The 288,358-nt window shown below is 43.3% G+C and overlaps 5 protein-coding genes, 2 long non-coding RNA genes, 1 other non-coding gene and 1 pseudogene across 34 annotated transcripts in view; 5 read left to right on the forward strand and 4 right to left on the reverse strand.

Annotated features, from left to right (window-relative positions):
* Nucleotides 1–9,231: 9,231 nt before the first annotated feature.
* On the reverse strand, nucleotides 9,232–15,165 carry LOC134481070 (uncharacterized). Of its 2 annotated transcripts, XR_010056282.1 has the most exons (3): nucleotides 14,959–15,165; nucleotides 12,532–12,983; nucleotides 9,232–9,702 (listed from the first exon to the last, which is right to left on the reverse strand). It is a non-coding gene; the product is annotated as an uncharacterized LOC134481070 (long non-coding RNA). The 2 variants fall into 2 exon arrangements; XR_010056281.1 differs by having other exon boundaries at nucleotides 12,532–15,076.
* On the forward strand, nucleotides 15,156–100,558 carry Gramd1c (GRAM domain containing 1C). Of its 6 annotated transcripts, XM_039088483.2 has the most exons (19): nucleotides 17,033–17,098; nucleotides 17,215–17,354; nucleotides 20,910–21,056; nucleotides 34,769–34,853; nucleotides 44,334–44,437; nucleotides 44,971–45,066; nucleotides 46,660–46,740; nucleotides 60,957–61,075; nucleotides 64,235–64,367; nucleotides 67,571–67,733; nucleotides 76,147–76,284; nucleotides 87,270–87,388; nucleotides 91,630–91,772; nucleotides 92,516–92,619; nucleotides 93,931–94,107; nucleotides 94,780–94,837; nucleotides 97,295–97,405; nucleotides 97,650–97,755; nucleotides 98,779–100,558. In XM_039088483.2, exons 2-19 carry the CDS (start codon nucleotides 17,334–17,336, stop codon nucleotides 98,857–98,859), a joined length of 1,986 nt encoding a protein of 661 aa, XP_038944411.1. In that variant the 5' UTR covers nucleotides 17,033–17,098; nucleotides 17,215–17,333; the 3' UTR covers nucleotides 98,860–100,558. The 6 variants fall into 6 exon arrangements, with proteins under 6 accessions (XP_038944410.1, XP_038944413.1, XP_038944412.1 ...); XM_039088482.2 differs by lacking the exons at nucleotides 17,033–17,098; nucleotides 17,215–17,354 and adding an exon at nucleotides 15,156–15,374; NM_001191826.2 differs by lacking the exon at nucleotides 17,215–17,354 and having other exon boundaries at nucleotides 17,010–17,098.
* A 102-nt stretch (nucleotides 100,559–100,660) lies between these two features.
* Nucleotides 100,661–117,051, forward strand: Zdhhc23 (zinc finger DHHC-type palmitoyltransferase 23). 9 transcript variants are annotated; one of them, XM_008768740.4, is made up of 5 exons: nucleotides 100,661–100,837; nucleotides 101,760–102,031; nucleotides 106,672–107,382; nucleotides 109,350–109,517; nucleotides 111,508–117,051. In XM_008768740.4, the coding sequence occupies exons 2-5, from the start codon at nucleotides 101,889–101,891 to the stop codon at nucleotides 111,773–111,775; spliced, it is 1,290 nt and encodes a 429-aa protein (XP_008766962.1). In that variant the 5' UTR covers nucleotides 100,661–100,837; nucleotides 101,760–101,888; the 3' UTR covers nucleotides 111,776–117,051. The 9 variants fall into 9 exon arrangements, with proteins under 9 accessions (XP_008766962.1, XP_063126743.1, XP_038944469.1 ...); XM_039088541.2 differs by lacking the exon at nucleotides 100,661–100,837 and adding an exon at nucleotides 101,067–101,451 and having other exon boundaries at nucleotides 109,272–109,517; XM_008768738.4 differs by lacking the exon at nucleotides 100,661–100,837 and adding an exon at nucleotides 101,067–101,290 and having other exon boundaries at nucleotides 109,272–109,517.
* A 590-nt stretch (nucleotides 117,052–117,641) lies between these two features.
* Ccdc191 (coiled-coil domain containing 191) lies at nucleotides 117,642–188,368 on the reverse strand. 5 transcript variants are annotated; one of them, XM_008768763.4, is made up of 17 exons: nucleotides 188,073–188,368; nucleotides 185,916–185,954; nucleotides 179,471–179,612; nucleotides 175,161–175,298; nucleotides 173,729–173,907; nucleotides 172,101–172,324; nucleotides 167,828–167,981; nucleotides 154,472–154,662; nucleotides 145,714–145,963; nucleotides 141,324–141,784; nucleotides 140,537–140,649; nucleotides 138,101–138,183; nucleotides 137,185–137,286; nucleotides 125,945–126,088; nucleotides 123,595–123,747; nucleotides 121,039–121,184; nucleotides 117,642–118,080 (listed from the first exon to the last, which is right to left on the reverse strand). In XM_008768763.4, the coding sequence occupies exons 1-17, from the start codon at nucleotides 188,310–188,312 to the stop codon at nucleotides 117,936–117,938; spliced, it is 2,904 nt and encodes a 967-aa protein (XP_008766985.1). In that variant the 5' UTR covers nucleotides 188,313–188,368; the 3' UTR covers nucleotides 117,642–117,935. The 5 variants fall into 5 exon arrangements, 4 of the variants coding, with proteins under 4 accessions (XP_008766985.1, NP_001414694.1, XP_038944827.1 ...); NM_001427765.1 differs by having other exon boundaries at nucleotides 140,537–140,628; nucleotides 188,073–188,199; XM_039088898.2 differs by lacking the exons at nucleotides 117,642–118,080; nucleotides 121,039–121,184; nucleotides 123,595–123,747; nucleotides 125,945–126,088 and adding an exon at nucleotides 132,324–132,527.
* Nucleotides 188,369–188,431: 63 nt separating this feature from the next.
* On the forward strand, nucleotides 188,432–219,219 carry Qtrt2 (queuine tRNA-ribosyltransferase accessory subunit 2). 9 transcript variants are annotated; one of them, XM_008768759.4, is made up of 10 exons: nucleotides 188,529–188,547; nucleotides 188,655–188,780; nucleotides 201,183–201,403; nucleotides 202,040–202,095; nucleotides 205,475–205,551; nucleotides 206,554–206,766; nucleotides 211,378–211,616; nucleotides 214,082–214,233; nucleotides 215,656–215,773; nucleotides 217,299–219,219. In XM_008768759.4, the coding sequence occupies exons 3-10, from the start codon at nucleotides 201,201–201,203 to the stop codon at nucleotides 217,528–217,530; spliced, it is 1,290 nt and encodes a 429-aa protein (XP_008766981.1). In that variant the 5' UTR covers nucleotides 188,529–188,547; nucleotides 188,655–188,780; nucleotides 201,183–201,200; the 3' UTR covers nucleotides 217,531–219,219. The 9 variants fall into 9 exon arrangements, 8 of the variants coding, with proteins under 8 accessions (XP_038944159.1, XP_038944161.1, XP_008766981.1 ...); XM_039088231.2 differs by lacking the exon at nucleotides 188,655–188,780 and having other exon boundaries at nucleotides 188,432–188,547; XM_039088233.2 differs by lacking the exon at nucleotides 188,655–188,780 and having other exon boundaries at nucleotides 188,433–188,547; nucleotides 211,378–211,577.
* On the forward strand, nucleotides 191,498–191,631 carry Snora84 (small nucleolar RNA, H/ACA box 84). Its single transcript, XR_005491564.1, has one exon. It is a non-coding gene; the product is annotated as a small nucleolar RNA SNORA84 (small nucleolar RNA).
* A 2,797-nt stretch (nucleotides 219,220–222,016) lies between the features above and the next one.
* On the reverse strand, nucleotides 222,017–225,287 carry LOC134480927 (uncharacterized). Its single transcript, XR_010055969.1, has 2 exons — nucleotides 224,874–225,287; nucleotides 222,017–224,410 (listed from the first exon to the last, which is right to left on the reverse strand). It is a non-coding gene; the product is annotated as an uncharacterized LOC134480927 (long non-coding RNA).
* A 24,782-nt stretch (nucleotides 225,288–250,069) lies between these two features.
* On the forward strand, nucleotides 250,070–250,154 carry LOC120095768 (small nucleolar RNA SNORA17; annotated as a pseudogene).
* An 11,511-nt stretch (nucleotides 250,155–261,665) lies between these two features.
* Drd3 (dopamine receptor D3) overlaps nucleotides 261,666–288,358 on the reverse strand; it is a 52,208-nt gene continuing 25,515 nt past the window's right edge. Inside the window, exons 3-7 of the mRNA NM_017140.2 lie at nucleotides 276,288–276,430; nucleotides 266,924–267,120; nucleotides 265,745–265,822; nucleotides 263,006–263,348; nucleotides 261,666–261,921 (exon numbers count right to left, since the gene is read on the reverse strand). Coding sequence (NP_058836.1) covers nucleotides 261,725–261,921; nucleotides 263,006–263,348; nucleotides 265,745–265,822; nucleotides 266,924–267,120; nucleotides 276,288–276,430 — 958 coding nt within the window. The 3' untranslated portion in view covers nucleotides 261,666–261,724. The remainder of the gene's footprint in view (nucleotides 261,922–263,005; nucleotides 263,349–265,744; nucleotides 265,823–266,923; nucleotides 267,121–276,287; nucleotides 276,431–288,358) is intronic.

Genomic DNA, 288,358 nt, shown 5'->3' on the forward strand with positions numbered 1-288,358 from the left:
TAGGTCTAAACAGGGGTTGGGGATTTAGCTCAGTGGTAGAGCGCTTGCCTAGGAAGCGCAAGGCCCTGGGTTCGGTCCCCAGCTCCGAAAAAAAGAACCAAAAAAAAAAAAAGAAATAGGTCTAAACAAAACAAAACAAAACATACTCTCAGGGGCCAGTGAGATAGCTCAGCAGGCTAGAAGGTGCTTGTCAGGAAGGCCTGACAATCTGTGTGAGAGCCACTGAACCCACCTAAAGGTAGAAAGAGAACGACTCTATAAGGCTGTGCTCTGACCTCACACAATCAATGCGGCATGCCCACACCCACTCTAATCATAATGACAGCACTAAGTTAGAAGTGTGATTAATGTTTACCTAATAAGATGACTTTTATTCCTGTTTGGCTTTTTAGCTTGCTGTTTTCTACTGGAAGTAGAATTTAATTTTATTAAACTTAAATTACTTACATACCTATTTATTTTGGTGTTGAGGACCAAACTCAGTGCCTTGGCATATTGGGCAGGTGCTCTTCTCACCTGCAGCCCACGAGACCCCAAACTTCTCAACTGGGGAGCTTTCTGTCTCCTTTGCAGCCAGTAGCTTGCTTTGTCGGGTTAACTGTTGAGGCTTTGAGAACTTGCCTGTTCTTGGAACAGAGAGAGAAGCTAGCCCAACCACACAGTCATAGATTGCTAATAGTCTCATCCGTCGTAGTGTAGGCAGAGTCACACGAGTGTGTGTTCAGATGCTTTTGAGTACGTCCCTCAGCCCTCAGCAATGAATGGTTTAAAGCAGGGTTAAGGTATTAAATGATCATACATGTAAGGTATTAAATGATCATACATGTAAGGTATTAAATGATCATATATGTGTTTTAAGTCTAAAGCATCTACAACCCACTTGTCCAAAGATAAGATCATATAGTGTTGCGTTAATAACACTGATGCCTAAGCCCTACCCTAGACCAACTGGGAGTCTTCCAAGTCCAGAAGGGGTAGGAGAGTCAATGCTAAGAGACCTCCCAGTTAATTCTTAACAGTGGGGCAAATCTGGGGACAGTGCTTAGCTTCCATACTTAGCTGTAAAGGGCAACGTGAGAAACTTCAGCTGAGGTAAGGATGCTCTCACACATTCGATAGCTTTATCACGTTCTCAGTATTGTACAGTTTTCCCGTGTATCCTGACATTCGTCCGTACAAGCGCTCACAGCGCTGCGCTGAGTCACACGTGTTGTCTGCCGCTGGGACAGAGTTTTCCTAAATCATGAAAGTGGAGCAGTATTTTTATACCTATGGATTTCAAATGATTTCCATGATTGCTCCGGGAATACACTTAGTGGGATAGCAGTTCCTCTTCTCTACGTGTCTCTAGAAGCAGATCTTAAAAGGAAGCAAAAGGAAACAATTCTGAAGCCTTAGTTCATGAATATAATTACAAGGAGTATAATTCAATCCCATTTCAAAAGATTCGTCCGGGATTTAAAATTCCTTTTCTTGACTCTGTTGCGATGGTTTTTAGTTCCGATTCTAACCGTCTTCTGAACAGCACGTCTATGTTCATGACTCCCAGACAGCTAGTGCATTTAGCATTTACTTGATGACTTCAAATTGCACTAAGAGTTTTGGGACACCTTGCGTAAAAGCTCTAAATTGCCTTCAATCACATAAAACCATACTCACAGCCTTTATTTTCAAATCGTGCACTTTATTTTAAAGTCGTTATGGACCCCCTTTGTTGAAGTCCCTTAAAAAGTGATTTAGCGCTGCATTTCCCACGCATTACACTGAGGCTGGTTTCTTTGGGAGCAACTGCTAAAATGGAAATGGGGGTACAAGTCGCTCAATAAGAATCAACAGAAAGAAAGGGGAGCGAAAGCAGGATGAGAAGCGACATCAATGTACACAGCAGCATGGCTTATATGTGGCCACTCTCGGTGAACACTCTGGGGGAAATATTGCCAGAGTTGATACTCATCCTGAAATGCAGGTCTGTTTTTTCTTATCTTTTAGTTCTCAGATTACAGAAATCATCAGCATCATGAAAGACCCAGTGTCATGAAAGAAGCCTGCCAACAAGTATTTACCAATGGTACCTGTGAGCTAAAAGCCAGATTGACTATTTTAGCATCAGATAAAATGTAAGTGCTCCCTAGATATATATTTAAAAGGCTTTCAGGTTAATAGTGACCTGATCTGTAGAAATTCATTACCAAATGAGTTTCAGATGTCAGGCTGGAGAAACATCTCAACAGTTAAGAGTGCTTGCTGCTCTTGCAGAGGACTAGAGTTTGGTTCCAAACCTGGAGGTCCAGCAGCTCACAGCTGCCTGTGACACCAGCTCTAGGGATCCAGCACCCTCTTCTGGCTTCTGTAAGAACTCTGTGTGTGTGTGTGTGTGTGTGTGTGTGTGTGTGTGTGTGTGTGTGTGTGTGTCTGGCTTCTGTAGGAACTCTGTGTGTATGTGTGTGTGTGTGTGTGTGTGTGTGTGTGTGTGTGTGTGTGTGTGTGAAAACTTCAGATGCGGTTATGTCCTGGCTAATTTTATGTGAACTTGATACAAGCTAGAGTTATCTGAAGGGGAAGAACTTCAGTTGAGAAGACACCTCCATAAGATCTGGCTGTAAGTGGGCTGGAGAGATGGCCCAGCAGTTAAGAGCACTGACCTCCCTTCCAGAGGTCCTGAGTTCAACTCCCGGCAACCATATGGTGGCTCGCAACCATCTGTAATGGAATCCAATGCCCTCTTCTACTGTGTCTGAAGACAGTGACAGTGTACTCACAAACATGAAATAAATAAATAAATCTTAAAAAAAAAATCCGGCTGTAAGGCACTTTCTAATTAGTGACCAATGAGAATGGGTTCAGCCCATTGTGGGTGGGATCATCCCTGGGTTGGTGTAGTGATCCTGGATTCTATAAGAAAGCAAGCTGAGCAAGAGCAAGCCACGAGGAGCAAGCCGGTAAGCAGCACCCCTCCACAGCTTTTGCATCAGCTCCTGTTTCTAGGTTCCTGTCCTGTTTGAGTTCCTGTCTTGGCTTCCTTCATTGATGGATTACAATGTGGAAGTTTAAGCCCAATAAACCCTTTCCTCCTCAACTTGCTTTTCAGTTGTGGTGTTTCTATGAGGCAATAGTAACCCTAACTAAAAGAGTACTTCATAATGAGGGATATTTGAATCATGTGATTGTTATTCAAAGTGATAAAGTGAAAAAAATAAAGTAAAAAAAAAAACAGACATTATGTAGAGGTCCTAAAGGAGGAACTCACACAACTGCAAACCTACCCCTGCAGCTGCAGCTTTGCCCTTTGAGGTACATTAATTTTGCGTAAACCACATATTAAATCATCCTCACTCCTGACCCAGTGACAGTCTACTTGAGCTCCTCAAAATAATTTACAAATCAGTCACAATCTATTGCATGTAGAAAACGGCCTGTAGCAGGACACCGTGTCATGTAATTGTGTCTTGTAATGCCAGCATTTGGAAGATGGAGGCAGAAGGCTCAAGTCAAGGTGGGGACTCAGCTTCATGGGCAGTTCAAGTCAACCTGGACTACCAGAGACCTTGTCACACACAAAAGGGAATACTTGTGTCCTCGGCTGGTGGAAGTGCTTGGGAAGGATGAGGGGGTGTGGCCTCTTTGGAGGAGATGTATTACTAGGAACAGGTTTGAGGTTTCAAGTTCATGCCATTCCCAGTTAGCTCTCTCTGCCTCATGCCTTTAGATCCGGATGTAAGCTCTCCGCTACTGTTCCTGTGCCATGCGTGCCTGCTTGGCCTCATGCTCCCCACTATGATGGCCATGAACTAATCCTCTGGAACCATGAACCCCAAAACACATTTTCATGTATAAGTTGCATTGGTCCATGATGTCTTATCATAGAAATAGAAAAGTAACTCAGAAAGTAAGAAGGAAAGGATAGAGAAAAGAACGAAAATTGCCTGTGTTGTGAGCAAAAGTCATCTGTACCACATCCCCAACATTCAGTTTTATGAGACACTGGAGAGAGGGCTCAGTGGTTAGGAACACGTTCTGTTCTTGCATGGTTTCTTTCTCTGCACCTATGTCTATTGGTTACAATTACTTGTGACTCCAGGGAATCTGATGTTCTCTTCTAACCTCTATGGGTAGTGCATGCCTACACACATACACACACATACTACATGCATGCATGCACATGTGTGCAAACACAACTAAAATATAAAACATTCTAAAATTTTACATTGATTAAAAATGAATTCCCTAGAAATCGTACATGTAATATGCATGTTAAGCAGAAGAGAAACAAAGGATGGATTTATGGGGGTGGGGTGGGAAGAAGCAAACGAGGATATTTAATGTAAGGCTTATCTAACGCAAGAGGCTTCAAAGTATGAGGTCCTTAGGAAACATGTGGGCTTAAGTACCCATATGTTGGTCTATGAAGAGTGGGAAAATGGCGTATGCTTCATTTCTTCTGAACAGATCTATTCAGACACTCTTCTATTTGCCTTGAAGAGATAAATGTGTGCTTTTCCTCCTGGTGCAAGGAGGCTGCCTCTCAGATAACCTGCTTCCGACCAAGGTTAAAAAACTAGAACCATTTTCATCGCATTTTTCAGAGATAGGCAAGGAAAGGCCAGATACCTTCCTCTTTCTGTAGTTTCCCCAAATGCCTGCACATTTCTCTTTTAAAATGTAGTGGGGAGGTTGGGGGTTGGAGGTAATGAGTCCAAGGGCCCTGGGGAAAGAAAGTTGGGAGGGACATCAGTCTCCACATCTTCTTTGCCTTAAGCTTCTTGGTTAACACCAAAGAAGAGACCAGGGGTCCATCTGAGTGGTGACTGCCCATCCTATCAGTACATTCTTACATTCTTTCAGAAGCAAAAGACCTAATCCCTACTCCAGGGGCCCATGAACACCTTAGGTCCAATAGGAGAGTAGGGGGAGTCACCAGGGGATACCTGAACTCCAATAACCACCCCCTCAGAGTCGGTGCTGCCCAGCTCTGGGATCGCTTCCCTCTAAAGTCGGTAATGCTTGTCACTGGACTTTCGCTTTTTGCTGACATGTTTTCCTGTGTTTTGTTTTTTAACTGATGGAGAAAAAGATCCCACTAGCTGGCAGCCATCAGTAACCCTTCTAAAGCCCAGCAGATCTAAGATGGCTCCTGCCATCAGGCCCACATATCACATTCCTACCATCAGGAAGACCAAAAGGTGATGTGAATAGGAATGGCCCTCAGACACTCATGTGTTTGAATGCTTGGTCCATAGGGCATGGCACTATTAGGAGGTGTGGCCTTGTTGGAGTAGGTGTGTCACTGGGGAGTTGGGGGGGCAGGCTTTGAAGTCTCATATACTCAAGCTATGCCCAGTGTGGCACACAGACTCCTGATGCCTGTGGATCGAGACGTAGGACTTTCAGCTCTTCTCCAGCACCATGTCTGCCACCGTGTTTCCCATGATGATGATGATGATGAACAGACTAAACCTCTGAACTGTAAGCCAGACCCAATTAAATGTTTTTCCTTTATAAGAATTGCCATGGTCTTGGTGTCTCTTCACAGCATTAGAAACCCTAACGAAGACACCTCCTTTAACTATATTTCTACTAATATCCATGGACCACTACTTAGTGATAATATCATATCATTCTCCAAAGAAAATTAGACTATTGTGGTTTGAATGTAATGGTCCTCATAGACTCATGTATTTGAATGTTCGGTCACCAGAGAGTGGCATTATTAGAGTATGGCCTTATTAGAGGAAACATGTCACTAGGGGTGAGCTTCGAGGTTGCAATGCTCAAGCTGGGCTCAGAGACTCTTTCTGCTGCCTGCTGATTCAGATGATTCTCTCAGCTCCGTTTCCAGCACCGAGTCTGCCTGTGTTCTGCCCCACTTTCCTCATTGAACTTAAGAACTGCAAGCCTACCTGTCCTGGCTGGTTTTGCGTGTCAATTTAGCAGAAACTAAGAGTCATCGGAGAGGAAGGAGCCTCCGTTGAGAAAATGTCTCCATGAGATCCAGCCATGCAGTAGTTTTTCAATTAGTTATCGAAGGGGGAGGACCCAGCCCACTGTGGGAGGTGCCATCCCTGGGCTGCTGGTCCTGAGTTCTGTAAGAAAGCAGACTGAGCAAGCCATGGGAAGGAACCCAGTAACATCCCTCCATGACCTCTGCATCAGCTCCTGCCTCCAGGTTCCTGCCCTGTGTGAGTTCCTGTCCTGACTTCCTTTGCTGATGATCAGCAATATGGAAGTGTAGGCTAAATAAACCCTTTCCTCCTCAACTTGCTTCTTGGTCGTGGTGTTTTGTTGAAGCAATAGAGACCCTGACTAATACACTGTTCCAACTGAGTATTTTCCTTTATAAGAGTTTCTGTGGTCATAGGGTCTCCTCATAGCAATAGAAACCTGAATGAAGATTAAAAAAATGTAGCCTTAATTCCAAGTAGACACATATCAAGATTAAAGATCAGGATCTCTCAGTGGGGTCGTGGGGTCATTTTGGAAATGAAAGTTTCAGAAACTAACAGTGAAATCTGTGTGTGTGTGTGTGTGTGTGTGTGTGTGTGTGTGTGTGTGTGTGTGTACTTTGGGATCTCTTTGCCAGTGACAATATTTAGTGGTGAGGATCAGAGACGCCAGGCATCTTGGCACATGAGGGAATGAAGAGTCACTTTGTACTCTTCATAAATTCCATGTCCTCTGAGACAACCTCATAAGCTAAGCACTTGTTTATAATTCTGTGTCTGCAACTAAGCCCACCATTCCATAGAAACACACAGTATTCAGGGCACAGTTCTTAATAGAGGCTTTAAGTTGCAGGAATGTAAGTAATATGCACAAAAGGGGAAAGTATATTTCATTTCTTGGGGGAAATTATTCAAGTTTTGTTCAGCATTTGGGGAAGCGATGTCCTACACGTTTTTTGTTTTTTTTTTTTTTTTGTTTTGTTTTTTGTTTTTTTGGTTTATTTTCCAACTGCTTTTCAAAATGTCAGTGCTCTGGCTTGAGTTGTTAGCATCACATTAACTCTAACTGCACACATAAATATCTGATTATGCTTTTAAATTAGTTAATAGCTGCATAAATTTATGGGTACCACATGTATATACTCTTAACCACTGAGTCAGATCTCCACTCCCCTTAATTATGTTTTCTTTGTAGAAATGCCTACACATTTACATTTTGAATTACATATTTCATGACACTTTTCTTACATTTGAGATAAGTGTTATCTTTTATGTATAAATCATACCTAAATTATTGATTTTATTTCTTGATAATATGGAGGAAAACGATCAAGCTGAGAGTGATGGCACATGTTGGTAATCCATCCTCCCTGCTCCCCCCGCAGGCTGAAGAAAAGGAGAATCACAAGCTCAAGGTCAGCCTGTGCTAAGTAGAACGCCCATCTGAAAATATCAACAATCAAACTACAGAGATATTTAACAAGTCAGGTGTGGGAGGGCTGGGGATTTAGCTCATTTTCAGGGCTCCTGTTTGCTGTGTGAGAAAACATGTGTTCAATCCCTCACACATGTGTGTGCATGCACACACATGCACACACACAGACACACAGACATATTAAAGAATATATTAAAGGCCATTAAAATGATCTTGAGTCAAAAAATGAACAAGTGAATGTTAAAGAGTTAGGCCAACAGGAAATACACACACTGATCTGTAGCAGTCTCCATTGGAGAACTAGCCTCACCCTGTTTCTGGGCCAGTGGAAGCTGACTGCTTGAGACTCACAGCACTGAAATGGGCCTTGGGCCATAGGAGCTGCTACGCTGAGCAGTGGAGGGAGGTCCCTCGTCCCTCCAGGATACTACCCAACCCTCACACCTCAGGATCTCTGTCTGTTGTGGCCTTCATGCCCAGAGTTCCTTAGGGATCAGGCTGAAGCCAAATGTTGGGTACACCCACATGAGTGTCTTCTCACCTGCTTTTCTCGGTCATCTGAGCAGACTTCTTCGCCATGTTGTTTCCTTCAAGCATCCCTGTTGGAGACCCTGCTGCAGTTGACAGAACTGTGCCTGTTCTTCCAGAAGTGCTTTTAGGGATTGGAAATAGCTGTAGGATTGCCCAGTCATGCTGCCTATGGTCAGAATAGAACTTTTCCGAGATGTCCCCATGAAAAGAGGCCTTCAAAGAATCTGAGAGGAGTGCAGGTTTTAGGGCCAGGGAAGTGGGTCAATGGCAGAGTGCTCCCTAACCATGCACAAGACTCTGCTCTTAATCTCTGGCATTTCCCCCCAAAAGAGGAGTGCAGCGCTTCCCCTCAGGCCATCTAATGCTGTTGTTCATTTAAACTGTTTCCCTCCAGTTTAATTTTATGGGCATGGGCATTTCCCTGCATGTTTGTCTATGCAGCACCTGAGTGCAGAGTCTGCAGAGACCAGAAGAGGGCATTGGATTCCCTGCAACTGAAGATACAGATGGTTGTGAGCCACTAGGTGAGTGCTGGGAATTGTACCCAGGTCTTCCAGAAGAGCGGCCAGTGCTCTTAACTTACTAAGGCACCTTTTCAGTCCCCTTGTTGGTCGTCCATTTTTGTCTCATTTTACATAACACTTCTTCAGTGTGTAGTGTTTGGGGTTGACTGAAGTGAAGATTCAAGAAGATATATATATATATATATATATATATATATATATATATATATATATATATATATATAGAGAGAGAGAGAGAGAGAGAGAGAGATATTAATATATATATATCCAATGTCTTCTGTCCTAAAATCTAAATCACAGGTAGATTCTGTTTTCTAGGCTGTGTTTATTTCTAAATGTACCATTTTGAGAACTGATGCAAAGATTATCATTGATATTTGGATTTTCTTCTGCTCTTTCAACAAACATAGCAACCTTAAAATATCATTCATTTCATATTGTGAATTTTTAGCACAGGTTTACAATCATAATGAACACAATCTCTCTCTCTCTCTCTCTCTCTCTCTCTCTCTCTCCCCCAGCCCCTCTCCCTTTCTCTCCCTTCCCTCCATCCCTCCCTTCTTCTCTCCATTCCTCCCTCCCTCCTTTCCCTCCCTCCTTATGACTCAGATGAAGAAATTAGTGTCAGAGGGTAAAGAACTGATGAAGTCTCAGGGAAAGGGTCTGACTGCAGAATTGCTGTTTTTGCTGTGCTGCCATTGCTCAATGCAACTGCTACTGCTGAGACACACTGGGCTGATGTACCTATCCCTCCTGTGCTTCAGTTTGTTAACTGGGAAGAGAACACAAAGATGATCACATGACCATTTACACATCAAACACATATTGATGGACAACCGGAACCCAAATTACAGGATGTTTGCAATCAGGAGTCTCATGGTTGGGGCAACAGGTCTTAGATTTACAAAAGCAGTTAGCTTTTACATCACTAGTTATTGCATGACCTCTGCTTGATTTAAACAAGGCCTTTACAACTGTACCATGACCAAATATCATTTACAAGATGTGCACGGGAATTTGCCCCTCGGGATAAAATCTTCCAGACATTCTCTAAACCATTGGCTGGAGTTTCAGGACAAGCCATGGCGGAAGGGATTGCCGCTGCTTTCCAAGTCGTGGTACCTCATTCCTGGCAGCAAGCTACCATGCGCTCTTGCACCTAGTGCTGCACTTGTCGTATGTCGTTTCCTATTTCTGATGGCGTGTCCATTGCTCCAAACAAGGACGAATGTCCATGAACACCCAGCTTTGTCTATCGTCCTGGCTATTCTTGCTGTAAGAAATAAAAAAGGGGGAAATGTCAGAATATGGTCCAAATGATGACATATGATAAACAAGGCCGTTGGGTTTAATTTGGTCTGTCCTGAGAGAATCCTGGGAAAGGGCTGCCCTGTGATATTTAATATGTGCTTGCTGGCGTCTATTTACATGTTTCTCTAACCCTGTTTTTCTAAATTCAAACAACCTTCCTCGGATGGATGCTTTCTCAGTTACATCCGTGTATAAAAGTACACTGAAACTAAAGAAAATTGTCTACAGCATTAGACTGTAGTCCACCCTGTTCTTAACGTCCTCAAATCCCAGGTCTTGCAGACAGATCTGCATAGGTCCACCAAGGCCCATAGTCATTGGTGCATCTGTCTTCTTAAGGTAGGTTCGGGACTTCAAGATTGAACAACAAAGTTTGTTGTGCTAACAAAGTCGTCTCCCTACTCCTGGGAACACAGTTTCTGTTCTTATCTTCCCTTGGCGGAATTAGCATTTACCTGTGGATTATTACTGCTAAATTGCCAATGGCCTTTACAGGTTCTCATTCAATAGTACTCCAGTGACATGTTAGAGCCAGTGACATAGAGCATGTTGTTTCTGAAAATGTATACTTTCTAGGAAGAGTCTTGAATGTGGGAACTATTTGCAGTTGGTGGTTGCTGGAGGAGGGAGTCACTTTTCTTTATGAAGTGGCCACTGGTAGGTTCCCCATACCTCAGTGGGTGACTCCATGCCCATGTGAACATAGACAACATCAATTGTACTCAGTGAGCTAAAAGAAATAGGACATGAAGTTAGAAGGAAGATGTGCTGGGCAGGCCGGAGGGAGGGGCATCCTGGAGGAAGCTGGGATGAGGGGTGGATATGACCAAGATACACTGTGTGTGTGTGAATTTGTTTTTTGAGACAATGTTTCTCTGTGCAGTCCTGGCTATCCTAAAACTCACTTCACTCTGTAGACCTGGCTGCCTCAACTCAGTGATTTGCCTGCCTCTGCCTCTCTGCCTCTGCCTCTGCCTCTGCCTCTGCCTCTGCCTCTGCCTCTGCCTCTGCCTCTGCCTCTGCCTCTGCCTCTGCCTCTGCCTCTGCCTCTGCCTCTGCCTCTGCCTCTGCCTCTGCCTCTGCCTCTGCCTCTGCCTCTGCCTCTGCCTCTGCCTCTGCCTCTGCCTCTGCCTCTGCCTCTGCCTCTCTGCCTCTGCCTCTGCCTCTGCCTCTGCCTCTCTGCCTCTGCCTCTCTCTCTCTGCCTCTCTGCCTCTCTGCTCTCTCTCTCTGCCTCTCTCTCTCTCTCTCTGCCTCTCTCTCTGCCTCTCTCTCTGCCTCTCTCTCTCTGCCTCTCTCTCTGCCTCTCTCTCTGCCTCTCTGCCTCTCTGCCTCTGACTCTTTGCCTCTCTCTGCTTCTCTCTCCACTTCTCTCTGTTTCTCTGCCCCTCTGATCCTCTGCCTCTGTCTCTGTGGAGTACTGGCATTAAAGGTATGTGACGCCAGCACTACTGCCCATATATGAAATTTTCAAAGAATAAATAAAAATAAATTTTTTTCAACACATTTTGTGTCCTCTGCAATTACACTGTTGATAGTTATTGGGAAATGTTAGCTTATTTCCTTGCTATAGCAAACTCATTCTGAAAAGATTCATAGAAACCTGCTGGGCAATAGTAGCACATGGTTCTTTAATCCCAGCACATGGGAGGCAGAGACAGCTAGATCTCTGTAAGTTTCAGGTCAGTCTGGTCTATGGAGCAAGTTCCAGGACAGTCAGGGCTCCACAGAGAAATGGCAGTCAAGTTTAGCTATGCCTGTTTATTTACTACCGGATGTCATAGTGCCTCGTTAGATAGCGTTAGACATCTCACTTTAGAAACTGGTTCAGGATGGATTTAAATAATGCACACTTTAATGAAGCGTGCATCAAGGAGCCTGGAGGAAGCAACTGGGGAACTCTACTGGCTTGCCTTTCCTCCTTTCCCTTTTTACTCAAATCCTAACCTCGGCTTCACACATAAACCTCAACATTCTAAACTCTATCCCACGGCACTCATGCCCCACTCCAGGAAATCTCACCTCCATTTCTAGCCGTCTTCTCCTAAACCTCTTGTCTTTCTTAGTGCTTTCCTATCAGGTTATGAGTTGGTTCCGGTTACTTTCGTTTTACAAAACCGATTCAAATCGTAATCAAACTTTGTTAGTCAACATCCAACGGGCAGTATGTAGGCGTAGCACAATGCTACTCTCCTTTAATCCGAGCAGTTGGAAGGCAGAGGCCTGTGAATCTCTGAATTAGAAGACAGCCCGGTCTGGATAGTTCTAGGCCAGTCAGGGCTACACGGTTTAACTCTGCCTCGGAGCAAAAAATAAAAACTGCTGCTGACCATCACTTTTGTTAACTGATTATTTTATTTAATATATATGATATGTATCATGCACAGTGGAAATATAGTTATACAAGTGATTTTTAAAACAGTGTATGCACACATCGCTCAGTTTGAGAAATAGAACGTTGGTATAATATAGAAAAACCTCTCTATGTTCCTACCCAATGGCTTCCGTTTTCTTTCCCTCAAAGGTAGACATTTCTTTGACTTTTGCATTAATCAGTAGCTGTTCTAATTTAAAGCTGGGTCATCCACACACGTATCCCTACCTATATTAATGTAAAGAAGAAGAGCTGTATAGCAAGACCCAATCTTACCTCATAAAAAAGCCACTTTTCTTTGTACTATCACAAGGATCAGTGGTTCTCAACCTTCCAAACATTGGAGCCCTTTAATACAGTTCCTCAGGTCGAGGGTCACCCGCCAACCATCAATCATACAATTTATTGCTACTTCATACCTGTGATTTCGAAGCTTGATGTATTGTAGTGTAAATCGCTGTGTTTTCTGATGGTTTTAGGCACCCCCTGTGAAAGCGTTTCTTCGACCTACAGAGGGTTGGGAACCACGGACATAGAGGTTCTCCGAGAAATTGCACCTATCAGTGCCTGTGGGCCACGATTTGACTTCGGATTGCATGAGTATCTTTCCAGGGAAGTCGGTGTGCAGGGTCTGAAGTTGTCCAGGGAGGCACAAGGCTGTGGTATTTGGAGCAACTGACCAAAGTATAACTATTTGGTAAAACGATGCTTAGAGAATGGATTGTCTGACGCTTTCGATTCCTAAACCTTCTACAGCTGCCTCAGGCTTTCAGGGGCGATCCAGGAAACACTGCGGAGTGAAGCAGCAGAACACAAAGGAAGGAAACAGAAGCCATAGATCCGGTCCTGGCTCCTGGGAGAATTCTCTTCTCTGTGAAAAGAAAGGGAGGAGGCAGTGGGATCTGGGAGAAAATGCGCTCATCTAGATTCTTTCTTGGATGGGCCTGCTCCAGTCTGAACTGGTCAACGTGCAGAGCCAGTCCACACTGGCCATTCTAGAAACGGCCTTCGGCATCGTCTTGGCAGTTGTCTTCATTAGTCTGTCCCTGTTTTCCATTGCTTGCAGTCCACATTTTTTTGAGTACATATTATGTCACTTGTGTGTATGTGTTCATGGCTGACCCTTTGGCACGTTAGTGAACAATTGGTGCGCTCTTCTTTGGGAAAAACCAACTCTTTCACTCCCAGCTTTCTGCAGTTCCTTGTGTAGGGCTAAGGCCTCGTGGGGTTTTCCCCACCCAGTATGGCATGCCTACCAGGGTCAGCCTTGCTCAGTTCATACTTAGGTGGCCACAATGGGGAGACTTGCCCTGGCCTTAACTTAATCTTTATGGTTAAATGGCCAAAGTGTGTCCCACCATTTAAGTAAACTCAACAATGTCAAAAACTCTGATCTCCAACTGGTCTCTCCCAATTGTTTGAAAATTCTCAGACCTCCGGAATTCCTAAATCAGCAGGTAAAATTGAGCACTATACAAAAAGTCACAAACTTACAGTGGTTCAAATTAAGAATTTGGCCATTATGATAATGAATCTGTAATTTTAGTATTTAAGTAAATATATAAAACATCCCATACTTTAATACAAAGTAGACCATCTCTTGCATGATTTTACCCAGTTATAACTCAATACAAGTTCTCTGAGCATGTTTAATACAGCTAATCTGAGGTAGGAGGTTAGTTCATTAGCTGTATTAAATGCAGCTTTGGCACAACCTTATCAATAATGATGATTTTTTAATTTTATTTTTCTCGGATATTTTATATTTACATTTCCAATGTTATCCCCTTTCCTCAATCTCCCACACCCCTCCCCTTCCCCCTGCTTCTATGAGGATGCTCCCAGCATTCCACATTTTGTTTTATTTGTTTCTCAATAAAGGTTTTCTCAGGGGAGGGGTGACTTTAAGGACACATTGTATCTGAAAAGTATAGTTTGCTACTGGAGAGGAGCTGGTGATCAAGAATGTACACTTCTCATTGGCCTCCAGTGTCAGAGGCCTGTCAGTGTAGCTCAGGTTTCTCAGGTTTCTGAGGATTCCAGTGAAAGTCCAGTGGGTCCTTGGTTTTCCTGCACTGAGGCTTGGCTTTCTCAGTTTTATGAATCCTCTTTTTTCTTGTTTCATTGTTTCAAAGCCTACCAAATTTCCTTGCATTTGCCTTCTTTCTTGTCCTCTCTGTGTGCAATTCTTCTTTAATTTTGGTTAGGATAAAATTAAAGGATGTACAGATACACTCTAAAAAAAGATTTATGTATGTGAATGTTTTGCCTACATGTGTGTTTATGCATCACATGTGTGCCTGGTGCCCATGGAGGCCAAAAGAAGGTGTTAGATGCCCTAGAATTAGGATTAGGGACCTCTGTAAACTACGGGATCGGTGCACTTAAGTCCTGAGCTATCCCTCCCGGAATATGTGGTTCAAAATTATTAGTGGCATTTCCTGAGAAGTTTGGACGGAAGCTAATCACACTGACCATTAAGTCAAACACCTGGAAATTGAGGCAACAAAATTTCTAGGAGTTCCGGGCTACCCTGGACTACTTAATGACACCCTCTCATAAGATTAAAAACAAAACAAAACACGACAGTGTGAAGCTTCTAAACTCCTTAAAACTCTTCACAGGCTGAAATGTAAGTTAGAGAGCCGTACTTCAGGAAATTTTCAATCAGTAAAGAGTAAAATTACAACATGTAGAATGGCAGCTTGGCCTGTGGGACTCTGTGGGACTCTGTGGGACAGGATACATGGGGGGATCCCCCCAAGATTGTATTTGGTCCTGCAGTGCATACATGTTTTTTTTTACCTCCTATTTTTACTACCATTCTTTTGCCTCCAATTCCCAACCTCTTTCCTAAGTGGTCTGTGGGATTCCAGGTGAGCCATGAACAAAATTCCCTGAACTCCAAGTTCTCTGTATTTTCTGTGAAAATTCTCTAAACTCCCATGGCCTCCTGGCTTTCCTTCGAGGATCTTGTCCTCTCTGCAGGCCACTCAAGTTGTTTTCTCCAGTGTCACTGTGTTCCTGTCCCTGTTAGTGACACAATGCAGACTGATCCCCGGTAGAATGCAGTATGAGCATGTGCTGCTTCCAAGGTTAGGTCATAGAAAGCACTGGGGCTTCCATCCGGGTCTCTCGGGTGGTACATTCTGAGGAAGGCCACGGCCACAGCATGAGGACTCAAGCTGTCCTATGGAGAAGCCCTAGCAGAGAGGAACCTTCGACGCCCCAGACCAACAGCCAGTGCCAGGCTGACAGCCCTGTAAGTGAGACTCTTTGGAAGTGGATCTTCTGGGTTCAGGATCAGCCAGGGGGTTTGATGACTTGGAGCTGCCTGTGCTCACCTAGGGCAGTGCTGTGAGAGACCATGAGCCAGAACTTCCCACCTGTTCTCTGTCCATATCTCCGACCCATGGAAATTACAAGAGATAGTGAATGGCTGTTCTCACTCTGATACTGAGGCTTTGGGTGAAGTGTCATGCAATGATAGTCACCCAAGTGCCACCAAAGCCAGGAAGGGGCCGGTCTCTTTCTTTCCTTCCTTCTTCCTTTAAAGCCCAGCTTTGAAATTCATGACTAAGAACTATACTTCTCCTACTAGATCCATCCACCAGCTCATAGGTCACTTTCCTCTTTTTCTTTTCCCTTTTTGCTGATTTTGAGGCGTCAAATTCATTATGTAGCAAGGTCCAGCCGAGGCTGGCCTTGAACTCCCAGTCTTGCTCCCCTCACCTCCTTGCTGTGATTACTGGCACAAGCCTTCCTGCCTGGCCGAAGTTGCTTTTCCTATGGAAGAACCCGGGTCCTTGTTTATCATCTCCTCTCTCTTTGCTGTGTTACGCTTTCAATAATTCTTGTCTCAATTCCAGGCCACTGCTTTTCTTACTCTGCGTCTTAAATTGCCCCTCTAGCCAGTCACCTGCCTTATACTTAACATTGTAGCCGAAGCCTGTTACAATCCCAGTTCTAAGCACCTTTTCTTCTTCCAATTCGTTGCTTCTATTACCATCCGTCCTTGGAGCCTAAGGAGATGTTAACTGTTCACTGGAGCACTTTCCAGTCTCCTTTCCACTGTTTTCTATAAATGTTAATTTTAAGAGGGGTGTATCTCTCTCTCTCTCTCTCTCTCTCTCTCTCTCTCTCTCTCTCTCTCTGTGTGTGTGTGTGTGTGTGTGTGTGTGTGTGTGTGCGCAAGGTTGTGCATTTAAGTGCAATATTGGTGGAAGCCAACACCTCTCCAAACCCCTGGTATTTTAAATATAAGGAGGCAATGCTAGAAATCAGGCTGTGCCTCCCCACGGGGCTGTATCTAGTTCTGGTTGTTCTATTACTTGATGGCGTTGCTTTGTGAGTTTTATAGGTATACAAGAGAAACAAAATTTTACCAAATGCTTTGTTTGTTTGTTTGTTTTACCCCCCCCCCCTTTTCGTTTGTGAGACAAGGTCTCCCTGGTCTGGTCTTCAACTTCAGTGTGGTCAGGCTGGTCCCCAAGTCACAGTCTTCCTGCCTCCCTATCTTGGTTTATGGGCATGTATTATCGTCCTGCCTGTTTTATTAGATTTTATCGTATAGTTTAGTGAGGTCTAGTGCACTCATGTTGGAGAACAACTATCCTATCTGCAGAATACTATCTTCTGTCCAAACTGAAATTCTAGTCCCATCAAAGAATAACAAACCCTCTGCTTTTCAGGGCAGACCCGGGAATTAAGGCTCATCGCCGATTTCCTACTAAAGGGTGGTTAACGCCCTGGCTAACAAATTAGCCTTTTAAGGACTTCGCCACAGGCAATAGTCATTAATTGCCACCAGAGGACGCAAGGCGCTCGGGCTGCTGTGGAGGTGGGGATTCCGAGGGCCGGGGCCGGGAGCGCGCGTCGGGCACGCGCCTGGCTGGCTCTCTCCCGCCCCGGAGCTCTCAGGGACGCGCGTGCGGGGTGCCGCCGCGGGAGGGTGCCGCGATGGAGGGCGCTCTGACGGCCCGCCAGGTAAGCAGCCTCGAGGGACTGGCTCCCGAGAGGTGGCTTCGCCGGCAGTTTCCTCTGCATGGTTGTTTGAACCCGCTCCGATTATGATAATTAATTCCTCCCTTCCCTCCCCTCAGTACTCTTTGGCGTAATTCGAAAAGTTGTTACCAAGGAAACTGTTTCCTGTGTCTCCCGCGAGCCCGTTCCTGGCTAGGCGACGGAGTGTTAATTTGGTCCCCAAGATGCCCGAGTCCAGATGTCTCAGCCCCAGATCCTAGTGAGTCTGGTTCCATTGTGGTGATTTTGACTTGGTATTCCTCTTGCCAGCCTCCCTTCACCATCGGCCGTTGGTTAACAGGGCTCACAAAGTTTAAGTCCCCAGGCTCTCAACCAAGTGTTTGGTTTCAACTAGCACTGTCGTTTGTTGATTAGTACCTTATCTGATAATGGACAGTTAGTGTTTAGGGTGAAAGGCTTTTGTTGCCATGTTACTTGAATTTCTCAACACTATACTCCCTGTGTTCCGGTGGTCGTGTGTAGACATTTTTCTTTCAGAGAAGTATTTTAGTGTACTGAAGGATACGGCTCAAATAACTGTTGGATGAACAAATGAATGAATGCTTTGTTTCAACTGGCTGACAAATCATTACTATGAAATAGGATACTGGTGAGCTTTATACAACAATTGTCAGGCCGGGTTGTCCAGAATAAGACAGTGAACCTATTAGCCAAGTAAGGGGAGGGGGAACATTATCCCTTCTGTGGAATTAAGGAGACTAGTTAGTGTGAGTGACACAGCTAAGGCAGAACTGATGGTGCCACCCTCAAACCTTAACGGTGTGAAATGATGTGTCTATTACTGACATAATTGAGGTCCTGAGGGAGGGCAGGGAAGGCCTTCCAGAGCAAGGTGAAGAGCCTCCTGGGGCTTATATATAGATTGTGTGAGCCTGGCTGGTCAAGGAACCAAGGAGCCCAGGGATCTGCTTGTCTTCACCATCCCAAAACTGGGAGAACAAACATGCCAAGGTGCTGGGCCTTTGTGTGTGTTTGTATGTGTGTGTAGGTGGCCTCTGGGGGTGAATTCAGGTCCTCATGTTTCATGCTTTACCTACTGTGCTAGCTCCCCAGTACTACTTAATTGGATTTTCTCTTAAGGCCATTGTGCCCCCTCTGAGAGCTGAACCTTGAAATTGGTGAGGAAAAGTGAGAGTCCCATTGAAAACCTTGCTCAAAAGCTGAGTTATATTTTGACAAAGCTTTGCGCAGTGTAGGTCTACCTAGAGCTCTGAAGAGGACCAGGAGTGTCTGGTAGGGCTTGTCTTATGGATTTAGTGTGTGTGACCCTGCTTTATACTTCAGGTATCAGTGAAACAGGGGCAACTTCTCCGGCTGTGATCCTAGAATCTATAACATGCCCAGATGCGGCCGGTCGTGTGTCAGGGCATTTCACTGCTAGTGTCAAGAGGACTTCCTCAAGTTTCCAACAGATGTGCAAACCCTTTGGGCCTGCCCTGTACCAGGGACATCTGGTTACAGGGAAAAGCAGTAGTCCTCCACAGAACTCCAACACATGTAGCCATGTGGCTTGACGCTGTTCAAAGAGTATCCAAATGCCGGTCACTGTGCACTCAGTTAAACCCAAGTTCCATTTCGGGAAGGTAGAAAGTCCGAGAGAGGAATGACCCTTTTCCAGGACTGTGGCCTCTGTGTAACAGAGAGAGGGGGAAAAGGTCACGTCCTCACTCAGTAGTTGCATCATGAACCTAGATTTGCCTCAGTTGAGCTCTTGCCTGTAAAGTTTGCATTTGATAGTGCTGTGTCAGTGAGACAGGATCTAAACTAGGGAAGAGACAAGCCACTGGTTCTGACTGTGAAAGGCAGACAGAGGAGACATACCTAAAACGTGGGCAGTAACATTTCACAGGCCTAGTGTGACCATGAAGAATTTAAATGAGTACCATTCATTCATTCATTCGTGTGTGTGTGTGTGTGTGTGTGTGTGTGTGTGTGTGTGTGTGTGCTCTAGCCATGTTTGCATGTGTTGAAGTGAGAAGGCAACCTGTGAGGTTGGTTTTCCCCAGCAACCTCATGGTTTCTGGGTATTGAAGTCTTCAGGCTTGGCAATTAAATGTCCTTACCCACTGAACTATTCACCAGCCTAGGGCAGTGATGCTGATGGTCGAAGTTGAAGTGAATCGTGCCCAATAACCTTTGTTGCTTGTTTTGTGTTAATAAACACAGATCATGAGCCGTAACTAGTTTATACTGACTGAAGCCATGAATATTTGCTAGTGGATGTATTTCCAGCAAGTGTTGAAGCTGAGTCAGAAGCTATGTTACAGAGACACAAAAGTCAACATTTTCGTTAAGTTATTTTAATAACAGAGCTGGAGAGATGGCTTCGTGGGTAAGAGTACTTGCTGCTTTTGTGGAGGACTGGTGTTCAATTCCCGGCACCGACATGGTGACTCAAAACTATCTGTAACCCAGTTCCAGGGCAAAGAGGGCACCAGGCACCACATAGTACGCAGACACATATGTAGACATTAAACAAGGAACCACATAAGAAATTAGAGAAACAAGTCTGAAGATTTGGGAGAAGAGGGAATCATATAAAAATTACTTTAATAAATACTTTGTTTCTAACTGAGTCAAATTATAGACTTTTGTTTGTTCCTTCGCCCTGTATCTGGGTCTGTCGATCTTTGTGCTGGGTGTATTTCATGCAAAGCATTTCTTCCTTGCCCTATCCTCGTTTGTGAATCTTTCCCTCCAGAGAGCCACAAATCAGTGTCACCAGGGTTGGCGCCTTCCATGGTTACTTCACAGGATTAAGAAACCTGGGCTTAAGTTGGTCTACCGCCTGCTGCCCTGTGTGCTTTCCCCTGTAATTCCCAAGGAACCATCTTGCTGTAACAAAGGAAGAGGGACAGCCATAGTGATGTTCACGGGGCCTGGTGTGTCCTGATCTCTTGCTTGCTACCCATCATCCTTCCCATCCTCCCTCCAAAGACTTCTCCAAAGTGGTCGCACTCCCATTACATTGCATTTTAAAAGTGTTTAATTATTATTTTAAATTATCATTTAAATTATTGTTTAGCAGAACGCGGACCTCCAGACGCTAAGAACTTTGTGGTGTTTATTTTTGTATTTCCAGTACCAGCCACTACCTGGAAAATGGTAGCGGTTGGAAGAGGCTTGCTGCATGTATAAATGACAAACGGTAGGAAGCAAAACGTGGAAGCGAATTCCTGACTCTTGGGAGCATATATGTGTTTATAGTGTATGCACACGCGTAAGGGTCGATGCAGGGTGTCTTATCAGTCGCCCCCACCCTATATGTTGATAAAGGTCTCTGTTGAACATCGAGCTCACCAATTCAACAAGAGTCATTGGCCACGGAGCCCTAGGAGTCCACCTGTTACACCACTGTCTGCACCAGGCACAGGCACAACTTATGTGTGTGCTGCAGATTTGAACCTGGGTCCTCATCCCTTTCCGGGAAGCACTTTGCCAACTGAGTCATCTCTCCAGACACTGATTTCCATCTTCTAAGTGTTTAAATTCTTTATTTAGAAGTTCATTTACTGGACTGGCAGGATGGTTTAGTTCGCCTGACCATGTGAGTTCGAGCCTCGGGGCACACACGATGGACACACACAAATAAACAATGTAGGATGTTTATACAAAGAAAGGTTAAAAATGAATTTTAAGAGTAATTTATGGGGGTGAGGGCAAAAAAAAGAGTAATTTATATATTCAGAGCATGCTTTTCTTTCAAAATGTCATTTGTCAATAAGTAACTTAAGTTGTTGGCATTTATTTGCAGATAGTAAACGACGGGGATTCAAGTCTTGCCACGGAGCTACAGGGAGAGTTGGAGGAAAATTCTAGCCCGGCTGTGGATGAGAGTATAGTTTCAGCCAAAAAACAGGGACCAAGCACACACAATTGGAGCGGCGACTGGAGCTTTTGGGTATCTTTTAATCTTGAATACAAATTCTCTTTAATTCTACAACGGTTTATTTAATCCTTTGTGATTAGCTTCTAGATTTTATAAGATGTTGTGACTTCAGAGACCCAATGACATGTCTCATTGTTTTTCCTTTGGCCACTAGAAGGCGCTGTTGCCTGGTCGATGGCTTGCAACGGCTTGATTGTCTCCTCGTGAAAATACAAATTGGGTTGTGTGCTTAGTGTTACCAGCCGTATTGGAAAGAGGCTAACATCACATAAACCATGTTTCTAAGTCTTACTCAGAAACAAGCTATTTTATGTAATTTTCGTTCAAGAAATCAGTCCCTGTGGCAAGCACAGCTTAACAATGCATGCACTGCGGTAATGGCTACAAGATAGGTTTTTATGTTAGATCTTCAGGTCCATTTTAAGTGTAACTCAGTTATCCTTCCAGTTTCCCCACATAAAGAGACTACAACTTCCTGGTAGGCACATCGAGACTATAGAGTGTTCCAGAAGAACGTGTCTGTCACTGTGTGAATGCTAACATTTGTTATTTTAGTGGGCTCATTCCAAAGCCAGCAATTCCTATGAGGATTCTGGTATTTGATAGAAATACCATGCCTTATAACCAGAAGTGAGGTTTAAAGAGCATCACACAGCACCCATAATTCCAATGTTGCTTTATGAGAAACTAATCTTGGGTATTCTGTATCCTTGAGAATAGATGTTAAAGGACATGGTACCAACAGGTTATAAAGATTAGTGCACAGGCTGTCATCCTCTTGATAATTAAGAAGCCAGCGCATGGCTGTTACTGACTCTTCACACAGCCAGCAAACTCTTACTTCCTAGTAGTAAAAGAATTAACCTCATAAGGTTATTTTTTTTTATTTTTGGTTAGCCATAACCTAAGGAAAATATGTTATTGGCAAGAAAGATACTAAAATAATAGAAACAAAAATCATGGTATTTGTATCAACCATATCATTCTTGGTCACTTAGAAAAAAAAATCTATATATCCTTCAGAAACTTTTGCGGGTGGGGGTGGGGAGATAGCATTCTGTGTGGTCCAGGCTGGCCTCCCATTTGCTACGCACCTAAGGTTAGCCTTGGGCTCCTGAGCCTTAGTTCCCCCCCCCCTTTATTGAAAACAGATTTTTCCCCTTACATAATATATCCCGATTGTGGATCCCCCTCCCTCTACTTCTGTCAGTCCCTCTCCACCTCTCTCCTGTCTGAGTCCACTTCCTTTTGTCTCTCATTAGAAAAGAACAGGCTTCTAAGGGATAATAACAAAATATAACAGAATAAAATATAGTAAGAGAAATAAAGAACTATCATGTTGAAGTTGGACAAGACAAACCAACAGAAGAAAAGGAGCCCGAGAGAAGGCACAAGAATCAGAGCCCCACTTGCTCACACACTTGGGAGTCCCATAAAAACACTAAACAGGAAGCCATAATACACACACAGGGGTCCTACATATTACACGGCTGCAGACCCTGCAGGCTCTGTGCTTCTGCCTCAGTCTCTGTGGGCTCATATGAGTTTGGTCATGTTGCCTTAGAGGGCCTCGCTTGCTTGGTGTCCTCTATCCTCTCTGCCTCTTCTTCCCTGGGGTTCCCTGAGCTCCCAGAGGTGGAGGGAATTTGATGGGGAGAATCCCATTTAGCGTAAGCGTTCCAGGGTCTCTCCTTTTCTGTGTCTCCGTGTCCGTCTTCGCTTATTTTTGCAGCCAATATTATAAGTTAAGGAACCGTTATAGCCCCAAGGGTTAAGTGGCTATGGCTACTCTCGGATGACTTAAAGCAAGGCAGACCAAAGGAAAGAGCAACAGAATAAGACTTTAAAACAAAGGGTGAATCGTGTGTGCACCAGATGCTTGCTTCTGAAGGTGTAGGAGGGACAGCAGAACTGTCGCCATCTATGACCCGGATAAAATACAGCATCTTGGGCCCAATGATTGGATTGAGGCATTTACTTTTTACAAGACGTCTAGACGATTTACATGTTTTAAAATTTGAAAAGCACACGTTGAAAGCGTCAAAGGTCTTCATTGCCTCTGTTTAGGACTCTAAGATAATTTTCACGGTTTTAGGAATTTCTGTATAAATTCACACAGAATGACCTTAAAGATCAGAATGACATCTCGAGAATTTGAGAGACTTTCCCAGAAGTGAAGGAACCTCTGGGACTAACCCAAACGCCAGAACATTCTAGACCAGAGAAACAAACATTAAAGGCCCTGCTCAGATTAACCAGAGTTCCGGCGGACGCGGCTGTGAACGTGATGACTCTCTTCCTCTTCACCTGCAGTTTCTTCATATGCTTTTGCCATATTTTAATAAGCTTACATACGTTGATGAGATCATCGAAGATACAATAACTGCCCGATAAAGATACCCGAGAAGCATCAAGGAATGCCAGGTAACATCGCCACTCGGGCTGCCTAATTCAAGGACCCAACGTCCGTGTAGTTAAATGACCCCTTGGGCATCGTTGTCTGATTTCATCATTGTGCAGCCACCATGAAGTGTACTAACACAGATACACATGATGTCGCATCCTTCATCCACCGTCCATAGATGTGCATGCTGTACCTTCGCATGACTGGCAGATTTATCTGCAGCAGCATTGCCACAGATGGGTGAGCAATGTGTTGCCCCATGACGTTGACTGGTGCAGCAATGCTAGGTGTCGTTTTAGCTTCCTGTGATCGCATGGAGCCACCCCAGTGCGTATGTCTGGAGGCTTTCTGAGTGGGGAGGGTTGGAGAGAAGAGTGGGGTTAAGTATCTCAGTATATAGTCTACTTTAAAGAAATTCAATAGTCCACTGTTGAAGATATTCGTTATGCAACATACAGTTGTACCGTAACCAAGAGAAATGACGTTTAGGAAGTCTGGACGAAAATTTATTTCCACTTTAATCCCTCCTGCGTCCACCATAGACTCTTCCATGATGCTGGTGTTTCTTTTCTCCATTATCCTGCTGCTAATGTCAGAAAATCAGTACAATACAATAAAAAGGCAGAGTTCACAGAATTCAAACTCCACACCAGGACGACCCGGCAGCCTAACCGGGACGCCCTCACGAGGCACGAAGTGTGGCATTTAACCAAAATCAAGGATGCCAGGGCCATTTCACAGCCAAGGAACCGAGAGCTGTGTCCTTTTTCACTTTACAAAGATTCCGTCCGTCTGTCTCTATAAAAATACAACGCTAACCAGCGTCTCTTATTTGAATTTCTTTTTGTAATGAAAGTAACACCCAGGCCCTAGTGCACGTTAGGGCTGAGCTTCACATCTCGGCTCCTGTTCACAGTTCATGGGCCGGTTGGCTCAGGCAAAAGTAGATGAAGTGTCTGGTTTCGTGTGGCATCGAAGCTACCAAAATGTCTTTGCAGGATGCAGTGCCAGGTAGGGTTGAACTTCTTTTGGTTTTTTTTGTTTGTTTGTTTGTTTTGTTTTTTTGGTTCTTTTCTCTTTTCCGGAGCTGGGGACCGAACCCAGGGCCTTGCGCTTCCTAGGCAAGCGCTCTGCCACTGAGCCAAATCCCCAACCCATAGGGTTGAACTTCTTGTCAAGCTCCTTGTCATGGGCTGTCTGGTCCCTCCCTCTCGCCCTCCTTTTAATTCCAGGGATCTAACCCATGGACTCTTGAATGCAGAGTAAATGCCCCACCACTGGACTAGACCCCCAGGCTGCAGTGCACTCTGTGTTGTCTTAGTGTGTCTCTAACTCCCAACTAGAGTCCTGACCTGCTGCTTCTCCTCGCTTGATCTGCGTTTTTTATCTCACCCTTCAGTCCCACAGGGTTACTAGGGATGCATAACTAGTGCAGGTCTCAGGGGTGTGGAGGGACCAGGCTTCCTGACACCCTATGTGCCATGGGAAGAGCTGCTGTCATCACCAAAGCGCAGCTCCTGGAAGGTGTCTGATAAACAGCTCACAAACTTCTTAAAGCAATGAAGAGTAATTCATCCGGCCAGCTATGCCGCAGTAGTGGACTTGGAGAGCAGAGTGATGCAACTGAGTGAATTAGCTTGAAAATAAAACCCTGGGAATAAAATAGCACCGGCCCTGCCCCTGGCTTTGCTGTATAGTGATCTAGGGTGCCCTACAGCCCACCTGACTTCAGTGGAATCACTTGTAAAATAGAGATTGAGTCCCAGACCGACAATATAGGTCAGTCTGAATGGTATGCGGTTAGGTAGATGTGCTAATATTTGTCTTTCTTGAAGACTGCTTAAATGCAGGGTATTGGTATGATTAAGTCTCCATAGTTGCCAATAGTGAGAACTATCTCTTCAGGTTACCTACTTACCTCTTGTTATCAAAGCTAGGAGATATATATATATATATATATATATATATATATATATATATATATATATCCATGTGAGAGAGAGAGAGAGAAAACTTATTTATTTGTATAAATTGCAATCTTTAATCCCAGACTATGAGAAATGACTTTCATTGCCAACTTTTATACCTCATGAAGCCAAAAATTATAACAAGTGAAACTGAAAATATCATTAATGGCAAATAATTATTTATGCTTTTTTGTTTTTTTCCTGTTAGTAAAAAGTACACGGCGAAAGAAAAAAAGGTAGTTTTTTTTTTTTTTTCTTACCAACTGGAATACTGATACACTCTAGGTGGATTAAAACCCCAGAGGCCAAGCAGGCAGCTCTGCGACAGGTCTGTTTGTTCAGTTAGCTCTCCTAGTGATGTGCAGTAGCCACTAGTGGGAGTAGGAAGGGGCCTCTGGGATTTCGTGTTGTGTGTGTTTAGAAGATGACTTAACTGGATTGTTAGATGCAGTAGTTCTTTGAACGGGGTGTTGATCATTGTTGACAGAACATGGCTGTCCTGTCTTTCATTGATATTCTGTTAAGTTCCTCTTAGAAAATGTTTGTCAACTGTAAACTCATTTCCTTCGTAGCTGGCTTAATTGATGATTTTATTTTATTTTATTTTTTTCTTTTCTTTTTTTCAGAGCTGGGGACCGAACCCAGGGCCTTGCACTTGCTAGGCAAGCACTCTACCACTGAGCTAAATCCCCAACCCCGATGATTTGATTTTAAAAGTGAACAAATTATAGTTTTTCTGAACTTTGTAACTAAAATTAAAGACTATATATTCTCCTCCAATCACTGTGATTTTTAAAAATCCTAACATAGAATAGGGTTGACATAAATCTTAAATATTTGATTTAGAAAGTAAACAGAAAAAGAAGATGAAGTAGGAGAATTTTTAAAGTGCTTAGAATTCAAATTAATCATGCCCTTCTATCCCTTTGCTCTAAAACCCTAAGAATAAAACATACACACTTTGAAACACTATACTCAAACAACGATTAGCATAGAGAAAGTTTTAAACCAACTTCTGGGTCACAGTCCAGTTTTCATTGTCCAGGGAACCAGACGTCAGACATTCCATGGTTTCTCACCGTGTTATGTCTTACATTACTCACAGCTAAGCTGTTCTACTTAAAAGTGGGGAGAAACCTCACTGCAGGCCCGATGTGCAGGCACACGTAGGGTTAATTAAAGCTATACTATGCATTCTGTCAGAAGAGGCCAAAGAGGCCACTGAGGATTAATTAGTGTGTTTGTGATGTGCTCCGGCAGAAGTTTGGAGAAAAGCTGCCCTGTAGTGCCATCGTCTTCCAGGGCAAGTGCAGCCCATGTTTATTCAAACCTATAAGGTCTGTGCTGCATCTTACTATGATGGCTTTAAGATTTATTTATTTATTATATATAGGTACACTGAAGCTGTCTTCAGACACACCAGGAGAGGGCATTGGATCCCATTACAGATGGTTGTGAGCCACCATGTGGTTGCTGGGAATTGAACTCAGGACCTCTGGAAGGGCAGTCAGTGCTCTTAACCACTGAGCCATCTCTCCAGCCCACTATGATGGCTTTAAAAAAGGAAGTTTGCCTTCAGAACCATCATTCAATTATATTTGAAATGTTTATGTATATATAATATATATTAAGCACTGTTTTATAAATTGAGGAACTATCATCTAACATTTTTAGATTTAACTATAAAGAAAGGCAGTAGGAGGAGGGGAATGTTCAAATTAAATGAACATTTTAGTAAAACCATCAAGAGATGTGGAAAACAGTGCTGTAAACTCTGTGTGTACGTGCGCATGCACACGTGTGTGTGTGTGTGTGTGTGTGTGTGTGTGTGTGTTGTATGCATACACGTGTTGGTGCGCACAGGTGTGAGGGCCAGCGGTTGGTGCTGGATGGTTTTCCGTGTTAGTATATGTATTTAGATTTAAGTCACATTTTTGAGGTTTATTTGTGTTTATTTTATGTGTATGGATGTCTTGCCTGCTTTCATATCTGTGTATACAGTGACAGAGGAAGACAGAAGAGGGCATCAGATCCCACGGAACTGAGTTTTAGAGGGTTGTAAGTCACCGCAAGGGTACTGGGAATCGAACCCTGTTCCAGAACACTAGCCCCAGAGTCTTAACTGCTGACTGGTCTTTCTAGCCCAGATTTAACTTTTTTTTTTTATTCCATGTATTTTGTATATGTGGACATGTACATGTTTGGGCACGTATGCCAGGGAGTAAAGGATTAAATTGTGCGAGTCTACTCTATGTGGGTCCTGGGGGTCAAACTCAGATCATCAAACTTGGTGGCAAGTGCCTTTACCCCCTAAACCATCCTGCTGGCCCTCCCTTCTTTATCTTTAGAGACAGCGTCTCTGGTTGAACCTGGAGCTCACTGTTTTTGCTAGACCACCTCAGGATCTGCCATTCTTTTCCCTTGTCCTCCAAAGTTGAGGTTACACATGTGTGCCGTTGTGCCTGGCTTCCTATATATGAACTGTGTGTGCGCTTGTACAGTACACATTCCCTCTGAGCCATTTCCCCATCCCTGTGACAGACATGTTCATAATGCTTATCTGGGATTATACAATAACAAAGAGGAAGAATGAAGTGATTACATAGGCATTCGAGCTAATGCCAAGGCAGCCCTGGCACAGGATGGGAGATGATCCCTCGAACTTATATGGATTAGGACCAAGAATGCTTCATAAAGCCATGACTCTTAAAGACTTGTACTATCTGTGAAATGTTGGCAAGGAGAAAAATCTACCTACATCTCCAAACTAAAGACAAGGAAACTCGTCTAGCTAAACTGGGCTCATATGGCATGGGAGTGAGTTTCTCCCGAGAATTTGGGGATTGAGTATTATTATACTCTATTAGTGAGCAGAAGGAAACTCAACAAATGACATACCTGGGTTCTAAAACTTACAGAATACAGCTAATGGAGTATCAGGGGAGTAGCTCAGCGGAGAGCACTGCCTTGCTCCCTGTGCAAGGCCTCAGATTTGCTATATAGACTTGAAAAAAAAAACCTCTAAGTAAGGACTTAAGAGGAATAGATAAAAATAATATAAATGAGCAGTAATGTTTCAGATGCCACACGAATTTGAAAAACAGCAAATACAAGGACTATTGAAAATTGAAGCTGAAGAAAGAGAAGTAGAAATACTAAATAAATAAACATCTATGAGCAATACACATAATATTTATTTAATATTATATACATCAGATTGTACCACTGAGAGTGTGAAAGAAAACGGTAGCAGATGTAAGGGAACCATCAGCATCAGGAAACAGCAGCTTCCGACACAAGGGGACAAAAGATCCATCTGCTAGGCATGGGAAGGGATTTCAGAAGCTGGACACAGAGGATGAGCAGGGTAGAGAACATGCATCAAATCTCCTGTTCCTGAAGGGAGGCGAGAGCCGGGGTTGGGGGTGTTCAGTGAACCTCTCACGGGATAACTTAAAGACTATGCAAACAGAGCCGTCATTACGTTCGCAGTGGTAAACGTTGAGAGCAAATGAGTGAACATGTACATTGTCTTGCTCACCATCACGTTCTAAGCCGGTGGGCCCCAACCCTCCTGATGCTGTGACCCTTTAATACAGTTCCTCGTGTTGTGGTGACCCCCAGCCATAAAATCATTTTCATTGCTACTTTATAACTGTCACTTTGCTGCCGAGAGGTACCTCAGTTCCTAAGACCGTCGTCAGAAGTATAGGTTCTCCAATGGTCGCAATCCACAGGCTGAGAACTGCTGTTCTAAGTGAACCAGACTGTATCCCAATCACCCTAGAATTTAGAGTGAAGGAGAAGTGACTTTAGCTAGGAGGCCTGAGCAAAGCTGCACTGTGAAGGCCTGTAGTGGTGGAGGAATGGAGAAGGGAGAGGGGAAGTGGGAAGGAAGGAGAGAGAGGAGGGAGGGGGAGGATGGAGGAGGGAGAGGGAGGAGGGAGAGGGAGGGGGAAGGCGGAGGGGGAAGGGGGAAGGAAGGAGACAGAGGAGGGAGGAAGGAGGGTGAGGGAGGAAGAAGGAGGGGAAGAGAGAGTGTGAGAGTGAGAGAAAGAGAGGCAGGGGAGGGAGTAGGCCCCATGCTCAGGTGGGGTTGACCCGCTCAAAACTGTCGTGGGTTATGGACCAGAGAAGACTACTCAGACATGTCTTTTTTAGACAGTCATTGACTGCATGAGTGTGTGGGATCCCAGTGTCTCCCCAAGCCTTGCTCAAGTTGAGCTTTTAAGCACACAAAATGGGCTGACATACTTCAATGAACAGGAACAGCTAGCCAGAAGAACTACAGAAGCCACTGAGAGACATTCTCGGAACTGTGGACTTTGATGGATTAGACCTTTGTTTCTGTTTTGCCAGGTGGTGCTGTCTACGCGCTGAGTTTTATAACCCGAATGATATTTCCATCATAGAGTCAGTTGTGCTAAGGTCTGGGGGCCTGTTTAAAAAACAAACAAACAAACAAACAAACAAACAAACAAAACCAGACTCCAAGGTTTTTGGGTGCACTTGTTTTATTTTGTCTTAGTACTTTTTCTTTCTTTTGTTTTTTTGTTTGTTTGTTTATGTGTTATTTTGAAAGAAAAAGAAGAAGAAGAAGTTGGGTGAGTAGGGAAGTGGAGAGGATCTGGAAGGAGGAAATGGGGAGAGAAAATGAATAAGACCAAAATATACTGTATGAAAAAATTGATAGAAAATTAAATTTCTTTTGGTTGGAAACATGGCTAATAAATCATGTGTTAGCTTACTTTGTATAGCTATAATGAGACCACGGACAGGCTAATTTATAAAAAGAGAAAAAGTATTTCTCAGTTCCAGAGCTTTGGAGGGTCTGTAGTCTATGAAGCTACAGTGGAGAGCCCTGATTATCTTGTGTTTGACTTCTCTCTTCTGTCACCCGGTGTCCAGGCAGAACAGGAGAGCAAAGGAGGCCAAACTTGTTTCATAAGAAGTCAACTGTCTTGTAATTAACCTACTTCCATGACAACAATGCCAGTGTCCTCTCAGACACTATTGTCCTGGAGAAGGAGGGCATTTTTGTTTGCTTGTTTAGTAAGTACTGGGCATTGAACCCAGTTTGTCAGGTATACTAAGTAAATATTGCAGCATGAAATTGTATCCCCAGCCTTGGAAATTAATTTGTCCCCCGCCCCCCCCTCTCTGCGTCTGTTTGTCTGTCTGTCTCTGTGTGTCTCTGTGCATGCATGCACACGTGCGTAAAAATCTTATCTATAACTTAAGCAGGCCTGGAATCACTAGATATCTCAAGAATCAGACTTGTGATGATCCTCCTGCCTTGGCCTTTCAAGTACTGGGATTGTGGGTGTGAGGCACTACTCCGGGCTGCAGATTAAGTTTCTAAAATTTGTAATTTGAGGTACTGATTAAAACCATTATAGCAACACAGTGGAAGAAATCTCCAAACCTTGATGGTTTCACTGAGAAGTCCTGAAGATCTCAGTCTAATCACTCAATTCTAGTTCTGCATAATCTTTTCCAATATTTAGATTTACAAAGAGTGAATCTCAATTTATTGTATTACTCAAGTCTTTCACCATGACAGTATTTTATAAACCATAGGTACTTTGTGCATTCCCTTTTTGAAGTTGAGGGACTTCCTTTGTATTCCCGATTTGGGAATAGTTTATTTGTTTGTTTGTTTGCTTCAATTACAAGTAGACATTGAATTATCTAAAATGTTAGTTCTATATCAAGTGAAGTGATATGATTTTTTATTCCTTTTTTTTTTTAAGCTGATCTCATTGATTAACTTTTGCCTACTAAGCCAGCCATGGCTCCCTGGGTCATGTTGTGTTATTTGTTTTCTACATTGCTGAAAGGTATTCGATCACACTTTAAGAGTTTTGGCATCTGTATTCCAGAGGACATTTTTTCTACCACTTTCTGTCTTTGTAATGTTTTTATCTAGTTTTGATATTAGAGTAATATTTGTTTTACACAAGGAATTGAGATGTGTTCTCTACTAACTTAATATTCCGAAAGAAACCGCGCAGAACTGGAATTGAGTTTTTAAACATTCAAGCCTCCTCCAGTGAAGCCGTCTAGTCTTGGAGATTTCTGTCCTGGGAAATTTGAAACCATAAATTCCGTTTCCTCGGAGATCGTGGGCCAACTTAAATGAACTGTTTCGTACTGAGTGAGCTAGAGTGGCTGTACATTTTGAGGAGCCAGGGTGTTCTCCAAGATAGCACATTTGTCTGTGTAGAGGCATGTGGAGCCCCCTTATTTCCTTTGAGATCTGTGGTATCTACAGCGCTGTCTTCTGTTTAATTATTAGTGACAATAATTCATATCCTGTCTCCCTTTTGCTCTTCTTCATCAGTCTTGCTGAATGCTAGCCCACTTAGTTGTTATAAAATAATGATCTCTCTCTCATTTATATGTTTGATTGTTTTGCGTTCCAATTTAAAAAAATAATTTACTCTTCTTTATTACATTTTTTTTAACTTTAAAAAATGGGTTTTTCCTGTTCTGAGTTCTTGAGTATGGCATTTAGAGTATTCCAGACATTTGCTTGCTCCCAGTTTCATCCTAACCTCTGTTGTGTAGTCTGATTGCATGAATACACAGACTGACAGACAGACATTTATTGTCTATTGCTCCTGTTTCTTGTTATTTTTGTTTCCTTACTCTATTTATCTCTGTGTTAAATATTTTAGGCAATTATTTTAATTTTTATTCAAAATATTTTAAGGTATAGACAAGTATGTGTGCAAGAATGTGTGTGTTTGTGTGTGTGAGTGTGTATAGGCCAGGGTTACCTGTTTGTGTGTGTGTGTGTGTGTGTGTGTGTCTTTGTGGTTTGTGTCTGTGTGTGTTCATGTGTGTAGGCCAGGGTTACTGTTCGTGTGTGTACATGTGTGTGTGTCAGTGTGTGTGTGTGTGTGTGTATGTGTGTGTATGTGTCTGTGTGTGTGTCTGTGTGTGTGAGTGTGTGTGTGAGTGTGAGTGTGAGTGTGTGTGAGTGTGAGTGTGTGTGTGAGTGTGTGTATGTATGTGTGTGTGTCTGTGTGTGTATGTGTGTGTGAGTGTGTGTGTGAGTGTGAGTGTGTGTGTGAGTGTGTGTGTGAGTGTGTGTGTATGTATGTGTGAGAGTATGTGTGTGTGTCTGTGTGTGTATGTATGTGTGTGTGAGTATGTGTGTGTGTCTGTGTGTGTGTGTGTGTGGGAGTGTGTGTGAGTGGGAGTGTGTGTGTGAGTGTGAGTGTGTGTGTGAGTGTGTGTGTATGTATGTGTGTGAGTATGTGTGTGTGTCTGTGTGTGTATGTATGTGTGTGTGAGTATGTGTGTGTGTCTGTGTGTGTGTGGGAGTGTGTGGGAGTGGGAGTGTGTGTGTGAGTGGGAGTGTGTGTATGAATGTGTGTGTGAGTATGTGTGTGTGAGTGTGAGTGTGTGTATGTATGTGTGTGTAAGTATGTGAGTGTGAGTGTGTGAGTGTGAGTGTGTGTGTGTGTGTGTGTGTGTGTGTGTGTGTGTGTGTAGGCCCAGGCAGGGTCTGTTCTCTCCTTCCACCAATTTGGGGTTCGGATATTGAGTCAAATCATCAAGCTGGGAAGCAAATACCTTTGCCCCCTGTTCAAGTGTTCTGTTGCTTTGACAAATAGCACGAACAGAGTCAGCTTAGGGCGGAAAGGCTTTACTTGGCTTCTTCTTCCGGGTAACAATATATCATCAAGGGCAGTCAGCCCAGGAACTCCTGTAGGAAGTCAAAGCAGCAACCATGAAAGAGGACAGTTTGCTGTCTTGCCCACTTTCTTCCACGCCACAGGACCAACTGCCTGAGAACGGTGCCGCCCACGGTGGGCTGGGCCCTCCTGCATAAATTAATAATCAAGCCAGTCCCTCACAGACAGGCCCACAGGCCAATCCGACCGAGGCAATTCCTCCATCGAGGCTTTTGTCTCAGATGGCTCTGAGCTGTCAAGTTGACAGTCGAAGCTAGGACAGCCGGGACCCATCATCTCGTAGGCCCTTAAGTTCACCAAGTATGGTTTCCTTTTCTTCTTTGAACATTTGGGGGATAAATTCTTTGATGTCTCAGGCTCTTAAATCCATTGCCTGAGGTCCACCAAGGATTGTTTTTATTACCTATTTTTTTTTTTTTTGGATGATTCGAATGGTTTGTGTGCTAGTGATTCTGTGGATTAGAGGTTATCTCCGGCAGGGTTTCAGGTTCCTGCATCCCACTACAAAGAATTCACCAGAGACAGTTAGACAGTAGCAAGCAAAACGAGAGAACTTATTCAGAAAGATGAGCTAACTTGCAACGGAGGCAAGCTAGGGCCGGCTTTGCTGTTTCCCAACGGATCTGGTCTTCTCTGTGCACAATTTGTCTGTCAGGTGTCGTTCTCTGTAGAACTTGACAGGGTGCATGTCTTAATGTGCATTACTGTCTTAACCTGACACCCAGGGTGAGACTTGTTACTACTTTGAGCCATGGGTGGTTTTCCCATGCTCTGCACCTGGCATGGGCTCATCTGGGTTTGCTGGGAATTCCAGCCTTCCTCTTTGCAGAGCGCTTTCTCCATATGCCACTTTTGTAAGCCTTGCCGCTGTGCCGCCATACTTTCCAGGCCTTGATCTCCGCTCTCCCCACCTGCTTGATTTTGTTTGTTTGCTTAGGAACTTGCTTAGAGTAAATCTGGGTCCGTCCTGTAACACATGGGAACGGATATCTCTGCTGGATTTATCATTGCTTTTCTTTTCTCCTTAAGGCTGACTTTTGAGGAGTCACCCTCTATATTATTGACAAGTGATTGCTAAATATCAAACACAAAGACCCAGAAGGGCTCTCCGACAGATTTATGTACATTAGCTAACGTGCTCTTCTCCTTTGACCCCGCCCCTCACACTCTCCCCTCTTGAGGGTCCAGGCAGAAACATGGAAGTAGTTTAGTCTGTCTCCTGGCCGCTCCCGTGTCTTCAGCTTTGTTTGGTAGGAGCACATGGATGGTGTCAAGCCCACATGGCGTCCCTTCCTTGGAGATCCATCTGCCAAAGTCCTTGCTAGTCTGCTGCTTGGCTTGCTCCAGGTGGGCCCATGCTTTCAGACTGCCCAGATGACTTTAGGACTTCCCCCCCTTTACTACTAAACACAGCTTTTCTGCTTTCTCTCCACCAGCCCAGCCTCCTTTGTCAACACAGCTCCTAGCTTCCACAGCGCACCCCGTGCTCACAGAAGCGGCACACAAATGGCTTCTGAAATGTTCATGGCTCTTTCCTATAAGGACATAATATTGACAGAAAGGATGTGACTTTCAAGTTTCATTTCATAGATGCTTTCTAAGCGGTTACAAGTGTAAGTAAACAGAAACCTCGTCTTTCTGTTTCAGATCTCGAGCTCCACCTACAAAGACAGGAACGAGGAATACAGGCAGCAGTTCACACACCTGCCCGACTCCGAAAAGCTGATAGCAGGTACTCAGCCGACAAACAGACATGACGGGACAGAAGACAGCATGGAGAGAGAGCTTAGGTCTTCATGCTAGACAGGGACTGCTTCGTAAGGAAAACAGGGTCCCATTTTATAGTTAGACGAGCTTAAGCCACATGTAACCAGGGGAACAGCGATTTCTGACCTATGAGATATTCCGTACTAAGAAGAAGTGTGTGCTCCTGGTTTCTTCCTGCCTCTCTACATAAGGCGCTGAAAGGAACATTTAGATTCGATAGTCATCGTAGGTAGCTTTTCTGAGAAAAATACATTCTTAGGGGCTGGAGCGATGGCTCAGCAGTTAAGAGCACTGACTGCTTTTCCAGAGATCCTGAGTTCAATTCCCAGCAACCACATGGTGACTCACAACCATCTGTAATGGGATCTGATGCCCTCTTCTGGTGCATCTAAAGATAGCTACAGTATACTCATATAGATAAAGTAAATAAATCTTTAAAAAAAAAATACACTCTTCAACAAGTGCACTAATAGATCAATTTAATAAGAAGGTTCTAGGAATAAATTTAGGTCTAAGTCATTGTTCGTGTTCTGGTTCATGCAGAATTTTTATATGTGCTAGGCTTTCCGGTAACAAACTTAGTCACTTTTGTAACAAAAATGCTTTATTGCGTATCTGTTTTTGTACACACATGTACAGGCATGTACATGTAAGCATGTAGGAGTGCATGTGTGTGGAGGCCAGGGGTCATTGCTGAATACCTTCCAAATCAGCTCACCTTATGTTTTGAGACTGGGTCTCTCATTGAACCTGAAGCTTCCCCACTGGCTACATCCCTCCTGTATTCTTCCACAGGGCTGAGATTCCAAGTACACTACCATGCTCAGCTTTACATTTTTTTAAATTTAATTTTATTTAATTATTTTTCTGTATATAGTTGTTTTGCCTGCAAGTTTATTGTGATGTATGTTTATGCAGTGCCTTCTAAGGCCAGAAGAGGGCGTCAGATCCTTTAAGACTGAAGTTGCAGGTGGTCGTGAGCCACCGTGTGGATGCTGGAGCTCGAACCTGCGTTCTCTGGAAGAGCAGCCAGTGCTCTTAACCACTAAGCTATTGCTCCAGGCCCCACATCCAGATTTTGATATGGCTTCTGGGAAATGAAATCAGGTCTTATGTATCCAGGTTGGCCTTGAACTCATTCTATCTGGAGATAACCGTGGGCTCGTGATCCTCCTGTCTCAACCTCCCAATGCTGTGATTATAGACGTATGTCACCACACCCAGCAGAAGCAATATATTTTTATAATAAAAATTTCAAGTACGAAACTGTGGGGAAAGTGGTGGTGGGTACAGGAGGATTGGGAGGGAAAGGAGAGCCAGTTGTCTTTTTGTTGTGGTGGAAGGCTAAGTGTTAATTGTTAAAACAATTACAGCCTCTTGTAATTGTAATTGCACGTGTTTCAAATGTTCTTGCTAGCCTCCCACTTAAAACAGAAGGCTTTCCACAGAAACAGTTCTAAAATGTATCCTGTTGGTTCTTATGTTTTTGTTTTGTTGAGACAGGGTCTTTCTATGTGGCCCCTGCTGTCCTGCCACTTTCTATGTAGATCAGCTGGCCTCAAACTTGGAGCTTTCCTCCTAACCTCTGCCTTCTAAGCTCTAGGATTATAGGTGTGTTATCACCACCCCCTGGTGATTTTTATCCTTTCTCTCTTTTTTTTTAAAAAGATGTCATTACAGATGGTTGTGAGCCATCATGTGGTTGCTGGGAATTGAACTCACGACCTTTGGAAGAGCAGTCAGTGCTCTTAACCGCTGAGCCATCTCTCCAGCCCTGATTTTTATCCTTTCAAAAGATACTAATTTCATTGTATAGTGAAATACACGTGAGAGCCACCCAGGAGAATGGGGAGAAAAGAGTTGATTCTTCTATCTGCATAATTTGGCAAATATTTTGTCTTTTATACTTTTTTCAGTGTGCATGTTTGTTTTTAAAAACTTACATATTTGTATCTGTTTTCCTGACTGGCACAGTAAATATGTTTAACGTAGACATTTTAGAACCTGATATAAATGAAAAATGGCTGTACAGGGAACATTATCGGGGTGTTGGAATGGTTCTGTATGGTATTTTGGTGGTGGTTACATGACTGTTCGTTGGCCACATCTTTATGAAGGAATTTCATTGCTTAAAATATTTAGAAATAACCAAGGTCTCAGGGATATCCTGGGATATCCCAGTTGTAACAATGACACTATTTGTGTTATAAACAAGTGAACCCATTCCAACCATGAGTGGCTCAGTATATATGGTTGGCCTTTGCTATTTCAGATTGGATCCAGGAAGTCCCCTCAGATGCCAAGGTCTGTGGATACTCAAGCCCTTATGTAAAATAGTATAGCATTCTCATGGAACCCAAGAACATGGGTTACTCTTAGTGGATCACACAATGTAAATGAGATGTAAATGGTAGTTATATGTATATGTAATGTTTAGAGACTCGTGACCTGAAAGACAGCTTGCACACATTCAATACAGCTGCATTTCTTTCAAAAGGAAACATTTAAACATGCCTTTGTGATTTAGTCTTTAGCCTGAGGGGGTAGAAGCCATGGCTATGGAGGGCTGAGTCTGCCTGTCTGTTCCCTATCTCTGTCTGCTGAGACTCTGGCATCAAGAAGCATGTGTAGAGCTCAGGTCTTGGCTTCTGAAAACAGCCCCTCACTCCCAGAGGAAACTTCTGGAGCAGTAACAACTCCAGAAGTGAGGACAGAGCACGTTATGGTTACAGTAGCAACGGTGGGTTAAGAAAGCAGAAACAGACAACAACTTGGAACAGGGCCTGATGTTCAACGTTAGAATAGCTTAAGCAACAAAATAACAACGATTTGGGATAAGGAACCAAAGAATCAAATAAATATCTATGAGTCCATATTGCTATGAATAAATGCTTGAATAATTAAACAGTTATGGAGGAGTGACATAACTGTCTTCCCCAAACTTTCAGAAGTTTAGGGGCTGGAGAGACAGCTTCATTGGGGAAGCGTCTGATGAACAAGCACAAGGGTCTGAATCAATCCTAGAATCCAGATAAAAGCCATGTGTGGGGATGCTCTCCTGGGACCCCTGCAGATGAGGAGACAGGCCAATCAATGAAGCTCACGGCTAACTCTCCTAGATAAATCAGTGAACTTCAGGTTCAATGAGAGACCTTGTCTCAAAAACAATGAGGTGGATTGATTGGTGGTTAAGAGACTGGCTGCCCGATCTTCGAGAGGACTCAGTTCAATTCCCTGCACTGACATAGCAGCTCACAACTGTCTGTATTTCCAGTTCCAGGAGACTGGACACCCTCATACAGACAGACATACGTGCAGGTAAAACACCAATGTATATAAAACAAAAAAATAAAGAAAATACAGGAACTGGAAATTTGGATTTGGCAAATTAGAGGTCATTAGTGACGACGAGGAGAAAGAGGATGAGGATAAGGCAGCAGGGATCATACCTAAAGCTAAGGTCTCTTCAGTTCTTACTCTCCATACCTATATGGCTGAGGAGAGTTTCACCTCACATCTGATATACAGATGGATAAAGCAGTCCTGCCCTAATGAAAACCTTTCTCAAATTTGTACATGCTAATTAAGCACTGTTTGGTGTTCAACACTGACAACCACATTTTTTTTCATCTTTATTAACTTGCATATTTCTTATGTACATTTCAATTGTTATTCCCTTTCCCGGTTTCCGGGCCAACATCCCCCTAACCCCTCTCCCTACCCTTCTCTATGGGTGTTCCCCTCCCCATCCTCCCCCCATTACCACCCTCCCCCCAACAATCATGTTCACTGGGGGTTCAGTCTTGGCAGGACCCAGGGCTTCCCCTTCCACTGGTGCTCTTACTAGGCTATTCATTGCTACCTATGAGGACAGAGTCCAGGGTCAGTCCATGTATAGACTTTAGGTAGTGGCTTAGTCCCTGGAAGCTCTGGACAACCACATTTTAAAGCCCTTAGCCCCCTCCAATAGATGTAGATACTTAGATTGTTAGTTAATTTTTCTCAGGTATAAGTGCAAAATTACAGCTGTTTCTAACTATCCCCTAGAAACAGTTTCCCAGTCCAAGTGCTAACTAGCGCCAGCCCTGTTTAGTTGTGAAGTCAGGCGCATTTGCAGTGGGATGGCCATAGGCATCTTAGAAAATGTCCGAGCATCTGCACATTAGCTTGGCCTTTTCTTTATTCCCAATACTCATTTGAGCCTTCTCTCTTTTACTTACTAATCTTGATCAAAGAAGTCTTCATTAAAATCTATAGTGAACCTTGAGCCAGTAATTCTACTTATAGATAGATTACACTTTAGGAGCACAAAAATACCCTCAGTGGTGAGTGGGTGGGGCTAGGGCATGGGAAAGGGAGCCTTGGGGGAGATGATTAAAATGCAAATAGCATATAAATTTTGGAGCTGAGGCTCTAGTCATTGGTTTTACTCTTTATTCACTCATTTAATATGAGGGTTTATTCATTGGCATCTGCCTCCTGTCTTCTAAAACTGTCTAAAATCTTTCAGTCTGCGAATGTGCCTTCCGGCCCCACCCTCGGCACTGTTTTGAATTTAATTGATTGAACATTGTCTTTGCCATCTCTAAAGGAGCTTGTATAAGGGGAATAACGCATTTCTAACTGCCATCCCTCCCAACTTGCACCAGTTCTCCGCACTACTGTTTTGTTTCCTAAGTAGTGGTGTTCATACCTTTAACTTTATTTTCCCCTTTGAAAGGATCATTTGGAAGACTGTTCTGTTTTGTGACGTTATTGCTCCAAACTTACATTCTGAGCGCTCTGGTTATCTAAGGGAACAAGGTAGAGGTACAGACAGGGCAGTGTTGAGTTGAGGACATGCAATCCAGTACAGAAACCTCTTGCAGACCTCTCCACCACGGCAGGAGAATTAATAATAATAATAAAAAGGCAATTTGTTATTGATTAAACATAAACTAGAGTGCAAGCCAGCCATGTTGATACAGATCTGCAAATCTAGCATCTGGAGGCAGAGGATGCCAAGTTTCAGGGCAGCCTATGATACACAATGAGTTCATCACCAATCAGAGGTAGGCAGGGAGACCCCGTCTAACGAAGCAAAGCATACAAACAAAACAAAGCTTCGAGTGTGGTGTGGGTGAGAGCATAAGAACTGGCAGCCCTGCAGCTACAACAGGCTGGAAACCGCCTCCTTAGAAAGGACATAGCTGGGTGCTAAGGATGCCTTCGGTGAGGAAAGCACTTGGGGTGGAGGCCAGAGGATGAGAGGTTCGAAGTCATCCTTAGCTACACAGTGAGTTCGAGGCCAAACTGGCTTGGCTCTATGAGAACCTGTCGAAATGAAGGAATAAAGAGAGGTGGGCAGGAGGTAGGGAGAGAAGGGAAGACCAGACCTGAAACGAGCCAAGTTGACATCACCACGGGTCATGTTTAATCCACCTCAACTTTACCCAGTAATTAGGGAAAATAGCTGCGACAGCCAGCCGGTTCAAATCTAAACGCACATCTATGTGACAGAGGTAGTTTTGTACCAGGTAGCCAGTTAGCCAGCAAAGCTAGGCTCTTACCTTCCCAGAAGGTTCCTGGTCCCTGGGCTATGACGAAAGGGAGAAGCATCTTTAGATTTAAAAAAGATTCAAACCACCTTCAAGGGAGCAGGAGAAGAATTGCTAAGTCATTGGAAGAAAATGCTCTGAGAGAAACCAAGGGATGTGGGTCTCTCCTTCTGCCCACGGACATGAGGGGTTTTTTCTTCCTCTTGTTTTTCTTTTTCAATTTATATTTACTCTTTTAGCCATTGCAAGTAAAGAGCTAACAAAAGACAAAAAAAATGAGAGTTTTTCCCTTGAAATTTAAATATTAAATCTAAAAAAGCAATCTTTAAAATGTTCTTTTAAGGGATAATTTTCTGCTTAGTGAGGTCCTCGACACAGTGCTTTCCATGATCACTACTGCAGAGTGGATATTTGGAGACATGTATTTCCTAATATTGTTGGATTTTTAAAATGTGCTTTATTTACTAGAATTTTCTAAAGATTTATTTATTATATATAAGTGCACTGTAGCTGTCTTCAGACACACCAGAAGAGGACATCAGATCTCATTACAGATGGTTGTGAGGCACCATGTGGTTGCTGGGAATTGAACTCAGGACTTCTGGAAGAGCAGTCAGTGCTCTTAAGGACTAAGCCATCTCTCCAGCCCTGTACTATTACTTTTTTTGGTGTGGTTATGAAAATAAATCTTTATAGATATTGGGGCCATTTAATTGTACCAAAATTGATCATATTATTGCTACAGAATGGAATAAAGCAAGATGTGTCAAACTGACCTACAGAAAAATTAACCTTCTTGGTTAATTTCTTGAGTTTTAGTACAGCATTCTTGTAAACCATTATGAAGTTACAAAGTCTGTAACAATGATTTTTTTGGTAAACATTATTTTCTTATTTCATTCTAAGTGAATCAGGTTGTTATTATAACTGATCAGGTGTGGAACATTATCTCCTAAAAATGGCAATTATTTTTATAGTAGATACTCATTTATAAGTAGCAAAGTTAAGAGCACAAAAATGCATATATTTTGCTCTTTTAAAAGAAAATCCTCTATCTATTGTGTGTGATATAATGCCTTTGCTATCTTTTATATGTATTTACTTTTCTTTGCTACAATTTTAAGCAATTTTGCTGTGGTCTACATTTATTATGATAGCCCACATTTTAAGGAAGCCAAAATTTAAAATCACCGAAAAGTCCATCAACATATATCAAATACTCTTCTGCTAAAATATTGTAGGTGTGTGCTGTCTTTTTCAATATAATTATTATAAAATAATGCAGGGCAATCTATGATCTGGCAAGGCAGGCCCCCTCTGACAGCCCGTGACACAGTCCCCTTAATGGTGCCCCCGCCCTATTTAGTCAGAACTTTGGGGAGGGGCTAGCGCTGTTATCAGCCAATCAGGTATCTCTGAAGTCTGGGACGCATTGGATGATAAAATGTTTCCATGAGATAAGAATTTCATGACCCCTGAAGGCGACCTTTAACCCAGTCTGCTTGGGACATACATATTAGTGAACGGGACACCTAATCTGCTTACTTATTAATACCTTTATTTAGTGGTATCTCATCCCCCCAAAAGGAAGCATTGTGAAAGGTTTACTGCCTTGCTCAGTGCTTAGAATTTAACACTACTAAGGCTGAATGTTTTGAGGCTTAGTCAACTGTTTTGTTTTGTGCAGTTTTGAAACAGGATCTCTTTATCTAGCTCTGACTGTCCTGGAACTTACTATGTCAGGCTGGCCTCCAACTCTCAGAGATCCACCCACCTCCCAAGCTGGGATTAAAGATATGCACCACCATGCCCCACAACTCTTATTTTAAAATGAAAAAAAAAACTTTATACAGTTTTAAAATTTAGCGGTTGACAGAGTCACCTCACAGAAGTTCCTCATACCTTGTGCTGTCAGTAGTTGGGAGCTATGGTTTGCACTAGGCAGGAAGCAAGAGCTTAATCTTAGAGGCACGATAGTTGCTCTGGTCAGTTTTTAGCAACTTAACACAAACTAGAGTCATCTGGGAAAAGAGACCCTTAACTGAGGAAATGTCCCCATCAGCTGTCCTGAGAGCATGTCCTCAGGGACCTTTTCCTGATTCATGATGGATGAGTAAGGACTTGGCCCACCATGTGCGACTCTAACCCTAGGCAATTGGTCCTGGGTTGTATAAGAAAGCAAGCTGAGTAAGCCATGGCAAACAAGCCAGGAAACAGTGCTCTTCAGTAGTTTCTGCTCCAGTTCCTGCCACGACTTCCCTCAAGATGACAGACTGTGATGCGGAAGTATAAACTCAATAAACCCTTTCCTCTCCTTCCAAGGGTCTTTGGGTCATAGTGTTTATTGCAATGACAGAAAGCAAGCTAGACCGGTTGTCTTTGTTTCCTTTTCAGTTAACAAAATACCCCGACAAGTCAGCTTAGAGAAGAAAGGGTCATTTCAGCTCACAGTGCCAGGCTACAGTCCGTCACAGAGAGAGCTGGTTAAGGTATCACATCCGTAGTCAGGAACAAGAGGAATGAATACATGCTGACATGTGCTTGGTATTCTCCCTCTTCTCTTACACAGGCTAGAATTGAAACCCAGGGAACAGTGTTACCCGCAGTGGTCTGTTTCCCACCGTAATCAGTGTCAAGACAGCCTCCTAAGACATGCCTACAGCCAATCAATCTTGACAGTCTCTCTTTGAGACACTTCTCCTAGGTAACCTCAGATTGTGTCAAGTTAACAATAAAGGCAAGGCCTCTTTATATATCCCTGGCTGGCCTGGAGTGAGCTCAGTATGTGGATTAGGCTCAAACTTACAGAGATCTGTCTGCCTCTGCCTCTGCCTCCTGAGCACTGGAATCAAAGATGTGCACCACCCTAACCAACCTTTTAGCTCTCAAATGTGTTGTATGTTTTTCTATCATGGGCCCTGTGCATGTACTACTTGTCTATTATAATTAGGTCAACTCTTTATTGATCTTTGGATTATTTTTTAAAGATTACTTATTCAGGAAAATCATTCCTGATAATGGGTCTCCATACCGTCCCCCTTAGCTGTATGACCGCTCTCGTTATCTATTTTTACACTTTGGTTATCATCTAACTTGTTCTTGTATCTGTTGATGGTTAATCTTCATTGTGGACTTGATTGGATTTTATGTCTCCTAGGAGACACACCTCTGGGTGTATCAGAATGTGGGTCACACCATTCCATTCACGAGCTGGGTCCTGTAACTGAATTAGAAGGGAAAATGGGGGGAAGCAACTAAGCACAGTGATTCCCCTTTCTCTGCTTCTCCATCACTGGTCAACCTGCCCCCACCATGTGCCCTCCCTACCATGGGGAGCTGTGTTCTCGAACTGGAGCAGTTGCGTTTCTTGTTGCTGCTCTAAAATCCCCCAACAAAAGCAACTTGAAGGAGAATGACTTCATTTTGGCTCATTGGCTCACGGTCCACGATGGCGAGGAAGTCATAGTGTTGTGCCCTCGAGGTGGCTTGTCACATAGTCAGGAAGCAGCGAGTTTTCTCCATCTTAAACAGTTTGGGATTCCAGCCCATAGAATGGTACCACCCATATCCAGGGTGGGTCTCACTTGCTCAATTAATCTGATTGAAACAATCCCTCCCAGCAACGCCCAGAGGCTTGTCTCCTGGACAATTCCAGATTCTAGCAGGTTGCCAATGTCAACCATCATACCTGTCTTTCTTTTACAGTGTTCCATGAGGGTAAGAAATATTTTTGGTGAACCTAGTGCCAACAAAATAGCCGGCACAGAGTGTGGATGAATGAACAAATGAATGAACAAAAAGTGAATGAATGAGTAGACAGGGATGGCATCCCACCAGCTGAAGTAGCATAAGATTTACTCAGTTGTCAGACTTTTGTGAATGACCTTCCCTTATCTTCATCTCTACAGATTACGCTTGCGCTCTTCAGAGGGATATCTTGCTTCAGGGGAGGCTGTACCTTTCAGAAAACTGGCTGTGTTTCTATAGCAACATCTTCAGATGGGAAACCACAGTAAGCTATGTTTGCATTTGATTTCTTGATAGAAATAGCTTAAAAGGAATGTATTTAAGATGATTCAAAAGTAAAACCATACATATTTGTACCTCTATGTTTATGTAAGTATAATGTGTTTATGTATACATAAATGTGTGATGCATTTTTCTAATTTTAATACATCAAGCCCCATTTGTACTTACTGCAGTTAGGCTGAAAGGGGCTTGGCTGCCAAAACCGTGGTTACCTGACAGACTGTCTAGCTTGTGCTTGAGGGTTCGAATGTGGATCCTCAACTCCCACGTCTTTCACACCCAGTCCTAATGTTAGATCCCCACAGTGATGGGCGTCACACTGAAGGGAGCATGTCTGACCCACTGCTGAGTTTCATGTTCACAGAGAACACAGCATGTGCCTGTAAACTCCAAGAGCAGGGCTTTTAGCCCAGTACTCTGGATTAGATTGACACTTGGTATTTGGGGTTGTATATGTCTCTGAAAACATGCATTTCAGTTTTTAAAAAATATTTTTTTGTGTGTGTGCGTGTTTAGATTTCTATTGCTTTAAAGAATATAACCTTTATGACCAAGGAGAAAACTGCTCGACTCATCCCAAATGCTATCCAGATCATCACAGAGGGGGAAAAGGTGAGCCTCTTCTCCAGCTTTGCCGCATTAGTAACAGGAAGATGTGTTTTACATAGCATCAAAAATGCAGGTAGTTCTTGAAGTCACAGTGCCTCATGGAGACAAGGGATATTCTATAACAGGTTCTTGTATGTTTAAATAGTTACTATTCGCAGAGGAGAAAGCAGAACAGCCAGAGGCAGGAAAGACAGTGGGAGGTGAATACATAAAATACAATAGTTTGTTTAATGATGTCACAATTGAATCTATTTCTTTGTATGCTAATAAAAATAAAGAAATTCAAAGGATACAAGGACATTAGTAATCATTAGGTTATATGCTGTGTACACAACACTGTCTAGAGAGGGCTAGGATGTATATTCTATAAAGAATATGTATCCGTATGTAGTTAGGCATGGTGGCACATGCCTTTAGTCTCAGTGCTCAGGAGGCAGAGACAAGCAGATCTCTATGAGTTCGTGGTCAGCCTGGTCTGTAGGTTGGGTTCCTGGACAGACAGGGATACACAGAGAAACCCTGTCTTGTAAAACAAGCAACCACAAAAACAAAACAACAAAAAAGGATATATATCTTTTGTTTGTTTTCTGGTTTGCTTTGTTTTTTTCTGAGACAGGGTTTCTCCGTATAGCCTTGGAAGTCCTGGAACTTGGCTCTGCACACCAGGCTAGCTTCTAACTCAGAGATCCACCTGCCTCTGCCTCCTCTGATTAAAGTATGCCACCACTGCCAGGAAGTCTCAGTTAATGAATTGAAAAGTCTGTCTGTGAAAGCATTAATGCCCAAATCAATGTGTGGAAGCTTCCTAATCACAACAGCATGGGCCTTGCCTTCCCCTTCCTGTAGATAAGCACTTTGTGACTGGAAGCCACTGACCAGGCCAGTGGATGAGAGAACCCGCTGTGAGGTTCCACTCCAGGAAGCATCTTGCTGCTCTTTCTCATTGAAGTCAACTTTAAATATGACTTAATATAAGTAGCTAAATGTAGAGTAATAGACTGGACTGAAAAGAGACACAGAATTATAGATTGAGCATTTTATCATTTTCTCATTTCTATAATAACATCATAGACCTCCAAGTTTAACTTGGGTGTTTTATGTGCACTGTTAATAGAGATCCAGTATTTTTGGAATTTTTTTAAACTTTAAAAAAATTGCATAACTTAAAATTTGCATCATTAATATAGACGTTTCTGAAATCCACTTGTAATTTTAGTTTATGCGGGGCTCAATTGATAGTCGTCACATCTCAAAGTTCAGAATAAAAAAAAAACTTCCATTTTTGCCTATAAATTTATTTAGATTAATTTGAGAATATTATGCTAAGCATGAACAGCTGCCTAGTTTTAGCCCATTTTCCTAGTAAAACGAACAGCATTGTGTTTGAAAACTGTTTACATAAGATACTATTTGTTACAGGGCAGAGTTTATAAAGCTATTTCATTATGCGAGAATTATTTGTTTTCCTTTTAGCGCCAAGGGGAAGTGAAAGCTGTTGAAAGCTGGGAGTGGCCGGCTTTGGTCATAGCAGGACCCCACAGACGCTTCCTCTCAGTTTTTACAGTACTCAACTTGTCTCCTTATTTTCCTTTGTAGTTTTTCTTCACGTCTTTTGGTGCCAGAGACAGAAGTTACCTGAGCATATTTAGGTTGTGGCAGAATGTATTGCTAGATAAGGTAAGTGCTCATTCCGGAAGCATTCTGTAAGAAGGCACACTAGGATTTGCAAAGAGCCCTTTCTTATGTTCATGGATCCAATTCTGATGACAGTTCAATAATTTAAAGCAAATGCTCTGTAGTTAATTTTTGTGTTCTTTTTCAAACTAAACAAGAAAAATTGAAGAGCAGGGTGTGGTGGTTCATGCTTTTAATCCCGGCACTCAGGAGGCAGAGGCAGTGGATCTCTGAGTTCGAGGCCCACTTGGTCTACAGAACGTTGTGAGACCCCATCAACACCCCCCACCTCCACACATACCTGTAAAAAGAAAAGAAAAGAAGGAGAGGAAGAAAATTGAAAACAACTCAGGAACTGGGGAAGTGTCTCAGTGGGTAAAGGCACGTGCCACCAAGCCTGATGATCCCCGTTTGATTTGTGGGAGAATCGTTAAAAGAGGGAACTGACACCCACAAGCTAACCTCTTACTTCCACTTGCACATCGCGGTACGCAGGCACATACACTCGTACAACACAACTAGATGGGTAAATAAATGTAATTACAAGTGTGAATTAAAGCGTTCTAAAGGGATTTGTGGCAGGTGCGTGCATATACGCATGCGCAGGCGCACCTGCATACGGAGGCTGAGGAGAATGTCTGACCACGTCCTTGGCCATTCTCTATCTCACTGCTTTGAGATAAGGTCTCACAGATACAGGAGTTGGCTGGTTAGGCCGCTGGCTGGCAACCACAGGAACCGGAGGTATGTGCAGCCATTTCTGGCATTTTATGTGGGATTTTGTCTTTGGTTCTCATACTTGACCAGCAAGCATTCTTATCTACTGATCTATCTCCCCAGTCCCTTAATTGTTGTTGTTATGGTGATTGAACCCAGAGCCTCCTCTATGTACCACTCAGCTATATCTTCAACCTTATTGTTAAGTTACTATGCTAATTAAGATCCCTAAAATTAAAAACTAAGATGAAAAATAGTAAAAGAAACATTATTGGAAGTAAAGTGAGTAACTAGAAAATATGTATTTCACATATAAGAAGCTAATAATGGAAATGTAAAGGGACACACATTTATAAACAAAACACACTGTCTTTTTTTTCTTTTTTCTTTCTTTCTTTTTTTTCTTTTTTCTTTTTTTTGGAGCTGGGGACCGAACCTAGGGCCTTGCGCTTGCCAGGCAAGCGCTCTACCACTGAGCTAAATCCCCAACCCCCACACTTAGTGTCTTAATCAGGGTTTCCATTGCTGTGATGAAACACCATGACGAAAGCAAGTTGGGGAGGAAAGGGTTTATTCAGCTTAGGCTTCCCCATCAAGACTCATCACCAAAGGAAGTCAGGGCAGGAGTTTAAGGAGAGCAGGAACCTAGAGACAGAAGCTAATACAAAGGCCACAGAGGGGGTTGCTGCTCAGCCTGTTTCTTTATGGAACCCAGGGCCACCAGCCTAGGGATGGTACCACCCACAGTGGGCTGAGCCCACCCCCATAGATCACTAATTAAGAAAATTCCCTACAAGCTTCCACTGCTAGACTTTATGGAGGAGGCATTTTCTCAGTTGTGCCTCCCTCCTCTAATGACACTAGCTTGTGTCAAGTTGACATAAAACTAGCCAGGACACTTAACCAAACGACCTTTTACCAGATATTGCGTAAATCCCCATATAAATATAAATGAGTTGAACCGTGCACCCAAGACCTGAAGATTGATGGAATAAAAAACACACAACCCAGCTATCTGTTATCCCTGAGGCGACAGGATAACTTCAAAGCACAGACGTCTTGAAAGTGAAAGAAGCCAGCAAGACGTGCAAACAGAGAGCAGCGTTGATGAGAACCATCTCACCAGGTGGACTTTAACACTAAAGCAGATAGACAAGGAGTGTAGGCTTGCCCTGATAAAAGAGTCAGCTAATATGGGGAAGTTGTAAGCATGTATGCAGCTAGTAACAGAGCCCTAAAGCACACAAAACAAAATGGAACAGAATCGAAGGGAAAAAGAAACAATTTAGCAATAACAGCTGAATTCAGCGCCCCACTTCCAATGATGGGAACAACCATCCAGAGATCAACAGGAAAGAAAAGAGCATGACAAACTAACCGGGACCAGAGGACACCTATGGAATGTTTTGTCCAACAACAACAACAGATACACATTTTTCTCAAGGGCATGTGGTGATTCTCCAAACAGACCACAGTCCTAGATTATAAAACAAGCCTCAGTACATTCAAAAGGATTAAGGTGATGAAGAATGTATTCTCTGGTCACAGCGGAATGAAATTTGGAATCAGAGGCTCACTAGAAAGTGGAAGTTAAGTAGAAGGTTTCTAAAGAGCCACTGGGTAAAAGAAGAATTCACAAGGGGAATTGTGGGGTCTGCAGGATCCTGGTGCAGCTGTGTGTGCTGTGGGGAGAAGGCCTTCTCTCAGGATTTTAGTGGTACAGCTCTCTTGGACAGTATTCAATGGAACAGCCCTCTCAGACGATCTTCAGAGAAACAGCTGGTGCGCATACACTTTTATCTGGATTGGACAAGTGCTATAAATGAACCTTGGAGAATGGGAAGGATTTCAGGGTAAATCATTGGCTGGAGCTTAATGTACAGGGAATGCATCATTTGCATTGGAAAGCATCCCACGAAGTTCAGATGCTTGCTGGGCAGGTTCTTATTGAGAAAGAGGAAACTGAACTCTGTAAGTTTGCCAAGGACTACATAACCTTCCTCAGGTAGAGGGTGTAGGGGTCATGCTCCCCAGATAAAAGTCAAGAGGAGGAGGTGGCCCTGTTGGAAAATGGAGTCCTACATTTTGTGCCAAGCTCTGAGGAGCTATCTGGACACGGTAGATTGCAACCTTAAATAGCAGGGAAATTATAAAACAAATCCTTTCATGAGCCAAGTGAAAACAAAGTAACACCAACTCTCACCGGAGAAGGACAAAGCAGCATTTAGAGGAGAAGTCATAGCTGTAAACACTTGTTATATATTTTTTAAAAGGGCGGATCTTGAATCCATGACAGACCTCCCTTTTGGCTTTATGAAATTAGAAAAAGGAGAGCAAATAAACTCTGTATAAACAGGAGCAAAGAAAGAAGGATCATTGGGACAGAGAAAGTCATTAAGAACAGCAAAATGACATCAATAAAATGAAAAGTTTTCTTGGGAAATATTAAAGATAACAAACTTTAACCATATCTATGTAGAGAAAGGAGAGCTGAGGTAGTAGCATGCCTACGAGTATGATGCTTGGGAGGCCAAGGCAGGAGATCTGAGAGTTCAGGGCCAGCCTGGGTTATATTTAGGAAGACAACATCTCAACAAAGCAAGGAAAAAGAAACCCAAACCAAAATGGAACTAAGACTAAAGAGAGACACAGTTTTAAAGCTTAAGATTTATTGTGTACGTGTGTGTGTGTGTGTGTGCGCGCGCGCACACACACATATGATGCCTTCTGTATTCTTGGTTCACGTGTTTGGAGAGAGCCACCATCTTCATATTACTTGAACTTGTCAAACCTCTTGATCACGTTGTTCTTAGCACTAGACACGTAAACTCTCATTTAGTAACAATAGCCATTTCTGCTCTGTAATGATTCAAGAAACAATGCTTAGATGTGTATATTAAATACTACATAAAACTGTCTTAATTAGAATCTTTTAAAGTATTTTATTTTAAATGTATGGGTGTTGTGCCTGCATGTACATCTGTGTACCGGATGCATGTCTGGTGCCCTTGGAGGCTAGAAGAGGGCAATGGATCCCCTGGAACTGATGGCTGTAAGCTACCCTTCGGGGGTTGGATATCAAGGCCCTCTGCAAGAACAGCCAGTGCTCTTACCTGCTGAGCCATCTCTCTAGCCACTCCAAGTTTATTTCTTAAAACGTATGCGAATACATATGTGAATCTGTACGAATGTGTGTGTACCACAAACGTGCAGACACTTGTAGGGGCCAGAATTGGATACCAGATCCCCTGGAAATGGAGTTACAGGTAGCTGTGAACTACCATGTGGGTGATGGGAACTGAATCCAGCTCCTCTGCAAGAGCAGTTCAATGCCCTTAACCACCGTGGTATCTTCCCAGCTCTGGAACCTTAAAGACTGTAGGAGTTCCTTAGAATAGAAACTAGAGATAGGGTTGGAGAGATGGCTCAATGGACAGAGGGCGGGCTGAGCAAGCTTGAGGACCTAGGTTTGGACTCTTAGCACCCAGATAAAAACAGGAGTACAATGTACACCAAGAATCCCATTGCTAAGGAGGCTGAGACAGGGGCACCCTGGCATTTGCTAGTCAGAGCCAGTCTTTGCTTTGAGCTCCAAGGTTCAGTGAGAGATTCTGTCTCATATATATATATATATATGCTCTGTTGAGTTTCTACCCTCACTGACCTCAGGGATGGTGTTTGACCTGAGTGCTATAAAATGAAATCAACTCTTCTCTCCCCAAGTTGACTTTGTCACGGTCATTATCACAGTAACCCAAACTAAAACCTTGGGCTTGCTTTCGGTCTTTGGTTGTTTTTATTGATAAAAGGTACATTAGTTAGATCTGTTTTCATTTTATTGAGGCAAGGACTTATTGCAGTACTGTACCGTGGCATTGGCCTGAACTCACAGAGATCCTCCTACCTCTGCCTCCCAAGTGCTTATAAAGGTATGTGCCAGCGCATCTGGCTCTCGACTTGTTGATCTTGTGTAATACTCTAAAACACAAAGAAACATTGCTAAATATAAATATGCAAATTTTGTTTACTTCTTGAGTGAGAAAACTTTAAAAACAAATTGATTTGAAAGAAAGATTTGGTTTTTGTTTGTTTTGTTTTTGTGAGGCCAGGGCTCTCTACATAGCCTGGCTGTTCTAGAACACAGTGATACGTAGACCAGGCTATCTCTGCTTTCTGAGTGCTAGGACTAAATAAAGGTCTGTGCCGACACACCTGGTTTATAGAAACATTTTTATTTGACCAAATTATGTTTTAAACAGCATGCTTTTGCATTCGTTTTATTTATTTTTCCAGCAAAGTCTGCAGGAAAAAAAAAAAGGAAAGAGCTAGACTCATACTACTGCCTTTGAAAGAGCATTTGTAGAGCTGTAAGTGTAGCTCAGTAGTAGAGGGCAAGTCTAGTATATACAGAATATGGAGAATCCGTGATCCTGATAAATAGCATCAGAAGTTTATGGTCATCCTCAGCTACGTAGCAAATTCTAGACCAACCTGGGGCACATGAGATCTCTCATTGAAAGAAAGAAGAAAAAATGTCTTTAATAGAACTATTGTTTTCCAACCCATAAGACTCCTCTGTTACACTACATATGAAAGGATGGTGTACCTCCAGGATTAACTCCTGACAGGAGTCTTCAGTGTCTGGTCTTTGTCCATCAGCCTGCTCGTGTGTGAAGTGATTTACAGCACTTCAGTTTCTACAGCCTTTGCCCTCACTAGCCTTGCTTGGCATGTCTAACCAGCGCGCCAAGCTCCCGGGACTTACAGCAGCAGCAGTCTTGTGATGCAGACAATGCTTTCCCCAGCTTTTGTAGTGAACCATGCAACCATAGTTTAAAAAGACCAGGCTCTTCTCCACCCCAACTTCAGCTCCTTCAAACCGGCCCACATCCCATACTGGAGCCAGCCAGCCAATCCTCCCTCCTGCAGGTTTCTGGTTTGGTTTTTTTAGACAGTGGCTCACTTTGCAGATCAGGTTAGCCTTGAATTCGTAATCCTCCTGCCTTTGCCTCCATGTGCCACCATGCCTAATTGATTTTACATTTTTTTAGGTGTGTGTGTGTGTGTGTGTGTGTGTGTGTGCTTTTGAGCACACACACAAGAGCACACGAGGTCATATGTGCTTGTGTGCGTGCATGTACCCACATATATACACCACACAAAAGAATAACACTTCTTGATACTTGTCAATCATATGAAATTCTAAGTTCAGTGCCCATAAATAAAGTTTTATTGGAAAGCAGCCATTGTCATTTGTTTATGTTTTCACATGACACCAGCGGAGTTGAGCACTTGCAACAGAGACCATATGACTCACCAAGCATATATTTACTATATGGCCCTTCCCAGAGACAGTTTGTCCAAGCCTCAACAATATCACCACCAAAGTTGGGCTTTTAAAATATGTGCCTGCAACCGGCTTGTTTTTGTGACTTTATTTTTACTGTGCGTGCGTGCGTGCGTGCGTGTGTGTGTGTGTGGGGGGGTAAAGGGGACTTTGCCACTATTTTTGCCTCTTGCTTAACAACTATTGCCTCAAACGTTTACATAGGGACTCACAATCTGGGTCCTATGGCTCAAAAATGTGTTCTCTTAAATGTTCTACTTTTGTGTGTCCAGTAGTCTTCAAATATGGTCTGCGACTTTCGGTCTCTGATTTCCCACGCCTTGTTCCCAGTCTTCTTAATGAACCTGAAGTAACCGTCACCTTTGCTTCCATTTTGCTTTTCCCCTTTACAACACTGGCTGCAACCACAATTTGTTGTTTTGTTTTCGTTCTCCTTGCTTGGGCTATAAACACCTGGAGGACAAAGGCCATGTCTGTCTCCATCACTGCCATGTAGTCAGTGACAAAGCTCAGCGTTACCACATAGCCGGTGACGTGCATCTCCAGTAACTGCAGATAGTCTCCCCTGTCAGGCCCTACATATCCGTGAGAGCCAGGATATCAGCTGTGTCTCCTTGCTCTCTACAGTATGCCAGATTGAGTAGTAAGTTATATGTGACATGTATCAGATACTCAGTAAATACATTCTAAGTATCTTAATTTATTACAATTATAAGGATTTGGCATTTGAATATAAGGTATCCCTAATTAATAATTTACTGTAATTATTTTTCTTCAAGGAGAAGGCCAAATAGGAAGAAAAAAAAAAGACAAATTTTGTTTCAGAACCATTAAGGGGTCACCCTAATTTATATATATTTAATTCATTTGTTTCTATTTTCTTGTTTAGCTTTGAGGTTGCATTTTAATGCCAACATTTCTCCCTTCCCTTTGCTTTCTCCACGCCCTCCCATATAACCCTCTCCACCCTCCTTCCTTGATGGCTTCATTACCCATCAACTGTTATTGCATGCATACATGTATTTGTATATACATCCATAGTCCCATGTAAAACCTGTTGAGTCCCTATAGTATCACTTGCATATATGCTTTCAGGGTTGGCTGTCACTGCACAGCCAGTGTGTTCTTCCCTGCTAAGGACAAGCTTCTCCCCTCCCAGCTTCACTCAGTTGCTTGAGTTCTCTGTAGGGCGGAGGGGTCATGGGCTCTCCCCTGGTGGTTTGGCTTGTTTGTCGGTGTCCTGTGGGTTTAGCTCACATTCGGGCAGGCATGTTAATGAAACTTCACTGGTATAGTTTACAATATTACAAAGAGACACAATCTCACAGCAAGTTCTCTGATCCTCTGGCTTTAATAATCTTTCTGCTTCTTCTTCTGCAATGTTCCCTAAGCCTTAGGTGTGGGGTGTTTTCTAGATGTAGCCACTGGGCCTGAGCTCCACGACTCCGCATTTCGATTGGTTGTGGTTTTCTGTAGCAGTCCCCACCTGTGGCAAAGTTTTCTTGATGAATAGTGAAGACTATACTTAGAGTTTCAGAGGCTTAGCCCATTTTTGTCACTGTGGGGAGCATGGTGGCATGCAGACAGGCGTAGCCCTGGAGCCGAGAACTTTACATCCTGATCTACAGGCAGCAGGGAGGGAGCTTAACTTGTTTTTGGCTTTCTAATTATACAGGGAAATTATGTCAAAAATCACGAAGTATAAAGAAAGTATAGTTTCTAAGTAGTTGAATTAATAAGACAGATGCATCTATATATGTGTAAACATACACATGGCTGTCAGTAATCACGGGGACTAACAATCAGAGGTTCTGCTGTTAAAGCTCAGTTGAAATTTATTCTTACATTATTTCATCATAGGATTTAGGATCACCATTGTATAGGTAGAAGTCACAGATAATCAGGCTTTCTTTTGTACTGTCTTTCCAGGACAGCGGTTGCGCACACACACACACACACACACCTGTTCAAACAGATAGTACATCATCCAAAGTGTAAAAAGCTAAAAGGTGCATTCTAAAAACCAGGTTTAAGGTCCAGTACCTCCAGAGCAGAAATCTGCAATCAAGTAAAAGTTTAAGGCGTAGACAGTATGACTTTCAGCCTTATTAGGTAGTTCAAGTTCTTACACGTGGGCATCAGGTGTCGAGGGGAGCTGTTTAAATGTCCTTGAGCTCTGCTTTGTCACTGTGGATTCTGTTTTGAGACTCACCTACTAGAATGGTTGTAGGGGAGAGTCTTATCTGCCAGTGTGTTGGGAAAGGAGAGAGTTTAAAGACAACAGACAGAATAAATCACTGTGTGCGTATAAAGAAAGAACGACGTGTTAGCCTGCCAGAGGCTTCTTTAGACAAAGACCAAGACCACAGGGTTGAAAAGAAGGGCACACAGGCCGACTTTGATCGGCACAGACATAAGAAGGTGAGGCAGAGAAGGACTATCAGCAAGTTGTTCCTGAAAGCCACCTTCCTTTGCTCAGTCACACTCGTCATTGACTTTCTGGTGACCGCTTGACTCTACTGGAGCGGCAGGCAGGAAGCTTTCTAATCTCTAGGAAATGCATCCCTGTGATGCTCGAGGCATTTCCAGCTAAATGGGCATCCACAATGTGTGAGCATGTCTCACTGAGCTCAGCCTGCCTCAACCCAAGCCCAGGAGCTTGGCAGAGCTGAGGCTGCTCTGCAGTTACTGGACTCTGTCCGTGGTCTAAATCTAATAAATGCAGAATTTAAATCTGCCTTATGAAAAAGACACCAACATTACAATTTTAATGATATTTGCTCCACAATAGCTTGCAGGGCAAAAATAACGTATTTCTAAATTGTTCCTATCATTGTCATTATCATCATCACCATCATCATCATCCTTTTGGTTGACAACCACTCCACCTATCTTCAGCCCAGCTATCTAAGCCAGAACCAAGGTCAAACCCCTGTTTCTTCTATGCCAATGGTGTCTACTGTCGTCAAGGTCATATCATTCACCCAGATGGTTCTTTCCAACACTAATCTGTCCTGAGGTTGTTGGGTGGAGTTTCAAAGGCGACTTTTGGGAGCAGGGCTGTTGCATCATTCCTTTTCTGCCTGAACCCACGAGGTTATGTTCCACAGTGCAAAGGCCGTGTGATTCAGCCTGACACACAGTGCTCCCCGTGACTATGCCCTTCCTCCAGCCTCACAGCATACATACTTCATCTCCGTGACCTGAGTGCCAGGTGGCCTCATTCTCTAGATGCTGGCATTCGCCATACATTGCTGACCACATGCTCATCTCGCTTTACCTTTTGACAGTGTTTGGCACCTTTGTCGTCTTCCTCCATGAGGAAACTGGATTTTCCCCTTAACTCTGTTCTTTCCCTTAACCTTTTTGCCGTCCATCCCTCTTCCTCTTCTGCATTGACACTTGGGCTTTCTTCAGGGTCCAACTTTTTTCCCAAATGCCTTTTGTAGTTAGTCAAAGAGGTACATGAACCCCAATTACAGATAAACGTTCCCTCAGTTAATTGGTCAGCAGAGGAAATATTTATACCTACAGTTTCAACTAATGAGAATCTAGTAGTATAATAATGTTTCACTGTGGAAGCTGGCCTTTAGTATGCCTCCTTCCCAGGAAGGAGTGATTCTGTCTTCCTTCTCCCTCCTCTCTCTCTCTTTCTCTCTTTCTTTCTCTCTCTCTCTGTCTCTCTCTCTCTCTCTGTCTCTCTCTCTCTCTCTCTGTCTCTCTCTCTCTCTCTCTCTCTCTCTCTCTGTCTCTCTCTCGATAGGATCTTTTTATTAAGTAGCTCTAACTGTCCTAGAACTCACCACATGTCCCTATGTAGACTTCGAGATCCGTTTGCCTCTGCCTCCTGAATGCTGGGATTAAAGGTGTGTGCTACCCACACCGGGTTGACAGGATGGTGTGGGATTCTTCAGGGTCACTCTGGTGAAGCCATCAGACGTTAGTATTCTCAAAAGCTGGTCTCAGTAGTCCTTCAAGCAACATTAGACCTGTCTGTACACTTCACTAAATTAACAGTGAGAACTGCTAGAAATTAGGGCAAGTTTGATTTCTCATTTAAAACATTTCTCTTTGGGAAAAGTTAGAATTGGTAGATGAGACTCTGTGTCCTATCTGTTATAACTCTGCCAGGAAATCATTCAGAATGAACTAAAGCCAGAGATATTTTCAAGGGAAAGAATCATCGAGTAATGAAGACGTCACCTTAAACTTTGGCGTGACGAAAGACATGCTGAATGCCTTACCGGAAGAGCTGACTCTTCTGGCTACTCCCCAATATTCCATTTAGGGTACTCAGGAGGATCTATGCTAGCTGTAAAGACAGGAGTCTGATGAGAATACCTGTCAGTGCTGAAGTGGAATAAGAACAGATATTAACGACTTGATAGAGTCGAATTAAAAACTGTTGTCACGGGGAAGTGGTTTAAGTTTTAACATAGTTAATTTTCATGTGGGGTTAAAATAATATTTCAGCAGGCATTTTACATCAATTGAGCACACCTAAGATCTTTTCATTTGCATCTGTGTGTATAGTAGAAGAAATTAGGAACCGTCCCTTTAATAAAACATTGTTTACCTAGCCTCTTCCAGTGGGCGTGGCTTAGGAACCTGTCCAGTGGGCGTGGCTTAGGAACCTGTAGAGTGAGGTGTGACTCTGGCTCCCTCCGCAGCCTGACCGGCCCCTAGGAAAGAGGGCTGGTGCTCAGAACCAGGAAGCGGCAGCTGAAGCTTCAAACAGAGCTGGAACCTGGCTTTTACACGGCCAAGTGCCTCAGAACAGAGTGGGACATTGAAGTAGCGAGTTTGCCTGGCTGTTATCAAAGCTTTGAAGCTCTCCTGTGGATAAAGACTTTATAGAGTACTTAGGATACAAAGCTTCTGGGCCAGAAATTGATCTGCTGACTTTTGACTCCTATCTGATTACTGCTTGGTCCGTCTTTATTTTGCTCAAGTATCTGCAGGCTGAACCCAGAGCCGCTCTCCGCACCTTTGCAGGTAGGTGGTCGGCTTTCACATATAACATGTGGGTCCTTTTCTTTTCCTTTCCTTTCTTTTCTTTTTTTTTAAAGGATCGGCTGCTAAATACTGAAAAAGTCGCTTCTACCAGGCTGGCATGTTTGAACAGCGTGATTGTAAATATTTTTTTTTTCTGTGACAGCTGGACGACCTTGCAGAAATCGTCATTTTTATCAAATTAGCAAATCTACGACACCGTGAATTAAATGAGTTTTGTTTTGTTTTCCATTAACCAATTATGTGTTTACATTTAACTAATGGATGAAAATGTATGTTGAAATTATCTTGCTAATTAACTTAAATGGCATTTTGTTCTCAGTGTTTTGCTCGCCAGTTGCACGTCTTTTACCGTTAGGAGGCTGAGTGCTCACCACCAAGTCGTTTGTTTGCCTTAGTTTTTAATCTTCAGAAACATCTATTATTTCAAACAAAGTTTTTGTGAAACGTTAACAATCTAACACGATTGCGCTGAAAAACTGACTTCTTTTGGTAAAGCTAACTAACCATCCTTCTGTGAAATGAAAACGGTTCCAAGGATGGTGTCTCTGGAAAGCTTAGTTAATTCGTAGGTAGTATGAATTATTGTTATGAAAATAGAATCCACTCGGGCGTCTCTAGGGGCAGAAGGCAAGTTCCTTTAGGACCAAGGACAGGGGTTTCCTTAACTGTCACTAATGGGCCTTTTCTCTGGATAAGACTTCATCCACTAAAAGGACAGCTCTAGGAAATAGAGAACATTACAGAATTTGTTTTCTACACGTGTGATTTTCAGTTAGGGTTCTCCAACCCAAGATTTCCACTCTATGTTAATATGTTTAGCTCGAAGCAAAGAGGCCTGTTTTTCTTAGCTGAACTCCTGTAGTTAAGGTATTCGGATATTTTTGACCTTTTGAAATGTGGACAATGACACCTGAATTGTCATCAACTCTCACTGTGGTCGTCTGGTCCTCTGGGCTTGGCAAACTGGGATATAGCGGTTGCAAGAACAGATGCTCTCCTTTTACACTCCCTGGTCCCATGAACTGTAATGGGAGTCATCTAGTCAAACAAGGACACACGGCTGCTCCTGGGGGGAGGGGAGAGGAGGTGATGTTTGCTGTAGCTGAATTCAGGGAATTTCTAATTTGACCTCCATTGTATATTTTTACATTCTACTTCCTAACTTTGAACATTTCTCTAATTGGGCTAACAGATGACTTACTGGCTTCATAACTAATATTATTTCCATCCATCTATTCCCTCTGTATGTGTTGGTTGCCTTTCCTATCTCTTTTAATTTTCCTTCCCCACATCCATCTTTCCTCCAGCTTACCCAGAAGCCCATCTCCACTGTGGAACCTTGTCTGGCAACCCTGGTCATCAATAATATCTCCTCCTCTTGCACTTCCCTATCCCACGAAGTCTACCAGCCCTTTAGCACACGGTCATGTGTATCTTATTTAAGAGTGCCCTATATCACTTCAAATATAAGTACTTGTCTTAGGGTTTTACTGCCGTGAACAGACACCATAAGGACAGCATTTAATTGGGGCTGCCTTACAGGTTCAGTCCATTATCATCAAAGCAGGAGCAAGGCAACATCCAGGCAGGCATGGTGCAGGTGACAGTTCTACATCTTCATCTGAAGGCTGCTAGTGGAAGGCTAACTTCAGGCAGCTAGGGTGAGGGTCTTCAGCCCACTCCCACAGTGACACCCCTACTCCAACAAGACCACTCCCTGGGTCACGCATCTACAAGCCATCCCAGTACTTAATACAGAGATTCTTTTTATACCCCTAGGACCTAGTGCAGTGCCACACATTTCGTTCCTAATAAAGAACTGTGGAATGGATGGAAGATCTTGTTGACAGTTGCTTCAGTACCACACAGTCTCTCTCTTGACTTGCTTAATCATATAATTAATTGTAAGGCTCCTAGAAACCAGTCTGTTACTATAATATGATGTTATTTTCTCAAATAGTTTACAACTTGCTTTATGTGGTTATTAAGGTTTTTTAAAAGTGTGTGTGTGTGTGTGTGTGTGTGTCCGCGCTCAATGCCAATGGAATCCAGTAGGTGGGTGTGTCAGAATCTTTGGAGTTATAGGTGTTTGTGACTTGCCCAATGTGGGAGCTGTGTGGACACCGGCCCTTTGATGGAGCAGCAGGCACTCTTACCCACGGATCTAGTTCTCTGCTGTATTTGGGGATTTTACCACTGATATGCTGTTTATAAAGAAAGCGACCTGGACTTTATTAAAAGTAAATTAGTATTCTGAGATTATTTTCTTGCATTTTATATTTTAGGAAAATGTAATTTAGAACTCATTGGTGTACTAAGTCCTAAAAATGCTTAAAATATTCAGATACAATATTAAAAGTTTTGGTTCTGAGTTGACATTTAGGACGACTCCGAATTTTGATTGTAGGTTGTGTGGATCTCAGATCAGTAATTACCAGAAATGATAAGTAAGTTACTTTTATAGAAAAAAAAGCCACTTTAAACATCTTTACCTAAGTGTACTTAAATACAATAGCCACTTGGAAAAATCGCGGATTTCTAAGTGGGATGTGCCTTTTAGTTTCAATGACTTCGGAGAATAGCTGAGTCCGCAATCAGCCTGGAGAACGATTAAACCCTATCTCGGGGGAGAAATGATTTATCTGTTTATCTATTTAACCCTCTATTTGCTGATTTATCTTTACACGTAGGTCTGTGTACCACTCGTGTGCCTGAGCTGGGCAGAAGATCCCCTGGAACTGGAGTTACAGATGGTTGTGAGGCACCGTGCAGGTGCTGGGAATCAAACCCAGGTCCTCTAGAAGAGCAGGGAGTGCTCTTATCCATGAACTTCCCCTCCAGCTCTCTTGTGTTATCTCATCACATGAGCATACTTAACCTTTCTTTCTCAGCGCTGGGGATTGAGCTCAGAGCCTTGTGGAGAGTATGCAGTTCTCAACCATTAAGCTAATGCGTCCAGCCCCCATTAATCCATTTTTTTTTTTTTTTAGAAACTAGGGAGACAAATAGACCAGGACCTATCAGAGTCACACCTTGACTGTCTGTGCCACGGCTCCTTTGACTTTGGCCTTTGTGCTTTGAATTAGTTATGTTATCTGTGGTATTTTCCAATGGTCACGCAGTATTTCTGTCATCTTAGAGCCTGACCAGACAGGAGTTCTGGCAATTGCTCCAGCAGAACTATGGCACCGAACTAGGATTAAACGCTGAAGAAATGGAACACTTGTCGCTATCAATTGAAGAAAACGTGCAGCCAAGGTACAGTGAGGCAACTTAGAACGTCAGCGTGCACTATGACCGTTTCAATTCTGAGTTTCTGTGAACTCTTCATTTGGTTCGGTTTGCCCTCTTGTTGGTAGAGGGCAAGTTGGGAGAGAAGAGAGTCATTTGCTTAGTTGGTAAGCACTTGTGGGATTTGAAGAAATGTTAGCATTTGCTTCTAGAAAGCCTTTTAATGGAGGATCTGGAGCAGGGGCTGTGATCTCTGAGCTCACAGGAGACACTAGAGCAATTTGAGGGGTAAGGTGGTTTCAGGACTTTTCCTCAAAGGCTCTCTAGCACAGTGACATGAACCTAGCACTCAGTAAATACTGAGCACATTAGTCAGAGGAGCTGACAGTGCTTTGGGAATGCAAGCAATGGTAAGGCCATGCGCTGCTACAGTGTCATAAAGAAATTAGGAGAGAGATTATTTTGACAGCCAATCATTAAGAAGTGTGAGCATTTTACTAACTGTTGAAATTAAAAAAATGTGCCTTATCAATGTTAATCGAGGCCGTAGCCTCAATAAACAGAGGTAATACATCAAAACTCTGGAGCAAACATTATGCTAAGTGAGAGAAGCCAAGATCCAAGGACCAAATCTTGCCGCTTTGGTTGGGAGCCTAGGGGACAATGGCTGAGCCATCTCTCCAAATCTTACAATGCAAATATGTCGAAAGTCTTCATGCACACACAGATGCTTTCCTCCTCTGGGCAGTCTTCTATTCTGCTGCTCCAACCTATGTTGTCTCCGTTTATATCAATATTTTATAGTCTCTTTTTCACACGGCTGCACATGCATATTTTATAACTTTCCTGTGAAGTTCACATTTTTCCTTTGGCTGCTATCATTATAAAGTTTACTAGTAGTCCTTAGGTACGGAAACGGTGTAGAAAGTCAGTTTACTAACGCAGAGAGCCTTGGGGTGTAGTCAATAAGATCTGGATTGTGCTTTGTAGCTGGGATATCTCAGTCAAACCTTTGGACGTTTCCCCATCTATGAACACGAGGCAATTAGATTCGGAGGCCTTCAAGGTCTCTGCCAACTTTTGAACTTTGTAGCCTCAGAAGCAGGAAAGAATACATATTTTGACGAGTATCTCACACACGTTTGAGGTCACCAGTAAAGCTGTCTTGTCTTCTCCTGGTGACTATTTTGTAAGAAAATGTCGAGCAGGATCCTGGTGCCCAGCTCTCCCTCGCTGCTCCTCCCTCTGGAAACCGCAAGTCTGCTTCAAACCTTTGTTGCCTCAGCTCTCTGTACTCTTTGTCTCTGTTCTCATTCTTGCATTCTCTCCTTTCCTTTCCCCTCTCCTTTCCCCTCTAACCTCCATCCTCCTTGAGCTCTTGGGATCTCCATACTTAACTAGTGAGCTACGAAGCCCCATCAATCTGCCTATCCAGGAGGGAGCTGGTCGCAGACCTACTAATCGTTATTTGGGCAGAGTTAAATAGGGCTTGTGCTGATTAATTTTATGCCCACTTGACCCAAGCTAGAGTCATCAGAGAGGAGGAAACTTTAGCTGAGAAGATTCCCTCATAAGAGCCAGCTGTAAGGCATTTGCCTGATTAGTGATTGATGGGGGGAGGGCCCATGCCAGAGTGGGTGGTGCCATCCCTAGGTTGGTGGTCCTGGGTTCTACAAGAAAGTAGGCTGAGTAAGCCACGGGAGCAAGCCAATAAGCAGCTCCCCTCTACAGCCTTTGCATCAGCTCTTGCCTCTAGGTTCCAGCCACGATTGAGTTCCTATGCTGATGTCCTCCACGGAAGTCTTTGGCACTATGACCATTTGAAAGCTATATTTTTACAAGTTATTCTTGGGAGTAAGTAGCTTGTTAGCTGCACTGGGGTCTGAAGAGCCCACACTATTCTTAGAGGCCTGAACATAGATAAAGTTGGGTCCTCAGTACAGAAAAGAATTTCAGGACAAGTGAAAGCAAACCAGGTTTGTTAGGTAATAAGAGAGACAGGTGCTAGTCCATGCTTGATTTAAGTGCAAGGTGGGGATGGTGGGAGCGAAAATAGAGTCAGGGAACAGAGCTACCTTTAAGGGAAAAGAAGACATCTAAGACTAAAGGGTGCGGGGCTTCTCAAGAGAGCCATGAGTCTTTTCCTTTACAGTGAATGTACGTACATAAGTTATATTGTTTAAAGGGTATAGTTCACCGCAAAGCTTAATGATAAAGTCAGTGAAGTTTTAGAAATCAAATAAGAATGTGTAAGCGAGCTTATTTATTTTACTAAAAACTTTTCTTTTGTGAAAGGAACTATGACGTGACTTCATGTGGTGTAGTGCTCAGATTTAGGGATGAGAGGACTGCTGGCACAGTTAAGCCTCGGGCCATAAACATTCTCATCCTGAGTAAGCACAGATGGTTGGATGGTTGGTTGAACATCCTTATTTGTGATGTTTTTAGCTTTTTGGGCAGGTGTTTTGTTTTGTTTTGTTTTGAACAGGATTGTGTAGCTCTGGCTCTCCTGGAACTCCCTTTATAGACCAGACTGTCCCTAGACTCACAGAGATCCCCCTGCCTCTGCCTCCAGGTGCTGGGGTTGAAGGTGCTCCCCACCACACCTGCCCTCATGGCCAGCCCAGCAGTCTTGAGATTGTCATTTGTGTTGAAGTTTCTTGACTCTCAGCTAGAAGGAAATGCAAACCAGATCTCAGAGTGAAGGGGCCTTGTTTTCCTGTCTTTCTGTCCTGCCTCAGTCTGACTGATGGCCATTATCATATTTAGACATGAGGAGCTTCCACCTCCTAGAGGGCCTAGTTACCTCCGTCGAGACTAAGTCAGAAGTAAGACGATGTAAAACTGCCTTCTGGTGCCTAGTGGCATCTAACCCAAACATCTTCCCAAACCTTGGGAGCTCTGTGGTTTTACAATGCAACCTTAAGCCATATGTATGCATCAGATCAGCTGGGGCTACTTGTACTCCATTACATTTTTAGTAGTTTCTCAGATGTATGGATTTGCATATGAACATATGTTTTATGTTTTCAAGAATAAAGTCAGCTGGTGTCTTTAAGAGGGTAGCTTAACAATCTGTTCTTTGTTGAGATGTGTTAGACTAGCAAACACCTCAGAGAGGCGCATGAAGGGCTGGCTGTCTTCGTGAGATGACCTTACGCTTCTGTAATGCCGTGTTTCCTACAGAAGTCCAGGAAGAAGCAGCGTGGATGACTCTGGGGAAAGAGACGAGAAGTTCTCCAAGGCCATCAGTTTGACACACGAGTCAGTTAGCAGAGCTTCAGAAACAGAGTCATTGGATGGAAACTCACCGGAAAGAGTTAGTATCTGCTGTTCCCTAAAGCCTACCCCGGACACCGAGTCCTGTTAATCATAAGATCAAATCAAGTCAAATATGCAACGTATCCAAAGTGTTCAAAAGCTTGGGATGTCTGGCTGCTACTTGATTTTGGGAAGAGAGTTTAAGTCTCTAAGTAGCAGAGGTTACGTGGGGAAAGTATGTGCTGTTCTTCAAAGACACAGAGCGACCAGCAGGTCCTTGAGCAGCGTCTATTAAAACACCGAGTACCGTTTAAAATATAACAAGACGTAGGAGCTTGTAGTCAGCAGAATCACCCCAAGAGGAAGGAATGTGTGTGTGATGGAGAAAATGGCTTTCGAATGGGAGAGATGAGCTGTGAGCCCAGGCTTGGTCACAGAGGACCAAGTTCTTTTTTCTTTTTAGTAGAAACTTCTTAAATAGCACATTAAATGTGACAGTCCAACTGGGCTTCTTCATTAGCTGAAGAGTTTCATTTTTTTTCAAATACCATATGTGTATTAGCTTTAAAAATGACTGACTTGGAATCACTTGGAGTCGTGATTTTTTTTTTTTTTAAGATAGGGTCTTGTCATGTCTGTTGGGAAGACCTCAAACCTGTCTTCTTCACTCTCCCTAGTCCAGGGCTGCAGGCATTTACCACCACACTTGGCTCACTCTTCCTGTTATTTGATACTCTGTGTGTCTCCCCTGTCTTGTTAAACTGACCACTAATCTCTCGTGTTTCCTTTTGTTTTCTGGCATAGCAGCGTGTCCCACGCACATTGAGGGTGTTTTCCACCACAGACACCATGCCGCTTTTTTCTGATGAACCATTTTCTTGGTGAAGAAGGAGGTCTTCGGAGACCACCTTCTAAGAGCTGAGTGCCTTAACACAGCTTTCCCTGTTTGGGGCCTGCAGCTGGATCGGTCTGATTTTAGAGCAGCATTTGAGCTTCCGAGCCTGCCTCTGCCGGACCCCATATTTCAATAAGTTAACTGCTTAAGCTTTGCCTTTCATTCTCAGCTATAAGGTGAAAGTACAACCTCATAGGATTTCTAAACCAAGAAATAAGTGAATGGGTGTCTGTGAGGGCACTGAGAGCAATGGCTAGCATCCATTATGTGTCCCAAAGCCATAGGCTGTTGTAATTGAAAAACTTCGTGTAGTTAGCAATGATTCTGTTTTTTAGACCCTTCAGGGTCTCCTAGCATCTCCTCTGGGTAAATGTTTAGAGAACACTGACAAAGGCTTTATCCATGTGAAGGACCCGAGTTCTACACTTGCTTTAGCAAGCATCCCTCCTCATGCTTCTGCATCAGCCTACTCTTTACACAGCGACGCTCTAAGAGACACTTAGGGATCATCTACTGCACACGAGATGTCATTCTGGAAGTTAAGCTTTGTATGTAGGATACTCAGGGGAGGGAACAAGATAGAGGACTTCTTGTAGAATCATTATCCATTTGCCAAAGTCCACCTTGAGGGCTGGGTTCTCAGGACTCCAATCTGTCATTTAGTCCTCCTATCTCCCCTGTCTAATGTGTCCCCTCTTGGAATACTTAGCCTGTTGGTCTTACCTCTGGTTCTGTCCCTGAAAGAAGTTGTCTTCTATCCTTAGTGGTGAATGGGATAGAATAGAATGCAGTAGATTGACAATGTTCTTGTTGATGTACACATAGTTTTTCAAACTCCTGGGCCTTTTTTCCCAAGGAGTATTTGGGTGAGAGTCTCAGGTCTTAGAGATTAGCAAATGTTGTCTGTTTTTCACTTTGTTTGATTTTTTTTTTAATTTTCATCAAATTGAAAATAACAAAAATCAGAAACAACTATTTTCTAAATGAAAATTGTTATAAAATTAATATTCCTTGTGAAATACAGGAAACTATCTGGAGATACAAGCAATACAAATGTCAACAATTTGTTAACTTTTTTTTCCTTTAAAACAATTAGTTTATTTTATGCGCATTAGTGTTTTGCCTGCACGTATGTCTTTGTGAAGGTGTTGAATCCCCTGGAACCGGAGTTACAGACAGTTTTAAGTCATTATGTGGGTGTTGGGCATCGAACCCAGGACCTCTGGAAGAGCAATCTGTGCACTTAACCACTGAGCCGTCTCTCCATCCCCATTCTTTTTATATAGGTATTTACTGATATTCCTATAATAGGAAATGAAATTTAGTTAGCAAGAAGATACAGCATGATCCTCTGCCTGGCTCTTAGAGGGGTTCTGAGTCCGCTAGGCAAGCATATTGCTCTCTACCATGTAATCCCCAAATATATCAACCCCTGGTTTTGGCTGCTTGAAGTGTCAGTTCTCAGGATACTAACTGGTAGTCTAACTCTTCACTAAGTTGTGTCCTGGGTCCTACTTACCACTCAGCTTCCCGACTGACTGTGTTCTCCCTAGGGCTGAGTATCCCTTCAGATCTAGGTAAGGATTGTCTAGAGCAGAAAAGAGAAGGGCTGATATATGCTTTGTATACCCTTCCATCTCTGGACACACAGACGGGGCAAAGAGGATTTTTTTTTTTTTTGGTATAGTTAATACACACTTTGTACTTACCTTCCTGGTTATAGTTAGTTCTATTTGAATCGTAACATAATAATGGCATTTACATTTAATACCCATCAGTTACTATCTCTGTCCGCTAGTATGTCTGTTACTATAAAATGACTTCTCATTAATCATGCCCAGGAAGTATACTTAATCATATTTTGGTATACTTTAATTCTCTGTCTCTTAGTCTCTTAATGGTAGGACCATCAGGCTTGTTGTGAGGTCAACCTCTTCTCCCCATTGCACCCCTAAATGACTTCTATCTTTTTATGGTCTTTCCATTTCTACTTCAGTCCCTGGTTTTAAGAGAGTGGGCACTGGCTAAGGAAACTAAACTGGGTTTGGTTTCTCCCCTTGTCAGTCCCAAAAGAACTGATTGTTCCAAATTGTCGTCTTCTGCTGTGTCCTTTCCTTTGTGCTCTGACCACTCACATGATGGTAACTTCCTTTGAATCCCTTTTATGCGATGTTCTTCATAGGCCTGCCATTCACCACTGTGTGAGAACACTGCAGAAAGGCCTTCATATCCCGGGTAGCATTCAATCCTAAAAGCAGCATTTCGATCCTGTACTCGTCATATTTAATATTAAACTGCTTGCTGTAAAACCTGTGTTTCAAAACAGTTTTTTTTTTAACCTTTAAACCAAATTGTTTGTCTCTTAGGGATTAGGAAAAGAGGGGTCTCAGAGTGAGAGACACGTGAGAAAAAGTCCTTCCCTAGCTTCAGAAAAGAAGTTAGGCAGAGTGCCCTCCAAGACACTGGACTTGAATAAGAATGAGTACCTTTCTCTGGACAAGAGCAGTACTTCAGATTCTGTGGATGAAGGTAAAGAATTTTAAATCTTAACGAAATTCCAGGCATGTCTTCTAATGTTTACCTTTGTGTTAGGTGTGTGTGTGTGTGTGTGTGTGTGTGTGTGTGTGTGTGTGCATGCAGAGTGAGAATTTGATTGTGGCAGCCTCACATTCAGAGAACCAGAAAAGGAATGAATGTGTGTAGAAAACAGGAGACCAGTTAGTCAGTCTACCCATCTTTATTTCTCTCAAAGCCTGGAGTTTGAAGTCTCAATTAGAGTGACTTAGAATTCCAAGCTTTGAGAACTAGGGAGGAGAGGCATGGTGAAATATCTCAGTGCAAGCAAAAGGACCTGACTTCAACCCCTGGCACCCACATGACAAACCCAGCATTTGTTAGCCATGGTGGCACTGGTCTGCCCTCCCAACATCAGGAAGGCAGGGACAGGCAGATCTTTGGTCTCACTGGCTTGGCAGTCTCTCATAATCAATATGTTCCAGGTCCTACTGAGAGGCAAGACCAGGTCTCAGACAATGAAGGTGTCTGTCTCCTGAGGAAACCACACTGAAGGTTGTCTGGACTTCACAGACACATGAACACATGTATACACACAGAAACAAATGTGCCTGAACACTCATTCTTACATAACACACACACACACACACACACACACACACACACACACACACACACACAGGGCTTTCATGCAATGGACATGGAGCAGTGGTAGTGGAATAGAAATCTCTTACTAGAAAGCCTCTATGCCTCTCCTACAGACGGAGGTAAGATATTCCCATTGTTACTGTATTTAGCCTACCTTTCCTCCACCTATAGAAAAATAAGAAATTGAAGGTTTTGTTTGAACACATGTATGAGTTAGCTGTGCAGAGGCTGGATTGAGGACAAGATCTTTTGACTCCAATCTTCTTTTCACTTAAAGTACTTCCCAAGTTGTTCATTACTACTACTACTACTACTACTAGTACTACTACTACTACTAAAGATAGGTTCTCACTGTGTAGTCTTTTTTTTTTTTCTTTTTTTTTTTTCCCGAACCCAGGGCCTTGCGCTCACTAGGCAAGCGCTCTACCACTGAGCTAAATCCCCAACCCCCACTGTGTAGTCTTGGGTGCAGGCCTGTAACTCACTTTTTAGTTCTTTTGAACTCAGAGCTCCTCCTGTGTCTGCCACTGCTGGGATTAAAGGCACGAGTACCATGTCCAGGACTTCCCAACTTCTTTTTTCTCTTCTTTTTTCCAAAGAGATATCTTCTAGGTGTGGTGGTGCACACCTTTAATCCAAGCCTTTGGGAAGCAGAAGCAGGTGTAACTTTAAGGCTAACTTGGTCTACATAATGAGTTCTAGACTAGCCAAGGTAGATAGTGACATCCTGCCTCAACCAATTAAACAAACAAACAAACAAACAGCCATCTTAACAAAGACTTAACATATATACACAGTATATATGTATATATACAATTATGAAGACAATTAGTCACATTCTGAGATAAATATTAATTTGAATTACTGTGTGACTTCCAAAGGAAGTAAAAATGTCTAGAAAGCAACCCTGTTTAGAAGATTAGCTTGTTGATGTTACTTAAAGATTACTATTTCACTCCATATGGGTGACATTACATGCTTTTGATTTTGGTTATCTAGAATATTTTTGAGAAATATTTAGAGATAACTTTGAAGGCAGAAGCATGAGCATACCTTCACAATCGCTTCTGAACTCTTTTATTAGAGCCAATGTATATTGAAAATTTTTAAATTTAAACTTATTTTCAAATCACTTAAATTTTTTTATCCATTTATTCTCTCATTATTACATCCAGATCACATTTCCCTTCCCCTCCTCCCCGCCCTCCCCTCCACATCCCCCTTTACCATCCACGTCTCCGTGTCTCTTCAGAAAAGGGCAGGCCTTCCAGGGATATCAGTTGAACATGGCATATCGAGTTGCAGTCAGACTAGGCACAGACCTCATATCAAGGCTGGATGAGGCAACCCAGTAGGAGGACAAGGTTCCCAAGAAACAGCCCTCCCTCCCTCTGTTCAGAGGCCCACAAAAGCACCAAGCTACACAACTATAATCAAGTCACTTTTAAAGGAACATTCTACAGTTGAAAAAAAATTTTGACAAATAAAAACTGCTAATACAATTCTACATGACATTTAAATATTCTACACGGTATCTAAAATAGCTTATGGGGCCAGCAAGGTGGCTCAGTGGGTAAGGTGCTTGCTATGCAGCCAAAGAGCTTGAGTTCAGTCCCTGGAGTCCACACAACGGGAGGAGAAAACTGACTCCTGCAAATTGCCCTTTGAACCCTGTATGTGTGTGATAGCTCATATACCCTCCCCCACACTAAATAAGGAAATATAAAAAGTAAGATAAATTATTTGGTTTCAGAAGACCAACATGTAGCTAGACTCCAGCGATGATGAATAATCAGAGTCTTTACCTTCTTTCGGTGTCAAGGGTATCGAATGTGCTGCACTCCGGATGCTGCCTTCGCTGCACGCTCGCTATTGTTGCACAGGCTCCACAGAGAGTCTCCTTCCTGATATCCCTACCGTCATAAAATAGGGAAGGACAAAAACGAAGCAAAGAGCAAGTCAGAGCGACCAGAATAGCACCATTACCACGAATGGTGGCCAAGTTAGAGGATAGTCCGCCTCTGTGTGCCAGAGGTTACAGGGCTGCTGACAGAGCAGAGGATGACGATGACCACATGTGTCAGGCCAGCCACCCTCTGTAGTCAAAGATCAGCCATGGAGCGGCAGCTGCTGCTGGGCTGTCCTGGGCTTCACAGGACAGGGCCGACATAGGCCAAGCCTGCCCGGCACGCCCCTTCCATGCTTGCACATTCTATCGGGCAGCATGAGCTGCTATGACAGATAGCACGTGGCTCAGAAAAGAGCACTGTACCTCCTTACAGTTCTGTAGGGGAGAAGCCACAGATCAGGCCTAGCTTAATCACCCTCTGGTCAGGATACTCTTGCTGGCTGTGGATAGATACCTTCTTGTTCTTTCCTTAGTGCGTGCCTAGGAGGTTAGGGCGAGAGGAAGCAGGGAATAGTTGAGAATATAATACACCCCCCCCCCCAAAAAAAACCCAGACATTTATGGAAAACTTACTGGTGAGCAATGCTCCCAACTTTCTCCAAGTGCTCATAACCCATGGTTATTACACAGTAGGTTTTATAAGAAGTCTTTCTTGAAGCTATGCACGCCGACCTTGAAGTCAGTGCAGTAGGTCTGTGGGGATGGTGAGTAGCAAGGCCTTACTAGGCCTCCTGCTGGTATGTGTTAGGGGTGAGTGGGTATGGATTAGTCATGTGCTGCAGGACCGAACCCAGGACTCTAGGAAGATCCATTGTGGCACCCAGTGGCCAAATATGCGAGTGACACCAAAACAAGGAGTGATTTTTCTCTTTGTTCAAACCTACTCTTAAAAGAATCATCCATCCTCAAAAAGTCATTTCATTATTGAGTTCCTAGCAAAGTAACATTGAAACTCAAAAGCTGCACACACACACACACACACACACACACACACATCTAGGAATAACGGAAACTTGTGTGTAGTTTCCGTACGTGAGCCCCGGTCACACTGTGTTTCTTTTTTTTTTTTTTTTCTTTTTTCTTTTTTCTTTTTTTCCGGAGCTGGGGACCTAACCCAGGGCCTTGCGCTCGCTAGGCAAGCGCTCTACCACTGAGCTAAATCCCCAACCCCCACACTGTGTTTCTTATTGGTACCTCCTTAAAACCTGCCTGGTTTAGCAGTGGGCATCTCATGCTTTTTTTCCCCAGTGTTCTTAAGACATTGGGGTTTCCTTATTAGATTATCATTAGATGATAACTTCCACGGTTTTCCCTAAGTGAATCTCAGATCCATCAGGTTTTTGAAAGGAGTATGGTGATGAATTTTACGTTTTTTTTTTTTTTTCTTCCAATTTTCCCAAGGTTGTAAAATGATGAGGACATTGGCAGGAAACGAACTAGGGAGAAAATGGGGAAAGTTAGAGGAAGTGGACCAACTCGGGAGGTTTGGACATCCATGTGGTTAGAGGGAGCCGCCATGGGGAGCTCTTCACGCTAAGCATTGGTCAGCTCTGTTGTCATCCTCATTGTTGAGACAGGCTGTCCTGAAAAGCCAGTCCTACACTCAGGCAGACCTTGAGCTTCCTTTCACCCTCCTGCCCCACCCTGTGTGCTAGGATCTTATGTGCATCACCACACTGGCTAAAGTGAAGCACTTTGATCTGTTTTTTGAACAGATAGAAAAATGAGAAAAACCTGCCACATACACACACACACACACACACACACACACACACACACACACACACACACACACACATATATATATATATTCCCCACAGAACCAGTTAAAGTATCATGATACTGTCTCATGGAGGGAGTCAACGTGACTCCCTTCCCCCAACTCAATCCTTACCTATGTAGGACATTTTTATGCATCCTCAAAACAACAGGCAGTGTATATATTTAAGTTTCATGTTATTGTATTTCCCCTATATTCCTATATTCATCCACCTCATTCTGAAATATTTCTACCGGCCACTTTCAAACTTATACTTCAAAAAATTGTTTGACATTATGTGCATTTGTGTGTTTGTGCATGTGTGTGTGCGTGCGTGTGTGTGTGTGTGTGTGTGTGTGTGTGTGTGTGTGTACTGCTGGTGCCCACAGAGGTAGGAAGTCCTTGAATCTCCTGGAGCTGGAGTTATAGGGGTTGTGAGCTGTCCAGTGTGGGTGCTGGGATCCAAACCTGGGTCCTCTGGGAGAGCAACCTCCTCTCCAGCCCCAAGACGATATATATATATATATATTTTTTTTTTTGGTTCTTTTTTTCAGAGCTGGGGACCGAACCCAGGGCCTTGCGCTTCCTAGGCAAGCGCTCTACCACTGAGCTAAATCCCCAACCCCCCAAGATGATATTTTTTAAGCAGAATATTTTTTCTCTATTGACAATAGTACTGTGCTTCTGAGTTGAGCAGTGTCTTTTCTGCATTTGAAAATACCACCTGCCAATGTACTGTGCTGTAGCTGTATTATCGATGGTGCTGTTTGGAGAGAATTGAAATGTCAAGAATTTCATAAATGAGAAATCCAAAGCAGGAATGATTTATTTCATTTATTTATTTCCTTCGACAAATCCCCATGCAGAATATATTATTAATTTCTGATACTGATATAGCAAATTGCACTTTTATCAGTCATAATTCAGTATCTATCACCTAATGGGGCTTAGGAGAAGCATGAAAATATTACATTGAAGAATGTACATACATGTAATCTTTCCATTTTCAATATGAATAAGAAGCTCACTTTTGAAAAGTTGTAATCCCAGGGTTTCTTGAAAGAGGTGGCTCCTTCTAGGTATCGAGAAAATATCAGCTGAGCTTGGTACTTATTGCACTCAATTGTTAAAAATTTGTACAGCAAAAGAAAATCAATAGAGTGACAAGACATCTACAAAAAGGGAGTAATGTCTGTACCATATCAAACAGGGATTAATATCCAGAAAATATTTAAAAATTAAACAGTCAAAGAGCAAGTGATTCAGTTTATAATTGGGCAAATGAACCGAAAACCACTTTTCAAATAAAAAAGGACCAATGGCCAATAAATACAAATAAAAGTCTTCAGCATTTTTAGCTCTTTGGGGAAACTAGATCCTCGTCCCCACAGGCACGTTCGAGGCCGGCTATATGAAGCTCTGTCTCAAAAAACACACAACCCCCACCCCCTACCCAACCAACCAAAAATAATTACATTGAGATTCCATGTTATCCCTGTTAGCACGGCGACACCAAGAAAACAAACAAACAGAATCTCAACAGGTATTGGGGGTGTGGGAGAGAAAGAAACTCTCAGTCACTGCTGTTTACAGTGTGAGTTAGTCTTTTCTGGGACATATGCCCCCCAAACCCCCTAAGGTAAAAGCCAGCCTCCTTAGGGAGCCCTGTGTGCTCAGTGTTGTTGTGACTGAACCATTCATAAGAGCCAAGAGCACCTCACCCTTACCCACAACCACTATTCTAGTTTATCCGTGAAGAATGCAGGCCAGCCCATACTGAAGGCCATTGTGTAAAATGACCTGAATAGCTCTCTGGAATCCAGGGTTCAGAAGCATAACAAAGAAACGTAAAAAGTGAGAAGGTGCCAGGGATTAGAGCAGACTAAAGAGATTGGGTTGGATCCTTGTGTAGGAAGAATTTCCTGCAGAAATTCTACCAAAATCTATAGTTGTTTGCTTCCGTATGAATATTTGAGTTATATTTTAATTTTTTATTTTATGTATGTGAGTATACCGTAGCTGTCTTCAGACACACCAGAAGAGGGCATCGGATCCCATTACAGATGGTTGTGAGCCACCATGTGGTTGCTGGGAATTGAACTCAGGACCTCTGGAAGAGCAGTCAGTGCTCTTAACCACCTCAGAGCCATCTTTCCAGTCCCTGAGTTATTGCTTTTTATCATGAACATACAATACTTCTGTGTCAGAGAAAGCTTTTCCCCAAGCCTGGCAGGGAGGCTATCTTACAGAACCGTAGCTAATTGTCTAATTTCAGCGGCAATTTCTACGCTGGAGGAGCCCTTTGAAATCTCAGTGAATCATTTTGCCTATAAATAGTGTTTTTTACAAGAAGAGGGTAAATCAGTATCTGTGTGGTTCTTTACACACAAATCAGTAATGAGAGGGAAAGCCATCATGGTCGGGGCAGAGTCCTGCTCTTCTGGTTTGCAGACCATTCTCTTTGGTTAAAGCACACTTGTTCCCATGTCACCCTTGGAGCTTGGTTTCTGAGGTTTGGAGCTTGTGGCATGGTTTTTCATGGTGTATCAGTAGAAAGTAAACCTTGAAATAATGACTAGTCACTGTCCTTTGTCATTAAATCATTTAAAAGTTTGTGTTGGGTTGTTTCCACTATTTCTGTTACACACCATGCTCTGTTCTTCCTTTTTTCTTTTCTCTCTCTCTTTGTTTCTCTCTCTCTCTCTCTCTCTCTCTCTCTCTCTCTCTCTCTCTCTCTCTCTGTAGACTTTTCAGTTAAACTCTTTTGGGCAATGTAAAATGAAGGGTACTTTTTCGTGTGCTTGAGTGGATTCAAATTCCAGAGCAGTCACTCCTGACCTTGACATCTTGGTAATTCTCTCCATGTCACACGTTCCTCCTCTGTAGAGGAAGATGATAGATAATGTCGCTCTTCCAAAGGACTGTGGAAGGCTGAGAGGCGTCAGTACTGGAAGACGGTTAGCGGTGTCTGACATGTATGGGAACACGGGCTCCTGCGCTGTTTCCCAGGGACATCAGAGGTGACTTTAGTTCATCTGCTGCGATAGTGCTCAGCAGGTGCTTAGCCATCAGGTTCCCAGGGGGAGCAAGTTCTGTTCCACTGGACATTACTCAGCTTTGAAGAATACTTTCCAGGAGGAGTAGTTGTTGTTGTAAAATTATAAAAATGGCAGTCTTCTACCCCCTCTGGATCCGGCACCACAGTGCCCCAAGATGTCTGGTAGATATCTTGCCAGAAGCACACATCCCAACTCCGTGGTGGCCTAGACCAGCCACTGCACCGGCTCTTAACTCTTAAATCTGCATATTAAGAACACACAACACAATAACCTCTGATCCAATTGATAAGATATAATTGCCCACCTACACATGCAAAGCCCTGTACAATCCATCCCTTAAGAACATTCATAAAAAGCTGTAAATACACAGAGTGGGATCTTAATGTCGGCGTCCATGTTCTCCCCGAGGCTACTCTGCCATCTCCATTCCAGTCTCCTCCCCCCCCCTCAAATTTTTCCCTCGCCCATCCTTCCTTCTCATCCAGTGACAGGCCTCGTTCTATCCTGTACACACCCTCACCTGTATGACATCCTACAAGTTGCTATTTCCACTTTAAGGTAGGGTACTGAGAATACACTATGAGTACAGTGATCCCTACCTGGGACAGCCACAGTAAACCAAGTGAGCTCATTCAGATCAATGTGTTAGTCACACAGCAAATAGAACCTCCGGAGACTCATTTCCTGAATGTATTCAGTGGCATGTCTTGAAATGGCTCTGGTAGATATTTCTTTTTATCACACACGAAACATTGATTTCCGTGGTATCTTACAGGAGTTCGATATTATTCCAGCTAAGTGTTTATGTGCGTGTGTGTGTTTTAACAATTGAAAATTATGATCTGGTTTAGCCAAGTACTTATGTTTATGTTGAACATAAATGTTTCCGATTTGTAGTTTTAGATTTCTGAAGTAGGATAATCATATTTAAAAACTGTTTTGTATCAAGACCCAAACAAAACAAGTCTTTCCCCTGAAGTGTTGAAATTATCTTTCCTTAATTTCTTCTCCTCTGGTTTGTGTTTTGTTTTTTGTTTTTTGTTTTTTTTCTAGAAAATATTCCCGAGAAAGATCTTCAAGGAAGACTCTATATCAACCGAGTTTTTCACATCAGTGCTGAGAGAATGTTTGAATTGCTCTTCACCAGCTCACACTTTATGCAGAGATTTACTAATTCTAGAAACATAATAGGTTGGTCCTCTGTTCTTACTAATAACAAATTGGGGAGGATTTTCCTTGGAGAGTTGAAACTTGATAGTGTCTTGGGGGCGGAGGGGTTGGGGTGGGGGTTAGACACAATTTGATTTTAAGGTGTTGACTTTAAAACTGGGATTTAAATGTTTGGTTAAATTCACATGTGACCAAAATAATTGTTTAATTAGGTAAGTGCTATTTAAAAGGTATAAGATTTATACCCTAAAAAACCTGCAGTAATTCATTAATGTACCCATTTAGTCTAGTTGAAACCTATTGTGTGGAAAGGACTGCATTATGTGACACGTGGATGCAGGTAGAGTGTCAACTGAAGTAACCCCCTGGCCAAGTGGCCTGATAGTATCTATCGCAGCTGATTCTAGACATGGTCCTTACTCTGTGAGGTTCACAGTCTTCAGAGTTGGGTGCGTGTGCACCCTGAAAGCTGCTCACTGGGCCTACAGCAGCAACATTTATGATCTCAAGCACCCATCAGTAGTAGACTAGCAAATTGCTGTTTTCCTCTAAAGAGCCCCGTACAACAATGCAAGCAACGGTGAGCTCCTGCTGCTTATGAGTTAACCTCACAGACACAGTGTTAAGCGAACGAAGCTAGACACAAAGTGTGCACACGGTGATATCTTGGCAGAGACATGGAAGTCCATGTGTTCACTGCTGTTGTAGAGGGTTAGACGGGTGAAGCCTGGACTGCCTTTGAATGTCGATTAAGTTTTACGTATTAGCCTGAATAGCAGTGCCCACGTGTGCATCCCTGGTGAAATCAACAGAGCTGTGTGCCAAGTACCTATAATATAACGAAAACGTAGTTTTATATAGGGAGCTGATCACACTCCCAGAACAATTTCACTGCTCATGTGATAAAAGTTCCATATTGTTAAATATCTCAAATTAGTTTTTAGTAAGTTTTAAAGTGAATATATATCCAGATACTTTGTTAACTTTGGGAGTCAACCGCATCACGTTAGAATGCAGTAGCCGTAGACATTTGTACAAGGTAAGCCATTTCACATGGTCAGCAAATCAGTTCTGTAACCCGAGGATTTTGTTAACCATTAGGTTGTCTGAGACTTTCACAACAGCATAAGCACATATCCACTGATAAGATATCAACATGGACTCCAGGTCCAAAGCTGAATGTTCTTATTCCCAGCAGGGTAGCAAAGGGATTCTGTTGATAAGAGATTTCGTGATTATTTCATGAGTTTCACGGCTTTAAGAATTTTACTGTTTTCTGTTAAAAATATGAAATATCTAGGAGATGTAAGTTGCCCCCTGCTCAGTGGCTCATATTTGACTGTATCTCTTCTGAATCGGATTGTACTTTGTGATTGATTTCTGTCTGGGGAACTGCATCCCTGTGAAGAGTTAGGTGTGATTCCTGGAGTATTTGCTACCCAGTGGTTGTCGATGATGCAATGCCTCTTTTATAGTTATTATAAAGCACCACAGGTTATTACAAATTGGTAGGAAGTAAAGTGTGCTTTTTGCACACAACTAGTCCTGCTATCTAGTATCTATCTGGCCTCAGTATGGTTGGTTATATCCACTCGATGGTGTCATAAATAACTTTAGGAAGCAAAGGCTTCTGGCTTATTCAAAGCCCGAACAGTTATGGTAACATTACAGGGTAGACCTAGAATGAGTCAAGAGGTCTCTAAAAGATCATTGTTCCTGACCTTAAACCATACTGCTATTCTTAGAACCCGCTACCCAGTAATCAATGTGGTCTTTCTTCTTTTATTTCTACTGTGTGTGTGTGTGTGCGCGTGTGTGTGTGTATGACACACACATGTGTGGAGGTCAGAGGACAACTTGTAAGAAGGACAACTTCCACCGTGTGGGGTCAGAGAGTCAAACTTGGATTGGCAGGGTTGGTGTCAAGCTGGTAACTGCTGTCCTGGTCTAGTGAACAATGTCCCCCATCAGCACTTGAAAACTTCAGTTGGTGTCGCCCTTTGCAGAGCTTGTGAAAACTTTTAGGAGGCGTAGTCTTGCTGGAGGAGGCATGTGGCCAGGGGCTTTGGGTCATGGTATTTTATCACAGCAGCAGAAATAACTAAGACATCTCCTGAGTCATTTCCCAGCCCCATGGATCTAATTTATTTTAATAAGGAACTTTTAAGTTGGCAGTCTCTTTAATTTCTATTTACAGTTGCATGCCATTACTCGTAATTAAAAACTCAATTTAGAATATTTTTTCATTTAGATAAATGTAAACCTTCAGAGAAGCTTCACGAGTCGTATGATAACATCCATATTTACGTCCCTTAGGCTTCTCCTCAGATTTTAAAACTGTAATGAAATGTACATGCTGTAAAGGAAGCAAACAGTTCAGAGACGTTATGTACACTCATCATTGTAGAGCCATCACCACGTGCATCTCCAGATCTTTTCCATCAACACAAACAGAAACTCTGAGCCTTAAAAGAAAACTCTCCATCTGACCCTCCCCAGTTCCTGGGGAACCACCATTCCATCTTTTATACTGTGAATTTAACAAATCGGGCTACTCCGTATAAATGAATGTGTACAACATTTGTTTTTTACTGAGAAGTTTCCCACTTAACATAATGTCTTCAAATCCATCCATCCATCCATGAGAAGACCCACAGCAGAATTCTGCATCTTTTAAAGGCGAATTATATTTTGTATATGTGTATATAATATCATATTCTGTGGGTTCATTTATCCATTAATGACACATAGCTTTTAGTTACTGTGAAAAAAAAATGCTACCCAGGCCACTAATATATGGCTATCTACTTGTCTTCACTTTGATTTCCTTTCAGTACTTATTTGTTGTCTAAAGGCAGATTGTTTCATCATAGGTAACTTTGTGTATTTTCTTTTGAGGCGTACCCAGTTCTGTATTCTATGATTGTACCATTTTGTAATCTTATCAGTGATGCGTAGAGACTCTGGTTTTTCACAGAACGATCAACACTGTTCCTTCTGATTTTATGTAACAGTCAGCTAATTGATATGAAGTTTCACCAATTTAAATTGTTTACTAAAACAAAGAATTCTTAAAGTATCTGCAATTCCTGTCTTTTTATTTTTTTAACATTAGGACCATAAAAAAAAAAAAAAACCAATGTATCCTTTTCTCTGTTGTTATTGTCTTACCCAATATTATATTAATCAGAGGATGTTCTCACAAATGATAATTCAGTAGGCCTAGCTGGTAAAGTGGTAAAAATCCCAGTGTAACATGCATGGGGAGACAGAAATTGATTTAATAGTATGGACTTTAGCAACAGTATTCAATGATAACATTTGAACCTGTTTCCAGTTAACAGTGGGTCACTTGTTTTTCCCTGGAGTATGGTGACATAGGACCAAATAACCTGAAAAGTACTTCGAAATTAAGTGGATATAGCTTTTTTTTTTTAAATGAATGCCTAAACATGTAATATTTATAGCACATTCTGAATGGTAGACTCTATTGTGTGTGATGTTGCCCTTTTAAATGTAGTTACGAAGCTCTGACAGGTAGTCAAAGGCTTTCTGACCCTGCCTTAAAAACCTGTACACCTACTTGTAAAAACAAAGCTGGACAGACATGGCTCTGTCTTCAGTCTAACCCTTCAGCAACAGGAGAGATGGATTAAAGTCGGGCCCCAGCAATGAGAAGACTGATGTAGCAGTTCAACCCAGGGAATGAACATTTGTGTGTGTCTACTCACGTTGGCGGTATTCACGGTGTAGTCGGATCTTCAGAGTTCGTGAGGCTTTCATGCCTAATGATTCTCACAAATGTTGCTGAGGTTAAAGCTATGTTTCTATGGGAAGTGTGTCTTACTCATGATACAAGAGAATTGCAACTGAGATCTAATCTTATGTCACCTGACAACCAATAACATCTGTGACGTGGTTTCTCCATACGCACAGGTGTGAAAGTCTCATTGTTGAATGACAAATGTCTTTCAGCGTTTTCTCTTTAGTGATGGCATATCCAATGTTGTGTTTGTATCTTTTTTCCAAGACACGGTCTTTTTCTATGGTTCAGGCTAGCCTCATACTCTCCATCTTCCTGCCGTAGCCTCCCTGTTGCTGGTATTACATGCATGGTCCCATTTCCATCATTTCCACAGGTTTTGGATTTAAAATGGAGTCTACAGATGAATTGACCTTTAATTTTGTCTTCTAAAAACATATTAATAATTTAGAAATAAGTAGATAAGAGATATGTGTATTTTTTAAATTTTTATTTTTCTTGGATATTTTATGTATTTACATTTCAAATGTTATCCCCTTTCTCCTCTCTCCCATACCCCCTGCTGCCTCCACATGCTTCTATGAGGACGCTCCCAGTCCCACCCACCCACTCTAACCTCAATGCCCTGGCAATCCCCTACACTGGGGAAATGAGCCTTCACAGTACCAAGGACTTCTCCTCCTATTGATGCAGGACAATGCCATCCTCTGCTACATATGTGGCTGGAGTCATGGGTCCCTCTATGTGTTCTCACTGGTTGGTGGTTTAGTCCCTGGGAGCTCTGGTGGGGTCTGGTTGGTTGATATTGTTGTTCTTCCTATGGTGTTGCAAACCCCTTCAGCTCCTTCAGTCTTTTCTCTAACTCCTCCACTGGGCTCTCCTTGTTTAGTCTAATGGTTAGCTGTAACCATCCTCATCTGTATCAGTATGGCTCTGGCAGAGCCTCTCAGGAGACATGTCCTCTGTACCCCATTTTTAATAGGATTGTTTGATTCTCTGGAGTCTAATTTCTTGAGTTCTTAGTATATATTAGATATTAGCCCTCTGTTGGATGTAGGATTGGTAAAGATCTTTTCCCAATCTGTTGGTTGCCATTTTGTCCTACTGACAGTGTCCTTTGCCTTACAGAAGCTTTGTAATTTTATGAGGTCCCATTTGTTGATTCTTGATCTTAGAGCAGAAGCGATTGGTGTTTTGTTGAGGAAAATTTCCCCTGTGCCTATGTATTTGAGGCTCTTCCCTACTTTTTTTTTCCTATTAGTTTGAGTGTATCTGGTTTTATATGGAGGTCTTTGATCCACTTAGACCTGCGCTTTGTACAAGAAGGTAAGAATGGGTCAATTTGCATTCTTCTACATGCTGGCCTCCAGTTGAACCAGCACCATTTGTTGAAAATGCTGTCTTTTTTCCACTGGATAATTTTAGTTCATTTGTCAAAGATCAAGCAACCATAGGTGTGTGGGTTCCTTTCTGGGTCTTCAATTCTATTCCATTGGTCTATCTGTCTGTCTCTGTACCAATATCATGCAGTTTTTATCTCTATTGCTCTGTAATACAGCTTGAGGTTAGGGATGGTGATTCCCCTAGAAGTTCTTTTACTGTTGAGAATAGACTTTACTATCCTGGGTTTTTTGCTTTTCCAAATCAATTTGCAAATTTCTCTTTCTAATTCAATGAAGAAATGAGTTGGAATTTTGATGGGGATTGGATTGAATCTGTACATTGCTTTTGACAAGATCGCCATTTTTACTATCTTAATCCTGCCAATCCATGAGTATGGGAGATCGTTCCATCTTCTGAGATCTTCAATTTCTTCCTTCAGAGACTCGAAGGTCTTGTCATACAGATCTTTCACTTGCTTGGTTAGAGTCACACCAGAGCATTTTATATTATTTGTGGCTATTGTAAAGGGTGTCATTTCCCTAATTTCTTTCTCAGCCTGTTTATCCTTTGAATAGAGGAAGGCTACTGATTTGTTTAATTTTATATCCAGTCACTTTGCTGAAGTTGTTTATCAGCTGTTGGAGATCTCTGGTCTAATTTTTGGAGTCACTTAATTGTGCTATCATATCATCTGCACAGAGTGATATTTTTACTTCTTCTTTTCTAATATGTATCCCTTTGACCTCACTTTGTTGTCTAATTGCTTTGGCTCAAACTTTAAAGTACTTGAATAGGTAGGGAGAGAGTGGGTAGCCTTGTCTAGTCCCTGATTTTAGTGGGACTACTTCACATTTCTCTCCATTTAGTTGGATGTTGGCTACTGGTTTGCTGTATATTGCTTTTACTGTGTTTAGGTATGGGTCTTAAATTCCTGATCTTTCCAAGACTTTTATCATGAAGGGGTATTGAATTTTGTCAAGTGCTTTCTCAGCATCTAATGAAATGATCATGTGGGTTTTTTTCTTGAGTTTGTTTATATAATGGATTTCTGTATCCTGATTGGATCCCAGGGATGAAGCCTACTTGATCAAGGCGAATGATTGTTTTGATGTGTTCTTGGATTCGGTTTGTGAGAATTTTATTGAGTATTTTTGCATCAATATTCATGAGTGAAATTGGTCTGAAGTTCTCTTTCTTTGTAGGGCCTTTGTTTGGTCTTAGTATAAGAGTAATTGTGGTTACATAGAAGGAATTAGGTATTATTCCATCTGTTTCTATTTTGTGAAATAGTTTGAAGAGTATTGGTATTAAATCTTCTTTGAAGATCTGATAGAATTCTGCACTAAACCCATCTGGTCCTGGGCTTCTTTTGGGTGGGAGACTTTTAATGACTGCTTCTATTTCTTTAGGGGCTATGGGACTGTTTAAATGGTTTATCTGATCCTGATTTAACTTTGGTACGTAGTATCTGTCTAGAAAATTGTCCATTTCATCCAGATTTTCCAGTTTTGTTGAGTATAGGCTTTTGTAGTAGGATCTGACAATTTTTTGGAATTTCCTCAGTTTCCGTTGTTATGTCTCCCTTTTTGTTTCTGATTTTGTTAATTTGGATAATGTCTGTGTGCCCTCTGTTAGTCTGGCTAAGGGTTTATCTATCTTGCTAATTTTCTCAAAGAACAAGCTCCTGGTTTTGTTGATTCTTTGTATAGTTCTTTTTGTTTCTACTTGGTTGATTTCAGTTCTGGGTTTGATTATTTCCTAAGGTCTAATCCTCTTGGGTGTATTTGCTTCTTTTTGTTCTAAAGCTTTTAGGTGTGCCGTCAAGCTGATAATGTTTACTCTCTCCAGTTTCTTTTTGGAGGCACTCAGAGGTATGAGTTTTTCTCCTAGCACTGCTTTCATTGTATCCCATAAGTTTGGATATGTTGTGCCTTCATTTTCATTAAATTCTAAAAGGTCTTTAATTTCTTTATTTTTTCCTTGACCAAGTTGTCATTGAGTAGAGCATTGTTTAGCTTCTATGTGTATGTGGGCTTTCTGTTATTTTTGTTGTTATTGAAGACCAGCCTTAGTTTATGGCGATCTGATAGGATGCACAGGATTATTTCAATCTCCTTGTATTTATTGAGGCCTGTTTTGTGACCAATTATATGGTCAATTTTTGATAAGGTACTATAAGGTGCTAAGAAGAAGGTAAGAAGTTATATTCTTTTGTTTTAAGATGAAATGTTCTATAGATGTCTGTTAAATCCATTTGGCTCATAAATTCTGTTTCACTATGTCTCTGTTTAGTTTCTGTTTCCATGATCTGTCCATTGATGAGAGTGATATGTTGAAGTCTCCTAATATTATTGTGTGTGGTGTAATGTGTGCTTTGAGCTTTAGTAAAGTTTCTTTTATGAGTGTAGGTACCCTTGCATTTGGAGCACAGATGTTCAGAATTGAGAGTTCAATTTGGTATATTTTTCCATTTATGAGTATTCTTTCCTTATCTTTTTTTGGCAACTTTTGGTTGAAAATTGATTTTATTTGATATTAGAGTGGCTACTCCAGCTTATTTCTTGGGACCATTTTCTCGGAAAATTTTTTCCCAGCCTTTTACTCTTAGGTATTGTCTGCCTTTGTCACTGAGGTGTGTTTCCTGTATGCAGCAAAATGCTGGGTCTTGTTTACGTATCCAATCTGTTAGTCTATGTCTTTTTACTGGGGCATTGAGTCCATTGATGTTAAGAGATATTAAGGAATAGTGACTGTTGTCTCTTATTTTTGTTGATAGAGGTGGAATTATGTTTTTCTGGTTATCTTCTTTTGGGTTTGTTGAAAGAAGATTTACTTTCTTGCTTTTTCTAGGGTGTAGTTTTCCCTCCTTGAATTGTAGTTTTCCATTTATTATCCTATGTAGGGCTGGATTTGTGGAAAGATATTGTGTAAATTTGATTTTGTCATGGAATATATTGTTTTCTCCATCTATGGTAATTGAGAGTTTTTCTCAATATAGTAGCCTAGGCTGGCATTTGTGTTCTCTTCAGGATCTTCTAGCTTTCAAAGTCTCTATTGAAAAGTCTGGTGTAATTCTGATAGGTCTGCCTTTATATGTTACTTGACCTTTTTCCCTTACTGCTTTTAATATTCTTTCTTTGTTTTGTGTATTTGATATTTTGACTATTATATGATGGCAGGAATTTCTTTTCTGGTCCAATCTGTTTGGAGTTCTGTAGGCTTCTTGTATGTTTATGGACATCTCTTTCTTTAGGTTAGGGAAGTTTTCTGCTCTAATTTTGTTGAAGATATTTACTTTCCCTTTAAGTTGGGAATCTTTGTTCTCTTCTATACCTATTATCCTTAGGTTTGGTCTTCTCATTGTGTCCTGGATTTCCTGGATGTTTTGGGCTAGGAGCTTTTTGCGTTTTACATTATCTTTGATGGTGTTGATGTTTTCTATGATATCTTCTGCTCCTGAGATTCTCTCTTCTATCTCTTGTATTCTGTTGTTGATACTTACATCTATGACTCCAGATCTCCTTCTTAGGTTTTCTATCTCCAGCATTGTCTCCCTTTGTGATTTCTTTTTCTCTTTTCTTTTTTTTTTTCTTTTTTTCGGAGCTGGGGACTGAACCCAGGGCCTTGCGCTTGCTAGGCAAGCACTCTACCACTGAGCTAAATCCCCAACCCCCCTTTGTGATTTCTTTATTGTTTCTATTTACATTTTTAGATCCTGGTTGGCTTTGTTCAATACCTTCACCTGTTTGGTGGTGTTTTCCTGTAATCCTTTAAGGGGTTTTTGTGTTTCTTCTTTAGAAGCTTCTACTTGTTTACATGTGTTGTCCTATATTTCTTTAAGGGAGTTATTTATGTCCTCCTTAAGGTCCTCTATCACCATCATGAGATGTTAAATCCAAATCTTGCTTTTCTGGTGTGTTGCAATATCCAGTATTTGCTGTGGTAAGAGAACTATGTTCTGATGATGCCAAGTAGTCTTGTTTTCTGTTGCTTAGGTTCTTGTGCTTGCCTCTTGCCATCTAGTTATCTCCGATATTAGTGGTCTTGTTGTGTCTGACTGGAGTTTGTCCCTCCTGTGGGCCAGTGAGCCTGAGAGCCTGTGAGCCTGTGAGCCTGTGAGCCTGTGAGCCTGTGAGCCTGTGATGTTTGGAGTGAGAGTGCTACTGGCAGATCAGCTCTCTGCAGGCAGGTTTTGGGTCTGAGAACTGTGGGACAGCCCAGCTCTGGGGACAGATGTAGACTAGAAGGGTCCTTTCCTAGGTCCCCCTGTGGCTTCCGTGCCCTTTGAGCTCCCTGTGTGTTTCTCCTTGGACAGTCAATGGATAGAAAATGGGGTCCCACCTGTGGCTTAGGAGGGGGAGTGCTCCTAGCAGCCCAGGTCTCTGCACGCAGGTTTTGTGTCTGAGGGCTGTGGGACCACCCTAGCTCTGGGCACAGATGGAGATCAGAAGCAAGAGATGTATGTGTGTATGTTACTGCTTTTTAAAAGGGGAAATTCTTTTTATTTTTTAAGATTTATTTTATGTGCTTTGAGTGTTTTGTGCACTTGTATGCCTGTGCTCATGCAGGTCAAAAGAGGGCATCAGATTTTCTGGAACTGGAGATATAGATGTTTGTGAGACACCATGTGGGTGTTGGAAATCAAACCCAGGACCTAAGCAAGGACAAATGCTCTTAACCACAGAGCCATCTTTCCAGTTCCTATTATAGCTTCTTAAACTGGGTGTTGCTGACTACACATATATATGAAGCCCTGCAAATGAATGTGGAGGGAGGGCCCCCCAAATTTGTCAATAGTAAAGGCTTCTGAACACAAAAAACAAAATTTAGTTCAAAATCCACGGTGTAATGGGTCTGAGGTGCTTCTGGCACCTCTGTTGTTAAGAATGACTTTGCCGAGGCCAGGGTTCTGAGCACATAGTGTGTGTGACTGTGCATAGTGTCGTGATGCATGCTGCCAGCATACACTGCCTGCGGGACCTTGGCTCATACAAACAGCGTTCTGCCCCATAGAAACCTAACAATTTAACTCTGGATAATACTTCCATTATTGTCCTACCATCATCCTTAGCATTTCAGTACCAGGTTAGTATATGTTTGGGTTGTACTGCATTAAATCTTCCATATTAAAAAAAAAATGCTGGGGTTGGGGATTTAGCTCAGTGGTAAAGCGCTTGCCTAGCAAGCACAAGGTCCTGGGTTCGGTCCCCAGCTCTGGGAAAACAAAACAAAACAAAACAAAAAAAATTTGCTGTTTGAGTTGCTGACACAACTTTCATCTTAAAAATCATGTAATGAATCTGGGTATAGAATTAGGAAAAACCCTTAGCAATTTCCAAGGTGCCTGTCAACACATTTCCTTCGTTCTGTCCCACACATGGATGGCAAATGGCTTTCTCAGCTCTAACTGCTATAAAATCAACCTACGGGACTCAGAAAAACCCCAACGGTGCTCTGGCTTCCCGTGTATCAAGTCCTTAGCTACAGAGTAATCCCTTGTGTAGAAGTAAGTGGATGTAGCCAATAGCATGCACATTTGCTTGTCCATATTTTACTTGGCAAAACTATAGGTGAACTAAAGAATTACATTGCAATCATGTCTTTGTAGTTCATTATCCATACGCGTCTGATTTGTAGACCATTTTATATACCTGTTGCCCAGAGTCAGTAAGAACTTCTCTGGTGAAAGGGGTCTAAAAGTGAAGACAGTTCAGAAGCCCCTGATATGTATCTCCTACAAGAAGAATGACTCACATTTAATCTTCCTTTTCACCAATGAAGCCGAGGACTGCTTGTAAACATCTAATTCTCAATCTGCACCTCTGACTGAACTTAAAGCCTTTCTGTTTGCTCTGGTTAGATGTGGTGTCCACCCCCTGGACAGTTGAATCTGGAGGCGATCAGCTGAGAACCATGACCTACACTATAGTCCTCAGCAATCCACTTACGGGCAAATGTACTGCCGCCACGGAAAAGCAGGTACGCGACTCAGTCGGGGCTCCAGAGGAGTTCTGCCCACAGCTCAAGGAAAGAGTGCTTGTCACAGGCCACAGTTGATGCCACAGGTTCACCAGATACCTGACAAGGGATGACAAACTGTCAGAGCCCAGAGGGCTCCCACCCACCCACCTACACCTAGTCAATAGACCACCTGTTGGAGAGTATTTGTCAGGAGTTTCCATGTCGTTTGCAATAATGATATTGTAGTTTTATTTTTAATAATGGTGGTTGTACAGATTGAGCCACAAACTCTTGGGCATGCTAGCTAAGCACTCTACCACTGGGCTGTGTTCTCTAGCCTGCAGTCACGTTTTTTTTTTTTTTTTTTTTTTTTTTTTTTTTTTTTTTTGAGAACTACCAATTTTGTTTATTATTGATTGAATGATTTAAGTCTTTTTGGTGTTTACTTTTTGTAGTTTTTATATATTCTAGATATTAATCTTCTGGCTGATGTACAGTCAGCAAATAATTATCCCTTTTGTAGCCTGTCTCTTTATGTTGGTGGTTGTTTCTTTTGCTGTGCAGAAGCATTTTAATTTCATGTAATGCCATCTGTTAATCCTTGAGATCATTTCTTTTTTTTTAATTTATTTAATACTTAATAATAATTCTTTGGTTTCCGGGCAAACATCCCCCTCCCCCCTCCCCTTCCTTATGGGTGTTCCCCTCCCAACCCTCCCCCCATTGCCGCCCTCCCCCCAACAATCTAGTTCACTGGGGGTTCAGTCTTAGCAGGACCCAGGGCTTCCCCTTCCACTGGTGCTCTTACTAGGATATTCATTGCTACCTATGAGGTCAGAGTCCAGGGTCAGTCCATGTATAGTCTTTAGGTAGTGGCTTAGTCCCTAGAAGCTCTGGTTGCTTGGCATTGTTGTTCATAAGGGGTCTCGAGCCCCTTCAAGCTCTTCCAGTTCTTTCTCTGATTCCTTCAACGGGGGACCTATTCTCAGTTCAGTGGTTTGCTGCTGGCATTCGCCTCTGTATTTGCTGTATTCTGGCTGTGTCTCTCAGGAGAGATCTACATCCGGCTCCTGTCGGTCTGCACTACTTTGCTTCATCCATCTTGTCTTATTGGGTGGCTGTATATGTATGGGCCACATGTGGGGCAGGCTCTGAATGGGAGTTCCTTCAGTCTCTGTTTTAATCTTTGCCTCTCTCTTCCCTGCCAAGGGTATTCTTGTTCCCCTTTTAGAAAAGGAGTGAAGCATTCACATTTTGATCATCCGTCTTGAGTTTCATTTGTTCTAGGCATCTAGGGTAATTCAAGCATTTGGGCTAATAGCCACTTATCAGTGAGTGCATACCATGTATGTCTTTCTGTGTTTGGGTTAGCTCACTCAGGATGATATTTTCCAGTTCCAACCATTTGCCTACGAATTTCATAAACTCGTTGTTTTTGATAGCTGAGTAATATTCCATTGTGTAGATGTACCACATTTTCTATATCCATTCCTCTGTTGAAGGGCATCTGGGTTCTTTCCAGTTTCTGGCTATTATAAATAAGGCTGCGATGAACATAGTGGAGCACGTGTCTTTTTTATATGTTGGGGCATCTTTTGGGTATATGCCCAAGAGAGGTATAGCTGGATCCTCAGGCAGTTCAAAGTCCAATTTTCTGAGGAACCTCCAGACTGATTTCCAGAATGGTTGTACCAGTCTGCAATCCCACCAACAATGGAGGAGTGTTCCTCTTTCTCCGCATCCTCGCCAGCATCTGCTGTCACCTGAGTTTTTGATCTTAGCCATTCTCACTGGTGTGAGGTGAAATCTCAGGGTTGTTTTGATTTGCATTTCCCTTATGACTAAAGATGTTGAACATTTCTTTAGGTGTTTCTCAGCCATTCGGCATTCCTCAGCTGTGAATTCTTTGTTTAGCTCTGAACCCCATTTTTTAATAGGGTTATTTGTCTCCCTGCGGTCTAACTTCTTGAGTTCTTTGTATATTTTGGATATAAGGCCTCTATCTGTTGTAGGATTGGTAAAGATTTTTTCCCAATCTGTTGGTTGCCGATTTGTCCTAACCACAGTGTCCTTTGCCTTACAGAAGCTTTGCAGTTTTATGAGATCCCATTTGTCGATTCTTGATCTTAGAGCATAAGCCATTGGTGTTTTGTTCAGGAAATTTTTTCCAGTGCCCATGTGTTCCAGATGCTTCCCTAGTTTTTCTTCTATTAGTTTGAGTGTATCAGGTTTGATGTGGAGGTCCTTGATCCACTTGGACTTAAGCTTTGTACAGGGTGATAAGCATGGATCGATATGCATTCTTCTACATGTTGACCTCCAGTTGAACCAGCACCATTTGCTGAAAATGCTATCTTTTTTCCATTGGATGGTTTTGGCTCCTTTGTCAAAAATCAAGTGACCATAGGTGTGTGGGTTCATTTCTGGGTCTTCAATTCTATTCCATTGGTCTATCTGTCTGTCTCTGTACCAATACCATGCAGTTTTTATCACTATTGCTCTGTAATACTGCTTGAGTTCAGGGATAGTGATTCCCCCTGAAGTCCTTTTATTGTTGAGGATAGTTTTAGCTATCCTGGGTTTTTTGTTATTCCAGATGAATTTGCAAATTGTTCTGTCTAACTCTTTGAAGAATTGGATTGGTATTTTGATGGGGATTGCATTGAATCTGTAGATTGCTTTTGGTGTTTTCCTCTGGCGTCTGGATGTGCGCAGAGTGCAGTCTCTTCTGGTTTCCCAGGCGTGTCTGCCTCCCTGCAGGTTCAGCTCTCCCTCCCACGGGATTTGGGTGCAGAGAACTGTCTATCCGGTCCGTTTCCTTCAGGCTCCGGCCGTGTCTCAGGCGCAGGGGTCCCGCCGCTCCTGGGCCCTCCCCCACGGGAACCCAGAGGCCCTACACAGTTTCCTCTTGGGCCAGGGATGTGGGCAGGGGTGGGCAGCGTTGGCGGTCTCCTCCGCTCCGCAGCCTCAGGAGCGCCCACCTGACCAGGCGGTGAGGTCTCTCTCCCACGGGGCCTGGGAGCAGAGAGCTGCAGCGGGCCGGGATCTGCCCTGCAGTCACGTTTTAAAGACAGGCTATTATTTATTGATTGATCGATTGATTGATTGGTTAGTTGGTTTTGTTTTGTTTTGAGACAGGGTTTCTCTGTGTAGTCTTGGCTGTCCTAGAATTCTCTCCGTATATCAGACTGGCCTTGAACTCACATCCTACCTCTGCCTCCTGAGTATTGGCATTAAAAGCCAAACAAGTCTATAAAACAAACAAATCTATAAAAATGTGAACAGAAGTATTGTCCAAAATTATATCAATGCCTCAGATGTCTTTGGAAACCAATATGGAGTTGTGGAGGGATGCTGGCAGAGGGGAGGTGGGGCTCACATGAAGGGAGATGGGACAGCAAACATGGCGGACGGTAGGCGATGAGCTCATGAGGGTTCACTGCATCCCTCTTGTACCCGTCTACAGTTTTGTTTAATAGAAGAATTTAAAATGAGTATCTCTAAAATCTAACTTACAATAAGATCATGTCAGGGGAGAAGCCCAAAGAACCAGATGGCTGCTGTGACATATGGGGAACATTGTTTTTAATCTTAAACACAAGCCAGTACTCCTCTCAGTGACTAGAATGGCACTGGCTTAGAGCGGAGTGTGTTTGGCCAGTCTGGGCTAGAGTCTAGTGCACCTGAAGACCACTGCAAACAGCCGTGAACACTGAAGGAGGTGTTGTTTTGGTTTTTCCATCAGCGTTACAGAAAATGTGATTCACTTATCGTCTATAACATTTTAAAAGGTTGTCACAGATACAAGAAGAGATGGGTGTTTTGGAATAGGAAAATCTTCTATAAACTTAGGAGCCAGTCCTTCCTCCTTCAATGATGGGTAGAAGTGTGGTTAAGTGAAAGCTTTAGTTGACAGACCCCTTAAGTTAGGGAAAACGATGTTTTGCCTGGTTGCTCTATTTTTTTGGCTTTTTTTTTTTAACAGTTGGCTTTGTTAAAGTTTGACGAATGTGGGAGTTATGGCCCTTCTACTATTCAATTGATTTTTGAATTGTCAACTTAATTTTTTTTAACTTAAAACTCATTATAGCCAAGAAACACAGAACGATTATGCGATTTATTTCTCACGCTGTCCTAATTTGTCATAAGATTTTCGATGTGTTTTGTATTTGTGAGGAGGAACTTCAGTATATATGCTCTAAGTTGCTGGGGAACATATTGAAAAACCCACGTAAACATCTTTTATCTTACTTCGGCAGACACTGTATAAAGAGAGCCGGGAAGCCCAGTTTTATTTAGTAGATTCAGAAGTGCTGACACACGACGTCCCCTACCACGACTACTTCTACACTTTGAATAGATACTGCATCGTGCGCTCTGCAAAACAGAGGTGCAGGCTGAGGTGGGTCGCTGCAAGCACACACACGAGTGAGTTGACCAGGGTGTGCTGTGTAACACCAGACTGAAGTCTTAGTCGGGCACCACAGAGCTTCGCTTCTTACCTAAATCACATGTCCAGCAGTGTTCGGGATGTGGGGCTCCGCACTCAAGACTGAAACTGATAAACGTATGGGCATCCTGGGGCCTCACAGTCTAGAATAAATGCCCTTCAATTGCCACAGGAATAAAGGCTATAGAATTGGCCAAAGCTAGTCCCGTGCTCCAGTGTAAGCGTCTCAAGCGTCAGGAGTTTTAGGGGAACGCATGGTGAGCCACACGGCGCTCTGCTGCGGTGCGAACGAAGAAGGTTGGCACCTTGAAGAGCAATGGCCATCGCAGGCCGTGCTGGCCCTAATTAATAGAATTACTTTTGACTAGTGCGCAATCACTAGAGCTCCCCGAGGCATTTAGAAATTTATTTAATTCCTTAGCGTTTCCTGAAGCCTTCATTGCTTTTTAGGCGAGGGTAGAGTATCCCACTTTGATGAGGTTATTAGCAACTCACAATGTTTTTAAAAGAAGAACAAATTTTATTTCACAGTAGTAATGGCATTTAATTCTTTTGGCTTCCCACAGAATGCAACCTCACGTTTCACTGCAGTGAAATAGCTAAAGTAGTGGCCACAGTCCCCTGAACTCTTCTGGTCTCCTCTGCTGGCTAAAGTCTGTCTCTAAAGAAATATTATTTTCTTCTCTTCCTATTAGAGTCTCCACAGACTTGAAATACAGGAAACAACCGTGGGGCCTTATCAAGTCTTTAATCGAGAAGAATTCCTGGAGTTCGCTGGAGAACTATTTCAAACAGCTTGGTATGTAGGCTTTCATGCATTGGTATTTTCCAAGGTCTCATTTAAAACGGGCTGTTCTTCATTAGGATCACACGTCAAAAATTAACGTACATCACGGTCAACCTTTCAATACTCACAAACGCTGTAAAAGAGAAGCATGATTGTTTTTCCCCACTTTACCGTCAAGGAAATCCCGAGTACATTTAAGTGACTTGTCCAAGATCACACACACTGCCTGTGCAGGGAGCCAGGAGGCTAAACACAGAGAGAAGTTCCAAAACTAGGTTATAGATCCTCTTGTCCTCTGTCACAACTGCAGGGCCCCAGGTCTACACCTGTCTTTTTTTTGGGAACTGGGGACCGAACCCAGGGCCTTGCGCTTGCTAGGCAAGCGCTCTACCACTGAGCCAAATCCCCAACCCCTACACCTGTCTTCTTAACTGTGGCTTTCCTGGGCTTATGTAGGCCCACTTGGCAATGGTGCTGTGTTTGTGTGTGGATTTACTGGAGGTGTGCTGGTAGCTGACCAAGAGAGACAATGCGGCTGTTACGCTGGGATACTTCTTAATATACACAGAAGGGAATGCTGCATATCTGAACATAATTAATTCTAGTGAAGGAAAGGCCCAAAGCCAGCCATCTCTAGCGACTTAAGGCTGCATGCTTGCTTTACTCTGCTGGTTACTTGTCCTCTGGCTTTTTTCCCTCTGGCTGTTTCATTGTTAAACTTCTCATCAGCACCAAAGAAGTTTGGCCACTTGCTAACGAGATTCTGAAAAAAAAAAAAAAAAAAAAGAAAGAAAGAAAGACCAAGCAGAGGGAAGGACTAAAAATAAATGACAGAAATGAGATATTTAGGTTGTTTCAAGATTCCTTTTACCAGACGTTTTCTTTCCAAACGTTAGAACTTCTACACGCTACCCTCTTCTTTAGGGTTAAGAAGCGCTGATAGATCCTTCCTTGGAAACCTTTCTAACGATCCCGTGGATGTGTGTGGAACCCTCGATTTCACAACTGAAGGCATTACGTTAATATTTAATATAGCACGTAGCAAGTTTCCGCTGATGACCTCATCATTTATTGATACACATTCTTCCTAGAATAAGGAAGTCTCACTGTAGGGTCATTATAGTCTCTAAAGCTCTTAATTAAGAATAAAGTTTTAATCTAGTCTGTAAAACCTGAGGTTTGATAAGAGAGGGTTATCAAGGCTCAAACGAGCCCACCTACGCATGCGCGTGCGCGCGCACACCCTCTCTCCCCCACACAACTTGTGTCCTATAGTTGAGGAAGCTTCCTTCTTATCCATTTGTTTTTAAAAATTCTTCTCAGAATCAGATTTGTTAATGGAAGAGTCTGTGTTGAGTCAACCCATGGAAGATGCTGGAAAACTTAGCAGCCTACGCCGGAGACGGCGGACCTTGAACCGGACAGCAGAGCCGGTTCCAAAGCTGCCCTCTCAGCGCTCTCCTACAGATTTGGGCTTCGAGGCCAAAGACGATATTACAGGTAGCTGTCGCTATTAAACAGATAAAAGACTTACCCTTAGGAGGCATGGGGTGCCTCTTGTCTTTGAGGAATGCCATTTAAGGAAGCCTGCCTTTCTCTTCTTTTTGATAATATTTATTAATACTCTGAATTTCTTAACAGCAGCTACCGTAGAAGCCTAAAGAAACAGCTGGGATGTGGCAGGTATATGACGAGTAGAATATTTCAGTTGGCCTGCACAACATTAACATTTTTTAGATTGCTTGGACTGGTGCCCGCCTTTAGTCCCAGCGCTCAGAGGTAGAGGCAGGTAGATCTTGGTGAGTTTGAGGCCAACCTGATCTATCTAGTGAGTTCCAGGCCAGCCAGGATTACTTAGTGAGATGCTACCTCAAAAAATAATTGGGTATTTAAATAAAATATTATGTTTGTGTGGCCCTGTACCAAGTCCCTTCAGACAGTCTGTGTTGTCCATCTGTGACTCTGTCCCCAACATGAGCCACTAGCCCCAAGCTTCTGTTTATTTCCTGCTTAACATCTACAGACATCTGATGTTTAGCTCTGAGTGTACTGCTGAGGGCTAGCCTGGGCAAACAGCTGAGATGGAGCTTGACCATCAGTTTCGAGTTAATTTCAGATGATTATTGACTTTGAGCAGTGTTCACAGCCCTCTCTCTCACCTCTCACCTCCAGGAAAGAGAAAGGCAGTGGACAGTTGTGACACTGCCCTTATCGTGGTGATGAGCGTATTGTAAGTATCCCTTGTATATCCTTTGTTCATATCGTCATCTGTTTTTAAGTAGGTCCCCAAAGAATTGTAAGGCATAAGGACTTATTTTTTACTCTTTGTGTTAGTGCTTGGCCTGCATGTCTGTGTGCAGTACCTACAGAGGGCAGAAGGAAGCACAGATCCTCTTGGAAGCGGAGTTACATACAGAGGGTTGTGAGCGATTCTGTGGGTGCTGGGAACCAATCCCAGGGAACCAATCTCAGGGAACCAATCCCAGGGAACCAATCCCAGGGAACCAATCCCAGGGCTCTGAAGAGCAGCAGGTGTCCTTAACCGCCAAGCCTTCTCATCAGCCTCTGCATTTGTTTTATTGGGTAGAAATGGTCACTGCTGACCACGTTGAACTGTAAAACCAGTCTAATAGATTTTGTTTGATAGCTTTTGATGTATGTTTTTTTCGGAATTGTCAAAGGTAAGGGAATATAAAATATACGCTCAGCATTAAAATAAAAAGCATTCTGACTTATTTCTATGAAACCTATGGGTTTTTATGAGAAGTTCTGTAAATTTAAAGAAAATACTTGTTGGTAAAATTCTAATAAAATGATTCTACCTTGCTTAAATAGATCAGTGGTGTTACGCGTTTATATGAGTAAGACTTAGTGTTTTTGCTAAAATGCAGATGTCTCAGCTCTAATTTTAAAGGTCGTTTCAGAAGACTTTGAATAGTGATCAGGAAATTTTAAAAACATTTTTAAAAATTTAAATTGATTTTTATGTGTATGGGTGTTTTGTCTGCATGTTATCTCTGTGTACCACAAGTATGCCTGGTGAGTATAAAGGCCAAAAGAGGGCATTGGATCCCCCGAGACTGAAGTTACAAAGAGTTGTAAGCAGCCATGTTGGTGCAAGGCTTCCAACAAGAGCAGCTAGTGATGGAATTTAAAGCACACGCTGTAGGTTATTCTGATATAGCAACCAGACTGTCAAAAATATTAGGCAATTAGTCTGATGCTTGTAGTATTTATGGGAACCTACCTAGCAAGTTACACCTAAGAGCTCTAATTCTACTGGGCGATAATTTTTGGAATGAAGCTCTTACCTGTTTTTCTTTACTACAGATTTCAGAACAAGCAGAAAGTACTTTTATCCTTTTTAGTGTTTGCTGTCGTTCTTGTTGTTGTTGTTTCCTTGACATGGGGCTTGCTATGAAGTCTTAGCCTTGAACTATCTCATGATCCTCCTGCCTCAGCCCCCCTTATGCTGGGACAACCTGTGTAAACCCTGGCCCTCAGATCTCTCTCTGGGTTTCAGAAAAGGTTTTCAGATTCTAATAAAATCAGGTTGCTCTGACATTTTGAATGACAAATATTATTATATTACATCGTAGGAATTTATATATACGTATGCATGTACACGTTCATCCCTTCAGTGCTGTGATAATTTTATAGATTTGATTTCCTCATTACCTTTAGTTTTCTTACATACCCTCTATACACTTTTTTCACTTTCTGTGCTGTCTGGAACCAAACCCCTGGCCCGGGTGCATACTAAGTAACCATTCTACGGCTGAGCTATGCCCCCAAACACAATCAGTTTAGCTTGAGGCAGGTAAATCTTTTAACAGAACTAAATAAAGGCACATGATACTACTTATCAGTCTGTGCACATGTGTAATGAGGTCTGTATTCATTTGAAAGGCTGATATTAAAAAGAAAACATTAACTTTGAATGTAAAAATTTTATATTTACCGTTATGTAATATATGCTTGGGATTTATCTGGTACTTTCTCTGTTCAAAGAGAGTATCTGTCTGTCTGTCTGTCTGTATGTATGTATGTATGTATCTATCTATCTATATATCTATCTATGCACATTTTTTTGCTTCCACTGGGAATGAAAGGTAACATTGCGATGTTCCTAAAATCAGCTACGTATTGATCTTCCTTTCATTTTTAAAATGCAGTATTATGGGTATGTAATTGCTTAAGCCAGTGTAACCCAAAAATAGACCCTGAAAGCCTACCTGGTAGATTTCTAAGCCAGTGGTTGCACAGGACTGGCTGGGATTGAGCAAAGAAGAAAGGAAAAAGGGGTCAGAGGCCATCTGTGAGTTGTGGCCTTTCAAGGAGTTTTCTTATCACACACTAGGCATTTCCCATCATTCTCTTTGGCAGCTATATAATACTTGAAAGCAGTTATTTCATATAATGAAACAGGGATAATTTATTGAAATATAGAAAATGGTGTAGATCATATACAGTTGAAAGCTTTTGCATATGTATGTTATTTTACTCTGTTTCTTAGTCGTGGAAGGGGGTCTTGGGGTGGGGTCTGCCTCTGTAGTCCAGGCTGCCCTGCGGTCTCCAATCACAATAGATTCTCTTGACTCTACCATGAGGGTGCTGGGCTTCCTCTGCTGCTGCCTCTGCAGTGCAGGTCAGTGTGGGTTAACCAGCTGTCCTTTACTTGGCACAGTTTGCTGCTGCTAGTTCTGCTGAATGTGACACTGTTTCTGAAGTTGTCAAAGATAGAACACGCCACCCAGTCCTTCTACCAGCTTCACCTCCAAGGAGAGAAATCTTTAAAGTAAGTTCCCCGCCTCAGCCCTGCCTGTTTCTCTGTTGTAGAAAATTTAACTTTAGAGACTTTGGTCTGCTGTATCTTGTCATGCACGCTTAGTTCTCCCCCTCCCCGCCGCCTGGGGTGGTGGCGGCGGCGGTGGCGGCAGCAGTGGGTATGATTTTGTGTTTCATTTGCAATAAATGGAGCACAATAATTTCTGTAAATGAAAGATCAGCAGCTGTTTTATGATTTAATTTTTTTCTTCTAGTTTAGTCTCTGACAGGCTCTCAAGAACGGAAAATATTCAAAAGAACAAAGATCAGGCCCACCGTTTAAAAGGAGTACTCCAGGATTCCATAGTGATGTTGGAACAGGTAGGCCAGGTTGTTCCTCAGGGGTGTGAATGGGCGGGTTGTCAGCTTGGGACGTCTGTAGACACACTTCTATAGCTGCTTACTAACTCTGCTCCCACTTCAGCATTCTCTTTTGGTTCAGGTGTTTCTCTCACTCCGTGCTTGTCCATGTCTTATAGAGAGGAGAAACCTCCTTTCTTCCTTCTATAACCATCTTGACAAATTGTCCTATCCTAGACCCCCTCTGCTCTTTGGACTAGTGCTAGGAATGTTTGACACAGCTTTGTGAAGTCTGTGCAGTAGACTTTGTGAAGAATCACAGTACCCAACCCAATGCAGGTTTGCTGAATGAGCGAATGAACGAATACAGTAAGGAATACGGAATATTTCTTGGTCTCCAGTTGCTTTGATTTTGTGAGAGAAGTCAGTTACCCTACAGGCTTTCATGTCTGTTTTTAAAAGTGCAGAGTTAAGTAGTATAGAAGTATGAAGTGGGTAGTGCTCTAGGAGCTCCGAGGCAGGGTGGTTAGGGAAGATCGTATGGGGTCAGCAGGTACAGGTAAGTTTTAGAACTGTGAAGAGGACCTTGGATTAGGAAGACATGACTCAGCCATGGGGCACGAGGTGTTCAGGGAAGAGTGGAAAAGACCACTGAGCCTTGAGGAATGTCTAAGAAAACAAGCCTTTCTCTCTGGATAGTCAGATGGACTTCCTGGAATGTACACTGAGTGAAAAACTATGGCCCTCTAGTACCTGGTAAGAACTCTCTAGAATTCATATAGCAGATACTGGAGAATCAGGTATTTGATGATCTGTTTTATTTGACCGTCTCTATCTATCTATCTATCTATCTATCTATCTATCTATCTATCTATCTATTGATGTAGATGCTCAAATCAAATACACACATATATATGTATATATACACACACATATATATGTATATATACATACACAGACATACATATACACATACACATAGATCTTTTGGAGTAAAATAACTGGCAAAAATCGAAGTCTGATTTTTGATCATTCTGTTTGCAGCTGAAGAGCTCACTCATTATGCTTCAGAAAACCTTTGATTTACTAAACAAGAACAAGTCTGGGGTGGTTGTGGAGAGCTAGTGCTGAAATGTGGAGATCAAAGAGACATCTGGACCTAGAAGACAACATCTGGAAGGAAACAGAGGATGAAGACTGTCGCGGTCAAAAGGACATTTCTGATCTTTTTATTACCGGGATTTCTACTAGAAAAGCCTTATTTAAATAACATTTACTCAGTGATTCTCACCAGTAGCCTTAAGACTCTATCTTTTCACTTCTTATAGCTATTTTCAAGCTGTGAATTTCTCTAGTGAACCATGAAATATATTTTGGAATTGAAATTCTGTGACACAAAAGGGGGGAAGGAAGACACCCTGGCTACAGTGGCTTCTCTTCTCCAGTGAGGCTTGTCACTTGATCCTTTAAATTTACGTTAGCACAGAGTCCCTGTGCCCAGTGGGGTGTGTTCATAGCTGAGTCTAAGAGCCTAAAAAGGTAAGAAGGAACCCTTTAATCACTTGTCACCTTAAAGGATCATTTTCCAAGTGCAGACATTGCAGGTTTGTATCTTTAAACTTTACAATGTCTTCATTGACTTGGCTTCAAGGCCAGTGGTCAGACCTTTTGTATGTCTGAAAGAGTCATTGACCATGTTGTATCTTAATGAAGGAATATATGTGTATGTATACACACATACATATATATATATATATATACATGTACATAAATGTGTGTATATGTATATATGTATGTAGGTACATATTTATATCTACCAAAGGTGAGATTACCCTTCATACATCCAAAAGACTGAATAGTAATTTAGGAGAAGGAAGTATTCGAGTTATTAATGCTCAGAATGAACTACTTTTAGTTTTAGAAGCCATAAGATTATTATAAAGTCTGGGCATTTCATGATGGATCAAATGAGACCATGAATTATGCTTGGATTCACCTTAGGAGGGCCCATAATGGAAGTGACCCATGCCATGGAAAAGAATTGATGGCTTTTCAGTAGCAGCTACATACAGCTTCATTCTTTATTCTTCATTCTGTGTGTAGCTTGTCTTGCTGGCAATCAGAAGATAGACAGACAGATACTCGCACTCGCCAGTAAAGACTGGGGGACGTGCGTGCTGACTGAAGTTGAGAGGCACAAGCTTGGGCTCTCAGGACAGCTGCTTAGGCATTTGTGAAAAGAAGGACTCTGTGACCAGACTTGAAATTAGCTCCGTCCCCCAGGATTTAGGGAATGTTCAGGACATATTTATTTATTGTTTTGTTCTCTAGAGGTCTTTCTAGAACACGCACATATATTTATTCTTATTGAATATCCATTGTCTTTAAGTCAATGTTGCCTTTCCCTCAGGTCACCAAAGCCAAATGTCATTGTTAACAACGCTTTTGCGAAGCCTGTAGGGAATAAAAATACTGGCTAAAGGGAAGGGTTTCTCTTCACAAGTCCTATCTACTCTCCCTGGGGAAGGGGGCTTCAGAGTAATACCTCCTGTTCCGTTTTGTCTTGTTTTGTTTTGTTTGTTTAGGAACATAGGAAGTATCTGGCTGTATGTTAGAGTGAGTGGATTAGAAACTTCAAATTGTTACATTTAGAAAAATGTTAACTGTCAGAGTGAATGTTTTTGTTGTTTCTCTCAGACTACTTTATCACATACCTCAAAGGTTACCAACGTTGCTTTGTAGATAAAACACTAAATATGTATGTAGAATTAAGATCTTAATCTGTTATATATAGATTGACTTCAATAAAACCCAAAATGTCTAAGTTGCTGTTCTTCTGTTTCTGCTTAAAAACCAAACCAAACCAAACCTAGAAAGCCTGGGGTAGGGAAAACCTGTACGTAGGCCCACAGTTCTCACAGATTTGTGCAGCGACGAAACCCTAGAGAGGACTCTCTTGGGCAATTTCATTGCAAATGCGCAGACTACTGAATCAAAAGTACCACAGAGGCCTGGCTGGAAGGCAGCCCCAGCCACCAGGACTCGCGAGCATGCACAAGTTGGATAAGCCGGGCTTGGGAGCTACAGCGGGCCTCTGGGGAAGGTGGGTGACTCGTGGGGTGGCACCCCTTAACGCGGCGACGGTGCGGATCGAACCCAACGCCTGTTGCCGGCGCCGGAGGCCGGCGAACTCAGGCGGCGCGCGAACGCCCGGGTCTGATCCGGCGCCACAGCAGCACCCCGGCAGCACCCCGAGGGCCCGGCGCAGGTGCCCGGTGGCCCGGCCAGAGCGCGACGGGGGAGGGGCCTCGTGGGCAGGCGGCGCACGTGCGGGCGGCGGGATCCCGGCGCCGGGGGCGGGGCACCCGGAAGCGCGCGCCGACCTGCGGAGCGGAGACCCGGGGCGACTGGCTCGCTCGGCAGGCGCGCGCACCGCCGGTGCTCACAGGTGGGCGACTCCGCCCGGCGCGCCCGAGCCCTCCGTGCAAGGTCGGAGGCGCAACCGCGCCGAGGGGAGCCGGTCCTCCTCCCGGTCCCCGCCTCTGTCGGAGGGCAGGTAACTTCCCCGCCAAGGTCATTCTCCAGGCCCGCCCACGCCCTCGGAGCGGCGGGTTCCGAGTGGGCTGGACGGCGACCTCGGGGCTGCTGGGGCTCCTGGTATCCCCGGGCCGGTGGGTGGTTGCAGCGCCCGGGGCGTCGCTGCCGGCACCTGCGAGGGTGAGTTTCCACGACGCGCAGCTTTGGGGTGGGGACCGCCCGGCCCTTCCAAGCTCGCACCCGCAGGTGAACTGGGCCGCTCTAGCTCTGCTGTCCCGGGCCGCGTGGTCGGCTGTCGCCATGGGAACGGCTGGTACCCAGATGTGGCAAGCCTAGCTGGGAAGGGGAGGAGAAGATGGTCGGAACCCCAGAAGTCAAGGAGCCCCCTTTCAGGCCACGAGGAGCCCGAAAAGCCTGATGAAAACAGGACCCCTCCCCCCTTTTCTTTTTTCTTTCTTTCTTTCTTTTTTTTTTTTTTTATTGCTCAGGCGTTGGCGTTAATGAGAAGTGAAGATGTGTTTACAGGATGTGAGTTGAGTTCTCTCCACCTTTACCTTCCGAGAGCTGCTTCTTATGCCTCATGGTGACAGGTACAAATCTTTACGCTAAAAGGCAATATGAAGCCAGTAAAAAAAAAGAAAACCGAAGAGCCTGAATTGGAGCCCCTGTGTTGCTGTGAGTACATAGATCGAAATGGGGAAAAGAACCACGTGGCTGCCTGTTTGTGTGATTGTCAGGACCTCGATGAAGGCTGTGACAGGTAAGCTTACAGTTTCCAGATGCTAACCCCACTGGTTCTGTTCAGACCTCCATATATCCTTTCAGGTATGCCATCCAGAATGCTGAGTTTTGCTTTTGCTATTCCAAAGGATCTAAAATAGAGAATTGTGTTTGCTGTCAGGTGTGAGGGTTCAGTTTATGAGGACTTCAACAGTTTTCATTTTCAACGATGATGACGGGGGTAGGAGGTGCGGATAGTAGACAGATTAAATGTATTAAAGAACACAGTCCAGCACAAACTGCAGGTTTAAATGAACATTCCAGAAAGTTCTTATATTCTCTGTGATCTTAGTAGATAGAGCCCAGGCATGGGTCATTCCCACTTGGTCACATGGGGCCTGGAGGGTGAAAGATGGCTTTTCTGCTCTCAGCTTACCCCTTGTTTCTGGGAAGAGAGGCCGTGTACACCCTGTAGAGAGTGACTGTTTATATGTGGGCAGCAATACTGTCCTGATTGTAACATTGCCTAATCTTTGACCTTTTCTTTCACCACAATCTCATCGATGGAAATTGCTATCTAAAAAGAAGAGTTTTTAGCATCAGTTAAAAACATTTTGTATCAAGTAGCAATAGACTGGTTTTAGCCATTTTTCTAAATATATATTTTTAAATGCCTGCTTATGGAAGGCGGTAATGTGAGAGGAAGAGGGATGTTGGAGACGAGCTTTTCCCAGAAACTGTCCCTTCTGCTTACAAAGTCACTGTCAGTATAGATTGTTAGGCCAAGAAAAGCTTTGCATGGAGACCACTGCAGTCTTCTGTCACACTTGACTCTTAAAGCTCATGTCCACGTTGTTCCTTGTGTAAATAGGAAGCCTTAGATATGGCTTCTTTAGACTTAGTCTAGGATTCACACTGAGGGAATTAGAGCCCTTTGCGCTGAGGAACGGAGGAAGGGTGCCGTGTCCACAGTGACTGTCACTTAGGACTGCAGCTTTGCCGTTAGCTCTGCTGACTCTTCCTCTCTGCTAGCCCTTGGGGCCTGGGCTGGCCCCTGAGTTCTCTCCTCTGGCTGATTGCCTTTTTCTGGAGGCAGGCTTCCGTGTGTCCACCACCCTGCTGCTCTGTGACTCCAGGTGATATCTCCGACTCACTTTAAGGCGTCTCAAATTACCGTTGCCTAAACTACCTTTTCTTTCTTGCCTGTCTTAGTCCACGCAGGCTGCTGCAACAAAATACTCCTGAGTGGGGTACATTACAAGTGATAGAAGTGGACTGTCTGGTTCTGGAGGTGGAGAAACCCAAAAGCAGAGTGCTGGCGGACTTAGTATCTAATGTGACTCCTCTTCCTCATGGATGGCACCTGCCCACTTCATCTGCACTCAGAATGGATGAATGCCCAACCAAGAATGGTCTTAATTTGTGTAGATATTAATCTCTTTCACGAGATGTCCTGTTGACCTCACACTTCCTAAGAGCCCCCACTCTGAACAAGATTGCATTGAGAGTTACGTTTGAATTTTAGCCACAAATATTGGCTCTGTAGCAATTTACCTCTGCCCCCTCCAAAGAATGTCTTCACATGCACAATACACCCCACCCCCGTAGCTGCCAACCTCCAAAGTTTAATTGTTCAAGTATCAGCACAGACATCTTAAGTCTCCAGAGCGGTCTAGATGGCATCATCTAAGTCAGAAATGGGTGAAACTCATGAAGGACCCACAGCTATGGGCCTGTGGCTAACAGGCTGTGGGCAGAAGAGAGGTTAAGAGTACCTCTTGCTCTTGCAGAGGATCGGGGTTCAATTCCCAACACACTTATGGCATCTTACAACTGCCTGTAATTCCAGTCCCAAGGTATCTGACCTCAGTGGGTACAAGGCACAGACATGATGCACATGCACGCATGTAGACAAAACACTTGTACACATAAAGTAATTAAAAAGTAAAGAAAGAAATAACAGACTGTGTACTTTGAAAACACAACAGTGGGGCATTCAGTGAAAAACATTCCCATGTCAGGAAAGAGAAATGAGAAAGAAAAGTAATGGCAGGTCCCACTCCTACAGGACAAATCACTTGTGATGTAGACATCCTACCTTCCAGACATGCTGAGCTACAAGTTGGACCCTAAGGGCTTAGCTCATACTGTAGCTCATGGGTTGGTGTCTTGGGTCTGCACAGAGTTCATGGGTGGCTGGGTCCATCCTGGGGTTTGAGGTCAGTTCTTTCTTACAGCTTCACTAGGCACTGCCTGGTGAGGCTCTCTGCAGTGGTCGCATACACAAGAGTATCCTCACGAGGACTCTGTGGTAGTTCTTGGCCTCAGCCTTAATATTCTCTGGAACGTTCTTTGACATTCATGTGGATATGGAAATGCCTCCACAGCCCTTGTATTGTGCAGAGCTGTGGAATTGGGAACATATGCTGCCACCCACGTTTACTACTGATGCCCTTGGGAGCAGTGGCCTCAGCAGCCTACGTTGCACCTGGCCTTACCTAGGGTTTCTGTGGGACGATGAATGTGGGGAACAGATTTGATGTGGTACTAGGGAGTGAGCCCTGGAGTTTCATGGGCATTTTGAGCCATTTTCTGTGAGACCGTGCTGCCATTAAGGCCCAGGCATTCTTGGCTTCTGACTGGAGCACAGCCCTTCTCAGAGCTTTAAGGGCCATCCTCCCATTGTCTTGGCCCATACCACAGGGCTCATCCATACTGGTCTCATGATGCTGTCTCTCACACAGCTTTCCGTTACTGTAGATAGGTTAAGAAGGCCAATAACTTCCCAGATCCTCAAGTTACGTTTCCCTTTGTTATTTTTTTCTTTAAAGCCATTGTATATGCATTACACGTAGGTCTATGTGCACCAGTGTTCCTGGTGGACAGTGTTTGATATCAAGTGTCTTTCTAAATAGTTTCTATGTCTTATTTTTTGATATAGTGCCTCTCACTGAACCTAGACCTCCTCTTTTGGCCAGACTAGCAAGTTTCAGGAATCCCCCTGGCTGCTACCCCACTCCCCACAGCACTAGACTAAAAACTCATACCCCCACACCTTTCAGTTTTTATAATAATGCACGTGCCTGTGTATTCACGCGTGTCCCATAGCTTTGATGTGCAGGTCAGAGGACAGCCTGTTGGTTAGTGCTCTCCTTCCGGCATGTGGACTATGAAGATTGACCGCAGGTCATCAGCCAAGGTCACAAGCACCCTTATCCACTGAGTCACCTTGCTAGCCCCTTATCCAAATTTTCACATGGGTACTAAGGATCCAAATTGATTCCTCTTGCTGTAGGGCAAGTACTTTGCCAACCGAGCCATCATCCTAGGCCCCAAAGTAGTACTTGTTATTGTTGTTACTGTTATTTTATTGTTTGTATGTGTATTTGTGTATAGGCCAGAGATGTGTCAGATGTCTTACGCAATAGATACCCACCCTAATTTTTGAGTCGGTGTTTCTTCACTGAATCTGGAGCTCACTGACTGGGTAGGCCGGCCGGCCAGTGAGCTCTGGAGAGCCACTGCTCGCTCCCCAGTGCTGGGATTACAAATGCTTAACACTGTGCCTGCCTTTTTACATGGGTGATGGAAATCTAGACTCACGGGCTCATGTTTGTACGGCAAGCACTTTGCCCAGCAGACATTTTCCCCAGCCTGTCCTTTCCTTATTCCCACCGGAGCATGAGTTCAAGAGAAGCTGTGTAGACCCCTGACACATTGATTAGAGATTTCTCCTGTTAATACTGTTCCATTGCTCTTCAAGCCTACCTTCTAAAGAACACTAGGACGTGAGCACAGCTCAACTCCCTGCTTCGTAAGGTTCATAAGGCTCCTGAGGTCCCTTTATAGAGGCCCTAATCCCATTTTTCGAGGATTCTTCTGTGATAGGTGACCAGATCCCCTCTTACAAGACCACCCTGCTGGAGTCTCAGGCTATTGCTCTCTCTGGCCTTGAATTGCTGAGCTCAGAGGTCCTCCTGCCTCAGGCCTTCATGCAACTGTGAATGCAGGTGCCTGCCTCCAGGTCCAGCAGCTTCTTCCCTTTGTGCTTAGGTGTTAAAGATTCAGTTTTAAAACTGGAACACTCAGATAGCTGCATGCCTCCTGCAAAGTCAGCAGGCCCCATTCTGGGCAGTCATCGACTTACTTTAGTTCATTCTGCATCTTTGCTCAAGCAGACTTCTGTCTAGGACAGCCAGGTTCACTCCCAGGGCCCAGGACAGGCCCAGAGGGCACCTACCTCTCCCCTGAGACACTCCCTTCCTTTGCTAGCTCAGGGTTAAGTACAGACCACGCCTTCCCACTGAGCGCTGAGCATAAAGCTTCCTAGGAAGACCGCTGCGGCCTACCTAATGCCTTTTGAATTCTCACTGTCAAGTTTTGTTAATTTTAAAGATTCATCTGATTGTATACCACTTAGGTCTATTGTATTCCACATTTGTATGGAATATATGTATATACCTGTGTATGTAAGAAAGGTTGCTGATAGTTGACATTTATGAGCATTATCTTCCTATTTAGAGAAACATGATAACGTGAATCTGGAAAGCTTGCGTTTAGTACTGAGGGAATAAACTGTTGACTTTTGGTGCGTTATAACTTATGCTGCTGTTTGACATCTGGGGCCACGTAGGTTTTCATTCACCCTGTGAAGCACGTTCTTCTGTTCTCTCTGAATAGATGGCTTACCTGTAAATCGCTTCGGCCGGAGACGTGTGAGAGAATCACGGATACGATTTCTGATCGCCTCCGAATTCCTTGGCTCCGAGGAGCCAAAAAAGTCAATATCAGCATCCTCCCCCCACTCGTGCTCTTGCCGGTTCTGCTCCGCGTGGCTTCCTGGCACTTCCTGCTGGGGGTGGTGGTTCTGACCTCCCTGCCCATGCTGGCACTGTGGTACTACTACCTCACTCACAGAAGGAAAGAGCAGACGCTGTTTTTCTTGAGCCTCGGTCTGTTCTCCCTGGGCTACATGTACTATGTGTTCTTGCAGGAAGTGGTCCCCCAAGGGCACGTAGGGCCCGCTCAGCTGGCCCTTCTCACCTGCGGGTTATTTCTGATACTCGTAGCCTTGTACCGAGCCAAGAAGAATCCAGGCTACCTCAGCAACCCAGCATGCAATGACAAATCCCCCAGCAACAGCCAAATCGAATGCCCGATCAAAAAAGGGCAGGAGAAGACCAAAGGGTTCCCCGGCACAGATACCTCGGGGAGCCTTAACAACCGCACACTGAAGGACGATGCTAAGGGCTCCTCCAGGGTGGGGCTTGACAGCCCCGCCAAATCGAAGGAAGACTGGTGTGCCAAGTGCCAGCTAGTGCGGCCCGCCCGGGCGTGGCATTGCCGGATATGCGGTATCTGTGTGAGGAGAATGGATCACCATTGTGTCTGGTATGTTGGAAAAGTCCGGACTCCCAGAAACCAATCCATATCCTACCCATTTTCTCCTCTCTGTGGTGTCCTAAATGTCTTCCTCCGGTTTTACACCTTGCAGATATTTGTAGGCTGTGAGGATGTTCTCGCTTAGTCATGGGGTTTTAAGTCTCACAGATTTAGTGCTTCGGTCATTTTCTGAAGGAGATTAACAGAAAAACTTTGGGAGGTTTTTTTTTTTTTCCCTTCTTCCTTTCTTTTTCTTTCCTACCTCTTTTTTCCCCTTCCAATTTCTCTTTAGTTGATGTAAAAAAAAAATGTTTTTAATCAGGAACTGTGGAGGTGGCTCAGTTGGTAAAATGCTTGCTCAAGAGCACAAGTAAGAGGACCTGCGTTCTCCTCACTACACCCCGATGCGAAGGCCATGGTCAGTGGCACACGCTTGTCATCCCAGCACTGGGAAGGCAGAGACAGGACCAGCATTGGCGCTTGCTGGCCATGGGTCTCGCTGAATTAGCAAGTTGCTGGTTCGTGAGAGACCCTGACTAAAAAACATACAGTAGAGAATGATTGAGGAAGACACCAACATCAACCTCTATTTCCACATGCAAGTGTACACACACACACACACACACACACACACCCCATCACATACACCATCACACACATACACCATCACACACATACAACATCACATATTCAATATCGGTCTTTTCTCCTGTTGCTCTTGAACAGAGAATTCTGGGAAGCAGTCCTGTCTTCAGGTGACTATAGTCTAGCTATACATCCTTAACCATTTTATGCAGCCAGGGATTTCCTCTCACCATTGTGAAGCCGAGGTCCTGAGATCCTAGATCCTATCAGATATCCCTGTATTGTTACCTGCCTGGAGAGAGGCTTTGTTTTGTACCTTCCAGCCGGCTAGCGACTGGAAGGCACGTCAGGCTCATACTATATAAAGTACAGCATCTAAAACTCCACTGAGTGACTGAGCTGAAGGGAGTGTTAGCACTCAGCCGTGGATGCTGGAGGCTGTGCTGACTACTGAACTACACTAGATCTGCAGAGAACAGGGGAGAGTAAGACTAGGAAATGCCTGGACGGTCTTGAAATGGCCCTCACGGGCATGGCCCTAAGACAGGGGCAGCAGTTTCTGGGACTTGTCTTTCCCTGTAAAGGGGTGTTTAGTTTTAGATGTGCATGTTTTTGCCTTTGTCATTTACCACTATTCTATGCATGTGCGCGTGAGTATGTTGGCCCCTTTCCAAATGCTTGCTTTTGGAGTCAGACAGCGAGTCCCTCGGGAAACCTCTGGCCACTGAGCATTCTGAGTTGCATGTGCAGAAGCCATGGCCTGCGCACCCTCCCCTCACAGAGGCCACGACACAGGACCATTTCTTACCTGACCTGCTTCCTAATACCTTGTTTGCCATGCCGAACCATAGCTTTAACTGCTTCAGATCCTTTTGTTGCTCTCGTACATACTAAACATGTCTTCCTATTGTGTGCGGGTATTTCTGACTGGACTTTTCAAGTCTTCATAACTGCTAAACAAGCTTTCCTCATGGCTGGATAACAGACCTCACTTAGCAGATTTAGGGACAGGGGCTGGGGTGTAGTTTGCCTAACATGCAGGAGGATCCGGGCTCAATCCTTAGCACTACATAAAATCCCCACGTGTACGTATACATTGTTTACGTTCATACGTGTACGAGCTCTACATCTATATGTTGCTAGCTGTCTTCTGCTCTGTTATTAGTCCTGGCTTTCAGCTAAGTGACAGTGGTTCTGTCCTTCCATAGAGAATGTGACACTGTCGCACAGTAGGCAGGTTTTGCCTCCCTAAAACTAAGATGAAAACAGTTCACTGTCTCAGCACTGAAGTTCTCACTGTCCGTATTTTAAAGGCTTGCTTGTGTATCGTGTGAGCTACAGGAGACATTCTCAAACAAATGTATTTGTCCCCCTCCCCCTGCTGTTTTGAGGATAAACAGCTGCGTCGGAGAATCAAACCATCAAGCGTTTATACTTGCTCTTTCCATCTTCTTGCTCACTTCGGTTTACGGAATATCGCTGACCTTGAACACCATCTGTAGGGACAGAAGCCTCTTCACAGCCCTCTTCTACTGTCCTGGAGTTTACGCTAATTACAGGTAGGTGCTGAGAGGGCCAGCCACAAAGTAGTAAGTGTTGCCAGAGATGGAGTTATTTGCTCCTATGCTAAGTTACAGTTCTCAGTCAAAGCAGAGGACAGGCTTGGGGATGGTGGGCATCCCTAAAATTGTCAGCAAAATGCTGCAGTGGTTCTGGGTGACCTTCCAGGGTAATGCCAGTCAGAAGCATGGCTGATGCCGCACACCTTTAATCCTAGCTCTGATGTGCAGAGGCAGGCAGGCGGATCTTCTTTGAGGGCGGCCAGTTCTACAAAACAAGTTCTAAAATAATGAGGACTACATAGAGGGACCCTGTTTCAACAAACAAACAAACACACACACAAACAAACAAATGCTTGGCTTTACCAGGGTCTCCCACAGCTGGGAAGCTTCTTTGTGCCTGAGGTCGCAGTGTGCTCATTTTGAGAGGTGTTTCTATCTGTGTAGCCTTTCTTTTCTCTCTAACCTCTCATGGTTTGTTCTAATTTTTATTTTTTTAATTCACCACTCATGATTACTGTGTTATCTAGGTCAAGATTTCTTAGGCATCATTAGGTGGGAACCCATTTTTAAACTGTTCAGATTCCCATGCAGTGGTGTAAGTGGGACTCTTCTGTGTTGGTCTCCCCACCCCGCCCCCTCCTGCTGAGGAAGTTCACGCCACTCCCACCCCCACACACCAGGGGTGCTCATGTCCCTCTCTCCATATATACCAAGGGTACCCATGGCACTACCACCCTTTTAGACCAGAAGTGCCCTTGCCAACCTCCATGCCACATCCCAAGGGCCCACCACTCCTGGGGTGCCTCATGTCCTTTCTCTATGTTCTTTTACTCAGTGTGGGGGTTCCATAGTCTCTGGTTGGGGTCTCTTCTTCCCTTTCACTCTTAGCTCTCAGAGCCAGTTCCTCTTTTGCTGCCAGACACCCCTGTGGTGTTAGTCCTTAATAGTCTAGATATGGACATTATAGCTATTTTGGAGTGACAGTTAGCCTTCTCTTCTTGGGGTAACTTCCTTCACTCGACATGAAAAGTCACTGACATCACAAGGCCATCATGAGGGCGGTAAGTTGGAATGCAGGATGCCTGTGTCCTTGGTGGGTTGACTCAAGTGAATCGGGCGGTGCCCAGTGTCACCATTACATCTCACCTCATCCTTGTAGTGGTTCCTGTCACCTCCACTTTATGGGGAGGTTGTGGGTTTTCATCTGTGAGTTCCCATTTAGCTTTAGAACTGCAGAGCCTATGTATGTCTTTTCCATCTAATTCTTCAAGTGCGTACCCCCTCCCCACCGTTCATGAATAAGCCCGGAAAATGTTTTCCTGCCTTGCATGATTTTGTTTGAAATGTTAGGTTCCTACAGATATTTTTTTATTTTTGAAATTTTTTATTTAATTTACGTCTATATGATTGTATGCCGAGTATGTGTGACTTCTCACAGAGCCAGGAGGGGGCATCTGAGGGGGCATCTGACCCTTAGGAATGGAGTTGCAGGTTGTGTGCTAACTCACTGTGGTGCTGGGGACTGACCTCAGGACCCTGAGCCATTTCTCCAGCCTCTTCCTGCCTGTGTGTTGAGAGTTATCCTCTTTGTGCTCAGTCTGCACTAGATTGCAGACATAACGTTAGTCCGTTCTTGGTTTCCACCTACAGCTTCTTAGAGGACACCAATAATGACTCCCTGCGACCTGTTTGCGCCTGGGTTAGCTACAAATTAGGAATTGCTCATGCATTTAACAAACAGGCGCTGAAAACCTTGATATCTGTGCAGTATAATAAGACATCCTGTGCTAAATGTAACAGGCTAGAAAACCATGGACTAACTGTCCAGAGGAGAATTGAAACAGTTCATCTGGGTTTTCACATTCTGAAGATACGAAGACATCCTTGGGAGGGGGAGAAAAGGGACGGGGGAGGGGGACGGGACTGGAGGGGGTGCTCAAGTCCTACTAATGTGCAGAAAATGTTGAGAAAGGCCCTTTCTCTACAGCTCAGCTCTATCCTTCACCTGCGTGTGGTACTCGGTGATCATCACAGCCGGCATGGCCTACATCTTCCTCATCCAGCTGATAAACATCAGCTACAATGTGACGGAGAGGGAAGTGCAGCAGGCCCTTCGGCAGAAGACGGGGCGCCGGCTCCTCTGTGGGCTCATTGTGGACACGGGCCAGTACAACAGGGGCTTCCTGCGCAACTGGCTCCAGTTCTCCACCCTAGGCACACGCACAGTCCACACCCCTGCCGAGGACATTGTCTAAGTGCCTTCCATGCGGCCCTGCGGGACATTCCTCGCTGTCCTTCCTGTTCACGTCAGTATCCATGCAGGACTCATCTCCACCGCCCACTTCTCGGAAGTACTGCCGAGCTACGCTCAGGTTTGGAGAGGACCGAAGAAAGGGTAACTTCTTCTGCCTTTATAACTCATGGGAGTTTTACTGAAGCAGCAAGAGTAGCCATTCCTTTCCTGTCCCCTTGCTGACTCAGGCACCAGAAGCTGCAAAGAGGCTGTGGTCACACAAACTGTCCATATGAGGAAGGAAGTTAGTTAGAATGAGGAGTGTTCCTAGTCCTCCGTTCCATTTCTAATAGCCATGTGACCCCTCGGTCGAGTCACTTTCCCAAGTCTCAGGTTCATCTGTGTGGGGGCTTCTGCTGCCTGGCTACCTCATGGAGCAGCCATGATGGCCACCTGAGGAGGGCTGTGGAGTTCAACTCCAGCACTCGGGGGAGTCAGGCATTATTAGAAAATGCCTAGGACTGAAGCAGACTGCTCATAGGTCAGAATATTGAAGCCAATACTGTTAAGACAATCAGTTTGTACAGTTAAGGAAATTCTCCATGTTAGACCTGTGATTGCAGGTTAGTAACAAACAAGAGGGTTGATACTAGTAATCTCGTCTTGAGAAGGACAGCTGATGAAAATATCTGTGCAGTGTGTAGTGGGCAGAAATTTAGGTGACGAATATATTTTTTAATGTATCATTTTATATTTATTATACTTAACTAATTTTTCCCCCTTCCACGTTTTCCCTGGGTGAGGCGCTGGCACACGGGTGGTTGTGGTTGGAAGGAGAGGAGACTGTCCTCCGAGAACATTTCCCTCTTGTGGCTGTGGAGGCTGATTAATATCAAGGGCTTGATTTTTTATTATTATCCATGTATTTTCAGTGCTGTAATGTTTAGAGCACTAAATGGGAACATCAGCCGGGATGAACTCTCTCCAGGGTGACTGACACCTTTCCATATCCACATGGCTGTCCTCCCTACGAACATGCATCTCACAGGAGAGAACAGCGTACATGCGCTTCCCAGCACTGAGCAGAACACTGCTTTCTAGCTCTTCCCCCTACTAAAGTGTTCCTTTGTGTCTCAGAACTGAAACTTGGGGAAGACTACACAGTGGGCCCTCTTTCTGCCACAGAAACGGGAGATCCATCGGAGAACTCCATCTTGAAGTGTCTGTTTTTACACATGTACTGTTTCTGGGATCCCAAAGATCAAAGATAATTTGTGAGACCTTAAGTTTGCCTTGGCCTTGTTGCTTCAGAGGGGAAACAGAGCTTTGTGGGTGTTGCTGCTGTTGTTTGCTGTTCTCTGCCTGCTTGTATGCACGGAGGAAATGCTCCTGCTTCTTGGGCTAGTCTGCTCTTGCGCAGAGCGCCATCCTGAGACTTGCCATTGACCGGGGCTCTCCTGAAGACAGGTGCCACATTTTCATCCAGGTTTGTCATTGCTCTCCGCAGAGATCTATTGTTCAATAAATAATAGACTCCGTATCCCACTGGGTAAGCCAGAGAGGGAGCCTGGGGATGCTCGCTGGCTGCAGTTTCTACGGTGACGCCTGGCCCAGAGTCAAACATTCAGAATGAAAGTTGGCTTGGCTACAACTAATTTCTGTCTTTGTGGGTTTTAGGTAAGAGAGATGGTAGTAACGTCAGAGACAGCGTATGTGGGCAGAAATTGGTAGTTTTCATGTCTCTCGAATGCCAGGTATGTAGCCAACTCTGAGCAGCTAGCTGCTGTGAGAATTTGGAGAAGTCGTTTAGTCATACATGTGCCTGCTGCGTCTTCATCAGCAGTGCGCTTGGGATGTGAGCACCACCCCGAGACCCAGCAGGAGGATTAGCAGTGAGCACCCTCTTCCCCAGAGCTCGCCGCTCAAGGTTCACATGAGTGAGGCCCCTCACGTGCATGGGGACTCCTTGTTGGCTCTGGCTCACTGGAATTAAGAAGCCAAAATTTCTTTTCTTTTTAGATTTTGTATGTGTGTGTGTGTGTGTGTGTGTGTATGCGCGCGCGTGTGCGTGTGCGTGTACAGAGGAGGCCAGAAGAGCTCCCCCTGGAGCTGGAGTCACAGGCAGCCAATAGCCAGCTGACATGGGCTCTGAGAACGGAACTTGGGTCCTCTGGAAGAGCAGCACGTGCTCCTAACTGCTGAGCCATCTCTGCAGCCTCCAGAGGTGAAGTTCCTGGAGAACTTTGGTGGTTTACAGAATGAAGCTCAAACCTGGATGCAGATTCTTGCTTTGTGGATCTTTCAGTTCTCCTAACCCCCTCCCCGCAATGTAACGCACTAGGAATGGAGAACAGGGTACATGCGCTTCCCAGCACTGAGCAGAACACTGCTTTCTAGCTCTTCTTCCCAGCACTGAGCAGAACACTGCTTTCTAGCTCTTCTTCCCAGCACTGAGCAGAACACTGCTTTCTAGCTCTTCCCTGTACTAAAGTGTTCTTTTGTGTCTCAACTGAAACTTGGGGAAGACTACACAGTTTCTGCCACAGAAATGGAAGATCCATCGGAGAACTCCATCTTGAAGTGTCTGTTTTTACACATGTACTGTTTCTGGGATCCCAAAGATCAAAGATAATTTGTGAGACATAAAATTTGCCTTGACCTTGTTGCTTTCTAGAGGGGAATTGGGAAATATGCACTCAGGCTTTTACAATTCATTTCCAAGAGACAGTAAATCAGGGGCTATCTACAATCAGACCTTTGTGCTTTATGATCTTGTTTGTGGGATTTTGGTGTTCTCCAGACAGTAGAAGATGTAATTGGAGTCTTTAAAAAGGCAAGGCCTTTGTGAGTGGGCTGTCCAAACCTCCATGGGTAAGATGAGCCCAGCAGTCCCTTGGCCATGGGAGTGAGTGCTCCCCACAAATGTGACACCAGGTTAGCAGGTCCTCTTGTCCTCCATCTGAGCTACATGAAGAACCCACCCTGTTCTGACCCCTACATTACTTCCATACCACTGTGTGTTCCCAGGAAAGAGGACCGAGGCTGCTTTTTAAAAACTCAAGGGAAAACACTAAGGATCAAGACTGGAATGAGGAATCCTTCCTATTAGAAGTGTGTCTTAGGAGCTTGCAAAGTACTGTGTAGGTCACCCTCACTGCCTCCTTGGCAGGCCACTCTGACGCCGCTAAAACAAAGCCTTAAATGTGTTTTGGGGACAGTGCTGTCTGATCCCTCAGCCACATAGTTGCTAGGGTATTTGTAAATCTCTGCTCTCCAAGTGGCATTTCCCTCTGATGAATGATTGACTGTTGTCCACTGTACAGCCTGCCTAGAAGGAAAACTGCTGTAAACTTTCTCTTACACAATAGTCCTTGGGACTCTAGAATTTTTAGCAAGAGAAAACTTTGTATTCTAGAACTTTCCACTGCCAGAAAACACAATGCCAGTAAGAGTCTATGTAATACTGATATCTGCCTAACAGACTTCCTTTTTTTGGGTAGGACATCAGCTTTTTATTATTCAGCTCAACCAACAGAAGTAAAAACCTGTAGAAGCACAGCTTTAGCCATGAAGTTTAACACAAGCAATGCGCCATGCGCTCGCTCATCTCTCTAAACCAGCCGAGTAGGTTTCTGTGACGTAACTTCCTGTTAGCCACACTTTGGCACCCTGCCTTCCAAAAAGAGCCTTTTCCGGCAAGCAGTGGGTTCGAATTGTGCTGGAGGCCTGCCGGGAGCCTGGTCTGCTCAGAAGACTGGCAAGCGTGCAGGGCCTGTGAGGTGAGCGTGAAAGCCACATGAACTAAACTGAGACTCATGTCACAGCCGTACAGACAGCCGTACGGACAGCCATGTGGACCTGAGCTGGCTCTGAGCATTTCACTGTGGGAACGGAAGGCTGAACGGTTAGCACAGCATGCGGGGTGGCTCTCTCTACCTTGGGCTTGAGATTCATAAGTACCGGAGAGATGTCCTGGTGTCACTTTTTACCTTAAAAGATCCATATGTAAAAGGCAAAGCTTTTAACCCAGAGCTAGCCTGCTCTACTGATACAAATAAAAGGTTTTTAGGCAGAGCCGTGGACAAGATCCCGTCAGAGCAGCAGGCACATACATGCTGCCAGAGTCGGGGTGACTTGATGATTTGTTGTGTCTTCGGGGCCTTTTCATTTGATCTGATTTCTGTGTTTGACGGTAGATTGAGTGAATCCCAGGAATGGTTTTAATATTAAATCCAATATTTAATATGGAGCCACGCTGGAGGCTGAGGGCTGGACTCTGCACTCTTCGTGTCCCTCTATCGCCAACTTAGCACCTCAGACTCAGATACAAGGCCTTTAAAATGGAAATTTTACCAACTGCTGCTGTTTGTGCAAAATAATATCCTGTGATCACATTGTTTAAATGGAAAATAAAGTGCTTTCTTTTATGAAAACAGTCTGATTGTTGGTGTGCCCTGGAAGTGTTTTGTCTTAAAACACTCTGTGCTCTGAGCTGTGGGGCCTCCTGACTACCTTGTTGTTGTCCCCATCCAGTGGTCTTTGCAGACCCTAAACTTGGTCTCCCTCTTTTCTTCCTGGCTTTGTAGGTGAGGTACTGTTTATTCAGTGCTAGTTAGTGGCAGTGTTTCAGACCACGTCTTCACTATGGCCTATCAAGAGTCTGGTGGTCTCAAAGGTCTGTAGGCTGGCACTGTCCAGGGGGCTCAGTCAATATGTGTCTCTAGGAAGCAGTTTCTGGTTGATGTTTGGGTGAAGCAAAGATACAGTTTATGACAGAAAGCATGATTTTTATGTGACTTATTTAGGACATGATAAAGAATTCAGCCTTATCTCTAGGGTTGGCATTAAATTAATATTTGTGTGTGGTTTTGAATTTTTTAGTGTTAATGGCCAGCATTTAGTAAGTGTGCCATAATTAAGTATAAACAGTGGTTTAGATGGAATAAGATTAAATATGATTTAGTTTCATTTTTCTTGTGGTCATTTGTCTTTGAAACACGTGTCTCTTGACGTGTCACATGATATTAAAGAAAAAGGTGTGTGGGCTGCAGCTTAGCTCGGCTCTGGCGTTTTGTGGTCTCAGCCTGTCACTACATATCTTTCATGAGAAAAATGATCAGAGCCACTTTGCATGGCATGCAGCTGGGATAGCTTAAGAACTGTGCTGGGTCAAGCAAGTTTACGCAACAGTTTCATTTTACCAATTCGGATGCTCTGGGCTATGAGAAGCTTTCTCGTTCCACTATGTGCATTTGTAGACTATTTGAATTGGTCTCAATAAAGACATGTTTTACCTGATGATTCTTTTTTTTTTTTTTTTTTTTTTTTGGGGTCTTTTTTTTCGGAGCTGGGGACCGAACCCAGGGCCTTGCGCTTCCTAGGCAAGCGCTCTACCACTGAGCTAAATCCCCAACCCAAAGACATGTTTTATAATGAAAACATTCCTAGCAGATGATTCTGTGTAAAAGCTCACAGAGGGGAACATTTGATCCATCTTTAGTAAGAACCTAAATACTAGAACATTTTGAATTCAGTGTAAGTTACCAGGCCAATCGGACAGAGCAGATGGATTACTGAGAAGCCGAGTTGGGAACTCGGGTAGGCATTTTGATGAGGGGCGGGGCTTGCTGGAGCTGTTGGTTTCCTAGGTGTGGATCAAGTGCTTGGATGTCAGGATAAGCTGCTGCAGTCTGCTGCAGCCATGTACAGTACCTTCACGCTGTGCCATTGGGTGGAGTGGGCCCTGTTGGGCACCTGTCACTCGGGCTGTGGTCACAGAACACTGGCCACCCATGCCCTCTTTTTTAAGTCCTCACTGCTTTCTGTTTCTATCCAGTGTTACACATACAGCAGCTCACAGCAAGTGATAAGGACACCGTCTCCAGAAGTCCAGGCAGGTACTCATCTCTTCAGAGTTTATTACACTAAGAATGTATAAAATGCACTCAGCGGTGGTGCCCTAGACTGTTCCCATGACCCCCTGTGACAGCCGTCACCACTGATGCCCAGCAACCCAGGAGAGAGCAAGACTGAAGCACAAATCCCAAGATAACCCCCGGCCTACGACACATCCAGAAGAAAGCCGGGCTCAGGTAGGGGTGTGGGTGCAGACCGTCTGTCTGCACATCCGGGCACAAAGACTGCCCTTGGCTGACAAGCATGTAGCTGCTGGTGTGCAGCCATCACGATGGCACCAGCATCTGGAAGTCTGGAAGGATTTCGGCCACCTTCCGGCGGAGCTGGTCTCGCCGCTCTTCTCTGACTCTGTCTTCTTTGGTAAGTTTTACAAATGCCTTCCACATCTCCAGTGTGACCCTGAGAATCTTCCTTTAAGGGGAAAAGGGAGAGGGGGAAATCAATGGGAATTCCGACAGCAATACAGTGCTATTGAAAAAAAAATGGATGGGTATGACTGTGGTAAGTGACGCTGCACAGAGAGCCCAGGGCTGACAGTGCTGGCTTTGGGACTCTCAGCTGATCTGGTCATAGCTTGTGTATCAGCCACCTAGGCCAGGAATTAGGATGGGCTTGGGCAGACAGCTGTCAAGGGAAAGATAATGGCCGAGTGTATCTGACAGAACTCACTCAGGGCATCCAGGCCCTGGTTTTCCCATAGTTTAAAACCTGACTGGTAAGCTCATCGCCAATTACAACAGAAAGGATGTAGAATTTTAGTTGAGAAAAAAATATGCTAATTCCAAGATTGGAAAGATGGTGTTGGGGTTGTGTGTTGAATGGAGTTCGATCTGTGGGACGCACACCTGCCCTTTGAGGACTGACCAGCACCTACACCAACTGGTCCCTGGGGATGCTGAGGGAAGGCCTAACAGTCTCTGCCAGGTTAGACGGCTAGCCTTTCAGAGTCAGTGTGTGGGAAGGGACAGTGGTGGAGAAACACAGTGCTGCCCTATCTCGGGGAGGAGCATCCGAGGTGTTAAAATGCATTACTGAAGTGGCTGTTCCTGGAAAGTCAGATCTTGAATAAAGGTCAAGAGTCAAGCACACAGCCACATGGTGACAGGTTGGAACACAAGCAGGTTGCTGAGGCTTGTTGTAAAACTAGAGGCAGTGATGATACTTGTTCTGGCCTCTTAATTAGCTAACAAGGCCCAAGAATTCACCTCAGTCATTATTAATTTTATGGCTGTTCACTGGTTGACGTTTTGGATAATGCTGACTTCTGCTAAGCAGAACTGCTTCACTGCATCCGACTTCTCTCCACTCAGCCCACCACTGCGATTTTCCTGTGGTCATCTCTCGGGCCACTCCCAGGCTTGAGGACAGCTCTCTCCCCACCTGCTATTTATAGCTCCTCCCATTCTACCCTCCTGAAATGTCTGCCAGCTCTAGGGAATTAAGTAGAGCAAGGAAACGGATAGACTGAGACAGGCTGGTCAGTGGGTGACATGCGGCAGACCTTACAATGTGAAGGATGAGACCGAGTTTGCCCTTAAGCTGATGTGAGCTCTCTGCCTCTGAGGGGCAGAACAGGAGGCCAGTGGGGCATGGACAGAGGAAGCAGGAACAAAGTGGGGAAGAGACTGTCACAGCAGAGGTTGTACCCTGAGCAGATGGACTTCCTTGATGATCTTAGTCCCTATACCGACTTGCCACTTCAAACCCTAAAAGGAGCACCGTCTTGCTATTGCTTCCTTTAGCTTATAGACAACCGTGATTTAGGATGAGTGGGGAGATGGATGCAGGAGGAGGGTGGCTTACAGCTCCAGTGAGCTGCCTGGGTTTGTACACGAGGATGTGTGCTGCTCCTTCGTCAGAACATGAATCCATGCTATTACCCAGGGTTGTTACAGTGACCATAAGTCATGCTTTGGTTCTGAAAGCCCCAAATGAATCCTTGGGCTGAGAAGGACAGACACCGGAGGCACATAGACGGAGGCTGGAGGCACAGTCACAGTGGCATGAAACTCAGAATTAGCAGTCGTGCTGTGGGCTGAGTAGGGCATTCACACTACTGTCTCCTTGTTCACTGTTTACCACAGCCCAGAAGGCAAAATCTGTTCTTACTCACTTTAAAGGTATTTTTAATTCTGTCTTTTATTACATTTTATTAGTGTGTGTGTATATGGTGTGTATGTACAGGAGCATACACATGCCACAGGGTGAGTATGGAGGCTAGAGGACACACACTGAACTAGGGTTATCAGGCTTGGTGTCAGGCACCGTTACCCACTAGGATGTCACCAGCCCTATGCTGAGGGGTCCAAAAGGCTATGGATGCAGAGTCATTAGGTACTGAGCCCCCGCTGTCCTCTAAAGCAGCTGCATTGCATTCAGAGGCAAGTCCCTGGAGATCATCACCACGGCACAGTTAGTCTCTATTATAATAACTTGTTAGTCTGTCCCCAGACCACCGACTCCCAGTGCCTATAAATTAAGAATAAGTTCTTGCTAGGAGTGGCCATACTGGCATAACAAGGTGTGCGAGAGATACTCATACACAGTGAAAACAAAGAATCCAAAAGTGAGTATAGGCAGGGAGGAGAGGGCGACCCACAGCCCAGAGCTGTCACTTATGTGCCCAGTACGTAATGGCTTCCCAGGAGCAATGCTTGGCCATCAAAGAGGGTTGTTCCTGTCTACTCTCACAACATTTCTGTGCAGATGCTTAGGGAAGTTCTAAAGTCAGAACAAGTATACACTTGCTTATACTTGTGTGGATTATATTATTTCTTAACAAATAAGACCTAACGGTATTTTAAACATTAATAATAGGTCATCTATACACAGAATTCAAAACAAGGAAAACCACATGGTAGTTCTGAAGGCTTAGGAGGAGAGCGGGGAGAATGTTCAGGGTACAAGTCGGAAGATTTGTTTACCTGTAGGAGGGACTTGCGTCTGGGAAGGGGCCTCTGGGTTAGGAGCACTTGCTGCTGTTGCAGAGAATCTGAGCTTGGTTTCTAGCACTCACATGGTGGTTCAGAACCACCTCACTCCAGTTCCATGGGATCCTAGGCCGCCTTTTGACCCTCATGGGCACCAGGCATGCATGTGATAAACACTTAAATGAAAACCACATGACTACTAAGAACACATTTGCTTAGGTATGTCCATGGATTTCACACGAGGGGGACAAGCCAGGCCTCCTCATCTTACAGGTGCTTTCCTGTGTTGCTGCCACTCATGAAGATCCGGGGAGCTGGGGTCCCCACCTGTCTCTGAGGGTCCAGCTCTCCTGGCCTCCACCCCATCTTTTTACTGTGCAAGCAGAAGAAGATGTTGCAGGCAGTGGGGAGTCAGTTTTGTGAGAGCGCCATGCCTTACCTGTCACAGTGTTCTGCAGCAACCTTAAGCTTCTTCTGGGACTCCATCTCCAGCTCTTTGACAGTGCTAAGCCAGGCCTTGAAAGTCTTCTTCTGCAGTAAGTAGACACAGAGCTTCCTGACTTCCTCCTCTACATCACTGACGTACTAGTGGGCGAAGACACGAGGAGAAGTGAGCAAGTGATATCAGGAGACACGTAGAGTAAGTTAAAAACAAATGAGAAAATGCCGAAACAGAGACATAAAAAGCCAAATAGTCAAGGATGCAAAGGGCTGAGTGAGAGAGAGAGAGAGAGTCCAACAAGGCAGCTGAGCCAATGATATCCTCTGTGACCCACTGTAACAGTATTCAGGAGCAGAGCTAAAGTCACCTAAGTACTGTGAGACAGAAACCCAAGGAGTATTAAGAAACAAACACTGAAGGACTAATTCCAACACACACACACACACACACACACACACACTCACACACACTCAGACACACACACACACTCAGACACACACACACCACACACACACACTCACACACACACCACACACACACACACTCAGACACACACACACACTCAGACACACACACACCACACACACACACACTCACACACACACCACACACACAAACACTCACACACACTCAGACACACACACCACACACACTCAGACACACATACACACTCACACACACACTCACACACACACACTCAGACACACACACACTCAGACACACACACTCAGACACACACACACTCACACACACTCACACACACTCAGACACACACACACACTCACACACACACACTCAGACACACACACACTCACACACACTCACTCAGACACACACTCAGACACACACACTCAGACACACACACACACACACTCAGACACACACACCACACACACACTCACACACACACCACACACACACACTCACACACTCAGACACACACCACACACACTCAGACACACATACACACTCACACACACTCAGACACACACCACACACACTCAGACACACATACACACTCACACACACACTCACACACACACACTCAGACACACACACACTCACACACACTCAGACACACACACTCAGACACACACACTCAGACACACACACTCACACACACTCAGACACACACACACTCACACACACACACTCAGACACACACACACTCACACACACTCACTCAGACACACACTCAGACACACACACTCAGACACACACACACACTCAGACACACACACACACATACCCACACACACACACACTCACTCAGACACACATACACACACACACTCACACACACACACACTCAGACACACACACACCACACACTCACACCCCCCCCACACACACTCACTCAGACACACACACTCAGACACACACACTCAGACACACACACACACTCAGACACACACACCACACACACCCACACACCCACACACACTCAGACATACACACACTCAGACACACACACTCATACACCACACACACATACACACACACTCACACACACTCAGACATACACACACTCAGACACACACACTCAGACACACACACACACACACTCAGACACACACACCACACACACACTCACACACACACCACACACACACACTCACACACTCAGACACACACCACACACACTCAGACACACATACACACTCACACACACTCAGACACACACCACACACACTCAGACACACATACACACTCACACACACACTCACACACACACACTCAGACACACACACACTCACACACACTCACTCAGACACACACACTCAGACACACACACTCAGACACACACACTCACACACACTCAGACACACACACACTCACACACACACACTCAGACACACACACACTCACACACACTCACTCAGACACACACTCAGACACACACACTCAGACACACACACACACTCAGACACACACACACACACATACCCACACACACACACACTCACTCAGACACACATACACACACACACTCACACACACACACACTCAGACACACACACACCACACACTCACACCCCCCCCACACACACTCACTCAGACACACACACTCAGACACACACACTCAGACACACACACACACTCAGACACACACACCACACACACCCACACACCCACACACACTCAGACATACACACACTCAGACACACACACTCATACACCACACACACATACACACACACTCACACACACTCAGACATACACACACTCAGACACACACACACACACACGCACGCACACACACGCACACACACACTGACATGTGCTAGAGACTTTATACTACTCAAGGTTGACAACAGTTCAAAGGAATGAACTGGATTCATGGCTCCAAGTTCTTGAAAAACCAAAGTAGGTGTGACATTATCAGGGCTATCCAGCCTGCCTTTTTAAATGGAGAGATGAGCAGGGAGGTGTATTTATTTAGTTTTGATGTCCCGAGAGAAGGCCTCAGCTTCCCCAGTGCTGAGACCATAGGTATGTCTCATTACACGTGGCTCAAGGAGATGCGTGGAAAGGACTTTCCCGTGGCCTTACCTGGAGCCAGCCCCGGATGACTCTCCTACACAGTAGCTGGGAGTAAAACTGGTCAGCCTTGGCTGTCATCGTAGCCAGCCTTTCCTGGCTGTACTGGAGCCAGCTGAGCAGGCACTTTCTCTGTGAAGTCAAAGAGTGATGCTCTTCTGCTACCTGGAAGAGTTTTAATGAGAAGTAGAACTTGTTCCTTAGATTTTAAGTCACTTAAGGAAACAGACATAGCTAGGGAAATGATACAACATAGCAGGTCTAGACAGTCACTAGACACGAATAATCCTGAGTTGCCTATCATCTATGATCTAAAAGACCGAGGCTACCAGCCTCATTCTGTGAAGGTCCTAGACTAACAGCATGCATGGTCTCTCAGGGCTGACTCCCTGGAGGTTACACACTGGCTGGTAAGCAGCTTCCAAGCCTTCCCTTCAGGTCCACCAACCTTTGGACTGCGTGACTGGCAGCACTCAGTTCGCTCTGCTGGAACTTGGACAGCAATTCCATAACGGACCACTCTTTATTATGTCCTTAACCACTGTCTAACTGAGGAAATGCCAATACTTTCAATTAGTTTGTAGAATGAACTGTCACCAGGATTGAAATCTAGACATCATCAATAAACCACAAAACCACTGATACAAAAATAACATGATGAATATTTTAATGTCTTACCAATTTAAGTGGTTGAGAGTATCATCCAAAATAAATACAACTCAGGTTTTGTGTATGGAAGAGAAGGCTGTGTCCCTTCACCAGACAGGAGAAAAGACCTTCTCATTGCAGTCTTTTCTAGAACAGTAACACATTGCTCTAGGTCTCCTGTAACCACCCCTCACTGTGAACACGCTGCACCCCAGATCTCCTGCTAGTCACATTTACTGGCTAAAGCAGCAATCACATGGGGTTCTGTGACACAGAAGACTGCAGGCAAAGGCAGAGAGCCACTCCGTCTGTTTGAACCTCTCGATCATTCACTTGAATGTTCCATGTGCTGGACACATTTGTTAGGGGAACTTGAGACATCTCATTGGTGTTAGATTCCGAGGTTCACTGTGCTAGAGCAGACTGCTGCGCTCTATAATACCATTATGTACTCTGCAGTGTGATTTCACAGCACCACCCAATGGAGTACATGGAGCCTCATCTCCTCTTAGTGACCCTGAGTCTGGCCTTCTGGCTGCTCTGCTCAGTGAAATACTGTGCTGGGCGGTGTTAGATTATCAGCCTGGAGGACACTAGGCATGAACCCTCACCTCATAATGAGCAGCACTGTGAAACCGAGGCCTTGGGCTTTGGGCTGATCACCACTCAAAAGAATGCATCTGAATATGGCTTCAGGCCTGGGAAGAGACGTGACCTTGCCATGTGAGTGTATGTTTGTGCCCGTAGAGGCCAGAAGAAGTATTAGATTCCTTGGAGCCTGAAGAAACAGCCAGTTGACAGCCACTCAAAGGTACTAGGAAATGAACTCTGTTTCTCAGCAAGGACATCGAGTACTGAACCAATGAGCCTCCTCTCAGACCTGATGGCTATCTTGTAAGCCTCAAAGATCACTGTCTACTCGAAGGCTTTCTAAGACAGACACACACTGCCTTCTCTTAGCTGAGTCATCCAACTGCGTGTGTCACAACTGGACAGATCATGTCCCTCAGCAGAAGCTGCTTTGTCTAGACACTTTAGGCATAGAATGCGTGTCTTAAAATGTGAAGTGGGATAGTGTGTCTCATTGCACTGCCACCCCTTGGGAGTGTCCTTCACTCTATTCTGCAATCAACTTTACTGTGTTCTACTCAACACTGGATGGTTGATGGAGATCACAGGACCCGAGAGACAGGACTCCAGAGCACGGTGACGGACAGCAGTGGTTGACACAGGGCTTATGTAATTTGGCTGGCTATACCTGCTGGCTAATTGTTTGGTGGAAGGAACAACCCAAGCAGCTCTGGAACCAGCAACTCGGGCTGGGGAGCACAAGTGGCCTGCAGACTCCTGAGAGATGAGTACTGCATTATAATGCACTGGGATTCTGAGTTTGTCTATGGACTCTGTCATAGCAGAGATAAGCCATGCTTATTACTGTCTCTCTGTTAGAAACCAGGATAAAATTGAGTTACCTCTACTCCTCCTACAGTGGTGATCTCTAATAAAATTATTCTAGTTTCCAAAACCTGTTAAATTACAAGTATTTACATAATCCAATCTAGACTCTTACTTGAACCAGAGAAATATACACACTCAAGGTAGTTATCGTTCTGGCTTTCAAATCACTAAGTTCCCTTAAAGCCTGCCTGGGCATCCGTGCTGTCTGAGAAAGTCTACTTCCTAACTGGGGCAGACGCCATGATGGTGACATCACCTCAGTGTTTTGCTTGCTTTGCACTCTCAGTCTCTTCCAGGGCTCCAGGCCTCTTTTCCTTAGCAAGGTCTTTTCATAGTGACCTTTGGCTACTGCTTCCAACTCTTGACTCCTTTGAATTCTCTTCTGTTTCTCTAGTTCTTTCTGGGGGGAAAAAGAAGCAAAAATTCCATAATTAAAACACCCAAAGAAAAGAACAAAATTAGCATCTAACAGCTAAATAGTGTGCTGATTATTATAATACAACTCTGGAATATTTTTAAGGAACTGTGCTAAGAGGCCAGGGGATGTTGGTCACAAGCCTTACATCAATCTGATCTGTGTATTCTTAGGTTTATCCAGTGTTGCTTACAGAGATGAACTACTGCTTCCCTCATTGCTAAGAGGTCAAAACACCCAGTCAAGGGCAAGGTCAGGAAGCCTTTCCATTGCAGAGAACAGCGAGCCTGCACTAGAGTTATGATACAGCGCCTTGAATATAAATACTGATGGTCAAATGACAAGAAACTCCACTGACAGTCTAGAATATTCTTACCACTGAGTTATTTTTCTTTCCTAAGTGAACAGTAAGTCCAGGTAAGCTGAAGGTATTTATCACCACAGAGCAGTCTTCTGTCCTGAGCAGCAAGATTAACTGCCCCTGGTGGTTCCCTGAGAAAGAAGGCACCTTGTGCTTCTCACAGAAGAAAGACATGCACTCCTGAGTGGTGTGGCCAAGAAAAGATGATAGGAACTTAACAGTCTACCTTACAGATACCATTATCTAGTTCTGTCTTTTAATAAAAGCAATCTGTAATAAAGGTGGGAGAGAAAAGTCTACTGAGTGTAGTGAGTACAGCACGACCCAGCCTTGAAAGCAGATGAAGTCTGCCTTCACAGTGGTGGTCACCCACGGGGCAGAAATATAACAACATTCAAGCTCCTTCTGCAGTCTCTAATTTCATGTCATGAAAAGGGCAGTGGTGAAATGGTTGATTCTGCAAGTTACTTTGTGTGTCTCAGCCTTCTGAGAGATACACACACACACACACACACACACACACACACACACACGGGGGTGGGTGGGTGTGAGACTATTTCTAACAGGAAAGGGAGAGTGTTCTCATCTTCCAATGCAATTACCTATCTTTGTACAGTTTCTGAAAATGAAATGTCTACATTCTTTAGGGACTTGTATCAAAATAACCTTTATAATCTTTACTTCAGACACTTGAGAGCGTTCTTGAATGGGATGGCAGACAGGAAAACCATAGATAGGCATTTCTTCCTGAGTAGTAAAAGGAGGGTAAAGAAAAAGTGTGGAGACAGAACCGGGTTCTTTCCACATGCAGCACATTGTCCCTTCCTCAGAGGCAGCCTGCAGGAGAAGCCCTGGACTCACTCTAAAGAGCCTGCCTGCCCATATTCACAATTGACTTATTTCCCACTTCCTTGTACAGGAAGTGAGTGGCAGCTGTTGACATGACGTGTTGACATGGTGTGACTCTGTTTTGAAAAAGCATTTACACTGGGGATTTACACAGAGGTTTCAAAGAGCACATAGTTCCTTCAGGTACCGCAGGGAAACAAATAACCCTATTAAAAAATGGGGTTCAGAGCTAAACAAAGAATTCACAGCTGAGGAATGCCGAATGGCTGAGAAACACCTAAAGAAATGTTCAACATCTTTAGTCATAAGGGAAATGCAAATCAAAACAACCCTGAGATTTCACCTCACACCAGTGAGAATGGCTAAGATCAAAAACTCAGGTGACAGCAGATGCTGGCGAGGATGTGGAGAAAGAGGAACACTCCTCCATTGTTGGTGGGATTGCAGACTGGTACAACCATTCTGGAAATCAGTCTGGAGGTTCCTCAGAAAATTGGACTTTGAACTGCCTGAGGATCCAGCTATACCTCTCTTGGGCATATACCCAAAAGATGCCTCAACATATAAAAGAGACACGTGCTCCACTATGTTCATTGCAGCCTTATTTATAATAGCCAGAAACTGGAAAGAACCCAGATGCCCTTCAACAGAGGAATGGATACAGAAAATGTGGTACATCTACACAATGGAATATTACTCAGCTATCAAAAACAACGAGTTTATGAAATTCATAGGCAAATGGTTGGAACTGGAAAATATCATCCTGAGTGAGCTAACCCAATCATAGAAAGACATACATGGTATGCACTCATTGATAAGTGGCTATTAGCCCAAATGCTTGAATTACCCTAGATCCCTAGAACAAACGAAACTCAAGACGGATGATCAAAATATGAATGCTTCACTCCTTCTTTAAATGAGGAAAAAGAATACCCTTGTCAGGGAAGGGAGAGGCAAAGATTAAAACAGAGACTGAAGGAACACCCATTCAGAGCCTGTCCCACATGTGGCCCATACATATATAGCCACCCAATTAGACAAGATGGATGAAGCAAAGAAGTGCAGACTGACAGGAGCCGGATGTAGATCGCTCCTGAGAGACACAGCCAGAATACAGCAAATACAGAGGCGAATGCCAGCAGCAAACCACTGAACTGAGAATAGGACCCCCGTTGAAGGAATCAGAGAAAGAACTGGAAGAGCTTGAAGGGGCTCGAGACCCCATATGTACAACAATGCCAAGCAATCAGAGCTTCCAGGGACTAAGCCACTACCTAAATACTATACATGGACTGACCCTGGACTCTGACCCCATAGGTAGCAATGAATATCCTAGTAAGAGCACCAGTGGAAGGGGAAGCCCTGGGTCCTGCTAAGACTGAACCCACAGTGAACTAGACTATGGGGGGGAGGGCGGCAATGGGGGGAGGGTTGGGAGGGGAACACCCATAAGGAAGTGGAGGGGGGAGGGGGATGTTTGTCCGGAAACCGGGAAAGGGAAAAAAAAAAAAAGAAGAGAAAAAAAAAAAAGATTTTTTACTGCTAATATGCCTTTTCCTTTCTTAAAAACAAAATCCTGAGATCACACTGTATATTTTCAGAGTTAACTCACCCACAAAACAGTTATAAAAATCTCAAATTATACTTTCACCTGTTCCTGAAAATATGTTTTTTTTTTGTAGGAGAAAAAAAGAATTCTAAATCTATATTAAAATACTGAATTATTTTAATTCATTAAGAAAACAGCATCAAGACTATATAAAGAGAACAATAAAGCAAAAAGGTGCTGTCTTCATTTAGTGCAAACAGAATTTAGATTTATATTAGTGAGGTTCAAAGGTTGAAACAAACAAACAAAAAAAAGCTGGATATTTGAAGGAGGGGCTAGCTCAGCCCTAGGGTCACATGGCAGCTGCTAATTGGAAAACGTTAAAGAGGGAAGGGGGAAGGGCAGAGTGTTTGCCAGCTCTTTATTGTATGTAGCATTTGATTTTCACTGAAGGAAAAAAAAGGTGGTAGTGGTGAAGATTTGTGTAACTCTCAAAAGAGACTTAACAAAAATAAGTCATCCGGCAGCGAACTGAGCACAGCAACTGGCCAGCAAGGCGTCCATGGAAGAGGGAAGGAAGTGAGGGAAGGAGGGAGGGAGGGAGGGAGGGAGGGAGGGAAGGAGGGAGGGAGGGAGGGAGGGAGGGAGAGAGGAAAATTTAATTTTTTTAAAAATAAAAAAAATTTAAAAATTAAAAAAAATTGATATTAAATATGGCTTTCCCTTCTGATTTAATTATATTTTGCATTATTACAAATGATATATAAAACCAGTATTTCATCTAATGTTTATCTGTGTCAGCCACTATGTCTCGAAAGAAAGATTAGGGTTTAAAAGTATGTTAAGGGAAGTATATGGCACTCAACTCTATTTTAACACTAATTTCTCTGTTACTGCTGGATCATGGAAGTCAAAATGGGAACATGATAATAAATGCCAATTAAATAAAAGCAAATAAAACCAAAAGCAAAAAAATGTCTTTAATCCTTTGGACCCTGCGTCCCTCTACTCCTCACCCAGTCTCAACCCGCTGGAAAGTGGCCCCTTTCCTGAGCCACCACAGAGGGCACCTTGTTGAGATCATGAGCAGTGCCCGTTTCCAAATGAAAGAGTCACTGTCTGCTTCAGACCTGAGTGCAGGCACATCACACTATAAGTTCTCCTGGTTCTCCCAGATCCTCTCCTCTGAGAAAATATTCACGCGTCCTAGGCAGGTCACAGGGTTGATTCTAGTCATTCCAGATCCCCAAAACATTGGCATATTTGGAACTTCTAGATTCCATATTCCAGCCTTGATAGACAATTTTCTCTATACAGCTGTGTGTGTTTAACAGGCTATGTGACAGTTATGTATGTGTCCTGTAACGACGTTTGAACTAAGTGTTCAGAAAGGTTTTCACACCTTGCTTCCCACAGTATTCTCCCTGACTACTTTAGATGTTGAATGACTCTTTTTGCAAACTAACATAGATGGATTCTCAAGACAGGGATGCTATCTGTCTATATCACTGTTCAAACACCCAGAGCAGAGACTGGCACATAAGTAGATATTTCACAGGTGTTTACCCTCTAAGCTAATATGTTTACTAAACAGAGAGATGTCATTTTCTGTGATAAAAATTACCCTTTTCAATAACAGATTTCAATTTCGCAGTAGCTAAAAGTATATTTATAAGCTGGGTATAGTGGTGCCCACCTTAAATCCCAGCACATGGGAAGTAGAGGCGGACGGATCTCTGGAAGTTCAAGGCCAACCTGATCTACAAAGTGGGTTCCAGGTCATCTAAAACCCCCAACCTCTCCCCAAGCATATGTATATGCTACAGAGTAGCAGTGGGTGGTAGGAAACACATCCAGAGGAAAAATGGGACTTCATGGGAAGGTTTTTGTTTTTAGGTCAATGAGACCTGTCAATGGTCCTCTTATTTGCCACATTTGGTGTGCTTTTCTGTCAGGGTCACAGGGACATGAATCTGTAGCCAGCCCCCTACCCTGTACACTTTCTTCTGAATATGGAGGGCTGCTTTATCGTGGTCTTTCCCTGAAGACTTCCTTTGTCCTATAACGTTATATTTCACGTTGTCTTGATCAGCCTTTTGTCAACTTGACACTAGCTATAGTTATCTGGGAAGAAGCCTCCATCAGATTGTCTGTAGGCAAGTCAGTGGGGCATTGTCTTGATTAGATGTGGGAGGGAGGGCCCAGCTCCTTGTGGACAGTGCCACCCCAGGGCAGGTAGTCCTGGGTTCTATAAGAAAGCAGGGGGAGTGAGCCATGAGGAGCAAGCCAGTAGACAACAGGCCTCCCTTGTCTCTGCTTTAGTTCTTGCCTTGACTTCCCTAATAAAAGTCTGTGACACACAGTCAAATAACCTCCTCTCCAGGCTGCTTTTGGTCATGCTGTTCATCGCAGCAATAGAAAACCAAAGCAAGACACATGTCCTTCCCATGCAATAGGAAACCAAAGCAAGACACATGTCCTTCCCATGCAATAGGAAACCAAAGCAAGACACATGTCCTTCCCATGCAATAGGAAACCAAAGCAAGACACATGTCCTTCCCATGCAATAGGAAACCAAAGCAAGACACATGTCCTTCCCATGCAATAGGAAACCAAAGCAAGACACATGTCCTTCTCAAGCATGACTGGGTTTATATTTTGTATTCAGATAAATACATGCCATTGTCCCTGAGATAATCTGTTTTAACAATAGTGGTTTTATTCATCTTCCTAGAAAATATGGTACCTCTACTAAATAGTCTGCTGATAAACTCAGTGAGCAAAAACCTGCCAACTAGAAGTTAAACCAGATTTCCCTTAAAGACATCCAGCCACGTGAAACTGACAGAGAAAGTCCTAGCAGGCACTGACTGTGGATTGCCATTGAGTTTTGTTGTCCATAGGAATAATGTCACCGTGGCCTTGGAGGTTGTGTCTGGGTTCTCGATATGAAGTCTACAGGGAAGGCAGGAACTGCTCGTGCAGAATGTGATGCGTGCCTCAACAGCATGAAGACCACGTGACAAGCAGAGTGGGCAAGCACGCTGTGCACAGCATGTTTGCACAGGAGGAGAAGGAGACAACTGACAGGTACATTTAGAGATGCAATCACTCTCAAGGAAGGCTCAATCATTGCCAGGCAGCAAATGCACTGCTCTCGAAGTTAGAAGGTTACAGGCAAAATGGAAACTGGTCTCCGTGCAAAGGCTTTTTGTCTGTTCCTGTGGGCTGGCATTTTTAAAAAGGAAAGGTTTGTGAATTGGTATAGTAAGAGAAAACGTTCTCCTGGCCAGTAAGTGTTTTAAAATCATTTTTGGTTTGTTCAAGCATTTTGCTTCTAACAAGAAACGAGCCAGACCTGAGATCAGAACGAATGCCTTTTTGTGAATGTCTGAGACATGTAATCATCTTCCAAACTGGAAAGACAGGCACTGTCAGGGAGGCACAGGAGATTAGCTTACCTGAGACGGCAGAGAGTACAGACACTGAGCTGCTAAGGGAGGATGCTGGTGAAGTGCTTGGTGTGTGTGCTTGCTGGTACCAGTGCATCATGTGAGGAGATCAGGCTCATGAAGGTGGTTCCACTCTTCTGTAGGTTTCTCTTCTAGGAACCCCAATATGCTTTCACAAAGATGACAGGGAGACTAAGCAAGTTTCCTGATTGTCTGTCAAGGGGAGAGGAACAACAGCTCTAACTGCCCCAGCATTCTTCCTCCCAAGAATGAAGTTTCTCTGCTGTACCACCTGGGAATAGAGGGGGCCCACACTGCATAGCAAGGGAACTTTGAGAAGTCTGCCAGATGTGCTCTCTCCCCACCAACCAACTGCTGTAGGAAAGGGCTCGCAGTCACAGAGAAAGGGGGGAAGTGAGGTGCAGCAATACTTCAACTGCATAGCAGGAACAGAAACTCCAGAGGCAGAGCTGGGCACGCCCAAGACTGAAATTTAATCAGAGTAGAGGACGTTTCCCCTCACACCAACCATAGCACCTGCTTATAAACACTGCGTTATGGAACAGGAGGGAATGTAAAGGACATGGACTCTGGGGAGCAGCACAAGGTGAAGACCCAAAGCCCAGAGCACTGAAAAAGTGAAGTCTCTAGTGTCCATAGCAACAATAAAAGCCAATGATTGTAACCATAGCAACAATAAACATCAAACAAAGCCCGATTCCTGCCTAGATTAACACAAATCTCCACACTAAAACCCTACATGGTTAAATTTCTATTGCTCTAAGCAAATGACTGGCTTTCAACAATAACACACAATTGATAAGTCAAAAGGTAAGAATAAAGGCTAAAAAGATAAAATAATCATCAGAATAAGACAAACATGACAAAAATGCCGAAGCTATTAGAATTTTAGATAATGTAGGACAATATTAGAGAATTGAAGGAAAAGTGGAGAAAAGATGGACATCATTGAGTATCAGGTGACTGCAGTACACATGAAAACCAAAGTTCAAAAGGAAAGTGCTAGACATGAAAACCATGGGAACAGACAGGAAGGTCTTCAGTGCATGTATTAGTAGGTGAAAGAGCTGAAGAAAGAAGCAGGCAACTTGAAGTCCTAGAAACTGCAGAGGAGCAAGAGAGCCAAAGCTGGCACATCTGACAATCCACACTGGCATGACCGGGAACTGTGAAGGAGTGAAAAGAAGCGTCAGCTAAAATACCTGAACAGTGAGGAAAACATGTTTAAATTTTGTGATAAGACACAAAGCTGTATATTCAAGAAGCTTAAAACTATTAAGAAAGGCAAACAATGGAACAGACCAACCATATCTAGATAAATTGTATATTTAAGAGAGTTAAAATGAGACATAGTCTTCTTTAAGAAGGGAAAGGGAAGAAACTCTCCAACTGTTACAGACTAAGGTCCTTATGCTGAAACCCTGACTCTGTTAATAAATGGATCTATGTAAGAAGCGACAAGTGCCTAACCTGATAGGATAAGTGTCCTTGTAAAATATTCCAGAGCTTTCTACTCTCTCCCTCCTCATGGACCTGTACCAAAGAAAAGGTCCTGTAAGGGCATGTGGGACTGAGGCTGTCTGAGAGGAATAAAGCAGGTTATAAGCTGAGGGAATCTGCCAGCAGGAGCAGCATGGTTCAAGTTCTTCTGGAAGAATAATATATGACATAGATTAAGAATTAGATCTGTACAAGGAACACTAGAAATGAAGGCAAAATCCAACACCCCTATTATTACTACTACAGCAGCAGCTGTGAAAGTCAGTAACTTCAGCAGGACACCTAGTATTTATAGCATAATGCAAGCAAAGTAGGGCACACATGACAAGAGAAAACGGGAGGAGGAAGTGGGATGTGAGGATGCAAAGCTCTCAGTGACATGGAGATCCTACGATTTGAAGATGGATGGAGATTATTAGGCACTAGAAAACACTAAAAGTATTCTTAAAAGGAAAGCAAATGAGATCAGATGCTTACTAAAATCAGAGAAGACAGGAAGAGACAGACATGGAGGACAAGGACAACCAATAGGAGACAGCATAATTTAATTCAATTATGTCAGTGTCATTTTAATGTTAGGAGCAGAAAAATAACAAGAACTTTGGTAAGTGACAGGCTCCAGATTGGATACCTCTGGTGTGCTCTCTGTGCTGGTAAACGCCATGACCAACTTTCTTCCAGAAGGCAGCCTTCGTCTGACACCAACGCGAAACAAAGATGACACAAGAACAGAAAACACAGGCCAATATTCCTGAGGAATATCACTTTCTAAACCCTCCACAGAACAGTAGCAAGACAAGTTCAAGACTACATTAAAAATATCATCTACCACAGCCAGGTGAAACTGCTCCAGGAATGTAAGGACAGTCTCTACACAAGGCTAAGTTCAATCTATTACACATCAGTAAATGCAATACACCACTTTAGGATAATAATAATAATTCTATGATTATCTCAATAGATTAAAACATGAAACAAATTCAATATCCTTTCATAATAAAAATTCTCAGTGAATTGCATATATAAGGAATGCTCAAGGGTGACTACATATGATGAACCACAGGAATATCACAGCTAACAGCTTAAGGGTGCCCAGGTGAACTAAAAGTTCTGAAACAGATTTTGAGACAAAGCCCAAACTAGCCTTGAACTCATTATTAACAAGTCATATACACTGAATTGATGGAGCTAAAGTTCAAACTGTCAGAACATCCACAAGCAAACAAGATGGGATGTGGATACGAAATAAACTCTCTGGTCCAAGAACAGAGCTGGAGACATCAGTGTGAGTTCACTTTAATTGTATATGAGGGCGTGGTAATAATCAGATGTGTGTGCATGGCATGATATATGTGTATTATCTATCTCTGTCTACCAATGTTCTAGAATCAGGACTATCCCAGTAGTGACTTAGCACTCATTGCCTAGACTTACTTTTCCAGATACCATGTAGAATGAAGGAATCTTAAAAAAAGTGTCTGATTATAGGGCTTGGCAGTGAGACTATGAGATGAAAAACTCCAGAAAGCAAGGTGTTCAGTAAGTACAGGGGCACACCCAAGGGAACCAGGAGCCAGTCTCAAAGAGCCTCTAAGCCAGTCAAAACCACCATTTAAACAATGAAGTTAATAAGTGTTTTTTTTTATCATCCAAAGTATAAATAAATGAATATGCACGAGTCCATAGTTATAGAAAGGATGACTGAATAAATGGAGGGAGTGACCAACTTTATGTAGAGAATTTTAGTAGTCACTGTAGAGCTACCTTTACAGAGGGCATGGGGCTGCACTGCATCTTCCTCTGGCCTTGAAAGAGAGAACACTGGACTTAATAACTCACTTTCAGGGGATAAAGTGTGAAAAGGGAAAACTAGGGACTACAGTGACAGCTCTCATCAAGCACACATCAGGAGATGTGCCTCATCTGGGTCTCATGCACACTGCTGCCGTAGGCTTAGGATGACGGAGCGAGCATCACCACAAACTACCACTAACACAGGCAAATTGTTGGAGAAACACCAACCACGAAAGGAGGGAAATTTTGAAATATTCAGACAATTCATAACAAAAGAGAAAGACAGAAGCTGTCACAGTCCAGATCCAGAGGGCACTAAAGGTTCAGGACCGCTTCAGGATGTGGTGTCTCCAAGTAGATCTTGAATATTCATGGGAAAACAATGTGTGCAGCAATGTGTTCATGCTGACTTACAATGAGTGTTTCACGACGATACTGGAGAGCGTTTACTGAGGAAGATATGCAATACAATACGATCCTTACAAGTTTTCTGTAAATCTGTATAAACCCACAACAAAGATTTATAAAGAACACCATTGCATATATAAACTAGGCAGCCCTGGAGAATTCTGAAGATACTCTACTCGTGGTAGAGTCTAAAATGAAAAAGAAAATATCTATACCTACAGGTAGAGACAATGATCTATCTCTTAATAGAGAGGGAAGCTGACAGGGGAAAAGGCCCAAAGTAGACACTAAGGTGCTACTCTAGGAGTTAGGTAATTCTTAGTGTTGAGCTCAGAGATATGTGCTATCTTCTTGGTATTTCTCATTTATTTTACAGTGAACAGATATGAGAGACAGTTTGTTATAGTGTACATTTTTTTGAAATTATTTTGTTGATTTACAGTAGTATGACCTCAAATTGTTCCATATGTTATACCATGCTTTATTTTAAAAAAATGTAGACACACACACACACACACACACACACACACACACACACACACACCAAAGTATGTTGTGTCTCTTTTCTGGAGACTCATAATGTCTGGGAAGATGTCAAAAGTTTTGGGAAGTCACCTAATTAAGGAACTTTGTTTATCTTAAACAGCATTTTCTAAAACCATTTGACTACTGAATTTACACTTTCTCAAAACAACTTACTATTTCAGGAACTACTAGGACGACATGGAATCTAACACATGTTGGAGAAATGTGTTTTAGAATCTCTCACCAGTTTTTAAGGAAAGAAACAGCTGCTTTTAGAGATTTTGTATGTTGATTTAGCAAAGGATGAAAATGCTTCTACTGTCTCCAAAACCTAAGTGTACTTTGCCTCACATGACTTCTTGATTCCTTTAGTTCTGTGAAGCACCCAATAGTGAATACTACTGTATTTTCTCCAAATGTAACGACCTATCTTCTTGACTAGCATTTAATAACTTCTTCCCCAGCTTCTCTGAAATGTGTTTTCTTCTAACTGTCCATCATTCTATCCACCCATTCACCACCTTTACTGAGCGCATCCGATGCCCTAGGTATACAATCATGAGGAGAGAGATCATTAGCCATGGGCCTCAACAAAGGGGCGAGTGGCAAGGACTCTACTAACCATCTTCTTCAGCCTCTTTTCCTCTCGTTTTCTCTCCAGCTGGGCTTCCTTTTCTTCTGCATCCTTCTTTTGGCGTTCTTCCTCTTGGGACTTTAACTGTGCCTGAATGAAATCAGAAGACAGAAAACTCAACCTCCCTCTGAGTAGGAAAGGAGATCTTTGGTCCTGAGTCAGTAAAGTATCTACCAAATGCCTGTCCTCCTCCTGGATTATGTATGCATTTTGTGACAGGAGGGAAAGACTCAACCAGCATGCCCTGTAACTTAGGGGTCTCTCTGAAAGAACCTTCTCCTGCCCAGGACCTTCTCCTGTCCATGAATACAGCCACTCTACTTTCATGATAAAAATGACTATTTTTGGGGCTGGGGATTTAGCTCAGTGGTAGAGCGCTTACCTAGGAAGCGCAAGGCCTGGGTTCGGTCCCCAGCTCCGAAAAAAAGAACCAAAAAAAAAAAAAAAAAAGACTTTTCAGTTCTTACTTTCACTGATGAAATAGGAAGTCTGGTGTGAGGAAACTCAGCCCATCCCAAACAGAATTATTATTTTTCTCTTATAGATGCAAAATTTCCTTCTGACAGTCTAGGTCAAATGTTGGAAGATAAGAACTACTGTCCTTTGCAAAGTCATTGGATCAACATACAATCAATATACAATGTATTGATATACTGCATACTAATTGTGGTCACCTGTGAACTTTCCAATCTAGTAGCTGGCATTCACGTTTGAAACATTTCCCTTTTGCTCTGCTAATGATGCTGAGTAAGAATTTCTTATTTTAATTCAGAGGGGTAGGCCACGGCCTTTCTGAAGTTTCTGTAACTCTACCATCTCAGGAAGCATGGACACACAAGGTTCCAGGTTTTGAAATCTGAACAAAGTGCTTTTCTTGCCTCAGTTTGCATTCTGAATTTATTACCAATTTGTCTTCTTCTTGTTTTTTCTTCCTTTCTGCCAAGATCTGCCTACGTTCAGCTCGTTGAATTGCTCTCTCTTCCATGGCTAAAAAATAGTAACATAGTCCCAATATAAAAAAAAAATGAAGCACTCTGTAAAATAAATGTCTACATATAATAGTCACATTTAGAGTTACCATTAGAGTCTTCTTGTAAGTTGAACCTTCTGGCATCTGGAGTTTATTTAACTCAACAAACAGGTTAAAGATCTAACATCAGCAATGATGAACAATATATATGCTTATTTCATTTCTGTTTATATTTCTTTAGAACATATTTCTATTGGTTTAAATAAGACAATGCTCCTGGATGGTGGACTTTTAGTATATGAAACCCAGAAGCCAGAATTTTAATACATTGCTGATGAACACACACACACACACACACACACACACACACACACGGACACACACACATAGATACACACATACAGACACATACACATAGATACACACATATAGACACATACACACAGATACACATACACAGATACACACACAGATACACAGACACAGATACACAGACACACAGATACACAGACACACAGACACACACACATACAGACACATACACACACATGCAGATACACACACAGATACACACAGATACACACACAGATACACAGACACACACACACATACAGACACACACACAGACACACACACAGATACACAGACACACACACAGATACACACACACATGCGCACGCACACACACAATGTAACTACGGCTAACAAGCACTTGAAGAGTAGAAAAATCCCTTAAACTTCACTTATGTGAGGCTACCCCCTTTTCTGAAGTCATTGTCCATGTGTCTATATTCCTGACAAAACAAGAAAGCTAAAGTTCGGGTCATGGTGAATACATTTCAATGTAGTTTTAAGACCCAGACACCCAGATGGGCAGGAAATGGAAGTGAACCAGGCATTTGGAGAACTGGCATCAGAATGATTTTGAGTGTCAGACTCCTGTTCTTGACAGTTTATTAAATATCGATCCAAAAGAAACAAATGTGCAAGATGGTCTGATAATATGACTACTCAGTCAGGGCTGGCCCAGGAAGGGGCATGGGCATTGGAAGCATCGCGTTCTGCTCACAAAGCCAGCTCACTGTTACTTTCAGTTCCTTGGGCCATGTTACAGAGAAGAGAATTTAAGTCCAAGTTTTAAGAATTAATAAACAGAAACCTCACCAAGCTATTTCTTACAGATATTAGCTGTCTGCTTTGCCTCAGAGGATTAGTGGTGGTCGCACAGATGGCAGAGTGAGACTGTCCTTAAGGAGGTAGAAATAGACTAGAGGATTAAAGTGAAGGGCCGGAGAGGCAGAGTCTCGGCAATCCATCTCTCCCCATCATTTCTAGATTGAATCATTAAAGTCTACTTAAGAAATAGACTGGATTCTAAAATAGTTAAGTCATTGATCAAACAATAATTTCAAAAACGTATCACAATGAACTGGACACTTCCTGATGAGCCTTAGTGGTGGGCAAGGACAGCATCAACGACTGCCCTGCCAGATGGCTGGTGTAGAGCCAAGCAATCTCTTCATTGACAGGAACTGACTAGAAGCACAGTGTCCTTCAGATGTCATTACTTCTTGCTCGGGAAGCAAAAACCTCAGATTTACAGAAATCTTGTAATTGTGAAGCACTCACCACCATGTGTATATACATACACACACATACACATGCACACAAGAACATCTGTGTGATAAACTCAATTAGCAAAATTACCAGGCGGGTCCTGAGGAACACCTCTGGTCTTAAAGCATTAGTTTTCACATATAAAGAGTTCCGTATGCATCTAAAATACTATCAAATTAGACTATCTGGTTTATATATCTCATTACCGAAATGCTATTGTTAAAACATCATGTGTCATAAGTGACAGAATAACGTGACTGGACTTGCTATGAAGTCATCAGTATTTTGGCATTGATGAAGTATAATGGTAGATGAACTTTATCAATGTTTATTCAGCCTTAGCTGCTACTCAGGGTTCTCATTTGTGTAATTCCTCCTTTCCTCCCATAATGCAAATCTCAAATTAGAGGAAAAATAATGGGCCTTTCATAATTCATTCTCTCTCCCTTCTCTTCTCTTCTCTTCTCTCTCTCTCTCTCTCTCTCTCTCTCTCTCTCTCTCTCTCTCTCTCTCTCGTGTGTGTGTGTGTGTGTGTGTGTGTGTGTGTGTGTGTGTGTGTGTGTTACAGAAGGGGAAGGAAAGAGAGTGGTGGAGGCTCCCTGGTGCATCCCATTCCTCCCATGTCTACAAACCTTGGATTCTCACCAGGTTCTACCAAGTGTCAAAGCCTAAGAGCTGTAAGCACCCAGTCACAGACATATACTACTTCACTAGAAAAGGCAACCATCATAAAAACCATCGGGGCAGTCTTGCCTTTCAGTAAGGGATGGGGTGCTGTTGGCTGCTTCAGGGTCCTTTTGGATGGAGAAAGAGGCTTTCTAGAATCAGCTCTACTATCTTTACACCTAAGAGATGGAACAGAGGAGCTGAAATAAGAAGAAAAAGACAGGAAAGACAGTTGTGATCAACAATTTGCTTCTTTAAGAATTTGCTTCCTTTATAGCTGAGAAACTCAAAACACGATACAAAGTTCACTGTAACTTCCAGTTAAGAAGTTATTATACCCAGACTAAAGTCTGTATAAGGACGGCCCCTACCCTCATCAATTCTTTTCCTAAACAACCTGTCATCCCACATACCGAAGACGTCTCAAGCACATTTGGAACCATCTTAAGTGACTTTTGGGAAATTTAGACTCCTATTCCGAGTCTGAAGAGATAGTTTTACTGTGAACAACTAAAAGTTCAAGTGAGTCAATTAGCCAGCCCTAGGGCTGGTCCCTGGGGACCATGTTGTCTGACCTGGTTTCTCAGCATTAAACATAATCAGAAACTCAAAAACTTAGAACATGTATTTTTCTCTTTTCCTAGATAATTCTAGAGTTTCTCTCACAACTACTCAAGGCTCACTGTACAATGGGATCCATCTAGACAGCCATTTGCTTTAAATGTCTATGTACACCTAGCATGGGACAGTCAGCATACATGAGGTTCTTGGCTTTGTGAGCATACAGGAAGCCAAGCAAAGCTATTCAGCAGCCCTCTTTCTTAAAGGAAAACCCTCCAAACACATTCAGAGTATTCTGACCCTGCTGACATACTTCAGAAGTCTCTGGCAGGTTCCCTGCAGGTCCCCTGCTCCTCTGAGATTTGATTGACTGCAGCTGTGTCCTCCTGTAGCCGCTGTGGTACGTTCAGATGCCTGCCGGGCCTCAGCCAACCACTGGTTTGCCTTCAGCTTCTGAATGGTTTTCTGCTGTTCCTCAAGTTTCTTCTTCTGCTTCTCAATCAGCTGTTGCTGGTAGACATGGTGACAGCGGAAATGCCCCACACAAACCGCGTCTGCTTCCTGCGTAGTGGTCCCAGGATCTTCACGGCTACCAGGCTGTTCCGAGGTCTCACCTGCTGCAGTCTTGGCCTGCTTTGTGCCAGGAGTGTTCTGAGAGACATCTGGGAGAGTACCCTGGAAATTCCCCTTGGTTGTTCTTTCTGGGGAATGGCTGAGTGTACACCCACTGTTCTCCACAGGTGGCTTTTCCCACAAAGGGGACATGATAGTGACCTAGGGGAAAAGATGATATTCCAACTCAAATACTGATGAGATGAGATCCTGCCTTGGTCTCATTGGTATTGTTTTGTTCAATGGCACAGGTATGCTATACCTTAGAGCTGCCCTGCTCTCCAGGACGCTATCAGCCTTGGCACAGTGAGCCACTTAGAATGTACAGTTGGGCTTACCATCAAGAGTAAGTGGGAGGGGTTGGGGATTTAGCTCAGTGGTAGAGCGCTTGCCTAGGAAGCGCAAGGCCCTGGGTTCGGTCCCCAGCTCTGGGGGGGGGGGGGGGGAGAGTAAGTGGGAAAGAGAGGTCAGAACTCTGACAGCTATTGTCATGGCCAAGGCATCCTTCCTTTGGTTTTGAGACAGCATTTCATATAGCTCAGACTGGCCTGGAACTAATGATCTTCCTGCTTCCCCTTACCCAAAGTGCTGGGATTGTATAGGCATGTGCCGCCATGCCTGGCCTTTTCTTATGGACTTCTATAGTTTATTTTGTAATTAAGCAATTTCATTTCTTATATAATTTTTTAATGTAAAAATTGACTAAATTTTGTGAAAATCTGAAAAATTTTCCTCAAAGATGTTTGAAAACTTCCTTCTTCAGTTTATGTACTTGGAAGCTTTAAAAGTCTAAACATGTGTGTGTATATGTATGTATATTATACAGTAATATTTTTTTGTTTTGGAGAGGAAAATATGTTTTGCTGACTTTTTCCACTTAAATGTAACAACAGTAAGAACTTAATAAGGAAAAAAGGTTTCTTTCAGCTATTTCTTAAGATGCAAAAACTCTGTTACTTGAAGGCCTGTTCTGCCTCTACTAAATTCATCCTGAAGTAAAATACAGATGTGAGTTTACTTCAGCATCCAAGTCTGATTTAGAGACTAGGTTCTAGCTCTTCCCTAAGTATCTGTTCTGGGGAAGCATTTGGAAAGACGGGACTGGGCCAATATCTGTACTACCTAGGAACAATTTTATGAAACAGCTTGTATTAGCATACAACAGAATACCTTTCAAAGATGTAAACTTCATTTATAGACAGGATTCATACTTAATCACAAATTATCTGGAGGAGAAGGAAAAAAGTCATTCCTAGCCAGCAAAATTATTTAGGCCAAAATTCATGTCAAGTTAATATGTCTCCTCTAGAATGTTTGAGTCATGAGCTCAGACCTGAGCAGCTACCAATTGTACCATGTGCTATGGTACAAACAGGAAAACCCCAGCATTAGAAGCTTTCAGCACTAACAGCTTGCCAGCTTTAGGTATTCAAAAATACATTTCATGGTGATGGAAAGGCTCTCTAAGACCTGGCTGGAGAGATGAATAGATGGAAACACTGACATGTTAAAGACTTTTAAAAATAACCTTTTTAAAAGAATGTCGGTGGACATTTATTCATGAGAACACCTGCTTATGTAATTTAGCATCAAGCAGGGTAGATGTTTTAGGCTCTTTTAAACCTTGTGGTAATGACACACTATTAACCCAGCAAGACTATGTAAAAGCCTTGAGAACAGCAGAGAGATTTCTTCTGGATCATGGTAACTTCTGAAGGTAAAAACAGGAAAATGAAACAGAAGCTTAATGGCATGGTTTGTACTTGCTGGAAAAGGTCAGCACAGCCCGCTCTAATCAGAGGAAATCACCTATTAGGAAACTGATAATTCCAAAACGTTTCAAGGTATAGTATGTTCATCCTGGCACTTGAGTTCCTGACTGTGTAATTACTGAGCATCTAACTGCGGATTCTGTATTTTCAGTTGCTCGTGTTTCACTGTGCATCCCAGAAAAGATGGACTTTATTTTCTGAGCCACAAGGTCTATTTTAATCCTTTGGTGGTTTTTTTCCCATAAAATTATTTGCTTGATAAAACTTTTTTTCAGATACTTAGAAATCTATGTTTCTGAAATCTAAACATATATAAGTATGTATGTATATTATACAGTAATTTTTTGTTATGCAAAGGAAAGATATTTTTGCTGACTTTTTTCATTTAAAGGTAACAGCAGTAGAACTTGGAAAGAAAAAAAAAGGTTCTATTCAGCTATTTCTTAAGATATAAATCTTTTCTGGGTCTCATTGAGACAAAATTATCTAGCTGATATAAAGGTAGGTAAAATGCCTGGGGAAGGGCCCCAAATGTTACATAAGCCCCAATAAGCATTCTTGGGCTCCTCCTTGGCTGAGAGACCACACTTCAGTGAAAGCCAGTCTGCTTGCTTGCAGTAATCAGGGTATAAAGCAAGGCTGAGACCCTCAGGTGCCCAATTTAATTTTATGTGTCTGAGTTAAGTACTTAACAGCACTGTGAGTAGGGTGGAGGCAGAGGATTTTCCTAAGGCTTTCTAACAAGACAAGTGCAACAAGCAAGAAAAACTGTTAGGAGTGACCTCATAAAAAGTGAACAGCGCGGACAGCACCATACTCCAGAACCCAATCAAGAAGGCAAATGATAAGGGGATAAAAGTCTGTAGCACACATGATAATGTAAGCATCAATAGTCCTAAAAATATGAAGGGGCAAGTGACCTATGCCTGTCCATATATCCATATCTGTAAGTGTATATAGCCAATACAGGAATGTTTAACCTCACAAGCAATAAAAATGCAGATGATAAAGAAACTATAAGATAAAAATAGAACATATATTCTGTCTTAAAATATTTACCCTAAGTAAGCATTATGTGTATATGATGCAAAGACATAACTACCACTGGGATGTCTGGTGAAACACTGAAATAGTGCAGACTGAAGGCAATGTAAACCTCAGCCATCCATATGCTAACCAACGTCTAGCTTAGGTCTACTATAGGATGTCACGTAGGCATGACAAAATGCTAGCAGAGAACTAGAGCCCATAGTCACCAGGGTAGGTATCAGGTCCACCTACCCTAATGCCCATTCCCAGAAATTCTGATTAGGAGGTCTAATCCTGAGAAATACTTTTAATGAAATATGACTAAAGTATATTTAATAACATAAAAGTCCATGGTTTATTTAGAAAATTCAAAAAGTGTTTATAGAAAAGCAAAATAGTTAGATTCCTATTAAAAACAAACGAATAAGCCACCGCAGAACAGCCTTGCATAATAGCACATGTGGGAAGTAAGACAAGGGGATGAGGAGTTCAAGGCAAGCTGGTGTAAAATACACTGTGCACTAGGCAAGACCCTGTCTCTAACAAAGGGAAACAAAGCAAAGCCTTCCTTTACCTGAGAATGGCAGACTAGCTGTCTTCAGTGACTTGGTCGGGGGAAATTTAAGGCAAAAATAAACATTAACAATAACAAATTTATATATGCTTCAAGGGAAAAGACTAGATAACTACACGTCCGTGTTACTAGTGGCTGACTCCTGATGATGAGTTACATAGAGCTGGTTGTTTACTGGGACACAGTCTCATTACATAGCCCAGACTGGCCTTGAATTTACTAAAAAGCCCAGGCTGACAATTGCAATTACAGGTATATATCATCACTGCTGGCTTTAAAAACAGTTCTTGGTGATTTTCTTCTATGAAATTGTCACAATTAGAATGGACAACTTTTTTTTTAGAAAAAAAAAATTTAAAAATCCATTATGCCACAAGCTTATCCAAAAGGACATGTGTGAGGGTCACATGGGCTCAAGAGTTGTCTGTCAGCAGTGCGCCACCCATCTCTTTCCAAAGGCCTTTCGCTTAGCTGTCATGTATCCCTTTCTGTACCATGTCCTTACCAACTTCCAGCTAGCCCAACGCTGACCTCTAACTATTGAAAGAAAAGATCAGGTCGAGAAAATAATCACAGTGTGGGTGGTGACCTCTGCACTGTGCAGCCCTAACCTCTGGGGAGCTGAGAGAAGCACTCCAACCTCAGATGTTCTCAAAGTGTGAGGTTCAGATGCAAGTCCATGGGAACATGAAACCCAAACAAAGGGAACAGTGTACCTCTCCACTGCCCACTGCTGGATCCACCACGGCCGGGGCCTCAGCGAGAAGACCGATACCTGATGACCCCTTAGAATTGAGTTTCCCGAGGGAGGCTGCCTTAAGCAGTTCATCCATTTTCTTCCTAGTTTGCTCCTTGGCCAAAGCCAGCTCCCTCTTTATAACTTCTGAACCATGCCAACGCTGCCATCCACCAAAGCAGTATCGAAGAACTTGTTTCCGGTTAAACTCAGTAGCCAGCTGTTGTTTTCTAGGAGACAAAGCACTTCCATTCAAACAAAGAAGCCATGCACACTGTTAGTTGATAATACAAATGAAACATAAGGTCAAAGAGGCCTCTGAAATGCTCCATGTTACATTAAACTAAATTGAATACTTCACATTCCTCAGAGCAGACTCTCATCAAAGGCATCGATACCCAAGAATTACCTTCAAGGTGAAAACACGATTGCACTGTTCTACCTTTCCAATAAAACATATTTCATTTTACTGTGCATACATGTGACTATTTTGAAAAGAAGAATGAATTAGGGGTGGAAATCTAAGGCAGATAGTTAAGAGAAAACTCAGTAACCTAACCATATCATTACGCAATGATGCCAATAATTAAGACTTATCAAAATCCAAGTGAAACTCTGAGGATGATGTTGTTAAGACCTGCTGAGGGAGAGAAGTACTGAAGAGGGCTCACTTACCAAAGCCCTGACCTGAATGAATGAGTTGGGTTGAAGACATCAGCTAAGCACCAGACACATGTGAAGGTCCCAGCCCAGGCTACAGTCTGATGGAGCTCATTCATCGCCCAAGAAAGAGCTCCTTTAGGCTCCTGGAACCTTCATAAATGAGTGAACCTGGCTGGTGGAGTTAGGAGTGGACAGTATTTTTTTTTTTTTTATTAACTTGAGTATTTCTTATATACATTTCGAGTATTATTCCCTTTCCCGGTTTCCGGGCAAACATCCCTCTAATCCCTCCCCCTCCCCTTCTTTATGGGTGTTCCCCTCCCCATCCTCCCCCCATTGCTGCCCTCCCCCAACAATCTAGTTCACTGGGGGTTCAGTCTTAGCAGGACCCAGGGCTTCCCCTTCCACTGGTGCTCTTACTAGGATATTCATTGCTACCTATGAGGTCAGAGTCCACAGTCAGTCCATATATAGTCTTTAGGTAGTGGCTTAGAGTGGACAGTATTGTATACCCCATGGGAATCTTCCCCAGGAGACATCAGGGTAGAAGCTGGTCAAGAATTCAAGCCTCGGGACTGAGGAGAAGGCTCAGTGGATAGAGCATTTGCCACACACCTGTAGGGTCTGAGTTCAGAACCAATGTAATAACCAGGTAGGCGTGGTAGCTTGTCTGTCAGCTCAAAACACAGGAAATGCAAAGGAGGAATCCTTAGAACAAGCTGGCCAGCCAGACCAGCAAGGCTCTGGCTTCAGCAAAATCCCTTGACTCAATATGTAAGACAGAAGCAACCTAAGACACTTGACAGCAATCACTGGCCTCTGTCTGCACACATGTGAACATCACATATGCAGGCACCCACACACGTATATACATACAAACACACGCATGCATGCGCGCACGCGCGCACGCGCACACACACACACACACACACACACACACACACACACACACAGAATACAGGACTAGAGGTTTCTTACATCTACCTCCTATTGGAAGGGGTGGTTATCACCATAACCTTAGAACGCATTATGTGATTAATTATGTGGAATCATGTGTCCATTTGGAGACTTAAAATCAAGTATTATTGACTTGCCTTCTTTTAAAAAGATTTATTTATTTACTTTATGTATAAGTACACTGTCTCTGTCATTCAGACACACCAGAAGAGGGTATTGGATCCCATTACAGATGGTTGTGAGCCACCATGTGGTTGCTGGGAATTGAACTCAAGACCTCAAGAAGAGCAGTCAGTGCTCTTAGCCACTGAGCCATCTCCCCAGCCCCTTATTTGCCTTCTTAATTTTAGCTTGTAAATACAACCAAGTTCTTTTCTGTTAAAATTATATATGCACTCTAGGGTCCTATCAAAAAATCATAACCATTTAAGTCAGTGAGTATGGAGAACGTTTTTTCTATAGACTTTAAAAAAGGAGATTCATTTAGTTTTGTATATGACTGTTTTGCCTGCATAAAAATATGTATGTGGACCATGCGCGTGTATATAGTATCCACAGAGACCAGAAGAGGGCGTCAGATGCCCCTGGAACTGGAATTACAAAAGACTGCGACCCCCCACTTGTAGGTACCCAAAACTGAATCAAGGGGCATCTGGAGATGCAAGACCATCAACCAAGTGCTTGTAATTGATGAGCTATCTCTCTAGCACTATTTCTATAGTTTTATTTTTATTTTGTTTTTGTTTGTTTGTTTGTTTTAATGTTTACAAGACTTCTGATCTCTGCTGATTAACTACGGTGAAAACTGTTACAATGTAACTTAATATAGCACTTTATGAGTAAACTTAAATGAAGCAAAAATATATATATAAGTGAGACAGAATTTCACCAAACTGTATGTATCCTTGCTACCAGCAATGCACTGCGATTTCTGTTCTTTTTTTTTTTTCTTTTTTTCTTCTTTTTTTTTTCTTTGCGATTTCTGTTCTAATACAACCTTGAGACACAAGCAACTCAGCTGCCATGGTTTCAACACACCTTCTAAAAATGTCGTCTCAACTCCTATTCTAACAGTATGAAGAACTGGAGCCTTGAAAAGGTAATCTGGGAGCTGGGCACTGAGGCTCAGTGTCACCAGCCCTCCACTCCCTGAGAATAGGCTAATCAAGTCATGAAGGCTCTGACCCCAGCAACACTAATGCTCTTAGCTTGGAGGTGGGTTACCAATGGGAACGGCGAGGGCCCCAGTTCCTGTCTGTCCAGTGTGTGCTTCCTTGCCCTTGTCATGACAAAACCATGCTCTGGATTTCTAAGTCCCAAGAACTGTGGACCAAATAAACCTCTACTGTCCATAAATTATTCAGCCTATGATACTCTGCCACAGAGGCAGAGAAAGCGACTGGGACATCTTCCAACAGCATATATCATTATATTTAATTGATCTCTATAATTCTTTGATGATGGTTGACATATACTCCGTGACTGGCAGGTACTTTCTATAGTAAAAGTGCACTGTGAGTGATAATGAGTGCGCATGCATCTAGAGTGGAAATAAGTAAGGAGACTGCGTCTGATACAATTTTAGAAGAGGCCGTAAGTAAGTAGCAGAGGAGGAGGAGGAGGAGCTAAGCTGTAACAGCTAAGCAGGGAGACAGGCAAAAAGCCTGAAGTCTTCTCCAGTGAGGAAAATTCAGACATTTTAGGATAGAAGATGCACGTTGCTGAGTCTGATTAACACGACATCCAATTTATATCGATCTCAGGGATGCGTGTGAGATGTTCCTGGTGTGCTAACATAATTTTTACAGCATAGACAGCCCAGAGCAGCACTGAGGTTTGGACCTTGTAAAATTCTTTAGATACTACAGAGGACAAAGGGAATCTTTTATGACTATATCAAGACTAGGAGGGTAGGAAAATAAGCAGAAAGGCACAGAGTGCTGAAAGCCCACTCTGTGATGGCCACACAGGCGCCCTGAGTGCAGTCATGCTTTCTGTATTTGCCGACTAAGGAGGAAGGGTCGAAGGCACACGCTAGGAAACGAGACACAGGCTGCTTTGGTGCCCGCTGCTCTGCACTTCATGTTGGCATAGTGACAGCATCCCTGATGAATCGACTTCTATGCCTTTTAAAAGATCGCACTAAAACTCGCTAGTTCTGGAAGAGGGGTGAAATCACCTCCATTTCATAAAATCTCAGTGAGAGGCAATCACTTAGGTAAGTTTACCTGAAGAAAAGGCTTGAGACATACTTCCCAGACAACCACAAAGAAGGACAGAGTGCCTCATGGAAAAGAGCCTGCCCCAATATGCTTGTGAGCTAAATCAGAACATTTCTAGCGAGAGCGTATAAATTGATCATCATAATTACATAACTGTCTGCAAAGAAAGGCTGTCTCTCTGGATCTAAGAGCACAGAACAGCAAAGACTTAAATAGGAATTCCATGTGAATCACACTACCCAGGATCAACACCTTTGCCGGTGCTTTTAGTGAGAGCTGTGCAATCTGGGGCCTCAAAGTCAGGAGAGCACCCAGCAGATCTGGGCTAGTCGGTACGTGGCTGACAGTCTCTACGCTTCAGACTCACCCTTAGAAATGGGTCTGAGAACTCTGCACTGCCTGATCTTCAAATGTTTTTTTTTTTTTTTAATTCTTTTGGTTACCTATATAAAACAAACTGTAAAAATACAGAATGAAATCCATAATAATGCTATCTTATGGCGAGTCTTCTGAACATCTAAGCCGTGTTCTAATGTTTCCATTGTTTCAGGTAGGGCTTACACAATCGGCATATGGAGATCAGAGGAAAACTTTTCTCCTTCCACCATGTGGGTCCTGGGTCTTGAATTTTTCAAGAGGGAATGGGAGGGGATACATATCCACATGCCAGGGACCTGACTAAGTACAGAAATCTGATGCAGAATGTAAAAACAGCAGTGACGGGAGCAGCTGCATTTGGGACGAGCAGGTTCAGCAGGAATGGGAAAGAGCACACTAATGCATTCAATAATGCACTAGGTAGCCCCCAGGGAATCAGGGGATATAAGACAATTTTGTCTAAAGGAGTTTTGACAGTGAGCCAGGCAGTGGGAGTCCGGTCCTCTGACAGATCTATTAGGACTTCACTAGATGCATATGCCATGTGACCTATGGCCATCCACCTGGGGATCTGGGTGAGCGGAGGTAGGAAGGTGGCTGAACATGATTAACAGAAGCTCTCTGCATATGGCTCCCCAAAGAAGGCTGGACTGAGAAGTGTTGGAAATGAAGAATTATGGATAATCAAGGGTTTTAGGAAGGAAGAAGTGGGAGTCTTAAGAAATGAAAGGGAGAGATTAAGGCAAGTTCAGGCATGGCCAGGGGCTTGATGTGAGGACTGCAGCACAGGAGATGAGGGAGGTGGTTGGTACAGCCTAGGGCAGGTACCTCCTAGGAAAGACCAGAGAAAGCAGGGGAGCAGGACTCAAGAAGAGCTGGCAGAAGATACTGAAACGAACACTGCTTATTCCCAATTTCCTGTGGAACTGTCTAACGATTCAAGAGGGAAGGGAGTAAGAGCTATGGCACCAACCTGTGAAAGTGAATGTGCTCGTTGAGACCGTCACAATTTCAACGCCACAACGTCAAAGACATGAGGAACAGAGTTTCGTTGTATTACCTCAGCAAGTGAATGTGGAAATGTTTCTTGTGCTGAGATTCTAGTATGATATTATACTGAAGTTTAATAAAGCTGTTTATTATAGTAACCACATTTTCATTTCATTTTACTTTTGGGGGACTAGGTCTCAGGGTAACCCAGTTCGGCTTCAAGCTGGCTATATGCTAAAGATCGCCTCCGGCGGCTGAGTATCTTTCCCTCTCTTCCTAAAAGATAAAATTACAGCCATGAACCATCAACCCCAACTCAACACTACTTCTGAGAGAGATGGCTGGAAAGTGAATGACCACAATTCCTATTAGGGAAAGCCAGATGCATTTGCAGAGTAAGTGCATGAACCCTTGAAGTGGAGGTGAGACTGTGCATAGGCCCAGAAAGCAACAGCGGTTACTAAATTATAGATAGGAAGAGAGGGATCTGTTGTTGCTTTAGTGAGCAAGTGGGAAGAACAAAGCAGAAAGCCCACAAGGCTGGGCCTGCAGGGGAACAGACCATGAGGAGACAAACAGGGAACAAAACAATTGTGGGTGTAGAAATCAGGGATGTGGACTCAGTTCACATCTGAACAGACAAGTGACTTCAACAGCATTCTGCCATGACCCACAGCATTAGCTGTGTCCTGTCAGGGCACCGGTGAGCCGTGAGCTCCCACGTGAGCAACCACTCTACCACTTGTCCTCCCCAGAGCATGAAGACTTCATTCAGTTAAACTCGGGAAGCAACGGAGCCTTCTTTCACGGCCTGGCTCACTTATCCCTGTAGTCAGTGTCCATCCAAGGATGGGGAGAAACCCCAGTGGGCCCAGTGAAGATGGCTGGGGTCTGAATTTCCTACAATGACGTTTAGGACAATACTTACAGAGAGCTGGGGACTCAGATGGGTCTGCAAGAACAGCTTCTTCCCTATCACTCTTTCTCCAATGGTCGTACACTTGTTCATTTGTTTGTTTGCTCTTCCTTCCTTCCTTTCCTTCTTTCTCTTTTTTTAAAATGTATTTATTCATTTTACAATCCAGTATCAGCCCTTCCCCTCCTCCACGTACCCCCTCATGCAAGTCCTCCACCCCCCCCCCCGCCCCCGTTTCTGCCTTCCCTGGATGTCACCCTCTCGGCCCCCACCCCCATCTGACAGCTCTTAGTTTTTACATCACAATCTACAGCAAATTCCCACATAGCAGAAAATCACCCTGGCCCAGGAGAGCACAGCTAAGATGCTGTCTGGCTTAACTGAGAAGCAGACTTTCTGGAGAAGGCTCTGAGTCAAGAGTGCTGAGGACAAGCCTCTCAACACACTTGCTCCATGTGGCTTTTCTGCGAGACACTTCTATGCTCTGGGCTTTCTTTTCCTTATCTGTGAAACAAGGGGCTGGATCAGACAATCCTGAGGTGTCATCCTGCTCTTGGATATTTTTTGTTCTAAGGTTTTATGGTGAAAACAGTATTATAAGTTAAATATTTTCTAACTTCAGCAGTTAAAATTTTTTAGTACCCATTCTGAACATTTAAAAATAGACACCTGAAAATAATTCAGATACCAGACTAAAAGTTCTGAGATCTTAAAAAAAATTGGCACATTATGCTATTACGAAATCTCCATTTAGTGCTTTTATATTTAAACTGTTTAATTGGAATGGAATCCTGAGTTCTCCAGATTTTTCATCTACAAGTTTCTTCTGGCATACGATGCTTGAAGGCAGCTTTTAAGTTTATCACTTCACTTTCCACTCTCTGCCCTCACATGGTCTCCAGTCTACATTCTTTACTCAGCAAACCTCACATCAGTTAGATTTCAGTATGCTGTCACCCCAGTTCCCACGCCAATCACAAGGCCCAGGGATTCTGGAAACAGATTAAAGGAGTGTTTTCCTCACTGGCCCTTTTCACAGAGATAATGCACCCCAGCACATGGTGCTTGAAAAGCTTTAGAACCAATGTAATTACTTTACAACCAAGTAACACCTAAACTTGTCCTGGCATATGACGTTTCCCATGGGGGCTGGGGAGGCTTAGAGGGTAGAGCATTCGGTGCTCTTTCAGAGAACTTGAGTTCAGTTCAGAGGGTCTAAGACCTCCATAGGCACAAGGAATGCACTCGAGGCACATAAATACACACAGACAAAACACCTACATGTAAAATAAACGTAACTAAACTTTTAAAGGTGGGGAGCGCAACTGATAGCATAGCTTGGAGGACTGGGTTCAGTTCTCAGAACTCACAGAAAGGCCCACACCACCCATTAACTCCAGCCCCAGGGAATCTGATGGCCTCTTGGGGTTTCTACAGGCTTCTGCATACATGTGATACTCATGTGGGCTCACACAAAAACACACACATTAAAAATACATAAAGAATGCAAGCAAGCAAGCAAGCCAGCTTCTCGGAAGCTGATGGACTTGAAGGCCACTTGGTTGATTATCTCCGGCTACACCAGATACCTACACTCCACACAATGAAGTCAGTTCTACACAACCTGAGGCACCTACCTGGCCAGTGACATTTTGCTGTGCTTTCTTAGCAGCAGCAGAGAACATACTCCTCACTGTACAGCACTGCTGAACACCCACACTGTCCCTAGATACTGTTTTCCTCACCCAGGGCAAAGGACCATGTACCCAACGCCTACATGACCTCCCAGGGCTGATACCATCATAGGCTTGTACAGCTGTGCCTTTCACTGTCACCCCTCTTCCAGACGCCACACACTTAATTTTTCATCCTGAATGGATGCCAGAGTTGTCATTAATGATTGCACATAAGAACATAATGCTTTCTTCAACCTAGGTGTGTCCCAGTAGTAAAATATGCATTTAGCAAATGCAAAGCCCTGAGTTCAACATCCATCACCACCAAGCCACAGCCACAAAATAAAACTGACTGCATGTAAAGTTAAACTTGGAAATGAAAACAGAAAATGTATTTAATTTTAAGATAATAAAATAAAAAAGCTTTATTTGAGAATAAATTCTGTTTGACACAGCACCAGTAAATAGGGACTTGATCTAAAAGCATCAGAAACCTCTAAATAAGGTGTGGAACAAAAGACAGCAGTGTGGGAGGAATCGCTCTTGGCAGGTTGGCCCTCCCAGATGGATGCTTGCCGTGTCCTTAATTAACATTCTATGTACAGAGAGCGATTCTATCAATGAGATTTATTGGCATATAAAGCAAGCTCCCTCTTCAGAGCTGTGAGATGGTACATGGCACATGGGGCTGTTAGCATGCAAAGCCCCATCCTTCCTTCACCGAAAGGGAACGAGCTCCATCAGTACCTCAGATAATCTGCTTCACTTCTAATGGTCAGCTATGTCCTTCTACCTGGGTAACATGGAAGAACAGGTCACCGTATCATAAGATGAGTCTAGTGGACAGCATTTCTGAAGTTGATTTTTGGGCTCTTCAGAGGGAAGATGCCCTTGATAAGTATACCAGAAGGATTTTCAGAATCTAAAGAATGGTACCTGTTTTCTTCCCTAAGGTCATTTTCCAAGGCTTTGGTCTCTCGTTCCAACTTCTGGGATCGCGTATGGTCTCTCCAGGCTCTCAGGACCTTCAGTTGAAGCTTCCAGTCAGACAGGGTCCCTGCTTTCCCCAGCTTAATCCTATGATCCAGAATCAGCTTGTGCCAGGCAGAGAAATACCGTTTTTGACACTGAAGTGGAAAGATTTGGAAAATCACCACCAATCAGCTCTTGTGTTTCAAATATGCAACATTGACAGCCCTGTCCTCAGATTTCCCCATCACATGAATCGCGCACAAACGTTACCTGTGATTCTAATGGAAGGGAACAAAGCTCAATTCTTTCATGTTTCTAGGAATGAGGAATTTAAGTCAGGCATCTGGGGTACCCAAAGCTTCAGGCCTTAAACCAAAATACTGAATTCTTATTACAAGGCACTGGTCCTGTGTTAAACTGGGATAGCAGCTCATGTCTTAGACAGGAACTAGAGGCCTTAAGAATTTGTGAGAGCTGCTTCCACTAAGACCTACCCCACTGAGATGTCTTGGGAACTTCAAACAGTAAGCCTTTAGCTCAATCCCCTCGAGCACCCCTTGTGAGCTTCACCAGTGAACACGAGTAACAGTTGGGGCCTGTGCCTTGACAAGGCAGTTAAAAATGACTAGTTTATCTGGGCTACCACTAATCATGTTAGTAGGGTTTTGATGAGTAGGCCTAGAGATTTCCAGCCCTCATGTGCCTATGTAGCCAATAGCAAATTAGACAAGGTCTACCAAGTTCCCAGAGCATGCTTTAATCCGGGTCTAAGGAGAAAAATCACTGCTACCCAGTCCTTGTCTATATACTCTATCCTTATTAAAAAAAAAAAAAAAATCAAACGAACAAGCAAAATCATTCTTTCTAGATCCCTCTGCTGTCACCTCTTGGTGTCAACACCAGCCATACCATGTCACATTTCCTTGTCTTTACTTGCTGCCCCTTCTCTGCCTATGTCAGGATTACTTCCCACAGTTAGTCCATGGCCAACTCCTCCACTGTATTCCAGTGAGCTTTGCATTCTTCAGTCAAGCTCTCCCCACACTTCAGCAGGATCTCTCCCTTAGTTTACTGATTTCCATGAAACTGTGAGACTCCCCAGAGGGCATAGGACCTTAGCTAGGAATGACAAACCTGGCAGGGGCTCTAAAGTAGAAGATCAAACAGAAAGCAGCAGCACAGGAAGTGGCCCTTTGGGAAGGTTGGGTTTCAAAGAGCACAGGCTAACTCACAGCCTTCTTCCTTTAAAAACACTTAACATACACACAACAACAACAACAACAACAATAAAAAAAACATTAAAAGACCAATAAAATATAAAGAAACATGTTAGACTTCTCGGTCAGAATTACTTTTCTATTCAGGATATCAGTTACATTCCAGTTTAGATAAACATACAAGGTTATAAAACCTCATCAGGAAAAACCATGAACAACATAAGCCAAGCCCTTCTTCCCTTTATATCACTTCAAATGAGGACACATTTTCAACTGGAGCGTACAAAAGAGGAGGGAGGGCGGGAGGCAGAAGAGAAAAAAGGAGAGACTTGGTGTACAAAGGGTTTGCCTTCACCCATCCACAGGGGACACACAGCTGCCAGGTTCAGGGGCTGCTTTGCCTTTTCCCATTATTTGCTTCTTTATCTTTTGGAATACAGCACCTTCAAATATTTTAGATTTATATATTTTATTTTTATGTGTATGAGTATTTTGCCTCTCTCTCTCTCTCTTTCTCTCTCTCTCTCTCTCTCTCTCTCTCTCTCTCTCTCTCTCTCTCTCTCTCTCTCTTTCTGAGCTCAGAAGTAGAAAATGGGTCCCCCTCGAACAGGAGTTAAGGATCGTGGAGAACTACCATGTGGGTCCTGGGAACCAAGCTCAGGTACCCTGAAAGCACAAGAACTCTTAACCACTAAGCTTGCTCTCCAGCCCCAGAACACAGCATTTTTGTTAATATGTGCCACTACCAAAAGGAAATGTCCTGTGCCTATTCCCGGACTCACTAAGGTTGTCCTCTCGAGCTGGGGATGGAGCTCGGTGGTAGAGATCTTGCATTAGCATGTGCAAGACCCTGGGGTCAAATCCTGGATCAATCCCTACTGACTGACTCAGTGAGACGCTCTACACATAGCCGTATTCGGTCTCTCAACTCCTGGAGCACATTTTATGGTGAAATAGTGCGACAGAACCCGACTTGATATATTACTTCTTGTATCTTTGTTCTTCTTTTTGGAACTTTTATGTGCACAGATGCTTTGCTTGCATGTATGTCTTTGTACTGGTTGAATTCCTGGTGTCTGTGGAGGCCAGAAGACGGTGTTGACTCTCTTGAACTGGAGATAGATATTTGTGAGGCACTACATGAATGCTGGGAGCCTAACCCAGCCCGGTGGAAAAGCAGCTTATGCCTCCCGTAATTGCTGACCAGCTCTCCAGCTCGTTTCCTTGGATTTTTATGACCCTCTGTTACAAAAGTCAAAGTAACTTCCATGTACTATTACATTTTTTAAAAGATTTATTTATTAATTATATTTAAGTACACCGAAGCTGTCTTCAGACACACCAGAAGAGGACATCAGATCCCATTACAGATGATTGTGAGCTACCATGTGGTTGCTGGGAATTGAACTCAGGACCTCTGGAAGAGCAGTCAGTGCTCTGAACCACTGAGCCATCTCTCCAGCCCTGTACTATTACTTTTTGAATTGTTATTATTTGTTTGTTTATTGATGCCAGAGATTAAACCCAGGGCTATCCACATAGACAAATAATATACAGCCAGGCTACACCCCTTGCCCTCTATTGTTCTACATGTACTATTTTATTCATTCTTAGATCATTATGATAAAAGAGAAATTGTAGCTATTCTTGTGATTCAGTTCACTGAATTAAAACTTTAGACAGAGATTTCTGGATAACTGAATTCACAAAGTAAAACATTAGTGTTAATCCCAAGGCCAAAACTAAAAATGCTGGCATCCTGGTAATGTCTCTAATTTATAGGTAATTAATTAGTCTATCCTAACAGTGAAGGATACATTCTCTGCTTTGAAACTGAATGAAAACTACATATAGCCTACCAAGGTAAAACAGCATCTCTAGAAACTTAGCTAAATTTAGGAGAGCAAAATTAGAGCCTATAAACTCTATAGTTAACATGTTTCTTTACCATCCCAGCGTTAGGACCCCAGGAGCAGAGGGCAGGTTTCCAGGATGTGGAAGGGGCCTGACTGCAGAAGCTAACAGCAACTCTGTGACAGGGGCCTGGAGCCCTGTGTTATTGAAATAAACTTGCTATTGGGCTTTCACCCTGCTTGCTCAAAAGCCATCTTATTAAAATTTAGATTAAAAAATAAAGAATGAATCAAAGATAGATGCTTAGTTATTCTTGATCTATAATTAATATTATTTAGGTAAACATGAGTCTGATAAATGTGCTTGAAGAAGACACTGGTAAAGGAATACACTCCCAGTCCTCTCATTTAACTTACAAGGGACAAGAAGTGTCATGCTTCCACAGATAACATCTATTTGTTCTCTTCAGTCTGCTATCAGTCACTTTTCTTATTGCTGTGGCAATTCTTGGCAGAAGCAATCTAAGGAAGGGTTTACTTGGGCTCCAGGTTCAAGGGCACAGTCTGTCATGACAGGGAAAGGAGGCTGCTCCTTACAATGGCCTAGCAGTAGTTGCAGTTTGAGGCAGTGAGCCACCTGGTACCCACAGTAGGGAGGGGAGAGGGATGATTACTGATCCAAACTAGCTTTCTCCTTTTTTATGTGGTTTGGTGCTGTTCACATTCCCAATGAGTCGTCCCTCCTCCAGTAAACCTTTCTGCAAAGTCCCTCACAGGTGTGTCTCCTAGGTGATCCTAAATCCAAGCAAAGTGACAAGGATTAAAGGTCACACCCACACCCCCAGTAAATTGCCTGTTGCTCCTGTCTCTCCTTCAGTTCACAGTCTAGAGCTGCAATAGTACTTGTGATGGTTTGTATATGCTCAGCCCAGGAAGTGGCACTATTAGGAGGTGTAGCCTTGTTAGAGTAGGGGTGTCACTGTGGGTGTGGGCTATAAGACCCTTATCCTAGCTGCCTAAAAGCCAGTATCCTGCTAGCAGCCTTCAGATGAAGATGTAGAACTCTCAGCTCCTCCTGCATCATGCCTACCTGGATGCTGTCATGCTCACACCTTGATGATAATGGACTGAACCTCTGAACCTGTAAGCCAGCCCCAATTAAATGTTGTCCTTATAAGAGTTGCTTTGGTCATGGTGTCTGTTCACAGCAGTAAAAGGCTAAGACAGAAGTTGGTACCAGGGACTCGGGTATTGCTATGATAGGCTTGACCATGTTTTTGTTTGGAAGAATGTGAATTTTGTGACTTTGAACTTGGAAAGCAGTAGAATCCTTTAAGTAAGGCTTAATGGACTATGCTAGTAGGAATATGAAAGACTTTGTGGCTGAGAGTGACTTGAACTATGCAGACCTGGCCCAAGAAGTTTCAATGGAGAAGAATTTCAGTATGTAGCATAGAGACTGTTGTGGTATTTTGGTGAAGAATGTGTCTGCTTTTTGCCATTGTTGGAAGAGTCTGCTTGAGGCTAAGGTCAAGAGAGTTAGATTAATCGCTTTGACAAAGGAAGTCTCAAAACAGTCTGGTATAAATTCTGTTGTGTGGTTACTAAAGTTCACTTTTATGAAGAGTGTTTTAATGAAAAGGAGCCAGCTGAGAAAGGAAAAATATAAAATATGTAGTTCGAGTATTAAAAGGGTACCAGGAAGTGAAATGGAGCTGAATCTGTGTTTAAGGATATTAAATTGAATTAAGGGAGTAGTGACTTTGGGGCAAGATCCCGCCCAACTAAATTTAGATTCAGTTATGGTGGTACACACCTTTAATTCCAGGAGATAAACCAAGCAGATCTCGGAGGTCAAGACCAGCCTGGGGATAGAGCAAGTTCTAGGTGAAGAAAAGCTTTTATTTTACATCCAGGCATGGTGGTACACACCCTTAATCCCAGGAGACAGGCATGCAGATCTCTGAGTTCAAGATCAATCTACAGAGCAAGATCCAGGACAGCCAAGCTTAGGCACTGAAGGAGTTGGAAAGGAGAAAGCCGGTGATAATGTAATAGAACAAAGGGTCCTGGTGTGTCTGTCCACAGCAGTAAACTGCTAACTAAGACAATGCTCTAGACCCTTGCTCTTCAAAGCACACTGGAGGTGGAAGAGGAGTGCATTCTGTTTAAGCTAGGAGAACTGGGAAGTTTTACTAGCCAGGTAACTAAGAGGTTTTGGTTGCTGATGGTGTCCAGATATAATCATATCTTCTCCCTGTAGCTTGACCATCTATTTATTACAGGCTTGATATGGTAAATGATCCAGAGAAAATCATGGCGGGGATGAACTGTACCTAAGTATGTAGCTATAATAATTCTTCAAATACAATACTACAATATGAGAGAAAGTTTTAAAGTGAAATGCTGTCTTCCTCTTAAAATCTTCCACAAGACAGCATTTGGTTTTAAGATTTCCACTAGAGGGAAGAAATGACAACCTACCCTGCTAAATTTATTACCTGCACTGGAGTTGCCCTCGTTTTGTTGGCAAGAAAAGCTCTTCCCTGAAGTGTAATCACACTGCTGTCACCGCAGATGATTGACACTACGTGGAGCAGCAATTTGCTATCTAATCTTCATTGTAATTCTAACCCTGTCACTAGAGATGCTTGTTCTGATTAATGAAGTGGGTAACTCATCAAAATTCCTTAGCTATTTCCCTTTTGTCAGAAAGCTCAGTGATAATTGCATCAAAATTCTCTGTCATGGAAAAATAAACAATGAATTGTAAAGAGGACAAAAGTGTCAACAAGTTTACAATTTATTTTTGCTGAATGGAACTAACTGTGGTGCAACCTGTGGCCTAGGGGACTTGGCTGAGGTTCGAATGTCAGGGAGAAGGTTGCCCTCCCACAAACACCCTAAAGACTCTTTCTGCTCCCATTCTGAAAGGAGCAGACATCCCACACTGCAACTGGAAAAAAATCTCCATTGCCTTGTTTTCCTTTGTGAATCACTGTTCAAAAAAAAAGCACCACAGAAGCTACAAAGAACCTGGGACTTGAAGAGGATCTTTTACCACAGCAACAGAAGTCTGCAGTAGCGAAGTGCTCTATAACCTATCCTTCTCATCGTTTTGCCTCCCCACATCCCAGAGAAAAGAAATCAGGACTCCTCACACCCCACTAATTATCTAGATTCCTTAACTGACTTCACTAGAAGATCAGAAGACAGGCATCAAGTTTCTAGGACAGAGTGCTAGGCCTGGGACTTTACGTCAGACACCATGGAAAACTCCAGAGGCCTGAATGCCTCTACAAGGAGACACTTCTATATTCCATTTCATTCTTCTTTTATATTTATTTTTTTACAACCCTTGGTTTGAGATTTAACAAGCACATCCAAAAGCACAGAATCAGCTTTCACCCAGCTTTACAACTTATCTAAACTCCTGCAGATCAGGAGCTTCCTCTGTCTTCCTCACCGTCTCCTCACCTGCAGACTCTAAAACCCCAGACATCAGACACTGTAGCATTCCACTCATAAATGTGTTACTATGTATACATAACATATTAGAAGTTTGGCAAACTCTGAATGCTGTTAGGAAGTTTCAATCAACAATACTGTGTTTATCGAATAGGTATTCTGTGTTGTTCTAGAAGGAGTAGACTTCAGGAAGGAACTGGTTAGTCTTACTGCAATGTAGCTTACAGCCTGACCCCTGTAGGGCAGGGTTCCTTTCCCAGCCCAGCCTGAGGTAGATTTAGGATGCTACCATGTCTTTATGAAGGCTGACCATCGTTCCCCACCGCCTTCCTTTTCCTTTGAGATACTCTCATCCCTACATTAGTCCCTAATCTCTGCTTCCCCTTCTCCAGACCTGGGCACTCACACACAAAGACTATGCTAGGAACACATCTTACCTCAGAGAACATCAGACAAATGCTTGTTTCAGCTCCAGGGTGGTCCAACAGGGGATTTTTATAAATATTCACCAGAAATGTCTAGTGTTTAAGAAAAAAATCCACCAGAAATGTCTAGTGTAAAAAACAATCTACTCTGTAAATTTTTAGAGAATGGCCTGCTTACGCCATGGGCTTCGCCTTATTTTATTTTGGTTTTGGTTCTTTAGACATAGAGACTCTCTGTGTAGCCCTGACTGTCCTGGAACTTGCTCTATTGACCAGGACAGCCTCAAAATCCACCTGTCTCTGCCTCCTGAGTGCTAGGATTAAAGGCATTCGCCACCACTGCTCATCTTTCTCCTTTCAAAAAGCAGATTTCAATCAGTATCTTCTTAAAACAAAGCAAAACAAAAAAACAACAAAACAAATATACTGAAGATTAGGCGTTGGTAGAGACTATGTGGGGTCTTGGCTTAAGACCCAACCCTGGAAACAAACATTGTTGAAGAATAGGAACCTCTGGGCTTATGGCACTTTGGAAGGACAAACACTGGCTCAAAGTTGACTACACAAAAGTAAGCCACACATGTCTCAGACACCTGAGGAACTATCTCGAACATAATGCCTTTGGCAATAACCTAGAGGCAGAGGCTCGCCAGGCTCACACTCTGCATGCACGTTTCCAGCTCTCTTTCTCTGCACTTTGAGGCCCCTCCCTCGTCAGGGAGGACAGTGGCTGTCAATCCAGAAATGGCTTTGCTTCTGTGCTCACTCTGTGGGCATTCCCACAACAGTAAGATCTTTGGAAGGGAACCACGCTGTACAAATGAGGCACTTAACTACAGGTTCCTGCATCCTGGCAGGAAGAAAATGCAGGTTTCCCCACATATATCACCATGCTTTCTTGATCTAGTTTAGGGTGAATATTTGGAAGGCTCCAAGCCACAGGCATAATATTAACAATGATTCCTGTGGGTCATTACGATCTTACCCTCTAGCAGAAAAATCTAACCAAATAAGCAAATCAAAATCTTCTCCCCAGAGAATGCAGATTTAGGCTAATATCACCCCATTTTCTATTGTTCTCTGAGACTTTCCCAAGCAGAAGGGATCATAGAGTTTCTAATCTTATTAAACAAAAATGTATTTCAGAATAGAGAATTAAGAAGGCACTTTCCAAACAGTGTTAAGAATTTCATGGTTAATCCCATGTTGTTTCTGCTAATTAGCTATGACACATGAATTGCTGAATCTCCCAGAGAGATTTCACTGCCAGATCAAAGAGAAGATAGGAGAGGGCCTACTGGAAAGTTGCTATCTGAAAACAAGTTCGTGACACAGTGAAGGGGACGCTGAGGAGATGGGGAAGAGGATGTATGCTGAGTGCCACCTGAATGCATGTGCTAACAGCAGAGCCCAGCCCCTCTCAGCAATCTGTTAATTATGTAGCCACCAGCACTGAGGCAAGAGGCCAGCCTGCTTTCAGTCTGAGCCCAGCCTGAGTTACACTGCAAGCCTTGGGCTAGTCTGGGCTACCCTAGGAAATTTGTCTGGGGGGAAAAAAGGCTAACTAAATTAATAAATGAGATGCCAAGAATTTAGAGGTACAATGAAAATCCAAAATCAAAGCACAAGAAATGATAGACTTAAACTGGAGCAACTCCTAGAAAGAGATTTCCCTGATAACATTCTATATGAATATCTGTATCAGGACTTGCTGTGAAATATTCTGAGCACACAGGCTCAGACCCTGTGAGTCACTCACTGTCCCTGACGTGAGTCACTGGGCATTTTCCTCTGGTTCACCTGTGGCCTGTGAAGGCAGCTTTGGGCTCCCTTAGAAATGGGCAGAAATGTAGAACCAGACCTGTGCTGGAATTTACCAAAAGACTATCCTATTTCCAGCTGTTATGAGGATTCAGGTAGGTAAATCTTACTGTATTTTAGACATCCACTGCAGAAATTGAAAGAGGTTTAAGATCCATCTCATAGTAAACAATACAATCATACAAAAGGGGAAGAGAAGACCTTAAGTAATGTTGGGAAAATAATATTTTGACTGAAAACTGTAAGGCTAAAAGCGAAACTACTTCCTGGTTCTCCTACTCCACCTTGGGATTAGCAATTCTCAACGCACATTGACAGCAAAGTAAGACCAAAGTACAAGTCAACAGAATGTGGACAAATGAGCCGGCTTTCTTTAGTCAGGGGAAAGGGCTACAAATATAGGGGGGACACCTGGATTACATCAAAAATATCATTATGAATTCACAATGACAATACAAATTCAGACAGTTCAAATGTAAATTACAAATAAGGGAAGGGAAGAGATAATATGACTCCCATCCCTGTACTGTTAGTCTAGAATTAGAGGGATTGGATTATGGGAAAATTTTATATTTATAGAAAAAGAGAGAAAGGAGAAGAGACAGACAAACAGACATAAACATGACATATTTTCTATGCTATGGTGCTGTAATCAACACTTGTACATAGAATCCTGGTTCCTTTAAGGGAGAATGATCTTAAGAAACAAATTAAGACTACTGTACACACTGCTCTGGGGGTCATTCTTTTTATATCTTCTTAGCACACAGAAGTAGGATGCCTGAAAAAAGAATGGATGTGTGCTCCAAAGGCAGAGAAGGCAACCTGAAAGCTATTTCAAAGGCCAAAGATGGGACACTTTAAGCTACAAAATAAACAACAGTATAACCCAGAGAAAATACAAAATCAGTGAGTCCACACTGAATAAAACCAATAATTCACAAACCAACAAGCAAATAATCGACAAAAGGGCCAGTTCTTTCTCATAGAATTTAAGACGATACATACAGGAGAAACAGGAAACACAAAACCAGCACTAGGCAAATAGCACACTAACAGGAGTGCAGGCAGGATCCACCATAAATGTTCCAACTGCTGAGTGACAGTGGAACAACAGACGCTCACACACATTCACAAGCTCTCCTGTCAGTCATGAAAGGATAATGGTGACTAATGGGAAACTCAGGAGACACATGCTGGATTAAGTGCTCAACGATTACCTACGGCTTGACATGTAGGGAAGGCACCATATCACTCCTCATAGTATTCTTACTGAAAATTTCATTCCAAGCAACAGACACCAGGAGACACCCTAAGTTGAGAAAGATATTACAAAATGTCTAACCAGTTCTCTTAAACAAAATACCAAAGCAAGCAAACAAACAAACAAAACAAGTTTATAAGTACAAGAAAAGACCAAAGATCTGTCACATAATGAGGAGACGGAATAAGCAAGTCACGAGATGGGTGTCAGTGAGAACGTGACTGACGTTCTGACAGGGTCTCTCAGTGGTAACCATTTCTTAATCACAAGACTTGCTCAACACTGGAAAGACCGGTGACAGGAATTCAAAAACTGTCTAGGTAATTTTTGTATGTATTCTGAACGCCAAAAGCAACCTTCAAAATAGGACCTTAAACATAATAATGCCAAAAAAAATCAAGTGTAATCTGTGGTAAAACAAGGATCCTTCCTTCAAATGTTGTCAATTTTCTAAATATACTGGCATGTCCTTTTCAAACAAAGCAACCAGAGTTAGAGGGGCTACTACTGTAGTTACTGTTAACTCTGCAACTCCATCTAGAACACTCAGCATATCTATAATACATAGGATTTTTACCGTAAACTAGAATCCACTGCGATTTTTAAATTTTTGGAAATACATGTCTTACTTCTGCCTGGTTGCTAAGCTGTCATGGCATGCTTTCTTTGTCCCTTTTTGAAATGCCCATGAATATAAATTCTTTCCCTCTTTTCTTTATTATTTTGAGTATATGTCTGTCTTAACATTTCAATTGCTGTGCACAATGACCAACCCAACTCTTAAAAATGTAAATGTTTAACTGGGGCTGGCTTACAGGTCCAGGGATTTAGTTCCTTATCATCATGGCAGGAAGCATGGCAACATCCAGGCAGACACAGTGCTGAAAGAGCCAAGAATTCTACATCTTGATCCAAAGGCAGCCAGGAAAAGACTGTCTTCCCAGAGGCAGCTAGGAGAAACTATGTTTGGCAGCAACTCTCTTCCACACTGGGAGAAGAAGCCTGACCAGAGGAGGCCTTAAAACCTGCCTATACAGTGACACACTTTCTCCAAAAAGGTCATACCCATTCAAAGATGGCCACAAGCCCTGATAGTGCTATTCCCATGGGCCAAGCATATTCAAACCACCACAGTCTATATACCACTTATACGCCTGGAACCTGTGAAGCCCAGACGAGGGTGAGGGGTCCCTGGAACTAGAGTTACAGAATGTACACTGCCACATGGGTGCTGAGAATTAAAGCTGGTCTTCTGGTAGAGCAGTCCATGCTGTTAAACACTGAGCCATCTCTCCAACCCTCTGTGTGTGTGTGTGTGTGTGTGTGTGTGTGTGTGTGTGTGTGTGTGTAGCTCTGGCTGTCCTAGAAGTCAAAATGTAAATAAGCTAGGCCTCACTCTGGGATCTACCTTCCTCTGCTGCTACTCAAGTGTTGGGATTAAAGGTGTGAGGCACCATGCCTGGCCCATTTTCTATTTTTTTTTATTAGGAATCTTTACTGTTGTTATAGAAACACACACTAATTGCATATATCTCTTGAAGGTTACAGAATCTAAGAGTTCTTGTTAAGTCTTTCTCAAAATATTAATCTAAACCCTTTATATTTCCTTCTATTTCTGAAACTAAAACTGATTACAATTTTAGTATTGCAATAATGATAACTTCCTTCCCATCAGTCAAGGATGTCACCATGAAATATGTACATATTTTAATAACTCACGTTGACTATTTTTTCCTTTTATTTTAGTTAGCCATATCACACTCAAATTCCTGTTACTGATTTCCAGGGCCTTTATAAGTCCATTCCTACATTTGTCAAGCTCCCTTAGTATCTCCCTACACTCTCTTTTCTCTTGTTAGATCCAGTCACTTATGTATTCATTCTATTAACTTTCATGAATTTTAGCAATGCCTAAGGCCGAAGTGTAGGTGTTGTGGGGGATAGAAAATATACATATTTATCTTTTCTCATCTAACAATCTCATTTACAAATCTGCCAAGTAATTCATTTTATATGAAATGTTATAATCCCTAATTCATATTTTGATCAATTGCCCTTCATTGAAAAAGCTGCTTAAATAAGAAGTTGTTATGGTTTGAGTATGAAATGTCCCCTGGAGGCATCATGTTTTGCATGTCTGGTTCATAGCAGGTGGTGTGATTTTGGGAAATCCTAGACAGTTTTGGAGTTGGGAAATAGATGGAGAAATGTCAGTAGGGTAGAATGTTGAGGGTGTATCTCTGACCACTTTCTCGTTGGCTCTGTTTCCTGTGTGCTGACTGTGAACACCTGTCTTCTATAGAATGCTCCTGCCGCCATGATGCTCTACTAGTGCCTGGGTCATGACCTGAGCCCTCTGAAGCCATCGTCCAAAATGCAGTTTCCTTTCACATTTTCTTCTTCTGTCAGGTACTTTGGTCACAGCAATTCCCAAGGAACTGATGCGGAGCAAATGCACTTCTCAATATAAAGTTAGCCAGTTATGGCTGCAAAGGACTAAGTAACCTTCCTTAATGGATAATTCAACCATCTACTATGCTCGCTCTTTGGGACTAAAAATAAAATTTTAAAAGCTTTAGAAAATCATTAGATATTGTTTCTATAAAAGTTCTTCTAAATAAAGTAAAAGAAAAGAAAAATAAAAAGTAGATAGGTCATTAGCAAGAGAAGAAGAAACATAAGTTATCGTTGTTTGGATTTCAGATACCAGAAGGCAAGTGACTTGTTCTTATACTGTCTGCACAACCCAGGCAGGACTACCCCTGACACCATCAAAGCAGAAGCCCAGTGCTCAAACACCACCAAAAAGCAGAGTTAAAAGCTATTCTAAGGAAGTTATTCAGAAGGAATCCTTAGCTTGGTCTCAGTTCCCTGGAGACTCACCCACACCAGCACAGTATGGAAGGACATCTTGATCATAGACTTGATGCACTGACCTGTACTCCAGGTCAGCAGGCAGCAGGGAACGAACAGTGGGGCCCATTTACATATTTAAGATGAGTTCTCACTGACTTAGGATTCATATTCTCTCTTTCTCTCCCTTCCTCCATCCCTCCGTCTCTCCTTCTTTCTTATTTTCTTGAGATATGGTCTCACCAGGGAGCGCCAACTATGCTTGAATTCACTATGTAGCCAGAGCTGGCCTCAGACTTGTGATCCTTCTGCCTCAGCCTCACATGAGACAGGCTGACAGGTGTGACCCACCATCTCTGATGGAGCATCTTGTCTTTCATACTACGGGATGCTGAATGGAGAGGCACTGCAATTCTCACCTGTTGATTTTCTTTGAAAGTCCGGATTAGTATCTCCCTTAGTTCTCTTTTTCTTTCTTTTGCAACTTTTTCCTCACCCAGATGTATGTGAGCACTTTTCATCATTTTTCTCTCTGCATTCCTCTGAGAACTTTCTTCTTGCCTTTTCTTTTCTCTATTAGTAACAATTTAAAAATAGCTATTAGATTTAAGAAATAATTATAGCCTACTACAGTGGAATGAATGAACACTGAGTATTCCAGAGGAGGGTGACTTTTAAAAAACTTATAATATATAAACAAAATAAATTATGTATTTTGATAAATAGACCAGTAGATGTTTTAATGAAGCATTTTTACTGACATTACTATTAAGCTATACCTTGATCAAAGTTTGTCTATTAATAATGATAAAGTTCTCTCTTCTGTGTTTGAGAACTGGTTCTCTTCTACCTTGTTTTGAGCAGGGTCTCTCTTGTTTATGCCACTGCATTTCTTAGTTAGGGTATGTATCCTATCTTTGCTACCCATCCTGCTGAAGGAGTGCTAGGATTAGAAAAGACTAGGATTAGTTTTTACTATCAAATACTATAAACCTTGTATTTGGGACAAGAAATAAATCTTTGTATCTCGCCATCTTATAAGACAATTATAATACAATATTGAAATTTTGTTAATCCTTCCCACCTAGTAAAACCTTAGTTTACACTAAAATCCACTGCTCTACCCGAGGAATTGATGGTCTGGACCAGTGATCCTGTTCCCTGAGCAGCAACTCCTTTCCCATACTCTTCATAACAATTCTCTTCAGACGAACCAGCTGAAAAAGACTGTGAGGCTGGACCACAGCCAATGGGGAAAAGACACCACCACCTCAGCTAGATAAAATTCAAATGTACTTCCTATTCGGTGAGACCCTCTTTCTTGAACGAGTAAGGTCTGTCTTGCCTAGGCACTTCAATTGGCATGGGAGTCTCTTTCTTCCTAGTTGGTTCTGGGGATTGAACTCAGGTTGTCAGGCTTGTGAAACAAGCACTACCCCCATGAGCCATCTCCCCACCCTGTATCTCTTCTTATTCGAGGGCCAAATGAACCCATAAGTAAAGAAGGACTGAAATTCCTATCATGGGATTTTACATGCTTTCTAGGAAGAAAATTTAATAGAATCAAAAATTACTAAGGAGAAAATGGAACTAGAGAATCTTCCAACCCTCCATCCCCTGTGCTTCTGCAGGCCTTCCTCCCTCACTTGCTGACTCACGTGACCTTATAGACTTTTGCCTTTGTTTGTTTGAGATGGTCTCCTGCAGCCTAGGGTGTCCTTGAACTCCTTATCCTCCATTTCCCAAATGGGGAATGACAGTCATGTGCCACTGTTTTCATGTGGTTCCGGGGACCAAGCCCAGGGTTTTGTGCATGTTAGGCAAGTACTCTACCAAGTCAACTACACCCCAGCTCCTAACATTGTCTTTTATTGGCACTAATCTCAGACATGTGCTCACAAAGCATATGCTCTCAGTGGTGCAGAGCAGAGGGTGAGGAGTCAGTTCTGAAAGCTCACGTAGGCACGAGGGTTTCAGGAGCTTTTCAGCTGTAGAAATTCAAGTAAAGAAGAATCTAGAACACAGACATGATGTCATTCATCTTTACTTATTATACAGGAGGCATATAATGTTATGTCTTACTACTGGTGATACTAGACTGTTTCACTGGGTTAAAGCTGACTATCTGGTGTTAATCTATTATTTATGATTTTTAAAATTACTTCTATTTAAGTCCTTGTCTGAATGTATACCATTTGTCAACAGGAGCCCTCAAAGGACAGTGGCGTTCCAGCTCCTCTGGAGCTGGGGTTATGGTGGTTGAGGAGCATCTCAGTGTGGGTATTGGGAGCTGAACTCCAGTCTTCTGGAAGACCAAGAAATATACTTAAATACTGAGCCATCTCTCTATCCCCACAGCTGTTGGTCTTTTTCTGTAATTAATAAATCTCTTTAAGGAAATACTTTGTGATACAAAGCAGATGCAGGGTAACTTAAAAATGAGACAAAGGAACAACATGTCATGGGGCATTAAATAAGTACAGCTATAGGATGTAGGATGGAGCTCAGTGGCAGACTGCAGACACAAGGCTCTTGGTGACACTGCAAGTGCCACAAGTCAATAAATAAGCACATAATACAGTTCCAGAACAGGAATCTGCATTTTAAAATAACTTCAGAATATATATCTATCATGAAAATAATATCTGATTAATTATGAATATTGGAGAGGTAGAAGAGCCATTCATATTTCTACATAGAAATAAACATTTATGACACATCAATCCTGCTTCATTGCATAATCGCTGTCTATTAATTTTGTAAATCTATTATTTATTACTATTAATACTGCTATTTTGATTATCGATGTATAAAAATCTTTGCATTTTTGATCAGTTCTTAGGGCAATTTTTCTAGAACTAGAATTCCTAGGTCAAAGAAAAATACCACTTGATGACTCTTGTTATTTATTACCAAATTGCTGTCTGAAAGTTCAAATCAGTTCATCCACCTAGAAGCAGAGTTCATTATCTGTGTCACTATAACCACGGGTACGACTTAACTGTGACAAGAAATGACTGGCCAGAGAGCATGTGTTGAGTGCCCACTGTGAACTGAACAGAGCATCCTGCTACCATCAAATGGTACTTGTTTTCACAATTTATTTTAGGTCAGCCTATTTTTTCAAGGCCTGGGAGCAATCTGAAAAGCAGGGTTGACCTCAGTGAGAACTCACTAAACACTGGTGATTGCTTTCTGAAAAGAACAGCATTTGGAGGAGGCCTGAGCCCGGCACTTGAGGGAGTGAAGCACACGTCCACTGCTGAGCTGTTTGAAATTGGGCAGAATGAGAGCAATCAGGAGCGCAGGGGGGAAGCTGCACAGCCTGATAGGGTGGAAGGATTACCTAATAGGTCTCTCTGGCTTGGAGTTGTAGAGACTTCAGTCACGTTGCTGGAAGGTTTTTGCAGTTCACGCATCAGTGCTATTCCTCAGAAAAAATACCTTAGTTACCTCACTTGAGAAGCTCATTTCCCACATGAAGATGGGTAAGGTACTACATCCTGTGAGGGCTATTGTTACTTTTCTCTTATGTCAGGCATTCTTCTTTAGCAGTAGTCAGGCAGTGACTTGCTGTATGATTATGAGAAAATAAGACCCTAGCACAATTCACAGTAGGATGGGGGACAATTACGAACCACACAGAAGGAAGAGGGCATATGCTCCACCTTTAAAAATCTTACTCAACCAAAGGAATGCAAACCACTTACTATGATGCCTATTAAACATGAAAAAATACTGAAAATGACACCTCCCAGTAGAGAGAAGAGTTTGGTGCACTGGCCCACAGCTGGTGACACTGTCAACAAGTACAATTCACTTGCAAAGTAATTTGGCAATGTTTTAAGAGTCACAAGCAATCTATACCACTTCACCCACTAATTACAAAATTACTAATTAAGAATATATCCTAAAAATATAATTCAAAGGCATGACAAGCTTCTAGGAGTAAAGACCTTCAACTGTACTATTGTATTGGTAATATTAAAAAGATTTATTTGTAATAATGTGTGTATGTGTGAGCCTTGTGTGGGTTTGTACATGTGAGTGAAGTGCTTGTGGAGGCCAGAAGAGGGCACCAGATTGCCTGGTGCTGGCATTAAGGGGTGGTTATGAACGGCATATGTCTTATTGACCCTTCCCTAACATAGGTTTTGGAAGATGAACTTAGAAAAACACTCTGGGCTGGAGAGGTGGCTCAGTGGTTAAGAGCACTGACTGCTCTTCCAGAGGTCCTGAGTTCAAATCCAGCAAACACATGGTGGCTCACAACCATCTGCACTGAGATCTGATGCCCTCTTGTGGTGTGCATGAAGACAGTGATAGCATATTTATATATAATAAATAAATATATCTTTAAAAAAAAAACAAAGATTCAAAAGATTCAGTGCTTTTGAATCACTAACCTGTCTTTTCAACCCTGTTGGTAAACATTTTAAAAAGCCAAAATGCGCAGCAATACAAGACAAGGCCACAGCTACTCGGTGGGGTCACACATCCATCTCAGGCCTCAGGCAAGCTTGGTGTGGCACAGTAGGAGAGGAAATGCACTGGATGGATACAGTTAAGTAGGCAAGGAGGTCTGCATCTTGTCGAGTGTGTGCAATGGCAGTCCATTTCCAACACTCTAGAGTACTTCCTATGCATTTGCCTAAGCAGATGCCCTCCACACTGCACATCACACGGGCTTACGTTTTCCACGCTTCTTCCACTGTGTGCCTTCTTTCCAGTATCTCCCTCCGAAGCTTCACCATCTCTCTCTGAATCTCCTCCTTCTCTTTCTTGGCCAGCAGAGCCTTCCTTTTCTTCTCTTCTTGCACTAGACACTGAGCCTCCAAGAAGGCTGCTTTTTTCAGGGCACTTTCCACTCTCTGGGACTCCAGCTGTTTCTCACGTCTCAAGCGGTTTTCTTTGACCTTTCAGAAATCACAAGTGGAGTGCACAGGCAGACACTTAGGACACATTTTGAAGTTCAGAGCACAACCGATTTGAAACATTCTCACCCAGGACCCCAAAGCTTATTGGAAAAACAAAACCGTTCATTTGTTTCCTGAGTGAAAACAAGTAGGAAGCTCTACAAGCAGTTAGAGGCGAGGATTCTCACCACCTGGCGATGAACTGCATGATGGGTAAGCTGAGTTCGAGGAAGGGCTCAGAGCCCACGTGTTGGATTCTTACTTGGAAATGAGTTCCCATTCTGAAGCTTATCCCAGGTATATGTGACTACTTTCCCCCTGTACTTTAACAATCACTTAAGAAAGAATAGGGATACATCAGGGTGGCTCCGATCAGGGCAGAACAGAAATTTCTTGCCTTCGTGAACACTACCAGGCTCTATTCACTTTGTCCTTATTTAAGAATGTCAGCAACTGTGCCCACATTAGAAACCAAAAGCAAGACCTTTGTGGATAATTCTGAATAAGCACATTCATTTCTTTCAATGCTAATTCTTCAAAGGCTGGCTCCTCTCTTAACTTTCCCTTCTTTACCCTCTATTGTGGTAAGAGTCATAGACAATGGGCATATGTCTTATTGAACCTTCCCTCCTTCCTTTTGCCAACCCAGGATCCAACACCTTCCCATCGCTTCAACATTCCCATGGCTGGCTAGGTACACCTTTACGATTCAAAACAGTGACTATTCAGAATTTGTGATTAGAAATCTAGTGTTATAAAAGGACAGCATACATATGTAGCTATGAGTGCTACTTCAGTCTTCGTTTTTGTCACATGGCACAGACACGGTCATTCTGAGTTCCCTGAACTAACTCCTCTGCAAGGCAGAGATGGCCTTTTCCTCTATTACCTCCTATTCCTTTTGGAAGAGGGAAAGTTCCCATATGCCTTTCCAATTCAAAACAGCTGAACTAGATTTAATTCAGATCTGTCCTCCTTTTCAAATTATAATCACAAAATGAGTGAATTTTAGTTGTCTAGAAAGAATTATCCTTATAATATCTAGCAGAATATTCATGATAATATATTAATGTCACCATTCAAAGACCAAATTGGAGCAAATGCAATCTACATATTTATAATCAGAAACGCCACATTCACACTAATAAAGTTTAGTTCTGTTCTCAACTGGTCAAAATCTATTATTCTAATTTTGGTTATTTCTTAAATAAATTGTTTCCTACTCTCAGTTTATGAGAATTATTTTTCTTCTGAAGTTCTTATATTTTATTTTTATTCTTCCTTACCAAACCACAGATGGCACCCTTTTTCATAATAAAGCCTAAGTCTTTATTTAAGCTTATTAAATGTGTTACACAAAGACTGCTTCCTGTTATCCATTTTAATTTTGTTTTTCCCTCCCACCTGCTTATGTCTCATCTCCATGGTAAGACGAGGGTCCTTCTGCTGCCTCTTGCCTTGGTTTTCCTTCATTCCAAGCTCTTCCACCACCTCAGAAGCCACCACTTCTTTATGGAGCAGATGCTCTATAAATTTTTGCACAGTGGCACTTTCCTCTTCTTCCTCCAAATAGCCACATAAATCTGGGAGTGAAAAAACAAAAAAAGGGGAATTAAAAAAATAATATTCATGTTTACATAAAAATTCCAAAAAACTACAAGACTATGATCGTCTCACAAGCAGGAACTGGTAATGGCAGTGGGTGAGTGTGGCCCCCAGCCACACAGTGGTTACTTTCAGATAAAAGCACAGAGCTCCATCCATCAAGATCTGCCCTTGCCCCAGTCACTAAGCGCTTCTGCACAACCAGATCCAAAAGGTATGACTTTAACCTAAACAACCTCACAAACTTTCTTGGGTAAAAACAACCCTCAATTGACCCTAGGCTATAGCTCAGAGGTATAGCTTGTTCTCTAGTATGCATTAACCCTGGCTTTAGCCCCTAGTTCCTTCTACTAGATGCTAGAGAATGGTTATACTATGGGTACATTTATGTCTCCACACTAAACTTTTAAAGAAACTATCAAACTGCCATCCAAAGTGGGATGCATCTTTACCTCCCCTGAGGCCTGTGGAGAGTCCCAGCTCTCCACATCCTCACCCAGGCTGGCATGGTTAGTCTTTAACTTTAAGCTATTTGAACAGCAGTGTAGACTTAGTACAGTGCAGTAGGTTTGCCTAGCGACCGAGGATACTGACCAGTTAGACTCGGTGACATAAAAGCAGTCTTCCAGCTCTCAGAGCTCATGCCTGATTCCCCAGTGGGGCTCCGTAGTCCTCGCAGGAGGACTGCATCAGCTGGCTCCAGCAGGGCTGGCTTGAGTCAGGTGTGGGAAGCTGCTCTACCATGTTACCCTATCCAGCCCTTGAGGTACAGCAGAAGATCCTTCACAAGTCTGTTATTTAATCTGTCTGACACTAGCTTTGTACAAAAGAGGAAAAGAAAGGAAACATCCTGAGAAGAGAAATAGCCCCTCTTGTAAATGAAAATGAATCCAAGCCTAAGAAGCATTTTATAATTACAAAATGATATGTGTGTTCTCTGTCAAAGGAAATAGTTATCTGATGATATAAGGGCAAGAGATACTTTTAATTGCTATATAAATTATAGGCAAAATTATAAATAATGTAATATTTTAATTTTAAAAAGCAATAGGAACTTACTAACCGAGGATATAGCAAAGGGGATTTATGTCCAATCAAGAAAAATTAAACTTACAAGATAAACCCAACATATATAAGCCAAATGTATCATTTATTATTTACAACGATAAAAAATACTTCTTAGAAACATCCATTAGATGTTAAAGCTTAGAAGAACCAGGCAAGTTCTTACCATCAAATCTGTCATACTTCAAATGGCCATGGGCATCTGGCACAGGGGGGCTGCTCAGCACCGTGCTTTCCCCTTCTCCATCACTTGCTAATTCTTGTTTAAGTTTGTTGTCCAGCCACTCATTGACTAGCTCCTGAGCTGTCAGTAGAACAGAACCGTCTTTTAGGATCTCAGTGACTTACAGGCTTCTTGTATTTGCTGTTTTCATTCATTCATTCACAGAGTGGTGCTTGAACACCCATTCTGGGAATACTGTTTTAGGTATTAGGAATATAACAGGGAGCAGATAGGACAGAAAAATGTTACCACCATGAACCCAACAGTCTAACCAAGGGAAAAAGACAAATGAATGTGACAAAACAAAGCAGGGAAACAAGAAATGGAGACTGAGTGTTGTAGTAGTAGATTAGGGGTCAAGTAGAAGATACTGGGCCACAGGATGGTTTTGAATGAACCATATGGCTATACAAGGCAATACTGTACCATGTAGGGGAAAGACAGTTCAAAGGCCCTACTGCATGAGTGTCTAGAGGACCAGAGAAGTTAACTAGGAGGGCAATGTGCTGGAGGAATGGGAGAGAGAGGGACACGGTGGGGGGAGTAAATGGTAAGATATAAGAGATGACAAACCAGGCTGAAAGCAGTGCTTATCAACAAGGGATGGTCTTGCCCTTCATTTGATGTACAGCAATGTTGGATTGTCACAATCAGGGGACGTGATAACAGCATCTAATGTGTCAAGGCTAGGATACTGCTAAACACCCTGTTCACAAGACAGCCTCCCCATTACAACAATACTTTGGCCTCAAATGTCCTGAAGCTGAAACTCTTTTGTTTAGAGTCCTGATGCCATTCTAGGTACTTTGTCTACTACTCTAAGCTTGAGAAGCTATAGGAGGGTTGTGAGAGATACCAAATTGGAATTTGGTATTGGTGACAACACTCGAGATTTCATGGGATGGGTCCAAACTGAAGGAACAAATGTGAGAGTTGTGGGCATACAGACGGTATATTAAGCCTTAGAAGAGGATGACATTATCAGGGGAACAAAGCAACAACTAAAACCCCGAGGAAATCTACCTTTTAGGAGTTGAAGAGATAAGGTAGAACAGGAAAGCTACATAGGAAGGAGAGACCCTGTGTGTAAAGGAAGTCAGATGTTAAAAGCCAACTGCCATTTCAGTGGCTTTAGAAAACCTTCACGGGGCAGGAGAGATGGCCCGGTAGTTAAGGGCATTCTCTGCTATTGCAGGGGACCTGGGTCAGTTCTCAGGACCTATATGCCAGCTCACAACCACCTGTAACTCCAGCTCAGGAGACTGACATCGGTTTCTGGCCTCTGATGGCAACCACATGCTATGTGTGTGTGTAAATGCATGCAAGAATAAACAAACAGGCAAGCAAATAAATAAATAATAAGTGAAAAGTTATACGTCTCCATTAGCACCAACTTTGTCATTTTTATCATTACCAAAGGGCTTGTCAGTCTAGGGCACGGAGATTTCAAAGATAAAAACTTGACTTTTCGCATTATCTTTACCACTGTTACTATTATCTCATAGTTCTCACACAATTAGGTATTTCTATATATTAACTGACGTCAAGAAATGTCTTTAAAGTTAAAATAGGAGAAAACAAATGGTAATAGTGGCCCTTTATTTGTAGTTCCATTTTGGACAGTTTTAGTTACTTAAGTCAACAGAGGTCCAAAACGTCACATGGAAAATTCCAGAAATAATTCCTAAGCTCTGAATTACACTCTGTTTAAGTAGCTAATAAGACTATGTGATATCTTATGCCGTTCCTCCTGGGATATGAGTGATCTCTCTGTCCCTCACATTCACACCAGATACACTACTGCTCTGTTAATAGATTAGCTGCCACCTCATTTACTGGGCTGATTGCTTGTCACTGTAGCAAGTTCAAGCAACCCCCAGATAACAGCCTAATGCTGCCTCCACGATTGGTCATTCACCTCAGTTCATCACAACACTCAGGGTTGTATCATCGCATATCATCACAAAAACAAAGGTGAATACAGGAGAAGATATTTTAGGAAAGATGACATCCACCAGAGGTTTTGGAAGGTAACTCATGGGGACTACAGTAGAAACGTAATATAGCAAGCATGCTACAAGAAGGCAGGGAAAGGGAGCTGATAATTATTAACCTGTGTACAAGTTATACCTTTATATGATTTGTATGTTATACAATCTGGGTCTACTGACTGTCACTCACAGGAAGGGCTTACTAGGAAGTTCTAAAAGAACCAAGGGAGAATCCTTTCTTCCTTTGGAAGTCATACTACACAGCTCCCCACACTGGATGGAGAGAGGCAGGCACCTAAGAGCAGAGATGTCACAGAATGTCCCCCGCAGCTGTGGGGACATTCTGGCAGGATATTAATGCAGCTGATGAGAAGAGAATAAAGAACGGACCTCTGTAAAGCATGCCTTTCTGCACCAGCACAGGCAGATATGGACCTAGTAGTTTCTCCAGACAGTAGGATTACAGTGATAAAATACCTGTCTCCTAGGAAAAAAAAGTTTGTGGTCGAGAAAGCTTGGAAAATGGAGAAGATAACAATTTCCTCCAGCTCTAGGGTTTCTGGGAGCTCTTAAAGTATGTCAGGTATGGCCGCTGGCGGAGTGGAAGGTGAGGGCAAGACTTTTTACAGCACAGCTCTCCTTTATGTCTGACTGCTGACCACCTGAGACTAATCGGTATCGCTTTACTTCACCTACCCCACTTCAGCAGCTTCCCACAGTTTACTTCCCCTCAGCTCCTACCCCCAAATACTACACTTTTCCTATATCTAAATTATGGGCCTCTTATAATTCTGTCCTACCCTACTATGCTCAGAATAAACTCTAGTTTCTTTCCCAGGCCAGCAGTGCCCGTACAGTGGTCTCCTGCTCATGCCTTATGAACATGTCTACTGGAGCACTAGCTCCATTGCTTCCCTTCAGCTTCTCATGTAGAATAGCTTGTCTGTACTTTGAGCTTCTGACTCCACTTGCCCTCTACCTTGGATGCTCTGAATAGATCACTACCTGATAATTTGTTTTTCCTTCTTTGTCTCCACACTAGAGTGCTTAATCCATGAAAGCACAGCTTTGCTTTCCGGTTCATAATCAATGCTTTAGTGTCTAATGTGGTAGAATAAGACTTAAATATGTATGCATTGAATAGATGAAGAAATTAATGAAGTAGCTGAAAACAACACGAATAATCCGAACAGAAGAACATAGTCCTCTGACTTCCCTCCTCCCTTGGAAACTCTTTCCCAGTCTCCTTTGCTGGTTCCACTCAAGCCCTTGAATGCCTAAGTGCAGTTCAGTAACTCAGTAATCAAAATATTGAATTCCAGAGGAAGGGAGATTTGAGGAGGCCAGAAAATTGAACTGGTTCTAGAGCCTCTTCACAAGGAACTGAACTGGTTTATAAACTAGAGGTCAATTTTCTAGTATAATAGCAGATCAAGTTAACATGCCACCATCTGTGCCATAGGGCCAATCAATACCTTACACCCTTCACAGTTAACTATTATACCAAATTGCTCCTGCCAGTGGCTGCTTCAAATTCCAGAAACACAGTGGGCTTTAAATACCACCTTGTGGGACTGGGGCGATGACTTAGAGTTAAAAGTGAAGATTGTTCTTGCAGGAGACCCAAGTTCGGGTCCTAGCACAGACACCAGGCAGCTCACAACCATCTGTGACTCCAGCTCAAGGGAACCTGATACCTCTGGCCTCCGTCAGCATCTTTATAAACATGCAGACACCAATATGAAGACACATGCATAGATGTGCGACACACACACATAGACACATACACATAGATACACACATACAGACACACACACAGACACACAGACACATACACATAGATACACACATATAGATACACACACATACAGACACACACACATAGATACACACACATACAGACACACACACATACACATAGATACACACATACAGACACACACACATACAGACACACACACATACAGACACATACACACATACACACAGACACACACAGACACACAGACACAGACACAGACACAGACACACACACACACACACACACACACACACACACACACACACACACACAGAGTCAAACACAAATCTTTACAGATGGCCTTACACATAGTAATGGAGTTCGCTCCAGAATAAGCAGGGTCTCAGAGAAGCAAAGGTTAAGAGCGAGGATGAGAGCAGCTTTCACTCGGGGCTTTGCAGTGAGTTCTGAGCAAAGCTTTAAGAACTGCTAACACCGCACCTGAAAATGCACCCTCTCACCTTCTTCATAGACGTCATCATGATACTCTGTTTGCTCACATGTTGCCAGATCTACTGCTTGTCGCCAAAACCTTCCAGGTAAATCTGCATTTCTGGTAGAATATGTATTTGAAATGGCAAATTCTGAAGCCTTCTCTACTCTCTTCAGAATAACAGGAAAAAAAATTCATTAGATGATAGTAACCTTGTTCAGGGTTAGAAAACAGTTGCTTTTCTGATAACTAGTAGGATTCTTTAATTTTCCCATTTTTGTTGAAACTCTGGGCAATATTTTAGTTTTGTGTGTAATGTTAAATTGCAGTTGGCCAAGTTCTAACTGGCATTCCCAGTGTTTCTAAGAACGCTGTTTAGGCTTAGGTAAGTTGGAAACAAGATTGATGAGAGACACTGGTGCAAAGGCCTAATGACCTGAGCTTGATCCCTGGGCCCCACAAGGCAGCAGGAGAGAACTGACTCCTGACCTCCACACATGTGCCTGCATACACATAGATGTATATCTGCCTGTATACACACATACGTGCACACACATACCACAATAAATAAAATGAATATTTATTTTTATTAGTATGTATCAATTATCCAAAAATGTGTTTCGCTGTGACACATTCATGTACACGTGATATACTTCAATATTACCCCACTACCTCCTTTGTCCACGTTAGGGTAAGTTTTGTTTGGAGCATTGGCAACAGGATCCTGAAACCTATTTTATTCTGAACAAACATCTCATATCAATTTATGTGCCACTGAGACTTGTAAGTGAACAGGAATCATGGGCTGACTCCTTAAATTTCACTGTGTATTAAGCAAGCCACAAGTTTGATAAATTGAGGTAGATGGACACCACTGTAGTCATCTAGACTGTTTAAATTCAACAATAAAAGCACAACCAACTTCACAGGATTGGGGAAGAGAACTGGAGTTGAGCAAAACACCTTAGCCTTTGGACGGAGTGGGGAACATTTTATTTTACTTCATCGGTAATCCCCAGCATGTGTGTCCCCAGGCATTCCCTTGTTCTTGCCGAGCATTTACTCTCAGACTGCCACTGATAACTCATGATTTAGTTCTTCAGCGAAAACTGTGGCGTCTTCTATAACCTAAAATCAGTCTCTCAACCTCTGTCTCTCAGTCTCTGTTTGTCTCTCTAACCCCTTTCTTCTCTCCTCAAACCTGTTAGAAACTGTTTTGACTCTATTTTCAAAGTATACTCATAGCCTAGTTCCTTGGTATCATTTCCACAGCCACCACCTCAGTCCAAGGAATGAGAGTTTCCCAACAGCTTCTCTGGAACAGCCTTTACCACAGCAAGTGATTCCTTTCCAAGTGAGAGCTGCATCATAAAACCCTTAAATATTTTAGTTGGAATGAAGACAAATCCTTACAGTGTGTTTCAAGGTCCTGGGCCCTCGTCTCACCAGCCCACTTTGTGTCAACCACACTGACCCCTTTGTACATTTATCCTGAAACATTCCTAGGGTGTCGTCATACCACACCGAGGCCTCACTAATTACCATCCCTCTGTCTGCATGTCTCTCCTGCCAACACTCATCCCACTCTTTCCCTCCCCCTAGCCTTTGCTAAAAGTCACCTTCACAGCAGGGCTTCTCTACAGCCACTATAACCTCCTCCTCTTGGTTCTCCTCCCTCATCTGCTCCAAATTTGTGTCTTTTATCAGTTTACAATATACTTTCTCTAGTATAGCCTCCAAATAGAACATTAGCAGAAATTGATCTCTTTGTCACAAGAGCAATCAGATTCATGCTAGCACTCACTAACCAAGAAATATTTAGTAAAGGAAGAATAACTGGAGACTTATTCCAAGTACCTGCACTACTTACTCTGTGTGTGTGTGTGTGTGTGTGTGTGTGTGTGTGTGTGTGTGTGTGTGTGTGTGTTCCTGACCTACTTTGGAAATGACTTTGCCTCTTTCCCTTGGTAGAGAGAGCTTGGTCATAACTTTGTAAAAACTTGCCATAGGATAAGTTATCTAACTCTCATGTTGCCTGTGTTAGGTTTCTGATGTCAGCACAGGAATAAAGTTTAGAATCCAAGGATAAAACCTGGGTGCAGGAGGGGTTGGAGGTGGAACAGGAGTGATATGGAACAGAAAAACAAACCATCAGACTTAAAGGAGACGCAGTCCCTTTGGACCTGTTCCCACATTACTTCTCACAGTCCAGGCGTTGTCTGCCTTTATGCTATGGCATATACTGGCGGATGCACTGATTCTGATTATGTGGGCTGAGGCCTACCCTTAAGTTCTAAGAAAGACGACTTTGAATGCATGTGCATGTAAACAAGCACAAATAAAACTATCAACTTTAATTTTAAACTAATACCCATAAAAGAAAAAGAAATAACAGATTTATAGACTTGATTAAATTTTTTAGACTATGAATACAAGAGAGAACTATATGACATGTCATTTCATTGGAAATTTGTATAGGTTTTCTTTAAAAACTTTATTACATACATGTATTTGTCTACTTTTTATTTATATGTATGGGTGGATGTTAAAGGATAACTTGTAGGGATCAGTTCTCTTTTTCCACAGTGGGGTTTCAGGAATCAAACCCAGGTGGTCAGGCTTGGTAGCATGTGCCTTTACCCACGGGCCATCTCTCCAGCCCTGTATAGGTTCTTAATAGAAGGTGGTGCGGAGTTTGAGAACTATGAGTAAAGTGATCTTGATACAAGCAAAGGGTTTGGAAATGACAACAGAATGGAACAGAACGTTTGCTCAGTTCTAACAAAGCAAGCGTTTAAAACATGTACTTGATGACACTAAGGATTAGAGGTAATGTCTGCAGTGCTTTGTCTTACGTTCTCTGTCCCCCAGAATAAATACATGAGAGCTAAGAGGGGTCTAGTCTGTATCTCAGTAGCTTGTGTCCATTTATCATCTGTTCTTTCAGTAATTCTCTTCTAGCTCTGTTCCAGCAATCTAGTGAGTACTATGGGGAAACAAAAGTAAACATTTCATTCTTAGAAAGTTCAAGTTTTTGTTTTTGGTTCCATATGCCATCTGCATAGTAATCCATTCAAGAGCAGTTCTAAAGTAAGACAGACTGATTTAAAAATAAGTTTATTTGTGTGTGTGTGTGTGTGTGTGTGTGTGTGTGTGTGTGTGTGCGTGTGTGTTTGCGCGAGTGTGCGTACACGCGCACACGCAGGACAGAGGACAACCTTAGCTACTGCTTTTCTCTCATTGGCTTGGAGCCACCAATTAGGCCATGCTAGCTGGCCAGAGGGTCCGTGGGTTCCACCTGCTTACCTGGTTGGAATTACACCCACCACCATCTCTTGCCTTTAATATGGATTCTAGCTCAGGTTGTCATGTTTCAGAAACAAATGCTTTAACAATGACTGAGTCATCTATTTTTCCAGCCCTAAGAAGAAGCTTACTAGTTAGTAACTATGTTCGATGAAAGTTCCTTTACAAAACACTATCTCAGTTATTCCTATACCTTATGCATATTCCACAAATCATTACAGATAGCAGAAATAGTGTCTACAACATGACCCTTCATTTCATTAAGATCAGACAATACAAACAGGAGCTTAACATATCCTCATATGTGAACGTTTCATATGTTTTTGAACGTTCCAATTCTTTTAAAAATCACTCTTTATAGGAACATGTATTTGATGTTTTATCAATAAAGTGTATATAACAGAATTCTAAAGGAAATTATTCAAGGATGGGGTTGGACTATAGAAGGAGGTTTGGGGTATCTAAAGCTGAATGGATGGGAAGGATCTAGATCATGTCTCAGAAAGGACAGATAGATACTCCAGGCTGAGGCATCAGCAAGTAAGAAAGCAGAGGGAGCACCTGCGTGACGGAGGGGAAGGAGAAAGACCTGAGAGGAGAAGAGGCATGCAGTGCTAGAATAAGAAAGCCCAATCAAGCAGGAGGCTGTAGTGGAGTGAGAGGAGTCAGACAGGGTAAGATGAACTGTACATCATGGAATTCTGTGTCAGTGCTATCGAGCGGCTGCCTGATTCTAAGTGATTTCTCCGCCGCTGTGGATGCTCACCGACATCTCAGTCTCCAGGCTTACTGACTCCTTTTATCACAGCATTCCCACAATCCTACTTTAGCCACCCACTTAACCTAAACCACGCTGTACAGACTGTTTCACTCCTCAACCCAAACCCTGATAACCAACTCTCCATGTGAGCCACCATCTCCATGTTTCATTCCTCTTATTCCCACAACACTGGAGCTGGACCCAATCAACTCTTTTAGTTGTTGCAAGCCATTCTCCTCCACACCTGTAAGATCATGAAAGAGTGCCCTCCCTTCCTTCCTACTCATGTGGATGGTCTGCTACTGTCTTACTTCCAAATCCCCATCCCTTCACGTTTGTAGTGATAATCCCCAAGCTGGGATCAGTTTAATCTACCTTTTTTTGTACCTTAAAACTTATGGTTATTTACTTCAGCTAAATCCACAATGCAACTGGCAATCTTCCTTTTGTGATCTAAAGTGAGGTCTTTCTTTATCGCCACCATCCTTCCACCGAGGAATCCACAGCCATTTTTTAAAGGATGGGCCACTCATGTGGATCTGGAAGTATGAGGAGGAAACACTAACTACTGAGGGTATACCCAGAGCTGAGATATAATATGGAGTAAAATCTGGGCTGGTGAGGGGTAGAGAGCAGAGAACACAGAGGTAAGAGAAGTAGCAAGAGAGAACAGTCCAATGGACAAAGGTAATGGAGGAGAGGGTGTCTATAATACAGATGCTGAGGCTATCAAATTAAAGTGGAGACGTTTGATGGCTATCAAGAGATGATAAGTTTGATCAAAACGGTCATTTCTAGTAACTGTCTCTGTGGAATGGAAACTGAAATTGATTTTTTTTTTATGTGTATGGTACTGCTGATTGAATAAGACACAGAAACTAAGCAAAAATAATTGTGGACAAGAGAGAACAATGAAAGTGTAAAGGTCAAGAGTCCACTATGTATGCATGTGTACACACACACACACACACACACATACACACATATGCAGATATTAGATAAGAAAATGAAATCATTCTACAATCAGGATGGACTTCAGGGTCAAGTAAGAATGTATTGATCTTTTCAAGGTGGGAGATCTGTGGGTAGGATGGGAGATTTAGAGGAATGATAAAGTCTAAGTCCAGTTGCCCGACAGCTACATGAAGGAGGAAAAGCAGAGAAGTGAGACGAAAATGGGATTTTATCCTTGAGTTTTCATCAAATCTCAAAGAGGTAGTAAGCTGATGTGACTAAGGCCTGCAGGACCTCAGTACTGAGACTCTGGACAGTGGCATGCAAGCCACGGTTGCTGGAGGCTAAGTGGTCTTCCAGGGGTTGGTATTAATGATATGATCTCTCTTAGCTGTCTTGTAGACAAGGTTCTGCAGTGGTCAGGGTGTCTTCCCTAGCCCCAAATAGATTAGTGTCTCCTACCATATACTTCTCTTCTAACTTCAATTCTTGTAGCAGCTTTAAGTCAGTTATTTTCGCGCCACTGGACTGTAAACTCTGGCCTGTGTCTCATTTCAGCTCTGGTACCCAACATCCTGAGCTTGTGCTTAGTAGGCACTTAGCAAATGAGCAAGTGAGTAAACAGCCAAAAGCTTTATAGCTAGGCTCACTTCTGTCTGTCTGTCTGGGTGCCCACAAGACCCGTCAACTTAGATACATGTGTCTAAAATACTACCATTAAAATATTCTCTCAGGAAAATACTACATGAATTTGAACTATGTGCTACACAAATAAAGTGATTACAATGAATTGCGAAGTTGACACTCAGAGGTATGCCCATGAAGTGTTTTTAAGGGACTTGCAATCTAATGGTTTCTGAATTAAAAATAAACATCTCAGGACTGGAAGACATCACAGGTCAGGAAGCCATTATAACAGCAGTTTCTGTACGGGTTATCTAACCCGACTCCGTCTCAGTGATTGCTCAAGCTTCCTCTCTACTAGTGGAACATTAAATAAAATTTATCATTCACCCCAATACTCCCAGTAATGGAAACCATGTCTCTTTATGAAAACTTTTACTCGATTTTTTTAATTGTTCTTGACATTAAAGAATTCTGTGATACCCACGTAGCTTTTGCCAATGGGTCCCTTTGTTAAAGTAACAACAAAACAGTCTTCCTTGTGTCTGAAGAAGGCTGCAACATTATCTCCCAAGGCCTCTATTTCTTACTCCATTGGCTTCTTCATGGGATGCCCATGCCAGAGAAAAGACATGTCTACTAACTTGTTTTCTCATCATTTATACTTAAGCCACCTCACAAAAAGCAACAGAATAATGAAAGACGTTAGAAAGTCTAAAACTGAGGTGACAAACAATCTCACATGGGAATAACAGCACTCACCCGTATGCACATTACAAATCTGTAACTCTGCCTGACCCTCACACTTTCTAATTTAGAAATGCCTTACCTTAATCCAGTGCCCCACATTATCAGGCTCAAATGAAGACTGTAAAAATAGATACAAAATATTAATGCACAGCAATGGCCTCATCAAATCACCATTTTTAAGCCGTCTTCTCACTACAGCATATGGAAATATAGCCTTCATTCTTTCCTCCAAAATTTTTCTTGGCAAGTTCAGCACTGACTAGCAATAAAAGCACATTAAACCACAGTAGAAGAAACAGGAAGTCTTGTCTGTGACATTCTTATTACTCCTGTCTACACCTACCTTGAGACTGTAGCACAATAGCTCTGTAGTCTAGGCATCAACACGTTATTTTTTAGTTCTGCAGGGCTAAGAGTCAAAGTATAGGAGTACGTATTTCTATATAAGTGTATAGAACTATTACTCCTCATGAAACCCATACTAACACTGGTTAATTCACCTCTCCCTGTCATTTTTCTGCTTAATGACTATTAGGCTCCTTTCTTTCCTGTTTGTAGAAGTAGCCGGGTTCCTTCCTGTCCTTCCTACACCTGAGATGCTGCCCGGGAAAACAAAAGTCATGGTGTGGAACAAAATTACTCAACTTCTACTGTTGCACCAAGCACAAAATGAACAAAACTAATTGATCTGTAGCCAGGTCAGTCAGCTATTAATCTGAAATGAGAAATGAAGACCACGAGGAGCCTCCTCTCTGTCCTGTGATGTCCAGAAGCTTACAGAACTCTAGCAATCACTGAGCAAACAGGGGTGTTCGCTTTGCAAAAATATTCAGGTATTTTCTTTTAAAAAAAACAAAACAAAACAAAACGATGGAACAACAGACCTATTAATTGGCACAAGAAAGTTGCTGAAAAGAGTATTGTATTCTCCTTCCCAACCCTAACACTTCACCTTCAGCTCACCTTACACACAATTAATGCAGCTGTTCTGTCTGAATAACTTTGTCACTGCAACAAAGAAAGAGCTGATCCTCTTCAAACAGAGTTGAGTTTCAAAGCGGTCTTGTGTTTTACTTTCTTTACCCTCTAGACAGTAATAATGAGCACTATCGGGGGGGGGGGGGGAAATCCCTCTTTTTGTAGTTCTAAGTTGTCCCAATTTTTTTTTTGCCTTCATCATCAAATCTATATTCATATGCTATTTTGGGTCCCATCTATTATGCAACCGATACCTTGCAGTCGGAGCAACCTCAGTTTCCACTCTCTTAATGCTCTGGCCTGTGCCCTCTAGTATCTGGAGCATGAGTGGAATGTGCCCTGTGCACACGGTTGCTATATTTATATATTTATGATTACCTGGGGCCCCCACAAAAGCCACGTATCTGGAGGATTTTTTTTTCTTCTTACAGGAAAGTGTAACCGAGGGGTGAGAGCAGCTGGTGAAACTGCTCTGCAGCTGAAAGTCTAGCCCCCTCCTTTTCAATTTAAATTTCCATTTAAAGCATTTATTTTTGTGACAGCTAAAGAGGTATTCTGGAAGGCACACTTGGTGTGACTGTAACTTTGCATGACTGTAACTTTTGTTATGTTCCAAATTTATAATGGCGTCTTTTTTTTTTTTTTTGGTTTGTTTTTGTTATCCCCCCCTCCCTCCCCACCCCACCTCCCGTGCCTTTAGGAGCTAATACACAGAAGAAGTGAGTGATACAGGGAGGCTCTATCTTTGAATGTTGGTAGAATTTACTAATTACCATATGGATAAAATACTGAGATACAACCACCTGGACTTCTGAGTCCATTTTAGCCTCCTACTGTAAAATTGGAAGAGAGAGATATAAGGGATAACGGCAGAGAATTTCATGTGATGATTTCTTTTCCTTTCGCAACCCCCCTTAACTGAGATTTGAAGGGGGAGAGGGAGTAATGTGCGGAAAGTTTCCTAAAATTGGTGGCAGAGGTAAGGATGAAAGGGGCCAATTCTCCTCACCCTCCTCACACCTCTCCATAGATGGAAATAATCCTTACAGGATGCAGCCCACCACAGTAGTGAGTACACAGACCCCATGGTTCCTCAAACCAAGCTCCCTAGGGTTGTGTTGGCTCTGGGATACTCAAGGCCAGGTAAGGATGCCCCCGGGGGAAGAGTGAGGAAGCGCAGGGCGGGAAACCGATGGCTTCGGGACTGTGTGGCGCCTAGGGCCGGCCCGTGTTCCTCAAAGCTCCCGATCGGGATCACCTTGAGATTCAGCTTCCTTGATAACCGTTTCCAGCGACTCAGCTCCATCCTCTTCTTTGAGGCGAACCCTCCCTGGGGCGCCAGCAGCATTTTTGCAGGCGCAGGCCTAGACTTGGGCCACAACAGTGACAACCGCGTCTCCTCCCAGACTGCTTTCAGGTGATGCTGGGAGTTGTAGTTCCGCCACTTAATAGCTAAACAGGGGTCAGACATCCCGGAACTACTCCTCCCAGGAGGCATAGCGCGGGCAGCTTGCAGTTCGCGCTGTTACCATGGCATTGGTGGGGGGGTTCACTGAGCTTCTTTAGCAGGGCCTTTGCCTATATCTGGCGCTTGGTGATGATGCAGAACTTCCTGATTGGCTCTGCGGCGGAGGCGTTGGTTTAGTGGGCCAAGAGTTCTGGGAGCCGGAACACGTGTTATCGCTTGCGAAGAGTTTAGGGGACCTGAAGGTACCGAGTTTTGTAATCTACCGGTGAGTGTTCATTTTCCATGCTGAGGGAGGGTGAGTGGTGCCCACTCTTTTGTTTGCGTTGCAGTCTTGTTCCCACCTCGTCATTACTTGGTTTCTTGTTGGTCTAGGTTTCTGGCAGCTCAGAGTCTCCTAGCGAGATTGCCGATCACTTCTCAGAAAAGAAAGGACCTCCTTTCTCCTGGCCTCTGCTGGAGCGTAAGCTTCTCAGCTGCAAGTTTTTCTGAATTTAGCAGGTACTTGGGGAAACTTTAAGACAGTAAAGTCTAGGAATCCTGGGATGGCCAGTGGAACTAAGGGAAAATTGAACCTAAATAGCCAAGCCTGGATGTTGTCACTGAAGGTGTGTGTACTTTCAAGGCAGGGCAAAAATTCAGAACTGGAGTTTTGGACCTGGCCACTTGTTGGCAATTCAGTTTACTTACTGACAAAATGGGATTATACCTAAACCTTGGGAGTATTGTAATGATTGAAAATCAATGTGAGTAAAACATTCTGCCAGGGGATCTAAAACAAACTTTAAACTGGTGGAAATATAAGGAAAGCTGTGCCCCGTAGACCTAGCACCCACCGTCTAACTTGAGTGTAGACCAGTAAGTACATGGCTGAATGAACTGTGTTACATTCAGACCTTCCACTGTCTCGATGGTAGCTCTTTTGGAAGAGTTAGTTTCATGGCTATTCTTTGGCAGGGGTGCCAATTTTTTTCTGAATGAAAAGTAGAGTGTAGAAGTGCATATAATACAGTGTGCATCCATTTTTGGAGAACAAGTGTGTATAAATGTTTAGATGAGTATGGAGAAAGGCTATCGATTTGGAGAAGATGGATTAGAGGCCGAGGAGTGAGATGGGAGAAAAACAATTACACTGTTGCAAAATGGGAACTCTCACAGTTAATATTGAAACATTGCATTTGGCAAATTTCAGTCTCTTCTAAGCCACTAGCCTATAACATAGTCTCTAAAACTAGACTTCTATAGTTTCAGTACCAGCCCCACCAGATACTACTGGTGACTGTCTTAATCACTGTTCTGTTGCTGTGAAGACACACACCATGACCAAAGCAACTGTTCTAAAAGAAAACATTTAATTGAGGGCTGGCTTACAGTTTTAGAGGTTTAGTTCATTATCATCAGAGCAGGAAGCATGTTGGCATGCAGGCAGACACTGGACCTGTAGCTCAGAACTCCATCTTTATCCATAGGCACAAAGAGGTTTGCCATGTACTTTTGGAACCTGGAAGCCTACTCCCAGTGACACATTTCCTCAAGTCCTGTGTCTCTCTCTCTCTCTTTTTTTTTTTTTTTTGGTTCTTTTTTTCAGAGCTGGGGACCGAACCCAGGGCCTTGCCCTTCCTAGGCAAGCGCTCTACCACTGAGCTAAATCCCCTACCCCAAGTCCGGTGTCTCTTATCCTTCTAATCCTTTCAAATAGTACTACTCCCTGGTGACTAAGCTCAAATACATGAGCCTATGGGGGCCATTCTTATTCATACCACCACTGTGACTTTATTAGCTTCACTTTGCTAATTTATAAAATACAAGTGAATAGGGTCTATGTTGTATTTGTTGTGAGGGGTAATGTCTACGATGTATCAATAACAGTAAGTACCCAATAAATGCAGCTACTATGATTTTTAGTCCTTTCAGTGGATAAGATTAGCCTTTTTTTTTTTTTTTTTTTTTGGCTGCAGGGGGCGGGGGTGAGGGGTGGTGGTAGTGATGGTGTCTCATTCTGTAGCAAACACTGGTCACAAGGCTTTGTGGTAAGCACTTTTACCCACTGGATCATCTTACTGGCTCTGCAAAATTCGGTCCCTGTCTGTCCCGAAGCACACTCTCCAGTCAGGCTGGCCTCAGACTTACAGAGATTTGCCTGCCTCTGCCTCCCAGGTTGTGGGATGAAAGATGGGTACCAGCATTCTCTGTTGGACTCTTGCTTCCGTCTTTTCTTTGTTTCTGAAAGATTTGCTTTTCTGTGTATGAGTATTTTTGTCTTCATGTGTATATGTGTACCACAGGTATGCGTGATGCCCTCAAATGAGAATAGGAAACCCGATCTTCTAGAACTGCAACTACAGATGATTGTAAACTGGCATGTGGTTACTAGGGACCAGACCTGCTTCCTCTGCACAAATAGCAGGTTGTTTTAACCACTGAGCCAATTCCCCAGACCTGCGATTTTTATTTTTGATGTGCTTCATTGGTTTCTTTTCTCTCTTCTTACTTATTTTTTTAAACCTTCATTGGATAATTGGAGTTTTCTTCAAATTTCTTCTGTATTTCCTTCTAACAGGTTTGGATATTGTACATTCTGTCATCCATCCCCTTGACGGCTATTTCCAAACTCTTAACCCATGTGCCTGATAAAGTTTAGTGTTGTTAGTGTATCTCTTTCTTCCCTACCAATTAGGGTTAGAAATTTAAGATATTTAAAACATTGTGACATCCATCATTTCTGAGTCAGCTTGGTGGATGGTATTGTTTGGAAGTTCCTCGTAGTGTCTTTCTATATGTATATACTTGTTAACTCTGTGTGGGGAGGGTGGGAGGAGACATGGATGTCTAATGTTTACATATATCTATAGGTCCTCCCCTCCCCCCGCCCCAAATGTGATCATCTCAAGCTTGCTGCATTTAGTTACCAAATTTGGGACATCTATCCATAAAGATAATCCATTCAAGCACATTTAAAAATTCTTTGTTTGCTAACAGATGAGGGCAGATTGGCATTAGCAGTGTTAGGGCAGGGAGTTGTCCTTAGGACCCCTAAATACTTAACCTGTATAAGTGAATTGAAAAGGACAAGACTAGCAATATAAGAGACTAAGTGTAGGGGGCAGGCATGGTGATAAAAGCAGATGAAACCATTTGATGCTGTGGAGATGTCTGTCTGTGTCTTGAACCTTGCTTGGGTCAGTAATTACATCACTTCCAAATTAAGTTTTAAAGACGCCCTGTGGTTGCTGGAGGCTGTTGTGTGAGTACAGCTTTCTAGTGGATAACAATGGGCAAGAGAAATCCTTTGATTTATGCATGGGAGCTGTTTCTTCTCAGAAGCTGCCATAGCCCGGTCATTGGCACATTATTTAAAAAAAAAAAACAACTACTCACATGAGTCTACATTCGTGTCTATATTGTATACATGTATTCATAATAAAAACTTCTATGTGCATAGGTTACAATTAGAAAACATCTGACAGGGGTTGGGGATTTAGCTCAGTGGTAGAGCGCTTGCCTAGGAAGCGCAAGGCCCTGGGTTCGGTCTCCGAAAAAAAGAACCAAAAGAAAAAGAAAACATCTGACATTGAGCACACATAATTGAGGATAGGAAATATTGGTTCTTCAAGCTCTGAAAAAAAGGTTTTATGTCTTTAAATGTTGATTTCTAGCTAAGGCACATTTTGCAGAGCCAGTAAGATGATTCAGTGGGTAAAGGTGCTTACCACAAAGCCTTGTGACCAGTGTTTGCTTTCTGAGGCCCTACCCAGTAGGAGGAACTGAGTCCTACAAGCTGTCCTCTAAACTCTAAGCGTAGCATACATTTGCATGTACACACACACACACACACACACACACACACACACACACACACAGAGTAAGAAAATACATTTTAGGTGTATTTTCTAGTGCTGTCCTTTTTCTTTTTTATGTCTTGAGACAGGCTCTCACTTTGGAACCTAGGTGAGCCACATCATCAGTGCCCTCCCTCCTGCATCTGGGTCTGTGGTATTTACCATCACAACTGGTTTGTTTGCATTTCTAAACGTTTGTGCCATCATCACAAAATAGAATCAATAACAATATGCAATTCCCTTTTGAAATCATTTTCCAGTTTTTGTAAGATCTTGTTCAACAATTTGAATTAGCCATAATCTGGGTGAAACTTTCAAAACCCCAAACAGCAGAATGGGTACACAGCCCCAAGCCTGACAGTATGAGCATCTCCCTCCAGCTCACAGAGAGGATTCGATATCCTAAGCTGAGGGTTTTAAATCTGACCTTTAAAGTTCTGGGGAATTAACCGTCCTGACTAAAGAACTGTATCATACCAAAAATAACCTCTGCACTCAGAACCGGTGGCTGTGTCTTCAAGGGCCTAGTGTTATTAACTGAATCTCATCCCAATATGGGTTTGCCCAGATGAAGGTGAAGGGTCATCTAAAAATTTTGCAACAGTAAAAGAGTTCTAAGTATATAACAAGTGTAAACGTAAAACGACTAATCCACGGTGTGTCTGGCAACACTCACCTGTACTGCATGGTGGAACATTGTTTCCTTCATGCCCCGTGACTCCAACAAATGCTGTCCCAAACACTGCAGCTTAGGTTCAAGACTGCTGTATCTTGTGAATTGTAATCTTATTCTACACACGGTTTTCTACCCTCATAGGAAACGTTTTGATGATTATAAAAATCAAAATATTAATCAACTCTAAAAATTTTAGTCAAGGTATTTATATCTTCCTGATATCAAATATTAAGTCAATATTCTTTACATGAAATAAACAAGCACATTCGTTAGTATGCAAATCTGCTTTAACCTTTTTCCGTTTATGTGTGCACATAGATGTGGAGGCCTGAGGCTGATGTCAGAAATCCGTCTCCATCTTTCTACCATATTCCTTGAGGCGGGGTCTCTCAATCAAACCTAGAGCTGAGCAGTGTAGCTGGTCTCTCCAGCCAACTGACTGGGAGTACCTTTCTCTGACTAATGAGGCTGGAATTGTAGGCAGGCTGTCATGCCCACATGGGTTTTGGATCCAAAGCGATACAAGGGCTTTAACCATTGAGCCGTCTCCTCAGTCCCTTCATCTTTAATAAATGGTAAAATTAAATGTGAACCATACTCATGTCTTAAATTTCTTTATGATTTGCTCATAATGAATTATTGTACTTATATGTACATAGGTTTTATGACAGTTTCTCTGGCAAAGAGGGTTATAAATCAAAACTGTAGGTAGCTGTTCTCTGGTGTTACCAAGCCTCCATAGTAATGCTTTAGAATATAGGTGCTACCGTTAGTTTGTCACATAACTGTAATAAATCATCTACTAATAAAACTCAAGGAGTAGCTGAGGGAATGATTCATTGCGTAAAGTGATACCCAGCATGGCTCTTAAGCACCTCTAAGTCACCACTAGGGTGCTGACATGGGTAGGTCCTCAGGAGCCAGGGGACACGTGTGCCTCTGCCATACGCATCCATGGGAGTGAGCACTCATAGGAGACATGCACACCAAACCTCAACCTGGTCCACTTGGCAAGAATTCCTAAGGATGCTTGATGGAGTGACATAATGTAGTATTTATAAGATGCTGATTTGTCCACTGACATTTAAATTTTAAAAAGTGCAAGTTTGTATGAAGTGTATGTGTCTAGGCCCTGTGCTATATATATGTGGAGGTCAAAGTACAACTTTGCAGAGTCAGTTCTTCCCTTTTATGAGGGGGGTCAAACTTAGGTTGACAATTTGACAGCAAGCCACTTTACCCACTGAGCCATCTCGCTAACCCTCCAATGACATTATATTATTGGTCAGCCATGCTGGCTTATCAAACTCTGTAGTGCATTTTAAAAGCTCATAACTTTTCACATGAAGTACTAATTATTTAACATCCTACAAATAATGTTTTCTGTTGTTTTTCAAACCCTGTTGGTGTATCTGTAGAAATAAGAAAGAATATCTATATTTTTTTTCTTAAAAATTTTGTCTTTCCCATTAAGAAATCACTCATAGATCATTTATCTGCTCCTGTAGTTTCTCATCTATATGGAAGTAAACTAGAATATATATAATCCCATTTTGCAGGTAATACGTTATTTTATGCTGTGAAGGATTTGATGAGTATCCATTATGATGTCTTGGAATCTCTTATTGAATTTTTATTTGGAGGGGAAAAGACCTATATTGCTTAATATTCACTCAGGTTGGAGAAATGCTGTTAATGACACGTGCACTAAGTGTTAGGACCTTCCCTGTGCATGTTTTCAAGGCTAAGTGACCTTGTGTGCCAGTTTTTCACAATTAACTTGTTTTAGTCCTTTCATTTGCTTTGTTTTCCTCAGCTTCTATGTGTGTGTGCACACACACACACTCACAGATACACACAGAGACTATATTTCAAAGTGACTAGTATTATCATTTTGCTTTGGGACTTTGGGAAAAAAATCTTGCTTTCTGGGTTTTTGTTTTATTTTGTTTTTTTATTTTGTTTTTTTTTTTTTCCTTTGTCCCAATCCTGATACCCAAGAAAGCTGTGAACCAGAGTTAATAGACATGCAGCTGAAAGAATAAAAGAAAAGCCCCTAAGGTTTTACAAAGCCATGGGAACATAAACCTCTAAAACTTTCCAGGAAGAGGGCTGTTGGCCCAGGACATCTGATACCTAGACCTCCGAGATTTAGTTAGAGAGAAAAGAAGAAAGAGAGAATAAGAGAGAAAAAAGACAAGAGAGAAATCTGACACGGATCTTGGCTGCAGTGGTAGGAGACAGAGAGAGGGAGAAAGAGTTTCCTAGATATAGGGCCAGAAAGTTAGGGAGCCTGGGCAACCACATTCCTCTGGGTAAAGACCAATGTGCTTATTGTAAAGAAACTGGGCACTGGGCCAGAGAATACCCCAAGAAAAAAGTACCGCCGAAGAAGGTCCTCACTCCAAAAGATGATGACTAGCAGGGACGGGGCTCGGTGCCTCTCCCCGAGCCTAGAGTAACGCTTAAGGTGGAGGGGAAGCCAGTTGAGTTCCTGGTAGACACAGGAGCCCAGCACTCGGCATTACTCAATTCCTCTGGACCAATTTTAAAGAAAGTCTTGGGTCGTAGGGGCTACTGTACATTAGCAATATTCATGGACTATCCGAAGAACTGTTGACTTAGGAGTGGGACGGGTAACCCACTCATTCTGAGTCATCCCCGAGTGTCTGGCCCCCCTTCTGGGGAGCGATCTATTAACAAAGATGGGGGCCATTATCACCTTCATGCCCCATGGTCCTAAAGTGATCCAGGACAAGATTATTATGACTCTAACCATGCGTCTAGAAGATGAACATAGGTTGTTTAAACAACCCAAAGAAAATATCAACTAAATACAGGACTGGGTGCAGCAAATCTCAGGGGGGTGGCAGAGACGGCTGGGATAGGGCTAGCAACCCAGCGCCCTCCTGTGGTCATCGAGCTCAAGGCCACGTCTTCCCCAGTAGCAATCCGCCAATACCCCATGAGTAAGGAGGCACCGGAAGGGATCTGACCACATATCCAGTGCCTCCTTGAACAAGGCGTCTTGATAAAATGCCAGTCTCCCTGGAATACCCCCTTGCTACCAGTCAAGAAGCCTAGCACAAATGATTGTAGACCAGTTCAAGACTTAAGGGAGGTAAATAGGAGGGTACAGGACATTCACCCCACAGTGCCAAATCCCTACAACCTCCTGAGCTCTTTGCCTCCAGACCGGGTATGGTATTCAGTCTTAGATTTGAAAGACGCTTTCTTCTGCCTGAAACTGCACCCTCTAGCCAGCACCTCTTTGCCTTTGAGTGGCACGACTCCGATTCTGGGTTTACGGGACTGTTGACTTGGACCAGGCTGCCTCAGGGCTTTAAGAACTCTCCCACCATCTTTGACGAGGCGCTTCACCAGGACTTGGCCCACTTCACCGCCAGCCACCCCCAAGTAACGCTGCTTTAGTACGTGGATGACCTATTGCTTGCAGGGAACTCTGCAGAGGAGTGCAGAAAAGGCACGGAACTCCTGCTAAAGGAACTGGCGCAGCTGGGATATTGGGCATCGGCCAAGAAGGCCCAGATCTGTTGACAGGAGGTGATGTACTTGGGGTATCTGCTCAAGGGAGGTCAGCGGTGGCTCACGGAAGCCGGAAAGATGGCTGTGACTCAAATACCATCCCCCAGGAACCCTCAGCAAGTGAGGGAGTTTCTGGGGATGGCGGGATTCTGCCATCTTTGGATCCCTGGATTTGCCTCCCTGGCCGCCTTCCTCTACCCTCTGACTAAGGAAGGGTCTCTCTTTTGTTCAGGAGAACAACAACTGGCATTTGATGAAATAAAAAAGGCCCTACTGTCTGCCCCCGCCCTAGCACTACCAGATGTGGCCAAACCACTCACACTTTATGTAAATGAAAGAAAAGGGGGGCGGGGGAGTTGACACGGTCCCTGGAAGTGACTGGTGGCTTATCTCTCAAAGAAACTGGACCCAGTAGCTAGCAGGTGACTCTCATGCCTCTGGGCTGTGGCTGCGGTAGCCCTGCTAGTAAAAGATGATGACAAATTGACTATGGGGCAGAGACTGACCGTCATGGCCCCACATGCTCTGGAGAGTATAGTCAGGCAGCCCCCGGATTGATGGCTGTCTAATGCCTACATGACACACTGTCAGAGTTTGCTACTGAATGGAGACCTAATCCAGTTCGGCCCCCCGGCAACCCTGAACCCCACCAACTTGCTATCCAATACAGCAACCAAGGTGGTCCATTCCTGTCAGGACATCCTGGTGGGAGAGATGGGAGTCAGGAAGGACCTGCGAGATCAACCCCTTCCAGATGCTCAGGTGACCTAGTTCACAGATGGGAGCAGCTACGTTGCAGAAGGTAAAAGGGTGGCAGGAGTGGCAGTGGTAGATGACCCCCAAACCGTTTGGTCTAGCAGCCTACTTACTAGAAGGGTCTTCAGCCCAGAAAGCTGAATTGATAGGCTTACTACAGGCTTTGAGATTGGCAGAAGGAGAAAGAGTAAACATCTACACTGACAGTAGGTATGCCTTTGCCACGGCCCATGTTCATGGGGCCACCTACAGACAGCGGGGACTATTGACCTCAGCTGGAAAAGAAATTAAAAACAAAGAAGAGATCCTAAGCTTGTTAGAAGCCATACATCTCCCAGAAAAGATAGCTATCACCCACTGTCTTGGTCATCAGAAGGGGGACTCGAGAGGCAAGGGGAAACCAGAGGGCTCACTTAGAAGCAAAAAGGGCCTCTCAAGGCTTAAAAGTGTTGTCCATGACCCTCCTGGACTGTCCAGTTAATCACTGTATCAAAAAATTTAAATACTCAGAGGAAGATTTACAGAAGATGGACAAGCTAGGGTTCCAGTTAGAATCCCCTTATGGGGTCAGAGAGACTGCCAACAGTAAAAACATCCTCCCTGAGTGACAGGTTATTACTTTCCTCAAGCAACTCCATCAGCTGACCCCTCTAGATCCCAAACACCAAAGACAACTGTTCGTTCATCACCTCATTACAGCACAGGACTAGGGGAATTGGCAGAAGCTATAATGAAAGGATGTGTCCCTTGTCAGGTGGTAAATGTCCGGCCTAATAAGCTCCCAGCAGGCAAACGATTATGAGGAGATCACCCAGGGAGCTACTGGGAAGTGGACTTTACTGAAATTAAACCTACAAAGTACGGCCACAGGTACCTACTGGATGGGTTGAAGTATTCCCCACCAAGATAGAAACGGCTCACATAGTGACCAAGAAGATACTAGAAGACATCTTCCCAAGGTTTGGAGTGTCTAAGGCAACTGGGTCAGATAACAGCCCAGCCTTCGTTGCCCAGATAAATCAGAGATTGGCCAAGATCCTGGGGTTCGATTGGAAATTACATTGTGCCTATAGAACCCAAAGCTCAGGACAGGTAGAAAGGATGAATAGAACCTTAAAAGAGGTCATGGCTAAATTATCCTTAGAGACTGGCGGTAATAACTGGACAGCCCTCCTTCCTTATGCTTTGTTTCGGGCATGCAACACCCCGGGCCCCTTCAAGCTGACACCCTTTGAAATATTGTTTGGGGCCCACCCTCCACTTGTTGCCATGCACCACCTATCCCCTCCCAAGACTCATTCCTCACAAACTATATATCAATCTCTCGAGATTGTTCAGCGGAAGGTGTGGTGACCTCCAGGTGCCACACCAGTTCCAGGTCGGAGACGCTGTTTACGTGAGGCACCACCAAGAGCCGAGGTGGAAAGGACCTACCTGGTACTGCTCACAACCCCAGTGGCAGTAAAAGTAGATGGCATCCCCACTTGGATCCATGCTTCTCACATCAAACCAGTGCTTCCTCCTGAACCAGAATGGAGAGTGGAAAAGACAGAAAACCCCCTCAAGCTTTGCGTGTATCACCCTTCTGCTTCTGCTTCTGCTGATAGACATAAGACTGATAAGTAGCTCAAACCCCCATGCCCCTCAAAGGTTGACTTGACAGGTACTGTCGCAGACAGGGGACACAGTTTTGTCTACCTCCACAGATGCTCCTCCTGGTACCTGGTGACCTGATTTGGTGCTAGATCTCTGCTCCCTTATAGCAGGGCTTGATACCTGGGATATCCCTGAACACAGTTTTGAGTCCCTGCCCATTCTGGAAGAATCCACCCATACCCAGCGTACAATAGCCCTAGGATGTGCTAGACCGAGGTCTAGGTGTCAGATGAGATTGGCCCCCTTTTATGTCTGCCCCCAGGATGGGCAGGCAAGGCCAGAGGCTAGATGATGTGGAGGACTTGAGAGTTTATATTGCAAAGCTTGGGGATGTGAAATGACCAGAATCACCTATTGGAAGCCTTCCTCCTCCTAGGATTTAATAACAGTTTCCAAAAATCACTCTGGACCCACCACCTGCCCCCAAAGGGGAAGATATGTACCCTCATTGCTAGCTACTTGTAATACAGGGCAGTGCAATCCAGTAGCCTTTCTCTTTACACCATGGGAAGACAGTTTAAATCATGGCATAAAGGGCGTACTTATCAAACAGGCTATGACCAGGGTTTAACCTTCACCATAAAACTCAAGGTAGAGTCTCTTCCAGGTACCCCTGTGGCCCTGAACGTGGTCCTGATGGACCAGCAGCCTGCTTTTCCCTTGCCCCCCTGAGCGGGTTCTAATCTAGGGCTCCGACCTTCCCCAAGCCTAACTGTCACCCCAGCCTCTAATTTCACCCCGACCACTCCTCTAAGTTCCCAGGGACAGGGCAACAGCTCCTCAAGTTGGTACAGGGAACCTTTAGTGTCTTAAACGCCTCCAACCCCAACTTAACCAAATCCTGTTCACTATGCCTGACATCAGGGCCCCCTTACTACCTTCTCAGGGGACTTCAATAACACAACCTCCCATTCTTCCTGCCAATGGAGAGCAAAAGGAAAGCTAACCTTGATGGAGGTCTCAGGGAAAGGGACCTGTCTTGGCGCTGTCCCTAAGAGTCACCAACATCTGTGTAATCAAACTTTGCCTAGCCCACGAGCTGGTGTCAACTATTATCTGATCCCCCCTACTGATGGGTGGTGGGCATGTAGTATTGGCCTAACCCCCTGTGTTTCTACTTCAGTCTTTATTACCCCCAAAGACTACTGCATCTTAGTCCGGTTGCTACCCCATGTTATCTTCCATGATGCACCTTCCTTTGAGGACGAGTTTGACCCAGGGCTTAAGAGATATAAGAGCCAATTACATTGGCTGTCCTTCTGGGCCTAGGGGTAGCAGCAGGGATAGGGACCAGAAGAGCTACTCTAGTCCAAACCCCTCAATACTTTGAGGGGCTGCGGGCCACTATGGACAAAGATCTCAAAGCAATAGAGCAGTCCATCACAAAGTTAGAGGAATCATTAACCTCCTTGTCAGAAGTCATGCTGCAGAACCGCAGGGGGTTAGATTTACTGTTCCTCAAGGATGAGGGTACCTGTGCAGCCTTAAAAGAAGAATGTTGCTTCTCTGTAGACCATTCTGGAGTAGTTATTCGATGGCCAAACTAAGAAAGAGACTAGAAGACAGACAAAGAGACCAAGAGGCCAGATGGGGCTGATTTGAAAGCTAGTATGGCCAATCTCCTTGGTTTACCACTCTAATTAGCTCTCTCATGTGACCCCTTGTTATACTACTGTTAATCCTCACTTTTGGGCCCTGCATACTCAATAGATTAGTGACTTTTGTCTGAGAATGAGTCAGTGCAGTCCAGGTGTTGATCCTCAGACAACAGTACCAAGCCCTCAAAAATCGTGAAGAGCCCAAAATAGACTTAAAAGCTGGTACAGAAGTTCTATGATTAGAACTTAACAAAAAGAAAATGGGGGCATGAAAGAATAAAAGAAAAAGCCCCTAAGGTTTACAAACCCTAAGGCTATGGGAACATAAACTTCTAAAAGTTTCCAGGAAGAGGGCCGTTGGCCAAGGACATCTATCTGGTACTTGATAAAGATTCTCGGAAATTTAGAGATAGGGCCTGAAACTGCCAGATGGGCAGTGACTGTTCCTTGAACCCCGGTTGTGGTGAACTGATATTTGCTTAAGTTTAAATGAGCCAATTAGGCGTATTCTCTCACTCCCCTCCCCATCTGCGGTTTTTATGATTAAAAATGTGAGTGCAATGCAGCGCGGGGCTCCTCTCCTCTGCTCCTGTGTGAGTTACGAGTTGAGCCTCAGCGCTGATTCCTGAATAAAGCCTCTTGCTGATTGCATCAAGAATTGCCTCTGGCTGGTGATTGGGAGTTGCCGATATCCTGAGTAACTGAGTGAGTGTCTCCCTTCAGGGAGGTTTTTCACAGCCATTCATTTTTGTGTACATTGCTTTCTTTGCAAAGTACTTACCCTTTAGGTGTCATGAATTGCCTTCTAAATTTAATGTTATTTTCTTCTCAGAACCCAGACGAATCCCTAATGATGAAGCTGAATCTCACCAAAGTTGTTAACGGCTGTCGTCTAGGAAAAATACAAAACCTGGGCAAAGCAGGGGACTGCACAGTGGACATTCCAGGCTGTCTGCTCTACACGAGGACTGGCTCTGCCCCACACCTGACACATCAGACACTGCATAATATCCATGGGGTCCCAGCCATGGCCCAGCTCACACTGTCATCCCTGTGAGTGCTGAACCTAATCATTCAGGTATCCAGTCCTTAGCTGCAGCCAACAGGAAGCCTTTCTTCTCATTTTCATAATTTGTAGATTAAAAATGAAATCAGAAGAAAAGTATTAGATATTATACAACCTTTGGTATTTACCTGGAACCAAAAGCAAGACCTGTCTGTTAGCAGTGCTCTACATTTCCTTCTAACTCTTAAGCCCTTTCTGCTGCTCCCCACATGTAAGAACGTGGGGTTCAGAGGTCCTTCAGCCCCTGTACCCGTAGTTACTAGAACAACCTTATGAAATGAGATAGAATCAAATTGTTTTAAGTACAAACTAACTATATGTAATTGACAATTTTCTGGTATGACAAAGTTGCTGTGTTGATAGTGATTTTAAAGGGACAAGGAAAGGGAGAGAAATCAAATATTCAGAGCAGTGTTTTGTCAGTTTTTCTTCTCATGCACCACTGGCAAATTGTGTACCTGCACGTTCACTAATGACCCGAACATCTCCAACAGTGATGTGCTTTGCTGTTGGAGATGGCGTTTACCATCATGCGGCTTATTTGTGTGAGGGCTTCAGGTGCTGTACAGAGTAGCCAAAGAATGATGCCTTGTGTGCCACGCATTTTCCTCTTTTTCTTACAGAGCAGAACATCATGAAGTCTTGGCAGAATATAAGAAAGGAATTGGAAGCTTTATAGGTAAAGACTGTTTACATTACATGTGTGATTTGTGACAGGTTAATTTGGATTTTGGAGGTACTGCTGTCTGATGCATTTATTTCTCCTCCTCCTCCTCTTCCTACTCTTCCTCTGAGCATCTAAGAAAGAAGCATTGGGGATTGAAGGTTCATTGGGAAACATGATCCTGCCTGCTTTGCAGGGTCAAGTTTATGTAACATGACAAACCACAGAGGGCTCTAACCTGCTCTGAGCATGTGTAGTCAGGTCAGGGTGGAAGCAGTGACCATAGAAGCAGGTGTGGGGGGGTTGGGGATTTAGCTCAGTGGTAGAGTGCTTGCCTAGCAAGCGCAAGGCCCTGGGTTCGGTCCCCAGCTCCGAAAAAAAGAAAAGAAAAAAAAAAAAAAAAAAAGAAGCAGGTGTGGGCCACCGCTGCACACTGTTTGCAAAGACCAGAGCAGAGGCCATAGGCCAAGCACACTCCACAGCTGTCTCCTCGTGCAGGAGCCTCATTCATAAAGAAGAGGGTGAAGAGTTTATACGTGTTCCAGAGGGAGGGCTCTGCAGAGGTTACGTGTCCATTTAGTGAGAGGAAAACCTGCAATATCAGCTACAGAACCAGGTCTTCCATGGACCACTTTCTCTCCATTTCCTCCCCACCCCAACACGTGGGCCTCATTAAGTAAATACTCCTGAATCCATAGTCATCCGTTCTTAGTTAGAAACTGCATGATGCCTCAGAGAAGAGACTATGTACTCTCAGTACCATAAGTTGAGACCAGTTTTAATCCCACCTTTAAAACCTACAAGCCTTTCATTAAGTGCCCATGGCTAGCATACGCTTTACAGAGATAATTGTAATAACTGAAACTTAGCAAATAAGGTAGACACTGCAAAGGTTTTAACATTTTTTACATTTGCTTTTGTGTTTTTTTTTTTAAATGGGATGCTATAGGAAATGGAGGATACTGTATGACATATGAATTACTGATCATTTTTAAATATTTACTTTATGTGTGAATGTTTTGTCTTTATGTATATGTGTGTACCATGTGTATGCCCAGTACCCATAGAAGTCAGAAGGGGGTTTTAGACCCCCCAGGAACCAGAGCCACAGAAGGCTATGAGCCACCACATGAGTACTGGGTACTGAACTCAGGACCTCTGCAAGAGCAGCCAGGGCTCTTAACCATTGAACCATCTCTCCAGCCCCTGGCTCACTCATTTTAAACGATTTTTTTCTAATGATTTTCTTTTTGATTTCAAAATCTACAAAACTGTCATCTTGGGTCCATTAACCGAATGAGGGATTCATATCTGATCCATTCCCAGGATCCTAGTGCTTTCCTGTAATCCTGCCTAGGGACCCATGAGTATTGTTAACAAAATCAGCTTTGACTCCATCTAGTTCTTTCTGAGTAGCTCCTAGGGTGAGCTTACCTGATAGTAAGTTCTGAGTCAGATGTGGAGGCACAGGCCCGACATCCTAGCATTGTGAGGAAAGGTAGGAGCCTTAGAGTGCAGGGGCAGCCAGGCTACAGAGTGATGTGAGACTAGCCTGGGTAAACCCTCTCAGAAAACTCAAAAAACAACCAAAACAAAACCCTCAGATACTAAGAGTTTTAAAATCAAATACAAAGTGTTCAGCATGTAACTGAAGTGTATCATTAAACATAACTTTAAAGTCCCACACTTTTTAAAAAATGTATACATTAAAAAAAAAACCTAAATTCTCTGTAAAAAACAAAAAAAAATCAGTGTCTCTGAACTGCCGATCTAGTTCAGTATTAACTTATAAGAAGTAAATTACCTACTTCCTTACTCCAGTGGGAAAGAACCAGGGCACAGCCATGATCAAATCAAAGCCAGACCAGAATTCAGAGGTGCAAAGCCCAGTGCTTGACACCTGGGGTCCATTCTCAGTCGACTTGGCTCCAAGGGGCCTTGGCAGCAGTGCTTCTCCGTCTCTGGAGCCCAGCACACACAGCCTATCTACTAGGCCAGGGCGGCCCTGTTCTACGGTTGCTGCTGTCTGTGGTGGCTGTCTCATGCTCCTGGCATCTATACACTGGGGTCTCCACAAGCTGCACTGTCACCAGTGGCCTGGCCTCTCTGTGGCACTCCAACCCTGTCCTATGGTAGCAGTCCTCGGCTTCTGTAACATGGCCCTTTCAGTCCTGGGGTTTCCACCTCAGTTGAGGCAGCCCCTTCACCAGTGGCTTCTCACAGTGCCACATGGGAAAGTCTTAAAAAGTTCAGCTGCCAGCATGAGATTCTACTGCTTCTGTGTCCTGACCCTGAGGAAACAAGGCCAAATGATAATCGCCTCCTTGATGCTTCGTAATCACTGCTAAGTTTCCTGCTAACCAGCATATATTGTCCTAGTAGAGAAGTGGTTCTCAAGCTTCCTAATGCTGCAATCCTTTAATACAGTTCCTCATGCTGTGGTGACCCTTGCCGTAAAGTAACTTCATTTTTATTTTGTACCTAATTTTTCTACTGTTATGAATTATAATGTAAATATCTGATATATAGTATATCTGATAAGTAACCCCTGTGAAAGGGTCATTTGACCATCAAAGGGGTCACCACCCAAGGGTTGAGGACTTCTACTTTAGTGTTTCTGGTGTATTATTAATCACAGCTCTCTCTCTTCAGTTCCAGCTGACCAGAACCACAGATTTTCAATTCAAAATATTATACCAATGACCCTGATAGTGTCTTTAGGGACTCTGAAACTTCACAAAGTGGTCTCCACCGTCGTCAGCATGTGTCTCAGCATTATCTTCTAAAGGCTCACATCGGCTCATTAAAGTCCAAGCTTTCTAGCTCAGAGTTCCCAGGTTTCCTCAATGCTCCCCAAAACAACATGGTCAGGTCAGTCACAGCAGTATCCCCTGACCTGGGACCAGTTTCTGCCTTAGGGGTTCTGTTGCTATAATAAAGCAAAGCAGATTTATTTAAAAGCTTATGTATGGAAGCAGAGGCCCTCAGGAATACTGCTTATTGGCTTGCTCCTCGAGACCTGTTCACCCTTTTGTATAGAACCCAGGACCACCTCCCAGGAATGGCACTGCCACGGTGTGCAGGGCCCTCCAACATCGGTCATTAATCAGGAAATGCCCCCCAGATTCTTCTCCAGGCTAGTTTCATGGAAGCAGTTTCTCAGGTGAATTTCCTCTTCTCAGATATGTCTAGGTTTGTGTCATGTCCTCACAGGATGAATCTTTACATTTAATTCGTTTAGGTTGGGAGGTTTTGATTGTTCCTTTTCACAGGTCTTCTATGAATCTGGGATCAGGTACCAGCTGTTAGCTGAGTTCAGAGTTGCTTATCTGTCAGCTCGTGCTGGGAAGCTTTCCCTACAGCACTTTGAACAGTTCTCTCTGTGTCTGTACAGGCATGCCAGACTCGCTCTTCTACTGTTCCCTGCACGATCCAGTCAGCCCTGGCCCACCTGGTTACGTAACAAATAAGGTGTGTTCTCAGGAGTCTTGTCCCGGGAAGTCCGGTTATGGTGGCCCTCAAATGCATCCCCTCGATTGGGTTGGTTCCTTGATGCCCTCTCTTTATGTTGATTTTAACAGAATGTGGTAACTCATAAGAGTTGGGAGGGCTGTTTGGAATGGGCTAAGTTCGGGAACAGATCCTCAGCATTTTAATGTTGTTGGAGAAATTTAGAAAGTGGAGGAAGGTCAAGGACCGTTGTGTGCAGTGTTAACCCCGGGAAGTGCAGGGAAGGTGCTAAGGCTACGGCATTACCACAGATGTCCCTAGACGTAATGGAACCTCGGCCAATATTGCTGCCGCTAGATCAAAAAGGCTACTGTCTAGCCAGAGGCTGTAGGGAGTAAGAATGTTATCCATAAGTTTCACCTGAGTGCTGGCTCTGTTGGCACCGCCCCTTAGGATGGCATGGGCAGGGCTCAGTGGACACCGTTGCCTTACAGGAGCAGTCACTCCCTTCACGGAGACTATTAATTTTACCTAAGGATGCAGTTTGTATTGTCTGTTTCTGAGACAGGGTTTCTCGGTTGCCCTGGCTGTCCTGGAACTCACTCTGTAGAGCACAAACTCACAGAGATCCTCCTGCCTCTGCCTCCCCAGTGCTGGGGTTAAAGGTGTGTGCCACCACTGCCCAGAATAACTCTTTTAAATTGTGCTTCTCACTTAGGATTTTTATTTTTTTATTCCAATTTTTAAAAACAGTGTGATTTCCTGTTTGTATAAATACCAATGACTGTAAGAACTTAGAGGAGGGAACAGTGAACTCTATCTAGGAATGTGAATGGGACACATTAGAGCAGGTAACATTTAAACTCAGGACATTCCGTTCGCTTGGACTATGGTGAACTGAGCCATGTAGGGTTGGGATTGACACATCTCTCCAGTTGTTAGGAATTGGTGTGCACGGTTGTGCTATGTGCTTTTTATTCGCATGTTACCCTTGTTAATGCCTCATCTCTTGCTCCATGACAGTCTGTGTCTGTGTGGGGTTTTGGAGGTCGAGTGGAAATGACCGTTTCCAAGTTCATGGCAATTCAGGAGGCCCTGCAGCCTGATTGGTTCCAATGCCTCTCAGATGGGGAGGCATCTTGTGCAGAGGCAACTTCCATCAAAAGGGCCAGGAAGTCTGTGGACCGGTCGCTTCTGTTCCTGGACAGCTGTTTGCGACTGCAGGAGGACTCTGAGGTGAGGCTGCCCAATAGCTGTGGAAATGCTCACCTCCCTTCTTTGGCAGGACGCACCTTGGCTGTTCCCTGCCTACTTCTCTGCTCCTCACATCCCTGCTTTATGTATTCCTGTCTCCTTTGCTGAGTCCCAGGAAGTTGGCTCCTCTGGGACCCATCTTAGGCTCTCATCCCCAAGCTACCTCCCCTTAGTTTGTCTTATTTTAAGATTCTTGTTTTTATTCCATGTACGCGAGTACACCATCACTGTCCTCAGACACACCAGAATTGGGCATCAGATCCCATTACAGGTGGGTGTGAGCCACCATGAGGTTGCTGGGAATTGAACTCAGGACCTCTGGGAAGAGCAATGGGTACTCTTAAACTGCTGAGCCCTCTCTCCATCTCCGCCTTCCCTTAGTTTTAATATTTGGTAAATAATTTTGAACATGTATGTAGTGCCGACTTCCTTTCACCTCGAGGGTTAGAGTTGTGCATACTGGGGTGCAGCTAAGTTGTGGCTGTAGAATGGCCGTCCAGCTCTGGACTCCTGATCTTAGCCTCAAGTCTACTCCTCCCCAGACTCCATCACCCAGGAATTTACTCTCTCAGACTGACCGACCTGCACCTTTCCTTTCCAACTGTATATTCCTCCCCGACTCACCTCTTTAAACTTGAGTCTGCCTCTTGCCCTCTTGCTGAGCCTGATCCCTCATGGAGGTGGTTACCTCTGAGCTGCTTTAGCTTCTTCACCCATTCTCATTCCTGTCTTCAGCTCTCACCCTCAAGCACGGCTGTGAGCCTGCTGCATGCTTTCCGGGGACGAATCCAATGGTTCTTCACTTTAGCTCTCACGGTCTACTGTCCCTGGCATGGCCCTGCCCATCATGGACTGCGGTCTGGCCTTTCTCAATTGTTTTACAGTCCTTAAAGCATTCATTTGTTTCATTTGGGCCACCTATACCCAGATACTTTTTTTCCTGGATTTTTTTTTTTTTTTTTAATTTCCAGGCATGTTCTCACTCTTGCTCCTGTTAGGGTCATTTCGCTTACCCCTCAGTTTATGAAACTGTCCCTGACACTTCAAGGAAGTCCCAGTCATCTTTGGCTCCTCTTTTGATCTATATGTGCCATCCTGTGGCCCCAGCCATACTGTTCTGCACTGATTTCTTTATGCATTTGCTTTTACTAAGCTGTGGTGTCCATAACCTCAGGTTTTTGTTAGATAGCAGAATGTCTGGCATATAGGAAGCCAGGATGAAGGGTTATGAGGTGGTGAACATGAAGCTGTGAGGTCATGCACTGGTGAAGGATGCGCTCCTTAGAGAGCAGAGAGGCAAGGGCGCAAAGGTCAGTCGGCCGAGGTGGCACATTCCCGGATGCTAGCCCCAGGCACTTGGAATACCGAGGCGGAGGATCATGAATACAAGGCCAGCTTAGGCTATCTAGAGAGACCTGTCTGAGAAAAAATCATGGTGATCAGTGGAGCCACATACGAATGTTAGCAATGAAATATAGTTTGGCTGGTGAGGTCAGCTAGGGGAAACTGCTACTCTTCTGAGCAGAACTTATTTTGCAGAGGAGTCCAGTATGGTGCTTTTGTGATGGGTCTGGGTGGTTGGTATTGGCATATTAACTAGGTTGTATCATATTTGCAATGTTTGTTAAAGAGAAAAAGGGAGAAAGGATGTGACAAAAATGATTACAAAGTCCAAGTGAGTGAACTACAAGCTCAGTGGTCCTCATCTAAGTTCTTGTGGTTGGCCTTATCAGTTGTTACTGTGCGCATGTCAGATGTTGGGCCTCTCTATCCAGTGCCTTCCTACTGTTAATAGCACCTCTTTTCTCATGTTAGTTTCCTCCTTGGGTGGGGCGGGCCTACTTCAGCCGTGACTGGTGGTGCTGTGACAGGTGGGCCTATGCAGTTGTCTACTTCTCGCATCTGGGACACTCCTTCCTTATTTTAGTTCTGACTCTTGGTCTCTTATTGTTGTTCTTCTTTGTTTTGTTTTGTTTCTTTTGTGTTTTGAGACAAGGTTTCTCTGTAGCCCTGGCTGTCCTTGACTTGCTTGGAAGTCCGGGCTGGCTTCAAACTTGGGTCCGCCAGCCTCCTGAGTGCTGGGATTAAAGGCTTGATTGACCACTGCTCAGCTGTGGCTCTTGTTCTTAATACCTTTCAGTATTAAAGAGCTCCAGCATTCTGTCTTGGTCATTTTTCCCCACAGGTAATCCCTAGGTTGAGGATAGTTAGTGGTTTCTCCGTGGTTGGAACCATGCCTGGGCTACAGAGGAGAGTGATGTGTTGGCCATGTAGGCTGTGGAATCGAGAGAGGGATGTGATGGCCTCCTGCTTGGCATCTACTGAAGCGTGGGCACTCTGGCTTGTATCAAACTTGCTGTTTGTATAGTGGCTAAAAGTCAGCATTTGCGTGTCCCAGTGATACTCAGAGTACTCTGAACGGAATAATCACATCCTTCACTGTTTTGGAATTATTTCCTGGCTTTGCTTTGGGCACCATCTCCTTGGACTTCTAAACCAGTAGTGTTGAGCCTTCCCCTGTCCTGCTGTCAAATGTCGCCTTTCCTCTTTATCACACCACCACTGCCTTAGCCCAGGGTCTGTTACCCTTACCAAGATTAGGGCAGCTGCCTGTACCCTATCCTTAGCCATAATTTCTAATCCCTAATCCCTAAATTATCCTACACTCAACAAGGCAAATGGTCTGCCGGTCCTGTGTTTACGTTAAGGAGCCCCTCACAGCCCCCAGACTCCTTCCCCATAGAGCCTCTTGTGATCTGTGTGTCTCCTGCAAGGGTCATTTTTACAGTCACCTCTGTATATTTAGTTCATAGCCATGCATGTCTGCCTACATGAATGTAATCATGTGTTCCACACCCATGCCTCCATAGTATTTCTCTTTTGTTCTTTTTAATGCAGCTGCTTGGGAAGCTGTGCAGTTTGTACTTTAATCTCTCAATTAGGATTTTCATTATTCTGAACATCTTTGTAAGCATGCCTTGATACATATGAATCTATAGATTTATAAGAGAGCTTGTTAGAGAAATTTTATGGCTCAAAGATAAAAGTGTCAGCATTTTGATAAACACTGCCCTTACAGTTTCTGCTGCTGTAACAAACATCCCTAAGGCAGCTCACACGAGAAGCATTTAACTGGCCTTACTGTTTCAGAGCTCCATGATGGGGGCAGAGCCGACTGAGAACAGGAATCGATGTGCAAACGGGGCAGTGAGAACACACTGGGTTGGCATGGGCTTTGAAGCTTTAAACCCACTGCCAGTGACACACTTCCTCCAACAGGGCCGCACTTCCCAGCCCTTCCCAAACAGCCACTAAGTGTGAACCAGGCACTCAGGTGCCTGAGAGTTATGGAGGACATCCCATTCAAACCACCACCACCTCCTAAGAGCCAGAGTCATCTTTGCTCTGGTTGTCTGGATATAGAGATGTTATTTCCCCACGCTTTTGACTCTGCGGCATCTCTGTTAAGTGGTTTGCTGCTGAGGTGAGGATCTCATTGCTTCCTGCCTGGGTTTCATCTCAAGTGACTCGGTGGCTCTATGTGTGCAGAGCACCCACATTTATTTTTCTGAGTTTCATTCTTTTAGGTTTTTTCTTTCTTGGGGTGAGAGGTGTCATGTTTTCAAAAAGAACTTTCTGGAGCTTTTTCTGTTGTATAGCAATTTATTCCTTCAAAGAATAAGTTCTTTGCCTCTGTTATGGTGTGTTGCATGCCATACCCTGAGAAGGTCTGAGGTCTTCTGTTTATTCGGTCAACCGTTCTCCTGAGCCTCTGGCTTGCCTAGGGAAGCCCTCTTTATACACAGACAATAAAAAGTTAAAAATCCAATAGTCTCTAATGTTCGTATCTATTTTTTATGTTTAGGTACTAGTTTTATCAAATTTGGTTCTTTGAAGATGGGGGCAGAATTTTTTTTTTCTTTTCTTTTTTTCAGAGCTGGGGACCGAACCCAGGGCCTTGCGCTTGCTAGGCAAGCGTTCTACCACTGAGCTAAATCCCCAACCCCAGAAATTTTTATTTTTTACAAGATGTATAGTCCAGTTCCCATAGCTCGACTGTCTCTAAGTTCCTAACATTACCTGTAGCTGAGAGATGTGGAGGTTACCTCAAGCAGACCTGGTGAGTTTTTCAAACTAAAGCTTTTTTCTTTTGTACCTTCTCAGAGAACATTTAGTTTACGGCAGACGTAGAACATATTGGGATTTTTTTCGTCTTTTGCCTATATTTTTAAAATGTATTTAATATATGAGTACTCTGCTGCATATACACCCACATGCCAGAAGAGGGCATCAGGTCCCTTTACAGATGGTTGTGAGTCACCATGTGGTTGCTGGGATTTGAACTCAAGACCTCTGGAAGAGCAGTTGGGGCTCATAACCACTGAACCATCTCTCCAGCCCGAACATGTTGTTTTTACAGTAAGTTCTTCAGAGCCTTAACAGTTCTTTGGGTACACCATTCTCGTAGACATTTTATCTGTAGCACCGTCCATGAGCCCTTTCTGTCCACTGGACTTCCATGCAAAGTTCATGCCAACAGCAAGTCTCAGGTTCTCACAGGGGTTAAGAGCATTCAATTCTTCCTTCTCTCAGGTCCTTCAGAAAAGCGTGATCATTGGAGTGATTGAAGGTGGAGATGTGACGGAAGAGAGGTTGAGGTCGGCGCGAGAGACAGCCAAGCGGCCCGTGGGGGGCTTCCTTCTGGACGGCTTCCAAGGGGGTCCAGCAGTCACAGAAACCAGGCTGCACTTGCTGTCATCAGTCACTGCCGAGCTGCCGGAGGACAAACCAAGGCCAGTGCTGGATTGGGATGCAGGCCAGCCTCATGGGAGGTGGGCAGAGGTGCTGGTGACAGTGTGGTGCAGGGACTCCTCGGGGTGTCTTTTCCGTGTCTTGACTATGTCCTTCCTGTCTTACTCTTGGCCAGTTGGGAAATTTCCATCGAGGCTGCTCTCCTGGTTTCAGAGTGTAGAGGGGATAATTGGCACGGATTAGTTTATTTGATCCTCATAACTGAGGGCAAATGTTACCTTCTGTGCTCTCATTCTTGAGCCAAATAAAATACAGCTTTTTACTTGTGATAACATGGTGGCTGGAGACGAGAGTAGAGTCATGCTGCATGCTAGTGTAAATCCAGTATGTGGGTATCCGAGGTGCCGAGTGGGATGAGGGTATACTCTGTTAATAACCTTCAAGAGTCTGCTTTGGTGACAGGTAGTGAGTGAGTGGTATTGCTTTGTTTACTCGTTTAATTGGTGGGACTAGTGGGGTTGGTTCTTTTGTTTACATTTATCTTAGAGTACTACAATGGCAACAAGAGATGATCCCTAAATTCTGGATTTCAGAGCAGTGGCTATCACACTGGTACTTAAGCATTCTTTTCTTAATCTGTTTATACTTCTGTGGAGCCTCGTGTATTCCAGGCTGGCCTCAAACTTGCTATGGACCTCCAGCCTCTGCCTCTGGAGAGCTGGGATTGCAAGCATGTGCCATAGCTCCTGGTTTATACAGTGCTGGGGATGCAGTCACAGCTTTGTGTAAGCAGAGCCAGCCTGGCACAGAAAGAGCCCCTGTGTGAGCTCACCCTTATGGAACCTGAAATCCATCTCCTTGAAGACTGGGAAGAGTGGGAGCAAGCAGGGTGCCAGCTGTTGGTCAAAGAGGGATCATTATAGTCAAAGGGAGGACCACACTCAGTGGGTTTCTTGTATAGTCTGATGACTGTGGTTCGTGATGATGATGTTGTATTGAAAACTGAACAGAATGGGAATTAAGTGTTGTTACCAGAAAAAGGGTAATTGTGTGAGATAACACATTTGTTACTTGGCTACATTTACTCCTTTCATAGTGTACACAAAATCCAAAAGACATTGTTTAGGAAAATACATATAATATTATATGTCAAAAAAAAGATTTTCAGTCTTTTATCCTTAATGTGAATATTCTCGCCTTTTTACCTGTGATATATTGAGAAACTCGGCTCTGAGATGCTACTTTGTTCTCAAGGGCTATTGTTAGACAGGACATGTGAAATCTTACTACTTTTTAAAAGTCAGACATAATTACATGCAGTGAAGTACATGTATCTTAGAGAGAGCATAGAGAGTCACACTTGGTGCACACTGGGTGTGAAGATCCCTAGAACAGGGTCTCGCATCCTCTCTCTCTCTCTCTCTCTCTCTCTCTCTCTCTCTCACACACACACACACACACACACACACACACACACACACACACACACACACACAGCATTGTGTCATCCTTTTCCTGTGCCCATTCACTGGGCTACAGATGAACAACTCAGCATGAGCTTCTGGAGTCATTTTCTGGACTTTCTTGTGCTAAGTGTTCACAGATGTCTCTTTCTGAATTTGAAAGCTGGGATTGTTTTTCTCTAAGTAGAGATGCCAGCCTCGGTTGGAGTGGAGTTCTAAAACCTCACAGGAATTGAAGGAAGCTGTAGTCAGGAAAGCTGGCATACACTTAAGGGTTCCGCTTGTTTAATATTACATAAGTCCTTTAAAAAACTCCTCTAAAGAATCAGAAAGTATGAAGGCTTTCTCCTCTAATTCATAGAAAGGGCTATGGGTAGAAAAACAAATGTTGAAAATAAAGACTTGTAGCCAGGCAGTCCTGACCATGTCCCTCTCCATGTCTTGTTTTCATGGCAAAACCTGCTGGGAAGTTATTAATGCTCCCAGATGCCTTAGCCCTTGCCTCGGCAGACACCATTTCATTTCCTAGTGCAGACTTCTCGTTAACAAAGAAAATACGAAGAAAGCCAGCTAGATTCTTAGATCCTGGATTCTGAGAGCAAGAAGAACTATTCAATGAGTCTGCAAAATGCAGTAAAGGGCGGGGGAATTGATAGTGAAATGAAGCAAGTTGTTTTCTTTTAAAAACGTCTGTGTGGTGTTTAGATGGGTTGTAAAGTGGAGTCTGTGACCGTGGAGGCGGATCAGAGATGGGAATGGAAAGTATTTAAGTAACACACCGTTCGCTTTCACCTGCCTGTCCTGATGAGTCTGTGGAAATCTCGGTCATTCTGTTTTGAAGTGAGAGGATGAGAATCCAGACGTAAAGGAGCTTCCCAAAGCAACACAGCGGCTCAGTAACCAGCCAGCCCAGGTGTCAAGCCCTGAGCCCTGCCTCACGCCTCGGCCCACGCCTGCCACCCTGAGCTTGGGCGCTCACTGTCGTTTCTGTGGTTGTGTTTAATATCCTGTTGCCTGGGAAGCATCCTCTGCCTTCGTCCTGGCCACTGCCTCATGTTGCTGTCCCGTTGTTGTTTTTACAGGCTCATCTGTGGTGTCAGCCGGCCAGATGAAGTGCTCGAGTGTATTGAAAGGGGAGTGGACTTGTTTGAGAGTTTTTTCCCATATCAAGTGACCGAGCGGGGCTGTGCCCTGACTTTCACCTTTGATTGCCAGCTGAATCCTGAGGAGACATGTGGGTCTTCTGAAGTTTACCTAACCCTGATCTTTGATTTCTCCTTTTTCCTATGAATCTTCTCCAAGTCACAAGACTGAAATGTATACACATAGCACCAGCCTTTCATAAAGGTCAATCTTGATTTCTTCTTTGTGATCCTGGGATGTTGCCACCTAGGGCAAGGCACTCAATACTGTATGCACAGGTCATCAGTATTAGGATGTGATTTTTATGGTGAACAAAAACAAGACCTCCTCTGTTCACAGCCTGACAAAAAGAAAATTCAGAGTGAATTGTGATGAAAATCTAAGGAAAGGAAACCTTTGAACAGCTTAGTAAAAGTCAGTTTGTTTTTATCCACAAAAGAGTTCTTGTCTCCCTTTTGCAAACCCCATGCAATTAACTCACAGGGAGACTCACTGTCGTCGGGTCCTTGTGTTGTTGCCTTTTGCTTTTCTGGGTTGTTTTTTTCATACTGAGATATAAAAGCTACTTTCTTCTGCTAATATTGCTTTGAAGCATTGCCATTTTCTTTTAATGTTTAGTTATTTGAAAGTCAAGATAAGCAGTGTCAGATTCTGACACACAAATGGTGGAGGAAAGGGACCTGAGACACAGACTACCGGCCAGTTCTGTCTTCAGGGATGTGTGGTCTGCACAGTCTTCCCTCCAGCTTGCAGAGGAGGGCTTCCTTTTGCTTCTCTCACTTTCTTTACAGCTCTTTAATCGTGTCTCTGTGTACTATAAAGTCAGTGGAATGTTACCTAGTGAAGATTTTAAAGAAAATTGTCAGCTCTTCCCCTAAGTGACGAGGATTTTCCAAAATGCAAGGCTTCATTATGCACCATCTCAGCACACGATTTGTGGAGACAGTTCCACAGCACTTACTAAAGTTACCCTTCTAGAACCGTCTGCCTAGCTGGGTCCACACTGAGTGCTGTTATTTCTTTTCTGGAGACCTAGTTCCCTGGTCTTCCTCACACAGTTAAGGGAGTTCCTCCACTACTCAAGGAGCTCAAGGGTATGGTGTGGGTTCTTTGGCCAATTTCCACACAAGGCATAAGTTAGAACCATGTTCTACATTAATCTATTGGACTATGGGCTGTCATGAAGCCCGGTTTATTTGCATGTCCATTGTGATAAGTCATAGTGATAACCCCCCTTGGTTTTAATCGTTCTTTTATGACAAGATTATATGTCATGTACTTGGATTAGCTTGGACTCTGTTAGATTTCATCAGATATCTTGGTGGTGTAGATAAGTATCTTGACCAGCCAAAAATGTACTGCTATTTATTTTTTCTTAGGTGATTTCCTTAGGATAATTCTAAGAATGGAGTTACAGGGTTAGAGGTTGTGAAATTATAACTAGAATAAAGTTTTTCTAGTGTTCACTCCTTATCTGATTTTAATTCAAGACTTTTTATTGGTTTTTCTTCAGTACTGCAACAAAATGGAATCCAAGAAGAAATAAAATGTTTGGATCAAATAAAGAAAATGGAAGCAACTGGGTGCAACCAAGAGATGACATCATTTGAAATCAATCTGAAGGAGAAAAAGTAAGACATTTTTTAAGTTTAGGCTTTGATTTCTGACTTTTTAATTTCAATCTGTCTTAAGTTTATGTAACTGTTCCCTTTTCAGTTTATGACTTTGTAAAATATTTATAGTTGGACATTACTTAGGTCTCCTCAAATATGGTTCCAGAAAACCTTTTTTTCCTCTGCGGATGCCTCTGGGTACTTTGTCTTGTCAGGACGTTAAGCTAGATAACTGTTGCTTTAGAAAAGCTGTCAGAAAGAGACCACTCCATTGCTGAATGCTTTTAGTCTTACCACTTTTAATGAGGGCAGAACAAAGTAAGTTTTGCAAAGTCAGAGACAGTGGAGCTTGTACATTGAGGAGAGCTTAAGTTGCCTTGACTATACAGGTTATGAATCAGGATGAACTAAGAGGGCATGGTGGGTACACCTTTAATCCCAGTACTTAGGCAGAGGCAGGGAGGTCTGTGAGTTTGAGACCAGCCTGAGCTGCATAGCAAGTTCAGGCCTGTTGGAGCTATATAGGAAGTCTTGTCTCAAAACCAAACAAAACAAAGGCTGAACCGAGCTGTCTTGTAACTCTGCATTTGACCAAAGGTGGAATCCATCAGTCTCAGAGCGTGGTTTCTCTGTGCGTACAACACTGCTGTGTTTGGTTTATATAAGGAGATATTCCAGGGCTTCTGACTTGTTCATGGCTGTCTAATAATGGTGCAGACCTGAGAACTTAGGAAAGAGTATGAAGCTCATACTTCCTATTTTCAGCCTGTTGTCCCTTGATTGTGCATCTGAAGTGGTCATATCTACACCATTTAATATTGTTTTGAAAGTTGACAAATATCAGGGTAATATAAATGTTGACTACTAAACTAGCTTTTGAATTGCAGCTCTAATTGGAAATTGTAGTATGCTTATTCTTAGTACTAGGTTGAAGCTTTGGGGACAAATCCTAGTACTGCATTTGACTCTGTGACCTCAGAAAAGTCACATACCTTAATAGGTGATAAAGGTAACACAAAAATAGGATTTAGTGTGCAGCCATCAGGGTTAAGGATCCTTATGATACAGTGAGGTAGGCTGTTAGCCTCTCTAGTAATAATGAGAAACGCATGCATGGGAGCTGTGTACAGGCCAGCCAAGTTGTTATAAAGCCCAGACTCTAGCCCCCAGGCAAGGCTTCCCCCAAGACCTTCTCTGAGTATACAGTCGTCGTCTGTCTCCAAGAGAAGATGTGCAGATTGGCTAGGACAGTGCAGATGTGCGAGCTTTGTAACCGCCATGGCTGCTGACACTAGTACTTATGAGTGGGAGAGAAGCATCATTTTCCAGAAGAGCGTTTCCTAGTATCATGTGCCTTTCCACTCTCTGGACATGCTCTGGGCAGATGAGTGACCACTGTGAATTTCTTAGCCCCAGACTTGTGAGTTGTGTCTGTCCCAGCACCCCTTGAGCCTCGGGCTGTTATTGCCGTTGGTAGAGTGGGTAGCCTGGGTTCTAGACTTCAGATAGTTTTCACTTCCTGGTTCACTTTGACGTCTTTCAGGTACCAGGAAGACTTTCAGCCTCTCGTAAGAGGGTGCTCCTGTTACTGCTGTACGAACCACACTCGTGCATACGTCCACCATCTGCTGGTGACCAACGAGCTGCTGGCCAGTGTCCTGCTGATGATGCACAACTTCGAGCACTACTTCCGGTTTTTCTGCTCCATCCGAGAGGCACTAAAGAGTGACACGCTGGCACAGCTGAAAGAGCTCATCCGCAGACAGATGTCCTGAGAACTGGAAAGACAAACCTGTCCCATCTTTGGAAACAGTGAAGTGGCAGAGATCTGAGCTTTCAGCAGTTGTGGTGGGACTGAAGAGCATCTGCCCCACAGGAGTGCACCCACAGGAGTGTGGAGGAAGGCCTTCTGCAGCTTTCCTGGACCAGATCGATCAGAACTGTGACTTTACATTTTTCTAGGTTTATTCTGCTAGTGGGTAAATTCCTTTAGTTGAAGACAAAAATATTTGATATGAGAGAGACTTGAAAGGATTTGAGGTTCTAGAAACCACTGAGGATGGATGAGACCTGAGTGAGGCCCTAGTAGAGATGACTGTCATAGCTGGAGGCACAGCTATTTCCTAGAGAAGTCTAGCTGATTCTACAGGTTTTTGTTTGTTTCTCCTCATGCTGTCAGGGGCTTTGGGGCATACCTTTGTCTTCAGGGCTACCACAGCAGGACAGTCACTCAGAAGGGCTCTCCTGCCTCAACCATGCTCATCTCTCCAAAGACTATGGGGCCCAAGTCATGCTTTCGTGATCTGTTAACTTCATTTGGCTACAAGGCTCTGTGAACTTGTCTTCTGAGAGCCGCTGTGCTTGCCTGTTAGGAACCAAATACTGCCTGGCTGCTCTGCCTGGTGCAGATCCAGCATGACCTGCCCAGGCTCATAGACTGTGTGTCTAGCTCTGTCACTAGGGGGAGATTCCTTTGCTGTGTGTTTATGTGGCTAGAATCCTGGCCTGACAGCAGATTCCATTCCACTCAGCCGTAAGCTCAGGCTAATCCTGCCTTTTCTACCTTTCTGTGCCGGTTCCCTGATAGTAAACGGGGACAGGCATGGTAGGTGGAAGCAAAATGTTGACCATCTCCGTCATGCCTTTCACCCTTCTCTACTAGTCACTGCCGGCCTGACCCTTTCCCTCTCTCTCTCCCCTTCTTTTTTTTTTTTTTTTTTTTTTTTTGGTTTGGTTTTTTGTTTGGTTTTTATGCAGCTATAGTTTGTCCTGTGGATCTTGAAGTGATTGGTGGGTGAATCAACCTTCTACAGACCTGAGGCTGGTTGTCCCTCTTGGGTTCTCTGTAATTGTGTATTTTTGTTGGTGGCATGATAGGGCTTTTTTTTTAATGTATCTTTCTATATTTATCAATTTTTCTAAGGAGTACATAAAACATACATGTACGTATATGTAGTTTTTATAAAAATAATGCATTTTAAAAGATTCATTTTTGTAGGTATAAGAAATGTGTTTCTTATATTTTATTGGTTTTTAATTTATAGAGGACATTACTGAACATCGTGTACAGTAATTATGTAGTAACTGCATTTTTATGTGTTGGAGATCCAACGTTGTTTGTCCTTTTTGTGGTATGACTTCTCAATGAATGCAAGGGAGTCATAGAATGCAGACGTACAGATAGTTTCTGTTCTCAGTGATCCATGGGAATGTGTTTTGTACTTGTTTATATGTTTTATTCTTGGTCAAGACCAAACCTATTATTGAAGGATTATTAGTAAATATCTAAAATCCCATATAAATTTATGAGTTTTATTTATGTCTAAAACACTGAAAATTCTGTTAAACGTTGTTCAATTCCCTGGGTCTTTTTCTTATTAGCACATTTGAAAAGATTCTTTCCTTTTATGTTGTAAATGTATGAAGGCTAACAAGCAATAAACATTTTTAATTAAAAAAACAAACCACTGTGTATTGTTTTTTGTAAATGACAGTACACATCTACTAAAGTATTAAATTCCGTGGCACAGAGACTGTCCTAAAGATTTCCCATGGCAAGAAATTTGCTTCAGATTTCATCATTTGTGTTTATAAAGAATTTTAATGTTGAATTTAAAGGAATGTTGTTATTCAATATAGATTACCTGCCTCTCTGCTTTATATAGATAGTGAATAAAAGCTATGCTAGTGCATAGTAAACGTCAGTTCACGGTCTCTGCAGTAGGTTTTGGGTTCTTCTCTTTTCCTCTTCGAGGTGGGGTTTCTCTATGTAGTCCTGGCTGTCTTGGAACTCACAGAGCCCTACCAGTCTCTGCATCCCAAGTGCTGGGATTAAAGGCATGGGTCCCTGCTAGGTTGGAGTTCTCTCCTCCATGTGGGTTCTAGGATCAAACACAGGCTGTCAGGTTTGGCCTTTACTTGCTGAATCATCCCCGTACCCCCTTTGGAGCACTGTGGCAGACGATTTAGCAAATGGTCCCATAGCTCATTGACCTTTGAAGCCTGTTAGAGGAGCTGTTTATCCCCGTGTTGTTAACTGAAACTTAGTAAAAAACAAAAGTACTTTAGCCTGCCTGAAAGTCTACCGAAAACTATGTCACTTCTCAGCTTCCAGGTTAAGTTCTAGCTTCCTATAGGTAAAGCACAACTGTTCACTACTGCAGCAAATTCCTTTGAGTAGACAGGCGGGGTGGCACCTGCATGGAACTCCAGCACTTGAGAGATGGGAATGGAAAGATGATGAGTTCAGGACCAGCCTGGGCCTCAGAGCAAGACCCCAATTCAAACTCTCCCTCCTCAGCCTCCCTCCATGTTGTTTTGACTTGCTTTGAGGTGAAGGTACTGAAAGAATCAAGACTGACTTGATGGGACTACCCCAGTGGGGAGAGTTGGCCTGATAGATGTGTCCACAGCACCACGCTAGTGCCTATACCTGTTCAAAACGAACTGTCAGTCAGTATCCCTCAGCGAGCCACACCCACAAGATGGCTGAAGAGGGTTGAGACTGATTATCTCAAACGAATGCAGTGGTCAGTGGGAGACTGAGGGTTCTTACAATTCTGAGGATAGAGACACCGTGTTATTCTCTGGAGCCAAGTAAAGAGAAACCAATTTTTAGAGCCAATACTATAATTAAAGCCATTTAATAAAAAGTTCAAACAAAGATCATCAAAGGGTCTAGGCCAGAAGGGAAAGCAACTATCTTATCAGGAATTATTTTCCTATGGAGACAGCATGAGGCTGAAAAACGGAGTTAAATGACCACCCTGTGCCTCCCTGATTAGAAACGGGATGCTCCCTACAGTTTGATTAGTCCTGCTTGTCACTGTGGGCTTTCAGCTTATTAAAACTGGCAGTGCTGTGTGTGTAGGTCAGGGAACCTAGAAGGTCACACTTAACACATGGAGCAGCCCTGCGCACACACAGCACCCGACACAGCACGAGTGTGCAGGTCAGAGGACAGCGTGTGGGCGTTGGCTCTCCTTCTACCACAAGGGTTCCAGGGCTCCAACCCAGGTCATCAGGCTTGGGAGCCCCTGAGCCACCCCGCCAGCCCTGCTGCTTATTTCCAATATTGAACTGGAACACTTGAATAGCTTTGATTTCACTTCTTCATGTTATACTTAATGCCTCTTTTCTTCATTAGGTTACGATTTAGAAGACAAATCCCGAATAACAGGGTGAAAAGAGAACTGAAGCGAGTTTAATACAAGCAATGGAACAGGGAAGTCATGTGTCCTTATTGGCTCTAACAGTCATGGTGTATGCCTGTGGTCCAGGTAATGATTAGTGGCACCTCTTCGCCCTCAGAAGTGCCCTAATTTGGACAAGTTAAATGTACGCTCAAATGGACGTGGTAGAGGTGACCAAGCTGGAGAGCAGGTGGCCATCTAGGCATCGCAGCTGCTACCCACATCTTGCTAATTGCTGCTGAACCCAGTGTTGCCACATATCTCAGTCTTTCAAGAGAAGCCAAAAATCTGGGTCCTCACACTTTTTAAATGTTGCAGCAATTAAAAGAGTACTTTGCTCTCTGAACTTAATTTAGAGGTGCCTAATTTGCAAGCTGTGGCTTAAAATCTACGAAGGTGGCGTCAGCATCTCTCTCTCCCCCCCTCCGTTCCTTCCTCCCCCTCCCATCCCCCATGTGTGTGTACATGCATGCATGGTGTGCATGCAAGATGGCTTAGCGGTTGCACTTGCTGCACAAAGCTTGGCGACCTGAATTCAGTCACCAGGACTCACAGGAAGGTGGAAGGAGAAAACTGGCTCCACAAAGTTGTCCTCTCGCCTCCACCCTCACACTGCCGTTCCTAGACCCAACAATGTACCTATGCAAATGCATATTTTTTTTAGAGAAGAGATTAACCCTTGTGTACACTTGTGGGTGGTGGGGAGTGGCGATGTAGTTCACTTAATCAAGTGCTTGCCTGACAGATATGGGGCCTCCATCCCAGCACCTCATAAAATGGAACACAGTGGCCCGAACCTATAACTCCAGCACTCTGAAGGTGAAGACAGGAGTTATCACAAGTTCAAGGTCACCTTCAGCTACATAATGAACTCTGGGTCCGTCTGGAGTACGTGAAATCCTATCTTCTCAGAGTGCAGAAGATCACTCATATCAGGTCCTCAGGCCTTGTTCTCCATTGCCCCATCCCCAGAAAGGAACAAATCACCTTTGCTCAACCTATTCCGTGGGTAGCTTTAGGTCTTAAGAATGAAAGCCTAGGGGCTGGGGATTTAGCTTAGTGGTAGAGCGCTTACCTAGGAAGCGCAAGGCCCTGGGTTCGGTCCCCAGCTCCGAAAAAAAAAAAAAAAAAAAAAACCAAAAAAAAAAAAAAAGAATGAAAGCCTAGCAGCTGCCATTCTTTCCTCTTAAGGACACCCTGGTCTACCTAGGCCGCTATGCTATAACAAAGAACCAGAGATTGGATGGTTTATAAACAAGTTTCTTCCTCATTGTCTGGAGGCCAGAAGTCTTGAGGTCAGTATGGCAACATAGTTGGGTTCTGGTACTGTTAAGCTAGGTGTTCAAAGATACAGTCCTTGGCCAAAATCTCCACACAAAAAACATAAATAAAAAAATCATGTTCTATGTTAATCTATTTGGAATATAGACTGTCACATATGGAATTCTCTTCTGGATTCCTAAGAGGTTGTCTTATGTGTTCATACAATAGGGAAAAAACTAGAGAGCTCTCTGGGGTCTCTTTTATAAGGACACTAAGCCCATTCATGGGACTGTACCATCATGTCCTAGTGACCTAATTACCTTCCAACATTCCAGTCTCATTAGCATCCAGACTACAATGTATGGCACCCTGCTCATGAGGACTTGAGCACGCACACGTTTTTTCTGGTTACCATGTTGGCTCTCTTTGCATCAACACTCCTGGTTTGGATTAGGCCTGTGTCCTTCCAGGGTCAGCATCCATTTTCTAGGATTCATTTTCTGGCCTTTCAGAACCAGCTGGTCCAATCACATTAAGCATCTAGCTACACCTCCCAGCGTTAGCCCTGGCAGGCACATGGAGAACCCAATTATTTGTCAAGTGAGCAAACATCCTCAGGAACAGCCCAGGCCTTATCCTGAGAGTTTAGCTTGCCATGCTGGTTAGGGGTGATGGGAACCACGGTGCATGCTGGGATTTGCGCACAGCATGAGCTGGTCAATGGTGGTTGACCACGTTATGCTAGGCGAGCTCCCAGTGACCTGACACGTCATCATTACTACTGTTTTTTCTGTTATTCAGTTCCACTTCCTAACATTACCACCTTTTAGAGTTGACCTCAAAGCATTTTCCCCTGCTCTGGTGAAAGGAACTCACAGTGAACTTTTCTTTTGTTCTCCTTCCTCAAGATCCAATTTTTCGAGGCCCCGCTGAAGTTGCAGAGGAGTTCAAATAGCCACCCGTGCTCCCACCAGTATGATTCAGAGGATTAAAGTCCTTCCTGCACCCTCTCCCAAGAGCTCACCTTTCTCCCTGAGCAATTCTCCCCTGCTGTCTGCTGCTTTGTCTGTGAAACACATTTTCTCTTATTATCACCTTGTTCCCTGCATGCTTTGGATGGCTTCAGCTCATCTCTTAACAGGATCAAGATGTTGCTGTTAACGGTCTTCTTCTCTTTCTTAACAACTTAGAGTTGTTTCTTTATATTTAGTCCTCCCCCCCCCCCCCAACCACATAATCATCTCTGCTTCAAATAAAGTTTTATGGCCATTTCATAACCATGGCTTTATAGTTGCTATCCAAAAGGCACAAGAAGAGGGGATAAAAGAAGCAAAGGGAGAGAAAATAAATAAAAGGTGAAGGGATGAGCGCTACAGCAGTGATGGAGGAACGGGGCCAGCGTCTTCAGGACTCTTCTAAGGAATTCAGGCGACCTTAGTCCTTAAGCCTATGAACTGCAATCTTGGTGGTCTGGTGAAGTTTTCCTTTAACTTTTATGGATGGATAGGAAGGTGGTCTTTCCTCTGAGGACCTGTTTCCCTTCCAAATAATTAAAACACTGTCTTAGAATCCTCCCAACATCAGTCACGTTGCCCATAAATCCTTTCACAGAATTCAATTACACGATAGTTAAGAGTTTTGCAAATCACACCCCCCCAAGCTAAAATATTTACCCGTATTTCCTAGCATTTTCTATTCCCTTCTCGTTTATTTTTATTTTCATTTAGCAAACTTAAATAACATTTCCATCACAATCCCAGTTATTGTTCCCCACGATGCCAGCTGAAGAAAATACAAACGATGTGAATAAACTCTGTTCCCACATAGTAATTAGACATCAAACAAGAAGAGAGTGGCGGAGTGTTCAATTTTTTTTTTTTTTCTTTCCTAAACTCTTTATCTGATTTTGGTTAGACTCTCCAATTTCACGGTGTTTTTTTTTTTTTTTTTTTTTAATTCTCTTCCAGTCATGTAGAAAAAAATCAGTTCTACTTTATTTTTGCACTTGAATATTCAGCCACTGTACCACAGATCCAATATGCCCAAAGCCAGACTTAGTATCTGTTTTCCTTCATTCACACAAGTTCTCCACTTCAACTCCTTGCCCATGTGCATAGCTCTTGTCTTCCAGTCAAATCCAGATGGAAAAATTATTCCGTGGATGAATAATGCAATATCCAGAAGGGATAGGTACACGATACTGCAGAGAGAGGATGCGATTTGATGATGAGCTCAGAGTTAAGGTGGGATTATCCCATCTGTGACTGCTAATGTCACTTGTTAGCTTGAGACCTACAAGCACCTGGGAGATGGACTTCTGGGTAGGCTAGGGTGGATTATGGTGATTAAGTTAATTGAGGTGCAAAGGCCTACCCACTGTGGGTGGTGCCATTCCCTGGGCTCAGATCCTTGGCTTTATTAACCAACCAACTAACCAACAAACAACAAACAAACAGAGCCATTCATAGCTCTGGACTGCTTGACTGGAAGCAGTGTGGCCAGCGGATTCAAGCTCCTAGTGCTCTAACTGCACCACAATGCACTGAGACCATGAACCAAAAGAACCACCCCCACCCCTTTCTTTTAAATCAGGGTGTTATGAGAGGAAATGTAACTAGGAAACCATCCGTCCTGCCCTCATTCTCTCCCTCCTGTTGTTTTACCTGTCCCCCGGGCTAGTCTAAGCTCTCACAGATGTCTTCCAGCATATCTTCCACGCGGAAAGTTGTCAAAGGCTCCAGGTACCATCCCCACCAGAGTTAAGACGGGCAGCTGAGTTTCTCGGTCTCCTGTAACCTGGCTTTACTCCCTTGCCGTGGGTTTTCCTTTCCTCCCACTTTCTCATCCACTTCTTCCCATTTGGCAGCGTCCAGCCCAAGAAGCACACTGCCCACAAAAACCTACTTTTCAGGGGACTCAGACTCTCAGAAGAGGAAGGAAGGCTTCTCTTCCGCCTTCCTTCCATTGCGTGTTACAGGCTCTAGCCATGTGCTCCCTCTGCTCAGGGCCTCAGCCTGTTCCTGCTCCCCCAAGCAATGGGGGTGGGGAGGGGAGACCATTACTGAGTATTCTCATTAGACTCCTACTTCCTAGCTCCCTGCCTCCAAAACGCTTGCTGTTTGTAATATGCAAGTCCACTGAGATAAACAGGAAGTAGCTGGCTAATTTTCTCTTTCCATCTGTCTTTAGGATGTTCTCTACTCTTAACTCATTGCTTGCCACATTTCCCTTTCATTATAACTACTTGAATACTTCCTGCGTGTTAACTGTCTACTTTATTGCTCTTGGTAAAGCAGTTCTCAGACCCCTTCACAGGGGTTGCCAAAGACCATCGAAAAACACAGATATTTATTTACATTATGATTCATAACAGTTACAAAATTACCGCTATGAAGTAGAAACAAAAGTAATTTTATGGCTGGAGGTTACCACAGCAGGAGGAAGTGAGGGTGGCAACATTAGGAAGGTTGAGAATCTCTGCTCTGGATCTCCCATGTACCCGGGAGAGGAGCTGAAGCTCACAGACAGAGCTTTAGTGACTTGCCCCAGGAGAAACAGAGAATTCAGAATTTGAACTCAGCACCACAAGGCAGAGGCTCAGATTTCCCCCCATTTCATTCTTTGGCATCCCTAAACTGTATTTTTTTTTTCTTCTACAGACTTCCTTTCTGTTTTAAGAACAAAGGCCAGAGAGAGTGAAGAGGTCAGGATGACTTAGTAACCACTCTCGAGTCCCTTTTTAGTCTCGGAAATCTGTACTTCATTTTGATAATGAAAGGACTTCAAGTGACCCCAAGAAGATAATTTTATTTTGGTCAAAAGCTCACATATTTACATATAAATGAAAGGCTAGGGGGCATTTAAATCGCAGAAAAGGGTTCTCCTTTTAAATTGTGGTTCTCCCTCTTGTCAGAATAAGGTTTCTTTGGTGACACACAGAATGTGATTTGTAGAGGCAGAAGAAATGTTACTGATGGTGGAAGAAGATCTCCTCATTTTACTGAGGCAGAAGCAGACACAGAGAGGGTGGGTAACCCAAGCTCCAACAGGAAATGAAAAAAAGACAGAGGAGAGCCTGAGGGTTTTGTTGTTATTTTTGTTGTTTTCTTCTCCTCCTCAGCCTTCCTGCGCCCGAACCCATCACTTCTGGCCCTGTATAACCCAGATTTTTTTGAGCCAACAGCACCTCTGTCACACACTAGGTGGCTTACTTGCATTCCTGTTGCTAAGTTAGCAGCTTCTTAGCCTATCCAACTCCCAGGGGAACGGGGATTTTTAAATGCAGGGACTGTGGGACTGTAGATACATTTGAGGAAGCCTCATTATTAAGACTATGGGCAAGCCACGTTTCTCAAAGTCCAGCCCAGAAAGATGGTATAGGCCAATCCCTTTCCTGTGCGTTTATGAGTGGTAACTCATAAACACTTCCCTGGCCTGAACCCTCCCCATCATGGCTACCTCTTCATACCTTTTATGAGTTTCTGGCTTTGATCAGGAGCTGATCCTCTGTGATTCCTATGGTCCTGTCAAATGCTCTTTTAGTTTGTCCCAGCCAATCAGTCTTAAAAACCAACAGCTTGGTCAGGGACTCGCTCTCCACTACCTTTGCGCAGGTCTATTGCTTACCTTATATGTACCTCTTAACCCTCTCTGACATCTCTCATTCTTACATTTGTCTAGTCATGGGAAATGTACTCACTTTTATATTAGTGGTTATATCACTTGACCCAAGGACCTGACATAGAGAGGCAAGAGAGATGTATAGGGGTCCAAGATTTCAGAGGATTCCATTCCTATTCCTGGTCACTTGGCCCCGCATCTGAGAGTATCCAGAGGCAGGGTACCATGCAACAGCATCGTGTGGTAGAGTTCCCTGCTCTGCCTTACCTCATGGTTGATGGGAACGAGACAGCTGGGCAGGAACCAGAGACCAAGTGTTCTCCTCAGAGTCCTGCATCTAGTGACTCCCACTTAGGCCCACCCTCCATGAATTTCCACAACCTCCCAAAATAGTGCCACCCAGCTGGTGACCACGGATTCAAATGTCTGAGCCTGATGGGGTGAGAAGTGACATTTTCATATTCAAGCCGGAACAACTTCCAACGAAGTGTCAGGCATTGTCTAGACACTCAAGATGAAATTACAAAAACTGTGCAAAACACATTTGCCTTTCTAGAATTTACAGACCAGGAGTAGATTCTAAAATTATATGCATTTTGTGGAGAAATAGAAAGCTTTAATTTGCTCATTTAACCTAGCGAACCATATCCTAACTACAAATGCCCTGTCTAGATGCCAGTTATCTATAGATAAAGAAAATCAAAATGTTTTTTAGTGTTGTTTAACTATCTCTAGTCCTTTTCTGGGAACGAAAGAACTGCATTACAGACAATTTAAAGACATGGGTGTAGTAGGGGCAGCTGTTGGGGAGAGAGAGGGCTCAGAAGGAGCAATAGAGGTCAGAACTGGGAAACGGGGAAGAATAGGAAAAACACATTATATATGTGCAAAAATGTCACAGTAAAACCATTTACCATACATAATCAATATGTGCCAATCAAGATGTCTAAAAATTATCTAGGACTAAGGAGACAGATCAAGACCTGGGTTTAATCCATAGAACCTATGTTAAAACGCTGGAGGCCATAGCGCTCACCCTTAGTCTTCCCCTGGGAGATGAGGCAATGTGTAGGACGCTCCTAGGCCAAGAAGCACAAAGCACTGACTGCACAGTGGAAATGAGAAAAGACCCTGCAGCAGCAAGGTGAGAGGTGAGAACAGACTTCCCAAAGTTGTCTTCCAACCTCTACACTTGCACTGTGGAATGCACGTGCCTGCACACGCAACACACACACACACACACACACACACACACAGCACACGCATACCCCTCCCCCCCACACACAAATGAACAGGTGGTCTTTCTCAGACTGGAAGTTTTTATCTCAGTGTTAGGGACACACGTAACCTGCACAAGGCCTTGGGCTCAATCCCAGATACCAAACAAAACAATTTCGTAAAAGTTCATGTCTCAGGAGGATGTTGAGATAATTAATGCTGTGAGTAAATTTTTCAAGGACATGGGCATTGATTAGAGTAACCGTAGCGGAATTTATTGTGATTCTTTACGTGTTTTGCCTACATGTATGCCTGTGCACCATATGCCTGTCTGGGCCTGTGAGGTCAGAAGAAGGAATTATATATTCTGGAACTGGAGTTATAGATAATTGTGAGCCTCATGTGGGTGCTGGAAATTGAACCCACATCCTCCGGAAGAGCAACCAATGTTCTTAACCAACGCCATGCCTCTAGCCCCTGATTATTTATTTATTTATTTATTTATTTATTTATTTATTTATTTATAGGTGGGAGGAGTGATTTTTGAAGCCAAGGACAAGATACTAGCTCAAAGAAAAAAAAGTCATATTTGGAGTATCTGTTTGGAGATAAAAACGATTTTTAAAAGTTGTTGTTTGATGTTAACCTTCTCAATAGCATTAGTTGACTTTTATTCTATAAACATTGCCTCTTACTAGGTCCCATATTTTCTGAGTAGGTAAAATTCGAAGGTGTCAGTGTCAGGGTTTTTGCTTTTGATATCATAGCTAAGTGGGGATTAAAAAAGCATTTCATTACACACCAGCTTTCATTGCTGTTGTTCTTGATTGCCCACCGGAAGTGATGTAAAAGCCCATTGCCACAGACACCACACACTTCAATCGCAGGCTACAGAGAAATGAGGCTGGAACTGACCTGAAAACGTTTCTTCTTGCCGCCTGGTTTTCATAGTAATAGATAAAGAAGTCATCTGGAGTCTGACCCAGCTGGGAACTCTGAAAGCTCCAGTGCCAACCTGCCCAGCAAGAAGTGTCTACAATGGAGTAGCAAGCGAGATTGTTAGGATGGTAACCAAATGCTTTCTGATTAAATTTGAGGCCCACTCCACAGGTGGGAATTCATGCCCACGGCTGAAAACCTGGTCAATAGTAGATGGTTGGGGTGGTCCTAGGCCCCGGGGGAAACTGTTTTGCTAAATATGCACATCTTCAAACTGCTTTCTACACACTTAGGCTTCTACCCATAGATTAATGCTGCTCTCGGTGGTGGCTAGAGAAGCTTCTATTTGTAATGGGCAATGGTTACCGCAATGCTCGTCTCTGAATCGGGCATCTGTAGTGCCTCAGGGGACATTGTGAAGGAGGGACAAGGGAACAGCATGAGAAAGAACCAGAGGGGACAGATGGTGTGAAGTGCTGTCCTCTGGAGAAGTGATGGCTGTTGTACTCATGAGCTCGTAGTTACTTGCACAACGTTCTTTCGTTGGTGGGGGAGGGGTTTATGAGGTTCTACTCCCTGAGGTGCTATTGGAACTTAATGGGTGTTGGCCATTTTCCTCAACGGCATAAGCCATTGATAAGTTGCCCACGCTCCAGTAAATGGCTCCTTTTTATACAATGCTTGATAAACCAAGTGGGTCACAGACAAAAGACATGGCTTGGAACAAGGAAGGGGCTTGTTAGAAAGAAGAACGTGTCCAGCAGGAGTGCTTGCAGAAGAAGAGAGGGTAATGGAAATGAGATGAAACTCTTTAGCACCAATGCTGTGGTGTTAGGAGGCGGGGCTTTCAGAGAGTTAGTGGGTGTCAGTCTGTTTGTGAGAGTGGAGCCCTCCTGATGGAATTCGAATGTTTGTGAGAGAGCTCAGGGCTGGCTCTTGGCTCTCTCTGATGTGGGTCTAGCAAGAAGGTGGTGGTTAAAGTATTTTTGTTGGGAATTTTCCGTCCCATTCTTTCCCATCTATCTCTCAAATAAGAGAAACAGAAACTTGGTGTTTTTACCAACAAGCTGTAAGCCTAGACTGGGCAGGTTCTGAGAGACTCTAATTTATACGCTAGGCATATGCCCAGCGTTACTTGCTGTGTACGTCCCACCTGGCTTGCTTTGTTCTGTGTATGTCCTTAGGACAAGCTTCTCTTGGCCATGAGCTTATGGTCCATCCTGTCTCTTGGCAACCGACCTTCTTCTTCATCTCACCTCCTTCTGTCTTGTGGACTCTCTCAAGACTCCTCACTCATTCTAGGGCCTGGCCTCCTGACCTCTGTCTAGTCATAGGGTCCAGCCTTTTATTGAGCCATCAGAGATCATTGGAGAGTATCCTTTATAGTGCATTGGTTAACACTGTGCTCCAAAATCAGGTTGCAGTCTAGACCCGGGCACAGCACTTGGCTTCTGAATGCACGGCTCGCAAGACTAACCCCAACGGGTAGCTGGGATCTTTAATCTTGATTGACAACTTGTTAGGCTTACCATTCCAACAAAATTCTCCTTTGCAGGTTTGTCAGACAGTTTCTAGATTGAGTTAATTGAGGTAGAAAGACTACGCTAAATGTGGACAGCACCATTTCACCATCCAGGACGCTTCACTGAATGAAAAAGAGAAAGAGGACTAACTATAGCATCTGTCTCTAGCTACTTCCTGACTTGTGTATAATGTTGCCAGCTGCCATGACTACCCTACAACAAAGGATCATACTTTTAAATTTGAGTCAAAATAAACCCTTCATTCCTTCATAAGCTCAGCAATGGGAAGTAAACTCAGAGAAGATGGCTCAGCGGGGAAGGGCACTTGTTGCCCTTGGAGGCTATGGTCCATTCCCAGCATGCTCTCAATGGCTCGCATCGTCCCTAACTCTAGTTCCAGGGATCTACTGTCTTCTTGTGACCTCTGTGGGCAGCAGTCATGGTGCACATACATACACGCAGGCAAAACATCTTCTAAAGTAAATGAGAGGGGGAGTAACTAATGCACTGGCTCTCTGCAAAACAGTAAGAGTATGCTCATCAGACACAGTGTTTGTGGACCTCCTGATCTTGGCTCTTCTAACTTTTAGAAGTGTAAAGGAGAAATGTTCGAGCCACAATGCTCTGTTCTGCCAGCCCCAAATGACTGGGGTGGGTCTTCTGGGAGACAGCATATTCTTCCTTCTGGATTTTTCTTTTTTTTTTTAAAGATTTATTTATGTATTTATGTATGTATGTATGTATTTATTTATTTATCTATCTATTTATTATATATGAGTGCACTAGAGCTGTCTTCAGACACACCAGAGGAGGGCATCAGATCTCATTACAGATGGTTGTGAGCCACCATGTGGTTGCTGGGATTTGAACTCAGGACCTCTGGAAGAACAGTCAGTGCTCTTAACCACTGAGCCATCTCTCCAGCCCCTGGATTCTTTTCAATGGGATATTTCTGAAGGAAAGATGACATTTTTCTTGTCAATAATCTTTTTATACTGAGGGTCAACTTATTTAGGGTGAGTGCTTGCTTCTTATATTTATCAGTTTTCAAAGGGATAAATTGGTCCCTTGGCATCCCCTAAAACTGAACGAATTTGTAAATTGCAGTTAAAGCTGTTTGGCATTTTAAGGGTTTTTATTTTAATTTTAAATGATATGTATTAGGGGGATGGGACAGATGCGAGTGCAGTGTCTATGGAAACCAGAGGAGGGCATCAGATTCCCCCTGGAGGTGGGATTATAAACAGGCCATTATAAACTGCCTAATGCTGTAGGTGCTGGGAACTGAGCTTGGCTTCCCTGCAAGAGCAGTAAACACTCATAGCGGTTGAGCCATCGTCCCTCCAGCCCCCCACTCAGCATTAAGTTTCTAATAATTAGTTAAAAGTTTCTTATAAACACCATTCTAAGTTTCCTTTGTGATCCTCACATTGTCCAGCTTTGGTCGATGGATTGGTCACATTGCTGACTTCTGAGTCCCTTTGATGTAATCCCAGTGGTTTCTGCTGTTCCTTTTTCTCTCTCTCTCTCTAGGATACTGTGTTCCAGGATCGTATTTATATCCGTGTCTCCAATCTGGAACCAACCATTTTCCTAAGAAACCCTCATTACTTTTATTGGGAAATGTCTTTTAGAGTCCATATGCTTGGTTCTAGGAGCGCTTATTACTGCATTCACTGTAATTGCTTCCAGCTTTTTTCCTTCTGCTTTCTTTTTCTTCTTCTTCTTTTTTTCCCTTTTTAGTGGACTGGACGAAAAAAAATCTACACATTCTGAAAAAAGAATTGTAAATTCAAAATAGACCTTAGTTTTGGTTTTTTTTTAATGACATTTTCAGGTTTCACATTTGTGTCTTATTTTTTAACTGAAAACCTTTCTTCCTAATGGCACCAGGGTAGTTGCTCATCTTGTTTTTCCCATACGTGAAGACATATGCAGTAGTGTTCCTATAACAAAGCCAATTTTGTGAGTAATGATGCAGGATATCATAACAGTTTGGAGGTTCTTTATAATCCTTTTTTTTTTCTTTTTGGAGATGTGCACATCTCAGAGATGATGTGGAAATTACTGTGTTTTTAATATCACTTGAAATGATTTCTTGCTGTGTGATTAAGCCATCAGCCCTATTCACAAGACTCATTCATTTCATTTTGCTTCTGATTTTTAAGGGTTGCTTATTATCATGAATATTTAATTCAGATAAGGGAGAGTGGTAGTTACTTCAGTACTTTAAGTATTTCACTGTTTTTTCTTCTCTTTTGTATGGCTTCTGAAGAGAAGTTTGGTGTAATTCATGCATATTTTTTTGTGTTCTACATGGAGGGCTTTTCCTTCCGTTTCTATTTTTTTTTTAATTTTCTCCAGTTTGAATGATATGCCTACATATAGTATTTTTGATATTTTAAATATATATGTATATAATGTGTTTCTGAATATAGATAATTAGAACACTTGGTGTTCTTTGAGCTTTCTGAATCTCTGGTTTAGTTGCTATCATTACTTTGGAAAAAAATCTTGGTCATTATTCAAACATTTCTGCTCCATTTTTTTCTTCCTTTTCCTTCTGTATTCTAGTGGTTCAAAATTGTAGCTTCTGAAGCTGTCTCGTAGGTCACAGCTGTTCTGTTCTACTTTTTCTTCATGTGTGTGAATGTCTGTATATAGCATGCTCACCATGTGCATACGTAGGGTCCACAGAGGCCAGAAGAGGGCGTCCTATCTTCCGGAAGTAGAGATGCAGATGGTTGTGAGCCACCATGTGGGTGCTTGGAACACAACTCAGGTCCTCAGCACGAACAATATGTACTCCTAACTACTGGACCGTCTCTTCATCCCTCCGCTTTATTTTTAAGGGTTTCCTTTTTTCTCTTTGCATTACAGCTTGGGTGCTTTTTACTGACATCTTCAACCTCCATGATTTTTCCCTGACTGTGTCCCTGCCCACTGATGAACCCATCAAAGGCATTCTTCATTTCCGTTTGGAGCTTTTTACTTACAGCATTTCCTTTCTTTCTGCTTCTCTTTTTTGCACGGGTCAGTGGTTCCTGAATACCACGGGCTTTTTCCAGAACTCATTGTTTTGCTACTTGGTTTCTTTCCTCTTGGATTTCGGTGTGTTTTATGACCTTTGGTTGAGAGTTGGACATGATATATGATGTGTTTATTGCGAAATTGTATCTGAATCTGGTGGTTGAGCCTTAGCCCTGGCTACTAGAGTCTTCAAATTCCTGAGCTTTTGGAATTCAAATACCAGTGTTTTTGGATTTTCTTAATAATTTTCTTTTGCGTGGAGTCTGCGCCTTTCTACTATAACCTGCAGTGGTTATACATGTAATGTGGTGCTTAAGTGTGTGTAGGGTGGGGTGGGTTTTTATAATATTATCATTAAATGTCAGCTTTTTAGTGTGACTGCTTGTGAGTCACGACCTTCCTTTTTTTTTAAATTTATTTTTTTTAAGATTTTATTTTATTGTATGAGTACACTGTAGCTGTCTTCAGACACACCAGAAGAGGGCATCAGATCTCATTACAGATGGTTGTGAGCCACCATGTGGTTGCTGGAATTTGAACTCAGGACCTCAGGAAGAGCAGTCGGTGCTCTTAACCACTGAGCCATCTCTCCAGCCCCCAGTCACAACCTTCCTAATTATTTCTTGGCCTTTTATCTTCACTCACCGTTAGGCCAGAGAGACGAGAAATACAAAATCAGAGCTGGGTAATGTCCTTCTTCAAGATGAGGTGTGAGGTAGTCTTTGCAATGCAGGTATCAGCAGTGGGGAACCATGTGGAGATGGGAAGAAGACAGATATTTTCCTTCCTTCTGACTGAGGGATATTTTTCTGGTACTACAGCACAAGAAGCTTCTGGGGTAGCCCCTGACCCTACCTCAAACACTGAGAGAACCCCTCTAAGAGACTCTCACTTTCCTACTAGCCCCTTTCAGCCTTTAGTCATGTGTTAAAATTCCCACTTGAGGGTGTTCACCGATTCACGGACCCAGCCATTTCTGTGCGAGTTGATGGCAGCTGTGATTAATTCCACAGTAGCCTCCAAAAATACAAAACTTCTTGGGGGTAATTTTAACCAAGCAAGTGAAAAATTTGTATGGTTAAAAAACCCTTTAAGACACTGAAACAAGAAATCGAAGACGATAAGAGAAGATGGAAAGATCTCCCGGGCTCATGGATTGGTAGGATTAATGTAGTAAAAATGGCCATTCAACCAAAAACAATCTATGAGATAGCTAACAGTCCTGAACAATTAAAGGACGGCTAGAGATATCACCATCCCTGATTTCACGTTGTACTACCAAGCTGTAGTAATAAAACGACTAGGTATTAGCACAAAACAAACATGTCCGCCAACGGAATCAAAGTGAAGATCCAGGCATAAGCCCACAGACCTATGGGCACCTAGTTCTTAATAAGGAAGCCAGACATACATATCGGAAAAAAGACATCGTCTTCCCCAAATGGGGCTGATCAAACTGGATGGCTGAATGTAGAAAAATCCAATATATCATACTTATTCCTGTGCACAAAATTCAACTTCAAGTGGATCAAAGACCTCAATGTAAGACCAGATACACTGAATCTAATAGAAGAGAAAGTGGAAAATAGACTTCAACTCATTGGCATAGGAGAAGACTTTCTGAAAAGAACATCGCAGGATAGACACTAAGATCAACAATTAATAAATGGAACCTTATAACCCTGAAAAGCTTCTGCTTGGCAAAGGACATCATCATTCGGACAGAGCGGCAGACTGGAGAATGGAAAAATCCTTTTACCAACTGTACATCTGAGACAGGGATAATATTCAAAATACATAATGAATTTTAAAAAACTAAGTATCAAGAAAACAAATAACCCGATTAAAACTGGGGCACGGATTTAAAGAGGGAATTCTCAAAAGAAGAAATGGTTGAGAGACACTTGAAGAAATGCTCAACATCCTTAAACCAGCAGGGAAATTCATCTTGTACCCATCAGAGTGGTCAACATCAATAAAAGAAATGATGGCTCACACTGGTGAGGATGTGGAATAAGAGGAACTCATCCACTGTTAGTGGGATTGCAAGCTCATACGGCCTCTCTAGAAATCAGTGTGACCGTTTCCAGGAAAATGGGTGTTGATCAACAACCACTTTTGGGCATATACACAAAGGATGCTCCTCACCAACTACAGAGATACTTGACTAGCCATGTTTGTTGCTGCTGTTTTCATAATATCCAGAAATTGGAAGGACCTTAGATGTCAATGAATAGATAAAGAAAATGTGGTACATTTACATGATATCACCCATTAAAAATGGAATTATAAAACTCACAGGTAAGTGGATGGAACTAGAAAAAAAATCATCCTGAGTGAGGTAACCCAGGCCCAGAAAGACAAATATGGTATGTATTTGCTTATATGTGGATATTAGCTGTTAAGTCAAAGATAAGCAAGCTACAATCTGTAGAACTTCAGTGGTTAGATATAGAATAAGGAACTAGGGAGAAGGGTAGGAATGGGAAATCAAACAGTTATGGATTGGTGTGTGTGTGTGTGTGTGTGTGTGTGTGTGTGTGTGTGTGTGTGCATGTGAGAGCACACTGAAATGAGAGGATCAAATGGCAATGGAGAGGGAAGAAGGGGTGAGGAAGAAATACAGGGAAGGACAGCTAAAATTAAGGGACATTTTAGGGGTTCTATGGAAATCTAATACAGTAGATACTTCCCAATAATATACAGATATGAAATTGACCTAAATGAGATCACTAAGTAACGAGGGAGACAGAGCTCCAGCTGGAAATCTCTCAACACCAAATGAAGCTCCAGGACCAGGAATGGGTTATGTCTAACAGAGCTGTTGGACAAAGGGGTCCCATGGGAATCCTCAAAGAACCTAGGCTGTTAAAAAGGCTATAGGTTGCTCTCCACAAACTGATGGCAAGACCCATTTGCTGAAAATAACACCCACACAACTCATTGAACACAGAGAAGTCAAGCTGGTGCCTATATAGAGCTTTCATTCCTACTGGCTAGTGTTCTTGGTACGGAATGGAACTCTAAACCCTAACAAAAGGAAAATCTAAACATCCACCCAGCTACAGATCTGCAAATCCTGCCTGCAAGATGTGCTAGTGTAATGGTGGCACAAATCTTGACTGAGCAATCAACCAGTATCTGATTTGACTAAAGGACCGTTCCCTGAGATGGAATCTGTACCCAACGCTGCTTGGGTGTCCAAGAACTTCAGATGTGATAGCCAGGGTGGCCATGGCCTCATAAAATGAGTTCGTCAGTGTTCCTTCTGTTTCTGTTTTATGGAATAATTTGAGAAGTACTGGCGCTAGCTTTTCTTTGAAAATCTTGTAGAATTCTACTCTACCTGGCTCTGAGCGATTTTGGTTGGGAGACTTTTAACTACTACTTCTATGTCCTTAGGGGTTAGAGGTCTATTTAATTTGTTTACCTGATCTTGATTTAGCTTTGGTGAGTGGTATCTATCAAGAAAACCATCCATTTTGTTTAGATTTCCCAATTTTGTGGAGTACAGGTTTTTTAAGTAATACTTAATGATTCTTTGGATTTCCTCAGTGTCTACTGTTAATTTTTTTTTAATTTCTACTTTTTTTTTGTTAATTTGGATATTCTCTCTTTGCCTTTTAGCTAGGTTGGCTAAGGGATTGTCTATCTCGTTCATTTTCTCAAAGAACCAACTCTTGGCTTTGTTCATTCTTTGTATTGTTCTCTTTGTTTCTAATTTATTGATTTCAGCCCTGAGTTTGATTTTTTTTCTGCTGTTTACTGCTCTTGGGTGTGTTTCTTTTTGTACTACAGCTTTCGGGTGTGCTGTTAAGTTGCTAGTATGAGATCTCACTAATTTCTTTATGAAGGCATTTAGTGAATTTATTTTCATTGAATTCTATAAATCTTTAACTTCTTTATTTCTTGAAGAAGTGGTTATAGGTAGAGACTCGTTCAGTTTCCATGAGTTTGTAGGCTTTCTGTTGTTCTCGTTGTTGAAGTCCAGCTTTAATCGATGGTGGTCTAATAAATAAAGGAGCTTATATAAATTTTCTTGTATCTGTTAAGCCTGAGTATATGATCAATTTTGGAAAAGGTTCTGTGATATGCTGAGTAGAAGGTATATTATTTGTGTTTGTGTGAAAGGTTCAGTAGATGTCTGTTAGGATCATTTTATTCATAATGTCTGTTAGTTCCATTATTTCTCTCTCTAGTTTATGTCTAGATGACCTGTTCATTGAGATAGTGGGGTGTCTTAAACTATTAATGTGTGGGGCTCAATGTGTAATTTAAGCTTTAGTAGTGTTTCTTTTATGAATATGAGGCACAGATATTCAGAATTGAGATGTCATCTTGGTGGATTTTTCCACTGATGAGTATGAAGTGTCATTCCCCATCTCTTTTGATTAATTTTAGTTGAAAGTTTATTTTATTAGATATTAGAGTTGCTACTCTATGTTGCTTTTTGGGTCTGTTTGCTTACAAAATATTTTTCAAGCCCTTTACTCCCAGGTAATGTTTATCTTTGATGCTGAGGTGTGTTTCTTGTATGCAGCAGAAAAATAGATTTTGTTATTGCATCTATTCTGCTAGCCTGTGACTTTTTATTGAGAACTTGGTCCACTAATGTGGAGAGATAATAAAGTCCAATTGTTGTTATTTCCTGTAATTTTGATGTTGTTGTTGTTGGTAGTAGTAATAATAGTGTGTGTGTGTGTGTGTGTGTGTGTGTGTGCTTCCCTTCTTTTGTTTTAGTTGTGTGCAATTATTTACTACCTATGTTTTATTGGGTTTAATTAACCTCCTTGAGTTGGAGTTTTCCTTCTATTATTTTCGGTAGGACAGTATTTGTCAATGGATATTGTTTAAATTTGGTTTTGTCCTGGAACATCTTGTGTTTGTACTCTATGTTGATTGAAAGTTTTGTTGGGTATAGTAGTCTGGGATGCCATCTGTTGTCCCTTAGAGACTGGAAGACATCTGCCCATATTCTTCTGGATTTTTGAGTCTTTTTTGAGAAGTCTAGTGTAGTTCTGATAGGTCTGCTTTTATATGTCACTTGGCCTTTTTCCCCTGCAGCTTTTAATATTCTTTCTTTGTCCTGTACATATAGTGTTTTGATTATGATGTGGCTGGATGATTTTCTTTTCTGGTCCAATCTATTTGGTGTTCTGTAACCTTCTTGTCTGTTTATAGGCATTTCTTTCTTTAGGTTAGGGCAATTTTCTTCTATTATTTTGTTGAAAATATTTCCTGGGCCTTTTAGCTGGGAATCTCCTACTTCCATTCCTATTATTTTTAGGTTTGGTCTTTTCATAATGTCCCAGATTTCTTGGATGTTTTATGTCAGGAAATTTTTAGATTTAACATTTTGTTTAACAGGTGTATTGATTTCTTCAACTGTATTCACTACATTTGAGATTCTTCCATCTCTTATATTCTATAGGTGATGCTTACATATATAATGCCTATTCTCTTCCCTAGGTTTTTCATTTCCAAGATGCCCTCAGTTTGTGCTTTCTCTATTGCTTCTAGTTCTATTGGTCTTGGACACCTGTTTGATGGTATTTTCCTGTATTTTTAAGGGATTTATCCATTTCCTCTTTAAAGGGCTCTATCATCTTCACAAGGTTGGAATCAAGGTCTTTTTCTTGTGATTCGGCTGATATCAGGGCTTGCTGTACCAGGAGTGAACTCTGGTGTGCCATGCTGCCTGCCTGTTGTTAATTTTGTTTTTATACTGGCCTTAGCTGTCTTGGTTTTATGATTATTATAGGTTTAGATGTTGGTTTCTGAGTTTATCTTTGTTGGATGGGTGGTTTTTGTTTTTGTTGTTTTTTAATCTTGGTTTCTGTTTCCTCTTTGTCTTTTGGCCTAAATAAATGGTCTGGGTTTCTGATGACTAGCACGCCTTCAGGACAAGTAGGGTGTCTCCCTTGGTGTTTTTGTGGCCTGCATGGCCTCTGGGGTTTTGGGTGGTAACCTTGTCCCTGGTATCAGTGTAGCTTGTGGTCCTTTGTGTCAGCAGGTGTCAAAGAAAGCAGGCCGAATTGTGGGCTGGAAAATGGAGTCCAGAAGATGGGGTGTAGTTTATGCTATTGGTGTGTTGTAAGAGGATACGGGAGGCCACAGACTGGGGCGGGAGCTACCTAACTATTTCTAGTGCCAGCAGGACCCCAAGAAAGCAGGCAGAGTTGTGGGATAGGAAATGGCTTGAAGGGGAGGGGTTTACCTGGTATCATTGTTGCCTTCAGGCCTCCAGAAAAGCAGGCATCCTTGTGGGGCCAGAAATCCAGTGCAGGTATGTGGTACGATTTACTGCTGTTAGACAGCTACTCTTAACATATCCAGCTTTATTTAGACACTCAACGTAAATGAACGGAATGTCATCTTTGGAGGCTTCCTGTCTCATAATGTCATTTCCGGGCTTCCTTAAACTTTTATTTTTAAAATTAATTAATTAATTAATTTTACCCTATAGGTTTTGCATAATGTTATATCGTCCAGATTTGTGTTTTTATGGGATTCTTGAGTGTGCGAACAAATGTCTCTATGTCAATATTTGTCTCTTGTGCCTTTTTTTTTTTTTGGAATCCCCTCCTTCTGTTTGTTTTGTTCTATTCTGATTTGCTTTTATCTGATTTATCTTATCTTATTTTATTATTATTGCTTAGCGGCCTGTTTGTTTTCTAAGGTGAGACAGTAAGGGTAGTCCTGATGGTAGGGAAGTGGGGAAGAATTGGGAGGTAGCAATGGGTAACTGGGTAACTGCCGCCTGTCTAGCCAGCTATTTTATGCTGTTATTATTGTTACAAGGAAATGTTCTTATATGCTGTTCTTACTATTACTAGGAAACTTTCTCATGCCCAAGTTGATTCCATATTTTGTTATGTTCTGTGCTTTGGTGTTCCTGGAAACCAATCACAATAGAGGTCAGTTAGAAGTGCTTTGTATAGCTAACCACAACAAACTTGGACCTGAACCAATTGCTTGAAAGCACTTTTTGCACCTGTGTATGAACTTGTATGGTCTTTTTCTTTATAAGATGTCCCTGGGGTGGACCCTAAACTAAAAGAGACATTTACACCAATATAAGAAGCCATTTAGAGTAAGACTTCCATTTTGAGTAGGAATTGACATTCTACTTGGCAGAAAGAGACATGAATTGTAAGTTAAGACATGAATGCTAGGCAAGGAAAGTTCCCCACCACAGTTGAATACCCTGTCCAACGGAAACAGGATAAGTATTCAACAAAGATGTGTTCCTAAGGAAGTCCCCTATCCCTAAACGGTGATTGGTAGAGTAACTTGGCATAGTTGTCTGTGAATTTCAAACTTAAAAGTTCTGGAGGATTCTGGCTTAGGGACACAGCCAGCTCCTGAGTCTGGTCTGTGGTCCTGAGGTGAACGCTCAATAAACTATCCCAATTTGACTGAGATGGATGTTCATGTGGTTTATGGGGCAACTCCTGGATGCCAACAGGAGTAGAGGAGGGGAACCATTAATTAGAATATATTATATAAAATATTTTTCAATAACAGAAAAAAACAATAAAAAATGTAAAAACTTTCAGTCTCATAGTTGTGCAGGCTATGTGTGGTTAGAGGTGTAAGCAACATAGGTTCCTTTTGAGGCCTGTGAAGGAGAACTTGCCCTATACCTCTTCCTTGTGACTTGCTGTCCACTTTTCTCATTCCTTCTTGGACATGTCACTGATACCTACCTTCATTTTCATATCACATTTACCTGTGTATGTGTGTGTGTGTGTGTGTGTGTGTGTGTATGTGTGTGTGTGTGTGTGTTTACAAACACCACCTGCCCTTGCTTTGTCTATGTGATAAAAATATCCTCGCAAAAGCAACTTTAGAGTAGAAAAAAGGCTTATTTAGAATTCTAAATGAGAGTTCATTACCAAAGGGAAATCAAGGCAGAGACTTGAAGCAGCTAGTCACATCCACACTAAAGGGCAGAGAGAAATGAACAAATGCTCAATAATGCTCACCCATAGCCTAGGGATTGGTGCTGCCCACAGAGGGCTGGGTTTTCTGCATCAATTGATGTAATCAAGACAATCCTCCCTGAGATGTGTCTAGAGGCTAACCTGACTTAGACAGTTTTTCATTGAGACTTTTTTTCCAGGTTCTTCTAGACAGTCAAGTTGACAGTTAAAACTATCACATTACCCATTCTCATTTTGTTTTTTGGTTTTTGTTTGTTTGTTTTGTTTTGTTTTTTGTTTTTTGAGGCAGGGTCACTCTAGATACTCCACTGGCTTCTAACCGCAACTCTTCAGGGTAAGTCTCCCAGGCATGTGACACTCCAATCAGTTTTCATTTATTGTTATGACACCAGGTAGGTTAAATACTACAGATATTTCAAGGTATGTGTGTATGTGTTTTACTTAAAACAGGAAAGAAACCAGGTATGGTGTTTATGGTGTTAGTGGTATAGGCCTGTGCTTTTGGTTTATGGCAGGCTAAAACAATAGAATTGCAAGTTCAAGGCCAGTCAGGGAAGAACCTGGAGCTGGGGGATGTTTTAAGGTAAAGGATAAAGTGCAGACCGATGTTCCAACACTCCAGAATGTTTACATTGTAGACAATGCTGTTAATGTCTCAGTTGTTGTTGCTCTTTCTCCTTCCTTAACAGTAGGACCTGTACCTTTTCTGGAAGGCAGTGTTCCTTACTCAAAAAAATACTTGAATTCTGAGGTTCCTTTGCATATGACTAGTTCTGGGAAGTGAGAAGTCAGCTGTCTCTAGGTGGGCACTCCTTCCTTTAGACAGGCTCAGAAGCCCATCATTGAGAGAAATTGTTTTATCTCATAGCACTTCTCCTGAGCCTCTTTCCTAATAACAGGAGTTCCAGAAAGCACACAACAGATGAGTCCTATCTTTGACAGTATTGAGAGAAAGTTTATTATATCCTCGAAAGTAGATCAGCTTTTCTTCTGAATACAGGTCCCTTGATCCCCCCTCCCTCCATTATTACCAGTGAATATTAAAATACTAATTGATTCAAGAATACAAAATTATTTCATATTGGAAAATATACACAACCAAATAAAAAAGGAAATCAATTTATATTCAGGAAAGGGCATTTTTGATAAATAGTCACACATTATCACAATCGTTCAAATAAATTTTCAGATATGTTTTAAGAATAGAAAGCTGCTATTTTTTAAAAATATTTATTTATTTATTTGTTATGTATACATCATACAGCTTTCTGCCTGCATGTAATGCACCTGCAGGCCAGAAGAGGGCACCAGATCTCATTACAGATGGTTGTGAGCCACCATGTGGTTGCTGAGAATTGAACTCAGGACCTCTGGAAGAGCAGACAGTGCTCTTAACCACTGAGCCATCTCTCCAGCCCCCAGAAAGCTGCTATTTGACAAACAAAACATACACATATTATATATTTGTTTTTAACTTTTTTTGTTTTTAACTTTTTATTATTTGTGAATTCTACATCATTGATCTCCTTGTTCCTTCGTATCCACTCTCTGCCTTGTAACATCTCCCAGCCTGAAAATTCCCCCCAAAATAACAAACCAAAAAACCCTATTTCATTGTGGAAGCTGCAGTGTGTGTCTCGGTGTGCCTTACAGTGTATCTTTTGTTTACACTTCTTTGCCTGCAAATGTTCATTGCAGTGAGTCATGGTCTGCTTCGGGGCCTCTGGCTTCTACTATGCTATCAATACTAGAACCTCTTGGATAGCCTGTTGTTGCTCTGTGTCTTGAAGATCCTACAGCTTTGGATCTATAGGACCAGCCCCTTCATTTGCTCCAACAGTTCATGGATGGAATAGGTGTTGGGTGGGCCCACTCAAAGCCCTGGATCTGGGCTTGGATGGTAGCTGAGTTGGTCTGCCCACCAACTGCCCCATACCCACACCAGCAGGGCAAACTCTCCAATACTGCTCTAGATAGCTCATCCAATGCTGCAGCCATCAAGGGGCAGGCCCAGGTCTCCCATTCTCATGTCCTGTGGGCAGGCTCACCTGTGCTTTCACTACTAGGGTCAACTTTATTGTGCTGCTCAAGTGAAGTGTAAGGCCTGCTTTCCTGGGTGCCTCAGCAGGTGAGGAATAGGGCCATCTCTCCTAGCCACTATAGGTGGGAGAAGGGCCTCTCTCACATGGCCACACCATTGTCTGGCAGATGAATGGCTGGGTCATGCTCTTGGGATTGGCTCACCCATGTTCCTGTCACCGGGGCCAGCTCTGCTCTCCTGGGTGCTATAGCCTGCCACAGTGAGTGAGGGGCTGGGCCAGGTCTGCATAGCCCTTGGACATCAAGATAATCCCAGGTGGAAGCCAGACCAGGGGCATCTCATGATCTTTGGCGGTAATAGGAGTCCTGGACATTGACACAGACCCCTGCTGACATATGGCCATGGACCCAGACATGGTCCTTGGTAGAAGCATAGGCTAGGTTAGGACTCCTCCATGGCCTCAGGTGGTGGGCAGGCTACTTACATTGGGCTGTTCCTCCCTGCCCATGAGTCTCCACTTCTCCCTGTCTTCATAATGCTCACACCGTCTGCTTCCCTTTCATCCCATCTCCTCATCACGTACTTCCATACCGTAGTGACTCCTGCTGCAGACTGGCCTCCTGCTTTCTGGGTGTCTTCTGCCTGCCTACACTGTACCATATATAATATTTGAATAAAAGAGAAAAAATGAAGGGAAGAACTGGCCCTGGTGATATTTGGGGGGATGCTAAGGGTACTGATGTTGAGATCAGAGTACATGTAGTGATTTTTAATTTGTAAGAAAAATATGAAGCTCATAAGTTGCCGAGAGGATGTATATACTAAAAATCTCAGAACGTTCATGATGAATTTTTTTCTTTTTGAGTTTATTATATAATCACAACCCTTCTCCCTTCCCTGTTCTGCCTTCAAACCCTCTCATAATGATGATTTTTTATTAAACTACATCGATATTTCATGTTATCATCTATTGAGCATCCTAGACAATGCAATAAGATGAGAAAAAAGAATAGAAGTCACAAAAATTAGAATTTGCAAAACAAATCTTATTTCAGTTAACATATTTGATTAAACAGTAAAGCTAATAGAATCTAGCAACCACAGTCATACTTCATTAGAGACCTTCCATGTTGCTAGATAGATACAAGATCAATGTAAAAACCAATTTTCTCTTTACATTCAAGAAGTAGGTAATTGGAAAAGATGATGATAAAACAATGGGAAAAAATTATAAAGAGTTTAGGAAAAAAATGATACCCATTAGGCTAGCAAATTTAATTCTGATGTTCCTCAACTCACTATGAGGCTTATATTCCAATAAACCCATGTTAAGATGAAAATACTGTAGGCTAAAAATGTGTTCTAAATGCCATTCATCATGCTTAGCGATCCAGTACCCTGTAGAATACTGGTTGCTTACCTTTGCAGTAGCATGGATTCCAAGTGCATGGCTTACTGCTGCTACTAGCACCCCCAGAGAGTGTTGTGCTGCATATTGAATGGTTCTAACCCAGGAAAATATCAAAGTATAACGTTTAGTTTCTACTAAATCCATATTGATTATGCACCATTGGGAAGCTGGAGAATCCTAATTTAGTAGTATTGTAAGTTGGAGACCAGTTGTCTGTAGTTACTGACTCTAATGTACATGAGAAGGAGCTTCCATAAACTAGGGGTGGGAAAGTAAATGCATACAACTGTTTTAGAAAACAACTTGTTAACATTTACTACAGAGGAAGATGTGCGAATGTCACAATTTCTCTTGGACGTTTAGTTTCTAGAGGAAATTTAGCGATAGGCTCAAGGATGCATGTACAAAGGCACTCACTGCTGCTGCTTTCTAAAGCAATAAAGATTTGAGAACAAAGCAAATGATTATCAGCAGGAGAACGTTATGTTTACACAGCAATTGCAATGAATGAATGAACTAAATCAACAAGCGTCAAAGAATAGTGTTTAATGCACGTTCTGAAAGCCTACAATCCCATGCTGTATGGCTACATGCATATGTAACAAAGCAATGCATCGGAAAGTGGGAAACACCAAATGCCAGCTAGTGATTCCTTCCGGCCGTAGAAGAGGAAAATTACACGAGGAAGATCTCTTATATACGACCTTCTTGTATGTGATCTGAAATGAGCATGAGAAAATGTCGGCGTTTGATAAAGCTGCCATGAAGTCATCTTTAAAGTATTCTGAGTATTTGGTATATTTTATAATATTTGCAAGGTGAAAGAAATCATCCAGGAAGTCTAATTTTTTTGTAATCTCATAGGCCACACTCGAGCTTGCAGAAACCAGAATTTCTATCAGCTGTACATTTCAACTTTCCTTTCTTAGTTCTTTATCTCTTCCCTAGGAGTTAGGATGAGGTCATAGCTGCATAACCGGCAGAGTGGCACAATTTAAGAGTTCCTACAATGTGCTAGTTTGCTGTGATGAACACCATGACTGTGATGGTTTATATATTCTCGGCCCAGGGAGTGGCACTATTAAAGGGTGTGGCCCTGTTGGAGTAGGTGTGACTTTGTTGGAGTAGGGGTGTCACTATGGGCGTGGACTTTAAGACCCTCATCCTAGCTGCCTGGAAGCCAGTATCTGCTAGCAGCCTTCAGATGAAGATGTAGAACTCTCAGTTCGTCCTGCACCATGCCTGCCTAGATGCTGCCATGCTCCCACCTTGATGATGATGTGCTGAACCTCTGAACCTCTAAGCCAGCCCCAATTAAATATTGTCCTTTATAAGACTTGCCTTGGTCATGATGTCTGTTCACAAAAGTAAAACCCCAACTAAGGCAATGACCAAAAGCCACTTGTGAAGAAAAAAGGGGGTATTTGGCTTGTAGGTTACAGTTCATCCTTGAAGGACTTTCTAGTACAACCCAGGACCACCTCCCCAGTGTGTCCCAGAGCTGGGCCCTTCTATGTCAATCAAGAAAATGCTTCACAGAGATGCCTACAGGCCAATTTAATGGAGGTAAATCCCAGCAGAAGAGCCCTCTTCCCAAGCAACCCTAGTTTGTTTTTCAGAAAAAAAATTATCAGAGCACACTATATTTGTTTACCCCGTTTTAACGAAAGAAAATAAGACATGTGCTCTCTGGCAAAGAGTTGAGAGTGGAAAGGTGGGGTAGGATGGAATTACTGAGCAAACTTCTACTTGGTTGAAAAGATTCATTCTGTGGAGCTCTATACCTGTGAGAACGTACTGATACCTTCCTTCCCCTCAGTCCTGTTTCTGAGAGTCCTGGATGTGGATTTATTCCCATTTGACAAAGCTTTTCCCTACCTCCTTTCTGTGTGTAGGACTTCACTTACCTCAGTGCTCCCCGACTTGACCTTCTCTGGAAAATTCTAAGCAAGGCCTACCCTCATCTCCATTCTCTTGTAGCCCGATCTTCCAGGCAGCTTTGGCCTTATCGTGTTTTCAAAAGAGAAGTACTTCAGTTCAGAGTACAATAGCAGTGTCATCTCGTGAGGCTTCCACATGGGTAGAGCAGAGGACTCTTGATTTAAAAGACCTATAGCGTTCCTAGCCTACCGTCTTCTCTAAGTACAATTTCGTTCTGCCTGTTCAGTGCTCGAAAGTTCTGTCCTTGGTATTTTCAGTGAACAGGCCTATGATTAAATGTAAGGAGTGCATATTCTTTTATATCTGAGTCATTCTTTGCAATCTCTGCTGTCTCCCACATTTCTCCACCAAAAGACTTTAAAAGATGCAACAGGAATCGCTGTCCTCATTTACTCCTGCAAAGACCCGGGTATGAAGACATCCACTTCTTAGAGTTTGTCAACTGTAAAAGGAAGGCTTTAATTGAAGGCAGGAGAAGCAGAACAGTCGGCAAAGGGAAGTTGCAGGCCATCATGGTATCAGACACAGACAGTAAAAGGACCTCTTCACCGGGCTCTGCTCAAGGATCTCCATGGAAGCAGGTTGGTTCAAATGAGTTTCCCTTGTACAACAAAGATTTTCTCCATGACATGATGTGCTGGTTAGTTTTATGTCAACTTGACATAAGCTGAAGTCATCTGAGAGGAGGAACCTCCATTAAAGAAAATGCCTCCATTAAGATTGGATTGTAAGCAAGCCTGTAAGGCATTTTCTTAATTAGTGACTGATGGGGTAGGTCCTACCTGATTGTGGATGGTCCCATTCCCTGGGCTGGTGGTCCCAGGTTGTATAAGAAAGCAGGCTAATTAAGCCATAAAGAGCAAGCCACCAAGCTGTATGCCTCCATGGCCTCTGTATCAGCTCCTGCGTCCAGATTCCTGTCCTGTTTGAGTTCCTGCCCTGACTTCCTTCAGTGATGCTCTCTGATATGGAAGTGTAAGCCAAATAAACCTTCCTCCCCAACTTGCCTTTTGGTCATGGCATTTCACTGCACCAATAGAAACCCTGACTAAGACACACAGGCAGAGAGTTTTTCCATTTAAGGAGAGCAGAGCCTCGGAGAGAAACCCAGGAGTTTTTTCAGCCATCCCAGAAGGAGAGGCTGGAGACAACCAGAGGTGAAAAGGACAGAATGCAAGCGGGAGGGAGGAGGGAGTGACAGAGAAGCAAAAGTGTGAAACCGTTTGCCCCCAATTTATCTTCATGAAAATTTGCTATGTGAAAATACCTGCTTGAAAATGAGATAAATAAAGAAGTAATTATTTGCATTACAAATTAACTTTTCACTTCAAAAGAGTATTTGCCACAGGTGTGACTCTGTGATGTGAGACTTTAGAAAAGAAGGTAAGTTGGGAGAGGTGGGACATTTCAACAATAAGACTTCATCCTAGTGATGAAGGGAAAGATAGACAAAGAAAGAGGTGGTCATACAGGGAGCTCTCTGCAGAGCACAGGCTTTGACATGGACAGGAACAGAATGGAGGAGGGTAAAGTCAGCATAAGCCAAGCCTTTTGAACAGAGCTGCTTTGCTTAGGGGAAAGAAGCACACACACACACACACACACACACACACACACACACACACACACTCAGGGAAAGACTCATACTTTGAGTAAGAACTGTAATGACAACAGACTGTAAGAGTTTGTTTGTTTATTTCCCTTCTGAATTCCCCAAGGTGCAAAAGATGGTTTTAACAAAATAGGGTAAGGACGATGGTATTTCTCTTAGAGAATGTATTTGTGTAGAAGGCATACACTGATATTACTTCTATTGTGAAAGGGACCGAGATCCTTAGAATCTACTCATCTAAGACAGAGCATCACCAGAACAAGGTGATGACGAAGGTTGTCAAGGGCAGACACAGAAGAGGCAGGACTTGGAATAATATGTTGGCCAGCAACACTTCTCTGTTAGTCCCTCTGCTCACAACTTAGGTAATGACACTAAAACTTATCAATTGCTTAGCATGGGTGGATTTCTCATGCGAGTGCAAGGAACTCAGCTCAGCTCCCTTAGGGAACCTAGAGAAGACGAGAACCACGTCTCCGAGGTAGTCACTGAGGGAAGGGACACAAGGACTCAGTATCTTCAGGTTTTTAAAGGAAATGACCACGGAACTGAGGAAGCACTGTCTTAATTACTCTTCGCCACTGTGATCCAATAGCCTGTAGACACAAAACAGGGAAGTTTTATTTTGTTTCATGGTTTCAGAAGGTCTCAGGTCGTCAGAGCGGGAAAGTATGGAGGAGTCCATGCTGGTGAGAGCCCGTGGCAGAGGTTTCTCCCATTATGATACCATGAAGGGAGAGTGTGCTGAAACCAGATGGTAGGGGATAATCTTCAAGGACCTGCCCCTGGTGTCCATTTCTAGCAACAGACCTGTGTCCTAAAAATTTCCCAGCCTTCTAAAGCCCACTGGCTGGTGGACGAGCATTGGCATCAGGAGTCTCATGGTCTCATGCATGATACAGCATGATACAGCATGATACAGCATGATGCAGCATGATACAGCATGATATAGCAAGATACAGCATGATGCAGCATGATACAGCATGATACAGCATGATGCAGCATGATGCAGCATGATACAGCATGATATAGCAAGATACAGCATGATACAGCATGATGCAGCATGATACAGCATGATACAGCATGCATTTACTCCAGATGCAGGGATTTCACTATCTGAACAGCCTCAGGAACACCTCAAAGCCCAAAATTGAGTCTCTTCTAAAACCCAAAGCAAACCTAAAAGAAAGGTTTATTTGTTTTATCTCATGTGGGTGCATGATGTTTGGCGTGTGTGTGTGTGTGTGTATGTGTGTGTGTGTGTGTGTGTGTGTGTGTGTGTGTGTACCACGTGTGTGCCTGGTACCCATGGAGGTCAGAAGAGGACATCAGATCCCTTGGAAATGAGGTTCTGATTGGTTGTAAACCAGCATATGAGTACTGGGAATCAAATCCAAATCCTCTGGAAGAGCAAGTGCCTTTCACTACTGAGCCCACCTCTCCAGCCCCAACAAGGCACACTTAGAACCCCGAGTCCTGGTATCATAAAAATAGAACTTATATAACTCCAGTATACAGTGGTGTACAAATGAAGCGAAAGTTCCCTTTCTATGTGCCTCTTGAGACTTTGGAGATGTGGCTGCTGTGGCAGAGAGGGGAGGGGCTATGTCTATGTTTCAGTGTTCTGACCTGCCAACGTTTAAATGGTCAGTAGCCTAACATTCACTGAGACTACCGTCAGTCTGGCCCCAGGGGACCTGGACAGGGAGTTAGCCTGAGATGATCACCAATCCAGAACTAGGATGGGAAGCAAGCTAGAGACAAGAAGAACCCCTTTTGAGAATACCTGGTGACATGTTGATGTCTGAGGGCTGTACAGAATGGCTTCACCCCTCACCTGGCTTCGTGAAAGAGATGGCCCTGAGGGCACGAAAGGAGGAGAATGTGGGGCTGTGAGCTGTGAAAGGTACCTTGATTCCTGTTCGAGACAGGTGAGACAGGTTGAATCCCCGGAGACACTAAAAGGGATGGCAAGTGCATTCCCAGACTCCTAGATCACGGCCTCACTAGCTGCAGTCCCCAACAAACCCCTGTAGAGAGGTTTGAGACACACCAGTCAGGTAAAGCAATGCCCCAAGCCCCTCCTCCACAGGCGAGGACCTGACCACTGGTCATGTAGGCTCAAGACAGATCAGTCACAGATCAGTCTTAGAAACAGGACCAAGCCCCAGAATGTGTAGATGAGGTCTTCCCAAAGTCTCGGGCCAAACCAATAGGAAGTACCTGCTGTCAGACACTGACCCATCTAAAAACTGTATTTAAGGGCCGTGTTCAGAATTAAAGGTGTGTAGGAATTATTCCATTGTCTGAGAGCTTCTGTCATAAGAGCTGTAACACCACCGCATGGGGAAGAGATCCGCTCTCTCGAAATCATCGCAGCCAGAAGCTCCCCTGCATCCCTCACCAGCTAGTCAGTCTCCTGCTGGCTCAGCCTGACCCGAGCAACCCAAAGGAGAAGGACCGGAAGTGGGAGCGGCAGAAGCAGGTTTCCCTCCCTGCCTGAGTTCTCTCTCCCCTCGCCCAAACCCACACTTCTGGCCAGGCAAGAGATCATTGTGCAGAGCCCACCAGTGCCAGAGCCCTACAGGAGAGCTTACCTACCCTGCAGTACTCAGGAGAGCAGGCTGTACACAGCAGGAGTTTCGAGTGAGCTACTCCTATGGGGTGGCATGAACAAGAGAGAGATACTCTCTTCCTCCTTTACCTCTCGCCACCTGTGGTGGGAGATCTGGCCCTGGGGTCCTGAGATCAGGAGAGTTGTGCCTGCCCTGAGGTGGGCAGACAACTCAGGTACCTCCCATGCCCAGATCCAGGGCGTTGAATTGGCCTGCCCCAACATCTACCTCATCTATGAACTGCTGGAGTGCATGAAGAGCCCGGTCCTACATGCACACAACTTCAGACTCTCTATAGCACAGGACGACAACAGGATATCCCAGAGGAGTCCCAGTGAGGTTCCAGTATTGATAGAGTGACAGAAGCAGGGGCCTCGTACCAGACCAGTGAGTCATTGCAGTAAATCTCATACCACAATGAGATTTTTTTTCTCAGTTGTGGGGAAGGTTGCAAGGGTGAAGAGTGGGCCCGAGTAGAGGGGGAAATGAGTGGGATTGGAGTTCATGATGTGAAGTTCACAAAGAACTAACAAGAAATTTTTAAAAAGTCCCATTCTACAATGGAGGGAAATTGGACTAAAGCAAGAATGAAACCTACAGTGCAGACACCAGACACTGTGTCTTCGTGTCTAGCATCCAAGGACCAGGATGTCATTAAGTTGGCTCTAATGGACATAGCAGCCCTATTTCTATGACCCTCCTACCTGTAACATACATTGCCTTTCACCTAGGCTGGCTTCTCTCAGTGTCTATAGCTTTCTTTAGCAAATGTCATGTGATATTTAGCATCTCCAAAAGTTCCCACAATTTCCTTTACGACTTAAGCTCTATACTGTATGTACCACCTTCTCAGGACACTTGCTGCAGGGTATTTGAGGCTGTGTACTACTTGGTCTCACAAACATGCTAGTCTTTATGGGCACTAATACTATCATACCAGAACTTCATTATTAAGATCTAATGTATCGGGGTTGGGGATTTAGCTCAGTGGTAGAGTGCTTGCCTAGGTTCAGTCCCTGGGTTCAGTCCCCAGCTCCGAAAAAAATCTAACGTATCCCTAATTATGTCCCTATATGTCCTATATAAGGTATGTTATTGGTTATATAAGGTAAGATTGTTGGTTAGGGATTAACATGAATTTTTTTGGGAGGCACAACTGAGTTTCTTGCACTTTGGTCATTCATTGTTAATTCAGTTTCTCCCCCCAGCCCAAGTCAGCTACTATTATATTGTTTGTCCTGTAGAATTTTCTTACATTTTATCCAGAGAGGATTGTGTAATTCACCTCCTCCCTTTCACTAGAGACAGAAGCCATTGCCTTGTGCACAGCAGGTAAGCACTCTGCCACCGAACTACAGCCCACTCTTCTGTTTCCTTTTCCTGGTTGGTTGGTCGGTTGTTTTGAGACAAGGTCTTGCTCTGCAGCCAAGGCTATGCTTGAGCTTATGGTGTAGCCCAGGCTGTTCTTAAACTTCTGATCTGTTTGTCTCATCAAGTGCTGGGATTCCAGGTCTTTCTTGCCAAATCTAGCACCTATATACTCTTGTGTCTTGTTTCTTCTACTTAGGGTAAGTTTATCATCTTGTTATCTGGTTATCTCAGTGCTATTTGCTTAAGACACTCTTTTACTTATAAGCTGTCTTTGTTAATATCTATATAGATAGATATAGATATAGATATAGATATAGATATAGATATAGATATAGATATAGATATAGATCGAAATCAACCAGGAGACTGAGGCAGAATATCATGAGTTGGAGAATAGTCTGGTCTATATAATAAGCTGCATAGTAAGACTTTATCTCAAAACAATAACCAACCAACAACACACACACACACACACACACACACACACACACACACACACACACACACATATATATGACTTTCAGTGTTTTTTTCAGTTGGCACTCTGTATGTTGGTGACTTTATTTTTTACAGTGCTTATATTGAACCCAGGACCTTGTGCCCACTAGGAGAGCATTTTATGTTCACATATTGTACATCCTCAGCCTTTGGGTTTTTGAGATAGGATCTTGTTAATCTGAGTTGTCCTCAACCTCACAATTCTCTTGCCTTGGTCTCCCAAGTGCTAGAGTCCTACTTCCAGGCGCGTAGCGCTGGTCTGGCTAGTAACTGTAGCTTACAGTGGGTTTTGAAACCAGGGGGTAAGAATTCTCTAACCCTTATCCCCATTTTTGGAAATAATTAATTTCCTTCTGTCTCTATGGATTTACCTATTCTGGATATCTTTTCTTTTTAAAATTTGTTTTGGCTAGTCTGGGTTTTTTGCATTTCTATATAAATTTACAATCTGCTCATAAGATTTTTTTTTAAAGAAGAAAAAGTCTCCTGGAATTTTGAAAGAGTTGCATAAATATATATGTATAGATATATATATCAACTTGTAGGAAATTGTTCTCTCAACATTCTGAGCCTTCCAATCTGAGGATATGATATGTTAAAGGTCCCCATTCTTTTTGATTTGTTAATTTTCACAATTAAAAGTTTTAATTGAGAGAAAACTAGTCATTTTAAAGTGAATAATTCAGTGACATTTGGTAACTTACAATATCATGCAACCACTCTCTCTATGCTGTTCCATTTTCATTGTCATAGGAAGAAGTCAGGCACCCATCAAGCAGCTAGCCCTCATTCTCCTTTCTCCCCACGTAGAGAACTACCAATCTAATCTTTATCTCTGTGAATTTATTCATTCTGAATATTTAATAAGACTAAATCGTAATAGATGTGATTTGTGTGTCTGGCTTCTTGCATTAGTGTAATGCGTTCATCCATATTGTACCATGAACCAATATTTTATTCCTTTGTATTGAAAAGATGAAAGTTACTTTGAGACCTGCTAGGGATTATAGACCCTCCTATTAAACTTCTATAGGAAGAGAAACCAACTAGGTCCCAGATGTTGCTGCTTCTCAAGTCTATTATATGACAAAAGAGGAATAAAGTAGCAGAAAGGGCAGCTTGCAGTGGATGCTGGGATACACACATTCTAGATCTCATTTGGGGATTTGTTCCTCTAGTTGTTTAGAATGAAATGCAAGCTGTCAACTGAATAGCGCTCCTGTCTAAATCATGCCCACTCTTTAGAGGTCATTGTCATCCAGTGGCCGTCTGGGATCAGGAATGGTCCTACCTACTTCATTGTTCCCTGTGGGATTCTTCTCTGTGGGATTCCATCATCCTTTCTGCACTACTCTGCTTCCCCCAACCCCTTAGATAGTGTTGATCCCTAAGTCATAGCCTATTAAACGTCTCTATTCTCTATGCAAATTTCTTTTTCAGAATTTCAATATGAGCCCTCCAAAGTCAATGCAATTTGAGTTGGGTCATTAAAAATTGAATATTCCAATCATGGGGAATAATGAATCCAGGGCACTCTGAACTGATTCAACAACATTTAAAGGATTATAACTTATTGAGGTCTCGTAGTTTAAGAGAAACTAATAAAATGGTTACATTCAGAGGAAATCAACCAGGATAGTAAGTGCAAGAGAACGATTTTTGAATTAGAGCTAGAGGAGTTGAAACTTTGAGAATTGTCTTAAATTCACATAAGAAAAGACTGGTTTTAAAAGGAGACAGATTTTGGTTGAAAGACAGCAGGATTTTTAAATATACATTTTAGAAAAAGAAAGTATCATTTTATTTTATGTATTTGGGTGTTTGCCTGTGTGTATGTCTGTGCACAACTTGCAAGCCTGTTATCTGTGGAGGCCAAAAGAGGGTGACAGATACCTAGGAACCAGAGCTGCAGATGGTTCTGAGCCTCTCCGTGGATGCTGTGCGTCAAACTCTGGTCCTCTGCACTCTAATGTTCTCATCTGCTGAGCCATCTCTCCAGACCTGGCGCGATGATTTTTTTTTAAAGGACAACGTGTCACAGGTCTTGGGAAGTAATGAGCCAGCTCCTTAATACAGATGCACGATCACAGATCAGAAGTGTTCATGACAGGATTTCTATACTAAGAACTGGGATTCAGTCCTTTTTGATTTTCGAATCTCATGACTATAGCTTGTGATAAATTCTAAGCTTTTTAAGGGTCCTAATGTTGAGACTTAAGGAGTCCACTTACCTGCACTCTAAGACTCAGTTTTAACAGTTTTTTTTCCCCTGAAGGAAAACAATATACTTTCTGTCATTCTCAGTCTGTCTAGAGTGGCATAGCAGAAAACAGAATAAATACAGGATATGTTTGTGTATCTTTTCCACCAATGAGTTTGCTGTTCCATTCCCCCCTTTTAAGACACAGAGAAGCAAATGGTTGATTTTTGAATTAGCTTTTACTTTTATTAATAAGCACGTTTGCAGGTTCTAAGGGCTCAGCAGATAATTTATATCCTTCTACAAATAGCGTAAGCTTGTATTATCATAACCTTAGGAATTCAGGCTGAACACTTTTACTAAAAATAACGTTGAACTCAAGGAATTTTACAGAGTTGACCCAGACCGTGGAGGGACTATACATCAGGGATAAAATCCAACCTCTCACATTAAGGATGATAAAACTTTCATACCTATACTCAAATTTATCCACGTACCAAATCTTCTTTCTTCTGGACAACTCTCATCATATTTTATGGGCTGAATTGTATTTCACGAAAAGCAAAGCTGAAGTCCTAAACCCTGGGACTATAAATGATTTGATTTTGAAACAGAGTCTTTGCAGATGTAAGCAAGTTAAGAGAAGGTCATATTGGGTGAAGACAGCCCTAATGCAATGATTTATAAAAGGAAAATTTAGACCCAGACACAATGCTATAAGAAGTTGGAGGTGGAAACTTATGTTGCCAAAGCTACGGAGCCAGTAACTGTCAGAGACTAGGAAGGAGTCAAGGATGATCTTTCCCTGGAGTCTTCAGAGAAAGCATAGCCTTCCAAGTACCGTGACGCCATACTTCTGGCCTCTAAAAGAATGAGCGAATACAGCTGATATTGTTTTAAATTGCCTAGCATGTAGATCCCTTGTTAGAGCAGCCCCAAACATTAGTGTCCCATAACCAGGGCACTTCTGCCAGTCCAGAAGAGATGGAGTGAGAAGACGGGTTGGCAGAATTGGGCATCATGAGGGACAAAGCCGTTTTGAGGAATATGTATGTGTTCTCCTCCTCATCAGATGCCTGATGCCTGATCTTAGATATACCAACCTTAAGAACTGTGCAAAAAATAAACTTCTATCAGTTATAAATTATTCAGGCTGCAGTCTTTCGCTATAGCGACATGTACAAAGAGAGCTACTAGCTAGTGATTTTTTTTTCTTTTTTTTCTTTTTGGAACTGGGGACCGAACCCAGGGTCTTGCGCTTGCTAGGCAAGCGCTCTACCACTGAGCTAAATCCCCAACCCGCTAGTGATTTTTTTTATCTACTCTTCAAATAGTCTCATAAGAAAATCCAGGACTTTAGGTCTCCATTTTCCTCATGAGTAAAGTGACACTCAGAAGAGGCTGTATCACTTGCTCAATGTCATTTGTCCTGTGAGCACTAGAACTGCAGCCCCTGACTCATGTCTGAACACTGTGTCTCTCATAAGGTAGGTAGAGCCAATATGGAGTCATCCCTGCTTTCGCCTGAGGGTGTGACTATCCTTAGAAGTCTGCAGCGTCTCCTCCCAGGATCCAGACTCCACACAAAGCAGGAGCTCATTGCACAATGGTGGTGACTGATGATTAATTGAGGTGAGGGTGATGGAACAAGTGGGCCTGGGTCTTGTGCTTGTCCTGGACTCTCGGGTTCTGCTTCTGCCAGCCATGAACCACAGAGATGAGCTGACAATGGCATCACCTGTGCTGAGTCTTTGTGTCAGGAGGTAGTCATGGCAACTCACTTGCTTCCTCAGCTGATGAGTAGACAATTAGGTAGAATGGAGGAATCAAGTTAATTGCCTGTCATCTCTTCTCTGCTCCCTGTGTATTGATTCAAATTAAGCTTTTCCAGTCTTCTAATGTCATCAGATACCAAATGAGAAGCACAGACCTGGGAGTCAGGATCTTCAGCAAATAACTATTGCAAATGACACTCTTAACCCTTACACCTCTCTGTGGTGCCTCTGACCCAAGCATTCACAACAGCAAATCTCTTCGACTGACCTCTCTTGATTTCTGACCCAAAGTCTCCAAGCTTCCTAGTGGTAACCCTTTCTGATATCAAGCTCCACTCAACTAGGCATTCCTTCTCCTTCAGCAAAGATAAACAAATTCAGATTAAAGCCTGCATTTGTTGAAACCGGGATAGCACAAAGAGAACGGGTCCGTAAACCAGTAGTTGACATTCCACAGTATGTGCAGCACACACGGAGTCTGGGGTCCAAGATCTGGAAGTAGTAACAAGTGGCCCATTATTGGATCAGCTACTGCCGGATCTAGAGCTACACGAGATCTTGAGCAATGAAGCCCCCTCCTTGCCCATCCCAGCCCTACAGCTTCATTGCAATAGTCAGATGTAATTTTTTTGCAGTTGCTTCTATAATCTTTGCTTGTTCTGATCTTTGTGTTCTGGGGGATTACTCTGTCTGAAATATCTTTTCTACATTTTAATATCATCTCAACTCTCATAGTATTTGTCCTGAAGTTATCTCAAAACTGAATTTGGGTCTACCAAACGCCTAGAATCCTGAGGATTTTAAACTAGGCATCGAGCAGGTAAGCACTACATACATAAGTTATTGTCCTACTGGACAATAGACATCTTAAGGAGGGCAGGGCAATGGCTATGTCTTCCTGGACAGTGCCTTTTGGTACCTAGTACAGTGCCTGACACATAAGAAGGTGATAAGTGAGTATTTATTGAATAAATGGTTGATCTAAGAAAATGGGTAATGAAGTATTGGAGATGATGCTCTAGAAGAGGGAAATGTTTATTTGAATGAGTTGAATGTTGATAGGAATACAGTACAGATTTTCTGTAATAAGATTTCTGTACTACTTAGAGTATACTCAAATAGTGGGAAAATATGGAATTTCTTTGGATTCTGGAAGAGTCTTCCCCAAGAACTATGCCCTGATGCACTCAGTCCAACATCTCTTCTGAGATTTGCGGTCATGTTGGCCATGAAAATAATGAATCCTTACAGAGACAGAAACAGCAATCTCTGAGTCTGCTCGGTCTGAGCTGGTCCTCAGCATGTATGTTACGGTTCAGTAGCCTGCTGCTCTTGTGAGACTCCTAAGAGTGGGAACAGGGGCTGTCACTTGTTTTCTGGGACCCTTTCCCTCTTACAGGGCTGCTGTCTCCAGCCTTGATATGAGGGTTTGTGCCTGGTGTTATTGTATCTTGTTATGCCATGTTCAGTTAATGCCCCTTGGAGGCCTGCTCTTTTCTGAAAGGAAATGGGGGTGAGGAGTGGATCTGGGGAGGAAAGGGGAGGTGTGTGTTGGTGGGGGAGGACTGGGAGGAGTGGAGGGAGGGAAAGCTGCAGTTGGGATGTATTATATGAGACAGAAAAAAAGAAAAGAGGGAAAAGGAGAAAGAGAGAGACAGAGAGAGACAGAGACAGAGAGACAGAGAGAGAGACAGAGAGAGACAGAGAGACAGAGAGAGAGACAGAGAGAGACAGAGAGAGACAGAGAGAGAGAGAAAGATGAGCCTCCAAGGTTGAATGTGCTAGCTCGTGGTGGGAACTGGAGAGGTAGAAGAGATGACATGGAGGGTCTTGGGACAAAGAGGCTGCCATGGGAATTTTGGAGACATGTTTGGAATTTCTCCTGGGCCAGAAAAAGAATTCTGGGAAGTAGGCGTTGTCCAGACTTATAGACACTGTGGAGCCAATAGGTTCTTTACAGTTTAATGGTAGAAGTGACAATGTGACTTTACAGTAAATCTATATGGAGTTCAAAGTCTTTGCAAGCCCTTGGGGGATGTGGCAAAGAAGAATGGGTGGTGGGGAAGGATTGGGTACAACTGCTGCTTTTAACCAACTGAGGGCCACAGTTCTGAGCCTTAGTTCTCTTTTATGTAAGTGAGGGAGAAGGCAGAACCAATCGCTCTCTAGAGACTGGATTTCTTCTGCTACTGCTTAGGACTAGAACATGGAAGGAGAATGAAACTGATACTTTAGGCTGGGTTCCGAGAGGTTTAGGTACTTGGGTACATGCTCTAAACCACCACCAGGAGCTTATAGTCTACTAGAGAGATGATTTATGAACACCATGCTTCCTTGCTTGTTGTCTATAAAAAATAGGATTCATAGTGTTTAGTAGCTCCTAACTAGCTTTGAGATGGCTTTATGACTGTTTGAGATGAGAAATAATTTTAAAATGTAGGAAAGTTAATCAGACATAGTAGATGGCTGGTATAGTAGATTTAGATTCATTCTTCCTCCACCTCTCTCCTCTCTCTCGAAGGAAGCCAGGTATCCACGTGGGAATCAGATATTGTAGATTCAAATCCACTTATTGACAATGCTTGACCTGCAGACAAATGTTTAACTTCTTCCTGTCTCAGTTTCTTCATCTATTAAATGATGTCATTTACCTAAAGTTATTATAAAGGTTGGTTCACTTGATACCAAGAAAAGATATAAAAAGGCTGGAGGGATGGATGGCTCAGTGATTAGGAGCACTTACTCCTCTTTGAGAGGTCCTGGGTTTAGTTCCCAGTTCCAACATGGCAGCTTCAGTTCTAGATGATCCAAGGGCGTCTTCTGACCTTTGCAGACCCTGGGGCATGGATGTGGTGCACACACACCCTTGCAGGCAAAACTCTCATACACATAACATAAAATGAAACAAAATAAAAATTATCTGCTTTTTCTGCTGTCATTCTTCCCCACAAAGGTATTGATAACAATGCTTAGATTTCTGCCTCTAGAATCCTGATTTCTTTTTTACATAGGATTCTGTAGTATTTATACCCAATAGACTCTTCTGTTTTTATTTGTTTTGTATGGGGAAAGCCTAGAAATCATAAACCTTTACTTTTACAGATTTAATTGTTCAGGATTCAACTTTGCTTGTAGCATAAACCTATCATTCCATATGGCACTAAGTATTAAGAGGCAGTGGGCAGAGAGGATTTGAGTTTCCACACTGTGTTACAATGCCAGTTATTGTAGATAATAACACTTTTAAGCACTGGAATCAAAGCATTCAGGGCTATCAGACAACTGACCCATTAGGATCAGAGGAATAAAGATGGGGAGGGGAACCCTTGGATTCTTTGTAAAGTTCCTGGGCTCTTTAAAGTTTTAACAGCAAGGCAGCCACTATCTGTCATGCTAGATACTAATGCTCTTAAAGGTAAATTTATTGAAGTTCAGGCTGACAGCTTTTCATAAATTATCCATAAATTTGATCTTGATTCTGCAATCAATATAGAAGTAGCTTCTTTGGGTGAGAAGGTAAATGATGTGAGTATTCTAGCTCCTTCTAAATGCTATTTTGAGTGACATTTACAAATTATTTCTGGTGTGTTTCCCCCCCTCCCCTCTTGAGACACCACACCCAGATTTTGCTACACAGTTGTGAGAGGGGTGATGTTTAGGATCTGACTAGGATTCTATAAAGTCTACTCATGTAATGGTTTGGAAAGGCACCCCCCAGTACCCTAAGTACCGAGGGCCTCCAAAAGTGTAGGCAAGCCACTACCATGGACATGGGCAAAAGCAAGGGGAGACCAAAGTCTTTGAGGACAGTAGCTGGCTCAGTCTTGTTATCTTTGTAGAGCCTGCAAGGTAAGTAACACTTCCAAATACTTGTCGGATATCAAGGTCTGAAGTCTTGGGTCTCTGAGAAGACGGACGTTCCTGGCTAGCAACGCCTTCTAATGATTGCTAACACATGGAAGGCACTCCCTGGACCATTAAGCTCAGCCGTGACATAGCAGAGGGGTCGACTTACCGTCCTCACTTACATGACTTGTCTTGAGTGATTCTAGAAACTAAGACATCAGAATTGTCGTGATAAAGTCAGGGACTAGAGCAAAGGGCCCTCTTAGCCAGAGCTAACGTGTAAGGGTAATAAGAGTAGAGACAAAGTCCCAAGTCCCAGAGTGGGACAGTGTTCGCTCTGGGGTGAGAATTTCCCTCACTGGAAGAAGCCAGTTCTACTCCACGGAGAGGTGGGATGTATAAACATTGGCCTTGCCTTTCATATTAAAGAACACAGTGAAAGAAAACAAGCAAATGGGCCCATGGAAGCCGAAGGTTAGCTGTGTTGGTAGTTAATCACAGGCCTGAAAGAAAAGGAACTCCGTGTTGTACAAGATGGCTTCCTGACTGACTTAAGGACCCCTGGCAGGCCGAGACTGCTGAGACCTGCTCATTTTTCCTTCACTACACTGCATCATGTCCCCGATGACAATCTCTGTGTGTGACCCATACATGTTTTTTAAAAACAGCTTCTCTCTGAATTATTGCCTAGTACTTAGTAATTCGAAGACTGGCAGGATGAAGCCAGATGTAAGCTGGGGAGGTAGAACGTTCTATCTTGAAGTAAACAGTTGCTTATTCCTAACCTGGGTTGTCCTGTTTCACGAATCTTCTTCATACCACATTACCAGAGCCCAGTGCAGGCATCCCAACCAGACCCTGATGGGCAGGGGTTCAAACTGCCTGGCATCTCGAAGTGGGTAAAGGGAGTGCGGTCTCTTCTCCTCCTTCAGCAGGACAGGATCTTGAGGAAGGCTTTGCGGAACTCCACATTGAAGGTGGTATAGATCACAGGATTCAGGGCACTGTTCACATAGCCTAGCCACGTTGTGGCTCTGTAAAGCTCTGGGGACACGTGGCATGCTTGACAGTGGGTATTAAGAACGTGAGTCAGGAAGAAGGGCAGCCAGCAGACAATGAAGGCTCCTGGGTTGCAAAGAAAGAGAGAAGCTGCGTAAGGAGTCTGCTTAATACTTTCCTTAGAACACGAAAAGCAACTCACAAGTCCTCTCTCTATGCTGGGCACTCTGCTGGGTGTGTCATATGCTTCTACTTTCTGTAGCTTTGCTTTCACACAGTGGTTTGCCTTTTCCGTCATTGGTATCACCCATTTACTTTTTACAACGACTCCACAAGGTAGGTGTGATTAGGCACATGTGTGTCTCTGAAGAGGCATCTATTCCAATGTCTTTCATCCACTTCAGGCCTTGGTTGCTAAATTAACTTTCTAGTTTGACTTTTAGGAGTTTCTTGGCCAATCCCTTTTTTCTCCCTCTGCATTAAATCCAGATATTTGTTCATGCCTTCCTACGCAGTGAGGATATCTGATAAAGATGATAAAACCCAATCAATCCAGTCCCTGTGCTGGGAAGTCTGAACATGAGACTACTGAGTCTCATCAGTGACACCAGCCATGATGAAATCACCCTCACTAATGTTTGTGACATCTGTGGTTCATCAAACTAATTAATTAGCAGTTGGAATTTAGATTCTCTACTATAAAACCTAAACTTGGCCATATACAGAGTGGAGAACTTGATCAATACAGGATCATAGAAAGAGAAGAACTACCCACAACTGAAAGATAATCGCCTTTTGACATCTCGATGAGTTTATTTTGTCCTTTTCCTATCTATAAGTGATCTAGGCAGCATCACATCATGCGACAGAGTAGAATTTTGCCATTCTGTTTTCTCCCTTATATTTTAAAGTAAGTAAATACTTATTAAATATCCAGTGTGTGCCAGACCCTCGTTGAATCATTATTATTCGACTTATACATAATAATTCACTACGATAACCCAGATTAAATGACTTCATAAATTTCATTTAGGGTTTTTCTTTTGCATCAATGTTGATATTCATACAGAATCTTTTCGGTTGTATTATAGAGATTTCATAATTCAACTTCCAATGTTCTTTAAATGTGGCTGAAATAGCCCCCATGGTGGCACACAGTACTCGCTTCAACTAACCATCAACTCAACCCAAACCGGCAACTCGGACTTACCAAGCACAATGACCACCATCTGGGTGGCCTTCTTCTCTCGAAGTGGTACTCCCCGAGGCTGCAGGGGCCCCAGCCTCAGGGACGTGGATAACCTGCCGTTGCTGAGTTTTCGAACCTCTAAGCTGAGCTTGGGTGCCATGGTGGGGCTCAAGGAGTTCCGAGTCCTTTCCACGGGGCTCATCCCTGCCCCGCCTTCCAAGCTTGGGTGTCTCAAGGCAGTGTCTTGGCAGATGCTGTAGTAGCGCTTCAGCCCCCCATGTGTCTGACCAGGTGAGGGGGGCTGCAGGTGTGACAAAAGGGGGTCCTGGCATTTCTGGGGATATTGTTTGTCTTCTATGTGCTCCTGAAAGGGGAAAAGAATGAAAAGCAAACAGAGGAAACCCTTGGGTACACCCTACAGGGGGAGCGGTGGGACCCTGGGAAGTGATGGAAGTTTGCTTCTGACTTTACCACTGGAAAGCAGCTACCCCATAGACCATTCCATCATCACAGCAATCCAGGAGGAAGGCACCCAAGCTCTGTAGCCTGGCCTTTCTGAATTAGAAAGACCTGGCTATGGCAATTAACATGCTAAGTGCCATCCAGAGGATGTATTAGGCAAAACTTGGAGTATGGGGAACCCTACAAGATAAAGGCTTCGAGTTCTTAAATAAATTATAGTAATAACCACTTTTGAGATGTAAAGGCATAGCCCTGAAATGCTTGCTATTTGGTTCTTAAGAGGGTGTGTGTGTATTTGTTGACGGCAGCATACGTGAGATTAGATTGGTCACAAATTGATAACTACTGAAGCTAGCTGAGGGTGACTCTGGGATTGTTTTGTCTCTTCATTTTAAAAAACGTTTTTAATTTTTTTAACGATTTTTTTTTGTTGTTGTTTTGTTTTAAGATTGAGTGTCATGTAGCTCAGGCTGGCCCTGAATTTGCCAGGAAGTTTCTAATTCTCCTGCTTCTACTTCCAAAATACCTGAGATCACATATACCTACCACATTTTTAAAAAAGAGTTATTTGTTCATATGAGTACACTGTCTCTGACTTCAGATATACCAGAAGAAGGCATCAGATTCTGTTACAGATGGTTGTGAGCCACCATGTGGTTGCTGGGAATTGAACTCAGAACCTCTGGAAGAGCAGTCAGTGCTTTTAACCACTGAGCCATCTCTCCGGCCCCCACATTTTCATTAAAAAAATTTGAATGTCAATATGTAGAAGAAGAAAAGAAAGAAACTAAAATTCGTATCCTAATTTCCCTAGTCAGTAGATGTTATCCTTCATGACGCTAACTGTTTTCTAACTCCATTGTAAGACAGAAAACAAACTAGGAAAAATAAAATATGATTTTTTTCTGGTATTTTTGTCTGGGGAATGGGGTTGATATGTATGTGTTTGACATTTGAACTTTTCATATTTGAAAGATTAGACATGTGTGTCAATCTTAAATAGGAAGTGGGATTCTGTAACTCCTAATACCATAGTCATAAAGGCCAGCTATTCCTTCCTCACCCTTCCTCTCTCTGTCCTTTGGCTCCTGAACCAAGGGGAGATTCACATGGTGAGCCTTTGGGTTGGAGACTTCAGAACTGCTGGGGTTTGTTCTGATGTGATTTCCTGATAATATAAGCACATTATGTTATCTAATCTACAGTGAGGACAATGTTCATGATTAAGGTGGAATCTATTATTTAAAAAGAAATCACAATATTTAAAGTCTAGTGGTCTTTAGCTGGGTTGGCGATTAGTTGAGGGTGCCTATGGAACTGGAGAATGCCCTGCTTCTGTGGCACTGATGTGAATATCTGCCCTACGAGAAGAGAGTGACTCTTCTAAGACTCCAAGTTGGTGACCGTGTTTCTCAGTTTGCTCTGTGAATCCTTAGCCCTGCCTCCATAGCTGAGGTGTGAAACGCAGATTCCTCTGTGGTTGGATGGCTGATAGAAAGGCTTTTACCCACAGATGACAGAACCTCGTTCTCCACACTCCTGCCAATGCAGCCTCATGGCTCGCCCATCCCTCCCGGGAAGTCAGCACTTCTCCTTTAGCCTTGGCATCTCCTCAGACCGTGGATCTGCCACGTTCCTTTTTAACGTCTTGTCTATCTGTTCTCATTTACATCAAGAGTCTCTAATTGCTACAGCAGGCTCATGTACAGAGTTGTTAATTAATTACAGAGAGGCTGGACAAGGCTCAACTCTTCATCTCTCTCAGTGTTTGAAGTTTAATTCCTAGTGTGAGCTCTGGAAGAGGAGCCCTGCTCTTGTGTTTGACATCTCTAGCTTCTTTTCTGCACTCTGCTAGCTAGGTATGCCAAGGGCTGGCCTGAGTTAGAAAGGCAAGGCTTAGGGTGACCGTGATATTGTCACGGTTCTGTACACTGTCAGTAACAATCAGAGCACTTGGAAGTTTTATTTCTCTGCCTCTTCCCTTGTGTCCATTTCAATGGCATCTGTTTTCCATCTACTGCAGGTGGCTCTAGATGGCATCCTCATACCACATCTGAAAGTCACTGATTCCACTCATTGAGATCTATCCTACCAGTCCTACGATTTCTGAGTGTCCTTATTTGAAACCCATTCTGAGACTTCACTCACAAAGACTCTGGAATCTTGGCATATATGACAAATACATGTGTGGGATCCATGACGAATTTTGCTTTGTGTTAGGAGTGACATCAAGACAAATCAGCATCTTAGGGAAAGACATCTCACTCTTCCCCCATGATCTAAGACACACCCACTTACCATTTGTCCTGTGGCATCTGACAGAAACCTGGCCCTTATTGAAAACTGCCGAATGGGATGCAGCCTCAGACAGGAAGACTGGGGTAGGTAGGAAGAAGAAACAATCAGTTGTGGGATAAGCTCTACAAACTTGAACCATGTCATATGTAATTACATGACATGACATGTACTATATGACATGTAGCATGACAGTACTTGGAGTGCACTATATTCATATCTTAAGCCTTAGGTCATGATCTCCTATTTCATGAGGACTATTGTCTTTTTCAAGGCAGATCTTACAGCTTTGGCTTTGAGAGTCTGATCTACACAGATCATGAGAGATTGAGCTAGACACTCAAACTGGTTCTGCCTTTAAGACTAAACTCAGTTCTTTCTCACCCCAGAAAACCCTTTCCTGAGGCTTAGTCATTTTTTTCTTAACCTCTATTGCATTTAATATTTTGGGCATTCCATTGCTTTCGCTTCACATTTGGAAAACATCCCAATTGGTTCTGAGTTTTTCTCTCTTTTTGGGGGTAAGGAGGTGATGGAAGTGAGGCTTATTTTCAGGCCCTGTTTCCAAGCTCCTTGAAGACAGTAGCATTATAGTACAATGGTCCTTTTCTGGTTGGTTGGAGGTGATTGGTATTCATGGCAGGGAAACCACCATGTGCCAGGCAGCAATGTGAGCAAAATCCAAAGCTCAAGGAACTGTAAGATCAGTGCTGAGGCTCCAAACTTCCTTTGTAGAGCCTAGAAAAAGCTCTCCCCCAAGCTGGTCAGTACCTTGACACAGGGGCAGACAGATCAGGAAGACAGTCGAAGGTGGATGATTCTTGGAATGAGTGGTTTGAGGACAGGAAGTAGTGCATAGTACAACAGTCACAGCGAAAGGCTACCCTGCCCCCATCCCAGTTCAATAAAACCAGACCTTGTGGGACATCTGAACTGCGGGGGGTGGAAGGTTCTTAAGAGAACAATTTAGAAAGTGTGCTTCTTGGCTTACCAAGAAAGGTGAGATCTTGGGAGAGCCAGTACACGCTCAAGATTGCATTTCCTATCCTACAATGGCAGCTGGGTAGAAGGTGATACGATGACATCTGTCTCCTAAGTGTGGATGCTGGCACCATGCTCACAGATGGTCACATGGAGACTGAGGGCTGCTATGTCTTCCCCTAGCTCCTGCCAGGTGCTTACCTGCTGAGGAAAGCCAGGTCTGATACTGATGCACTGGCTGTTCTGTCGAGTGAGGATCCGTTTTCTTTGCCTTTGCCTCAGGACTATGTAGATCCTGGCATAGACCAGGACAGTCACCCCGAAGGGAACGTAGAAGGACACCACTGAAGAGTAAATGACAAAATCAGGGTTGGAGATGGAGCAGATGCTGGGATCCCCTGTGGGTAGGAGAAGGGGAGAAAGTAATACAATTATTCTCAGTGTGGAACACTGAGCATAAGTCCATATGGCATGGTATGGGAGGGTGGACCGGAATGTCTGGTCTCAGACACCTATGTTGTCAGTGCCCTGAAGAAAACAAGTTAATTCATCTTTGTCCTTCTTGCAGTTGACTTAAAAAAGTTATCAATAATTATATTCCAGACACTGATCTGAACAGAGGCTGTGAAGATGAATAGGAGGGTGTCTGCCCTTGAAGGAGCAAACAGTCTAGCTAGACAGATGATCTCTTCCATGCAAATGGTCGGGTGTAACTCAGAGAAATGTAACCTGCGAAGCCTAGGAGGGGCACAGAACGGGGGAGCAGAGGCTTCTGAGGTGATGCCACACCCAGGAAACAGTCTGCTGCTGTGGACACATGAACAGATGGCTGAATGCCATGAAAGAAAAAGGCCTCTATTGGATCCAGAGTGTGGATTCAAGCCGTGGCAGGTGGGAGAGGAACAGAAGATAGGTATTTGGTTTTCTAGGGACTCCTGGCACTGGGTAGGATGGAAAGAGACACAGGAAGGAGAATGTGAATTCAAAAGTCTCCTTGTCCGCTGGCTGTAGAGATGGCTCAGTGGTTAGAGGCAACTGCTGCTCTTGCAAAGGACTCTGATTCATTTTCCAGCATCCACATGGCAGCTAACAACCATCTGTAACTCCGGTTCCAGGGGATCTATCATTTTTTTTCTGCCCTCTGTGGGTACCAGATATACACTATATATCCATATAGTGTATATTATTTACATGTGTGTGTATGTGTTTATATACATATACATATAACTACATATATATAAATATACACATGTATAAATACACACACACACACACACACACACACACACACACACACACATAAAGAGTTCTTGCCCCTAATTTATGGCCCAAAGTGCTTCTTCAACTTCTTTTTGGGAAGTCCTAAGATTTCAATTTCTTCACTAGAAGATGTTGAGATTCATGCAGTACTCAGGATCAGGGCAGAGACTTGCTCCAACTTGTGAAAAAGAGTAGCAAGCTAACATGTTCCAGGCATTAGGCCAAGGATTTTATACACATGATCTTATCCAATCACAATGGCGGGGGCATTTTTGTCTCTATTCTTAGATACACAGGCTGGAGTTGAGAAAGGTTCACTAAGTGTCGTAAGGCAATGCAACCTTAAGGTACTTTCCTGTAGCCAGTCTAACCCCCAAATCGACCTTCCTTCTGTAGTTTTGACTTTCCACCTCCTTTTACCCCAGGACAAGGCACTTCTGTGACCCATCCCACATCATCAGTAATAGCTGTTGGTACACCTGCTCCTTCACAGAAGAGTGGAAGCTTGGGCCCAAGTCTGGCCTTGGGAGATGTAACCTGAGATTTAAGAGGGCAGAAAGGGAAGTGGCCACTCGGGGCCCAAGTTCTGAATCTTGATTTTTGAAATAGGTTGAAGACAGAGAATCCAGGGTGTGAGACAAGAAGGACCTGCTGGCTTCTTCGCTAAGGGATCTTAGCCTTGTCATCAATGTTACTCAGCTCTAGTTTCTTACATAATAGCTATGAGAAATAATGAAGAAAACTCGTTGCTATAATAATTATCATTTTTTATTTGTGATATCAATGTTGTTTATGTCTTTTGAGTTTTTTTGGACTTAAGACGGAATTGGAATTGAAGTTGCAGAAAGACTCACAGGGAACAAGATTTGTGGGGAGGGGAAGGGAGGAGACGAAGGGAAGAGGTGGTGAGGGAGAGGAGGGTAGGGTGAGAGGGGAAGAGAGGGGAGGAGAGGGGAGAGAAGGAAAGCAGAGGAAAGGGGAGTGGAGTGGAGTGGAGTGGAGAGCAGGGGGAGACAGTTAAAAGCTAACGTGAAAAGGGTGTGTGTCTAGCACCCAGGGAGGCATCCCAGGGACAGCACAGCCCAGCACCCACTCAGGCTGCTCCCACATCTTCTCATGCTGTTGGAGATGGAATGAAATTGATGCCATCTCACCTGACCTTACCTCAGCACCCCCTTAGCAAACAGCACATACAGCCCTGAGTAGTGACCCCTGAACTGACATCTGCTGTTCTGGGGGACAGTGTGTTGGGGGCAGGAATGGGATGGCAGCTGGTGGGCCTTCTCAGTCCCTAGGGAGCCATGTGGCTGTGATCATTGAAGCCACTGAAGTCAGCTCGCCTGCTGTCACTGGCTGGCCCCGATCTCAGTGCCACCTGTAGTGAGGAGAAGTCTCAGCATGTGTTGGGAAGAAGGGGCCAGGGGACTTGTCTTCCCGGAGATTTAGCTCTCTGCCAACCTTGCTGCGTGTTCCTCACTTGTCCCAGTATATTCAACCTCTCCATTTCTCTGCCCTCCGTGGTATTGGAGGCTAACTTCCATAAACGAACTACTTTTGAAAATAATGGAGTCAAAAGTGGGTATAGTATGCTTCTCTGTACACACACGCGTGCGCGCGCGCGCACACACACACACACACACACACGCAGACAGACAGACAGACACACACACACTTGTTACAAGGAACATCTTTCAAGAATATTAGTGTTTACTTCAGGGGAGGGGATAACAGCCCCTGTTCATCTGGGGTAGGAGGCAAACTGACATAGCTAAAAGTCTGGGTGTATCTCATTACACCTCATGAATGTTTTATCATGTGCAAGCATTTATTTTTCCATTAAAAACATTGCAACTATGTGCATGAGAAAAGAGAGCATGGAGATGGAGCCAGGAGCTATACTGGGGCTGTTGACCATGTTCATCTACAGTCGCTGAACTTGCTTTGTCATCCCTTCCTACCTCTCCCACTGAAGTCAACTGCGGTCCACACTCTGATCAAGCTCTGCAGCCTCTTCCAGAATGCCCACCCCCACCCCCACGAGGGTATGCGGTCTCATGTCTGCACAGCAGGGAGGGAGACACTGGAGTCAGGGACTGGTGCTGTGGAAGGGCATCGGGTTATCAGGGCAGTGGGAGGCCTCGCACAACAGAATCCTGAATGCTTCTCTGTTGAGTCCTCTAGAGCTGTGTTGGGCAGCTGAGGCTCCCTCGGGAGACATGGTGCCTTTGTCTGATGATTGATCTGAGACAGTACCGTATGGAAGCATGGCAGTCACTGAAAGGATGTGTGAGTGGAGAAACAGAGAGGAAAATGTACAAATGAGCATTTCACATAAGCACTGGCCGCAGGGTACTGGGGTGGGCCACATGGGTATGGGGAGTCTTTAATAGCACTTTCTGGAATTGGAGAAAAGAAGGGGCCGATGGCAAAGACACATCAACTTACTCAGCTTCAAGGAGCACATGCTACGTTCAGAGTTCCTATGCTGGGTGGTACGACACTAAAGAGGGCACGGGGAAGATGGCTCAGTGTAGTGCTTGCTGTACAGTCAAAAGGATATGCATTTGGATCCCCAGCATGTATGACAGATAGGCGTGTCTGTCACCCCAGTACTTGGGATAGGTGTGGGGTTAGGAGGGAGCAGACACAGAGGAGTCCCTGAGACTTACTGTCTAGCTGATGTCTAGCAAACCAGTGAGCTCCAAATTTACTGAGAGGTTCTGTCTTAAATAAGGTGGGAAACAACACAGGAAGACCCTTAATTGAGTTTCTGCCCTTTATACATATGTACAATGTACACAAGCATGCCCAAGCACACACACACATATACACACACACCATACATACACACATACCACACATGCACACACACACACCATATGCACACATACATACATCATATACATACATAGCATACACATACCACATGTGATGGTTTGCATATGCTTGACCCAGGGAGTGGCACTACTGAAAGGTGTGGCCTTGTTGGAGGAACTATGTCACTGTGGGGTTGGGCTTGGAGACCCTCCTCCTAGCTGCCTGGGGATGTTCAGTCTGTTCTTGGCTTCCTTCGGGTGAAGATGTAGAACTCAGCTCCTCCTGCACCATGCTTGCCTGGGTGCTGCCCTGCTCCTGCCTTGATGATAATGGATTGAACCTCTGAACCTGTAAGCCAGCCCCAATTAAATGTTGTTCTTTATAAAACTTACATTGGTCATGGTATTTCTTCACAGCAATAAGATCCTAACTAAGACACTACACATGCATATACACACTACGCACACATCACACATACACACACAGCATACACACAGCATACTATACACATACTTCACATGCACACACATACACACACACCTCACAACATACTATACACATATACCATACTCATACATTCACTACATATGCACACACACATCCATGCACACATGCACACACACATACACACACTATATATAATACACACCTCACTCACATATACACACACCTCACATACACACGCCATACGCACATACTTCACTCACACACCTCACAACACACCTTACACACACCTCACATACACCATAAACACACACACGCACACACACACAATCACACATACCACACGTATATACCATATACAAACACCTCACACACACACACACCTCACACACAAACCTCACTCACACACCTCACACACCCACACCATACACACATACCACACACAGAGACACATATACCATATATACATACCACACATATATACTCACACATCATATATACATACATACCTCACTTACACATACACATACACCATACACTCACACACACACACAAACACCATATACACATACCACAAACACAGGCACACACAGACAGACACACACACCTCACATACCATACATACATTCCACACACACAGACACATATACACTCCTACACCACACACACACACACACACACACACACACACACAATCACACAAAAAGAAAGAAGAGGCACAGAACAGCAGCAACAAGGAGGGGCTTGGAGGTCTCTGAGAGTTAGGCTGGGAACTTGAGTGATGTGCAGAGCAAGGTCGAGAGAAGGTTGACTTGAAAGACTGATGAACTTTAGACTTGTTGAAGGATTTGACCTGAAGTCGATTCCAAAGACGGAGATGCTGATGAATCTGATTTTAGGATGAGTCACTACCCTTCAAACAGTGTGCTTTTATTCTTCCTTTCAACTTTTGAGCAACCAAGTTCCCTCTAGCTCCAGGGTTCTGAAAGCCAGGTGACATTTCTACTGCTAAAATCAAATAAATACCACTCTTTTTTTTTTTTTCCCTAAAGGAGCTGATAAGATTTCCTTAACTTTAAGTCCTCTACCCAGAAGAATTTTTAAATCCTATCACTGGCTATTATGTATTCTTTTTAGAACTCTCTTTTTAAAAAGACACACAATGGGGATCTGATTTAACAGAAATTCAAATACGATTTTTTTCCTCTCTGTGAAATTAAAGGACTGAACTCATCGGAGATCTTTACTGTTGCCTTTTTGCTCTAACATATACCTTCCTCTGTGCGGCTAGGGAATGTTGATTTGATGATTAACTAGGCTGCTGGGCCTCTGATGAGGCTGGGGCAATACTGGTCAGCCAGTCCCTGAAGCCCAGGAATTCTCTCCCACCCAAAAGCCTATGTCCTGTTGCCCCCTTTCAAAGAACATGAGCAACTCCAAGTTCAAAGAGGCTGAGGTTCAGCTTGCCTCTGTGGCCTCTAATGGTCCAGCAACACAATGGCAAGCCACAGCCTCAAAGAAAAGTTCTTGTTACATTTCTTGTTACATTTCTTGAAGTCCAGCATGCTCCAAGTCAGGTGGAATTGACCACACCTGAGAACCTTTCCACTTCTACTTGTCAGAGAAGGAAAGAGTTACTTGTACTGGGCTTTTGAATGAACCTGTCAATGGGGAAGTTGCTGGAGGGGCTATTTGGTAGTTTGAATGAGATTGGCCACCATGGGCCCATATTTAAATGCTTGGTCACCAGGAAGTGTCACTATTTGAAAAGGTCAGAAGGTGTGGCTTTGTTGGAGGAAGTGTGCCATTGGGGGGGGTGGGCTTTAAGGTTTTAAATACTCAAGCTAGGCCCAGTGTCTTGATCTCTGCCCGTGGGATTAAGATGTAGCATTCAGCTACTTCTCAAGCACCACGCTTGCCTGCTGCCATGCTTCCTGCCATGATGGTAATCATGTAGATTTCTGAAACTACAAGCCAGCCCCAATTAAATGCTTTCCTTTATCAGAGTTGCCTTGGTCATAGTGTCTCTTCACAACAGTAGAACACTGACCAAGATCACATCCATCAGGAAAAAGAAGTTACACCGTGAGGGTCAGATTGTGTCAGGGCCCAAGGCTGGATTCTTTTTTTTTTTTTTCCTTTTCTTTTTTTCGGAGCTGGGGACCAAACCCAGGGCCTTGCACTTGCTAGGCAAGCACTCTACCACTGAGCTAAATCCCCAACCCCAAGGCTGGATTCCTTATGCCTGAGTTCTGCTCATGAATTCCTTGATCTGCGTTCTAGGAAGGGACAGCTGATCTTTCCTGTGGCCACTCCACCACTGGTTTTTGTTTTTGTTTTTAAATATTTATTTATTATGTATACATCATACGGCTTTCTGCCTGCATGTATGCCTGCAGTCCAGAAGAGGACATCAGATCTCAACAGAAGAGGACATCAGATCTCAATACGGATGGTTATGAGCCACCATGTGGTTTCTGGGAATTGAACTCAGGACCTCTGGAAGAGCAGACAGTGCTCTTAACCTCTGAGCCATCTCTCCAGCCCCAAGCCACCACTGTTTCTATCGTCCTTACAGCAGATGCTTCTTGCAGTTTAAGGCACAGGAAACTTTCCATTACATAATCACAACAATGACACCAGCTAACACCTACCGGGTCCTTCTAATGGACCTTGCCTTTGACACAATATGAGAATAATTGGAGGTTTTAGTACAGTGTTGCTAAGAAACTTTAAAACAAGAGACAGCCTGGCTTGGCGGCAGAAGCATATAATCTCAGCTACTCAGGAGGCTAAGGCAGGCAGATTATAGATTCAAGGCCTTTCTGGGCCACCTAGTGAGATACTGTCTCACAAATGAAGTCACACAAAATAACCTCCAAACATAAAACCAACCAACAGACAAACACACATAAAAAAATAGCATAAAACACAAAGTAAAAGAGAGACCCCAAAGAGAAGCAGTAGGGTCTTCTTCTGATGCACACGTGCTAGGTCACGCGTCTTCTTTTTTTTTTTTTTTTTTTTTTTCTTCTCTTTTCAATTCTCAATTTGAAAACCCTGGGATGATTTTCCTGGGTTTTGTTTCTAGAACAATAATGATGTCATTGGTGTCACCATGCTACAATTAGCTCATCACTCGTTGCTTGAGATGTTGACATTAGCTGAGAGTTCTGTCTACTGTCAGACCTGGAGTTGGTTTCAGCTATTCTATGGAGGTACGTGTGCCCGTGTGAAGGAGTCAAATCATCTCTGTCAGCATCCCAGAATGTGTAGGGGAAGCAGGCTCAGCCCACAGGTGACATGTGCTGGGGGCCAGGAAGTAAGCAATGCCTGGGTCAGGCAGTGAACTTCAGTTCCCATATGAGAGTCCAATGCAGGGCTATTGCACACAGACACGAGGTAATGTGTTGACTTAGCTCTCTCACTAACCCACAGGGCACATTTAACAGTGAGCACAAAAGGTATTTTAGTTTCCCATAGTTACCATAGTTCCTGGGTTTAAAGTGTCGTTCAGTTAAAACAAAACAAAGTAACGAGTGATGAAGAACAAAATGGTAACCCACTAAATTTTGTGAACATTTTGAGTTAACCAGGAAAACATTTGTTAATACATGGTTTCTTAACCTTTAATGTATATGACAAACAAGACTGACCTTGAGAAGGTAGGATGTGCTTGGCACATTTGCACATGCTATCCCAGTTTAATTCCTGTTATGTAGCAGAAACCTCTATACAGGATGCAGAGTCACACAATGTGTAGGATAAGAGGCTAGAGTTAAAGAGAAAGGTAAGAAGTATTTGCAGACTGGAGAGATGGCTTAGCTCTTCCAGAGGACTTTGATTCCTTTCCTACTAACCACATGGTGACTCACAACCATCTTTAACTTCCGTTCCAGGGCATTCTGTGCCCTCTTCTAACCTTTGTGAGCATCATGCCTGATATACATGCATGCACATAACATTTAAAAATTAAATTTAAAAATTATTTACAGAAAAAGTTAAGTCTAGATTTCCTATTTTGTCCATATGGACTGGTTCATTTGAGTTCTACTATGTTCCAGTCTAAAAGAGTTTGCTTTGAAAAACCTACATCACAGTTTTGCAGTTTCATTATAGCTCTGAACAGCAATAAGAAAGACGATACATATGTTGATATGTCATATAAGGTTCATATAGATAATGTAACTTCAGAGATTAATTTTGGAGGCTTTTTGTATGTACAGAGCCGTTTATAAAAATAAATATTGAAAACTTTGTAACTAAATATGCTGAACGAATATACATTTGACGTTGTTCCTTTGTGCACCACTGTATTACCATCTTAAATTCATCAGTGAGGAAGCTGAGCTCAGAAGATTCCAGTAGCTTGTTCAAGGAGAAACAGATAGATTCAGACTTAGAACTTTCTGATTCTAGAGTCTCTGCCTTCCTCAGTGTGTGTGTGCTCTGACTTCTAAAATCATTTGTTCAGGATACAATGCCTGGAAGAATGTTTATAAGTTGGAATTTGCCTGAATACTTATTTTTTTAAAAATTTGAGATTATAATTGCAAAAACTTCCCCTTCCCTTTTTTCTAATTATGCATTTCCCTATTTGATATTTCTTTTATTTTTTGAGATTATAATTATAGAATTTTCCTTCCCTTTTCTCTCATTATGCATTTTCAATAGCTTTCATTCAAAAGACGGATTTCCTGAGGCTAAAAGATAAATCATGCGAAGGGTAAATGTGGATTGGATCGGTGTCATATGGTTAAAATTCAAACCTTCTCAGGTACAGACACTTTCATATACCCATCCATTCATCCAGATGCACTATGCACCATCCACCAAACCCACAATTTTGCATATTAATAAAAATAGGCATTTCAGAACTAGTTCTCAAATGTCCGGAATAATTCTTATTGGGGAATAACTTATTCTAGGCTTTATGATATGTTGATTCTGAATATGTTGGAAATATTGGAATGGGTACCACTCACAGCCACCCGGGAATGATGTGGACTTTACGAGTTCAGGAAACAGAAGCAATAGTTTTTACCTGTTGTGTTGAAACCAAAGAGGAGAGGGCAGGACACAGCAAAAGCCAGCACCCACACAGCTGTGATCATGAGTGCCACACGTCTACAGGAGCTCTGCCCGGTGCCGTGCTGATAGTGAACTGGCATGACCACCGCTGTGTACCTGTGAAAGGGTAAAGGCAGGTGTGAGGCATGATGGGAGCAGTGGTTGTAAGAGATTACTAGAGGGCGACTCACATTGAAATACATGACAAGAGAAAAGTTCCTTAGGTGAAGAGAGTTAGGAAAAGTGATTACAGAAGAAGGAGCAGAAAGATGTAAGGGCTGGATGGTGGGGAGGAGTGCTGTGGAATGCTGTCATGGGACACCAATGACATAGCATGGTATTCATTAACCCACTGCAGCCATGGGTAGCTGCACAAGACCTGCATAAGGCCAAGCCAACGGAATCAGTCAAGATTCCAGCAGGCAGCACAGGGTTCACAGGATTACAAAGTGGGGGTGGGAGAAGAAGGGAGAGGAGAGAGGAGATAGAGGAGTGGGAGGGAGGGAGAGAGGGAAAAAATCTCTTAGTGAGATACAAAGAAAGAGAGAGAGGGAGAGGGAGAAGGAGAGGGAGAGATCATTAAACGAGGTGACAATGTGTTGGGGGGTGTGGGTAGGGGAGGCCTGGGTTGAGAGTGGGTGTGCTCAAGATACAATGCATACATGTATGAAATTGTCAAAAAAGATATTTTAAAGAAGGAAAAATGTTTGAGCGAGATAACAGAAAGGCTAAGAGAGATGAACTCATTGGAGCATCCACAGAGAAAGGGAGAAAGAATAGTCAACCGAGAGACAGAGAGCAGCAGTGAGCTGTGAGGTGGCCTTCCTCTCGAACTCCGGCATAACCCACAACCTGCCTTCTACTCACAGGCCCCACACTCTGAAGACTTTGGGTGTGGGTTCGTGTCATTCTTCCACACTTTGCCAGATGGCATCAGTCCTGTGTCCCTGCTTGTATGCGAGCATACATTCTACTCACAGAGGGATAAGCATTCCAACTAAGAGAGGTTTGGAAAATAGAGCTAACATCCGAGTGGAGGCTTATTTGGGAATCCACTTTGCATGCACATGGTATGTTAGTCTTTTTTGTGTCTGGGACAAATATCTGAGAGAAACCACTTAAAAGGAGAAAGGGTTATTTTGGCTCACAGGATTAGCAATCGAGTGGCTCTACTGCCTTGGGAGTTCAGTGAGGCTGAACACTGTGGTGGTAAGACTGTGTGGAAGAGGAGGTTTCTCATCTCAAGCATCCAGCAAGCAGAGAGGAGAAGCAGGCAGGAGCCTTGGCCAGCAAATACCCTTCAAAGGCATTTCCCTGATGACCTACTTCCTCTAAGTAGGTACCACCTTCACAGTCCCATCGCCTTCCAACAGTCCATTCATGTTTTCATGACATCAGTGGACTGCACCAGGCCAGACCCCTTGAGCTCGAATGGTCTCAGAATGCACATGCAGACATACCCAGGGGAGGGATTTCTAATCTCACAGGTAGGTCCCAATCCAATCAAACTGATGATCAAGACCGACCACCCCACACAGTCAAAGTCTTTCCTGTAGTTCCATTAGCTAGTCTATTCTTTGGTTATTCTTCACACACATTTCCACTGCTTGTCAGACATCCGTAGACACACTCAAGATGCTTGAACCAGAGCCTGGCTCCCCACGCCCGTTCACTCAGCTCTACTTTTTTACCTTCTTTAAGAAGACCAGACACAACTCCCAGACCTTCTGATTGCCCTTTGACCTTTCCATATCACTTACTTCCTCATTTCACTTTCAATTCAGGGTTTATCCAGCCACCCCCCCCTGCCCCCTCTGCTGTACGCTATATATAGCATATGACCCGCTCTATGCAGGCCCCATTCTGGATGGATAGACTGGAGTAAGTGACATCAACCCTGTCCCCATTGAGCTTAGAGTTCAGTAAAGGAGAGGGATGACAAAAAATGCAAGCAAACATGTCCAGAAAAAAAAAAAAGAAAGAAAGAAAGATACCGGGAAGGAAGTGCATTGTATGAGGTGGTGGAGAATGACGGAAGAGGTCAGTTGGGGGAAACCGGGACAAGCGTGTGGCGTTAGAGGGACTCAGCTGTTCTGGGCAGAAAAGCAGTAGAAGAGGCTATCAGCGATCCATTGTGATCTGCTCTCCACTTAGCCTAAGCCACCCTACGCTCTACTCTCCAGGTGGACTTTGCTACCAGGTTGTTTACATCAATTTCACGATGTCTTCCCCACCTCCATAGCTAAAATCTCCGAGACAGAAGAATTCCAGGATTCTGCTGGCTATAATCCCTTCCCATTGTACACGGGAGAGACCTATGTGTCATGTAACATCCCTCTGTGACTAGATTACTAATCCCTCGGCTCTGGGTTAATCAAAAGGGACATTGTTCTGGGAAAGCCTGACCGTATCAGGTGAACCTTAAAAAGAGGCCGAGTTGTTCCCCAAGTCAAAGAGCTTCAAAGGGTGAGATTTATCCTGCCTTGAACATCAAAACTTCCCTAGTTTACTCTTCAGCACAGAAGAGCACAGAGAAGCCTGGGTAGTAACATGCAAGATAGTGAGAACCACACTGCTACAGTCGTAAGAAACTGAGTCCTACTGACAACCTGAGTCTGTGAGGAGGACTATTCTAAGGTTCAGAAAAGCTCACACCTTGGGCTCTGTCTTGTAAACCACAGCTACTCTGCAGTGCTCGGACTTACAAGGATTGTGAAGTTAAAGTGGGTTGTAGTTTATATTTCTAAACCTGTGTTAATTTGTTCCACCACAGCAGAAAATAAACATACTGTCATTGAGACTCCTCTTTTACACACAGATTAATTTTCTTCAGCACGGGCTCTCAACTTCCTTTGCGAACATGATCTTCTGTTGATTCCTGGCGTGTACTCATGGCTTCAGCCAAACCCGTCTGTTGTTGGATATTTTTCCATAGTCTTTGTCCAGTCCGTTATCCTGCCTCCTCCCTGGGAGTTCAACTGTAGCCTCCATGATATCTCTCAGATAGTTACTTTTGACTTTGAGCTTACAGTGTTTCAGTGCCCATCAATGGCACCAACATCCTAAGTGTCGTTGTCTTGAGTCGTCCTTGAACTTGTCTCACTGATGGAAAGAGATTAGCCACTTGGTTTAGGTTACCAAATGGCTCAAAGCATCGTATAGCTCAGTATTCCCCAGAGGTCCATGTACGAAGCAAGTAGGCCGCCTTGAGCCAGCCAGGCTCAGAGGGCTTTAGCTATGGGTCTAAATGTAGACCCACGATTTTTGTCTTTTCGGTTTCCAGGGAAGCAGGATGCCAGATTTAAGGCAGGAGCCTCCTTACTCTGTCATGTGCATCTCAAAGCTTGGGCAGAGGGAGAGCAAGGTGCATGCTGGGTAAGCAGGGTTTGCGCGATGTCGCCTGTTTCTCCCGTGTGTGTCCTTTGCTTGCATTCCACCTCTGCCTTGTATGTAGCTACTTTCCAAGAGTAACACGGCTTAAAGACTGCTGTGAGTCTTGAGATGAAAGCTAGTGACTTCCTTCTGAAGAGGGAGAAACAGGATTCTTGAGTCCTGTTAAAAGTCCCATTCCTTTCTCCTGGAGCAGTTACACAGCATGCCTCGTCTGGTGGCCTTCCAAGCCTATCAGTCCGAGGACTTCTTTTCCGCTCGGGCTCCAAATCAAATGTGGTCATTAGGCTCACTTTGTGGTGACCCCAGGAGCCTTTGGGAGAGGGGCTGCGACTTAAATTCTGCTGCTGTTATGAAACGGTTGCTACGGCTAGATGAAGGCTAGGGAGTGGAAAGATGTGACTACTTTCTCCGGCGCGGACTTGCTGTAGGCAAAGTCCTCCTTTTTTTTTTTTTTCTTTTCTTTTTTTCGGAGCTGGGGACCGAACCCAGGGCCTTGTGCTTCCTAGGCAAGCGCTCTACCACTGAGCTAAATCCCCAACCCCCTCCTTTTTTTTAATACTTACGTTTTTATATATAAATTTTATTACAAAAATTGCAAATAAAGACATCACACAGGCGCAAACAGGCTCAAATCCTGAGACATCAAAGAATCCAGCCATGCTAAATATTCAGTGATGTGCTAACAAAGAGGGAACAATTCTCTCTCTCTCTCTCTCTCTCTCTCTCTCTCTCTCTCTACACACACACACACACACACACACACACACACGGCCCTAATTTGTAACATGCATCAATTTCTGTTGTGTAAGTTTACCCACCACCGCTCATGTCAAACCACCACCAAAGGCTCGATAACCAACCTGAAACGTTCCTAGAACATTGGTCTCACCAGCGTGGTTCTAGCACACTAGCGGGAATGGTATGCTGTCTTAAACGAGCTTTCAATGCTTATTTATTTCAATGAGCAAGAGATTATACAGAACATGACTCTGCTTATGAGAGGAACCAGCTTCAGGGAAGGCAGAATGGACCCAAAGTTTCACTCTGGAGTGCTTGCTGCCAAGCCAGGTCTGACATCTCTGGGGCCAATGTCTTTGACAAAGACCCCATTCCCTCTCAAAGGCACATGTGGCTGTCTTAGTCCTGCAGGGAAGCAAGGGTTTGTTGGTGAGAAAATCAGTGTCCCACTTGTTTGTACTTGGGAGACCAGTGTGAATGCTCAGAACGGAACTTCCCCAAGTAGCTTGATGCTAAGTGCCAGTATGTTGGGGTGTGGGGAATGTGGGGATGGGGGTTGGGGAGTGTGGGGGTGTACTATTAAAATGCACATCCCCAAGCTATTCCCCGAGTGGTTTCCATGCGGTACTTCTAAAGTAAAGCCCAGAAACGTATTTTTAACATCTAATGTATCTTATTAGACAAGTCTGAGGAAAGTCTGCATTAGGGAGAATTTCTGTCAAAGCTTCGTGCTCACTTGGGTAAGAGACGAGAGACAAGACTACAGTCTTTCATTGTCACAGTATGCTTTTTAGTTCTTCTTAACCGATTAAACCGTTAGAATAAATGAGGCCCCCCAGCATGTCGTAGGTGGGTGGCTGAGACCTCGAGGCTGTTCCAAAATCCACCATTGGAGGGCACCAAAATGCAGCAAGAACTTCGCCAGCTCCGCTGGGGTGAGAAGTTCACGACTCACCTGGGGGCTCTCGAGGCTCTGTGGGGAGGCAGAGAGGGAAAACCGCCCCCCTTAGTTCCTGGAGCCCTGCGAGGACCCTGCATTCCTACCCAGGGAGACTGTTTAGCCTCCGGTTTCCTCTCTGAGCGATTAGCTGAAGGCCAACCGCAGGCAAGCGGAGGCCAAAGCGCTGGGTCAGGCTTGGCCTGGCTTGGATGGAGAAGGAACCCTGGCTAGGGTCACCTCCCTTGGAGGTATTCCCAGTCCCACTACCTTCTTTGTGTTCCAGCTTCTGGCGTTTTCGGCCCTTTCTCCCGTGGAATACTCAGCCTACCCGAATGCAGTCAGTGTATACTCCGTAAAGCCCTGGGACTTAGGACTGGCTGGGGTCTGAAATCCGGCTCCGCGGCTTAACAGCGGGGGGCCGGTGGCTTGAGTTTTCTGATACAAATTTTCTAACAGGACTGTTCACAGCTATTGAATAAGATTACAGTTGTGAAGGGTTTTTTTGCGGGGTTTGTTTGTTTGTTTTTAATACAATTTAAAAGGCGGTTCTTACTGTATTGCCATCACTATCGAGATAATCTAAGAGATCCACGATTGTTCCGTGTGGTTTTAGGTTTTATGATTGTGATTCTTTCCCTCCTGGTTGTCAGGTAGTGCGCATTAAATTTATCTATCAGACAAGTGTTGAGCGCTTTCTTGTGCCGTGCCAGCCACTGTTGAAGGGCTGAGGTAGTTACTGATGTCTCTGTTAAACAGACACAGGAACCAAACAGCCTGAAGTCGCTTTGCTGTAAGGCTTAGATGTTGAAGTTGGCAGTGTAGACTTCGCAGCTAGGGCCCCAGGGTCTGGCTCCAGGGCCGTTACTGTAGGAGATACTGGCTGCACAAGCTGGCTTGGTGGCATACGCCTATAATGTCAGCATTCGAGGGGTGAGGGTGGAGGCAGGAGAATCACAGACTTGATGGTAGCTACCATAACCCTAGAGATGTCGCTCTGTGGAAGAATGCAAGTTCAACATATTCAAAATGGTAGGTTCCATCCCTAGTCCTGGGGAGGAAAAAAGATGGCAGTGACTTTTGGTTCAGTTTATTTGTTTCCTAATAGCTTTGTGATTCTAGTCACCTCCACCGAGTGTGTGTGTGTGTGTGTGTGTGTGTGTGTGTGCATGTGATGGGACAACATACTCACTTTGCTGGAGTGTTATAAATGTTAGCTAATTTTGTTTTTGTTGTCTGTACATCCATACAAATTAGGATAACCGAAACATGGAGGACATAGGAAATTATACTTCTAGCAGTGAACTACAGCCATGACCTCTACAGGTCCCTAACTTTTGTCAAGAATGGGGGCTATTTTTGCGATTTAGAGAGTACTCTTATCTAAATCGATGGAAGATTGGGTCTAGTTTGGGACCCATGATGAAGCCCGTGATGAAGGACAGCAGGCTCTTCAGCACACATGGAGCACCCTTCGATTCTCGGTCTACCTGGCCGATTGCTCATTAAAGTCTTAATATCATGACTGTCCAGCCGAAGCTACCGCTATCCGTTCTCCTCAAGTGGGGGTTCTCTCGGTGACTGTTAGAGGAGAGAAGCTCCCGGCCTGGGTGGGAGGGCCTGACTCTAACTCCCTGCCTGGGTTTAATGAGCCCAGAGCTCTGAAGGCTGCTTTTCACCACCTTTTATTTGGTCAGACAGGGGGCTCAATAAATCTTTAGTTCTGTGGACTCCCCTGGTGGAGTTGTTGAAGGAGAAAGCTTTTTGCAAATGACTGGAAAGCCCTTTGCAAATATAAAGTGCTTATTTAGATGCAAACTAAAAATCCAAGGTGCCTGTGACTCATCTGGTACCTATTGTGCTCTCTGCAAAGGCGCGGAGGCTTGCTTGTGTGATGGGTGCCATTTGAGAGCCACTTAAAGATCTCTCTGGTGAATGAATTTGGTTGCATTATTCCCAGACTCCTCTCTGAAGACTCTAATTTTCACCGCTTTGGTCATGTCCTCCTTTCCTGACACATTCTCAGCAGCCTCCTTGAGTTAGCACTGACCCAGGATGCAGTGGGAGGACTGACCTGCTGGGAAGATGGGGGAGCCATGGTGTGGGGGCTTGCGATCAGAGGGCTTCCCACTCTGATTTTTAAAAAGGAGAAAAAAAAAAAACGGCTTTAATCCAAGCATCCAGAGCCAAGCCTAAGAATCTAATGACAATAGTATTTATTACTTGCTTTCAAAATCCCTTTTATCATTTCTTTTCTTTCTTTCTTTTTTTCCCCTATCTCTTACTACCCTGCTATTATGGACAAGGGCTTCATGACCAAAAAAAGTACTGAATCCATTTGGTCAAGTTTGTCAGGCTGATGACTGGCATTGTGTGAAGACCAAAGGTCTGTGTGAATGACTGCATTTCTAATGAATTGACCAGCTATCTGGCATCACATGAACAGATTTTAATGCTGTGTATCGCACACTGCTGGGAAGGAGAATGGAGACAGCTTTTCTGAGGCCTGTTTTCTTTCCTAGAATGGGGGTGGGGAGCTCTGTTTTGAGGTTTGCTGAGGACAGTCCATTATGAAATGTAAGCCCCTGCCCCGTTGAGACTGGAGGCACAGCTCTTCCTTGAGAGCTATGCATTCTGGGGGCTTTCCTATATGAGTCAGAAGACTCCTCAAAGTTTATTCTTGCTGGTTGGGTTTTAAGTAGTGAAAGGTGGCGTGTGTGTGTGTGTGTGTGTGTGTGTGTGTGTGTGTGTGTGTGAATATGGCTGTGGCGAGCAAAATGATGACCGTCTGCAAATTGGAGAACGGTGGGCCGGCCCTCCTATGGCCAACTCAGTCAAATGAAACACTAGCTGCATTCTGTTCCCAGAACCTCTTTTGTAAGGCCCATGTTCCCATTCTCTCTCTCTTTCTCCCCCTCTCTCTCCCTCCCTCTCTCTCTCTCTCTCTCTCTCTCTCTCTCTCTCTCTCTCTCTCTCTCTGTGTGTGTGTTGAACATACAGGCATACTTTCATTGGGGTAGAGAGGAAGATCAGGACTCAGCTGTTCCACAGTCTCTCTAGAACTCTGTCTACTCTTCTTCATGTTCTTAGTGGTTATAGGTGACTCAGCCCCACCCAGCAGCCTGAGGAGTTCTCTCAGGGACCTCCTTCCAGGCACAGCCTGAGTTCTGGACTTTACTTCAGAAAAGAATTTCAGTCTGAGTCCGTATGAAGCAGATTAAGAGTTTATAGGGGAAAAATAGTAACAGGTTTAAGTTTAAACATTAGGAGAAAGAGAGATTTAGGAAGAGAGCAGTATACACCCAAGACAGGAGTGTGGACTTCTCAAGAGTCCCGTTTAAGTGTCTTTATATGACTGAAGTTACATTGTTTAAAGGTTTTAAAAGCACCCCTCCCTCTTTTGGTAAGTGAGGTCATAGAGTGGTTTTGGGGATACACCAGAGAGGAGTACAGACTTGTAAGATAAAACCATAGATGAGGTTAGTATTCATCATCTAGGCTAACCTCAGACTCATGCTCCATGTGCCTCTTCACTGTGTCCTACCAGAGGCATCACCACAGCTAGCATCATAGGTGGGATGAGGGAGAAAAATGGGAGAGTGGGTGAAGGAGGGTTAAGTAGGGAGAGAGCAAGAGAGGGGCAGAAGAGGTATGCGATGAGGGCTCCATCACTAACACTAAGGATGCTCGAAAAGTGTGATGGCTATTCCTGCTTGTCAGCTTGACTATGTTTGGAATGACATCAAATCCAAAAATGGAGGGGACACCTGTGAAGGAGTTTTGATCTGGATCTTGAGGTATGAAGACACACCATTGATCTGGGCTACATCTTCTGCCGGAAGCCTATGTGTGGAAGAAGGAAGCTTTTGTACTTTGCTTGCTCTCACCTTGTGAGCAAGTCTACTCCTTCACTGGCATTAAAGCCTACCTCTTTGGAATTCCAGCATCTACTGAAGACCAGGTAAGATATCCAGCCTCATGGACTGAGCAACTTCTAGATTTTTGGACTTTCTGTTCATAGCCAGCCATTGTTGGATTAGCTGGACCAGAGCTAAATCTCCTTTGTTCATTTTAAAATTTATTCTATAAGTTCTATTTATTACTTTAGAGAACCTTGACTAATACAAAAGGCCATATGGGAACATAAGCTTCATATATATGCATATATTTGATATATATTTGCATATATTTGCATATACACACATATAAAAGGTTTGATTGGAGTTACCCTACATAGAGGATAATTTTTATCTTAGAAGCCTTAGGTGTGGGATATCTCTTTTGAGTTGTTTGTCAAAGGTTCCCTGAAGACTCCCCAACAATTTAGGCTACTGTCCTCTTCTCTTGGTTGACCACCAAAACTCGATGGTAAGACCCTATTGCTGAAGATACTATACACTTTTGGTCACAGAACATGGGGAAAGCAAGTTAGTACTGACCAGGAGACTTTCTTTCTGCTGGCTTCCTTGTAGGAGGCAGAGATATGCTTATGTTGGCTGCTGGGGGCAGAGCTGTGGAGTTGCTAATGGTCTTACCTAGCTGTGGACCTTGTGAAGTACAATAATGACTGGTGTTGCAGGGCACGCCCATGGATGCAATACTCGTTTTTATGTAATGGGGGTAACCAGGGCTTCTTAATTAGGCCTGCTCTTCAGGAGAAAATGAATGTCTGGCACTGTAAATCTGACCAATGGATGGGGAGCTCACAGGCTCTAGGGGTAAACCTACCACTATTATTCTATTAAAGAGACATCGTATCAGATGTCCCTCTAAATTCATGCCTTTGTACTCATAGATTAGTGCAGCCTTTTTGCCTCACCAGAGAAGTTTCTTTGTGCAGTGGATACAGTTAATTCAGAAACTCACAGTTGGTCAAGGGTCAGAGAATAAGTCAGCACAAATGGCAAATGGGACATTGACGTCCTTTCAGCACCAAGGCTTGGGTACCATTACAGTAGGAAGGGCAGGAAGATGTTAAGAGCCAGAGATCAGAGAGGACTGGAGTGAAACAGTGTCTTCTAGACATGAAGACTGTTACACTCATGAACTCCCAGCAATGATGGTTATCTGCATAAGACCTACACAAGATCAAGCCCAGTCCACATTCTAGCATGGCAGAGCAGGGCTCATGAGCCCCCATCCCTAACTGAGGAGGTATGGCCCTTGGTAGGTTGGCCACATTCCAGTGGATGTCCCCAAAACAATTAGAACAATTATTCAAAAGAAAGGATATGAAGTTGGGAAGGGGTTGAGGAGGTAAGCAAAATAGTAGGAATGAATACGATCAAAATATATTGTAGGGAATTCTGAAAGAATTAATAAAAACACTGCATCAAGATAGTCATTGTCAACTCAGATGATTTAAGAATCACTTAGGATACACACCCTTGGGCATGGCTGTGCCAGTGTTTCCAGAGAGATTTAACTGAAGAGGGAAGACTTCTCTTGAATGTGGGCTGCACCATCCCCATGAGCGGGATACTGGACTGAATAAAAAGGGGAAACAAGAGGAAATCCACTGAGGGCCAGCATTCATCTTTTTACTTCCTAATTGTGTGAGCAATGTGACTAGCCACCTCATGCTCCTGCCGTAGAGCCTTCTCCTACGAGAGAGACTGCACTCTCAGATTGTGAACCAAAACAAACCCTTCCTTAAGTAGTTGCTTTCGCTGGGTATTTTGCCATAGCAACAAGAGAAGCAACTAATACGGTAGGTTAGAAGGGTCAAAGGGATTCTTATAATAATAAGTCATAAGGGTAAGAAATGCATCTTGACTGCGAACAGACTTACTTGTTTATAGATTCTCAGTAAGTTACAGGTTTGCACCTGGGGGAGAATAAGGTTAATCTCAAAGGTCTTATGTGCGTTGGCTTCAAGCAGAGTTTATTATTACCTCAGCATTATCTGAAATAGCACAATTAAAAAGGAAGGTTATTGTCTCTATGTAGGTGTGCTGGTTAGTTGTCAACTTGACACACACACAGACATCTCTGAGAAGAGGGAGTCTTAACTGAGAAAATGCTTTCATGAGATTGACCTGTAGAGAAATCAGCGAGGTTATTGTCTTGTACACACAGTGATTGATGTAAAAGGATCCAGCACACTGTGGGTGGTGCCACCCTGGGCTTTCGATCCTGGGTGAGAAGCCCGGTGAGGTGGCTTAATGGTTAGGGGCTTTGACTGTTCTTCTCTAGGGGACCTAGGCTCCATTCCTAGCACCGACATAATAATTCACAACTGTCTGTATGACTCCAGTTCAAGAGATCTGATTCTCTTTTCTGGTTTTCAAGGGCACATACAAACATGCAGGCAAAACACCCATACAAATAAAATCAATCAATATATCAAAATCTGTTTTTAAAAGAGAGTGCCAGCAAGATGGCTCAGTGGTAAAGAAATACAAGCTGCCAAGCCTGACAACCTGAGTTCATCCCTCAGGACCCACATGGAGGAAGGAGACAGCCAAGTCTCAAAGTCGTTCACTGTTCTCCACTGAAGGAATGCACACACACACACACACACACACACACACACACACACACACACACACCAGACACATACACACAAGACACACATACACACACACATACCAGACACATACACACAAGACACACATACACACACACAAACACCAGACACACACACACACACATATACACACACCAGACACATACACACAAGACACACACACACATATGCACATACACATACACACACCAGACACATACATACAAGACACACACACACACACACACACACCAGACACACAAACACATCAGACACACACATACCAGACACACACATACCAGACACACACACATACACACACACCAGACACATACACATGAGACACACACACACAAGACACACACACCAGACACACACACATACACACACACACCAGACACATGCACACATGAGACACACACATAAGACACACACACACACACACCAGACACACACACACATGAGACAC

This window comes from Rattus norvegicus, chromosome 11 (assembly GCF_036323735.1).
Source record: "Rattus norvegicus strain BN/NHsdMcwi chromosome 11, GRCr8, whole genome shotgun sequence".
NCBI lineage: Eukaryota > Metazoa > Chordata > Mammalia > Rodentia > Muridae > Rattus > Rattus norvegicus.

Coding starts and splice junctions, on each gene's coding strand:
- Gramd1c (XM_039088482.2), top strand. CDS start 15,285: ATGAGGACTCAAGCTGTCCTATGGAGAAGCCCTAGCAGAGAGGAACCT. Junction 34,854..44,333: donor CTCCGAAAAGCTGATAGCAG/GTACTCAGCCGA, acceptor TCATCTCTACAG/ATTACGCTTGCGCTCTTCAG. Junction 94,108..94,779: donor GGCCAAAGACGATATTACAG/GTAGCTGTCGCT, acceptor TCTCACCTCCAG/GAAAGAGAAAGGCAGTGGAC.
- Zdhhc23 (XM_039088541.2), top strand. CDS start 101,889: ATGAAGCCAGTAAAAAAAAAGAAAACCGAAGAGCCTGAATTGGAGCCC. Junction 102,032..106,671: donor CTCGATGAAGGCTGTGACAG/GTAAGCTTACAG, acceptor CTCTCTGAATAG/ATGGCTTACCTGTAAATCGC. Junction 109,518..111,507: donor GGAGTTTACGCTAATTACAG/GTAGGTGCTGAG, acceptor CTTTCTCTACAG/CTCAGCTCTATCCTTCACCT.
- Ccdc191 (XM_008768763.4), bottom strand. CDS start 188,312: ATGCCTCCTGGGAGGAGTAGTTCCGGGATGTCTGACCCCTGTTTAGCT. Junction 141,785..145,713: donor CAGCAGTGGGCAGTGGAGAG/GTACACTGTTCC, acceptor CTTTTCCCCTAG/GTCACTATCATGTCCCCTTT. Junction 126,089..137,184: donor AAAAGAGGCTGAAGAAGATG/GTTAGTAGAGTC, acceptor TTTTCCCCCCAG/AAAGAACTAGAGAAACAGAA.
- Qtrt2 (XM_039088231.2), top strand. CDS start 201,201: ATGATGAAGCTGAATCTCACCAAAGTTGTTAACGGCTGTCGTCTAGGA. Junction 205,552..206,553: donor CTGGTTACGTAACAAATAAG/GTGTGTTCTCAG, acceptor GCTCCATGACAG/TCTGTGTCTGTGTGGGGTTT. Junction 214,234..215,655: donor GCTGAATCCTGAGGAGACAT/GTGGGTCTTCTG, acceptor GTTTTTCTTCAG/TACTGCAACAAAATGGAATC.